The sequence below is a fragment of the Numenius arquata genome, chromosome 4 (genome assembly GCF_964106895.1).
Source record: "Numenius arquata chromosome 4, bNumArq3.hap1.1, whole genome shotgun sequence".
NCBI classification, from domain to species: domain Eukaryota; kingdom Metazoa; phylum Chordata; class Aves; order Charadriiformes; family Scolopacidae; genus Numenius; species Numenius arquata.
Window position 1 is genome coordinate 9071970 of NC_133579.1, and position 271778 is coordinate 9343747.

Consider the following 271778-nt stretch of genomic DNA (forward strand, 5'->3'; position numbering starts at 1 on the left):
TTTTTTTTTTTTTTTTTTTACCCCCCCCTCTCCTCTCTCTCTCTCTCTCTCTCTCTTTACAAACCACAAACGGATGTGAGGCAGGGAAGGTGTTTCTTTGACTACTGAAGTCAGGCACCTCTTTTTTTATTCTTCTCAGTCTTGTTGTGTGTGTGTGTGTCCCCCCCCCTCCCCTCACACACATACACACTCTCTACGCACAACCCTTTTTTTTTGCACCAACATTAACGACAAAAAAAAAAAAAAAAAAAAAAAAAAAGAGAGAAGGAGAGGAGTTTGCTTGATGTTTTAGTGCAATGGACGTAAGATTTTATTCACCACCTCCTCAGCCTGCGGCCGCTCCTGATACGCCTTGTTTGGGACCTTCCCCCTGCCTGGACCCCTACTATTGCAACAAGGTGACTCGTGTTTTGTGTCGTCCGAGGTGTTTTATCTGTGCTGTTGTCGGTCTGTGCTGTTGTCGCGGCGCGTTTTGCATGAGCCGGCGCTGCGCTTTGGCGAGCCGCGCACCAAGTTCACCGGCCAGGCGGGGGAAGAGGGCAGCGGCACTTGCCGGGCTTTGGGGGGGTTTTGGGGGGACCGCGGTGCCGCCCGCCCGCCCGCCGCGGAGAGCTGCCGCCGGGACACGGAGCGGCTTCCCCTGCAGGCACCCCAAATTAAAACCCCGGAGTAGTTTGGGGGCGGGCGGCTGGAGCGGGGTGGGGGACTTGGGGAGGGGGGGGGGTGGGGGGGGTGGGGAAGGCATTTTCCATAACATCTTCCCTTTCGGAGAATACAGCGTGGACAAGGATGTTGATTGCGGAGGACTTGGAATTTCCAGGGCTCCTGTTAAGGAGAAAGATCGCGCCCGCCACAAACCGGCAGAAACTCTTCTGCCCCGCCGCGTACCCTGCAGTTCATGTGTCAAAGCGGTACTTGGCGGTGCCGGGGGGGGCACGTTTGTGTGTGTGTACGTGTCTATGACATGTGTGTTTATATATACATACACACACCTCTCTACATATGCAGAGTAAGGGCGTGTAAGGGTGACAAGTCGGTTCCCAACATTGTCTTGACTTTGCCCCGGCTGTGCAACCGCCTTCCCAATTTCTCAGTAACTTTGATTAAACGGCTGCAAATCGGGTCAGTGCCTGAGGAGAGCTAAGTTTTGGGAAGGAGGAACTGCAGAGGAGGCTCGCTCTAGTCCAGTTCCTGCGTTTGGTTAGGAGAGTTTGGTGCTGCCATCCCGGAGCACTTTGCATTACTTTTGCTGCCGAGGAAGGGGGCTGGGGTTCCTGCATTGTTACTGCCTCTGCGGCCCGAGCCAGCTGGTGCTTTATGCATGAGCTGCACTTTCTCCGCTGTTACGGAATGGGCTTTGCACATGAATAAAACGCTGGCCCTAGGAAATAATCAAGGAAGTGCGAGCTACCCGCAGCACTTCCCCCGCACATCCCCCGCCGGGGGAGGAAAGCTGTGAGCCGGCGCTTTCCCGAAGCGATGCGCTTAAACCTGGGCTGCGCTCAGGGCGTCTGTTTAGAAAACCCGCCCTGGAAGCCTGTGGCGGGGTGTCGCGGGGCTGGCCGCTGGTGCGGAGGGTGGCGGCGGCTCGGCGCGGGGCGCGGTGGCCGGCGGTGCGCGGTGGCGGTGCGCTGCCGCGGAGGGGCAGCCGCGCCGGGCCAGCCGCCCCGGCCCGCCTGGGCCAGCCCGGGTTCCGCGCTCGGGCTATTGTCGCGACGGTCCGTCTCACGTGTGCGAGGGATGCTCAGAGCCCTCTCTTTCATTCCGGGCAGCTGCCTCGATGCAAGAGATAAACGGCGAAATAGCGTGTATCGGTGCTCAGGCGGGGAGGCTGCAGCGGCGGGGTGAAGCCCTCTCAGTTTTCAGGAAAGATTTCCCACATGGTCTCATCTACCAATCACAACAGAAAGGACCAAATTCATCCTGGCTGCATTTCACATATACTCAATGGAGTTCTAGAATTCAGGGATAAGTCTGGCCCTTTGTGGTGGATGCCTAAGGATATTTCAAGCGAGATCCCAGAGGTATGACTGTTAGCCGTGTTTTGAGTAACTGTGTTTTGCAGCATCTGGCAAAGCTGACCTATAGATCGGAAGTTTGTGCCAGGAGTGAACTTTGTGCAGCAGGAAGAGTCCAGCTGCGTAGGAGCCTGTACGTGTGCATTAATTTTTTGTAAGTGCTCTGAGTAATCAGGAGGCTACTGCTACCTTTGATCTGCGCCTTGACGTTATTTTCTCTATTGTCTGTTTTTGTAAATTTTGTAAATTGTAAGCATAAAATGTTGCCAAGTGAGAGGCTTGGGCTAATATTAATGACATAAGTACCAAAGTGTCTGAAGACCCATTTGGCAATGAAACCGGACAAACGTTATTAAACCTATCAGTAATTTAAAGCTTCAAAAAGAAGGTAATGACTTGAATACACATTTCACTCATCATTCTTGAGATAGTGGACCAGATTTAATTTAAAAGTTAAATGCTTTGGAAAATCAGGAATTACTTTAATATATTAAATCATTTTCCAATTAAGTTCCTTAAATCATTTTTGGTGGGTTGCACTGCAAATCGAATAAATTAATTTAGAAAGTCATTTTCAAAATTTCTTTACTAGCTGGTTAAAGCTTCTTTTAAGTCATACCATGTATGAGGGAGCAAACTGTTCTTTTTAAATGCAAATGAGACACTCATTCTGTAGACAAGTTGCAACTCTTCTATTTCACTTTGCCTGAACTGATAATGTGCTTAAAAGTGCACAGTCATAAGACATATGTTTTATGCTTAGAAAAGACTTACCAGGAATGTTTCACTACAAGATACCAAGTATAGGACCAATGTCTTTTGCAGATGTCTTCGCCACTGACCATTGATTATGTTAAATGGACGGAGTAGGTTTGCCAGGCCCCTTGGAGGCGTACATTTACTGAACATTTCATTTTTCACCCCCTTCACTCTCTCTCCCTTCACCCAGCATGATTAACATTGCTGTGAAAACTTATCTGACTTGTTCTAAACATGTCGTCATGTTACAGTATTGCTCTGTCACTCATTTTCGTGCTGTGTGTATTTAGGGAGTCTGAAGGGCAGGAGGCCTGCAGAATTTTGTCTTCAGTAAGTTTGGTTGAGTGTTTGCTCTTGATCTCACCCTAGAAAAGGAGATGGTGGCTGGAATGGGGTGGATCTGCGTTCTGGGTTGGAATGGTGGTCTTGATTTGGTCTTTACCTGCAAAACACATTCAGAACTGGATTTTGTTTCTTGTACAGTTAGTTAAAACTTGCTTTGGGCACTTACTAGTAGATTTGGACCTTGTCTTCCTGCCTGGGTTTTGGTTTTGGGGGGTTTATTGACAAATATGGAAGACTTTGCTGCTTTACATTTTGAGCTGCTGGTAATATAGAGTGTATTCCACAAATACTTAAGACTTTTTAAATTTTGTAATTGCTCTGTTAGCACTATTTTTTTGCCTGATTAGATGATTGTTCGTAGCCTATGAGTGAGTTGCAGGGCACATGCACCGGGGGTATTGACAGGGCATTTTTCTGTAGCCAAAGGAAAATGCAATAATGTAGATTCTAACAGTCTCCTCTTATCTTACAATTTTCAGTTGGCAGGCTTTGTTTCAGAAGACTGCTTAGATCTTTATTTTATAAACCTAAAATAGCATTCTAAGCATCTTAGCCTAATATTTCTCTATCTGCTGTGAAAGCTCATTATACTCTGCATATATTGTTAGGCAGGCTTTTCCTTGTTTCTTCTTGCATTACCCAGGGAGAGAGAAAAGTGAAAGAACAATGCAAACAATGTTGGTTATGACAACTGTGTGAGGTATCTCTTATACAAACAGACAGAATGGACGTTATGCTGCGGTATATAGGTCAGCCTTTGAAATAACATAGTGGAGCTCTTACGCTGGACAGACAGATTTAGAGTTGGGCTTGTACTGTCCGTCTCTTGAAACTTGAATCATAATTGCATTTCAGACATTTACAGGCTAATATGAGTAGTCTGTTCAGTTGAAGTTTATTTTAAGAAACATCGTGTTGCTTAACTGAGTTGAATGTTACAAAAAAAACCCCAAAACTTTGATAAACCCAGTGTCTTAATTTTGTAGAAGAATATGGTCAGGGATTTCAAACTGCTTGAATAAGTCGGATCATAAGTTTAAATGTTTATGTAGAGAGCAATAAATAACATCCTTGTGGCTTTCCGTATTGAAGTGTCACCTCCAAGGGCCACTTCGATCTGTACTGTAAGAAGGATTGGTATATTTTCATACTTGCAACTTTACAGTGTTTTCAGATATCTGCTCACACAAACTGCAGTTCTATAATTATAGTTTGACACAGCTAATGACAGGGATGCTGACCCCTGCCAACAGTAGGGAGAAAATAATGGTCTTTACTGCTCCCAATGGTTACCCTTGCAGAATTATGCACTGGATTCTTCTGTGATTTGCTACCTGGTTCAAAAATACAGGAGCCTACAACTCATCTTTCTTGTATTCACTGGTAGTTGTCAGTGCAGTGGAAAAATACAGCCAGGCAGCGGAGGTAGAATGATAGACTGTAGTTGTTTTTAAAAAGAAGAATACAGAGGAAAAAAGGAGAGAGAGGGAAGCAAAACCCTTCAAAATGAAAACAGCGGCATGACATTGGGTAGAAGTGGATAAGGAGATATAATACAGTGCTTTGTAAGCAGGTAACAATCCCGCTCGTAATCAGAATTCCACGGAGTAAGAGTGCATATTTTTATATACAGTGTTTAAAATAATTTATTGTGTAAGCTTAACCCCACCATAGAGACTACTCTAAGTATAATGTTCCATGGCTGTTTACAAAGTGTACATTATTTCCAGTGGCTTGTTTCTATCCACTCTCAATCTGAAACTCAGAAAAGAATTGTGGAAGGCCAGTGCTGTGAAGGACAGCTCTAAAGCTGAAATGCTGTGTTAGTGTTTTGGCAGAATTTTAGATTATGCTTATCTAATAGATCACCATTTGTTTATTCTGGGCATTTTTTTTCCTTAGACAACTACCTTGTCCTCTACTGCATTAGAATCATACTTGAAATTTGTTGGTGCCTCTTAAAGAAAAGATTAAATAGTTACATTAGTGTTGTTGCTTTTTAAGTGTTTTAGTTAGTTTCAAAAAATACCTCATGGGAAGAAGGGAAATTGACTTTTTTTTCCTGGGTTCCTAGACCTTGGAATGTAGTTTGAGAGTTACAGGCAAGCCTCAAGTGTGCCTCCTTAAATTCCAGCGTTTCAGAAAAGAAGTGGTCCCAATTTTAGTGGAATACAGAAAATTATTTATGTATGCACTTTTGAAAAATCTGTCTCAAAGATGTTCTATAAACCAAAGCATTCACAGTATTTTTTTTTTCTTTCTGCCAAACATCAGTACCCTGAGAGAAATTAGGTTTTATTCTCTTACCAGAGTGACATGTTTCATCTCTAGGGCATTACCCTCAACCAGCCTATCATGAGGTCTTCTGAAAAAAGTGAAAACTGTAAACCATTAAGGATGCTGAATTAGCTAAACACTACAGTGCATGCAGTACCTTTGGTGTTTACATTAAACCAAAGAGCAGCTGGAGCTGCACTGAAGGACTGATGCTGTGCTGATGCTGTGGAGGACTGGGCAGTCCCAGCTTCTGTTGAATTCGGTGCATGTTGGGGATGATTACACTTTACCAGGAAGAACTGAGCACCCTCCTGTCCTCAGATTCTCAGCAAGACTTTCTCTTCTTGCTAACACTGTACAGAAGCATTGGAAAATGGACTCTATTTAAAGCATGACTTCATATTAAGCACAGAAATGTCCTAATCACAGTAGGATTTAGATCAAAATTCTTGGCTACTTAAATCCTGTATTGATGGCAGATATAACAAAGCTTAGACAGTGGAAGTAAAAAGCTTCTTTTGACTGCTCTTTCAGCACGGCTGAAGAGTGACCTGAAAGCACCACTGCTCGTGGTGAGAGGGTAGTCCCTGGATCAATGCAAACCTTGGCTTCTGGAACTGACAGCAGTGGCAATTAGTGGCTGCTTTGTTTATCTTTTTGAAGTGGACACATGCTCTGTGGATGTCTAGCATGGGCTTCATACACTAAAATGCTTATTTTAAATATAGCCTAACCGAATTTAAATGTTTTATTGTTGCACTTGGACTGGATGATCATTGTAGGTCCCTTCCAACAGAAATAGTCTATTCTATTCTATTCTATTCTATTCTATTCTATTCTATTCTATTCTATTCTATTCTTTTAGATACACAAGTAGGTACCGATTTTCTGCCCAATGAGTAATTTCTCATTAAAAACGCCGAGTTATAAACCACTCCAAATCATAGTTTATAGCAGAAGCACCAAATGACTGTTAAATACAGCAGCGCTTCCAAAATACTTTTAGACTTGGAATTCACATCAACCTGAATGAGATTTTCTTGGTCATAATGTTTTTTCCCTACAGCATTCAGTTGGAAAATGGCACACATTGCATTATTCTATGGTTAGGCACAGATTACGTAGCGTTAGCATCATCAACAAGCATCGCCCTTCCACAGCAGCAAGCGCACAGAAGAAAATCTCATCTCCTCTTCCCTTGGAATATCTGCATTTTATGTTCATTGGTTGTGATCAGTTTTAGGTTAGTAAGCCAGAGCACAAATAAAATATTTTGCTCTTGACTTTGATCTTCAAATTTAAAATAGTTTTTCAGCAGAGATCTTGGTGCAACCGACATTTGTAATGTCTGTGGTTTTCTTTTGCTTCTCCTGTTTGCAGTAAGTAGTTTATTTTTAGCATTTGAATTTCATATGGCTCTACTAATATTTATATCATATCTTTCAATTGCACATATGCTAACACTGCTTCTGAACTGTTCATTTAATATTTCTCACTGGGCTGCTATTTGATTTGCTATAGACCCTCGTAGAATGGTTTCCTCCCAAGAAACACACTGCTTTCTAAGTTGCAAAACATAGTTGAATTATGTGAGCATCTGACAAATCCAGGTTAGTGGAAACATCAGAATGTTTTAGCATTTACATTCTTGACTGTTAAACCACTCTCTACCAATCAGAAGTGGCACGGGTGGCTTTTTTTCAAACGTACTGCTGGCTAAGCATGGAAATCGAGCTGGTGTGGTAGTACTTTTGTCTCCTGCTATTGTTGTTGATGATTATATGGTCTTAAAGGTTAAATGGAAGCTACTGTAGCTGGTATGTATTTTTGTTATATTAAGGAAATCTGCAGTGAACTCCAGTTACTTATTCTATATGCAAGAAGAAATCAGAACTCTGAAATCAGAGAGTGATAACCTGTACTTAGGGAAATGGGTCAGTAAGGGAAGTATGAAGTCTGCAATGTGAAGCAAAAGATTTATCCAGACAGTTCTTGCCAGAAGAGTGAGAAGATTATGTATATGTATAAATTCCTAATGTATCAGTGCTACTCTACGAATATGCACATGTATGTTTCTGCTTTATTATATATTGTTCACTTCGAAGAAAGTGAACTCTAAGAATCCATCATTTCTATCCTGTGTTATAAGTAGCTGGCTTCGAAGTCATATTCTAGTCACAGTTGCCAAAAGTGTGTAGGTTTGTGTTCATGCATAAGAGAAAACATTTGTTTCTTACGTGATCGTTGTGTTTGCATCAACCTGAAATAATAATAAATAGTAAAAGGAAAAATTGTGGTGAAAAGGGAAGATAACCTTTCAAAAAAGTATAATTTATCATTTGGCAGACACAGTTATGAACATTAGTCATAGAAACCTGCAGATAGTAGAGGCTTAATATCAAAGCTAATGATTTATTTTATGTTAATGACTTTCTGCTAGGGCATAAAAGACTGCTCATAATGGACTCTCAGTGCTGTGTTCAGTTGCGAAGGCTAATGGGATAATCTTACCCAAAATTAAGCTTTTTGAAGTAAATCATGGCATTATTTTTTCAAGTTAACTCTTGAAAATGCATTGGCAAGCAGACCTAAGAACCCCTTGCAATCTTTATAGGAAAATATAATGCAAGTTTTTTTTTTCTTTATTAGCAGTTTTCTTAATTGTGTTGGGAATGTCTGTTTATGTTTTTTTACAGTTGTGAAGAATAATAATCATGATGTGGAAGTCACTCATGTCAGGGGTTTTGTCACAGTGCAATAAGTTTTTGTGAGGCACAGTTGTTTTTTCAGGGTGAACAAAGGAAAAAAAGAATAATTTTTTTAGTGGCCTAGCTGGTAATTTGCTAAATGGTAGTAAAACTCTTAGTTTTGCATTGAGAAGTTTTTAAAATCATGTTTACAATTAGTTATAACCAACATTATATTTCAATAAGAGATAATTTGCCTACTAAAGTTCACATAATGTGCTAATCATGTCTAGTGGTTAATAAAGGCCTCCTATCTCACTCCCCTGATGGCTATAAAAGGCTATTATGTTCATGGCAGCAGTTCAGGTACAGCTGCTGTGTGTTAATAATGCATCATTGTCCCACTAATAAACACAGCAAAGGTCAGCAACCCTGAGCACCTAAAACACCTATTCTCTTTCCAAAATATTTATTAACACCTTAATGGCGTATCTATTCATTTTGGTTAGGATTATTAGTTAATGACCCTCATGGAATCCCGTGTGTTCACGTTTTGCAACCTACATGCTGTTGTGGGCTGTTGCACTCATCTTTCCTCCTAAACATTTCTTTTTCATCGCAACTATGTGTTGTTCCTTTAAGATTAGCATTCCATGGTAACTTTATGATTAACTTACTTGTTACTTAGTTTGGCAATTTTCATTTTTTTCCTCAGCTAATTTAAGATTGTATTTAGAGGCTGAAATTTCACTAGTTGAGACACTTTATAGAATTTGTGACTATGTGCTACAACCTATGTGATTGTGTAACACGCATTCACTCGTGCACACACAGAGAGCACAGAGAGAGATGTGTGTTTACATGTGTGTATACATGAGCAGTATTTCTCGAGGTTTCGTACGTAATTTTATACTAGTGACTTTTTTTTTTTCCTTTTTAGCATAGATTGCTGTATTCATAAAGGTTTTTTAAAATGCATTCTCTACAGACAAAGAACATATTCACATGGGATTTCCATTTTGCCAGGGAAACATGCAAATCAATAGGCCAGCACTTATCTGCATTAAAATTAGGTATACTGTAATTTATGGACGCAGTGATATTGTATTTGTCTTGCGTAGCCTCAGATATTCTTTAAGGTAGCCTGGCTGTGTGTCCTTAGAGAAGAGCAAAAGTGTTAATTGAACAAAATCTCATTTTCTTATCTTGTAGTATTGCCTTTTGTTTTCTGTTACTCATTTTGAAAACCTGATGTGTTTTGTTTCTGCAGTGTGATTTACAAACAAATGTTCAGAGGGCAGAAAAATACCACTACACTTCCATCAAGAGAAATGAAAAAGCTTAACTAGCTGACGGGTTTCTATTTGGTGTAGCACATAGCTTCAATGACACGTTTGTCATGCTTTAAATATATAATACATACAATAAAATATGTACAGGCACAGTTGTGATATATGTAGTGTCTGGCTCCATCGCTATTGTTTGTAGTCTCTACGGTTGTCATACGTTGTTCTTTGCACATCATACCCTTACAGCAGAATTTGACACAATTTCTAGCTTTCAGTCCTGCACCATTTTCATTGCACAATATACATGAGTTTGACAGGGTGTGTTGAGGACAACTCTGGCAAGCAATTGATATTTTGAAGTGGCAAGCGTTTCAGCAGCTGCCTGCTTGTGAAAAAGGAATGATAAGATATACTGTATTGTTAGTTTCAGGCAAAGCATTAAGGTTTAAGCTCTGTAAAAATGTACACATTATTCGTCAGTGGTGAAGCAAGCCTTTTATGTTTTTTAGAGCTTAGCTCTCTGGCTGATGTGAACTAGAATGACATTGGTTTAATGGTCAGTAAATGAATAGGAGTACTTTGAATTTGAACTGCTGCCAATTTTGCACCGACAAAGAGACTGACAAAAGAAAGATTTTATGTGAAAGCAAAGCACAAGCAACGTTTGGGGAGGTGGGGAGAGGGGTAGAGGAACCCAACAGAAATATTCTCCAACGCAGCCTTGTAAGGATACTAAAATTGTTAAACCACATCCGTTTTACATGGCTCATCGGCCACGAACCTAAGCTGTTTCATCTAATGTTCTTTAAAACCTGTTGTATACACATAGTCTTTTAGAATATATTCATATGGAATTTACAGTGTGTTTTTCTAAATACCACACTGTGCCCTGAAGGCCTGTTGGCAGAACATCAGAGTTGTCCACTGCTGGAGTTCCCAAGTCTCTCTCTATCTGGTAGTGGGAAATTGTAGTTTAATCAGTTATGGCACTTTCAGTGTGTAACATTCATTAGTAAGGCAATTTGTCATGACTGTTAATAGTCAGGATGCATCTGCTCTCTCTTCAGTTACGGAGCATGATAAGCAAGAGGGCAAATATTTCAATATCTAGTAATATTAGCATGTTTGAAAACTGTAGTTCAAGGTTAGTGCTCAAAACACAAACAGCAGATTAATAACGACCTATTTATTTTTACGGGTTTTACCTTTACAGATTTGATTTTAAAGTACCCTAATGCTCTTACGAGCTGTGCATTATCTAACTGGGTATTAAAGAGCAAATGTTAGCATCTTCCGCATTTATCAAAGACTTTTCATCTATTGTCATAAACTCAAAGTTACGATGTTTTGAAAGAGTTGCAACTACTTATAATTGAGCCACATCATTTTCCAGTGTGTCAGTAATAAATTGTTCACAGCATCACTTTTGGCAGCAGCAGGCCTTTTACAGTGTTAGTTTTGTGGCTGGGCAGTTTATAATATTATAAAAGATATTCGGTGCCTACCAAACAGACAACATGCAGTTAGAAAAATGTTCTCTTCTAGCTAAAAACTGACTTGTAATCGTTGTTCGTTGTTCTAAATATGGAAGGTTAAATTGTTTCCTACAGCCAAGAAAGGTTAGAGGGTTTTTTTCACATATATCTGATAACCCTCATGTATTACATAATATGATAGCTTCACACACAATAGCTTTGTGACACATTTTAATTTTTAATGAAAAGCCCCCCAAATTTTAACATAATGATTTCTTTAGAAACTGAGCTCAATCTTGGTAAAATCCGTTCTTGCTAGTAACAAAAGCTGTTACTGTTTAAGTTCCTGTTCAGCAGTTAGTTGGTACGCTTCACTGGATGTTGTCAAAAAGGCTTTTCTCTTGATTGACAACCCCGTAGGAATGTGAATGGAGATTTTAATTGCATATCATGTGTGCATATCAGAGTGAGTGGATTCACTGACTCTGCTTAGCTCCATATCTCTACAGGTCAGCCATGCCAAAACACTTTTTTTTTTTTTTTTTTTTTTTTTTTTAATAAGCAATGATATATTTTGCAAAGAGAGAGAAAAAGGGCATGCAAGTGAAGGATGGACTGTAAAGCAAAAGATTCCAGTGAATTTCCAAAGAAAAATGTGCGCAATAAGTTTTCAGAATGTTTTAACACAATTAAGAGGTATTTTGATGATGTAAATTCATTTCTAGCCTAAGGTGGCCAAAGACTGCTAGAATCTATTTTGCTTCTGGCATTTGCTAGCAGAAGTGTGTTTATCTTTTTACTTATTTTTTTTTCCAAGAGTACTTTGAACCAAATCAGTCAAAGAAAAAGTAAAGCCAGTGGAAAAATTTACTGAGGGAGGCTGCCCTTGCGTCTTGCACCTTTATAGAAGACATGGGGAAATGGTGGGGGTTTGTTGGTATGTGTGGGAGATGGTGGGCTTTCTCATTTATACTGGATTTGATCCCTACTTTTTGGGCAGCTCTTTAGGGGGAGATTTACCTAGGTAAGGACTGGCAGAGACCTCAGTTTTGAGTGTGATAAAAAAAAATGAGGTTTGATATGAACTGTAATGCAACTTAAATATTTTTTTTTCTTAATAACAGTAAATGATACATCATTGCAAAATGACACTGATAAATAGACCTCAACATTTTCTATAGCCAAGAACATTGCGGGTGAAAATGACAAAGCCAAAGATTCGTTATTATGAATAGTAATTAGATTTTGATGTCCCAAATTAGATTCCAGGTTTCATTTTACATCAGAAACCACAACATTGACTGTATTATTTTTAAAGCTCATAAAGCATCGGCAACTGAAAGCACAGCTACAACACAGGGGTGGGGAACTTTTAGCTGAGTTAGTGTTTTGTGCCTGTACAGGGACATTGAAGTCTAAAGGGGGATGACAGTTGTATTTTTCCAGGAGGACCCCTGGGAAGGAATTGTTACTTAGTCAAAAAGTTTCTTCCCTGATTTGTCAGTGCTCTGGGATGAAAAGCAAATTGACTGCCTTTCGCGCTCTTACCCTTTGTGCAGGGCCAGCTCGCGCTTTTGGGTTATATTTGTGTAAGGGGTGGGAGTGGAGGATGCCAACCACTTGTTGAATCTTAGGGTTGCAACACCAAAGCACATCACCTTGTGCGGTTTAACTCTGGTACGGAGCCTATTAACTCCTGTGTTGGACTAACATGTATCTCGCCCAGTTATGTCTTGAATGTCAGTTAACCCTTAGGAGTGCTTAAAAACTATGAATACCTTAAGAAGAAAACCAACTAGACTTTGCTTTATTTCTGATGAAGCAACCCCCTTCTGACTTAATATATGACAACAATGGATGGTTGGGTCTATTAGGAGCTGACACTTCCAGGAATTCCCAGGATTACTGAGTAGAAAACAGAGGGAAATGGGAAATGGCAAAGATAGTAATCTGAACATACAATGGCCTCTGTAAATGCGCATTCAAGTCCTATGGACAAATGCATCAATAAGGAGATGTAGCTTTCTGGATACCTAAAGGTGCTTGTGTTTAGCTTTGTCTGAGCTCACACCTGTGCAAGTTTCAGACCTTTAGCACTTTCACTTCTGATAAAGCTTTCTTTTAGGAGAGAATTTCTAAAATTATTCCTGGTTTTGGGAGCTTTCCATCATAGCTACGAGGTCCACGAGGCTCCCAGAGCTAGGAAAAGTTGTAGACTTTGGAAGTTTAAAGCTTTAAGAAATAAAGAATTTTAATTTTTTTTTTTCGTTATCAAGGAAAGAAAATATTTAGATTGTACAACTTTGTAAAGCTTGTAACTAAGGTTTTGATAAAAATGAGAGCAGACCCTGAAGCTGTAATTTTGAATTAACACCGGGGCCATTTTTGTAAATCACGGTAGTAGCTCTTGTAATAATGTTGAGAAGATTATAACATTGCTGTCATGAGGACTTAATTTGTTCAGTACTTTGTTAGGTTATGAAGTCAAACACTTTAAAGCTGGGAATGCCAGATTTAAGGATATCTTGATTTTGCCCTTTAGTATGTTATCATTGGCAGGAATTGATGGAATGAAACAGCGGCTGTGGAATAAGTGATTATGCCATTGCAATTTCATCATTAGTGCAGTTACAAATGGCACCAGAGTTAGGCTTTCAGGCAGCCTTAAATCTGGCGTTTTCCACATTTTGGCCTCTTGACTTTGTAACCCAAATAATACTCTTTCAAAAATATCGTTTTTGTGTGTATGTGCTACTGATACATTGGATTGTATCCATGACATTCATTGCTATCGTCTATCAAGAGTGTTTGAGTCTGTTCAACACTGCTGTATAGCTTTTTCTGCTACAGAGTTAACTCTTGTTAGCAGCAGGGAGAGCTTTGTCACGGTGAGTGAGGGGAGGACCGAGTCTTGCTGTGGTTAGGAAAATCTTGAGCTCTCTCTTACCAGTCCTTTCCTTGTGTGGATACTTTGACACAGGCTGTCATGAGACGTGCTTAAGTTCTAAAGAATTGAGATTCAACAAGAGAATACTTGTGTTATTATTTTGTAACAATGCCCACATTTTGGGCTGAGGAACTCAAGTGTAAGTTAAGACTTTAGTAATTTCAACAGTTTACCTCTCAACAAAAGGCATTTTTCTATGTCATTATCTTTTATTCTGCTGAATTTGAAAGATGTGGTACAAATAATGGAGCTGGTTGAGTTTCCTTGTTAAAAATACCGCTTGACCTCCAAATACAGGTATTGTGACCAAAATTACAGTAATATGTACTATAGTTAAACCTGCACTTTTGAAATAAGAGAAACCCTATTGTATGTATCTTTATTATCATATATAGATACGATGCTTATAGAAATAAAGTAGCATCTCTTAAATGTATGCTTATATTAAACTCTCTAAATTTTTATAAATTATTTTAGTTCTAGTAAAACCAGAGGATTAAGGACACAAATCCTTAGGGTTTGTTCTATAATACTTTTCTTTGGAGCTACAAGGGAGTCCCTGTATATAATAATGAAAGCTCAGAGAAAAAAATATTTTTGAAATGGAAAAATATATTATTCAGCTGAATACATTGCCCTTTTAAGAGTGCTCCAGTTCCAGAGGACTTTCTCAATCAGAACATTACAGTGGAAATACTAATGCAGCATTCTCTAACTTCACCTTTGGTTTTATTCACCATTTTCAGAAATGCAAAATATAAATGTTAATATTCACTGCACAACAAAATAGGTAAAGTTCTGAATGGAGAAGTTTTTGGTTGGAGGAGAAGACTGCAGACTTTCTAGGAACAAGTTAATTACAACGGAGACAGCCCTTAACCTGCTGCTTCCTGCATGGTTGCCTGGGTTTCTAGCAGTGTTGGAAGCTCTTTACTTAAATTAAAGGTGTAAGCATATTCTGAAGCAATGGGGCACAGTGATGTACCAGACCTGGAAGTTAATTTTCTGCCATTCACTTATCAGAATCTTCCCTTACTACTGAGCTTGCAATGGACCCGTACAAAGCTGAAAATAACAGTATGGGAATGCATATTTCCCTATTTATTGGGAGTTAAATATAGAATATGTCATAATCATCAACTCTTGTTATTTTGGGTAAGGATGAAACATGGGGTGAGGGAACATGGGCTTTCCATCCACTCTCGTAGCTGAGTGGTGTTCAGTCACGTGTGGGAGAGGAGAGCAGGGAAAGGAGGCACCGTGTGTTTAACAAACTCATCTAAGGAAAAGAGCTGGGACTTTGGTCTTTCCACGCTGGTTTGGGCATGTGCTTGCATTTTACCATAGCTGAACATTAGTCTCCTGTCGGCCAGGAGACTCCTTTCTCCCTTTATGTTTTAAGTATTCCCCCCATACAGATGCTGAGCTTTAAAAAGACAGATAAATTGCAACCTTACTCAGAGTACCTGTCGCCTGGTGATTAGGAATTTGTACTAGAACAGAAGAAAACATGAAGATATCCTGCAGAAAATAGATTTTTCTGACTGGTCTTGGCCAAAGCTGGGCACCATTTCCATCAGTGTGGACACCTAAGCGATCTCCAAGGAAAAGCTTACCAGCATGCTAGGTGAGAAGGGACACCACTGGAGGGTCCTGAAGTTCCTGTAATGTCAGTGGAGAAGGAAAGGGGGCATGGAGTGTGCCCAGGCAGGCTAACTTTCACCCCCAGGTCTTTGGGGTGATTCAGAAATCTCTGGTTCAAAGACCTAGTGTGACTACATGCCTTTTTTAAGGAAAACAGCCAAACTGAGATTTACGTGACAGCAGACCTATTAGGATTAGGACTGATAAACTGGAGTAGTGATGTTAAAAGTTCCCCGAATATGCATTTACAGAAGTCTTCATGGTGCATTATGTTGCTCTTTCTGTGGACTTGCATGACTCCAGGCAACATTTGCTGGCTCATGGAACAAATTCCCCGAGCTGCAGGAGCTTCTCTGAGAAGTGCGTTCTGTCTTCAGTCCATGTAATGTCATGTTAGCTATTCAATTGCTTCCTTCATCTGCAACTTTCCTCGCTCACGTTCCGTAGAAGTCCTGACATCCTGCAATGGACGTTGCCTCTTCAGCAGCTGATTTACTGTCTCCTGCCAGGGAGTGTCTTGTAAGAAGGTAGAGTCCAAAAATATGAGGAAATCCATTTGTGACCATTACATTGATGAGGTCACATAAGAGAAATGGGGGAAAGTAGTCTCTTCAAAAACAGAATCTGGTGAGAGAAAGAGCAGTCTCCAGCAACAGAGGGAGAGGTCCTTCAACGCAAACTTCATTGTGGAGGAGGTCGAGAGAAACACTACGAGATGCTATGCCACCTCATGTCCCATACCCCACCCCCTCTCCCTCCCTCTGTCTCTGATAAAATCACTCTTCTCCACATCCCAATTTGTTATCTCTTAACTTGGATGAGAACCTTGTTCTTCCTCAACAACAGGTCTTATTTCAGCCATTATCTGGTGATTCAACAGCTTATGCCTGTAGATCTTAAAAAGAAAAAAAAGACTCTACAAGTTTGGAGTACAAGGAGCGGACTGCTCAGTTTTGTGAGTTCTTTTTCCTTTAGGGCCACTCCACAGTACTCTGTAAAGAGAATTTATTTGGTTTTTGTTTTTTCTCCTTCTTTGCTGCCTTTACAAAATGGTGCTGTTGACAGCATAGCTGAGAAGCTGGCAAATGAATTCTGCTGCACAGAAATAGTTAAAAAATATTACCTTAAGATTATTAACCACACCAGTGCTGTGCTGAAGTAATGAAAGGACTTGCATATACCCATAAAAGTGGGGAAGAGAAAGGTCAGAATTAGAGCTGGAATTTCATACTTAGTTTGAAATTTCTAGTTATGGCAGCATATTTTGTACATAGGTTTATTACTCTTTGGCAAGCCCTACTGTGTCTAAACACTTTTGGGTGGGCTAAGGATGAAGTTTCAGTTTAACTCTGAGTTTTCTTGCTTTGTGGTTTTAAACTTCAGATTATAATAACATTTCATGAGCAGCATCAATTTTTATGGTACAGTTCATTTGTAGAAGATGCTATTTTTACATAGTCCTAGTGCTAATAGAAGTCTGTTGCGTTAGGTGAACTTCATTATGTTTTTCCTGACAAAGAAATGTATCATCTAGGATACAGAACTGTGACAAGCTGTTTGTGAAAGAATTCAACAGATCTTGTATTTTCTTACCATTTTTTCCCATTATCCTGAAAAGGAATGCAGCCATGAGCAAAGCTTTACACTCTCGGTGCTTTAGTATATGGGCCGAAATACACTCCTGAATATCTTATGACATTCTACATACACCGCTTGTACAGGACTGGCAATGTCTGTCACCAGTCCTTCCTTAACACAGTCTCCTGTTCTTAGTATCTTGTGTTTAGACTCAGTACAGCACAAGTAGAAAGTCTTTTCAGTTTTGAATTTTTAATATGTTTTGGCATTTGTAATGATTTCATTACAGTACTGAACAGAATTGGACTTTATATTTATGCAGATACCACAGTATTTGGAAAAGGAAACATTATTTCCTCCCTTGAAAAAGTGTGTACAGTACATTGCGTTCTCTGTTCTGTGTGTATCTATGCCTCCAAATTAGTTTGTATCACCTCGGTTATAGAACTCCTTTTCTTCCACCGCTACTCTGAAATTGCCTTTCATACTCAGTGTAACCTATGAATTGGTCCTGTGAGTGAGTCATTCCAAGGTTGTTGTTCTTCCCTTATAAGTACATTTAATATAAAATACTGTGCTCTATGTTATGTCCATCTTGTTCAGATGGAAAAGTGTCTGCTGAGGTGGAAAATCAGAATGCAATATCAGAATACATTTAAATGTAATAACGTCTCTAGAATTTTCTTTTTATGGTACAGAAATAACAGCTCACCTTATCACTGCTTTGGCTTTTAGAGCCTTGTGGTACCAGAGTGTTTCAATCACAGGCTTGGTCTTGCAGCTCTTACCCAAGGAAAAAATGCCACTGAGGTCCAGAGGAGTTTTGCTTTCTTCAAGGATTCTGATTTGGCCTCAAGTCAGCTGCATAACCCTATCTTATGTACCCCTTTTTCTTACATTAAGATTTACATAAGCTTTATTGTTCTAGACTTCCTGCACATTTCTTGTATTAACAAAATGATACACCTGGGGTTAATTTTCAGGACTATTGCGTTTTATACATACTGGCCCTAAAGAAACCTTGCCAAGAACATTAAATTCATTTTCTGTTGAGTGTTGTTTTTCCTATAAGTACATGTGCATTCCAAGGTCCATCAAACACAAAGATTTTAAAGTATTAAGCCAGTGTTAGCTATTGCAGTTACGATATCACATTTTATCTGTCCCTCCTGCAGTTGCAAAACTGTGGCTGAGGTTCATCTGAATTGTGCTCTCCTCAAGAAGTAATCGGTTAGTTTTATTTTTCCCTGAGTGGTGGATCAATCCAAAAGGTATTTCTTTGGCGAGAGAGAGGCACGCGCAAGCTGCGAATCTGGGTTAACAGACAAACGCAGAAACCCACCGATACCCTGCCTCTCTGCAATGCTACCTGCAAGATTCCCTGCAGGGCTTTTTCCCAGTTAGTGGAATAAGTAGTGCTGGGGAAGGGAATTTCAGTGGCTGAGCGAGACTGTCATGCCAGGAAACTTGTTTTTGTAAAAACTTCACATGGCTTTCTATCCACATGCTCTTACTCGGGGCTTTCAGAGACATGTGATGAATGCGGGGCTGTGATGGTCTCACGGTGTGATTCAGGCTGCCGCGTCCATGGGACATCTCTGTGGTCCGTGGAGAATCAACTGTTACTACTTTAAAAAATTGCCATGTTTCCTTTAAATGGATGTTTCAAATTCAAACCACTTGCATGAGTAGATACATGTAACCAAAGAATCAATGTAATTTCCTGATACAAGGAAGTTGTCTACTGTTGCCTTTGAGCTGTTTCTTGACCCGGTTCCACCTTACGGTTTTGTTGCTGTGGTCTCCAACAGGCTGCATGTATGGCTGAGTGCCGTTGGTCTGGGCGATGTGAATTTATGGCTGTTGTACAGTAGCATCCTGTGCAGATACTTCCATGCCCATACAGGATGCCTTTGTGTAAAGATACCCTGCTTTGAAAGCAGATGGACATTATTGCTTCCTAGTCCTTCAGAATAAGTTTTTGTCTTCATGGGTGACCTGGTCTGGTTTTCCATGTGAATGGTGGAGGTCTATCAAGCATAAGAAGGGGCAGGCTTCACCTTTAAGTTTCAAATATTAAATGGGTTTTAGCCAATTCTGAAACTGTGCCCTAAAATTACGTGAGGATTTTGCAAAACAGTGAATAAACTTCAAATTGATGTAGGTACTACTCTGACGGTGTACGCAAACCCCATGTATACATCTACCTTAGGCGTATTTGGGAAACAGCCTATAGGTGCACTGTTAGTGCAGCTAATTCAGGAATGAAACATGTCCCAGACCTCACCAGAGGATGCGATTCCAGTGGCAAACATTTCTACTTAAAAAGAGATTGAATATGATTTGGCGCTGGCAGCCTTGGCTAAGTGAAGTGTGTAACAACCATTCTAGTTTGCAGTAGCTTTAAGTCTGTCTTTAAAAGTGTTTCAGGCATCATTTTGAAGTAGAAATCTGAGAATATGAGATACACAGAAAGAAATGTTTCTGTCTGTCATGAAAAATCTGTATCTAGCTAGAGGCTGCAGTGATTGTGAAGAAGAATGATAGTATCTCAGCTGTGCGGTATGCATTTTGGACTGTCAAAATTTGCATGTATTTAATGCATTGAACTGTTTTAAAAACATTGTTCTTAGGATACTTGTCAAAATATTTTCTATAATGGATGAATTTAAATCTAATTAACATATTCATGTTTTAAACTTACGGGCATTTTTTTTGTCCAAAGAAGTGCATAACTTATATTCATATATAAATATCTGAGATAGACTATATTCAGATGTAGTATATAGCTCAGGTTTAAATTGAACTTGGATGATGTTCAGTCACAATACATCTTACTCATCAATACAATTTTACAGAGTTGTTCGTTAATATTCTCTTAAAGGAGTGGATCAGTGTTTTATACCTACAACCTATCTCTTACAGTTGTTTCTTTTTTTTAATGGTGGAATAACAAAATGGAGATAAAGCTACATCGGATACTTGTTTTGTGCAAAACTTGATCTGTGTGTGCAATGCTTATAAATAAAGGTGCAAGAGCAAATAGCCAAGACGTCAGGTAAGACGACGTCTATATAGGCTCTCTGCTGAGTTCTGAGTAATCTTTTGTTAGTTCCTCCAATAACTCAGTCTAATCAAATACAGGAACGTAAGCGATATCATGTAATAGCTTTTTGGAATCAATAAATATGCCATGGTTTTGAATTACTAGCAGTGTAGATGTGGCTGATAAGCTCAATTGTTGGAAAACTGATCCCATAAAAGTGAAAAGTGAGATCTTTAAAAAAAAATCAAATGAAAGCCAAATCTTTTATGAAACAGAAATAAAGTGTGTCCAAGTTCTACTTGGCACAAATTTGGACAAATAATTAATGATATGATCGAAAGAAATATGCAAGTTTAGCAGTGATGCCATCCAGGATCCAGGTTGTTAACTGTGGATAAACCAGAATTGTGGGTTAAAGAAATGGGATACCAGTTTTCTCAAATCTTCAGAACATCTTCAGAAAACTGCCTTGGTATCAGCATTTAAATTAGAAACTTAGATGTGATTGTGACAAAGGTCTATACCGGTTGCTTTCTAAAGCTGAAATGCTTTCTAAAGCTGAAATAAAGCTTTGGGATAGGAATCCTCTATAAAACAGGCACGGCCAGTTTAGCAATAGAGAGAGGTAACAGAGACGATTCCTCAAAGCACCCTTTTCTTTGTTCATCTGGCTTGCCACTGTGCCTTAGTTTGTGACTCCCAAGCATCTAAAATTAATGTAACATCTTATTAAAAAGATGGCGAAGCTTATGCATGGTATGCTAAGCTTGTGTGCAACCACTGGTACATAAAATCCATGTTGAAGGTATCCCTAGATAGGAAAGAGTTTTCTTATCTTGAACAGCAAGAATTGCTAGTGTGTGCTACTGGTCTTTCTTGACTGAGGCTCTTCCTGTAAGTGTTACCCACCCCATTTTTCAGCAGGTATGGGTTGAACTGTGGTTTCGTTGCCCCACTGTTCACTAATGAGTTTCAGACTTCTTGACGGACTTTGGTGGCGTGGGAAATCTTGCTCAATTTGCATGGCCAAAGTGCACCGAATTTCTATATACAGTATCCAGCATATTTCAAATTTTGTTTATTGAATAAGTTAGTCTTAGCTGAGATGTTTGTGGAATTGGGATCAATTCATCTGAGACCCACCTATGCAATGAGTGCTGCTATTTCTGTGTTTTAGTGACATTATGTGTCCCAGTGCATGGTCTGGAGGCTGACTGGGAGGGGAGCTGTTGGGACTGAGAGGCTGGTGTATTGTCAGTGCACTTGTTATGGAGAATGGATAACAGTTTGATGCTTCCTCCCCCACGGTATATATTTTAATGGAAGCATTTGTAGAGATGAGATATATTTAATGAAGATAATATATTTTGTAACTTGGGCTGTTTTGGTTCAGTACTCATCATTTATTTATATGCTGGTAGCATCCATATTTAGTGCTGTATAAATTAATAACACTATATTTAGTAAATATGAACTATAATCATTGTGCTATTTAATTTGGGTCTAATAAGTACTTGCCAGACTAATGTGTAGTCATGTAGTTGGGCAGATGTACAAAAATGTCATTAACTTGTTTTGATTTGCGGACAGTGATGTATGTGGCAATGTCTGTGAATACTCCTGCTTTTCTTACACCACGGCTACCTCATTTGCCAAATATGGCTATGATCCTTTGTCCATGTTAATTGAGAATGGCATCCTTATTCATCATGTGCAGGGTTTTTTTCAGCCATTAAAATGCTGTCCAAAGACTACTCAACTGAGGAAAACTACAGAATAATACGGAGTCCTTGTTTATCTGTTGTTGTAAGCCTTCTGTTTTATCCCATTGTAATGAATGGGAAAAGGAACTCTCACGTCTGAATGCTGTGCTGTTGCTAAAAGAGCACAAATTCCTTTTGGAACATCAGCATTATTAATTGGACCGGGACTTGCCTGAAATATTTTCATCAGCAATGTCTCTGTTCAATGTTTCTGCTTCTTTTCTTTGACCTTCTGAAAAATAAGTGAAAAATGCATTAAGATAATTTACATTAGTTGTCAAAAACTGTGTTTATTTCTTTGATAATAAAGGTTTCTATTCCTTTATTAAATTTATGTTTATATTTGACATTTTCCAGGGATGCATAAATTCATATGACAGTTAAAGTCTACATACTCCCAGTACTTAGTGCCAGGTTGGGTTGAATTTGGACACATCACATAAATAAAAGTGGTTTTATGTTTCACCTTCATCTGGTAGGTGAGCACTCCACCTTTTCTTGTGAAACATAATCGGTTTTGACATGGAAAAATTAGATCCTGGCTATTTATTATCTGTTGAAATCAAAAACCATAACTGGGAAAGCATGTGGTAAGTCCATTGGAGCAGCTTGCATGCAGAGAAGAAAAGGGGAGGCATTCCAATTTTATAAGCTCAAGGTGATTTTCTCTAACACCTAGATCGTTTTAATTAATTACCCTGAAAGATTGAGTAAATTATTATTTGAATACTTTATGGCATTACATGTTAACATTTCAAGGACAAAGTGCTGTACTTAGCTTTTCAACAATGCTTCATCTGTCAGAATATATCTTCTGAATTTATGTAGTATACTGCAGTGTAAAGGGTAGTCAGAACTTGAGTACTATGAATTATTGCAAGGAACCTGAGTCAAATATGATCTACTGAAATGGGAGCCCTGATATTTATGGACACCTGGTTGGGACCTACAAATTAAGAAAACCTCAGATCTTGCTTCTCAAGAATTAAGATTTTTTTAATCTTTTCCTTACATGACTTTTTTTTTCTCTCTCTCTTTTTTTTTTTTTTTTTTTTTTTTATGTGGTAGTATTAACTGAATGCCGTTAAAATGTTGGTTGTAAAGCGGGTATAGGCTTTGCTGCTAATGGCATGTCCGTGAAGTACAACACTGCATATTTGCAGGGTGAGATGCTGCTTCACTTGCTGCTTACACAATATGCAGAGCATCTCCGTTTTCTCTTCCTTTATGACTTTCAGTTTTGGCACTTTAGCTTTGGGAAGAAGACTTAGGATATGAAACAGGTACCTTCTTGGTGGACATTCCTGTATGTTTCACAGAACCTGTTTAAATTGGTGTATGTGACGTGATAGGTTGTTTAGACGGTGTTTGTCACCAAAACATCAGCTGTACTCCGGCTTCACTGGAGCTGTACTCCACAATGTAATCTTTCTTCCACTGGAAGAGCATGCAACCTTTTAGTAACTTCATCCTACCATCAGTAGATTAGATTAAATCCCCATTTACTGCATTATATTAATATTTTCAATGGCACACTAATCCAAGAAATAAATGTGTCAGTTTCTATGGCTACCCTGTAATGGGCACAGCCATAAGACAGTGCCTTAAGGCCACATAAAAGACTTAATGTACAGATTGAATAGAAGCACATTATTTATTACTAAGCTATCAAGCTGAGAAAATTTAGTGATCTCATTTTTTAGATTTGCTCATTTGACCTGGGCCAATTTGCTTGGCTGATAATATTGAGTATTTAATACCACAATGTTTTCTCAGTTTTAAGGATAAAGTGATTCACACTAATTTCTTTCAGAACAGTTTTGTGGAATGAATGATTTTTATACTCCTGTGATACTTAATGAAGGTTCTTTGCATTTTTTTTTTGTGGCTTGAAAATTAAGTAAGACTCTTTCAGCCTCTGAACACATTGGAATTCAAGTGCACAGCTATGCAAGATGAGAGAGAGACTCCTTTCTTCCTGCTCTCACATCTTCCCCCCAAGTCCCTGCGCTGTAAATCACTTACCATGAAGTAAGATGGGGTGGCCAACATGAGTCTCAGGGAATCCTTTGACTCTGGAGAGTCTTTGAGGCTGATGCCAGTTGTTCATTCAAAGATAGACCTCATCAGCTTTGTCCGTGGTGGGTTGCCCTTGGTGGAGCACTGGAACTGCAAGATGCCATTATAACTTCCTACCTGGGGACCCACACATGGAGCTTAGTTCTTGGAGGTCCATGATACGTATCTCTTCACCCTCTGCCCTGTGATGACTTTAATGTGTTGCTCATAGGGTAAGAAAACCAGCCACCTGTGATGTAGATTAATCCCCACTACAACTTGGCTTCCAGCAGCAGTGATGCTGTTTGTAAGCAAAGAACTGGTGCAGTCCAGGGAATTTCTGTGCTCATTCCTACAAGAATGATCAGCATCCTTAGAGATGAATTACAGAAGTGAAACACTCAGGAAACCTGTTTGGCTGCAGGCTCACATAAAATGACTGGAGGACCTGTTGGTTAGAGAAGGTCTGGGGTCAGACCCATCACATCCTTATCTAGCAGATGAGAGATGGTAGGAGCAATGAGGCAGCGTACTGAGAGAGCAGGTTTCTTCTCAGTGTTTCTCCTCCTTTTGAGAACCTAACAGTACTTTGAGAAGTGGTGGTTGTGTCATGACTTGAATGCAGACTAGTGAGTCACCAAATAACATAACTTTGCTAAAAATTTGTTTCTTGAATATGATTTGAGGAATCTGCAGGTTGTTTTCTTTCCTGTGCAGAACTTGTGGTTATCACATCATTTTCAAAAGGTTTGTTGAAAGACAAAATTGTTCCTACAAAATATTCTTTTACACTTCCTAAGAGAACTACTAATAACACTTTTAGACTGCAACACTTGCCAAGAGCTGACATTTTCAGAATTTCAAATGTCAATAAAACTGCTTATAACATTGTAAGGAGGCTGAGTGAAGACAAGAGAGACTTAGCAGAACATATTAGTGGTTTTAACACGGGTCTACTTAAGCCTTAAAATTTATGTTCTGGAAAAGCCTATTTCCAGTAAGTCAAAATAACCTTCACGACAAGTTTTATCAACATAAATGCTAAAGACAAGTGGCAGGTATGTATAGTATATAGCTCCTGTAGAATGCAAACATAAAGTTTTAACCCATGAGCTGATTACTAAAAAAAAAATAATGTGTCCATGAAGTAATATAGCCCTATGGTAACATCTTTGTCACCTCATAATGACTAGCGTTTACGTGGGTTTTTGTTACGTATGTGTCATTACCAACACTACATTTGCTCTTAAGTATGTTTGTCCATTCAGGCACATCTAGCATAACTAACAAATGGTTATTACACAGTCTCACTTGAGGTCAGAACAGCTGATAGGAAAATATCTAGAACTATTTACAGTGTAAATGTTAGAGGAAAGAGGAAGTTTGAGTCTTCTGGGCCTGTACATGTTGAGCAAAAAACCTGGTGCCATAGGTAGTTTGAGTTACAAACTGCCCCTGCACTGTGTGAGATGTAGTGTTTCCAAACACTAAATTTACTAGAGACGTATGTTTTGTCCCTTCTGTGCAGCACCTTTGTGCAATGTGTTCTGGTACATGAAAAGCACCTGATGTGCTGAGCACGTCATTCTGTTGGGGACAAAGGCTTATGCAGCAATGCGGTTAAACTGCTGGAGCTTCTCAAATTTTGTTTGCTGTCTCAAGAGAAAAAAAAAAAGTCAAGATTTCATCAGCTGCCTATAAAGAACTAGTCTTTACATTCAGTCCCAGTAAAGTGGTATTATCAGGCCAGCCTGTCTGAGAAAGTTCAGGCTACTGTACGAGTCATACGGTCACAGTCCTTCTGGCAGGGCTTTTCACAATTAGTTCAGATGCAGTCTTGTACTTTCTAGGTTAGCACTGTTGGTAGGGGAATGAATGGCAAAGAAAACGATCCCTGTTTAAGCCTTTTGTTTGAAAGAAATGTAACGTTGCTAGCAACAAAATTATTTTCCATGTGGACTAAGACATCTTGTTGTGTTTATTGTATTCTGCAAAATACTGAGCATAGCATTATTATAAGCAAATGAGACTTTCCAAGTAACAAGTGCCCTCTGTTTAAACAAATAATTTTCTATGCAAAGGTTAAACACTGAGAGATTTTTCTTGTTCGAGTCATGCTCATGACTTTGGAAAGTCACCAAGCAAGTACGCTTAAAAAAGAAAATATGAATGGAAAATTCTGAAGCATTTTGCCCTTTTGGTTCCTAAGAGTGAGCTATCGTTTCTCTCCACCGTGGTCATTAATAATGACAGATGTATGTGGTGCAGAGTTCACCTACATTATTGTCAGTAACAGGGATAGAGGGAGAATATTTATTACAGCAGGAGGAGGGAGGGGAAAGACATGATGTTGAACCAGAAGACAAGAGCAGAGTTCAGTGTTTTTCGTTTGGGTGGGGAGGAGGGTTAGCAGAGAGCATACATTAAGGTTTCTTAGAGACTGATGCAGCTCTCATTGAAATGGGTTGAAATACTGCTACAGCTGCTGTGAGAGGTGGATTGATTTGATCTTTAATATATTGTGCTTTACAGTACTTCAGTAATGCAGATTTATTTCACCACAGCAAAAGCTCTTATTGGTTTGTATTTGCAAACAAGCATGGTAACAATCTAATTTTATTTATTTATTTTTGTGAACCGGTCAAGCATTAAATCATGTTCATGAAATGATAAAAAGACACTCCCAGCTTGACACCTATTCATTTTGAAAATATGAGCAAGTATAGCTTTAGGTTGTGCACCTGTCTTATAGCACAACTTGCCAATTCTTCTGATTTTTATTATTACATAGTCCTTATTAAAAAAAAAACAACAACAAAACCACAAATAAAAAATAACCCTTTTCTCCCTAATTTTGCTGTGTGAAAAATAAACACAGCATCCCCCAGACTAGTAGGGAGACTGACGAACTGTCAGTATGTGGGCATCACTGAAGAATGTGTACCCATTGGCCCACGTTTCATCCCACCTGTCTTTAGTCTTTTAACTGTGTCATCAAGAATACTCTGGCGTCAGGGAAGAGACACAGCATCTCCAAAGGGGCCATTTAAGTATTAGGAGCCTGAGTCAGTGACTGAGGTTGAAAGAATTCAGGCCTTCAGGTCGTCATTCTGTTTAAAAATGCATTTTAGGAGATGGGCGATAAATCCAAAATTTCATTTGGGAGTGAATGATGTCTGGGTAGAAGGTCTGGGATTATGAAAACATGGTGTAATTTATTTATCACCTGAAAAATTATGTTCTACTTAAGAAATCATGCCCAGATGAACTTACATAGCATGAAAGACAATTAGCTGGAGCTGGGATGCCTGACTTCTTGCACAGGATTAGACCATTATACCTCTGTCCCCACCCTTTAACCAATACCAAATGATTTGTAAATTGTCCATTTTAAATATAGCCTTCAAATAGTCACTTCATCCGAGTTTTGTTATAGTAAGTAGCAACATTAAGTTACATTGGGACTGGTATTTTTTGATCTACTGACACAGATTTTTGGACCCATGAAGTATCCTGTTAATTCCTGTGAGATCTATGTGTGCTATGGGCTAGCACAGAAGTAGGAGAAAGTGGAACGTATTGCAATATTTGGGAACATTATTTACAAACTGTTGAGGTATCTGGATAAACCGGTTCTCATTTGTACACCTGGGCTCCTGTACTAAGCTACAGATATCCATTATTATTTGGGAGCATATCCTTGTGCTAAAAGTCATCACAACATGTTTTTAATCATTAAGGCTCATTGACTGTTCTGTAAGGAGAAGGTATTAAGCCAAGCCATCCCATTCCAGTTAGTGTTTACAGTCTCATTACCTAAAGGTTATGGAACAAAAAAGAGGCTTCATAAAATGCCTTGAGAAGTTAATAAATCCAGGTCTTGAAAGGGAAGAGAATTTAGTACATTACTAGGGGAAAAGTCCTTAGGAGCATGTTTACATGATGCTAGCTTTAGCTCAACATGTGATTGCTTCATCAGAATTGAAGCAGTGAGGCGTAGGGCAGAAGATTGTCACTTGGTGGCCAGATCAGTGAACAAGGGCCTGATTTTTACCATGATGTTAGCTGACACCTGAGGGGTCCGTGCCAGATGCCCTTTGCATAATAGCCTGCTCAGAAGCAAAAAAGTTCAATTCTCTGCTTGATTTTTGCCCAAAGGAACAGCCCCAGTGATACCAGTGGGCCCCTTTGAGGACCTGACAATAGAAACAAGAGCCACCTTGTAAAGGGAAATTCTTTTTGCTGGTGGAAAAAATTGCCAACATAATTTCAGTGCTTTTCTCACTGTTATCTGCTAGCGCTTGCAGAGCAGAGGCCCCTGGTGACATTAGCACAGATGTTTGTTCTTCAACTGTTAACAAAAGGTGGAACTGTTTTGTTGTGTTTTAGAAATGTAGAAGTTTCTCTAAAGGGAACGAGTACCACGGGGCTGGTCTTCACCTGCTCTAAGTTGGAGGCCCACTGGCGAGCTGGTGGTGAGCTGTTACATGCAAGTCTCAAAACTTCCACCATCCTTTCTTTGGGTCATGAAGTCTAACTTCTAAAAGTCCTATTTCAACAGGTTTCTATTAGCTCTGTTGGATTTTAGGAGGTGGTGTGTCTAGAATAGCTATAATAAAGAAAAGATACAAGTAACTAACCACCAGCAGGTTTATAAGTCATTATGTGACTTACTTTCTGTAATAAAATGACAGTACTCATCTTCTTAGACAGAAGGTGCTTCATTTTGTGTGCAAGGTAACCTATCCTGTTTCAACGTCTGTGTGTCCAGTTATTTTGGGGTTTTGGCTTGGCTTTTCTAACAGTACATTATTTAAATTATAACTTTTTAACCTTTTCAACAGGAGTCGGAGACCTACTTCAGGCTTTTTTCCCCTTTCTCTAGGAAAATAACTTAGATCCTAGTGATCCTTTCCCATCTGGGACTGTCAGTTGAGGTGAATTTTATGTAGCAGCTGTCATTAATGTAAGTACTTCAGTTTGAGTATTTTTGCAAACCGTAGTAATACATAATTTCTGCCAAAATGAATGAGTTTTGAATTTTCTAGTGACTATTTAACAGAGAATAACATAAGAAAAGAAAATGAAGTAATTACAGTGCTTCATCCTTTATTAATGACAGTGTAAACAATATTATAATTGAAAATAACATTCAGAATAAATATTAGAAAGGGGCTGCATGGGAAAAATAAGTAGGTTTATTATGTAAGATCTTTTTGAAAAAAACTTTTAAGTAATCATGAAATGTTGCTTGTACAGCATTTGAAAGAACTGCAAGTAGTTCTAGAAATGGAAGAAGAAGAGTGGAGAAATGAGCCGTGCCCTGAAAAAGTTGAATTGTACTCCAGTATGTAAGGAAGCAGTAAGAGGAGATCTTGCCTGTGGTACAGGTGGGGAGAGCTGGAGGTCTTGAGTCCCCAAGGTAGATAGATGGACAGATCCTAAAACCTGTCACTGGCAGTGCTGCAGACCTTCTCCTTGTGAACAGTCTCACTACGAAATGGCTGGTGAGCGCATGGGCTGGCGGATGGGTTTGTCCTTCTGTACCCAGCAGGGGCTCCTCCGGGTCTGAGCAGCGAATGTTAATCTGTTCCTCCCTGTGTCACTATCTGATAACGTGGCTCGAGAAAGGACTTCTGCATTCAGTTCTGTAGCTGGGTGCCGTATCAGCTCTATCTTCAGGTACCAGGGCAGCAATGAATCTCTGTTGTCTTTTGTGCCTTTTAGCCTGTGTTCGGTGTGTGGTTGAGCCCACTGCTGTTCGTTTATCTCAGTCATGTTTTACAGTTTGAAATGTTTGCTTTTCTCTGCTGCTGCTGCTTGCCAATGAAAAGGTTATTTTCTAAGATAAGTGAATAATAAAATACTGAGTTGAGAGTTATGGTGGTGATATGAGCGAAGTTAGCAGAAGATCTACAGTCATTACAGAATCAGTTTTGATATACTGAGTTTTGTCATTTGCATAGTCCTGATAATTCTGGAAACACATGAATCATAATTTCTTTTATTTTTGGAGAAAGATCTAACGTGCAGATAAGTTATCCTCTTTACATTAAAGAGGCACTACAGAGGCCGAGCAATTCTTCTTCTGCATGATGTGTGTACACGTGCTCCTATTTGTCTGAACTAAGGAGCGGACGTTTTCTTTAACTGTTGAGTAAAAACCTGCTTTGAGCTGCATTGCCAACTCCTACCAACTTTGCTGCTAGATCTAAAAGGCTATGACAGTGTTTTGCCAAGAGTAGGCATAGGGCAAGTCCAAAGTAGTGAGCAGATCTTGTCTTCAGGAACTTACAGGTGAGAATAGATACAGAAAAAGAGGAAAGAGTTATTTGACCTTTTTTTTTGTTTACTTCGTTAAATTTGTGTACTGGTATACATCTACATTGCATTCAATAGGAAGCATCTTCATAATAATTTAATATATAGAAACACATATAAACGGTAACCAAACATTGTGTTACATTATGTCTACAAGAGAAAGGTAGTGAGTTCCAATTCTGCAGGAGTCACCTTCTATTAGGGTTTCTTTCTATCCTTATTCTGTATGTCAGATGGATCGCTACATTTAATTAAGCAGTAACAATTGAGGTGCAGATTATTTCCTGGGGATTAATGACCAGCTGGACAGAGTTGATAGCCCAAGGTATTGGATAGATTATGCTGCATAGCCTCATGGATTAAGTATGAGCCCTATATTGTAGAGGTAGTCACTCTGAATAGTGTAAGAGAAAGCATCACGTTGAAGATAAAGTCTATATTTTTTATCTTTTGTTCTTTCAGCACCAAATAGATCAGTATATATCCAGTTCTCGATCATCCCTTTTTCCTGAAAAATGACTCCTTGTTCAGGAAGGCAGACTACTCCTTGTTTTACTTCCATGTTGTCCTGTTGTAGCTGGAACAGACTAAGGAAATGACACAGAGGTTTGTAGAGAGATATTACACCTTTTTTCAAAACATCACACAAGCTTTTAAGTGCAAAAGTTATTTCCCAGGTTTATTAAAGTTTGCAGGAGGTTTATGAATGATTTTGTCCTTGTTCTTCACTAGGCAATTAATTTAATTTAAGCTTTGTAGACTTTATTTCATTGCTTCTTCCAGTACATTTTGACATGGCTGTTTTTCACAACGATGTTACGTCTCAACTGGAACTATACACATCTAGATCCCTTCTACTGGACACCAATGTTCGAGGGTCAAATTTTATACTGAGTCTTTCCATTTTTGTTTATGTTTTTACTTTGCCTGGAGTTTGGGAGAGGGATCATTTTGAGCATGTAAGCTGGAGAACTAATGGCAAGATCACTACAAGCCATTTTGAGCCTGCACATGCTAAACGTGAGACCATATCTAAGGAGGGCCCAAAGACCCAGTTTATACTCTAGGGACCTTTTAGAAGATTCACTCCCCACGTCTCAGTAGATTTCCCTACAAGATTATCTCCATGGACTGGGGGTTGGTCACACTCAGCTGTCTTTCCATCTTGAAGTCAGGACATGTTCATGGGCCAGCACTAGGGTGCAAAATGAAACATACCTGGTTTTGTATTGTATTTGAAGGCCAAAATTAGCCTTCTCCTGTTTGCAGTTGGCTTTACCCCAGATAAAACTACTCAGCTCTGGGATTTTCTTCTGGACTATTTCTTCTCCATGATGGGCTCATTCATCATCACTTGTCCTGAACCATACTTTCTTATTTATGTACATAGTTCATTTTATTATATTTCTTATTCCTATAGAGAGCTAGCTGAGGTCTAATGTTCACACATATGATAGTGCATATAATTTTGTGTCTGCTTTCTTGGTACAATTAACAGAAATGGGGGATATAATAAAATGTCAGAATGTTAATAAATACAATTTTTCCATGAGTATTTCCCTCTCATTCATTTCATATTGGAGGTGTACCGTCTCCACGATATCAAGGCTAAAAATGCGATATGTAAAAGAAGCACATCAATCGCTGTCTGTAAATTAATGATTTTCTTCACCCATTCCTTGATAGAAAATGAAAAATTAATAATGTCCTAAATATGCCATAAAATATTCGCAGCATTTTTCTGGCTTGAAAGAAGGAATGTAGTATGTAGTAGACCTTGTGGGCTGGGGTCTGTCCTGGCCTTATGCATTTGTTACTGTGGTAGCAATGGTGTTAAAGGCCTTAGAATCATAGAATGGTTTGCGTTGGAAGGGACCTTAAAGATCATGGAGTTCCAACCCCCCTGCCATGGGCAGGGACACCTGCCACCAGACCAGGTTGCTCAAAGCCCCATCCAGCCTGGCCTTGAACACTCCAGGGATGGGGCATCCACAGCTTCTCTGGGCAACCTGTTGCAGTGCCTCACCACACTCACAGTAAAGAATTTCTTCCTCAAATCTAATCTAAATCTCCCCTCTTTCAATATAAAATCATTACCCCTTGTCCTGTCGCTCCACTCCTTGATAAAGAGTCCCTCCCCATCTTTCCCGTACTGGCCCCTTTTAGGTGCTGGAAGGGGCTATAAGGTCTCCTCGGAGCCTTCTCTTCTCCAGGCTGAACAACCCCAACTTTCTCAGCCTGTCCTTGTAGTGGAGGTGGTCCAACCTTACATGGTCCAAGCCAGGATGAGCTCTTTCTCTCACAGGATGCCTGGGACACCTCACATCCAGGGAGCTCTGGAGCCACTACCATGGCGAGGACCCTTGGGTCATACCTCCCTCCCCAACTCACTGCTGATCACATGTGCCCCATGAATCTTAGTCTCTGAGCGCCCAAGAGCAGTTGAGAATACCTATTCTCAGGGCACAAGGCAGTTTATCTTTTATTTTGCTTTCTGTAGAATACATACATGAGCCTATGTTACATTTGAGTAACTGGCTGCAAAGTGCAGGCTTCGAAATTGTGAAAACGTGAGAGCCTCCATCTTGCCAAGCAGTAGGGGTTGAATTGCAGGCTGCCAGAGCTGAAAACAAAATACAGCTTGAGTGAATCAGCCAGGATCCTATATCATGCATAGACTAATGTTCAGAAGAAAATTTCATTAAAGAAAAAATTTAGAAAAGGAAAGGAAAAGGCTTTATGTGGCTATAGCTTTAATGATTTTCCCCTGTGCTTTTTTTCTTTCCCATACAGTAGATTGTGAAACATTCTTTTTTCTTTAACACGTGGTAATTTCATTAACTGAAATCTTAATTTTAGTATGTCAAGTGCATACCTGCTGGAAAAAAAAAATTTTTTTTTCAAACCACTATTTCTGTTTTCTATACATGGAACTTTGCATCCCATGTAAACATGGGACTTTGCATTATTTACTTTAGTATAGTGATATAGTGATAATTCAAATAAATAAAAGAAGCAACTGAGCACGTTATTTCTCTGGATAGAAATGGGAGGCAACTTGCTGTACACAGAATCTGAAGTATGCTTATTCAGGCATTAAGAGACTTTATGCAATCATATTTCATTTTCTATGTGAATTTCTGTAATTTGGATTTTCTTTGTAATTTATACTACGCATTTGAACATCTGAAACACATTAGACAAATATCAGATGAATGCAGTGACTAATTAAAACATTTCTCTGTCTGAACATTTGAATATGCAGGAATGTTTTAGTTCAACAATGAATACATTAAAACACAGCATTGTGAAAAGCAAGGTCCAAAAGAATGAGAACTCCTGTTTGTAAAACTTGTGGAAAAAAAAAGAGCTGAGGAATGGAAGTGAGTGTCAGAGTGACTTGGCACTTCAGGTGAGGGTGTGAAGGTGTGATGAAAAAAAAGGGAGAGAGTGAGTTGAATGGGCATCTCCAGATCTGCACGTGTCTAATGGGCAAAAATATCTGAAAGGGACGAGATTTTCTGGCTACAAAGAGTGACCCACTAGCAAAGCAGAGGAACAAATCTAATAATTGGGAAGAAATAAAACTAAGATAGGGACTTGGTGCACTGGAAATAAAGAAGAGAAATGGACAGTCAGAAGATAGCTGCTCTGCAGCAATTTTTTGATATACTATCTCCACAAAGCAAGAGAGAGATAATAGAGGGGCCAGGAGCCAGAAACAGCTAGAAATTGCAGAAGATAGGAAACTGTGAGAAGATGCAGACTGCTGGATGATCTGCACCAGCATCTGACAAAGGCAAGACATGCAGGTGGACGTTTCGTGTTGAAAAGAGTCAATGAGCTTGGCACCAGAGCAGCTAAAAGCGATCCACAGACTAGGGTTCATTTTGGGACAGGTAATGCTGCCGTCTGCCATAGATCCTGTCAGGGTCTGGGAAAAAGCTCAGAGAAGACGAGGACATTTCAGTAGAACAGCAATATTGCCTGGGTGATCATAAACCGAGTCAATTTAAATTTAATTGAGAGATTAGCAAAAGAAGACAGTTTTGGGTTTTTTTGAAGGAAACTGAAAAATCCAGCAAACCACTGAAATTTTACTGCAGAATGAGCTTAAACTACAAAGGAACTGCATATATTTGGGTACACATAGTCATATATATGTACACCTCTTTACACTTACTTTCACATCTTATTCCTGAATTCATTTTTTCCAGTTTGGAGATGGGAAAGATCAATAAGAAAAGAAATCAAACCACGGTTAGAGAATAGTTACAGCCAGGACCAATAAGGAAAATCCAGAGAAGCAGAAAGGAAAGCAGTATGTTGAGCTGTTGTAAGCTGGTAAATTGAATTGCTTGGCTTTTTTTTCTAAAGTAAGAAGAATATTGTGTAGCTACAAAGAAGCATATATTTGAATAAGAGAAGCATCCATGGACAGGAATTCTCATTTCCCATTTTGATAGGAGGAGGAAAGTCTTTTGCAGTCTCTTTAAAAGAGATCTCAGAAGAAAGACCTGTGGATCGAAGAGTTAAATATAAGAGAAACTGGGAAATTTTAGCAGTCAAAGGTGCAAACATTGAACTTTATTTCTAAAGCACCAGCTAAAAGAGTTTTTAAGTCCTGAGGGACTCTGGGCCTGAGTGAAGAACCAACTCAAGAAGAGGATTGAGACTAAGTGGAGAAGCTATAAGGATTAAAGTTTTATCAGGGAGGTGAAAATGTCCAAAAAGTAAAGCATGTTAGATTTTGCAAATGATAGTAAGAGAAACAGTCAAGGGTTTTCAACTTTATAAATAAAAACAGAACAAGGAAAGAAGTATAGCAGCTGTGCAGTACAGATAGGTAGAGGCTGCAAATTTCCTGTAAGCATTTCAATACTGGAACTGAACATATTATATTCAGTCAAGAAAAAAGATGTTGAGTAAGTGGGGAGGAAGCATATGGGTATGGAAATAACAGACACCGATGTGCAACATAATCTTAAGAGAGATAAAGGTACAGCAATCAAGGTGATAGGATTCTGAAAGGACGGGTGAAAGGAATCATAGGACCTGTTGGATTGGTTTTGAGATCTTACTTAATTTTTTCGTATTGAGTGCTATGATTAGTCACACAAATAAGAGTGCATCATCCCCTGAAGAGGGGAACGACTGGAATAAGTATGAACTGCCAAGATGAGCTGTGACTGTAATGACAGCAAATGTCCACAAGATTTTCTGGGGAGAGATTTCTGGTAGAGATGGGTAAAGTGCTGTGTTAGATGCCGGTGAGATCGACGGTGTCTGATCACATTCTCTTATCACCTGTGTTCAAGGGAGACTAATTCAGAATGAAACAGGTGTAAGGAAGGGTTATTAGGATGATCACAGGAAGGGACAGCCTATTATAAAAGAAACGATCAATGGCTATTTCTATGCTGACTTAAGTCCAAAGACACCCTGGTTGTCCAGTCCTCAGAAGTAGGGGACATGCCATGGTGCTCCCGATCCAGGCAGCGTAGCCCACACAGAAGGTGGCTGAGGCGCTGCCGTGTCTAGACTGAGCCCGATTCCCGAGCTCGGGGGCACGGAGGAAACTCCTTGGTTTGTTTAGTCTGTTAAAAGAAGGATGAGAGAGGAGATTATTTCTCTTTATAACTATCTGAGGGGGAAAAACCCTAGGGAGGGGAAAGAGAGATTTCAGTCAGAGGACAATGTTGGTATAAGAGCAAATGGTTATCGACTGTGAATAAATTTCCAGCCGTCAGGACAAGGACTTTTCAGTACACCCAACCAGCAGGCATAATGGTGAGCAAATGGGACAGGCCTTGACAGCTGAAACGGAGGACATTCGCTTCTGTGCCTCTGTGTTTCCCTGAGTTTTGCCATCCTTCCTCTTCCTTTCTGCAAGCAGTGAACTAGTTAAATTGCTGAGTAACTCTAGAAACAGTGCAAACAAGCAGCAGCTGCACTATTGTTTCCAAATAAACGTATATTTAAATGACCTGGTGAAGGATAAGATTGAAGTGATAAAGTAGTTGGATGGTGAACGCGTACAATAGAAAGTGTTACTGTAGACTGTGTCATTTTTTCCATTCCCAAAGTGTTCTTAATAAGTATTAAAACTAATCAATGACACATGCCTAAAACTGATCTGATACATTTTATCCCCATGATGAGGACCTCAGGAATGTAGGCATGGATTTTAAACTAAGGTAGCTTGCCAGCACATGGATTGAATGATATGACCATTTCATGGAGGCATAATTAGCTTTTTGTTCTCTTTTGGTTTTAGCTGCTTTTATTATTTTATATGTATGTCCTCACCCTTGTGTTCACAGTGAAACCATTTCCTTGTCCCTGACCTCATGGCTACACAAAGTGCTCAGTGAAAAACTTCAGAGTCACTCTTTGATTTCTAGGATGTAGTGGTGAGTGGCAGGGGTCTTCTAAGAAAGTATCTTCCCCTTCTTTCTCTTCATCACTTTGAACAGCAGTGGGATAAATCTTCATTTCTAAGGGTATTCCATTACTTTTCATGAGAGGTGGACACAAAGAAAAAGCAACATGTGATGACAGCAAGTAGCTTCATTCAGAAGGAAAAAATGCATCAAATGCAACCATATTTTTAAATTGTGTACTGGTTACAACGATTTCCAAACAGATAGAAGTTAATTTCTTTGGGTTACTGTGGCTGCATTGCATAGGCTTGTCCAGCACAGAAAATAGACTATCGTTTTTTCCTGACTCATGTCCCAAGTTAGTCAGACAGATTTATTCTCACAATTATATGTTTTCTCCATATATTTTAGGTTGCTGTGATTTTCATTGGTCTTTAAAAGGAATTGGTTATTTTTTCTTAATTATGAAAATGTTATTTCAGTAAATGCAATTTAATTAAAATGAGAATTTCTGCCAAAGTGTTTTAAATAAATACAGTATTCTTTTACAAGTATGAAAGGAGTTACTATTTGCTGTTTCATTTCCTCACTAATATGCTGGCATGTTTGGTTTGAACCTGAGCTTGTGGAAGTTTATTCTTAACCAAAGCAGTTCCTTTTTCATGTAAGTAGGTTAAATGTGAGTTGTAGAGCCCTAGGGCTCTTTTTGTTCAGTTTTAAAGCCCCCTCAAGTGGGCCTCTTTTAGAAACCTGGAATCATATGTTTGTAAGGTTGATCCAAATTACCATTAGAATAGCTCTTTTCAACTTTTTATTTATACAAAGAATCGTAAAAAATGCACCAAACTGACAAGGTATTAAATCAAACTGAATAAAGACAGTTAATTTTCTTTTTGCTCAACAACTATTTTTTCTAATGGAAACTCTCAAATTGAAAAAATTGTCTGTAGAGTATGTTAAGGTGCCATGCAGTATAATAAAATGCTATTACTGTCAAAAAGGTACATGATAAAGTGCATTTGTACAAAAGGCACATATTAATGTCAATCATTTTTGGGTGATTTATATACTAACTGCAGTGTTTTAAGAAGATCAATATTCTTTGTTTTGACAACATTTCAGAGCCTTGTAGTTTCCTGACAGTATTAATTTTCTACCCCAGAATGGTAGAATAATTTTAGTAATTAGTGAGTGGTCAGTTTGGTGAAAAGATGTGCAGTAATAGTACATTTGAATATTACAAGGTAAAAAACATAATGCATCTTTGAGTAAGATAAACATGGTAATAATTCTAATTTTCAGTGGAATGTGGTGTTGTGTAATTAGTGCAAAGTTCCTAAAGTGGTGATGTTTTTACATCCTCTAAAATGCCTTTTCCATGTATGTATAATAATTACTCCTGTCACAATACCATGAAAGTGTCCCCTAAGATATAATAAAAGAATCACAATATTTTTGACACATAATTTTCTGATCTAGTTCTCAAAAGGCATCAGAAATACTTTAATGTTTTTCTTTTTTTTTTCTTTCTTTCTCTTCCTTCTTTTGAAATTCTGTATGTTTTTCACTTTTTATCCTTGTTTTACCCTCTTGTTTGTCATCCATTTGTTTTCCTTAAGGTTCTTATGTTATTTTTCTTAGTGGTGAAGTGGCTAAGCGAAAAAAAAATTATGTTCTTTCTTCTCTTCCCTTGTGAAGAATTATTAGCTTTTTCCTCTACTTGTAAAAAAACATCTCTCATTCTTACTTGTTTAAGAAGTTGCACAGCGACCGGAGAGCTCAGCTCTGAGAACGTTGCCTCCACAAAAGAAGAAATCCTGGAGGTATTTTTGGAGACCTTCTGGAGAAGTACTGAAGAGTTACGCTTTTACTCCAATTTGATTTTCCCATTGCTTACCTGTAGGTGCCTGGCTCAGCTCTTTTACATCCTGTACTTCTAGTCTCTGTGGGTTGCTCAGTATTTGTACCTCTAGGGTCATAACTTCAAAAGTCAGTACCAGAGCAGTAGTTTTCAAGGCTTTTGGTGACTTTTAGTCTTACACTATTGTATAAACAACCGGGACACTATTTGGAAAGCATCTCCAATACTACGATTATTTCCTTATCTAAATAGCTGAAGTGTAGTGTAGGAGGTCGCTGCTGTCCAGTGGTTCGGTGTTTATGATAATAGCTGTAACAGCTTTGCAAAGCAGAGGTCTGTATCACATAACTTAACTTTCACTTTCAGCATTCTAGATACCGTGTAAATTTTTACTCCAATAAAACTCATCATAAACTATAGTAAGAGCTATGGAGTTAATTACAGTGAACGATTATGCAGTTCTCCCTCATGCATCTCCTCCTTTTAAAAATACTTGTGCTGTAGATATTAAAAATACCAAAATGTACATACATGGGCTTTCATCAGAGCTCTGATGGCCGGGCTCAGATTGTCTACCTTAGGTGTCCTCATGCCTGAAGAAGAGGCCAGCTCTTGTATTTTGCAGCTGTATGGCTGTACTTAAACAGGGAAACAGCCGTATTTTAGGTCTGTTTAGCACTGTAAGCACTGAGGCTGGGTCAGAGCAGGTCTCACTGCCTTCTGCTGCAGCAGCTGAGCCACGATGCAGAAGAGAGGGAGAGGGACCAGAAAGAGGAAAGGGAGTCTGCGCGTTTTGGGAAGAAATGGGCTCTCGTGAGCAGAACCTAAGTTCATGCTCAATAGCAATTTGTGTATTTGGCTAGTGACTTGCAAATGCACCTTCTGCCTGTGATGGAAACTTCATAGGTGGAAAATTCAGAGAGGAGAGTAACCGCTCATTACATATTCAATGTGAGCAAAGTGTTGCTTTTGCAGCCCTGAGAACATAGCACAGCTTTCATGAAGCTGTGATGAATATTGTAGAGCCCTACCATGAGCTGTGGGCTCAGGATGGGCACAACACGGGCAGCAGAGTTTGTTTGTATTGTGATGCTGCTCAGAAATACTCATGGGTTGTGCAATTTATATCTAGATTGCTCATGGTTGTGTCTAATAGCCTGATCTAACTCTACCCTACCAGGCTATTTTCTAAGGTTTTATTTCTCTACCTGGAGGAAGAATAGTTGCAGGATAATCTGTTTGTTGTTCATAGTGAGTTTTATAGTGCTTCATATGATACAATGAACTTGTGGTGGTATTCAAACTTTGAAAATGATTGGGTGAAAAAAAGAAAATATGATTACTTTCCACTGGCAACTAATGCTCTATCTCAAATAATTGGCTTTTATGTTACAAAACTGGAAAAATACCATGAACCATTAAACAATGGCATGCCTTTATAATTTTTCTTAAAATTCTGCTCATCAACTTTCATATGCCTGTGAATAAATGAAAGTTGATGAGGGTATTGCATTGCTAAATGTACTGGATAATATTCTTTTTAAGCATCTGATCTGATAAGCAAAAATTCACTACATGGTAAAAGTCAATCACTGTAAATATGTCTGGTTAGAGTTAAAATCTCTATCTTACATTTAGTTTATTTACTTAGCTTAAGAAGATTAAAGGTTAAGTTTTAGACATTTTTATGACTGTATTCATGGAAGTTTTTTTTTCTTCTCTCTGTTTGCCAGAATGGCAAACAGAGCACTTCCCCAAGAGCACTTAAACAACCCTGCACCTGTTCATTTGTATGGTTGTTGGGAAAAAATGGTTAAATTAGCATTGAACTCTTTGGGAGAGGGTTTTATTTTTAATTTGAGATTGTCATCCTGTGTATAGCAGTCCTATTACTTAGATTTTCATATCCCTTATAGCTGGCAAATTATTTCTCAAGGTTATCTGCTATCTTCTAGTTCTGCTTATGTCAATCTATTCAGTAATTCCAGAAAAGGCTGTGATTTTATTGGATTCTGTAAAAACAGCTTCCTGGGTGCTAGAGAAGATCCCTGACTTTCTAGTTAGGCTTGTGTCTTCTGTCCTTCAGAAGTTCTCTTATTTCAGTCCTTTGCAGGAAATGGGCATTAAATTCTTTTCTTTTAGAGAGGTACAGACACAGTGCCTTAATTTTACCTAGGTTGCAAGTCTTGGCTCTTTTCCTCTAAGGTTGCTACTGATTTTATCTACATTAAAGCCAGTGCTGAGGGTGAACAAGTGATTCATTAGGTCAACTTCGCTGATACGATCAGCAGAATTGTAGACAAAAGTCCTTGTGTTCTAGGTTCAGTACAATCTGAAAGAACATTTTAAGTTTAGGCTCCTTATGTGGGAAGAAAAACAGTGCTGGAAATTACCTGTAGGAATCATTGCACTACCACCGAACTGTAGCCACATCTTGTACGATGTTGGTACTGTATAATAATCTCACATAAAGACAGGGTTACACTCACGTGCATTTAAAGCTAACACTTTGCAGTACCAAAGCTAAAATTTGTCTGTTCGCTAATACAGACTGCTCGCTTTACTGAAATTATTCACACGAAGGAGTCTGGCTTAGCCTGTGGATTACGAGCTTTGTTAAGTCATACTTTGACAGTATCAGTTTAGCAGTGCTTAAGTAATAAGTACATGAGGTGATGTTTCAGTGGTTTTCTTTGTTGAGCAGGAAATTAAATCACAATGTTCTGGTGAATTTAGAAAATTTTATTCCGCATTTCTAAAACGATCAATATGTCTTCAAGAGAAGATGAAATTCTTTTTCATATTCATGTAGATGAATTTCTTATTCATATGAAAATTCATAGGCATTCACATTATTCAAGCTTGACAAAACACATATGAGTCCAAGGATCTGCTGTAAGACTTGAAAAGTAGCTTGCCCAGATAATATCAAGCCCCTGTCTCCCTCATGTCTGCAGTTTCCTTAATTTGCAGAGACACTAGTTAGTATACGCTATTTGAAACCTACTTGCAGAAGAGGTTTTAAGATTGAGGCCCCAAACAAGTCACCTTCAGCTGTTAAATTAAATCACCAATTCAAGTGACAGAGCCTTCATAATCCACTACCCTGCCATCAGGGCAGCCATCAATGAAGGACAAAGTATTGAACAAAAAGGAAGAATGTCTCCATTTGAATCATTATTTCATGTAGCTCTGGCATTTTCCTGTGAATTTGTGCAAATTACAAAGGCCTGATTAGTTTGTATGATTTGAAAGTTAATGTTGTGAAAGGTAAATGTATTTAGATTGGTTTCATATTACTTGTTCATATTAGACTTTTTTGTTTTTAAGAGTAAACCTTATCAGAAATTAGCTGCCTGAAGAGATATGTAGACACAGAAAAAATTAGTCATCAAAGTCATGCAAAGCATTTGACACTGTCCCGCACGACATCCTGGTCTCAAAATTGGAAACTCATGGATTCGATGGATGGACCACTCGGTGGATAGGGAACTGGCTGGATGGCCGCATCCAAAGGGTTACAATCAATGGCTCAATGTCCAGGTGGCGGCCAGTAACGAGTGGTGTTCCGCAGGGGTCGGTACTGGGACCAGTACTGTTTAACATCTTTGTCGGTGACATGGACAGTGGGATAGAGTGCACCCTCAGCAAGTTTGCTGATGACACCAAGCTCGGTGGCGCAGTTGACACGCTGGAGGGAAGGGATGCCATCCAGAGGGACCTAGACAGGCTGGAGAGGTGGGCTCGTGCAAATTGCATGAAGTTCAACCAAGCCAAGTGCAGGGTCCTGCACCTGGGACGTGGCAACCCCAGGCACAAATACAAGTTGGGTGGAGAATGGCTGGAGAGCAGCCCCGAGGAGAAGGACTTGGGAGTGCTTATGGATGAGAAGCTCAACATGAGCAGGCAGTGTGCACTGGCAGCCCAGAGAGCCAACCGTGTCCTGGGCTGCATCAGGAGAAGTGTGGCCAGCAGGTCTCGCGAGGTGATTCTGCCCCTCTACTCTGCGCTCGTGAGACCCCTCCTGGAGTACTGTGTCCAGCTTTGGAGTCCTCAACACAGAAAGGACATGGACCTGTTGGAACGGGTCCAGCGGAGGGCCACGAGGATGATCAGAGGGATGGAGCACCTCTCCTATGAAGACAGACTGAGAGAGCTGGGGTTGTTCAGCCTGGAGAAGAGAAGGCTCCGGGGAGACCTTATAACAGCCTATCAATACCTGAAGGGAGCCTACAGAAGAGCTGAAGAGGGACTCTTTGTCAGGAAGAGTGGTAACAGGACAAGGGGCAATGGTTTTAAATTGGAAGAGAAGAGATTTAGATTAGATATCAGGAAGAAATTCTTTCCTGTGAGGGTGGTGAGGCACTGGAACAGGTTGCCCAGGGAAGTTGTGGATGCCCCATCCCTGGAAGTGTTCAAGGCCAGGCTGGATGGGGCTTTAAGCAACCTGCTCTAGTGAGAGGTGTCCCTGCCCATGGCAGGGGGGTTGGAACTAGATGATCTTTAAGGTCCTTTCCAACTCTAGCCATTCTATGATTCTATGATTCTATGATTCTATGAAAGACAAATGCTAGCCTGAAGCTGACCAGACCTGAGTCTCCATTATCAGGTTTAAAAGGGGCAGCAGACAACTAGAGAAAGTTCTTTGAAATGGAGCCCAGGCTCAGCCCGTCAGGGACCACATTTAGATTTCCTGCTTTTTCTTAAGCGTTCTAATTTGACATACTCTTAAAGATGACATGAGGGTGTGATTATATGTAATTCAGCTTCTGTTTTCTTCCTCTGCTTAAGTTTCTAAAAATTTCTCACACTAATTTAATTCTATGTGTCCTAAATACATCCCCACATATATAGGTAATTTGCAGTGAGTAGTTCTTCAGTTTAATTTAATTTGAGGCGTTTTGTTTACCTTTGTTGGTTTTTGCCTACTTTTTTGTTCACATGATACTTCACTTTGGGATATTCAATAGCATGAAGAGGGATGTTTTTCCTTGGGAGCAAATTGGGATTGCATGCAAGAAGAAAGAGATGCAGTGTATTCCCTCCCCTTTCACTGCACGACTAAAAGAAGCAGGTCACATATGGGTGTTTATCCATTGCATGAGGGTGTATTTGAAAGCCACTGAAGTATGTGAAAGCAGGCTTACAGGAGCCACTGTGCCCCTCCACGTGCAGAGAGAGGCCTTGATTTGAATTCAGTAGCCATAAATTGCAGCAAATGTCAAATTCATAAAAATTACTTAGTAAACTTGGAAAAAAGAATAGCAATGTCTCTGGTGTGTATTTACATTTTGTGATGGACAGGGGTGCTGATCGCTGTAGGTCTATGTGCTCCATTTGCTACTATAATTATGCATATTTTAAAAAGACCCAATGTTTTTTCATGAAGTACACGCTAATACGTTAAGGTGCTAGATGTCTTACACGTGGAATCACAAATTCTGGAAGACAGGAGAAGGCAATTCCATAGGTGAAGTATCACCAATGTTTTGAAGTCAGGGTGGAGACTCCAGCTGAAACTGGAGTCCACCTGGACTCAAATTTTAAAAGAGCACCTCTCCAGCCTCCTGTGCAGGCCAGCTCCTGCCAGTGGTAACCAGTGGATAGAGCTGGGTTAGTTGCTTTTTTAGATATCACAACCGGTAACAGTAAAATTCTCATGCTTATACTTAAAACTACGTCATGTTGCACGTAGTTCTTGTCTTAGAAAGCGATGCCATGGATGCTATTTTTTAAAAAAATTAAAGCCATTTACAGCATTCAGTACTAACAGAGTGAAAACCTGAACTCCATATGTTTTTTCGAATAAAACAGTGTGAGTGAGTAGTTTTCATTATGCCTTTCATTTGCTGTGCACAGGCCAACATTGCTCTTTTTCTTGTGCTATTATATTTTTGAAACTATTTTTTGGTTTTGTGGTCATGGTGCTTCTTCCATTTTTAACGTGCTTCTCTTACTACTTTTTTTTAAACTTTTTCTTTTCTTAGAAATGACTCTTCCTCCCCTCCCTCTCCTGAAAATATTACTGAGGTCTTTTACTGGAACAATAAGTCTTGCAGTGTCCTCCACTTAGCATAAAGAAGTTAATTAACTTTAGTTTTAGGCGATAAAACTTTGTAATAAATATGTTGATCTTATACTTGCCTGAGTTGCACTATGTAAACCAGAGAAACTTTGAAGTCAACAGAAATATTATCTGAGACAGTGGTAGCTGGGCTTTTTGAGATAACTCGACACTGAAAATAGCTCATAGTATATCAAAGCAGGAATTATATGAGCTATAACGATAAGATTGCTAGTCAGGAAGCAAGACTATGTGAAATGGAAGGAATATCCTGATATCATTGTATTAGCTTTCATGAATCCTGGATGATATTATGCATTTTGGTTTCAGCAGTTAAAAGTCTTGTTGGAGTGTATTTATAGACCAAAACTTGTAATGGTTTTTATATGCTAATGAATTTCAATCTTTTATGTATTCATAAGAAATGTTTATAATTGAGTGAATTACATCTTAAATCATTTATTGCTATTATAATACAGCTATTTGATTAATTATTAAAATAAGCTTTCTGAATACTCAGTTTAAAATAACAGTGACATATCTGTGGAAGCCTTTGTATTTTTATCTACTTTTTTTGACGGTCTTTTCAATACTTTGATCGGTAATCATAATGAATAGCCTGTTATACAATATTCTAATAACCCAAAGACTTCAGAAGTAGAGTTTTTATTTTGTATACTCCTGTTTCAAAGAAGCAGAAAGAAATAATGTCCAAAGTAAGAGACATGAGATGAAAAATGTTGGACCTGGTCTTTCAGGCTCCTCCCTATTTCTCTCAATAACTCACAAAATGGACAAAAGCAGAGGTTGTTGGCTTATAGCGTTTCTTATAGCTGAGCCCAAGATCGTTTGTTACTCCATCTCTGGGAACATTTAGAAGTTTGGACCTGCAGAAAAGCTTCTAATGCATGTGAGTAAAGACTGTATGCTTGGGACCTACATCATGCTCTTCAGGCTTGAGTTAGAGAGGTCTCAGATAAGGTGACGTTGTGTTGTTACAGATTTTATCCTTCACATAAGCCATTATGCTGGGGTTTTCTTTCAGTTGGTGGTTGTTGAGTTCCATATCTGAAAACTCCAAAGGTTAATCCACAAACACAAACAATCATGTTCCTTCTCTTATTACTACCTACCGATTGATCCATGTGCTTCATATCATACTGAGGAAGTGCTTGTTCGAACACAGTAATTCATTCTTTAAAGCTGTTTGAGATACACGACAGTTAAAGAAAAATGGTCTAAAAATGCCAGTACAAAGCAAACCATGTTATAAAGGCTGCATTGCCAGATATAAGAAAACTGAATTATTGGTCAGTATAAAAGGAATGAAAACAACAGCCAAAATTATGGTTTATATTTTTTCTAGTCAGGACAGGCCAATATATTTCCTAGACAAACCTGCTGAGATTCTGCAGGCAGTGCAGCAAGGCTGAGAGAATGGTTGTTTCAGAGTGTGTGCAAACCTGTATCATGTGCTGCATCAGTTTTTGTCCTGTTTGTTAGCCTAATGAAGGGAACTTTCAGACAAAAGATGCCTTGTTATCTTTATTAATCAAACATATTAAGAAATGAGGAGGAACAGGCAATTGCCCCAGTTTATGTGGAGAGTAGGTGATTGAATATTATTGAGTCTACATTTCAGTAGAATTAATGTTACTCAGTATCAGAGTATTATGTGCTTTAATTTAAACACTGTGGATAAATCCTCTTCAGTCTACAAAGCATTTTTCTTCAAGGCTTCTCTGTGGTGTTTTTTTTCTAACATCAATAGCTGTTATGTGTATGCAGCAAGAGCAAAACTTGTATCGTTAAAATCCTGTTTGCTCTTTGTTCGGAAGAATATTGGTCTTTATATGGAAATACTGTATCCGTGCATACACAAACAAATTCCTTACACATAGATCCTGTGCAGAAGTATCTTACATCATACTCATTGGAAGAAGCACTAGTAAAATACTCAGTACAGTTATTTGAACAGGAAAAGTGTTGGTTATTGCAGTGTTGTGTTTTATATATATTCATAGGATAGAAAATGTAGAATTCAGGTCATGTAGTAAAGGTAGGTAGGAAATATTTTAATTCCTAGAGTTTCCCTGAAACTTTTGCTAAAGCGGTCCTTTTCTGTCTATCTCAAGTTTTTCATGTAAGCATGTAAAAAAGAAAATTTATTTTCTGTGATGATGAAATAAAAAGCAAACCAAGATAGAATATCAGTTGTTATGTGCTATATAACATTTCATTTTAGATTTAAACAGCTGATATAGATTTTATTTTGAAAGGCTGACATCCTTCTTGGAACAGGTTACGGAATGTTCGGCTCATGCAAAAATATATATAACCTTCAGATTCGCTGAGGGCTCCCTTATACCTATGTAATATTTTTTTATTATGACTGTATCCACTGTAAGTTGGGAAAGTTACATTAAGTATCACTATAAATATGGGAAATTCTGAATGCCTCTGGTTTTTGTCAATATTTTGACAGAATTTATTAGTGAAGGGGGGAATTCTTGCAAAGAAAACCAGTTGTAAATTATTTAGAAATAAGAGCAAGGTTTAAAAATTGTAACATAAGTTTCTTGATTCAATGAGCTACATGTCATTTTATAGTCAATTTAGTGCACCTTTCTGGTTTTGTACATGGAAACATGTGTATGTGTCCATGCATGCATAAGTTTCCATGCATGTGTATGTAAAGTTGAGGCAGTACTACACATTAATGACTTGTTCATGACTAGGCAGAGCAGTTCCATGTGTGAAATGAGAGTTTTAATGGGAATCATATTAGAAATAATTTTTCCAAGTTTTTTAAAACTGCCGTGTAAAGTACAACAGAAATGCTTCAATGTGATCTCTGCAATAATGTGTAGATTAAAGACACTGATAACTGAGTAGGTTCTATTTCCCTGCTTTTTTCAGACAGAGCCAGGATTGCTTGGATACCAGTCTACTTTGGTCATTTTACTCAGATTTTATCTACAATGGGCTACAATGTCTAATAGAGGTTTTCGTTCTTAAATCCAAACACATTGTCAATGTCATGAAGTTCTCTACTCCACGTCAAAAAGGGAGAAGGATATATTTTTGAGCATTACACTGAAGAGAAAAGAGTTTTCAGTGAAGAAACTGACTTTCAGTGAAGAGTTCTCACTCCTCATGTTTAGTTTTAGCAACTAGACCGGTATTTTTGAGCTTTGTACACATTGAAAAGGTGCCTGCATTGATCAGCTACTTAATTACCATTGATTCTCAGTGTGAGTACATAATCTCATGGCACAGCCTGAGTAACAATTGTTAACATTTGACTAATCAATTAACTATTTCAGTATTCGTGAAGGCAACAGATAAGACTGATTCTTGTTTGAAAATTAGCACAGCAGAAGAAATACCAGTTTTCCTAATTTAATAGTAAACACTTAATTTTCTTCAACTGAAATATATGACACATTTTGACTTTCTATGTCCTGTCTGTAAACGTATCAAATACTCAAATCCACACAGGGAGATTGTGGCTCAGAGCAAATGTTAAACAGCAACATATGCTTACTGTGGCCTTTCCACGTGTGTATAATCTTTATTATTTCACCCTTGTGTTCAAATCTTGCGTCAGTTCACCATTTCTGATGGACTGGAATTTAGGACTTGTAAAAAATACCACATTGACAGAAATGGAAATTCAGTCTTCCTACTTATGTGCTAAATTCATGACCGTAGGCAGAGACAGATGAGAACATCAACACGTTTCTTCCAGTGGTGTGGTGGCTCTGGAGGAACTCCTCAAAGGTCTAGATCATAATTCAGCTCCTTGGCCAACTGCTGCTTGACACGCATTTAGGGTGGATGACAGATGCTGTTCAGGATGAGTGTTTCTGCAGCTTTGTTGTCCGTCTTTGCAAAGAGCTTTTCTGGACAGTCTGTATTTCACACGTCAGTTTCTGCACCATGGAACGAGAGAAGAGCCACGGCTGAGGTCTAGCTCGGGATGCTACAGTGATCCTGCTGGGGGGCCTGGTGCCACTTCAATGGTGTGAGCTGCGCGGTTGCACAACCCTGGCTTTGATATGAGAGCTCGTGCTGGCCGGCGCTAATGGGGGCAAAAGCCTCTTATTCCCCTGTCAATTCACAGGAAAACTTCCCTTTCATCTGTTAACCTTTTGGGGCTGGTGACCTAGAGATGGATACGCCTGCAGTTTGTTACCAAGTTCTTTGTTTATTTAGTTTTTCTTATTAATGAGTTCTGTAATCGTGCATTGTGAAAATACTACTACACTTCGATAACATTACCCTTCTTGAAAGAGCTTGGGGGAAATAGGATTTCAGTGAATTACTAAAAAATATTTTTCTGTTTAACATAACAATGCCTATACTTTGTAGTAAAGTGTAGATACTGGGAAATTTTCAGCACATACAATTTTATCAGTGCATACAGCTTGTTTTCTTGAGTATGCTTTAAGAAGCTTTGCATTTCTGAAGTTAAAACTTTAACCGTTGTTTAGATTGCCTTGTATCCCCCAGAGTTACCTTCTTTTTAACCAGTTCATGATTTAAGGGAGAGGAATTTTTCAAAAAACAAAAAAACCCCAGTGAACCAAGAAAACTTTCTGTAGAAGAACTGATGTCAGATTTTTTTTTAACCAGAATAAACTGTGTTTTGTTGCTTTCACTGGTTAATAGGTCTTCAGTTTTCTTGCTAAGTACTGCACATAATGAGTTCATCTTCAATTTAATATTTTAGTATGTTAAAGTTTACGATGACATAAACATTTTCTTGTCAAGTAGTTCCTATGTGACTGAGGTCACTACAAACAAGGGTCCTGATCTCCTTCATAGTTTTATAAACCAAGGGGATTCTGTTCAAGTCAGTGGAATTAAAGTTGCATGAGATCACAGTGAAGTCCAGGGATATTACTTGTGATCATTAACCTTAATATAGGCTGTAGAACTGGATCCATCTGTGTGCAGAAGAGCCATATACTGAGACTAATACTCAGCTCATAGAAGTGATGGATGGATTCTTCAAACTTTAACATGTAATGACTAGTACATACTTAGATGTCAGTGGATGTAGCAGAATATGAGTGGGAATGGCAGGCATAGCCAGCTGTTCCATATCCATGCTATATTTGGCCCAGTAGATTTATAATGCATTCTCCTTCACTGACATGTCTTCATTCAGTTTCATCAACTACAAAACACATTGTTCCTGCCTCTACTCACTGGCTTCCTCTTCCTCCAAAAAATGAAGAATTCCTGCAGGTGCAGAAATCCTTTCAAAGGTGATCTTACAGCAAAGAAATATGTTGTGAGAGTTGATATCCAAGAAAGTCCAAGCGTTTGCAGTAAGTTTTGACTATCACAGTTTCTAATCCTAAAATAATTGATTTAAATAGTAGTAGAAGTTTTGAAGTGTAAAATCCACAACACGTACACTATGTTCCTCCTTAAACAAGGTTCTTTTCTAAGTCATTAAATAATAACTTAGTACAAATTGAAGCTTTTTTGTAAGGTGAAAGATATGATGAAGTAACCAGCTATGGAAAAACATCGCTAACAAAAATATGGTTGCTTTCTTTTTTTTCCCCAAGAATAGTAAACCTGATCTCGAACCACATTATGTTCTAATTCAAAGCTCAGGTTCTCAGGGATGTTGGAAAAATGTTCATTACTTTTCTTTTTGTTCTCCCTGTAGTGGATTTATCAAGAAAGCTTTTTAAATAAAAAAATTCTAGGCCTCCATTTTACATTTTATTTTCTGAAACTTTATGGATGAAAGTATTTCTTACACGTGATCTTGTACATTTATTACTTTTTAACTGATTAGCAAAAATGACTGTAATACTTCTAGATGACAATATGTCTGAAAAAAAGCTCAGAAAAATTTCTACAGTAGGATTGCTAGTTATCATAACACACTAGAGAAAACATGATTTGGAATTTGCTTTAGACCTTAACCTGTTGGCTGTTCCTGAACTGGGCAAGAAAGAAGTGTCATCTGTCAGATATTTGTGTTCTTCATTCAAAGTATTGCTGCAAGCACTTACATTTATTTTCTCCATGCTGTCAAGCTGTGATTTCTTTCTGCAATGACACTTTTATCTGTTTATTTTGGAATGCTCAGACTTGAAGTGACTAGTTCTTCAAAATTCTCAGTTTTACATTTTAAAATAATTTCTATATCAGTGTAGCTGCAGATGCGAAGTGAGTGTTTTTCTTCTTCAGATTATAAATCTGAATATCCAGTAATGCTTTCTAAGCATTATTTCTGTTGTCCAGCTACATGATATGTGTAAATATGAAATAAAAAAAAAAAGGTGTTATTTGGAGTGATTCACCCACTCTAAATAGAAATGAGGGTATGGTGAAAAAGAACATAGAGTGGTATCTTTTACCTTTTGTAATGAGAGTGCCCTTTGATGAGGTGTGGGACATGGAGATGGATGCAAAAATGCTGCAAATAACTCCAACCAGCAGCTGTTCAGGTCTCATTCCCAGGGATCTGACAATGTCTTGCTGGCTTCTTCACTAGACCACGTCACCTCTGTGCATCAGTCTGGCAAATCCAGGACTGGGGAGCATGTCCCAGGGTCGCAACAGGGCAGCTTCTTCAACCCCCCCGGCTATGTTGCTCTCCCAGTGGAAGCCAGGCCTGTCTATGTTCTTCCTATCCCTCTGGGGGATGCAGTATACATTATTTTCAGTCTGCTCCTGGAGATAGAGTAATTTTTTTTTCTGATTGAACTTCTCTTTTCTGTAATTCAGAAATGAAACTGCAAGCTCAAAGAAATAGAATTCTGTAGCTGCTTCCACTTCACGTTGTTCTTTGAGCTTTTGCCATGTACTTCAGAGATGGCACACATTTCTGTCAGAGGTTTTCAAACCGGGGCAGTGTCTAACTGGAGAGTTGGCCACACTTTGCGTGGGTAGATTGATGAAATATTGGTTAGTCTCCATTTACAGGGAAGAAGCAGTTGGCTCATAAGTATTTAGTTAAGGAAATTGTCTACGTTCTTCCTTCCCAAAAGAGAATGTTCTTGTTTGTGGTCCGGATCCCCACCAATGTGGTGTAATTGAGGGAAAGAAAGGAAGTGGTATAAGGGGTCCTCTGAAACTTTTGACAGGAGTGTATGTTGTCCTGCTCATCTGGACACAGTGACTTGCCCTTGGTCCGTGGCATTAGCAGACTTCAAAGCTACCTTTTCTGGCCAAAGTGGAGCACTGATTGAGGATGTAGTAGCCAGGTAACACATGCAACTGCCAAATGTGTGGCTGCCACCTTTGCCAAATGTGTGTGATTGGCAGAAGCTGCTTATATTTTAAAATCTGTTAATTATTGACAGTTCTGGCAGAATTGATGGCTGCAGTCCATCTTTTTTGATGAGTGTTATGTAAAAATAATGGATTTTTGCTTTCTGTAGTTTAAGAATCTGCCATGCTATTTTTAATACGTTCAACTCACTTCTTTTATAATCCCTTCGAAATTTGCACTGAAATAATTAAATCTGTTTTATCTTCCCAAGATGCTACTTACATATTTCCTTATGGTATAAAGAATTGTTTGCTAATGCGATGTGGTGAGCAACTGAGTCATAGAAAATAGAAAAAAATGGAAAAATCTCCCCTCTTAGAAGAGGGAGCGTTTATTTACAAAATTTATGTGGACTCAGGAAACAGAGGAGGAAGAAGCACAATATAGTACCAAAACAAAGTAGTGTTGTGTAAACTCTAGGACTTTCTCACACAGGTGTCAGCACAGGAAAGAAGACATAGAAATATAGGAATACAGGCTGGAACCTAACTTACAATTTCACAGAAAGAGTGGTCGGGCATTGGAATAGGCTGCCCAGGGAGGTGGTTGAGTCACCATCCCTGGATGTGTTTAAGAGACATTTAGATGTGGTCTTGGGGGATATGATATAGGGGAGAACTTTGTAGTGTAGGGTAGACGGTTGGACTCGATGATCCCAAGGGTCTCTTCCAACCTGGATGATTCTATGATTCTACAATGGCATTGCTTTTGGAATAGTCACATGGTATCCAGTATGTGCATTTTGGTTACTGTGTGTTTTGGTAAATAGAGTGCTTTTAAAATTTAAAACTGCTCTGAAAATTAATTTTAAAAAAGATATATTTATTCCTGTTTTAAATTTTGTTCTAGTGTTGCAGTGGGTGTCTTGCTGTTGTCTGTTTACGGGATATTTATTATTCCATTTTAAATGTATTAGTACACATTTAAAGAGCAGTGCACACTTGAAAATAAAATCTGTTTAAGTCAAACATGCTCCATGTTTAACTGGCTCTTCAGCTTCAGTTGAGTTATAGACATTTTATTAGGAGTCTAAAATAAATGCAAACCTCTTTCTGCACATCCAGTTATATTATTGCTTGAGAGGTCTCAGCTAATAAGTGAAAGTGGAGTCAGGTCAGCTGTAGGAACTGGGTGGTATAAAGTCCATCCTATTACTGAGCAAGTTCCAGATGGAGCTCATGGAACAGCCGTTAAGTCTGGAACTGGAGATAATAACCACCATAATAAAAGATTTAAAAATTATCTGGATAATAAATCTGATAAATGGGCTTATATACTCAAAGGATACTAAGGTTTCTTCTTGAGTTATCTCAGTCAGTTATTCAGTCTTTCAGCTGAATGCATTCACCTTAGCTATATCATTCAAGGGTGCAACTCATTGATCTGCTTTTATGATTTCTTTACAAAGTGAGAATTTTCTCATTATTCCCTCTGAAAAATAGATCTACAAAGATGAAGTTTCATGGACCCAGCAAGATTCCTAAGTGTCCAGTGCCAGCAATAAATCTCACCCAAGCACAGACTCACCCCATGGACTATCTGATTAAACACTACAGTCTTCATTCTTCACAGCAGTGGCTGCCTGTCACCTCCTTTTTCTGAATACCTCTATAGATAGGGATGAGTTGTGCCAGATGAAGCATGAAGGCAGAAAACAGCCAACTGAATGACACAAGACACACTTGGATGTCAACTATCAGCAGCACAAGAAACTCTTTTATGAGTCTGTTACATCTTTGATGTAACCCAGAGATCTTTCACTCTTTACAAGAGTAGTCACAGAATAGTCGGTGACAATATATCTTAAACAGATTCAGAAAGGATAATGCCAAAACGGAGCATTGCAGTCATCTTAGCTGACACGCATTCATAGATGCAGAGCAATAAATGCTAATTATTAAATGAGACAATTTAGGAAACTAGATGTCTGTGTAGTCCAGAGAAACCCACATGTGAATAATAACTCTCAGTGAGCAAGAGCCATGTACTGACTGTGATGTTTTGTCCCTGACCGTAGACCCCAGCAAAGCATATTATGAAGGGCTTAACCCTAGTTCACTGTGTTTTGCTCAATTTCCCGAAGTTCTGGAGGCTTGAAGGAATGATCATGCTGGCCCTGTGAGGCTCAAATCCCTCATGTGTGTTCGTACCATTACTGCTTCAGTCCCCAACGTCTTTTCTAAGGATGGGGGAAATCTAGGAACACCCTCTGGGCAAGCAAAAATAGCACAAATAGGAATTTACTCAAAAGGATACTTTAGTATTGCAAAACTTAATCGTCCACCAATATCCAGTACTGTAGGCTGCATCCAGGATAATTTTTTATGGTAAAATGTGACATTTTAGAACTCATTTTAACATTGGACTAGTTCTGGTTAGGCAATGGGAAAAGCAATAACTATACAAAGTGGAGGCTTCTTCATGTTAGTGTTGATAGTCATCCTACTTACAGATCTTTCAGCTCAGAAATAACTGAGAGCAATATATTATTTATTGGCTATCATCTAGCACATATGGTTGGTGTAGGCGAGAAACTGACTCTACTACGTCCTTTCAGACAGATCTAAAATCATGAGTTCTTCACAACTAAAAGACTTATAATTCTACTGCATGAGTATTTTCTGATTCTTTACCTTTAACAGTGAAGGAAACAAATTGCAATGGTCCAGTATGTCCAATAATGTATAGATAATGTGACCTGCAAGAGTCTCTTACCCTTTTGGATCAGATATCCTTCTTAAGAGGGTATTATTTGTATTATTAAATGGACAACATCAGAATTTGCTGGATTTAAGTTACCTTAAAGAAATAGAAATTGATTTGAAAAGAAGCTTGCCAAAGTTCAGCCAGATAAAGGCAATGGCGGATGAAAAGATAATGTCAAAGAACTTGAATAATTCTTGATTACTGGGAAATGGATCACAAGCCGGAGGGCTTCCTTACCTTGTCTATAAAGATAAATGCCTTGAAGTATTGAGATCCACACGTCTAATTGGAGTAACTGGTGATATGGAGTACTCAAAACTTGCTAAAATTAACCCCAAGGTGCACAATGGAGAACGGAATTCAATGTCTCATGATTTGTGCAAATAATCTAAAATCCTTCCTATGTTTGGACAGTGTTTATTTAGGTTTACTGAACTTTAACATTCAGGTCAAGATTATATTCCACATACTTCCAGAGTCCTACCTTTACTTGTCCATGAGTTCATACAGAATCTTCACTTCTATCAAAGCAGACCTTAAGTAGTCTTTAAGACATTTTTTGGCCTCTTTAAAAAAGAGAAAGAAACAAATGTAGCCAAGAGACATCTGTGCTGTAGTATAGTTTCCACATAGTGAAAGTCTGAGTATAGGCATATGAAAGTTGCTTAAAATATCTTTGTTTCTGTGTATCCACATCAAAAAGTTATCTGGGTTAAGCCCAGTCCCCAGGGATGGCTATGGTTCAATTTACATACAACACAAGCTTGTTCTGGCTCAGATGGGCCTCCAAAGATGGCTCTACCAGACAGAGATTGCTAGAAAGCTGATAATTCTTCCTTTGGCTTGTGGTCATCTCCTCCCAGATGTTCCCTCTGGACTTCGGTGGGTAGAAAACCCACAGCAACAACAGAATGCCCATCTTTCTTTTTTTGGCAGTTTTCATCAATGCTGCTATAATTTCTGTAGGCTCAGTGAGCACTGCTGAGGATTTAATCCATTTCTGAAGTAAACATGGCTTTTAAGATCAGGTTGTCTCTTTGCCTGATTGAAAGTCTTTTCCAGTCAGACTTAGCCTGTTTCAAGTACAATGAAGTTTCAAAATCATTAAGTTACCACAAAGTTTCGTAAAAGTACACATTCCATTTGAGAAGTGATTTGTTAGTAGTCCCACAGCTACTAACAGATGTGCTGATGAGGGTGCAAACATGCTACTAATTTCATGAAAATCCTCACAGAGCTGAGCTGCACGAAACAGTGTTTCAGAAGTTCAGAACTGCTGTGACTTAATTTTGGGGTTTTGTACCGTGTTCTTTTTTAGTAAATTGTTGACATTTAACAGAGTGATGACATTTCCTTTTTTTGTAGTCACATATTCAGGAGAGTATATTTATACAAGAAAAAGCAAAATACCGAATCTTTAACAGGTCATGTGTACTAATATTTTTGACTTTAAAAACCCACAAGTTTTATGGCTCAGTCAATACTTAATCATGAACTTTTAAAATTTACAGGGGCTGAAACTGAAGCAAGTGGTCTGATCTTCTGTGTTTCACTGCTGTTTTTTCACACTAAGGACTTTTCTTTCATGATGAAGTCAGGATCTGATATCTCAGTCACATGGGTTTTGACTACAGGTTACCTAGGAACAGTAGAGCAATTCTAAACATAAGAAAGATGAACTTCGACCTTCTTTGTAGCAGATGGAACATTTTGTGAGCAACTGGTCATGTGTAAATGTTAACTTGTTTGCCTTTCTTAGTAACCAACAAATGAACAACATATGCCTTTATTTTTCATTTTGCAAAGAGTAGAGTTTGGGGTTTTTTTTTTGGGGGGGGTAGGGGGTGTTTTGAAGAGTGCGTTCTTCAAGTACTGTGCACAAAGTACTATGTTCATTAGAACAGAGTAAAATCTGCCTGTGTTGCCTCTGTATCAACTGCACAGCATGTTTGGAAAATTAACATTAACAAACATTACTTATATCTGAGGTTGTCAACATTTAATTAAGAGGGCCCTCTACATTTTAGGAAGACACTGTTTGCATATATGTAATAAAAGGTTCAAATTTAAATACTGTACAATTAGTTTCCGTGAAAAAAATGACTTTTGCAGACCCCTACAATAGACAGTTTAAAGAAATAACTATTCTGTGTTTAAATTGTGCTCCTTAGTATTTTAAACAGATGGCAATAGCTTTCCTCTTGATTATAACTTTGAGGCATGCTTTACTAAATGGAATCAGCGGGGTTCATTAAGGTCCCATTTGATGTATCAGTATTATAAAAATACCATGTTAATTATCCTCAAACGTTGCAAGTTACCTCCATTTTCCTGCAATCAGAAGATGAGAGAAACCCTGTGAAGCAAATTAGTCCTAATTGAAAGAGGACTGATTAATATTTAAATAAGGCATTGTGTGAGGGATTCTGCCATGAGAAAAATAGGCTGAACATCTGAATTAATTGCATAGCAGGTTAAATTAAATTTCATATAATGGGTTGGAAGATGAGTTGGCACAGTGCTTTAGCAGGGAGCACAATGGCTGAAATACCAGTCTTTTCTTTCACTCTTGGCTGGATTCCACTGAGGTCCTTGTAGCCCTTACCTCTTTGTTGTCTTTCTTTCAATACAAACAAAGGTACTAACAGAAAATTGCAACCACATTTTTAAAAATGTTAATCCTTTTTGGGAGACAGCACCTGTCTACATTTTCTCCATTTCTCTTCCACCTTGGCTGCAAAACTGGGAAACATTAGTATCTTTTTCTTTGCCAGGTTTAATGAGGATTGATGTCATAAAATGCTAATGGCTGGAATATAGTTAGAACTGTGCTATTAGTGGGTTATCACTGTCTGACATTTTCACTGCACAGGAGCATACATGTGGAGCCTGTTTAAAGTGATTGGGTTACTTAAGGGTCCCTGTTAGGGATATTTAATCCAACATAAATTACTTATGCACTTTGTTAGTGTTCAAAGGAAGAGTGTCACGTTGTACATGTTGGCAGTTTTCCAGTCAAGAGCTGTTAATTACTGTACAGCTAGTGAATACATTTTGTGGCAATGGAAGCCAAAGGGGGGAAAAAAACTGTATCTATATTCCGTCTAACTAAAAATGAATAGATGGGAGTGCAGGGGAAAAAGTAGACTGAAGTCATTTTCACCCTTAGGAGTTACAATGCCATTTGTTTTCATTTTGAAAATAAAAACAAATGACAGTATGATTCCCTGAGGGGGAAGTACTTTAGCTATAAAGAATCCCTGCCAAAACCAAGCTACTATCTATTTGTATGCTGATAAGAAAAAAGCATGTTCTCCGAAGCTCTAATTCATCTACATCTCTGCAGAGTTCAAGGTTCACTAAGATACTCTTTGCTTATCATATTAAATGCACGTGATAACCAGGAAAATGGCTGATAACTATAGTACTCATTTCTTTTTGACATGCAGTTTAGTATGGTCAAATTACTTTATATTGCCACCCTTATATTAACAAATACTGTTCTTGCCAAGGCTTGTGGGGTTTTAGTGGTGCAGAGGCCCAGTATATAACAAGTATTTTTTTTATATTATCATGTGGTTCAACTTTGGGAACTAGCCATAAGAAATAACTTTGAAGAGTTAAACACATTTTTTATATGGAAGCTCATAGATCGTGTAACTGAGCTAGGGGAAAAATGCATAGTTCTGTTAGCAAAGTTACTGTATGGTCTACAAATAAAGAGCCTGTTATACCCTTGATCTCTACAAAATGGAAATAAGGTTTGAATATGGCCTAAAGTGATATCTTTATTTCATTTTATTATCTAACTGCAGTGCTACTTATGAAGTTGTCCATATGAAGTTCATAACGAAGATAACTCCATTTTCTGTCTATATTATTGAAATTCCTAAAGGCACAATATATGCATGATTGTCGTTATGTAAACACTCCATTTCTCAAATGCATCATTTATGAAGCTACAGGGGAAAAGTGGAATATCTCGCCTTTGCATAATAATCCATCCTACCAAACTTTTTTTTTTGGAGTTAAACCCAAAAGTTTTCTTTTAAAGTGTTGCGCTAACACTGTCATTACAGTTATTATTCATTTGACTAAAATTCTCTTTCCTCCTTGGGCATCATCAGACTTTGAGTTTGTGATCCCTATATCTATACTGAAATACCCAATGTCCTTGGGTCTCACCTTTTCCTGGTGAGAGCTGATCCTCAGGATGGAGAAGTGGATTTGGAGACTGATGTGTGTTTTGTGTTTGAGAAAATGGTCAAAGATATGTATTATTTTTCGTATGAGGACTCTAAATGACTTGGGTTTGTGTTTGATACAGATTGTTATCATCATAAGTCCAAGATACATATAAATAAGAACACACGCATTATATATGCAGCTAGTTCAGGTAATCAATGATTCTGACTAGTGTCCTTTGCTCTGCCCCAACTCTTAATTTGCAACACCAGCTCCTTGTACTTGGTCTTCATATATACTGTAGATCTTCAGGTCAGGGACTTGCATCAGTGTTTGCACCACACCTGGTATAATTGAATTGATTTGGCTTACTGGTAGGAGTTACTAGAGCAAAACCACTCAATAATATGTTTTGTGCAATGCTTACGCCCATAGTCATGAAGAGATTTAAGTAACTGAATTTTCCGTTAAGAATCCTTGAATTGCCACCCAGCCAGTTTGCATCTTTAGCATCTAAAAATACCCACACAGGGAGATGCTCAGTTCTTGCACTGGTTGTAGCCATAAAAGCAGTTAATTCAGTGAAAAACTCAAATTCATCCTACTTAAGGCTGTTCAGGGTCTACAAACTAGGTATATTTTATCTGTTAATTCCTTTTTAGGCAGAGCAAACATACACTTCCTGAGCAGAGGCCAGAGCTCAAGACCCCTTCCTGGTTAAGGGTTGTAACCATTAGGAAAGGGAACCTAAACATTTGTGTTTATGATCAACATTTTGGGTGTCATATCCTATTTCCTTTTGTACGTCATGGCTTCTGCTTTGGAAAGCTGCACCGTAGGGTGTGATACAAAAAGCTGGCACAGCCACACCATTACCTTAAAAGGACTCGGAAGGAAAAGTTGGATGCCTGTCCAAGGCTGCGACTTTTCACGTGTAGAGATTTGAAGAGAGATTAATTTTTATTTAATCTCTCAAAATGCTGTTTTTTCTGAATCTCATTCTTGGGTTCCTGACTTTCATCGTTAATGGGACTGAATGGGCTAACTTAGGTTTTGGAGTTTCACTTCAAGACCTGTATACCTGTCTTTTTCAATACTCACACTTCCTAAGCATATACTTGAGAACATTAAAGCCTAGAATAGACGCATTTAAAAAGATAATGGGATTATTTATTTTTATTAAAAGCAGACTTTTTTGTTATATAGTTCTAATTTCCTTAGTAAAAAGTCAATCTTTGTAAACAATATAAAATAATCTAATGAAACAAATATGGCAATGTTCAATATTTCTACTAATTAAAGGAATCATATGAATATGAATCACTGTTCCAAATCATTGATATGGATTATTTGCCTGGCTGTGGAAATTGAATGATGTTTTATATTTCTACCATTAGTTAATTTGATTATCAAAATATTTCCCCAAACAAAGAATTGGAGCATTAGTATTGTTTCTTTAAATACAAAATTAATAGTCATTGTTATTATCTCAAAATCAAATACTTATTTTACAGTGTTTATTGATATTTTTCTCAAATCAATGGTTATATAGAAGCAAATGATCTACCTTGGTTTTACAGTTCTTTCAAATGGTCTTTTACTTCAGGTGAAGATTCCTGGCATAGTGAAACACATCAATTGAATGGCAGTTTTTCCTTAAAGCCAACAATTGTTTCAATTTTTAATCCTCTGCCTAATAATTTTCAGTTTAAGGAAATGTGTTAAGATGGGCTTCATGTTTCAGCTTTGGTTTTCCAGGGCCTCTCCTGTGTGTTTTTATGTGGCTCTCGGGGCTGTCTCTGGGAAGGAGGAAGCACAGGGCACGGCTGTAGCGAGGTCGCATTTGGACTTTGGACGTGAATGAGCTGTTTGAAACTTAGGCAAGACCCAGCTGAACCTGAAATGATGAAGGGTCTTGCAAGTTTCTCTCCCAGGTCTACTGTCCGTGCAACAGGTACATAAATTAGGCAGAACCTGCAACATCTAGGAAAACCTTTTCCTATTTAGGCTATTTCTGTTCTTTTGGAACACGATCGCAAAAACTAACTCCTTCTGGAGTTCAAATGACAAGACAGGATATTTTTAATCATTGGTTCTGTGTAACTGACTAGTATAGTAAGCTCTTATCTCCCGTCAAATGCAGATGGTCATTAATGACTGTGTGCTAATAGAGAAATAAGGAATGGCAGTTTAGTAGGTTTTTTTATTATTACAAAAATTGTGCTTGACTTAATCCAGGAAAAAAGTGAAATGGTGAAATGCTTTAAGCAGAGGGACTGTTGATTGTTGAATTCTTCTTGGAGCTACACGTGAATTATCAGATAAGCAATTCTCCTTTATGTAATTTAAGAAACTCTGGGTGTGTTCAGAGAGGAAGCACTAGACATCTGGGCAATAAGGTATTAACAGAAAATAAAGAGACACCGAAGTCTTTCATTGTTAGGCATGAACAGAGTAGGCATTTTAACATTTGGATCCCTGTTCTGAAATCTGTGCAAATACTTGTGCCCTGAGGTTCCAGCTCTCAGAGAAGTTTTTGTCAGATTTTTTTAAACAGCAGAGTGGAGACCTAGCATGGAAAGTCTTAGAGGAAAGCGCATATGGTATCAAAGATGAGGCTGAGGGTCTATGTGCGCGTTTCAGTATCTGGAAATTAATAAATCATCACATGTCACAAAAGGCTTCTTCAGAAAGAAGTGGAGCTTTTACCAGCAGGTGGATTGGATTTGTGTGGAATTGAGCAATGCTTTTTAAATTACCCCAAAATTTAGAGTGGTGTTTCAAGTTTAAATAAAGCTAAAACTCGAAGCAAAGGTGTTACACTGGACTTAAATGAACTGCATGATCCTTGACATATATTTCCTGCCAACAAGATAAACTCATGGGGTGTTGCCATGAGTTAAGTTTAAACCAGGGTTTTGTAGCACAGTCCTTAACCATGATCAAGCTATTTATCCTCACAATCTCATTTCTCACTACCTTTTTTGTGCCATATAGAATTGCAAGGAAAGTACAGTTGACAGTTAAATCACTAAAATGTTATCTAGAGTTGATATAAGGATAACATGTAATTTGGACAATGCAATGTAAATACCTCACATTTCAAGAATACATATGGGAAAAAATATTTCCTAAGCGCACTTGAATCTCCTGATGCCATTCTAGTTTTTTCATGGATGATAACACCTCAGATTATAAAAAAAAGTTTTGATAGCTGCATTTTTAATCCCAGAAAACATGAAATCAGCTGAATATGTAAGTTACACCAGTCTTCAAGAGTATTTACACTGTTGTGATTAGTGTATTTTAGAAGTGTTACTATGCAGTTTAAAATAAATTAACAATCTGCTCAAAATCTTTTGGTATGGAGATCAGATGCTCCAATCTGTCATTCATATTCTATATATTCACGTATATACACACATTTATTTACATATAGGCTTACATACCTTCAGCAACTTTTTTATTTCAGAATTTGAGCTATAATTTGTCAAACAATATTTTGAGGGCTTTTTTATTCCATAGTATCTTTTTATAGCATTTTAATACTAGCACTTTCTTTTCAAACTTCAGCTTTGAAGGCACTTCCACCAAATGTGTGAATCTCTCTGTCTGCAGGATGTCCATGTTTGTTTCTGAGAGGCTCCAAATTGGTAGCAATCAACTTGAAAGTGTGTAGTAGCTGTCAAATCTCAGAACAGGCTGCGGATGATCTTATGACTGATTTAGCACGTACTGGGAGCCAGAGTAATACAAAATAATTGGCTGTTTTCCCCTTCTGTGTTTGATGGCTGGGAACCTGATCCTCAAAGACGGTGTCTCAACTGGGGGAATCTGTAAACACTTTTAGACTCCCGGAATGGCACGTGGGCTGAGGCTGGTCCCAGCTCCGTCCCGGGGATCAAGTTTGGGGAGCTCAGCCTTTGACTCCTCCTGACACAGGAAGGAGTCAGTGCACGCTCTGGCCAAGTCTCTGGTCTGAAGAGTTTGGTCATCAAGACCACAGTCTAGGCTGGGGGGAATGTCTGGGTGTCAGTTGCCGATTCTTGACCTGACCTAGCATGCCCTAAAAACATTGTGGGCTGCATGAAGTTGCTGGGATAAAGATTCAGCCCTTGAGTCTGCCACGCAACCACCACTCTTTTCCCCATCCTGGATCAGCAAGTGAGGGAGAGAAGGGGTAGGCACAGGGAGCACTGGATGTCCCAGAGAAGACCCATGGGTGCCCAGATGGCACAAGAGGTGGCTGCAGGTGTGTTGCTACTTGCTGTCTGAAGGAAGAGGATCTGAGCTGGAACCTGTCATCTTACTGATCTCCAGCGGGGCTGTACGGCATATGGCAGCCCTCCAGCCTAATTCTGGAGTAGCTCTGCTAAAATCAGCAGAGTTACAGGTTGAGGTGGAGATTTAGGCTTCACCTACACTTTCCATGGTGAGTGGCTTGTGTGTTCATTGTACTTGCTCTTTCAAACACAAAGTTAAACAACAAAATGAAACTAGGCAGATCATGGACAAATCAGGAAAGACCTTAAGAGGATAATGGTCTCTGCATTAACTTTTGCCTGCTCTTTAGTCTTGGGTGATGACTTATGAGCTGTGATAGTTTTCTGAGAGGTGTTGCTACAAGAAGAGTTATGTGTGAGGGGACATTGTACAGTTCCTATGCAAAGATATTGCTAGTGAAGGTGTGTTAGAATACCTCAAGTTTTGACTTGATAAAAATTATCCATTGTAAGTCCCAGTCTCTGTTGGGACAAAGTCATCTTTTAGAGCAATCTGTTTTGGCTGGTGATGCTTCTGAGGTACTCCTATCTTAAAAGGCCTATGGTTTGGATGTGCAGGAGATGACCTAACTGAAACTTAGTAAACTGTATATGATTAATTGTGTGGCAGTGACTTCAGAGCACACCGTTTTAGGCCTATATCCTGCAAAGTGCAGGGCATCTGATGGAAAGTAGGAAAGGGTAGAAATGGCCAAGGACCAAGCAGACCATCCTTGCTGGTGCTTCTGCACGTGGATGGTGCAGCCTCCAGAGTGAGGAGCAGTGTCTGGAGAGGCTGTGTGGTACAGGAACCAGCTGTGGGTTCATTCCCTGCTTCTGTGGAGCACACACCGCCACTTTAAAATCCTGTTCCGTGGCAGATGGTCATCCCCCATCAGGTTTGAACGGAACCTCCCTGACTAGAGGAAGCTAAGCCTATAATAACATCTAAATATTCGCCTTGTTGATGGTGCGTATCTGGAGACTGGACTGTCTTCCATACAGAAAAAGATCCCTAATTTTTGATGAAGGAGAAGAGCAGAAATTCTGCTACCCATATGCAGCACAGAGAAATGTCTAAAACATTCAGCAAAGCATTTTCTTTGCTAAATCAAAGTGCACAATGTTGACCCTTTGTAAGAACACTGTTATGCATTTTTAATAGGAGTATTGTGAGCAGCTGAGAAGCTGCATAATGAATTTCAAGCATTTCACTATGTGTTTGTTCTGGTTTTTGCCCTCACAGTCAAAAGACGGATATATTATACCTTGAATATAATGTTGCTAAGTGGTAAGAAACTTCAGAATGCATGAAGTCACTACCTTTAAAGCAAATACATACTATATTCTAATTATAGCACGTAATATTAGCATTTAATTTTTGCTAAAGGGTTCTGACTGTACCATAGAATTTTATAGTGAAAACTCATTCCCATCACTAACATAAATTTAAAGACATCTGCACAGAATATTAAGATTTGCAATATCATCATAAATAAAGAAAAGTTAATTTTAAGATGTCATGTAGCCAATTTTAAGATGTCATTTCCCATTCAGCATTTTCGTATCATCTCCAAATATGTAACTTAAGCTAATTTTTCTTTGGCATTTCACAATAAATAGCAAAACCACTTCTTCCCCTCCCTTTCCCCTGCCAAGGTGTAGCATGACTCAGATACCTTGTTTCTTCCCTACAGGGAGGGGCAGTTTATGCCCTGCAAAAGCAAAATTGGATGTATATCTTCCTTGGCATGCTGCTGCGCAGCCAGAGCAGGGTAAAGGAGCCACAGAACAAATGACAACCTGGACAGCAGGTACATAAGGACGAGAGAAGTGGTTATGGCTCCGGTAGCTCACAGGAAGTACAGTAGTTCCTGGTACAGGAGGATACAAGCCTCTAAGAACACTAGTCCCGCTCATAATGATCTTTAAACCCCCTCATTTTTTAGTATCAGGTAATGGACAACAGTAATTGTTATTATTGAAACTTGCAATACGGAGAGGGAGTTGAAATTATCATGAAAAGTAAAGTACTTTCTATATTTTAAAGAAAACCAAAAGTCTAAATGGTTAAAAATATTAAAGCGAGCAGAGCTGGAATTTGAAACTGGCATTTGGCATAAATAGACACCTCCTTAAAGACTTTCAACTTTACTTACTGTGCAGAGAAACAATTAAAAACTATCTCTGGGATGTTTGTTATCTCAGCCTGATAGAATTAGGAGAGCATAATGAAGCCTTTTCCTTTGCAAACTCATGTCACAATGAAAATTTCTTTATTCCCACTATCACAAGAATGTGACTTACTTCCTTCCCCCCTGGGAAAAGTAAAGGGAATGGCAACTGTCCTGAAAATATTTCTTGGTCAGCATTTGTGTGTGAGATTGTCAGCATTTCCTCCCAACTTGGGGGAAAAGAAAGGAATGGATAGCACTTTGCACGAAACTTGGAAGTTGTAAATCGAAGATTGTGTTGTTTCTGAAGTGTTTTTACAATTGCATTATGCTGTGAAGCATTCTATATAATTTAGCCTTTCCCCCCCCCAACAGTAGTTACTCTCCCTATCTGTTGGGAGATATTTCTCTTACAATGCCATACAGGAATCTGAGCTCTGTAAACTGGGAGTAGCTTTCAATAGCTTTCAGTAGCTACCCACGGTGGGCAGTGAGGTTAGAAACAGAATTTACCTTTATTCCCTTCACTTTAGTAAAAGACATTTTACAGATTTCCTCGTGTGGGTGAAGGCGGCTCATTGTAGGTTATTGTCAAAGCATTGTTGAGGTTGTTTGATTAAAGGAAAATCACAAAGCTAGTTTTAGCACATACAGAGGTAGACAGGAAAGGGGAAAGAAGTAGTTCATTTTAGAGTTGCATAGTGTCTTGTTTTTCCTGGAAGAAAGGAAGGATGAGGAAGGTGGCTTCCTGTTCTTTAGACCAAAAGCTCAGTGAATGTTTTGCAGCATGCGGCAAGCAGCTTGTACAAAGCTCCTACGCCCCCTCTGTGTTCAGGTTAAAGGGAGAGGCAAGAAGAGGCTGAGATCTTGGCTCTGTCTTCCAGAGAGTCCCCAGAACAGTTAACATCTTAGTGGGGCTACAGGGATCACAGAAACACAGAATCACAGAATGGTTTGGTTTGGAAGGGACTTTTAAAGACAACCCCCTCCTGCCATGGGCACAGCCATCTTCCACTAGACAGGCTGCTCAAAGCCCCATCCAACCTGGCCCTGAACAGTACCAGGAATGGGGCATCCACAGCTTCTCTGGGCAACCTGTTCGAGTGTTACGATACGTCACCTGCATTTAAAAAGTTTCTTCCTTCTATCCAATCTAAATTTACCCTCTTTCAGTTTAAAACTGTGTTCCTTGTCCTGTCACTACAGGCCCTGCTAAAAGGGCTTTCTCCATCTCTCTTATAAGCCCCCTTCATATACTGAAAAGTCACAAAAAGGTCTCCCCGGGGCCTTCTCTACTCCAGGCTGAACAACCCCAACTCTCTCAGCCCGTCTTGGGGGCAGAGGGAAGAGGGTGGAGGAGCCACATTCTGTTTTCCAGTCTGCTCCGATGAAGCACGGCGGCACGGTGCTCCTTGCTTTGCCTTGTGACAAAGTCCCTCTGTGCCGTTAAGTTTTGCACTCGAGGCCAAATGAATTTTAAAGAAAACACAAAAGATAACGTTGCTGCAGGATTGCCAACTTGGACATATTGTTCTGCCTACTGTAGCTAGGCAGATCATCTGATCTGTTGCTTTCGTTGTGATATCTGTGTGTTTTCATCTGATTAAATTTTGCAAACTATATTCATGTGTATTTTGAATCTGTACTGGTTATAATAGAGGCAAAATACAGAATAGTTAAATGGTGAGATTCTTCTGATTTGAAGTGAGTACTCTTCAAGTAGATTTACATCGTCTTTGCAATGTTACACAGATTTACTAAAACGTGCCAATTACACATGCAGATAAATGGAAAAACATTTGCTTATCAAGAATGTGAGTTTTGACTTTAATTTTGTCCCACACATTCTTAAGATTTAGTACAACAAAAGAAATTTTGACTGGTTTTTGGTCAGTAATCATTTTTGTGTTGTCTCATACTTTTGACAGTGGTTTGTATGCACTAAGTAAAAGGTAGGATGAATGGCCTATTTCTGTCCGTTTTCATTACTGTGCTCTTTCTCCGTGTTCCATCTTACTCTCTGTATATGCCTACTGGGACATTAAAGATTCTGTAATTATTTCAATAAGATCAGGGTTATAGATTTTTTGTTCCACTTAGTTGTTTGCTAATAAACCTGCCTCTGTGCTGAAGGCTAGCAAATTTCTTATTTAATACTGTACTTTTTTTTTACATGATATATTAGAGAACATTTTAAAAGGTCAAGATTGTGCAACTTACTGTTTTCTCTTGCTGTTGAAACAGTCTCAAGGTAGCTCCTTAACTGAAAACTCCAAAGTCATCATCATCCTTTTGAAAACATAAATATTAAAGGTGTTTTGTTTCTTATATCAGAATTTGAAGGAAATTGAACAGTTTGAGATATTGCAGTGCTTAAAGTCCAGAATGGTTTTAGCTCTAGTAGGAAGTATGTTTGTGGTCTCACAAATAATATTCTTATTTGTGCTAAAGGAGCAGCATGCTAAAGGAGCAACATAAATTGGATAAACTGGAGCAGTGCAGTAGTATGTTCTTCACACGTGTGCACAGGGTTTTCCCTAATATCAAGTTCTTTGACGTCTGTGGTGTAAACCAACATTTTTAAAGCATTCTCACCACCCTGTTTCAGCCCAGGGTAGGATGGAGGACTATGTAGGACGGATGCATTACGTCCTGCCCCCAAACACTTCAGACTCGTGCCCAAGGCTGGGACACAGCTCAACAGCGCTGCCATTTTCACAGCATTTTTCAATGTACTTTCCAACTTAGTTCCTTGGTGGCTAAAATTATTCTTATTCTTACATCCAGAAGTGCTGAGTAAATCATTGTCTTTCTCAGGCCTAACTACTGTGAAATTGTTCTTGGAAGAGATCGCCTTTTCCTGATGTCTCTTGTATGTTGAAGAGGGATGCCAGGTATCGAATCCATCTCTGCATTGTGCAGAAGCATTGATTTTCATGTTTTTTTTCTGCAGTTGCACAGCATTTGTCTTCGGAGGCAATTGACAGTTACTCAGTCCATGCAAGACTCTGATTTATTATTTATTTATTGCCTGCACGAAGCAAAACAATTAACATTAGACCCCTCAGTTGTGCAGGGCTAAACCCTTTGTTTCTCACGCTCACTAACCGGACATTTTCTCTGACTCTCTGACTTTTGCCAGCTCACAGTGACAGTGTGGCAATTACCTTCTTAAAAGACTGGTTTATCTTATGTATCTATGTAGAAAGCTGTTCCCAGTATTGGCCTTATAATTATCCCGTGTGTATTTTTGCTTAAAGTTTTAATGAACAGAGGACCTTGTGAGCTGGCGTTGTCAAACCTTTTGGAGATTTATGTTGAGTTTAACATGCATGATACGCTTAATAGTGTAAGCTGCTATTAGCTCTACTTAACAGCTGAAGCAATTTAGCCAACAGATAAATCACATCTTTGGACTCTGGTCTTTCCTGAGACCAGACGGAGTTGTGGGACTTGACCTCAAAAGGAATTTTTTTACTACTAAAATTTCTTGAGGCTAAACTTCATATACCTTCCACCTTCAAATTATTAGGTGTCCAGTGCTAGCAAACTTCAGGAAATGTTAAGTTTCTTTTGAGGATTCAAACCTCCACGTGTTTCTATAACTCTTAAGTTGTTTCCCATCAAAACCTATGCAACTCTAGTTAGCACTCATCCATACAGAGCCGGAGTACTTCTGGGAAGGATGAAGATAAACTGGACATAATCCAGAAAAAAAGGCAACAAGAATGAATATTAACTCATGAAGATGAGCAATAATAACAACTCTAAGCTTGTAAAAGGCATAGAGATGAAATGTTGGAACAGGATACATAGAAATAGTCTGGCAAGTCCCTCATTGGAGGGCTTGTTCTTTAAGAATAAGTTTGGTGTTAATCAGTTGGGAACTGTCTATAGGCTCTGCTTCAGTGAAAGAGGTTGGAGATCATTTGAGACCTGTATTGCTGTTACTTATGAGCAAACAGCTAAAGGACTGAGATATTATGAGCGGTCATATATTTATCTCCTCTATCATAACATAGGTGTTTAAATCAGGCACTTACTAGTCTCACTGATTTCCCCCCTACACACACTCGCAGGGGAAAGGCAGATGTTACAGCTTTTGAGGATGACCCGCTGCTAGACAGTAGCAGGGCTTTTATGAGCAGCCTCCAAGGATGCAAATTGCAACTTTGAACACTTGGCTTTCTAACCCTGGCTGAGGTTTTGTCTACCTGACAAAACTCCCATTGTCTTGTATTTGTTACACTCAGCAATACAGATGAGCTGCTACATATCATCCTGGATAATCAGCTTTTGTTGGTAACTTTAATAAAAATCTGTGGCTCAAACATAGATTTTCAGAATCATAAAGCGCTGTTCTCATACATAGACTGAACTCACATGCACAAAGAGGCCAAGAAACCATTCATGCTGAGAAACTTTTGCATCAGAACTTCTGTTTTGTTCATATAGTCTTAATTTAAAGATCGTATTTATGGAAAATACTTCACATTCCTATGTAAATTGCTTCCGTGGGATATTATTCTCAATCAAATATGTGTGCATTCTGTTTGGCATGAATTACCTGTTCCAAATTTTAGTTTTGCTCTTTCTGTGTTTATTTATTGATAAAGAACTCCTCAGTAGCACAGATTTCTTTCCTTGAATTGATATTTGCAGTTTGTGTTGAAAGCATCTCATAACCTTATTTTCAGTAAATCAGTGAACATGGGATCTCTGTAGTCTGACACTGAATCGTTTCTTTGGCCCTTGATTGTTTCTTAATGCGTCAGGATATTACTTGAAGTGTAGACATGTCAGAATTGGGCATGATATTCCAATACTGGTCTTACTGGTGGCTTGTTGCAGAGCTGCTAGCATTCCTTACTCCCTCACTTACAGCAGAGCATTCCCTTGCTCCTGCCTACGTGGTTCTTACCTACATTACGTTCACATGCAGGTGACTTTACATCATGATTATTTTCCAGCTGCCATCGTTCGTTGATAAAAGAGACACATACAAAACTGTGTCCAAATGCAGTTCAAATGAGTACACTTGCCAGGTGCTTTTCTATAGCTCATCTTCCACATTTGCTATTTATTCATCAGCTCTTACATTTCCTCCAGATTCTACTGGGTGGGTGACAGAGGCACTGCATAGCATCGGGTTGAGAACGTCATGCCTCGAAGCGTTTCTCTGAATGATATTTCCCCATTTGCAATTTTTTTAGTAATCTGTCAGTTATTAGGGTTTGGCTGTGTCCTGTGGGTTATATTGAGTTTGCACACTGTTTAAAAAAATGCGGACTGAAATCTAAAGGATAAGAGAAATATAAATTATGTCAGTTCAGTCTTTGCTAGTTAGGCTTGTGATGTCATGAAAAAAAACTGAGATTTTTGGGGAAGACCTTTTTTCTGTAAAATCAAATTCAATGGTATTAGTTCACCTGCCCTTTTAGTATTTATTGTTGCATTGGAACTCGATGATCTTTAAGGTCCCTTCCAACCTAAACCATTCTATGATTCTATGATTTAACAGGCTTTGATGATTTCAGATTCAGGCTAAGGTGAGTCTTGTCCGATCTTATCCTAGTTAGGCTTCTGAAAAATTGACATATATTTTTTTTTGTCCCCAGTCCACTGGAACTCCTCCAGCGTTTAAAAACTTAGAAAATAAATCAGGGAAGGGCTCCAAGATCTCCTGAGCCAATCCTTTCTGAAGCCTTGGGTATAAGCTCTCTGATCCACTGAATTTAACGTGTTTTACTTGACTTTACTTTAGCTGTTTAGTAACCTGCATAGTTACAAAGGAAATCACAAGTGTTTGGTTGTCACAGAAAATGATGAATATATCACTTTAGGAAACATGTATTGGATTCAGTTATCTTCTGTATCACAACTGATAATCTCATTGTCGACTTTTGGGACCAGAGCTGTGCCATTGCGCATATTTCACTGGTTCATGACACTATTTAACTGTACCAGAAATTACTTTTTTTCAGCAGATTGCTGGCTTCCGTAATCAATGGTCTGCATTTCTAAACTGCTGATTTGCATTTACTTCTGTAAGCTTCCACATTTTCGCTTTTGCCATATATGAGAGAAAAAATTGCTCCAACTACTTTTCCTCTCTGCTGTGATGTTTTTTCACAAAAAAAATCTTTCTTTCATGACTGAAGTATTGTGTGGTTTTTATATTCTGATTTTCAGTATTCTTTTGCATTAAAATATCTACTTTGCTCAGTTTTGTTTGTAAGTGTCTTTAAGATTATTTGGGAACACTGACTTTTTACAGGGAAAAAAATATACGTCATACTCACACATTGTAACTGAAGTTCTTTGTGAATGCTCTAACGTAGGCAATCGTCAGTTTTAGGCAACGATAAGTTATTTTTATCTGTCACACAGATCTAGTACAGAATGATTTTAAGTTGTGTGGTTTACTTTTTATGTTGGGAATAGATCTGTCATTTTTAGACATTTCAAAAATAATTTATGAGTAGCATCAGAAGTCTACCAGCTTATGTCTTTAGAAACCTGTGTGATTTTCTATATACTTACACGTATTTCTAAGTAATTTTTAGCAGCCTGCTCCCTTTATTTTCTCATCTGTGTTGGCAGCTATAAAAGACCTGATATTGTTGTCAATCAGTTACAACTATTCTGAATTAGCCTCTAAGTCTTAAGTATGTAAATGATACCTTTATTGTGGAGTCCCACATTCTTGTTTCTCCTGGCTGTCTTTCCTATTTAGGTTTTACTGATAAGTTTCAGTCATGTGAATTGTCATGCCAGGTTTCAGTCCTACCAAATCATGTCATATCTTCTTTCACTAACACATAACTGTAATTTTTAATTTCTCTTTGTTGCTCACAGAACATCTCCTTAGTTTTCTTTGTCTGTTTGTTTGTTTGTTTACAATGATTTTACTTTAGTTCTGCACTATGTAGCCCTTTAGCATTGCTTTCAGAAGCTAAGGTAAAGCTCTTCAGTCTCTTGTTCTGAGGTGCAAGCAGAATTACTTAAAAAAATCAGAACTGTAGCAGTTCAATCATGAGAACAAAACAGTATTTTACAGGTTTGGGGTTTTTTTTTTTTTTTGGTTTAACTTGTGGTTGTTATGTAATGAAGAATATATACAGACTCTCTCTCTTCTCTTTGCTTAAAACAGATCAAGGTAAACAGTTGAAGCAGAAGGAAACCAACTGTTTTTCCATTCACCTTATTATTGAGCTGTGGTTAAAAGAACTTCCTTTTTGGTACTATCAAAAGATCTCAACTATAACTTCAGTTGAACACGGAGAAGAAATAGACTCTTTCAGGGATGGGAAAATACAGAGACACTTGCCTTTGCCTAATGAAGGCTTAAAAGTATGACGTTAATTGTGATTTGATAATTTTCTAAATTACACTTTGTAGTATGCATGGCAGAAAATAGAAATTTTTATTTTTGTTCCTTAGCTTGTGATTTAATATTGAAATTTTGATCTTACAAATTCCTTTACATCATTGGTTATCACTGTTTGCAATTTTAGCAATAGTAGTATAAAATAGAAATACAAAAGGAACTGAAAACAGGGAGTATTTTAGAAACATGAAGCGTGAAGCCCTGCCCTGTTTTAGTTGAGAGCAAAACTTCTGCTGACTTCACAGAGGCCAAAATTTCACACAACAATTGTAACCAAATAAGAAAGCACAGCCAGCAGAGTATTTCTGGGTGATTGTTGCATGCCTCAGGAGGTATTACAAGGCATGAAACTAAAGGATGCATGAATTTAACCACCCGAGAAGTGTAACTATCACCCGGGGGTGGAAAGAGGGGGGGCTGAGTTAAGTTAAAAACTTGATACTTTTTTTTCCCCTAAAACAAATATCTATTTGCTGACAAACGTGGAGAAGGAAAGGGCATCACATAAACCACAGATTTTCACTGGTGCTTGGAACTCCTGAGTTATTCTAGAATGCAGGAAGCACTGGATAAAGTAAATAAAGAGGTGGGAGAGTAGGACCTGGGCCCCAAGTCCTCTGCTTCTTGGTGCAAAGTTGCCCTTTTTCTAGACAGTCCATTTTTGGCCTAATTAATTTTGGGGATTTTTTTTATTTTATTTTTTTCTCTACACAGTTTAAGCAGGGAGGGAGGAAAGTCGCTTGTCCTTTGTTCCCTCTTCCTCCCTCCATCCCCAGGAGGTGAGTAACAATTTCAGAGGCCAGTTGGAAATAACTTCTTGCTATCAGTCTTCCCTAATTTCACACACTTACTCAGACAGTGAGATTAGGATCTGAGGTGTCCTGATTCCCTTTTTCTTGGTGAAGAAAGATGTAGAAGAGCTGGGGTGGAGCCAGTGGTGCAAGGGAGGCCAGGTACCTAACGTTCATTGTGACAAAAATAGGCTTAAAACACCCACTTTCAATCTGACTGCTGAAGTTCATTTGTATAGAGAGCTGCCAGCATCTACAGGCACTGGGGTGTGTGGAGAGCATGCGGTTAATCTGAGTTGGTGCATCCAAATGTAGTCATGGTTGCGTAATTTTCTTGTCAGGTTCAAGTGTTACATTTGTAGAACATCTTCTGCAACCACTCCATCATAAGGTTTTAAGAGCCATGTTCTGCATTATACTTTAAAATGTGCATAATCCTTTCATTATCGAGAAAAAATGCCACATCGGTTCAGAAATAGAGGAAAGCAGATACTTAATTTTGAGATGTGCTTGATTTATCATTATTCAGGAAAGCCTTACATAATATACATAATATGCAGTATTTAATATCCATAAGTGCTTTCTTGAACAGAGGTGTTTTAAGCACTTGCCTAACAATAAGCACCTGCTTACACACTTAGAAGTGTTTCATACATATATACATATATACTTAATTTTTATTCTATGAGCAGCCCTGGGGAGGGGCATAAAACTGTTTACAGATTTAAAGTCAAGCACATGCATAAGGGATTTTAGGTTTAGGGTTTAATTTGAAAAATATAAATGCAAGACTAAATTAAATTAAAGTACTGCAGTCACATCATCCTAAGTGATTTATATGTCTTCACTACTAAGAATGTTTCTGAAGCTGTAATTATAGTATCTTATACAAGCATTTATCAACAATGATGCTAGTGTGTTCATTTGCCACTTGGTGGCCTTTGGTCAAAAATATGTTGCAAAGAAAATGTGATTAAAATAATGCCCAATACATAACTTTTAACATATTCTCTACAGAAGAGGCTTGTTGATATTTTGAGTTTCTTTTTGCTTTTTTTTTAATTTGTTTTAGATTTTAGCATAGAAAGAAAACAGCTTTCCTGTTTAGCAAAGAGCAGCCCAAGACCAGCACATTTGATTGTTATGGTTATACTACATCGACTAAGACTATGTATAGAACTGCCTCTGTATTTTTATACAGATTTCCTCTGATTTCTGCTTTCCCTCTCCTAGTCATTTTTAGAATTTACCACTAACAAATCTCAAAATGTGTTTGCCTGGAGTATTTGAGCGCAATGGTTGAGCACAAGTTGAGTTTTTGAGCACAAGTCCCAAGATGAAATGACACAAATTTGTCAACAACTTCCACAAAACCCAGCACAGTTACTTTATGCGTATGGAAATAATTAATTAGTAGGTCATCAGGATGAAATGGTTCAGAAAAGACTATGGTAATTTTTGAAAAAAGCCTATCATCAAGCTGAGAAACAGCAATGCTCAGCTGTAATCAACATTTTCGGTATTGTCCTTAGTAGTCACATTGAGAGTGCGGGGGCTGGTTTGAAGTCAAATGACTAAACCCCTTAACCTCAGCCTAGTTTTGGTCATGTTTCTGTGTTCTGGTAATTCTCTTGTCTAAAGCCACATATTTGCTGCTCAGGTTAGATTTTTAAATGACTTCATTCCAGACGTCTCCCCAGTTTTCGCATTTCTACACATTTTCTATAATGCATTTTTATAACGTCTGTTTTTATTTAAGAGTTAGTTGGCCATTTGCTTCATTAGTACAGGGCAAGTGAAAGCAGTAGGTAAAGAGCTGCCTTTTTATGTCTATGCCTTTCATTGTCATTTTTTTCCTTTAAAGTAATACATTTACATTTTATAATCATAAACATGAAATTGAAGATGAAATCGGTTCTGGAAAGATTAATTCAGCCCTGCTCGCAGCTGCGAAGACTGTGGAAATAAATATCATTTTGCAGTAACGTATTCCTGACAAAGGGCATAACAAAAGACTGATTTCTATTCCGAGATAGTGGGTATATTTATTTTGCATGTTGGGGGGAGGGGCTGTGGTCGGCTCCTTGCGACCCTGACCTAGTTTTGTAGCTGCTTATTATTCAGCTATATGTTTGAGAAATCTCTGTAATTTAATTTGGCAACCTCTTCTGCATGTCTGCACCTAGCAGTAGGTGCTCTTAATATTAGTCGTGTCCCATGCTGAATCATATTTATTTAGAAAAAGGAAAATCCTAATGCACTCATAACTCAGAAAGAAACTGTTAATTGTTAGCAGAGAACCGCCTGATTACAGACTGGATGTCTCATCCAGGGCCCTGCCATAATTAGTAACCACTGTTGACATTTAGATTTAAATTGAATTTTCTTCTAATTAAACCCAGAGGGGGTTGATCCTCTCAGATGTACAGGTTAATAAAATTAGTCAGAAACTGTTAAACAGTAAACTGAATTCTCCAAGAGAGCTTTCCCAGTGTATTGTTAGGAATTCTGTAATTAATATTCAAAGGATTCATTAGATTTGGAGTTGTCCTTTTTTGTTTTGGGTTGCATCTGGGTTTGTTGCAGTTATTTCTTTAATTAGGTCTGTTTGCTTTTGATATCTACAGTAATACTAATTTCCATCATGTTTGTGCATGTGTAATTATAAGTGCTGTGGCACCATTCATCCATACCGTGCAACTGTTATGTGTAATAACAAGCTGCTTTTTTTTTTTTTTTTTTTCCTGGGCACATTCAATGAATAGTAATCCTAAAAACTAAAAGCAAGTGTGAAATGAATTGTAGGAATATAGCCTAGACTAACTGGTGTCTATTTGTCATTGTCATACAAATGTTAAAGCTGCCACAGGGTCACTTACTTCTTTATTCACCATTGTTTTTGCTGATCCTTCCCAAGCTTTTTGTTTAAATAGGATTATTTTTCTGATGAAATCTAGATGTTTGTATTTTTCCTATTGCTTTTTCAAGTACCATCAATTGGATTGAGATCTTAGCCCACATGAAATTAATCTGTGTTTTTGCTTTCTTGTCCTGCTCAAAGATTAAGAAGTTAAAGAGTATGAAAACTATTAAGTATGTGTGCCAGGAAACAGCAAGAGTATCGGTGATGTGAGAAAAAGCAGAGTCAGAAGTGTTATAATGAGATATTTAAACATTAAACTTTGAGAATATCAGAATTCTTGCAAACCTGCTCTGTGGGAGGAAAGTTTCTCTAACAAAGATCTCATAGCTGAACTCACTTGTGGTTTTACATAGCTCATCTACAGAGGAAATCCAGTAAAATATTTTGGGCACTGAGAACAATTTAGTACCAGAACTAAAAACTTAATATCAGTCTTACAAACAAAAGTGAAGAATGTATTTTACCATTTAATGAGCTTCACAAAAGTTATGGGTTTGATTTAAATCAATTTTTGGATGACTGTAACTTAAAAATAGAGGTTTTAGAGGAACACAAAATGATAAATGAAAATGCATAAGGAGTGCTTTCCTGAAAGATATCTTGAAATTCATAAAAGTTGTTCAATACTATTGAATTGAATTTACTCCCATAAGGAATATCATTTCTGCCCCTTTCTCCTTAATCATGTAAGCCAAACAAACAAAAAAAAATCTAAATGACTTCATTTTTCTTGCTTAGTCTGACTAAATAAATTGGATTAGGTAAAGAATGTTTCTCACTCGCAATTGGCTTCAGATGGTAGAAAAACACTAAAAATGTATGGAACAATTCACTGCACTGGGGTACGGCACCAGGTAAATTCCCCTCTCATGCATGTTTGTTGTGTGGAAATCACAAGGCAGATCAAACCAGAAGTGGCTGAAATTTTCAGGGCCAGAACTGCAGATTTTAATCCATTTAGAAGTGTTGTTGGCCTAAATGAGGCTTTAATAGGAACAGTTTGTGTGGATAACAGCTTCTGGGGTGAGGTGCGGCTCTCAAGGAAACATCCAGCTGAAAAAATCTGAGTCAGAACAATAAAACGGAAAACAAACCTCTTTAGCCCACAGTCCAATCAGTCTTTACACCGAAAAGAGACTTAATATTGCTATTGATTTTTCACGAAAGGTGTCTACTATGGTGATGGGCAGCAGTTCAGCTGAGATCAATAGGTAATTAAGCCCCCTATGAGAACGCAGTCTTAAACTGAATTAAACTAAACTTTTGCAGTGGCCAAATCACATCATCATGAAAATATATCCCGAAGTCTCAAAAATTATCTGTAATCACCTCCAGGCAACCATAGACTCGGTCCTAAGTTTGACAATGTAGTAGCCTTATTACACGGAAACTGAGCTTATGTGCATGGATGAGAATATGCCGACCACGGTCCTTTTAAGAGACTGGGAGTGTCATTGATAGTCCCTAGTAAGTCACCTTAGATTTTCCCTCAGAATCAAGTCCAAGCTTAACCACTGGTGGCAATACACATGCGAAACTAAAATTTGTTTCTTGTATAATTTTTAGACAATGAATTCAGAATAGCAGGTTTTCAGAATCTTGACAGCTAGGCAGAGCTGTTAATGCAAGCGAAAGCAGATGTGTGATCACTGTGCTTTTATTAAACTATGTGTGTCTTGTTGGTGCCAATAGGACATCAATAGAGAAAGGAAAGAAAACAGCAGTTGCCAAAGAAGCCAATGGCGTGCCCATCAAGTTTGGCATCAAATACTTCAGGTCACCCAACGGTAGTCAGGAAATGTAAAAGTGTCCATGTTTCCTAGTTTACCAACCGTTTCAGGAAAATGCAGAATTAGTAAAGAGCAGCAGGCTTCCAGTGTATTAAAGGCTTCTGCCAGTTGTGTAAAGAAGGTCATTGCCAATGGAGACCGGGTGGCCCGGAACAGGCCTCCAATTTTTCCCCTGCCTGTGGCAGGGGCGTTGGAACTCAGTGATCTTTAAGGTCCCTTCCAACCCAAATCACTCTACGATTCTATTCATTCTAAGTTGGGGCGCTATGAACTGGCCCAGCACAGGGCCCGGTGGCCCATCTGGTCACGACACAGCTACAGGGAAGCCTAGGGTGGGTTAATTGGGCTGGGCTATGAAGGGCCTGGGTCTTCACTCAAACAGTCGCAGCAAACTGCAGATTTCCAGGAGAGAAATATTCTGTTTGCATGGCCATATGTGATTGCATGAGGAAACGTGGTGAGACGATACCAAGGCTTTTTGGAGAAAAATGGGCTAGAAATTGCTAAAGACAAATAGCTGAGGTTCTTTCATGAGGCTTTCACTGGAAACTCTTCTTTCTTATTGCTGCCTGTATGCGTAGCTTTTTGAACCTGTTGCAGTGTTACGAAGAACAAAGAATCAGTTCTGTTACCGTTACTCTTTTTTACTGTCTAACAGTATAACTTTTTGCTTCTTTCATTTTTCCACATGGTTTTGACAGATGGAAAATTAAATAAGTATTCAGTGCATAAACTTGTTAGATACAGGACTGTTTTCAAAGTAAGCTTTTGTTTGTTTGTTTGTTTGTTTGAGATATCATTTGAGATGATACTTAAGTTCTGAAGGAAGTTGTTTTTTTCTGGAAGTTGTTTTTTGTGCAATGCACAACTACTGCCACATAAACATAAACTCCAAACTTCCTTCAGTTTATCTGTTTCAGTCAAAGCCCCACATTCTAAATCATCTGCCCAAGGATTTTTATTGTTAAAAAATAATCAGTACCAGCAGTATTTTTTTTATCATCCAAATAAGGGGGTGAAAAAATGTGGAAGAAGCGTTGAAGTCACTGAAACTATTTTTCAAGTTACAATTAATCTATTAATAATGCTTGGTGGTGTAAATAGTGCCGATGTTAATGCTCATATTGTGAACTGGCAAAGAATAGGCAGTATGTTGCACACCAGCTCTTGTATTTCAGATGTGAGTTGTCTGTTCCCCAGGTGCTCCCAGTCAGCTAATATTTTCTATGTTAGGTAAAAAAATCAACTGCAGATTTTTGCATGAAAACTGAGGAACGTATTCTATATTTACTCTTTGTGTAAAGCTTTCATTTATGTCAGTAGGAGTTCAGTGTATAGCATGAGGACTGTATATTTCTCTAAGTACTTGTAAGAAACACCTCCTTTTAGACACTAATAGATTTGTCACATAGTAATTTGTTTTTCCAGTTATATGATAGTTCTACCAATGCAGCAACAAAATGGAAATAATAAAGATAACCTGTAATGCTAGATAAATTACATTTGATATACCTTTTGCTTTTTATCCTCAATTTCCCATCACCTGCACATGGTGGCTCACTGTTCAGCCTTTATTTTGTCATTGAACAAATTACTTGTGCAAGTGAGCGCAGCGGCCACAATACTCACATCGTGTAGTTTTCACGGGTAGGAGAGGGCTGCCCAGTGTCACTGTTGGCCTTTTGTCACAACGTGCCGAGTTCTCCTAATGAAGGTGGTGGGGAGATTTTCCTGAATAATTGGGCTCCAGAGTTCATGCAGGAGAGAAAGTAGCGAATCTGTTCATTCAGTTTTTTCTCTGACACAGCTGTGAACCCTCCTCCTAATAATTTTTTGCTCAAAACTAGCTGCAAATGGAACAACGTATGGAAGAATGGCTCTTCCACTTTATGGGCAGGAGGCTTTGCCACGGAACTAAGTTTGCAAGCAATGAGGGACTCAATGATGTAAAGTACCTTTCCCTTACTCTATGAATGCAGCGATAATTTTTAGCACTGCATATTAGGAAGGAACTATGGAAGCCCAGTGACATGACAGGATTTATTTTTGTAGCCCAAGTAGGTGAATTCTTTGATGCTTTTGTGTTTTCACAGATCGAGTGTTAGGTGGGGATTTCCAGAATCACTGGGGTGTCTCAAGGATCGGTGTTTCTAAGTTTATACAGCCCCCAGCCTGTTAGACTTTGAAGCATCTACATGTGGGGAAATTCTGGATATTTATGGAAAATTGTTGGAGCAGACCTATAAAATCTTTTGAAACTCATCCATCTAGGAAAACTTTCTGGAACTGCAAAGTGGAAAAAACATAGGTATTTTACTGTAAGAATGCCATTGGGAGAGTGCCTCATGAAAGAGGGTGATTAATATGCATTTGTGCATCCAGTCAAATATAGAAACAAGCATCCAGACATGATAATTTTTTCCAATGAAAGTAAAAAAAGTTTTACAATACTACTGCTGATAAAGTTGAAGAACTTGAATGCTTTTAAGTATCCAATTACAATATATAAGTTATGTCTTTATTCTTGGCAGAGAGGCAAGGTGTATATGGAGGGGTAATATATGTTATTGGAATGAATTCTATAATTAAGTTAGCTTTGAAAAAAGCAGGCTATTCATCAGGTTAATAAATATTTTCAGGTACAGACCTATCCTGTTATACGATCACAAATTAAATGGTGCTTTCTCTTCTGTGTAGTTGTATGTGTGTCTGTGCATCAGATACGTTGAGCCTGTTGAGTGTCCCCCCAGTTTTTACTGAGTTTCAGTGAGAACTGAGAACACTTTGCGTGTCCTCAAGAGGCATTCAGCAGAGGAGCAGTTGGAAAGAAAAGAGACACTTCAGTGGAGGGAGATAAGATCTGCCTATCTGCTCTGATGTGCATGCCTGCACACACACGCACCTTCATTTCCTTTCTGGTTATGCATGTCTGTGTGCGCATGCACACGACGAATCAAGATTTTACGTGGAAATGTGTGAAAAAATGTTGCCTTTCTAATCTTGCTATGAGCTAGACCATATGACTGTGTTAGAGAGTTGGAAAGAACCTCTGGTGCAAATGGCTGAAATCTGATTTAGCTTTCTAGGCTCCTTGGCTGACAGCACACTGTATTTTGGGAATGTACAAGCAAGTATTTAGTAAGAAACATACTAAATGGGAGAAGTTCTGGACACTGCTGCAGCTAAATCCCTGAAATATATACATCCGAGAGCTGGGGTTTATAAAACCAAAGTTCAATCATAGAATCATAGAATCATTCAGGTTAGAAAAGACCCTTGGGATCATCGAGTCCAACCATCTACCCTACTCTACAAAGTTCTCCCCTATACCATATCCCCCAGCACCACATCTAAGCGACTCTTAAACTCATCCAAGGATGGTGACTCAGCCACCTCCCTGGGCAGCCTGTTCCAGTGTCTGATCACTCTTTCTGTGAAGAATTTCTTCCTAATGTCCGTGCACAGGCTGTAGAAGTTACATGGGTAGGGAGGCAAAATTGTGGGGCAGTGAACACGATGGCACACGCAGGCAATATTGTGCTATCATGCATAAGAGTTTGCTGTCAGATATCATAGAATCATAGAATCATAGAATCATTCAGGTTGGAAAAGACCCTTGGAATCATCTAGTCCAACCATCAACCCTACTCTACAAAGTTCTCCCCTACACCATATCCCCCAACACCACATCTAAATGACTCTTAAACACATTCAAGGATGGTGACTCAACCACCTCCCTGGTCGATCAATAATGCAGCAGAATATGCCCCATGGCCACCAGTATACGGTTTGAAGGGTGGCTAGCACATTTGGCCAAAAACACAGTGACTGTCCCGAGGGACAATTACAGGTAGAGCGAAGAAAATGGGGTGTTTCTGACAGCAGATCAGGGTAAATCACACTGTACTGGCTTTTGGGCGCGTTTCCAGGAGTACTCCTGAAGTGAACTGTTGAGGGCTGTGTTTCTGCAAGTTCACAGATGTATGTACCTGACATGTAACTATTCGATTTGCAGCCTGGGGATGACTTCCTCACGCCATTAGAATGTCTGTACACCTGTCTGGTGATTAAGTGAGAGGTGATGTTAACATTTGGAAGATGGCTTAAGGAAGTAAAAGTTCAAGAAACAGTTAATTACAGGGGAAGGGAGGATGATGAAACCTACCTCGTAACATTCATACTAAGCTCACAGCGGGACCAATGCATTTAGGCTGTTAAGAACTGGTTGTTGTTGTAAAACTGTTAACTAATTCACTAGTAAAACTTTTTTTTTTTTTTTTTTTTTTTTGGCATTAGTAGCGTTGTCTGAGTGAAATTCTGTGTGAGAAGACTTCTTTGATACTTTTGGTGAGTGCACGCTTGTGGAATCGATTCCAGGCTGTCTTGATAGTCTCATGGTGAGATCTTGGACACTGGTCTTCCAAGTGCAAGGCTCATGTCCTTCCCAGCAAAAGGAGCAAGCTCAGAACTTCATAAAAGTCTCACAGTAAAGTAAAACAAAATTGAAGGGAATGTGATTTTGTCTTCATGTACATTAGGAAGATTATGCAACGTGGAAATGGGCAAACCTGTTTCCTGCTCAGGCTGGGCTTTGGCTCTTTGATGTATTGCTCTGATGTTGCTTTCTGCTTTCTAGCAGTTACCCGTGTGTGGTAGATTGCATCACTTGTCATGGTGACGTGTCTATTCGCTACATTTTCATTAATCATATAAATGTTTTATTTCCACTGCAAAAGCTAATACTAAATACTAGTGGTTAAGATAATTTACCTCCTTGGGCTTTATCATGTACAAAAGATATTTAAATCCTAATGCATGTTGTGATCTCTTAGGTGCTAATAATAACAAAATATGCCACTTGTGATAGTCATGTTCTCACTTCATAATTAAATGAAGTAAATCACTGAAGATTTGAAAAACTGTTTTAGTACTTTATGCAAATTGAATATTGGTTTGAATACTAATTAAGTTTACAAAGAAGCTATAGGAGGCAATTTTGCATTTCTTTCAAGGAAGGATCAAGACACTTGATACTGTTTTCTTTGGTGAGGAATGATAAATGGGAAAAATACCTAGTACAGTGATCCCTGATATCAGTGTTGAGAAATGCATATATACATTCTTCATTAGTGTGAATGCAGATATGGTGATACTCAAAAAGGAGTTTACAAGCATTTGGAAACCATTAAATATAAGTTATGACTTTTTCTTACATTTTCACAATTTAAAATGACAAATTTAAGTCCTCAGAGTGTCCACAAAACACTGCATGGGAAAGGGTGGGTTTGGGAGAGCTCTTAAAGTCAGTGCAGTGAAGGGGAAAAAAGATAAAGCTTGAGAAAATTGCTGTTGACTGGAATCAAACTACACTAGTTGCTTACAATTGATTGTGTGTTGTTCAACCACAAAGATAAATTAGAACATAGAATACTGCAATAGAAAAGTGGTTTAGATGTCATAGAGACAGTATGACTATTTTTATCTCTCAGTTGTAAACCATAGCTTACACTGGCTGAAATGACATTGAACTGTTTTTCTCTTTGATGATTTACAGCTTGTGTAGTGCGTTTGTAGGAGCAGATGTCACGTTTTATGTATTTGAAAGTGTCAACACTGATGACTTATGTCTGAAGATTCTGTGCATGAATCAATAGAATGTAGTGATTTCCATTTCTTAAAAGAGTTTTTTCTGACATAATAAAAAACACATAGTGAATTTTGGTCATTATAATGCTACTCTTGAACTCTCTTTTTTTTTTTTGGCCTGTATTTTACTCTGCCAGGAGATCATTATTTTGCAAAATCCACTTCCCTTCTCACCCCATAAGCACAAATAGCTATGGGTAAACTGTCTTCTCTTTTACTTAACCTGTTTAATTTGGAAGGTGTACAACACACTGCATTTTCTTTTCGGAAATGAATGTTCGAAAAACTTGAATGAATTGATAAAAGAAAATGCATCAAGGTTATCTTACTAAGAATTATACCAAGCAAATCTAGACAGATTTTATCCCCGCAGCCTTCTCCCATGTTTCAGAACAATACTGTCTGGAAAATTTGGGGAAAAATAGTTGTCATCCCATTAAAACAAAAAGTCAAATTTGCATTTAAATGGAAAAATGTATAAATCATTTAGCATCTGCAAACCTGGAAGTTTTATTTTATTCTTAAAAAAAAAAAAAAGCCACATAAGACTTTAGTTTGCATATGTGCAATATTCCCTGTGTGTGGAGGGGTTTCTCTATGTTGTCATATACTCACTTTTCTGAATATATGCACTTTTTTGCATATAAGAAAGCACTAGTTTAATTTAACATTTTTAATTCTATGTGTGGAAAGTCTACCAGTATAAGTAGGAATTCACGTGTAAAGAAAGGATAGCAAATTGCTTTTAAAAATTTCATTAATACTTCTGTATTAAAAATGATGAGCCAGATTTGATCCATGCAGGTGTTGGGACACACATCAAAGTTTGATTGGAAAATGTCCTTAAAAAAAGAGGATTTTTTTGCATCTTCCTATTCTACATATTGCACCTAGAAGAACCTAAGTTGGAGGGTAACAGAGCTTGAGGTTCAAAAAGATCTTTGAGTTTCTGCAGCAGAATTCCTGCTCCTTATTTTGCACCTCGAGTACTTCCATCAGAGCGGTGTCTGCACAGTGAGTGTAAGTAGGGACCTTTTCTTGCTTCACACATGTGAGAAGGGCTATTATGGGCCCTGACCTTTGGGTTTGACTCCGTCTGCTCAAGCCAGTCCCCTCCGGAGCCGCGTGTGGGTTTGCAGGCTGCGGAGGAAGCTAAGGGATGCTTCTGGAACGGCAGGATGCTTCTCCGCTTTGTATACACAGAGCGAAAGTCTGAGTATAAAGGAGATATTTCATGTCTAGATCTCAGCTGGTGACTCCTACCTATATTAGTTCATCAAAGAGTTGTCTTCCACAAGGGAGAAATGGAGTGCGGAATTGTGATTTCAGTTTGAACTGAAGGTGGTTTAAATTGCACAAGGGAAGATCTGGTGCTTTTAATTCTGGGAGCAAATGTGTTTGCTTTTCAGACATTGTCATAATACGCACGGGAGCGAAGAGTCTTCCTGATGGGTGATTACCGTATGATGTCACATGTTAATTGCATGAACACATTTTCTCATTCTCGGCAGTGCTGTGGCCGTGGATTATTGGTGTCAAAAGTGCTGCCGAGCACCACAGGAGATCAGGGAAAATGATAGAGCGTTTCCTCGCATTCCCCCAAACCTCTCTATTGCAATTCAGTATAACATTATTATACTGACAGCCTTACAGAAATACGAGTTACAGTAGGGATACTGAAACAGCTATGCCACAGTGCATTTAATAGCACTGGTAATTATTACCATGGAGCTCCTGTGTTGTGCTAAGTGTTTAACAGGTTCCTGCCCTGAGGAACTTGCAGCCTTCATGGTGCTCATGACAGACGGGCAGAAATGTGAGGCAGCTTTACACAGAAAGTGTCAAACCCCTACAAGCAGAACATATAAATTGTTTCCTCCACTATGTTAGGCATTCCCTGGTCTGCCTAAGGTGTCTGTCATTAGCTGGGGCTTGATCCTGGCCAAGCTGAGCTTGCATAGTAGCAAGCCCTGAACTAAGACCCAGCTGAAGAATTGCCCTTCTGATTCTAGACCCGTGTTGCCCAACTTCAGTGCCATAACACAGATGCTCTTTCCTGGTTTTTTTATATTAAACTTGATAGACATAACTAACTGTGGATTCGCACGATTTTCTTCAACAAAAGCTTGTCCTTTTTAATCAGAAATGTCTGCAAAAAGTTGAATGCCTGGAAACCCACATGTGGTGCTCTAGGGATATTTGGAAGTTAAAATTAATGTACTTTGCATCCTTGTTTTCATTTGTGCATTAATCTCAGAAATCTGAAGTCCAAAGTTATCATCATACACGTTCTGTTGTCACCAACCTTGGCTCATATTGGGAGATGTCTTTCAGCTAAGAAAATCAGTTGCTGTTATGGAGTTGTGAAACCACATCTCTGGTAATCACTGTAGTGATTTTTCCAGTTAGGAATACATTATTTTCTTTTACTAGTGGCTGAAGTTTTCTAAAGGGAGAGATTATGAAAAAATAGGTAGTTTGGACAATGCTTTAATTTTCCTTAAGTATTTCTATGAAAAGATTTCCTCTAGCTTCACAGAATCCCCAGTAAAACCATTCAGATTTTTTCATTAAAATACCTGAAAATAATTGTTTAGTGTAGTTCAGTAAAGGATATTTGAGATTGGAGGGGGACAGAACTTACTCTGATTCTGAATATTCCTTTTTCACTGAGCGTGCTCCATCCTCGGGAAGCTATTTCACATGCCAATTAAGTTGAAAGGGTACCCTTGAGTCACCTACTAGCCTATGCCGGAGCTGAAGGTTCTCATTCAAAGTTGGCTTCTCTTCCTTCTTCTCCAAGGAGAGAGGAGACCTCCCAGCGACTCTTGCTAATAAAGCTGAGCATTTCATGATGTAGGAATTTCCTTATTACTGTAGGAAACAGAAAAGTGTAATCTCACCAGATTAATGTATGCGATAACTCAGTATTTGTGCGATCTGATTTTTGGCAGCGCTGGGACTACAACTCAGCTGTCGGCCACTTCGGCACAGAGCGCTTGCAAAGCTATTGTTAATATGATCACACTAAATTTGTTTCAGACTCACCACCCCCCGCAAATTCTTGTCCTCATCGTTTGGCAGATGGTCATATTAAGTATAAAAAGATATATTTCGTCTCCCTCTATAGGTCGACCTGCACACAAAATAAGCCACTACTTTTTTGCAAGTTAAAAATCCACTCAGTGAAGTTTCTACTATGGTGAATAAAACTGGTTCTAGACTCAGAGAAGGCTTCTTTACTGCTAGGGCTTGAAGGTGCTTATAAATCCTTGCCTCTTCTTTGCCCTGGTTTTATTCATTAATTTATCATAGCTAAGTAACTGAGTAGTATTTTTTTGCCAGGCTTCTGTGTTGCACAGTGATGTTCAATGAACACAACAAAAATATTTGAGAATGGGTGTTTGTGAAAGCTGGATCCTGTCTCTGGGTCTGCCAGAATGCACGCCCCGTGCGTCCTGAGCAAGACTACAGAATTCATAAAAGGGGATCATCATGGCTAGCCAACACCATTTCTTTACTTCTCAGGGCTTGTCAATGACATTATTCTCATATAATTTAAACAAATTTTGTGATACCAGCTTTTAAAACAGCTATCAGTGATTCTCTTTCTGCAGCACGCTGAATAACGGCACCAACAAATACATATTTTGTCTCCTTGATGGCTTTGGATGGTCTGCCTTGCGGTGAGACAAACCCGATAAATTCATTCCCAGCAGTTGCAGAGGCTGATTAGAAATGAGGATCAAACCCTTACCTGGGTCTGGTTCAAAGTCGCTGTAGCAGAAAGCGTGTGCGTTGAGCTGGGGAAGCGCAGAGCTCATTCTGCCCAATTCTGACTAGAAGGCAAATGTGAGACACTGGCAAAAGTACGAAGGTATTGCTGTAAATGAGTTGATGATTGAATGAGCATGATGAATTTAGCCAAATTGTAGTTTAGTCCTCACCGTCCCTTTTGGTTTGGGTCCAGTTTCCACTTTCAGTGGAAAGTTTTTTCGTGGAAGAAAATACTGTCTTTCCAACACTGTACTTGTATATTCTTGTCATTCCACAGACTAATTATTCAAAAAACATATTTTGCACTCTATCAGAAAAATAAAGCTGCAAACTCAAAACCAAAGTATTTTACAGTACATAATCAGTTAATTTCAGTTTAAATTAAAAATGTATTAAAAGTGATAAATGAATTGCATACTTTTCAAATTGCTTAAATACAACTTCTTTTGTACAAAAAAAGGAACTGAAAATACTATAATAGTTAATGCAAATTTAGTAAACCATAAAATTTGTCAAGAGTATGTTCATAAGAAGTTTTTGTTACGGAGGCAAATGCTTCCCATATTTTCATTGGCATAATTATGTGAAAAGTTTAAAACTTTGAATGTACAGTGTCAAATCCAAGAGTTCTTTTGCATTATTGAGTCCCAACATATCAACTTCATGAGATCTTGGGGATGTGAAATGAGCTGATATACAGGGTTCTGTATCTTTGTAAATTTATGCGTACTGTTCTGTCTTTCAGCATGTTTTATTTACACAGGAGAGACCCACTGTCATATTGCTATTTTTAAAACTTAACATGAAAGCCTGTATTTTCATGTTTCAAACAGAAAAAGTATTTAATTATTTTTAAAATAATGAAATATTTTCATCCCTAGCAGTATTGTGTTTCTGAACAATGAAAACATCCATTTTTATTGCCCAAACAGCAATTTAGAAGAGAATGTTAAGTGGAAAGCAGATTTAGGTTTTAGACATCAGAAAACCTACTTCAAAAACTTGATGTTAAAACATTTGTATAATTACATCACGATGCATATTTCCTGGGCATAATCTTAAGCGGTGAGATGGTATAAGGGAAAATCCTTTTTTTGGATTGGAATCGGAATGTAATATTTCTGTAATAGACTACAGCACTGCAGAGCCACCCAGGGTGGGTGGCAAGAGGATGCCTTAACTTTACTGCTCCTAGTCTGGAGCCAGACTAAGCTCCTAGAGCTACACCAACAAAAACAGCAGCACTCTGGGTGAAGAGGTCTGTGGAATGAAACAGATGGTGTCGAGGAGCAGGCATGGGCTTGCTGCATTTTGTTGGTGCGTTTGTCTTTTGGAGGTGCGTGCCTTTGTATCAGCTCAAATTTGGCTGGTCCCAGGGACCTAACACTCATTAACGGTTGTGCAGTACATCTGGCACTTTTGTTTCATCCGAAAGTAGTCTGTTTGTGTGCCTCAGAATACCTTTATGCTGAGAAATTGTGATGAAAATATACTTCTCATCAGAGTTAAACACCAAAGTAAACAAATCCAGTGCCAGCCTGTGAAGAAGAGCAATGAGGATGAAGTAGGAGCTAAGGGAAATGGCGTAATTAATGTACAACTGCTTTCTTTGTGCTCAAAAGGTTTGGGAGGAATTCCTGATGGTTTTGCTGGAATTGCTGCAGACTGCCTTACTTTGTAACCTGTCTTAGAACCATAGAATCATAGAATGGTTAGAGTTGGAAGGGACCTTAAAGATCATCGAGTTCCAACCCCCCTGCATGTTCTCTCATGTGCAATGACTACATGGAGACGTACTAATCAACTGTAGGACTTGTAGTGTTGCAGTCGCAAGAAAGATTTGTTGGAGAATGAGTCTTCCCATTGAAGAACAATTCTTCCAGCCCATCATTTATTTCACTTGTCGTGATTTTTTTATGTTTAAGGGTTTGGGAGAAAAAAAGAGAAAAACAGAGAGCAATAAAAATTTTGACTCAGCAGTTTTATGATAAGCCTTTTGGAATTGTCTACGCTCTAGTCATCGACTTTCCAAATACATATTTTATTGATTATTAATGCTTCCGATAATATCTCTAGCATTTGGTGGATGCCTTGGGTAGCTTACACTGAACAATCTCAAGAGAGGTGTGGTGTGAGGTGTTGAGAAACCTAAGCTTACCTAGAGTTTAAAGGCAAGGAATGACAGCAGGAGCTTCTGTCATTGTAAGAGCAATAAAAAAAATAAAAAAAGGAAAACATGAGATTGCTGCTGAATTGTGATTTAGTGGAAGTGGATGCAGATAAGCCTGAGATCAATTCTACCTTTGCCTCAGTCTTCACTGACAAAATCTCCTGGGCCTTTGAGCCTAGAGACAGGATTCAAGGAAGAGAGGATTTACCAGCAGAGGAAGAGGATCCAGTCAGGGATATCTTGAGGAATTTTGACACACACAAGTCCATGGGATTGGATTGGGAACATCCAGGACACAAATAGCTGGCTGACATCATTGTGAGACCACTCTCCGTTGTCATTCAAGGGTTGTGGAGATTGTGAGATTCCCAACAACTGGAGACAGGCGATGTTGCACCTGTCTTCCAGAAGTGCGAGGACTGTCCAAGGGACTACAGGCTGGTTAAAGTTGTTTTATTTCCTGTGAGAATCATGGAGTGTGTCCTTCTGGAAGCTGTTTCTGCACACAACAAAGAGAGCAAGGTGCCTGGGAATAGCAGCATGCATCTCCCAAGGTTAATCATGCCTGATGATCCGTTTGCCATCTGTGGTGATGTGACTGAATCTGTGCATGAGGGGAGAACAGTGGATCTTTGACCTTGACTCCAGGAAAGCTTTGACATGATCTCCCTCAGCATCCTAATATTTAAGTTGGGATATTACAGCCTATATGGGTGGACTGCTCGATGTGTGAGAAACTGGCTAACTCGTCAGGCTCCGAGTGTAGCAGTTAATGGTTCTTATGCTGCCTTGAGGCTGATTGCAAGCAGAGTTCTTCAGAGGTCTGTCCTGGGACCTAGCCCATTTAGCACCTTTATCAAAGACCTGGAGGAGATGACAGAGTACGCTCTTGTCAAGTTTGCAGATGACGGCAAATTGGGAAGGCCAGTTCATATGCTTGGGGGCAGCATCACCATCCAGAGGCACCTAGACGGGTTGGAGGAGTCATCCAACAAGACCCCCATGACTTCAACAAATGCAGAAAAAATGCAAAGTCCTGCACCTGGGCTGGACTAACCTGTGATTGACTGGAATGCTGCTGAAAACAACCTGGGGATCCTGATGGGAAGTGGGCTGAATGTGAGCCAGCAGTGAGCCCCGGCACTGGGGGAGGCTAATGGCATCCTGGGCTGTATCAGCAGGCCTGTAGTCAGTAGATCGAAGGATGTTATTATTCCATTTTTCTTCACACTCATTAGAGCACACAATAATTCAGAATATTAATTAATAATATTAAGAGGGTAGATTTAGATTGGATATCAGGAAGAAAAGTTTCACTGTGAGGCTGGTGAGACACTGGAACAGGTCACCCAGAGAAGTTGTGGATGCCTCATCCCTGGAAGTGTTTAATGCCAGGCTGGATGGGGCTTTGAGCAACCTGGTCTAGTGGGAGGTGTCCCGGCCCATGGCAGGGGCGTTGGAAGTAGTTGATCTTTAAGGTCCCTTCCAACCTAAACCATTCTATGATTCTACGAATAACTTGTCCAGTTTTGGGCTCCCCATTACAGAAGTGGTTTGTAAACTGCAACAATTTCAATGAAAGGCAACCAAGGTGGTCAGGGAGAGATCTAGGGACCAAGATTCATCCAGCCTAAATAAGAGGTAGCTTGGGGGTACCTAACTAACAACAGCGCGCCCAGAATCTACAAGGGAGCTTCTGAGAAGGCAGAGCCATGTTTTTATTGAGGTGTGCAATGAGTAGACAGAAATAAATTATGAATTGAAACATGGGCTGTTCTTACTAGATAGACAGAATATTCTCTGTGGGGATAATTAATCCGATGCAAACAGTTACCCAGAGATACTGTGGAATCTTCATCCCTGGAGGTTTTCAGGACTGAACTAATCAAAGTCCTGAGCAACTTGATCTGACTACAGTGTTGACCCTAGGTTGGGCAGGAGGTTGGATAGGTGCCCTGCTGGTGCTTTTGCTATAGCATTATGTGAAATGGACATGTTGCAGTTATGCAGTTTACCTCAAAAATGTTAATCAAAAGGGAATCTTACCCTCCATGTCTGTCTTAGAGATGGAAAATGGCCTGTTCAGGCTGCAAGCAAGGTCTGAACTAGTAAATAGTCCTTTGTGTGCCTGCTGAGGTTGCCACTGTTGTGTGTGCATTGTAAAAGGAGGTGATGGGATGGGAAGCAAAGCTCCTCTTACTCCAGCTGGAGTTGAACAGGAGCTGCAATGAGGTTAAGTTGAATACTGTAGGTCTATTTGCATTGCTGCAAAATAGTATTTAATGTTACCCCATTGTTCTGGTAGACATAAGAAAGCTTGGAAATGGCGCAGATTTTCAACTCTATGCTTTCTTGCTCTTTTTAGTTTTCATTCTATTTTGAACATTGTTATTTCTCTTCTGAAAAAGAAACGTGGAATGATTGTCATTGGTGGTGATGCAGGAAGACAAAAGACAGCTTTCTTTTCATTGACACTGTTAACCCTACAGGCTCGAAATAGTAGAAAAGTTTTGATTGGGAAATTGAGTAAATTTAACAGAAATGTGTGTACAACCAGCTTTTTTAGTGGATCTGTACACATGTACACACTAGAGAGCTGTATTAGTTCTTTGTGGACTGTGTTCTTAAAAGCTAAGGGTTTTTTTGATTTATGTCCAGTTGCCTGCTTAACAACATGTGTAAGCTTTTGACAGAGTTAATTGTACAAATCTGTGACTGAAGTAGATGGTGGTAAAATGCATGGTCCTGCCTGAACTTGACAATGTTGAAATCTGTAATTTGAAGCCGAATGTTAGAAGCAGAGCCCTCTGGAAGAGTAAATTTATCTTGATTTCTTACTTCTGATGAGTTACCAGTTACATCACAAATATTTTCCCTTTGTATACTTGTCAGTGTAATTTCCCAGTGAATTTAACTTATTTCCCCTGCTCTTCACTGCTTAACTATAAATTCTCACCCAATCATTTGAGTTTAGTTTCTTATACCGTGCTTTTCATCCGAATGAATTCTTTGTACACCGTCATTTCTCCATGAGTATTAATTTAATTTTCTTCCCCTGCAAATCTGGTTAATCTCTTTTCCATTCGAGGCCTTATCTGAAGTCCATAGAAATAAATGTGGGAGTCTTTCCAATCATTTAGCATATGCACAAGATGCAGAGATATTTTCTTCTCACTGCTGTAGCATTGAACAGATTCATGATCTAAGAGTACCCTGGTAGCATTTGGCAGCAGACTTGAACACTTCTTGCTAAAAAAAAAGTTAAAATATTTTTGTAGATTGGGTGATGCAGATCTAAGGGGCCTGGTCTGCAGTCATGCCAAAAAAGTTATGCTTGACAAAGTTGGAGTTGACTTTTCTTCCATTTCAGCCAATGTTACATCTTCAAACACAAGAGGTAAAGGAGCACTTCTAGCTATGATCTGTAGAATAAATTATTGGTAAGTGAAGTCAAGCAGAAAGGCTCAGGGACCATTTTGGAATCGGCTGTCAAACGGCATGATACCAGCTGCTTTGCAGGAGCCATTATTATTCCTTTGTTCAGGAGACAACCCTTGATGTTGTCAAGTCTCTCCAATCTTTGCTCTGACTTTAATGTTCTTTTTCTGGAGACTATACTTTAGCTGACCATGTTGAATTTAGACAATACTAGTCTTGCAAACCCAAAGTGAAGCTGGCCTCAATCTAAGTTGTGTGAGGACATATGTGAGTTGATGGAGGCCTCTTCTTTTTGTGTCCTAAAATGCTCATGGTATATTGTGTGGAACAGACAGCTACCTTCACAGTCTCTGGCTGTGCTACACTCATGGCCTGTCCTTGCTTGAGTGACTCCGTTGCTTGTTTGCCCACTCTGTACCATAGAGGGAAGACACCCACAAGAGAAAAGGCCCAAATTTCACCTTTTGAGTGACTTGCTCTTTATGTGGGTGATACCACTTTTCGTTTTATGTCCATTGTAGTTTTACTGCTCTGTCTTTTGTATGACATGTTCCAGTCTCTCGCTGAATGTTGTTGTTTTGGTTCAGCACTTAAATGTGAGTTTTAATTAATCAATCTGAATTCTCAAAGATTAGCTGTAATGCACTCACCTGTAATACTTTACAGATGTTCCTAAATATTAACAGAATAGATAAATATACTTGTGTTAGACACTGCTAACACCAGTAGTAATAGTAGCAATGGGGGGGGGGGGTTGCATTTATTTGGCTTCTTTTTTTGACAGCTTGGCACCAGAGATCAAAGAGCTTTCAAAAGACATTTAAAAATAAGTCTTCCACAAAACACTCAAAATAGGGATTGATGTTGTATCTTTATATTATTTTGCTGACATTGGCATAAAGAAGTATTTAACCTAAGTACATACTGGGAAATCAAAAACAGGACCAAGAATGGAATTTCCTATTTTTCACTGGTTGTCTAGTGGCAATATTTATCTCTTTAGGAAGAAGGAGCTGAAGTGCTTTTTAAAGCAAACAGAACCAGGTGCGCAGCAGTGTAACTCAACAGATCACCGGTGACTGCTGAAATATTTAAAATTCTGATATCTACAAACAGTTTTCTGTAAAATATTTAACAGCTTGCAATTTATGCTTACATTTAAATTGCACTTACATTTATTGCAGAATATCTAAATTGCATTAGAGGTGATCCCTGGCAGGGGTCCAAACAAAAATTGACCAGATCAAGCTATGGCTTTCATATAATCTCTCAGTGAACAACGACAACAACAGAATATTTCCTCATTATTTTATTCTGAAAGAGGCTTTTTATAGTTCTTGTTTCATATTAGAACTTTGGCTCCTTTGATGTATTTTTCAAATTCACACACCTAGCGGATCAGAAAACACTCACTCGCTCACTCCTGCTTTATTGTGAGCAATAAGAGATCTTATTAAGTTGTAATAAGTACATATTATATGCATTGTGCAAACCCACATTTTACTGTCCATTTTATAATCTATTGTAGATATGACAGATAGATCATGTGCGTCTTTTATACTCGGTTACTTTTTGGCTGTTTTTCTTTAGAAAGAGTTTTAAAGGAAATTCAAAGCTAATGATCTGTTGTTGTGGGGAACTCTACGACTACACTGGAAATCTGCTCTTACAAATTCAAACATATGGTAACATTGCACCATATGTTGATTTTTATATTTAGTAAATGCATAAATATGATATAACCTTTGTAAATTTCATTTTATTTTACTTTGACTGGTAGGGCTTCATTTTCAAATGGAACTAAATGCACTCCTTCCAAAATGTGTCATATTGTTGTATTTCCTGAAAAATCAATGGAAGTTATTAGTGCAATGTGAAAAAAATTTCCTGTAATTTGTGTGTGTGTGTGCACACACGAACTAAACTTATGCAGTGATGCATAGAAGGAGAAATGCAGCAGACAGATACTACAGCCACTGAAACGTGGTATCCATCTTTTTCTAAGTGTAGAATCTTAATGATTGTATGGCAGAGATTTACATGAGAAGTATGGTATGTGAAAGCTCAATTTGAATGTCTCGTCTCTTTTTTTCTGTATTTTTCTTTTTGAACTTCTGAACCCATTAAATCGTACTAACATTTGCACCTCTGCCACACTTATTAACCTTCCCCCTACCCGTGAGCTTTGTTTGGGTTTTTTTTCTCCTCCCTTTATAAAATTTATGGAAACATTTTTGCCATGTTGTACTAGTCCATTTTCAGTGCTATATTAAGACTTGAAGAGCCAAATATGACTTAATATATTTAAGTTTTAACTCCTCTGCATGCATTCTTGTGGAAATTAGTTTTCCAGGGAAATGCAGTTACATGCCCTCCATTGAGGAATGAAGCATCAAGACCAGTCAAGGACAAATTGATTAAAAATAATGACTTAGATACATCAAGCAAAATAGTTCTCCATCCCCACCATAAAACCACACAATGCTTTCTTACTCATTTATTTTACTTGTGTAATGATTTGCACAAGGATAAATGCTGCAGCAGATACCACAATTCCTATTGTGCAGATTCCAAACATAAGCATTCCCCATGGCTTTCTTCAGAAAATGTTAACCAGATTAACCAGATTAGAAGAGGGAGAAATTTCATCTGCTCTCTAACAGGCCCTTATCACACCCTTCAGAATATTTTGCTTAAAATGATAAGACATTTTTTATCTTTTTTTAATAACTATCTTTGCAACAATTTCTAAGCCATCTCCTGCTTTGAACTGTCTTCTGCCTAAAGTTTACTCACTGCTTGACTTCTGTTTTTATCTGAATCTTGGAACAAGTATGGAATGTAAGAACATATTGCTGGAGAACAATAGGATGTTCTCCATCCTGATGGAAAGGTGAGTGACCAAAAAGGCACATGCAACCTTCATGCCAGGTTTTAGATTTGGTTAAAGAGGTAACAGATAAACTGCAGAACAGTTAAATATGAATACAGTGCTTCCTTATAGTTAGGCTGAAAGTTTTGTAATCACTTACATTATTATAATTCACTGACTGTAAAGTCATAAATAGTTGTTTGTTATCTGTCCAATATGAAATAATGTAATTTCCAAGTGAATCTTCCTTATAAAGAACATCTTTCAACATCTTCTTACAAGTTTTCACAACAATATTATTTTCTTACATAAGTAATTCTGCATGTTCTGGAGCAACAGGGAAAAATCAGTTCTTTGGCCTCACATGAATTTCCAAGGATGTACCTTATCTGTTTGCATGGTTTTCCTCATGCTTTAAGGACTCAGGATTTGAGCTGGCACAGACAGGTAGAAGTATGAATGAGGCACTAACTTTGGGTAACCAGGTAGGGCTGTGAATGTGTATGTGCTTTACATGTACAATTTGTGCAAGCAGTGTTTTGTGCTCAGAGAAGGTGATCCTGAAAACAAAACTGTGGGGATGGGTTTCTTTTTTTTTCCCTAGTAGAGGTGGAACATGGATGAGCTCAGTGAAAAACTCTTGATTTTTTAAACATATATTTTCAAATCAAGCAGCTCTGTCAATCATTAGATACACTGAGCTTACTGTAGTAATCCTCCTGTAGGTACAGAGTGATGATAGGCAGGAGCTAGTCAATCAGCTGTGATTGTCATTTAATTATAAAGATCTGAGAGACTGAAAATTTTTTGTCTTGGACTTGGGTAACATAATTCTAATGTAACCTGTGCTTGTCACATTCTGCTTTACTTTCATTTTACTTCTGCAAACAACTATTTCTACATCCCTTCAGTGAGCCACATCCACTAGCTTGAGCAGCAGAGATGGATAGCCTGAGGTTCTCCTGCGAGTTTTCATTTTATCAGTGTACCGGCACAGCACGGCATGCCAGGTACAACCAGCGTAAGGAGGATTCCAGCATCTCCATCATACAGTAAGCTCCTGTCAGAGAGAAGATCTTACGCAGTGATACACTAGTTAAATTTGACAAAGAACACAGATTGTGTAAATCATGCTGTTTTCATTGATTATAGTCTGAGAGTGCATTAACCCTCCTTAAGGCTCCAGAAATCACTTTCATAAATGTGAGTAGTACAAGAAAATGTTTAGTGAAGCTTTTCATGGATTAAATTTTTGTTAGAGGATATAGTATTTTCACACATACAGATATTAAAGCAATAGTTATACTTGGAGATTTTTAGTTTTTTGCCTCCACTGAGAATCTGTTTACTATAACCTCTTGAAGGTTAATTTTCACTTACGTTTTACAGGGACATACTGACAAGAAGCTTTGAAACACGCCTTGTGTTATGCCAACTGTATTAATTAAAGCAGTACTCCGGCTGGGGTGAATTTTCTGCATAGAAAAGAGAGGTCCAAGTTTAGAATTAGAAAGTGATTCCCACAGTTACTTTAGGCTTATCATTGCAAGGGCTCTGAGGAAAGCTGTTTACAATCTAGGGGGTTTTGAAACTGGTTTTGTTCACTTTTAATCTGTATCTTCTGATTAGGCAGTTGGACTTCTGTGTTTTAACATTATTGTGAGAAGTTTTCCTCCTCTGAAAAATGAGACTCCCTTTCTGCTTGAGGAAATATGTGATTTACTCTGTTTTTGAGCTTCAGGGCCAGTGCCTAATTTTCTTTTTATCGCTTTCTTAGTTCCAGAGTAAACAATTTCCTTTGGCTTCACTGAACAGAAATTCTTTGGATATCGTAATTATAAACTATACATTATGACTTCCTACAGTTATTTTTAAAGACAGAGATTATGGCATGTAGTTTTAGACTGCTTTTTTTTTATTGTCTGTGAGTTTATTAATGTTTGTATATGTAGAGACTTCAGCTGATAGACTATCAACTAAAAAAGGGCCAGACATTAAATATACCGGAATTCAAAAGCACAGCATAAAGTTGCCAAAATAAAATTGCCAGCACACCTTAATCACATTTTTATCACCTCATACTTCACTCTAAGAAACGTATTTTCAACCAAATTTTATATGAAACAGATCAAGGCATCTCATGGCTCTGAAAAAGCTCATAAATTGGGTGCAAATTATCCTCTAGCAAGTCAGAAGTCTATTTTGCTGCTTAAACATTGTGCTGAATTGTTTCTTCTTTCACTAACAGTCTGCACTAATAAATAATAGGTTGGATTTGTGGGCAGGGGTACAATAATTTCATGCTGCAGTGCCATCATCCTGCCCATACACTGACTGCAACCGTGGAGATTCTTCACTGGGAAGACCTTTCACGACTGCTTTTGCCGGTTTGGTCCTGCAGGTAGCGCTGTATAAAATTCCTGCATCCGTAGTGCACAATCCAACCTACTCTTTATTAGGAAAAGTGTCACATGCACCAAACTGTTTTCCTCAGGCAAGGGAATCCTTTACAGCCTTACAGCAGGCAAAACCATCCTGGGCTTCTGCATAACCCCTACCACTGATCTTCAGGAGAAGCAGAGAATGGGGCTTCTGCTGGAGCTTCCTGATGGCATCAGTGGTGCCATTTCAGCTCCTCAGGGATAGGGGAGCAGAGAGGACACCTGGTCCTGGAGAGAGGTAATGCACACTTTACAGGGTCCCATTCACTCTGGGGTGTGCAACAGTTAGGATTCGTCTCACAACTTTTACACATCTTGAGTTTGATACATCTGTCCTAGAGTCCCTTTAGAGTCAGCAGGAAAAAATCTGCACACCACATAGACAGTTCAGCCAGCCTGGCATGGAAACCTGCTTCCACAGTCGGAGCTTTAGCTTTGACACCCATCTTCCCTCTGTTTACAACCTTTTGTTTTGCTCCCCCACCAAGACAGAGTCTTTCCCACCCAGGTCTGCATCCTCCTTCAATTCAGATTGCACCTTCATCTTTCTGCAGGTGCTGTGCTTGCGTTAGCTGTCGTCTGCCTACTTTGGGGAGACCCAGCATGAACACGCAGGTAGGGGGTTCAGGAAGCCATCGGGGTGAGTGTTTGGGTCTGAGAAGTAGTTTCTCCTGGAAGTAGCAGGGCGACACTACTCTTCAGGCGCTGCCTGTCTTTGGACAAGGCGTAAAAATGCGTTTTGAGACTAGAGTAAAGCAACAGTGAGTAGTCTTAAAATGGCCCGTCTTGTTTAACTGCGGTATGATGACCGTGCAGTGAAGTCGCTGCAAGCCTCTTCAGTTCATCCACCTTACTTGTCCATCTGGCAAGGATATTTCTCAATTCCTCAATTTTGTGCTGCACTGGAAGGTATTTCTGAGCAATGTCCCGATTTCGTTACAGAAGTGGCTGAGTTTCACTGGCAATTTACATTTACATTTCCATTAGCAAAGAGTGTTAAGGCCTAAGTCTTCTTTTGCCTATAGCCCTCAAAATGGCTACTGGAGTCAAGGGGCCCTGCACACCGATTAAGGGCAGAATTTAGTCAATATTTGCAAAGCACTTTGGAGTACTTGGGCATGAAAGACATCATATTAGGTAAATATTATTTTCATTCTGAGTTAAATCCTGAAATCTGTACTTCAAATGTTCGGAATTTCTGAGCTGAGGTAGATAGGTGCATATGAAAAGATTTTATTTAGAGTAGGTTTGTTTGCTTACTTGTTGATCCTAAATGAAATGAGATGTTTTTTGTTTTGCTTGGCTGAGGGAAAAATAGCAACAGCCCTTCCTACCTCTAATTTCCTTGTTTTCTGTCTGAAAAGTACAGGCCAGCAGAGAAAAGAAAATCAAATTTGAGTTTGTTTATAGTTAGTAAAGAAGGACCAAGTGTCTCATATTTTGACATTTACTAACACAGATTTGCCTTTTTCAGACGTGTTGTTGTTGTTGTTGTTGTTGTTGTTGTGTAAGCCTGACTGCTTTCATCCACCCTTTCCTAGGAACTGGTGCACCTCAGTAGTCAGGTCGTATTATGGCAATGCCCAGTGGTGGTATTACACACTGAGGATGACTGTTTATTTATGTAAAACTTGCATATTAATGAGTTGAAGTTGATGCTGGTAGCAGCTGTCTGCTGGAAAAGTGGAATATCTTCTTCTTCAGACCACTGATTAAAGAGCAAAGGTATAAATTTGTGTTCGGCTCACAGAAAAAAAGCCAAGTGATTCCTAGTAGAGAAGTCCTGCTGAATCCTACCTCACCACCTTCTTCTAGATATCATAGCTCTCAGCTCCGGCTGGAGAGTTGGAAAGAATTGCCAAGTTCACAAACACAGTAAAAAGCACAGTACTTCCTCTCTCTCTTTTCAGGTCTTTTTCTCCCTATCTTTACATATCTCTCCTTTTTACACTGTCTGCAGCGAGTATATCATTTATCGGTTAATAAGTTGTCTGACAAGATAGCCACTTTGTACCTAATTGTTCAGTTTATTTATGTATTATTGATGAGCCCAGACTTGAACTCTGCTTTCCTTAGAGGCTGCTTGATAAATCTGTTGGCTAATCCTATCTAAGACACTGAATTACCTGCTGTAGCATAATGCATGACATTGCTTTTGCTTTGTGTTCTTAAAAGGAGCTGGTTATACATTTCCACTGAACTGTGTTTAAACGTAAGAAATAAAATCAGATATATGATTCATATTGCTCCCTGTGTTCACAAAAGATCTTCAGTGGTGCACTGTAATGCATAAAATACTTCCTCACCTTTTAAATCAATGCTCCAACTATTTTAGCTTATAAGGGCTCATGTAGCGAAAAGAACTTCTGAACTGCAAAATCTTGATGATGAGTAAAACTATTAGACATGTCAAAACACTTATGTTGCGTATTACTAATACGATCTGAAAATATTGGAAAATTAATCACCTTATATTTTCCAAGGCAGTAGTTACTATTTCAAATGAATGAATAAAACACCAAATTAATTTTCTTTCAAAACATGAATCTAATGACAGCACATTTTTGTACTCTGTTATTATTTCTGAACTTTTGACTTGTAGGCGCTGACATAAGGGAAAGTTGGGAGTATTACAAGAACTGTAGAGTGCAGGAAGAAACAGTGATACTGTATGAGCAGCTATTTATGAATTCAGCTATTAAGACTCTGGAGCCTCCACAAAACCCTGGAGCCTCTTAATACTCCTCTTAGAAGAATATCACAAAACAGATTGTTGCTGACACCAAAAGAGACTATGTGTTGAATGCATGAGCCCATTTAATGGTTTCTCTAAAATGGAGAAAAAAAGCAAACTGCACCTCAAGTAGAGCTTAATTTCCTGGGCCCGATCAATGCATGTCCTCTCAATGTTGGTCTTGAAATCAATTGACTTGTACCAGCATAGGCCCAGAGCAGTACCCTGGGTACAGGCTGCATCTGTGAAAAGGTGTTGCATTCTGAATTGCATTCAAATCAAGGACATTTTACTCCATCAGCAAATACATGATTATCTCAACTGGTATTTTGTGTGCTTTTTAATGTGGGAGGGAAGGAGCCAAATATGGTTCTGGTAATGTTTGTGCTATTCTAGATTGTGTTATTCTAGATTGGGAAAGTTTAGTTTGGAAATGAGTTTGACCGTATGAAGAAAGTTTATTCTGAGTATCTACAGTAGAGACATAATTTTAGGTATCACCATTGAAGCTGTAGTTTTTGGTGGGTTGTTCCATAACTTTCAAACTGTCCATACGCATTTCAGTCTTCCAAACACAAAGAACATTTTAAAACAAAAATTATTCAAGCCATTTATTTCAAGTTTAATGTGCACCCATTTAATGGTCTTTAGGCATAGAAGATTGTGATCATTTTCATCACAGATTTTATCAAATCCAGAGGACAGTGTATTAATAATTCAGTAGCTTATACAGAGAGGTGAGAGAATATAATATGGGGCACTAAAAAGATAAGGCATATTTTCCATGAAATTACTGTTATAGAGTACTTTCATTGATTAATAAAATGGCTAAAGAGTCTGGCTAGGCTATGAGATTGCTGAAGTTAAACAATTATTGTACAATTGGGTAAAACAGAAGTAGATATTGTGATTCTGTGAGGAAAATGAAACATCAAAAGCTAATAAGACTCCGAAAGCATAAGAACAGCTCCATCAAGCCTTAATTATATTGTTATATTATACATTTATTTAAAAATTATGTTAGCTTATTAACAGTGGTTATAACATAGATTGTTATAATTATAGCAAGATTAGCAAATACTAAGATTTGCTTCTATTTCAGTGCACTGAATGCAAAGGCTGCGCTGTGTGAGTCGCAGGATTATCTGTTTAAAAAGCAGCACTTCTGTATTTCAAGGGCTTTGGTGTTACATGGTGTCACCGTCCTGTTCAAAAATGCTGACTCCCACTTTGCAGGACCTGTAGTTTAATGCCAGACGGGGTGAGGGGACCCTGTGACCACCTTGTCCGTAACTCCTCTCCTAGCCATGGGGTGTAGAGTACCTGCTTCCCTCTGAGTAGCTGCCCATGGGGAACGATGGGCAGTGAATCAATGGCCAGTGAATCGCAGCCCTGCTGTTGCCTGACCTGCCAGCAAGGAGCCCACATCCGAGCTCTTTTCATGGGAAGCAGTGAAAATGAAGCACTTCCCATGTCTCTGCATGGCCCTTTCCTCCATAACAGAGCTCAGCTTGTTTCGCTGCATTCAAGGACTTCACAAGTACATCAGGCTGGAAATTCTGAAGTGACATAGTCTTGCCAATATTCATTTGACAAAACTATAATCACCAGGGTTTTTTTGGGTTCTTTCTTAAGAAGAATTTCTCAGGATGTGATTTCTGTTCAGAATTGGGAAGACCAATACTAGAAAACAACGTCCTGTAGATGTGAAAGAGATGAATTAGTCTACAACATCAAGTATTTTTAGAAAGTGAACAGCCACAGGAAGTGATATGGGAAGACTGTCCCCCAGTCTGTGGCTCTGGTGCGCAACTGGCATAAGAGGGAATGACAGAGTAGGACTGAACCAGGGTTTCCCAGTGCTGCTGCGTGCTTGAACTGCCACATTCTTCTGGTGAAAGTGTCTTTTCTCATCATGTAAAATGTTTAAAAGTCAGTTTCATCATAAGATTCATCTTGGAAATGCTTTATTTGAAAAAACATACAGCTCTGACTTGGGCCAAAACCCGTGGAGCTTAGATCTTCACCCTTTGTCATAGATCATGTAATCTACCCTAATTATCTGGCAACTTTCCATGCTACTGTATAGGTCAGGAGAAGCTTTCAGAGGTTTCATTTATTAGGGGCTGGGAAAAAACAAAGCGTTTTTGAAATAAAGTGTGCAGGGAGGAAGAGGCTGATGCATACCCACAGTCTGGATGAACCCTGGGAATAGAGAACCTGTTCCGATTTGTTCATGGCAAGCTAGAGCACTACATTAATTTTGGACAGCACATGAGATGGTGAAAAGCACATCAGTAATGGGAAGCACTCAAGTGGATACAAATGAAGAAATGTTTGGGAAAAAGCATGGTGTCAGAGAAGGCTAAAGGAATTTAAAATAGGCTTCCTGAAGAAGATAACAGACTATCTGTCTTTAAGTGTTTTCATGAGTGTTATGAAAAGGTAGGAGTCATTAGTCTCAGCAGACTGGAAGGATGGAGAAAGGTCTTAAGATAAAACAGTAAAATTGCTGAAGAGTTTGAACCGAAAGGGCAAAACGCATGGAAACACCATTGTTGGAGTTGTATCCAAGGCAGGACCTGACAATAAGTTTTCATGGATGCTGTGTGAAACCTATTCTGCTGTTATTCAGGGAATGGATTTGCCTGCCAGGGGAGCTTCTTCCCGGCGCTAATGTGACTGCCTCATGCTGATATGTTTGGCCTCTTGGAAAGACAAGAGCCATGGTGCTGATAATGCCAGGTTTGAGTAACTTTTGCTATCTGATTTTCTGTGAGGAATGTAGAGCAGTAATAGATTCAGAGTGTATTTATGGGGAAAGCAGGAGCCAGCATTGAGGGTAGCACTCTTTCCTCAAGCGGGAGGAAGGAGTCTTTAAAGAGTTTTGGTAAGAGAGTTACAGGTACAACTGTAACTGTATATTTTAGCTCTTTGCCTTCAAAACTAAGAAAAATTTGAAATATATTTGCCCAGACTTGTCTTTTTTTCTGTTAAAAGAAGACAAATCAAGTGTGTAAAGGAAACACCATTGCAGACTCTTCAACAAAAAAAAGCTGTTATGAGTGCTACTTGACAAAACAGAAACAAAAGATGAAAACAGTCATGGAATAATTTAGTCACAAAATGAACTGTAATCTTGAAGGTCAAATTTTATCTTAAAAGGTGTAGAGAGAACACTTAGAATTTTTGAGAACTGATAAGTGATTTCATTACATGGAGGACACATCTTCACTGAAGTTGATAAAAAAAAATAAAAAACCTATTCCTCTTCTCCTTTTGAGTAATATTTTGAACATTTCTAACTACGTCTACTCTTGAATGACCTATTTTGGGATAGAATGCTGCAAACTTCTCTACATTGCTCTGTCAGTGTATCTCAACTTGATCTCTAGACCATCCTAGCAAAGGAATAAGTCAAGCTACAAGCCTTGTCAAGCTTTTCAATCTTTGTTGCAACCGTAGACATAAAAACTCGTGTTGCTTCAAATTCCTCTTTTGAACATGCATGGGGGTCCAGCTACTTGTTTGATGCAGGCAGGGAAATCAACAAGCCTGACATTCTTCCTGAAAATAATCCCGTTGAAATTAATGGAGCTCCTCATATACCAGAGTAACTGTGGATGGAAGTAGGATTGACCACATGGCTTCCACGGAAGCTGTTTTGGTAAACTACAATGATGTATCCGCCCTGCAACAACCTTGCCATTTAACAGATCTCCATGTTTTGCTAAATTCTTGCAGTTAGTCATTTTTGTTGTCACCCTCTCCAGGTCTGAATTAGTTGTGCCTAATGAGATCCCATCAGACTGTGCTAAATAATTTGGTTTACCAGAAATTTAAGCTGATTTGTCCCATTTGAGTTTGGTACATACTTCAGTATTTTATGGCTGTTCCTGTAAATTTCTGAGCTCTTGGGTCCTGTCTCATCACATATTTGAATGGGTGCTTCACACTCTCATCCCCTTCAACAGGATAATTTTAATGCATGTTATGCATGTACTCAAATGACTTGCTGCATTGGTCCAGAGTGCTTAAGTTCTTAGATCAAGCCTTTCAATAACTTTTTAAAATTGGATTTCTAAGTATGCCATGGATTATTTTTTTTCTTCACTCTTTTAAACATAAGGCATAACAGTAGGCAGGCAGGATTTTCTAGTTACCTGGCAATTGTTACCTTCAGTTTTTGCTTGTTTTTTAGATTTTGCGTGTGCTTTTGTTGCTAATGTTATTCTGGCCCATTTTATTTCTAAGATTCTGCTGTGTAGAAGCAGATGTACTTTCCCACAGGAACTACATATACCCCATTCACTCTATAAATAACACAGTGGGTCAAATTCTGTCCATGGGTCCCTGCACACAGCTCCCACTGTAGTCATGCAAGGGAACGGTTTTGTCCTAGTTGTGCAAAACTCATTCACTAAGGTCTAAGGAGCCTCTCTTCTGCCATACTACAACACGGGGGGCTCTGCACGTGGATAGACAAAAAATGCTTTCTTTCAGTCATCTGTCTGGTCTCTGTAGATCCTTTTTGTTAAGCTTTCCTGTCTTTCATTACATAATCTGCCATTTGAAATGATGAGGCAGAGATGAATATTTACAAAAATGATTCTGAAACTTGAAGAAGGGCCCTGTTACCTTACCATTCTACCTGATCCAGTGCCTGTCCAAAGGGCAATGGCACAATTCCCTTCACCTTCCATGATGCAGGATCAGACCTTGTCATGAAACTGGCCAGGTGTGTTGGGTTTGGAAAATATTACAAGCTTACCAGGTTAAACAAATTTCCTCAGCTACTGTGGGTAGAAAAAGAAAGGCCTAATCTTGCTCAAACCTTTCCACCTTATCACCCAATTTTCCCAGTGGGTGGCTACATCTATAATTTAGTGTGGATTGAGTAAAATAATAACAAAAGCACTTGCCACTTTGATCTCGGAATGTTTATTTAATGAGTGTTCAATATGCAAGAGATAGTTTAGCATAGGAGTCCAGATGACAGTGCGTTGACTTGGGTTTTATTTTATTTTATTTTATTTTATTTTATTTAACACCCAAGGTTAAAAGGAGCAGGAGCCCAGCTGAGGGAGTTCAGAGTTCATCTCTGCACGCTCACTGTCTTCCATTTAAATGTACACAAAGGACTAATACAGTACCCGCTCTCCCCTGGGCTGCCTTTGATACACTCTGCTGTGCCTGGACTCTGCCACTCCTCCTATCAGTCTGATCCTACTTCTATGAGCCCGCTGTGCTCAGCACTGTAACCTCATTCAGCTAGTGCTCTGCACGCAGGCAAGCAACTTCAAGGCTCTGTCAGGCATTGACACATGCAGGCTCCAAGCGGGAAGCTGAACACCCCCCTTCACCTCCTCTCCGGTTCCACATTAACCTCTATTAAGTGCGGGAAAAACACAAAATGCTGTAGTGCCATCATTCAGGTTTTAACTACCAGTGTATGTTTAGATATTCAGCCAGCTTGCCACCTCTGAAAGCGTACTCGGCAAACCCGCTGGTTCTTCCCCTTACTCACAACGAGAACAATAAATAGTGAGGTAGCTTGGGGAACCCAATGGTAGAAGGCCTGGGTTGGATATTTATGACACAGGGATAAAAATCTGAAAGAAGATTTTGACAGCACTGCCTGTACTTTTTGAAGCAATAGCATTTGTTAGAAATGGAAAATAAGACAAAAATGGCCTCATTCTAGGAGAATCAAGGATATTAGGAAAAATTTTTACTGAAAGGGTTATTAAGCATTGGAATGGGCTGCCCAGGGAAGTGGTGGAATCACCATCCCTGGCAGTATTTAAAAGATGGGTAGATGTGGTGCTTAGAGATATGGTTTGATGATGGGTTTTGTCAGTGTTAGGTTGATGGTTGGACTTGATGATCTGAAAGGTCCCGTCCAATCTAGACAATTCTATGATTCTATGATTCTATTTTCAAAAATTTGAAAGCCAGGCTGTAGAGAAGACATAGTGCAGTGCCAGCCTGCAAGCCCTATTGCGCTTTGATCCAAGCACTGACTGTATCAAGGTCCATTGGGTACTGTGGGCAGAGAGAGAGTTTCATCACTGTTTCTTCTCCTCTTTCGAAGGATAGGAGATGTCTGACAGCATTTCCTCGTGAAGCAGCACCCGCGTTTCCCGCTCTGGGGCTCGCTGCCAGCGCCCACCTACCTCATGGCTTGCCCCCACTCTCCGGGGAGCCGTCAAGACCAGGGCGGATTTCTGCCCAACTCCAATATGCCTAGTCCACACGTCACCATACTTGGCTTAATTAAACGCATCATACCCCATATTCCTGGTTTAAGCTCTTTGGACAACATGTAGGAAAATGAAAGGACAGGAGACATAAAGGATTTTCCAAATACTTTACTTGTGAAAAAACAGTTACAGAATTAAAATGAGTAACAATAATGATCTTGAGACATGCCATCTTCTCTCTGATGCTTGGCACATCAAACTTTCTGTGACCTGGAGGGCTTTTAGTGTTCCAGGTGGTACACCAGGAGTTCTCCATGTCCTGCCAGTCTGCGGTAATCACCTTCCTTTGGCCATACAGGGACATCCAGCTCTGCAAAGAAATTTGACTTCTTTTTGCCATGGTGCCCCATTCAGGCATTTTCACCCAATCTCATAGTCTTCCAGAACTCTAATCTTTTAAAACACAATCCTGGAAGGAGGGAGGGAAGACGGCAGAACAGAGACAATCGAAGTCAATAGTACTAGATTGCTTTTTGACAATTTTCCTGTAATAGTCCTTCAGCGAGGTGTCAAGCTCCTTTCCCAGGAAGGATGCCTGTCTGGAATGCATTACTGTAACCTGTCTTGGGCAAATTTAAACATGTGTTCAGTACAGCATACAAAATGGAGTTCAGGAGACAAAATGGAGTTTCAGTTTAATACAGACATACCGCTCTGCCAAACTGTGTCAAGAAAGGGATTTTCCATCATGTAATAATGTTTACAGAGCATCTCTGTTTTTATCTTTAATGGCTGCCGTAACAAGATCAACTGTTTCTTTAGCATAGCCATTTGATGATTTATGTTGTATCCCATCATTATTTTAGCTTCATTTCAACAGCTCTGAGTAAAATAAAATATCACTGTTTGTCATAAAGCAACCTGAGACAATGTCCACTCTTGGCATTTGGTTTAAAATAAACAAAATTACCTAGTTTTAAAGCTTTTTCAGGATTAGTGGCTTTTAGATAATGTAAGTTACAAATGATATCTATAAGCTGTAAGCACTAAAATCACTAAATCACTCTTTTTAGACCATGTTATTGTTATGTTTTCTTAAGATGAAACATGACAAATGGTATTGGGGTGCCGGCAGAGCGAGGTAAACTATGATTAAGAAGTATAGCTAAAGTTTAAATTTAGATCTAGCTTCCAGTTCCAATCTAGGATGAGAGAAATTTGTATTTAGATTATATGATTAATAACACAGGCTTTGAAGATCTGTAACATCCTTTGAAGAAACTGGGATGTCGAGTCCAAGTGGCTTTATCCAGAAGCTGAATTTATTAAATACAGCAGCTTTCACCAATTTGATCATCTCTCCCCTTGCTTCTTCTTCTTTAATCTCTACATTTCACGATATCGCTGTTGAGATACATTTGTGCACAAAACAGTGCCCAAAGCTGCTCCTGCTCCACACCCCAGCCCCAAGCTTGTTTTGGCATCAAAAGCCGTGTGGGCTAGTGGTCATCGTGCTTCCCTGCCCACACTGCGGTTGGACGAGATGTAGTACTATCACACTGTGCTGCACTTCAGTATGAACTAGAAGAAGCTCAAAGGTCCATGTGCTTATTTGTTTTTTTTCCTTTTGGCTTATATAACTATGCCTGCAGAACCTTGGGCACATGCATATATATACATACAAAGGGACAGCAAATATGCAATTCCCTCAGAAGTTGAAAACTGGATGAAAAAGAAGCAAAATAAACACTCAATTCTCTCAACAGCAGCAAAGAAGTGTGAGGTAGCAAGGAGGCAGATATAAAGAGAGGGGTGAAAATTTATTCTCCCTGCAGTCCAGGTAGCACAGGTGACCCTGGCAATGAAGACAGAGTGACTTGGCACAGCAGAAGGTAGCCCATGGGGAGGGAGGACACATAGTTAGGCTGGAAGCCTCTGTTGAACCTGTGCATCCCTGTGGCCGTTGTCATCTGAACTAGCTACATGAAGCTAATGCAGGCATGTCTGCTCTTATAATCACTGTATACGCACATACAGTTAGCAGCATATAAATACCTTTTGTTTCCAATTATCCTCTTTGGCTTTCAGCCCCTTCTATTTTTTTCTGCCCTACTGCACCTTCGTTTTTGTCTTCCAAATTATTCTGCATATGTAGGCCGTAATGAAGATTCTTTAAGTTGGTGTTACCATGAGGAATGTTGTTCTCTCTTCGGTTTTGTGCAACTTGATAATAATGTCTTTGTGACATAGACCACCTAGGGTGTTTTTCATTTAAAGAAGGACATAAAGAATGAATTAAAAAATACCAATTTTGCAAAGCTTTGCTACTTCATAATCATTATTATAAATACTGGCAGAGTTGGCTGCAACCTAAGCAGGGAGATGAAAACAGGCTTCCTGGCCATGACTACGTCCTGTGACTCTGATGTGATGCCATGCTAATGGGAAACAAAAGCCAGCTTTGGATCCCTTGATAAATCCATGCCTGATTAAGCATCCTCACCACTCTGGACATTTGCTGAACTCTGTCATGGCTCTTGCATCAGTAACAGCCAGCCAGTGTTTATGTAATTATGTTCCTAACTTATATGAGTAAATTGCATTTAATAACAGCACTTGGATATTTTGTGCGTGTTTGTTGCCGAACATTATAACTTGTCTCAAAAAGGGTTATTCTAAGGGAGATTCTAACTGGCCATGCCACTGTGTTGCCTGTATGTTTTATTTATAATAATCATTTAAGTAAAGAATATGATGCAATTCTGAATATATATTAAAAACAGGTCCCAGTTATATATCTTTTCATATTACAATGCAGTCATATTCTTAGTTTGCTCTCACCCAAACTTCTCATGCAGTTACACTTTAATATGAAAAGAAATGTTGTCAAGAGTAGTTATTATCACACATCAGAATATCGTATTAGCATTCACTTTTAATAGATTAAAATCAAAGATTTTGAAATCTGCCCTTAATGATACTGAAGGATCTTGGAGACACATTGAGAAAGCTTTAGATGAAATGTCATAGGATATATATACATCATGCATAGGTTCATAAAAGACAGTTCATTTAACTGCCTGCCTTTGTGTTTCATCTGTTCTGTTTGGATGAATCATCCACAGGTTAAGTGATGCTTGTGCAGTTTCTTTGCTTGAAATCAAGCACAGTGAGTGGCAGGGAAGTTTAGGGAGTACACGGGTCTTGTAGAGCTGGGGTGATGAGTAAAATAAGACAATTTTGGAGGCATGGAGTGTAACCTGGAAGAAAAATCTGGTGGTTGGAGGTGTCTTTGGGTCGTATCTGGTGATCTTTTGACTCAGTGTCTGATCTGGAAAGGTTGCTTGAACTGTTGTTGCATAAATCACCTCACTTTTAAAGCTGAATTCAAGGTGGATGTAGTATGGGTTAAGCTGTCCTGCAGGAGAGTTGTGGGGAGATGCCCCACTGCAGAGCCTGCATGGTACAAAGCAGGGTAGAAAAGGTGAAATGATTCAGTGTTCATTTGTGGAGTTTAAGGGCTTGTTTTAGAAGCTTCTCATACACATTGGGGAGAAAAGAACAATAGGACCTTCCTGTTGATCACATCATTGGCATTTTTTTCTCAGTTTATTGTTTCAATGTGGGATAGTCACATTTGGGCAAGGTGGGCACAGGTACAATGTGCTGCATCAGTGTTTCTGAACTTCTTGTTATTGAAGGCTTGTGCATCGTTTTTTTTGGCTGGGATGGGATGTATAGGTCATCTGTATTCCACACTTCTTTGGTAGTTGTTACAAGCCATCCTGGCCTGTATCAGGAACAGCATGGCCAGCAGGAATAGGGAAGCGATCGTGCCTCCATACTTGGCACTGGTGAGGCCTCACCTCGAGTGCTGTGTTCAGTTCTGGGCCCCTCACTACAGGAAGGCCACTGAAGTGCTGGAGCGTGTCCAGAGCAGAGCCACCAAGCTGGTGAGGGGTCTAGAGAACAAGTCATATGAGGAGAGGCTGAGGGAACTGGGCATGTTTAGTTTGGAGAAGAGGAGGCTGAAGGGAGACCTCATTGCCCTCTACAACTACCTGAAAGGAGGGTGTAGAGAGGTGGGTGTTGGCCTCTTCTCCCAAGGGAATAATGACAGGACCAGAGGAAATGGTCTGAAGTTGCGGCAGGGGAGGTTTAGATTAGGTATTAGGAAGAATTACTTTACTGAGAGAGTGGTCAGGCACTGGAACAGCCTGCCCAGGGAGGTGGTGGAATCACCATCCCTGGAGGTATTTAAGAAACGTGTAGACATGGCACTTCAGGGCATTCTCTAGTGCCCGAGATTGTAGAGGGTTTTTTTTGTGTGTGTGTGGTTGGACTCGGTGATCTCAGAGGTCCCTTCCAACCATGACGATTCTATGATTCTGTGAAGGGGGATGATGAATAAACAATTCAGTGTGTAAGTAAACTTTTTTTTTTAATTTTTCTATACGAAAATCATAATTTCATTTTTATAAACATTTTAGTAAACATTGAGAACTTAAAGGAGGCATCTCCTGACAATACCTGCAGTAGGAAGTGCATGTGTATATGCTTCATCATTCAAGTTTAGGGGTGTTTTTCAGGCTCACATCTGAAGTCTTAGGAACTGCCAAGAAGCCATGCACCACATGGCACTAGGCTGAGGGCAGATAATAATAATTAATAATAATAGTTGTAAATGTAGTACGAATACTAACATGGCAACAATGTTAGTGTCAGCTAATGCATTATAGGTTGCATCCTGTGAATATAAACACTACCAAAAATACACCTTGCCTCAAATTTTATTGAACCATACAACTTATTACACAACATCTTAGACATACTTCTAACAAGCAGATGCTAAATATTGCAGTGACTAAACTCCATGTTTGAATATTGAAGAAATTAAGTAATAAATCAAACAGCTGCTGGGTATTTTTAGGTGTTAACAGGTCACTCAGATTTTACAGACATTATGCATCAATATATTTTTCTGAGCATTTACCCTATCAAATTCATCCAAAACATTGCAGAAGGTCATTTCTTATTTAAAGCCAAGCCCAATGGCCAGGAAGTTTACCTTCAGGTATATTTTTGGTTTTCAATTTCATTGATACATGCTCACATTAAGCCCACAGACCACGGTAGAACAAAAGCATCTCAGAGCTAAATAGAGGGCCACAAGCAACAAACAGGAAAGGCTGAGATGCAAGATGCTATCAGTGCTGGAGGCACCACTAGTACCAAGGCACTGATCAGGTAGGCTGATGATCCAAGAACAACACACAGAATGATGAAGATTTCCAAGATTCATGGAAAAATTACCTTAGGAAATTTTTTCCGTGAATGCAGCTTGGGAGCCAAGGGCAAATGACCAAACATCCAAAAGAGGGAATTATGTGAAAGACTAGTATACTTCATAAAGATTCTTAAATCACAGGCTCAGGCATTGTGGACGGCAAAATAAACTGAAATAGCCCTGGACTGTATCTACCCTGTATGCAGAAAAGGAAAGAAATTTCTTGATGTTCTTTGCAACTAAATGTATGCAACATAATATTTGAATTAGAACAATGTTTTCAAGGTAGTGCAGCAAATATATGAGGGTAACAAGGGAAATTCAAAATAGGAGACTTAAGAAATCATGCGTTCCAGGGCAGATAGGACTACCGTAACCAGACAGCGTAACTATCATATCCATAGGATTTCTCATAAATACAATATGGAATGCATGTTTTCTGAAAAAGATATCTAAGTTCATTGTGAAGTGTCCAAGAAATGATGAGTTTGTTGTTGACATAATGCTTAATTACCATCTAAAGTAGGAACTTGTGTCTTATTTCAGAACTGCATTTCTCTAACTCCCATTTCTCAACACTCCATCTCATTATACCACTGTCAGGAAGGCTGACATCTTGCTATCAGACATCTTTCCAGGGTGTAAGTACCAATCGCAGTGATCAAGGCACCCTTCAGCCTTTGGTCTGACAAGCTGAATAAGTTGAGCTCCTGTAGGCTTTGCACTGGGACGCGTGGCTTCCAACCGCACGCTGTGAAATCTCTCTTCAGAATTTCACCTGTCCATCTGAGTAGAAGAAACTATGCATTTTTTCCAGTGTGCAAACAATCCAGGTGCTAAAATTTTTTCTCCAAAGCTCTACTTTGAATGCTAATAAATAAGAACATTCTTGAATGAGAAAGCTGAAAGAAATGGCAGATGTAACAAGAAACAATAAAGGAACAACCATCAATCCCTGTTTTTAAGATCTAATCCAACTATCTCTATTCCATCAAACTTTGGAAATACTCGGTTCCCTATGGCAGATCTGTACCCATGGCATAATCCTTTCCCTCCCATGAAACTAGGCCTTCTGACAGATAGGCTGTGACGATCTATTAAATAGCTCTGGCCAGGAAGGGCAGACCATCAACTGCTGTGCCAGGAGCTGGCACTTGTTCGCTTCTACTGCTGCTGTTACAAGCCTTGTAGCCTCTGGCAGAGAAGGAGGATGAACAGCTGGAAGCCGAAACCTTTTCAGCTGCCTCAGCAAAAACTGGTGGAGCTATCAGCCAAAGCCACAGTTTGACTTTGCCACCTTGGTCTGGTTGAATATACTGTACCTTGCAGGTAAAATATCCCGAGAACCTCAGCACAGATGGAGAAATATCCATGGGATATTTCACTGCCACCTTCTGTAGGAGTGGAGCAAGCTCAGTAGTGGGGACTTTTTAAAAATGCCGCCATGTCCTCAAAAATAATGGCTCGTTTCCAAAATATGTCACTCTAAGCATTCACAGGAGGGGTCAGGTGAAAGTTATTTCAAACAGACCTCGTAACAGCTGGAAATTTGCGGTTGATGACTGAGGATGGGGATTCCTGCTGTTGTTCATTTCTACTTGAAAGGTTTGAAAAGATTTTCCCTACCTCCTGAGCGAGCACTGGGACAATAGTTGCCCTGTTGGCACTGCCACTTGAGCAGGCATGACAAGAGTTCTGTGGGGACATTTTCCAGATTTTGTAAGAAATCAGTATTTTTATACTTCTTTGTGCTGGTACAGGATGAGGCTTCAGTTCTGACAGTTTTTCTCCATGTAGACCTTCAGATTTTAATCAACTCCTTTCTATCACATTTCTGTTACTTCTTAACTGCAGCTGAAGGCAGAAAAAGAGTAACAAAAATAAAAAAGCTTTGTAGACATTTCCAGGAATGGTATTTATCATTTAGGGAAGGTTATTTTTGCAGTTCCGATTATGAATGTTTACTTTATTCACACATCGAGCAGACTATCCTCTTAAACCATACGGTCAGGAGGTATACTGTTTCATACATTCAGATGTCTGAAAGCTGTCTGGAAATGTATTTCCTACTTTCTGATACAGGAACATTTTGATAGGAGGGGGTTTAATTTGTTTTGAAATTTCAACTCTTGTTCTGCTCAGAAGCTAAAGTTGGAATCCATTAAGATGCGTTTTAGTGCAGTTTCTATTCTCATCTTCCTTTTCTCAGGAACTGTGCAATTCACTTATTACTTCATTACGACCAACAGCAATATGTATACATGGTGCACAACATGAGCCATTTTGTTTTAAAACAGATTGCAGATGAAAGGAAACCATTCATTTCTTGCTTGCTAGCTGTAATTACTAGAGCGCTAATTACTCCAAATCACTGACATCCAGGGTCAATAAGGATGACAACAGGAACATCAAAGACAAGATGCACACATGCAATTTCAAGTCTCTAAAACCAGGCTGTAATATTATTTTATGGCTACTGTTTTTTTTTCAGTCAATGCTGAAAAATATTCAAGTTTGCTGAATGTTTACTATTATTTCCTTTGCAGTTTGACGGTGAGAACATGTATATGAGTATGACAGAGCCGAGCCAGGACTATGTGCCAGCCAGCCAGGTGGGTTAATTAATCTTCTCTGCCTTGTTTCAAATTGTAATTAAACAAATTCAAAGAGTTGCATTGCAAATGAGTGGCACTATCAGTAACTGCTGCAATCAGGAATAATCATAATTTATAAACAAAGCATTTAAGCCTTGTTTCCAGTTAATGAGATAGAGCTGATAAAACACCAGAGTTGGCGTTTGTTGAAAGATACTACCTTGTTTCCTCTCCAGAACGCAAGCAGCTGTTTTGCCAGCATGATCTTTCCTAAACAGTTGTTTTACCTTCAGGAAATAAAGACTTTACAGGTGCAGGTTATTTGTTTATCTGACTGCAGACAAGTTAATCATTATAAGCTACACATGTCACAAATAGCTTTAATTATCACTCATAGGCCAGTTGTAGTTGAAGAATTGCATTTTTAACACTAATCCTATGGCTGAGGAATGTTGCCAGTGCTATATGATTAGCAGGATGGCTAAGGCAATGACTTGGTTTTCTGTAGCTTGCAGCCTGAAAGGTTTAATGCGATATGGATTCTTTACAGGTATTTTTGAGTCCTTTCCTTTTTGGGGGACCCCTAAATTCTGTTCTTAAGTGTGTATTTAAAAATCTTTCACCTTTCCGCTTGAACCCTAAGATAATATAGATGTCTAAGAACGAACAATTTTAATTACTTCTTAAAAAGCAAAAATAGTTTTGAAATTTTTGGTTTGTCTGCCTTTAGCTACATCTATATCTAAGGGAGAAATTTTCATTTACTTCAAATTTTTTGGTCAGTTTAATTCCATGTTAGTAAGTGATGGTGATAGTGGTACAGACCAGTTAGATTGTGTCAGAAATTGCCCTGAATAATCAGACTTGTCATCTAGGTCATACAATATCTCAGGCCCAGCAGTGGCTAGTCTGATATACCTCTTTCTGACAGGACCAGAAGGATTATGTGAAAAGCTCTCATTAGGTGGAAAATAAGTTTGCATGCGAAGGAAATGTGTGTAGATGAGCAGGGTGTAATTTAGGAATCAACAGCTTTGGAAAGGGACAGTACGTTCAAAGCTAAATGTCTTCATGAAGTCGGGTTCTTCAGGTGCACAGGTTCATTTGGGGGCAGGGAAGCAGGACGTTGTATGAGGTGAGCTACGTTGTTCAATCAAAAAGACTGTCTTTAAAATGTTCCACCATGTTGCTTCCCAGTCTTCTGTTGAAGTTATTCTGAAGTACCATTAGAGAGCAACTGTACTTTACGTTTAGGATTTGTGCATGATTGAACTTATTCAGCTAAGAACCCTCCAAGATCCAGAGGTAGTTTAGACTAGAACTGTTTGATTAAAAAATGAAAAATTATATTATTAATTTTTCTCTAACCATTAATCCAAAAACTGTACTGACAAGTTTTAGTATTACTATTAGATTAAAGCAGCCTAGTATCATCTCATTTCTGCCTTAAGGGTTTTGAAGTGCAAGGGCTAATTGAATTTGTTTGAAACAGTAGAAATACAAACTCTGTGAATGATTGCTGTTATAAGGCAGCTGCTACCTTTCGGAGAATCATTATGTCTGTCTTAAATAGTTTTGAATAAAGAATTGCAAATCCACATTATACATCAGAATTATTTTTCTTCTGTTGATATTTTTGTACTGTGTATGCATGTAGTTTAAATAATTTAAATGGCATATTGAAAAATTAAGAGTATAAGTTTTAATCTTTTATGTGGTTTCTACATGTGCTAACAAGGCCCAGATCCTCAGAGATATTTATGCATCTAACACTCACTGGTTTCAGTGGAAGTAAGGTGCTTAAAGTACCTTTAAAGATCCAGGCCTAGCTATTTTAAATGCAAATGATTTTGTCTTCAAGGAAAAAATCTATCAAATGTGACATTTCCAAATTCGAAGATGACAGAAAACCCTGAATGCTTACTAAGGGCTGGAACCAAGAAAGAACTTACAGACTTAAAATCTCGCTATTGCAAAGCCGACTTCTTGGGTGTCTGGCTCCCAGGTGGAGTTTGAAACCCAGAGGCGGGTGTCGAAATGCTGCCCTTTGCTGGGGCATCCATGTGGCAAGAGGTAGCTCAACTGCCAGGCACAGTATTTTAAGTTATTACCGAATGCACACCAGTCAAACAGCCTCCTGTGCCTGTTTTGAGAAAAGCCAACAGCCTTGGGCTGTCGTGTCCTCCTTTCCCTTACTGTGATTCTCTCCTGGTGCTTACACCATTGCAGTGGAGTTTCTAGGTGAATATATGTGAAAGCCTGTAACAATAACTACATTTAAAAATGGGAGACAAGAAATCACGCTAGGAGCGGGAAGCTGGGGATGTGTTGGAAATCCTGCCCCTCTCTTGTTTAGGGAAGAACTGGGACTGCGAGAGAAGCCTTCCTGAACCTGTTCCTGATGTAGATCGCTGCTAGCCGTTTCTCAGAGGAGATAAGCAGCTCTCGATTGACAGTATTAGTGAGGTCTTCATGACTGGAATGGGGCACCAATCCTATCTCAGGCGTAAACATTTGGTGATCACACAAAGTTGGTGAGCTGACTGCCACTTCCACATCCAATCTGCTTGTTAAAACTGGACAGAATATGATATTCACTGCTCTGAAAACAACACGTGACAGATTGTGTAGCTTACCGGGGAGGGAGAGGAAGAGAAAAAGATGTGGCTGTATTTTCTGGTCCCTGCCTTCAGGACTGTTTGTTCATTTTCCCCGTGCTCCTACTGGATATAAAACAAATAATCCTGTAAGAAGAGGTGAGAAAATGTTCTCTCCCGGATGAAAGCCTAGTCACTTAATCCATAGAATTTTGTCCTGTGTCCATTTTGCATTTGTCCTCACAAAACTTGCAGTTGCGTGACTTCAGCAGGAGGAGTGCAGGCTCCCTCCCATCCCCAGTAACTTGGCTGTTCCCTTGCAAGATCACGGATGAGGATTTGAATCCTGTCAGAAAGAGGAGTGGATTCATTTCTCTGCTTTCCTTGATGGATGCACATCTGTTAACTAAAATATGAATCCCACATGTTAGAAGATGTGCAATCCTATCAGAAACTCCTATTTGAGCTCTGATCATGGTGACTGAGTTAGACATGAGCATCATTTTCTAATTCCAGAGTCTGAGATGGCTTACTGGGGAAGTAGATTGGCAGACTGCGTCATGGTCTAAAACACCAAAGACCAGGGGGGTTCCGGTAGGCTATCTTCTGGATTATGTGACTATAGAGGCAGGATTTTGGGGGTCCTGATGCACCCTGACATGCTCACGTCCTTGCTTTAGATCTAACCCTGAGAAGTTAGTTTTGCTTGTTTTGCCTTTTCCCTCTAACTGTTCCTAGAATCCACCATTTCAAGAAATTTTAGGGCTATAAAATAAACTGTGTTGCAGAAGAAAATAAAATTTAGACATCAGAAATGTTTCAGTTGCCCTGAAAAAGCTGAAATTGCACTTCAGTTCTCTCTGTTTACTGCAAAGTGTTCATATCCAGAAAAACATCACCTTGTATTATTTTAAGGGTTTTAATCAACTTATCCCCTTTAGGCTAACATAAATAAAAGCTCAGCCATTGGACAGAAAAAATATAGTTTTGTTCCTTTTGCTATATAACATCAAACATCTGCATAGTTTGGTAATCTAAGACAAGTTGCCTCACAGCATCCCTCAACAATTATCATTTCTGTTCAATTTTCAAATCAGTACATGCTTTGGGACTTATAGACTAAGTTGCTAAGTAGCAACATATGGCTCACTACTGTTCCTGTGATGTTGCTGCAAGCAAATAGCATAATTCTGTACTTGAAATGATTTTTACAGAAAGCCAGTGCTGGAACTGAGCCAGAAGTGTAAGTATACAGTAAAAATTAATGATATTCTTTTAGACTGTCCCAAAAGGCTGTTTGGCAATGTTGTCTCTGTGTACATTTTATATATACGTGTAAGTACTGTATTTTTGGTTATGATATATGTAGTACAGGACTCTGCACTGCAGGCATCTCTTAAATGAGTTATGCCAGCCATATTAACAAACATACATAGTAAAACTACATGACATTTTCACTACTAATTGCACTTCAATCTGAAAATATTTATCATTTTAAAATAAAACTATGCCAACTGCTCTGCATTTCAAATTTTCACAAATATATTGTTTTCTCCCCACACCTATAATTGGAATCTCGGAGATTAATTGTTGTTCATGTAATTCCTCCTCCTGTAATTTGTGGACCACGCACAGCACAGTATAAAATTATATTGTTTATTTTACATTTCTTCCTAGTCACAATACAGAATGTAATTCAGGACTCTGTTTCATAGAGTATTGCAAACTTTTGTGACCTTCCTGAGGCCTGATAAATGTTAAGGGTAATGAATCCAGCTGCCAAATCCCCTGCACGATTCGAAGGGAAGGGAGGAGAAAGGGGCCAGAGCTGATATTTTGGGGCAGTAACCCCCTTGCCCCAGTGTGAAGAAAAAAGAGGCAGAGGAAGGAATGCTGAGTGCACAGAGATGGTGTTTTCCTTCCTCCCAGAGCTTTGCCAGGGGAATCTGTATAAGATACGTATGCATGCTCTTTGTTACAGTGGGCACCGTGGGTGTCAAAACTGTTTTGTCCTGTACAGCTCCAGGGTAAAACAGGATAGAATGGCACCCAACAGAGAGAATTTTTCATGTTAATAGAAAAGTAAAGGGTTCCCCTGCCTTTTGTTGCTGTATACACATATGGTCATAGATATATCCCTAACTTCTTATTTCATGTTTATACCCTAATTACTTACAGTATTAATGGGATAGCTATTACTCATGTGAAGTAGGGGTGGATAAATGCTACGTAATAGCTGCCCTCTCTTGCTCCTATTGATCCTTTCCTGAAGGTAGACTAGAATTTCAGGGTACTGTATGCCATTCATGGCTCTTCTCTCTTGTTGCTCTTCTAGAGCCAGAGTCAGCAGAGTGAGGCAGAAGTTGCCTACTTGGAAAGGATTCAGGAAAAGCAGCATTCTTAGATGGAGAATCACTAAGCGTTCCAGTGTAGTCCCATGGGTACCTACTACCCTGAAGTCCAGGGCAATCCTGCCCCAAAACTGGAAAGCCTTTGCTCATTAGTTGCAAGGCTGCTCCTCGGTGAGAGGGCAATGCCGCCTGGTGAGTCTGCTGGCTGGCTGCAGTTGAGGGCTGTTTTTGACCATTATCCACCTCCCTCTCCCTGGTCTGCTCTCTTTTCATTTCAAAAATAGAGTATCAACAGAAGGGAGTCCACATCTCGCTTCCCTGTTTCTCTGAAGTAGGCTGTAGATGCCACTTTCCAAACAAACAAACAAAAAAAAAAAAAAAAAAAAAGGATGTAGGTTTAATTGGCCTCAGGGAAAGAAAAAACACCAGGCAGGTCTTTCAGGTCCTGAATGAGTGGCTAAAGGTAATTTTACCCTACCTTTACCTTTTATGTAGAACATAATCTTTTAATGTGATTTAGCATCAGGCGCAGATACTTATAAAAATACATGAACAGTTATATTAACAAGGCTGTGTATATCTTTATAGATGTACATATATAGAATCATAGAATGGTTTGAGTTGGAAGGCATCTTTGAAGATCATCTAGTCCAATCCCCTGCCATGGGCAGGGACATGTTTCATTAAACCAGGTTGCTCAAAGTGCCATCCAACCTGACCTTGAACACTTCCAATGATGGGGCATCTGCAAGTTCTTTGGGCAACCTGTTCCAGTGTCTCACCGCCCTCACAGTAAAGAATTTCTTCCTGTGTCCAATCTAAATTTACCCTCTTTCAGTTTAAAACTGCTGTTATCCCTTGTCCTGTCATGACAGGCCTTGGGAAAAAGCCTTTTTCCATCTTTCTTATAAGGCCGCTTTATATACTGGAAGGTTGCAGTAAGGTTTTCCCGGAGCCTTCTGTTCTCCAGGCTGAATAACCCCAAGTCTCTCAGCCTGTCTTCACAGGAGAGGTGCTCCAGCCCTCTGGCCATTTTTGTGGCCCTCCTCTGGACCCACTCCAACAGGTCCATGTCTTTTTTTGTGCTGGAGGCCCCAGAGCTGGATGCAGTACTGCAGGTGGAGTCTCGCCAGAGCAGAGCAGAGGGGCAGAATCACCTCCCTCACCCTGCTGGCCACGCTGCTTTTGATGCAGCCCAGGGTACGATCGGCTTTCTGGGCTGCAAGTACCCATTGCTGGCTCATGTCCAATTTGTCATCCACCAGCATCCCCAAGTCCTTCTCAGCAGGGTGTGTTATATAAGTATGTATGAAGGTCTTTAGCTTTTGTGCAAAATGGATGCACATGCACTGTGTATATATTCAAGGATATTTTAATTTTTTTTTTAATCAAATGCCTCAACTTTTATTTAAAAAGTAAAAATTATGGCCTGTTGACCTGTATTTAAGAGCTTTTTCAAATTTCACAGAAAAGACATAACTCAGATGAAATAACTGTACCCTCCTTTACTCAAATTCATTTTAGTCATGTTACATTCAATACGTATTGAACTTGTACTCCAACCAGAAAAAGAAATGTATATGACCTACTTATCTGTGAAAAATGAGTTACTTAAACATGCCTTTACTTAATGCTTCTTTCATTTAATGCCTATTCTATAACACATGCTGTAAAAACACTAAAGAGGGCAAAATCTTTTCCCTAAGGATCCTAAGCAAATATACCCATAATTACAGTTGTATAAACAAGTGTCCCTCTCCAGCCTTCAAAAATCATTAGCGTGGATCTATAAAATTGAGATTATATCAGAAACCTCAGCAAGTATAACAAATTTGTCATCCTTCTATTTGTCTTCTGGCTGTAGAAACCTTGCACTTATATTTTCTTTACAGCCATGTTGGCTAAAAACTTTTTAATGAAAGCAAGTTTGGAGGGTAATTGCCTTTCTCCAGAAGTTTGGGGCTTTAGAAGTAAATGTCAAATACTGCTACAGTAATGCTAAAATTGCGAACTTGGCCCTGTTGTATACACAGTGATCCTGTGCATCAATTAAAAGTATTTTTCTCAAGAGTAGCCAATAGGCGGGAAATAATGTAAACACTGTATCTTGTCTTAGCTGTGGCATCAGGATGATAGCAACTTCAGTGATAGGCCCACTATAAATCAATAAAGTAAAAATAACAAAAGCTATTATTTTACCATGAAAAAGGTAAACAGAAAATCAATCATCAAATGATGAATTCTCTGTCCAAAAGCCAGAGGTATTTTTTCCTATATCACAAGAGAAAAGGCACTGCTTTTTGCTGTGCATGGCATGAGAGAACTTTCTGTTTAATGAGCAACCGGTGTAAAATATCCTTCAAAATGTTTCCCTCTACTCCTTCATGTACAACTTTTTTAGCATGTGAAAACAGATTATAGACATCATATATTTTAGTTATGTAGTTTCCTTTCCAGGAAATTCTACAGGTCAGCAGTGTGGATGAATTATGGGACATAACCATGGGAAATGTTAAAGGCAGTATTTTTCAACTGAGCTTCACATAAAATGAACTTTTTCGGTCCATAAAACGTCTGGAAGAATTACGTGAATTTGAACTACAAATTAGACCAATTACTATTATACTGTCCCTTTTGGCAAAGGCCGCCGCAGTAAAGTCAGTTTGACCTGTTGACCTCTGACCGAATAAACCGATAAGATGCCAGGCTTTGATTAATCTAGTTAGTTTTACAAAGTCTGGCATCTCAACAAGCCCAAACTAGTTACTCAAACCAGTCTTCAATGTAACATTCAAATGATCGCTCCGTGGAGTCCCAGAGGTATTCATTACAGACAAAATTGCTCTTGTTGCCTTGCATACAAGCTGAGTTTTCAATGGGAAATGAAAGGCTGCCTGGAAAAATAGGCCACCTAATTAAGTTAAACTACTCTAGCATTTGGCTTGACATCTTCATTACTCAAAATTAAAAAGATGCTTCACTTGAGCACACAAGTTACTATTGTTTATGTTGTTTTCCTCTTAAATTGGCTTCTTACATAGAAGTCTGTTTTTCAGAATTATATCTTGTAATAGCTCACATATTTCTTGCAGTTTATAAAAATGTCTTAATAGGTACTACACTACAGATAGTTCGTACGACAGTGCGATTGAGCTTATTACTGAGGTCTCAGTAGTCTTACTGCTTACATGACACTTTATTAATAGAGGGCCAGATCCTGCCAGTTTTACTTGCTTGAATAATTTTTATTCATTCATATACCGAGCCTTCCTTGGCTTTGTTACTGTAAAGTCCTTGGTCCAAAATCTGGGTGTTAAAGTCAGTGGGGCCACCGATAAGAATTGGGAGCTTTCGTATCCCTCAGGTTTCAGCTTTTCCTGCAGTTGGCACGGGGCTAAACAAAAGTAAAATCAGCAGAATTGCAAAGAGTAGCCATCCCTCTGTTTTGATCTTCCGTTTCTCAAGTGATGATATTTTACATTAAATCAGACATTTTTCTGGAAATTTAAACAGCTGTTTAGGAGAGGTGTAACACGGGTAGGACCCACTGTCCTTCTGAATACTGGGAAGCAGTCCATTGTTACTGGGCTATTCTAAGTAAAGAAAAGAAAAGAAAAGGAAAGAAAAAAAAAAAGAAAAGGAAAGGAAAAAAGAAAAGGATTCTTTGTCCTTTATCGTTGTGTCCCCTGTGTGCAACATTATTTCATCTTTAGGTGTCTTTGTCAGAAAGGATAGTGAAATTTAGATGGAATATTTGTCCCCTAAACAGAAATACTTAAATGTAAATCTATACTACTTCTATTTTAAGAGCCTTTAAAAATGTAAACATGTGAAGAGCACACTGTCTTGATTGCTGGTTTAGAGTCTATGATGCTAATGAGGCTTCTGACAGGTTAAATGTGGTGTATCATCTATATTTTCAAGCAGCAGGATTTGTGAAGATGTGACTCCTATTTTTTTAAGTTAAATTCCGCTTATTGAATATGCATATTGCTGGTTTTATTACCCAGTGCTTTGTAGTGAGCATAATTTAGGTATGTTTTGCAGAGAGGGTCTTTAAAAAGTGTTTTATTTTTAATATGCTTTTTATCTCTAGTTGAAAAAGAATATTTAGCAAATGTAGTGACTAATTTATAGAAGTATATCTTGTAGCATTGAGTTCAAGTTTATATCATAGGTAGTACTGCCTGTGGTGTAGCATGGACCAAAACCTGTCAAATAGGATCCCAAGTTGCCTTAAGAATCTTAACTTTAATTGAAATAATAATAATAGTAATAATAATAGTAGTAGTGATAATAATAATAACAATAAGTCTGTAAACAGCCTGAAGCCGTAGCTATGAGGGGAGGGAGCTGCTCTACTTGTCTTTAGGAGGTAGCATGGTAGAAACCTACTGGGGTGAAAGTCTGCCCCTCCTTTTAGCATCCCTAAAACACTGGACAAGCTGGAGCTGTGTTTATGCAAGAGTCCTGCTAAAGCACCCCCAGTGCTGCTCTGCGGAGGTTGCACTATTAGGGACCGTCACACGCTGGGGGGGACCAAATGCTTTTCTTTTCAGGAGAGAACAGTGAAAAGTGTGTCAAACAACAACCACGCTTGGATCCCCACCGGGGGTGCACTAAGGAGGGTGGCACAGGTGAGCAGGATGAGCTGGAGATCTAAGGATGCCCCATGTGTGCCTAGGGCTCTTGAGTTTTCCTAAGAAGTTGAACAGTAATTCCAAAAAAAAGACTTGCACTTCTCTTCTAAATTTACTCAAACTTTCTAAATAGGAAAAGTGCACAGCTGGGTCTTTGTCTGAAGGGAAGTTTAAGTGTGTTGATTATAGTATTGGTGTTTCCAAAGCCCAGATCTTGTAATCTTTTATAATATTTGTGCTTCTGCTTATTGTCATATTTAAAATGTATTTAAATTTAAAATCTTCATTCAAAACACGTTTCCCAGCAAACTGCTATAATATATGTATAAAATTAATGTACTTAACGAAAAGACTCTCGAGTGGAATAAAAAAAGAAGTTTACTCTTTTATATAATTCTGTTAACTTTGAAATTGTGATTGTTTTAAATCAATAATATCATTGTCAGCACATTCTCCTTCTTGAAAATAGAATTCATCTGGTACTGGAAAATTAATGTTTTGCTTGAGGCTTTGCCCTTTACCTAATGTAAATTAGAGAAATTGATTAACACAATAGAAAAAAGTTATACCTTCCCCTGTAATATATTTTTGATAGCTGTTGCATGATAAATTCGTATATTGTGTGTGTTTTAAATGAATATGATTTATTGCTGTTGTCTACCATATGAAGAAACACAAAAAAAATGTTTGCAGGATCATTGACTTGAACATATCAATGGCACTGTTGGACAATTCTTGCTGAGTGTTAAGATGATTTATGTAACAGACCGAAGGTTTCCACAGTAATGCATTATAGTCTCGAGCTATCAAGCCTTGTTCATGCAGAGACAAAAGAAGCTGAAAAACACTTGCTTCTGAAGGTCCTCCATTTAGAAATTAGAGATAAGGTTGATCCTATTAAAACTTTTAGAAATATCTGCTGTCAAATATATTATCCTAACTTTCAAATGTGCATAAGGTACGTTGCTCTTTTTCCTCTTCTAATGAGCTCATTGTTTTTACATTACTCTCGATTCATAAGTATTTCAGTTATGTAACAATGTGTTCAATAATAGAAGAGGAGACAGCCTGAAGCATCTATCTTTTAAAAACTGGCATCTTTCCACAGTTCAGATGCAGAAGCCTTGGTGCAAATGAAAAATTAAGACACGCTCTACATAGTTGGCAGTGCCATTCATTTCATTTAAATTAAATATCTATAGGCAAATTCCCAAGTTTAAAGAACTGTTGCTAATACCAGATTCTGTTGAGTATATGTACAGTGACTGACACAACCACTGAGCTCATGAATTAAACTTACTTCATGTATGTTGTCTTCTGTGCTCTACTATAACAATGGTTCTGCTCTTTCCAGAGGGATTTACAATGGATGTTTGCTTACTGCCTCTTGTGATCAGTCTGTTTGAGGTGTCTCTTCAACTATCAAAACTTCACATTTTTACCCCATGTGAAAAGGGTAAAAAACTGGGTGGATGGTCAGGACCAAGGAGTTGTGGTGAATAGAGCTGATGGCCAGTTACAAACGGCGTTCCCCAGGGCTCAGTATTGGGGCCAGTTCAGTTTAACATCTTTATCAATGATCTGGATGAGGGGATCGAGTGCATCCTCAGTAAGTTTGCAGAGGACACCAAGTTAGGTGGGAGTGTAGATCTGCTTGTGGGTAGGAAGGCTCTACAGAGGGTTCTCGGTGGGATGGATCTATGGGCCAAGTCCAGTGGGATGAGTTTCAACAAGGCCAAGTGCTGGGTCCTGCACTTGGGTCACAACAACCCCCTGCAGTGCTACAGGCTTGGGGAAGAGTGGCTGGAGCTGCCTGGCAGAAAAGGACCTGGGGGTGTTGGTCAACTGTCGGCTGAACATGAGCCAACAGTGTGCCCAGGTGGCCAAGAAGGCCAACAGCATCCTGGCCTGTATCAGGAACAGTGTGGTGAGTAGGACTTGGGAGGTGATCGTCCCCCTGTACTCGGCACTGGTGAGGCCCCACCTCGAGTACTGTGTCCAGTTTTGGGCCCCTTACCACAAAAAAGACATTGAGGTTTTAGAGTGTGTCCAGAGAAGGGCAATAAAGCTGGTGAGGGGCCAGGAGAACAAGTCTTATGAGGAGCAGCTGAGGGAGCTGGGGTTGTTCAGCCTGGAAACAAGGAGGCTGAGGGGAGACCTTATCGCTCTCTACAACTACCTGAAAGGCGGGTGTAGAGAGGTGGGGGTTGGTCCCTTCTCCCAAGTGAGAAGTGATAGGACAAGTGGAAATGGCTTCAGGTTATGCCAGGGGAGGTTTAGATTTCATATTAGGAAAAATTTTTACACTGAAAGGGTTGTCAAGCCTTGGAACAGGCTGCCCAGAGATGTGGTGGAGTCACCATTCCTGGAGGTATTTTAAAGACTTGTAGATGTAGTGCTTAGAGATATGGCTTAGTGATGGTTTTTGTTAGTGTTAGGTTGATGGTTGGACTAGATGATCTGAAAGATCTTTTCCAATCTGGACAATTCTATGATTTCATATAGCAGGTTGTGCAAGCATTTCCCTTATTTTTCTGTTAACGATGAGTATCTGGGTTCTCAAAAATAAATACTAGAAATTTTTTGTTTGTGTTATTAACACAGCAGGATGCTAAGCCCTACTTTGAGTTACGTGTTGCTAAAGTAAAGAACTGACCTTTGACATGCACCTCCCACACAGTTTTTCCCCCCTTCCATAGCTTGTGGCTGGATTTGGCAAAGCTCAGTGGCATAAGAGATAAATTGAAGGGGACCAGTGAGGTCATTGTTCAGGAACAAAAGCTTGGACTTGAGTTGGACAGTGAATCGGGTTTAAGTGTCCCTATCATTTTATTCTAGCAAGCTTTTCTATAAAATTATAGGGTAAATTGGCATAGATGATGAGGTCTTTTGATCTCAGAATGGGCATCTCAAAGATCATCTGCTTTATGAAGTTTCCATCATTTAGGCAGAAATCTCACAAATATTTAACCAGAAACCTAGAATATTGCCCTTTAGATATGGGAAGACATCCTTGCTTTTTCATAATTTTATGGCTATAAATAGCCCAAATTTAAGGATGCTCACTTCCGAGGTTCCCACTGTGTAGCTCCCATCTGAAATACACTGAAATCTGCTTATAATAAATACAGGTGTAATGAAAATCCTCTTTATAGTAAAGTGAATTTAAAGCCAGTGTCTGTTCAGTGCTATGCAGTGGCTTTAATGGTGTTACTTTGCAGAGGGCTTTCTCTCTGGAATGTAATAAAGGTCCAGTAAGTTCGCCTAAACTGAAGAGCTGATAAACACCTCATCCACTCCCACAGTCATGAGATGAAAGCGAAACCACTGGCAAAGTTCCTAGCAGCTCTGTGGTAAAGTAAATAAAGCATTTACTGCTACTCTTTTTTGATTCAAAAGTGAAAAGACAGGCTTGCTAGTATTTCTGTCACCAGTGGAATGAAAAGGAGCTATTCCATGTCTCTCTGAATAGAGAAAGTCCTGCTGATAGTAAAGTGAACTACAAAGGAAAAAACCCTTTGGGGGGCGGGGGAGACCCTAACTTTTCTGTCCACTCCCAAGAAAAACAGAGCTGAAGGTACAGGCTACCATTTATTATTAATACATGTGAGCTGTACTTATGAGTTGTAACTGGATACAGGAAGTGTAGCCTTCCCTAATGGGGAACCTATCTACCTATTGATGGTAGATAACTGCTTTCATTAGAAATTCCAGATAAATGGCTTGGGTTGGATGAAGAGATGCTCTAAGAAAGCCCAGGGGTGAGGACAGAATGATGACTGGCCTGGGAGTAGGAGCCCTTGCTGCAGGGAAAACCTCGGGCCTGGCCTTATGCTGGAGTTCCCTTAAATGTCTTTTTGGGGGAGAAGGTAATAACATGATGTTCCAGGAGAGCCCATTGGATCACTTGCACCAAGGGGACTCCAGATGGTTCCTTGGGAAGGCTTTCCCAATGGCAAGAGATGGCAGGAAAGTAGGAGTGGGTGTTTGAAGCCTGTAGCTGCTATCGGCAGAACAAGCACGTGTCCTGTTCCTCGCTCCTTCCCTCCAGTGCAGCTGCAGCAGCCTTCTTTCTGGGATATGTTGGGCTTGCTGTAAATGTATATATGTATATATGTCATATGTATAGATGACTTTTGATTTATGATGTGCCAGTGTGCCAAGTCATTACAAGCATCTAAGCCATGCTCCTGGACAAGACAAGCTGGAGCACTGTCATGGTACTATTGAAGTAACTTCCCTGAGGAAGTTGTGTCCGTAAGTGTTACATACACACTTACTAAGTATGGAAATAGCAAATTGGCTGAAACTGTCAGGTGAATAGCCTGATCTGCAGATGGTTTCAAATATCTATCCATACCATTAGCGTATGGCTTGGATTCTGCCTAGCTTTATTGAAGTAGTAAAATAGTTTATGTCATAAAATAAAAGAAGAAAGAGAAGAAAAAACATTATAGGAAGTACCAGTGCTTGAATTATATGTTGTTTCGGGGTGTTATTATTGCCTTTGCTACAGTACTCCCACTACTTTAAGAAGCTCCTTTAAGTGTAGTGGATGGTGATGTGGGATCAAATATACTCTAACTGGTTTGCAAGCACTTTGTTTTGTTGGTTTTTTTTTAATAATCAGAGAGCGACCATCTATTTAAAATGCTTAGTCCATATAATATATATAACATTATTATATAGTTACATATGACACAACTTGGGTTGTGGAGTTTTATGCCTCTAGTGTTTTAATTTCTTTTTAGTAAGTGAAGCTAATGTCCTAACGGCAATTCAATTGCTCCCACTGTTTTTGAACGGTTAGTAATTAAAAACATTCGAAACACAGCAAATCAAAGTCTAACTAAGGTAAAAGCCCAACTATGCACATATGGTATGCAAGAAGGGTGTACAAATAAGACAGCAGATTTGCTGAATGCCCCCGATATTAGGCACACCCAGCCTGTCAATATTTGGTTTAGGAATATTTGCTTTCAGTAGCAAATGTGAAAGTCCCTTCTTCTTGTGAAGGGGTGAGAGAATATTGTAGACTCTTGTCCTACGCCTGCTTAAGGAAAGTAGGAGGGCAGATCTCTCTTCCTCCTCTAGAAGGTGTTGGTTCAGCAAAGATGCAGCACAAGGTATTTTCACTGTAGGATAGTGATAGAGAGAGAGAAAACACATGTTGAGCTAACATTTCTTTGTACCTGCAAAATTATGGGAGAGAAAACTCTTTTGAGGCCATCAGTCTTGTGTGGCAGTAGAAAAGACAGTGTTGAACACAAAATGTTCTCTTTTCATGAATCCCTCCTGGTGGCTGTAGGTTCTAAGCTCACCAAGATTAGAGTAACCAAATCTAAGTGTACTTTTGTGGGATAGTGCTGGTCCAGAGGAGCATTGTGGTTGTTGTCCCTTCCTTCATTTCTGCTCCTGCTTTGTTATTGTCATGTTAGACCTTAAGCTCACTTTATTCTTTTCATCATCGATTTAATATAATAGTAATTAGCAAATAGTTAGTGTATACAGTGTCCATAATACTTTTATTTGGTTTTGCAGTTTATACATTGTGGTTGAGTAAATACGATATGTATAATAATTAGAGAGGGTCTGGTTTTTCTGTATGTATTTCCTCCCTTGGAGATGTCTCAGCTGATGGCTGCATCATGGCTTCTAAAAGCAGGGGTAAATACGACTTACAAATGGCAGTGCTCACACCAACTTCCCACCAAGGACGGGCTAGAAACCATGGGCAGAACCGAAGTCCTCACACCGAAGGATGGCGAAGGCACTGCCAGACCTTTTCCTCTCTCTGTCCTGTTGTTTTCATTCTTTGGGACTTTATTTTGTCCTTTACAGTCTACTTTTCCTGTCCTATTTCATGCTAAGACATTTGGTAACAGAGGTGTAAACCTCGGTGGGAAACAAGCAAAGCAATTAAAACCATGGCAATGTGCACCTGAGTAAGTTCTTCTGTGTTCAGCAGCTCATTGAAAACATGTAACACTCTTTGTTGGTGGTCTGATTTAGGTTTTTATATCCACCCTTGTACAGAGGAGAGTAACCCCAGGCATCCAGGAGGACACTATTACTATGATGACTAATGAAAAACCCCTTTGCTTATAATTGGGCATTGATTCTCCTCTTGTCCTTCTGCATGAATTCATACACCATACCCTCCTCCATTTGCAAATTCGTATTGGGGGAAAACATTGTCTTCTAATAGCTGCTCTTTGAAATTGTGCCCTCATTTTCATCTTTCCCAAAGATACTTTGCAGGAGCAGAATGTATTTAAATCCTTGCATTTCCAGAATTAACAAAAGCAGCACTCAGAGCAGAGCTGCGTTGCTGCAGAGGGGCAGGAAGGGTGGAAGCAGCCTCTGTGCTATAAACCTCATGACTGTGGGTGTGGGACGTGCAAAGACTCATCGCTTGCGAAGATGAGAACTGTGGCTGTTCTCAGAAAAGCAGAGCAGGCTTTCAGGCTGAACCACTGCAGCTGATCCCTTTAACTCTTGATTTGGATCATGTATCTAACCCTGCTCACCTTTCTCCTTTAAGAAATATAAGCATACCCACCCCTACCCCCCAAATGAGCCTACCTGCTGTATGAAGAATGTAGATAAATAATAGCAATTATCCACCTTGGTGCATTACTCTGACTTTGCCTGTGGCTTTTCCTTGGATCAGATTGAGTTGGATGACTTAATGGCAGCGGACAACAAAAGAATAAAGAGTTGCTTTGTGGAGTAACTCATTTAGATGACTGACAAAATGTATGTATCGTTGAGTTTATAGATTAAGAAAGGAAAAATCAGTGTTTTTGAGACAGCATAGATGTATTTTTATAAACACAAAGTATATTCATACAAAGTATATACTATTCTGTATATATTTGTTTTTCTTTGTAGCAGAACAAATGCATGGCTCTCCTGTAAACCTAAAAATGGTATCTTTCTTCTTCACTATATAATTCTCGATCTGAGTAGCAGGGAGTCTTATGAACCATTTTGAGCCAATGTTAATTTTATAAATTGCATTCCCTTTTCCACAATTCCCATGAAAAAGGTATTCAGCTAGATGAACACTCTTGGAAAATTTTAATAGGACCCTTGAAATCTGTTTGAATTCAACTTCTTTAAAAAAATCTCTTTCTAATGGAAGCTGTGAAAGTATCAGAGATTCTTATGCCTCAGAGGCAATTTTTCTTCCATACATAATGGTGAAACTCCACTGTTATAATATATGGGTGTTCAAAATATTCTTTTTGTTAAATTGAAGCTCCTTCTTAGAAGTATGTGAGTTGGGTTATTTTTGTTTGTTTTGTGTGACTATTACTACTATTCTTGATCAGTATTCATATGATTTTCATAACACTTTCTGTTGTTGTTTTTTTCCAGTCTTTTCCTGGCCCAAGTCTTGAAAGTGAAGATTTTAACATACCTCCTATAACTCCTCCATCATTGCCTGACCACTCCCTGGTGCACTTGAATGAGATAGAGTCTGGGTACCACTCCCTGTGTCACCCCATGAACCACAATGGCCTCCTTCCATTTCACCCACAAAACATGGATCTACCTGAAATTACAGTTTCCAACATGCTTGGCCAAGACGGGACACTGCTTTCTAATTCCCTCTCCGTGGTAAGCATTTTTCAGTCTTTCCCTTCCATTCTGCTTTAAGTCGTGAAATCATGGAAATACAGACCTGTTTGAAATCCTCCAAGGGGGCCAGCTCCGGCACCTCTCAAGTCATGGAGCGAGGTTTTTTTACATCATGCTCTCTATGTGGAATTTTCCCCCAGCCCCAGGCAGTGGGGGTTTTACAGCTGAGTTCCTCAAAGCCAGGGCGTTACCTGCTGCCTTGAGTAGAATTACTCCCCCTTTACATGGATGTAAATAATGACAAAAGGAGGCTCAAGGCTTTGACTTCCACTGGAGCAGGGTTTGGATCCAGATGGCTGTTGTTCCGTGTTTGTCTGATGAGGCTCTTTCCATTCTCATTTGCATGTGCTGAGAGATGTACAAAAATTTAATATCTCCTTTCTTGTTTACTGCACGTTTGGAAAACAGCAAATGTTATTTCTGATTCTAGGCCAAATCTTACAGCCTTTTTACAGTTCCCAGTCCTTAGCCAGCCAGAATCCAATTGAAATGACTGGGCGATTTGCTTATAAAGTCTGTCAGTCATTATGGTCGTAATCTTGGGAAGCCTGATATTATAAATCACTTCTTTGAACGTTAAATTGCTTGCAACAACTGCAGAGCTACTTTACATGTTATATTTTCAAGTGGGCTCTACAAAGAATTAGTATACTTTTTGCATAGCAGCTCCAGACAAGATCATTGTACCAAAGAGGACATTATTTCCCGTCAATGTACAATTCTAGTCCAAAGAGTTAAAAATCCCATGGAAGAGGATGGGGGCTGGCACTGTGTGGGGCTCAGTGGACTTCAGGCACTCTGCTAGATGAGCTGCCCAGGAACTGCAGATCCGGACAGGTGAAGTTGAGGATCTGGTCTTCCTAGACATCCAAGGGTTTGGGCTTCTCACTGAGGGATCAGAGGCTTAGGGCACTGTGTGCCAGCTGGGAGGCTCTGTGCTTAGGGACTGAGGCTGTTTAGGCTTCCAGCTTGCTAGCTCCTCATCACATTACCTAAAAAAAAATAAAAATAAATCATTTCTGGGAGCCTAAGAGCTGAGGCAGCATATGGAGGTTTTTGGGGCTGAGGGATCTAGGCTCAGCTCCCCATTCAACCCCTGAGACTAACAGCCACAACCCCAGAGCCAGGGGCTGGGGGGCCATGGAGGCAGAAAACAGTTAGTTTACAACAACAACAACAACAACAACAACAACAAAAAGCCTTGTCACAAGGCTTCATTGCAACTTAATTAAAATAAAGCTGCCTTGATTTCGAGGAGCTCTGCATTCCCTCTGAGGATGTCCAACAAGCGGTACCGTGGACTGGGGGGGGAGTCTTGGCTACTTACATGCTGCTTAGTTGTTATTGATTTAGTACGATGTTGCATGCTTTGTGTTTGAGGTCAGAATCTGACCCCAGGGTTATGTTCAATAATGGGAGGCGGGGGGAGGGGGGGGAGAGGAGAGGCAGATTTTCATAGAGAGATATAAATATACTTTGTGGAAATGTTTTGAATTTTGCTTGCATTTCTACAAAGCTGATGGCATGCATTAAAGAGCATGAGCTAAATCTTGTGTGGGGTTCTAAAAATCAGAACTATGAAAGGACTTGAAAAAGAAAAAGGAAGGCTCGGCACTCCAGTCAAGACAAGCAGTATTTCACTGAATTGACCTCTTTTGAGCCATGGCTATGGCTCGAAACTATGCATTCTTTTAAGCTCTGATGTTCCACATTAACCTCTTGCAACAATCTCTGAACAAAGGGCTTTGAGAGTTTGTAGATCATCACAGTGAATTATTGCATCCAGGGCAAATACAAAAAGAGCTGAATAATATAACTAAGCAATTTTGCTATTGTGACTTAGTGAAGATCAGAAAAAATGAAAATCAGACATCAAGAAAATATGCACTAAATTTTAACAGTAATTTCTGAGGATTCATTCAATAAAGCAAGCATGATCCTTGAAGCATCATGGGCTAAGTCAACTGTTATCCCTAACTTGCATGCTCTTTGCACACAAGAGGGCCTCTTAACTAGCAATAGTTTTAACTCAAGTTGGCTTGTCTATCAAGGAGATTAAGCTACATCTCACATTAGTACAACTGATAGGATGCTAATACCACGATTTTGTATGGTTCAAACACTGTTTGGCAGTTTAGTTCCTCTGATTTGAGTTTGATAACTTGAGAGGAATTAACTTGAGGGAGATAATTTAAGTTAATTCTTCAGTGAATTCAGTGACTTCTTCAGTGAATAGAATGGCCCCATTGTCCTTTTGGCTTTCCATTGATGAAAAAAGACAGAGGATTTTGTAGAGTTAGCATTCTTTACTTAGCTTTGAAGCTCTTCTCTCTAATCCAGAACCTTTTACATTTTTTTCTTCAATATGACTCTTTTCTCTTGCTGTTACTCGTCTCTAAGTTTCCTTTTTACTATCTCATCAAGCTCTGATCCATTTAACAAGTACTTGCCTAAATCACTTTTTTATTGCCTCACACAGAAAATAATGTATAAGTTTGTTCAATCTATCCAAACTGTTGGTGCCATATGATTTCTGGTATATCAACTACCACTTAGTGTATTTGGAAACCATGCATCTCACTTCATTTTTCAGGGCACTAATGAGTATTTTTAGAAAAATTATTCTTAGAAACGAATCTGTTGGCTGTTCTCTATCCCTAATTAATTTCACATCTTCAGCAAATTTTACTTATATTGGGACAAATTCAGCTGCAGTGCAATGTGCCTCTGATTGAATTTGGCCTATTTTTTTTTTTTATCTTTCAATATCCTTCCTTTTAGCCAGTTTTTAACCCATGTTGGTATTTCAGCCATAATACCTTCCTTTTTGTCTGTGTTAGAACTAGTGAGTGGTTTTCAGTTGGTGTTTTTATAGACAAAGCATTAATTAATGCTATCCAAATGAGAGCAAGGAAACACAGTGAGCTCAGAAACAAAGTAAGAAAATAGGTTGTACGCTGATTGTAGCATTTTTCTTTCACCTCAACTACTAGGTGTTTTCAGATGAAGATTTCTGTGATTGTAGACAGATTGAAAATTGAGGCTATACCCCTCCTAAAAACCCATCAAAACTCTCCCCATTAGAAGTCCTGGTTTCATACTGTGCAGCACTCCCTCAAAGCTGTGGATGAAATCCCTTTGAGTAAGGATTGCAGGATTTGCCCCAAGCTCTGTAAGAATTCTCCTATGTGGAAGTGCTTAAACACACACAATAAGAGCCCACTAGCAGTTCAGTGAATTCTTATTAGGGATCAGGTTCTTACAGACTTTTTACACTGGGAATTCTTTCTGAAAAATTTTACAATGCTGGGAGGTGAAAATTTCCCAATTTCCCATTGCCATTAATTGTGTCTGATACTTAAATTTGGAATTAGCTGTCTTTGAAGTTTTTTTTTTTTTTTTTATCTATTGGACTTCCCATTGCACCCCCACTACTTAAAAAAAAAAAAAAATCACTGAAATTTTCTCTTTCTCATTTTTCTGCTGTCAGTTCATATATTGGCTTCTATGTTTGTGTATTTCTGTTTCCTGCTTAGGTGACATACAGGCATATGCACACACACACTAATTTATACTGTGTTGTCACATACAGATTTCTTTAGATGCTCATTATATCTGGATACTGGGGCTTCATAAGTCTGCAGAATTTGTGCAGGATGTGACACACGGTGTTGTGGGCACACAGTCCAACCCCAGCGTGGTGGGCAACATGTTGTGAGCTCTCTGAAGTCTTCCTTCAGAATGGACATGGCTTCTATTCCTGATTAAGTGTATTCGATTAGGTATAGATAGAGCTGTTTAATGAAGACGTACTGATTGTCCTCTAGGGATGTTTGTTTCTATATGATGAAAAAGGGATCCCTTCCTGATTTACTATAGCCGAGGTGGCCCTGTGTAGGTTTGGTTCAGTTCCATTTGGGTCTTGACCTGTCAGCACTTCTCTGTTTGCGTGACTTTTTCTGAAATATTCCAAAGACCACAAGAAACACCCCTCTAACGTTTGCAAATAAATGCATGTATATGCCATCCTATGAGAATGTGGGTTTATCTGTAAAAATCCTTTTGGATGTCTTCTATAAAATGAGTTTTACTGTGTGTTCATTTTATCAACAAAATTATAGACATTTCAGCTTCTTTAGTATATCCTATAGATGATTGCTTTTTTCCCCAAGAAACCAAGGTTAAAAATCACAGTGCTGTTTTTATGTAGAAGAAAAAAAACTATTTTTGGAATGCTTTCATTTATAATCTTGTGCTGATCTTTTTGAAAATGTGGTTCATGATGATATACTATAGAAAATTTACAAGAAAGAAATAAAAGAGATTTCGGTTTCTTGGAATGCTTCAAATTTCTGGGTTTGAAGTTTAAAGTGGGAAAGATGTTAAAAGGCAATAAAATCATGGGATTTATTTCCCAAATGCTCTACTTGTGCTGGCAACAAAAGCCAGCATAATGTATATACTTAGGTTTATTGTCATTTTTAGTATACAGTCAAGGCACACTTTGAATTCAAAGGCTACTGTACAACTGTTTTGACAACCACCACATCAGTAGGTAATGTGCAGGACATATGAAACTGAAGCAAAAATGTTTCTTTAGGTCTATAGGGAGTGCAGTACATCAATGAATTCAGATATATTAGAGCAGCATGAATTTCTAATATGTTGCTCTTATGGAAAAGACCACTGGCATATTGAATAATGCTGCTTTCAAAGCAGAGCAGAAGATGTGATTACAGACAATTTCATTGCTGTTTTTAAAATAAATATTTTCAAAATCTTGAGGTATTTTATTTCATGTAATGCATAAAATATGTAACAGTGGACTAGAGCTAAAGATCTTCTAGGACACTGAATAGTAGATGACATCAGCTATAATTATTCAGATGTGGAATAATAGAAGCATTAGTTTAAAATAAAATGCATGTCACAAAGGCCCATGTCCTTATATAAAACAAAGCAATAAAAAGCTTTTTTTTTTTGCCCACTTTGACAGAAGAATAAAGGCAATGAATAATTATTTAACATTGTGCCCCAATTCATCAAAGCCTGAACAATTACATTTTACTTTTTCATGAATTATATTTTTTATATATGCAGCCCATGAGAGAGTAATATCTTAAACAAAACGTGGCACTGTATAACAGTAAAGAAAGCGGACAGCTGCTTTTTTTTTTTTTTTCTTTTTCATTTTTATCTCAGGTAGAATGAAGCTAGTATATCTTATTCACAGTACACAGTTGCTAATAAATCCAATGCAGGAGATTGTTGTTGTTGTAGCTGGGATGTATTTAAGAGATTTTGTTTAACCGCTTTCATACATATTAGTTAAAACTCAGTATTCATATCTCATCTTGAGGCTGACCTATACAGTTGATTTTTTTTTTGGCACCTTTAAGCGTTAATGCAAACTACTGAGTCAAAGAGAAATTTTTTATTTCTGATGAACGAGATGAATAACTTTCATAACAATACAAAAGTTTTTCCCCTTCTAACCTAACTGGTGAGATTTGAATCATGCTTGGATACTTTTTTCTAGCTTGTATTGCACGTCAGTGGTAGAAGATACTTTTAGTCTCTGGTGAATACTTCACATTTGTGCCTCATTACCAGGCTCTGGTCTTCAGTTTACATCAAAATTTACTGTTATGCTACACAGACCTGCTGCTACCCCAAATTTTATTGCAGTGAGTTATTGCCGTCAGAACCACCAAATCATAAAGCTAAGGTCATGTAACACGTTGTGTTAAAGTATTTGTGTTTTTTTTCTCTTATTAAGCAACTTCGTATTCTTGCAGGATAACTTTCTTGTCCTTTTTTTTTTTTTTTAAAAAAAAACTCACCGTATTTTACAAGCTGGATTTTCTCACTGAAATAAGGCTTGTGTGGCAAAAGGTTATCATAGTTAGTGTATGTTTTGTCAAACAGCCTAACTATTGAGATGCACAGCCAAATCTTCAGCTGATGTCAGTCGGCATAACTTTATTGTCTTCGGTAGAATTATGATGATGTATTCCATCCAGGGCTCTGGGACATCATGTTTCTCTTTCCTTACTTCTGATGTCTGCTCCACTCTTTTGTCATCGGAAAGACAACAGAAAGGATATGTAGAGGATCTGATTAAGATGTGACTTGATCAAGGTTTTATAAATTCCTGCATATTGCATATCTCCTAGTAGAAGGCTCTTCACTGTACTACAAAAAAGCATTAAAACATCCAACGTTGAGAAATTACAGCTGTATAAAATCAGACTGGAAACAAAGCATGCATTTTTAACAGTGATAGAGATTTGCCATTTAAATAATGTACTATGGGAGGTGGTTGGTTTTCTGTACCTGAGGACTGAAATCAAGATTGGGCATGTCTCAAAAAGATGTACTTTTTCTGGGACTGGTTTAATGAACCCCCTACTGCAGCAGGAAGCCCAGAACATTCCTGTGGGTCACGTTGTCCCTCAGGGGCTCTCGGCAGTAAACATTAGTCCATGCATACATGGTAGGCGAACATCGCTGGTAGCACTTCAATTGGTAGCACCTCTACAGTTTTTTCCCTCACAAGAGAAAATCAGCAGAGTAGAAGAAAGCACCCTGTGGGGTCAGGCTATCCATGGGCTCCACCCTCTTGAGGTCAGCTAGGACTAGAATTGCAGTGAGAATATTTGAGATTAGTGTTTTTAATGAACTTAGATTTATTTTTTTTCTGGTTTTTAAGTATTGGTAAAGCTGTATTTTCTGTCTTTAAGTACTAAGAACTTACCTGAAAGACAGAGCAAGCAAATATTTGCTCATTACTGTAGAAAAATATTTGTACAAAAATGACCAGAACTCTTTTTAAAATAATTCCAGGTCTTGTTTTTAAAATTGCCAGTGAAGCTGTTGATTTACTGCCAATTGGGAAATACAGCATTCTGCTTATTTGAGTGTTGAGACTCCATGTGGCTTACATATTTCATAAATTCAGTAGCAAAACAACTTTGGTATAATTTCAAGGAGGAATAACAAGGTGGCATATTTCATTTTTGAAAACAGCCTTCTGTAGAAAACGCTTTGGTGAACTTTTTTTCACAACGGTTACCCATTGTCTGATAGGAATTTATTTGCTACATAAAAAAGTAAGAAAAAAAAAGTGTATAGCAGTATTAATTATTGTTTCTCAGACTTAACCAGATAGTCACTGGTTATGACATGATGAATGTGGTACGGAGAGAAAGCCTTCAGTTGCGGGTGGTAGATTATACAACACCTCACATGTGAAGTACTCACAGGAGTGATTAATGCATAAGCAGCATCATAGCTGCAAGTGTCAAACAAAACAGATAATAGAGTATGCAAATAGAGAAAACATAACTCTCAGAAAATGTCAGAAATTCAGGGGTTTCAGCAGCGGAGATTGTTGACTTTAATCTGCTGCTTTTAACATCACATGTAGTTGTCGAGAACAGCGAGATAATGAAACGTTTCTGAAGACAGTCTTTGGCAAAAAAGAAATCTTAGTTATCTTAAGGCCTATAGATGGAATAGAAGTGAAATGTCTTTCTCAAAAACTGTGAGGATGCTTTTGTGAAGACAAAAAGGAAGAAGCAGCCCACAGTGCAGATGAAAGGGAGAGTTTTGTGCATCAGGTGGAATAGCCTCTCCTTTCACCTGTTCCATTATTTAAATGCGTGCATTTGCATTCCTTGAAACTCAAAAGAAGTTGAGAAGACTGCACACCCTTCATGGATTTGTACTGCATTTATCATCTCAGCTCATCTCGTACAGGGAGTACAATCAGTTAGAATCATAGAATTGCCTGGGTTGGAAGGGGCCTTTCAGATCATCAAGTCCAACCATCAACCTAACACTGACAAAACCCGTCACTAAACCATATCACTAAGCACCACGTCTACTCGTCTTTTAAATACCTCCAGGGATGACAGTTCCACTGCTTCCCTGGGCAGCCTGTTCCAATGCTTGATAACCCTTTCAGTGTAAAAATTTTTCCTGATATAAAATCTAAACCTGCCCTCAGCCTCCTTGTTTCCAGGCTGAACAACCCCAGCTCCCTCAGCTGCTCCTCATAAGACTTGTTCTCCTGGCCCCTCACCAGCTTTGTTGCCCTTCTCTGGACACACTCTAAAACCTCAATGTCTTTTTTGTGGTAAGGGGCCCAAAACTGGACACAGTACTCGAGGTGGGGCCTCACCAGTGCCAAGTACAGGGGGACGATCACCTCCCAAGTCCTACTCACCACACTGTTCCTGATACAGGCCAGGATGCTGTTGGCCTTCTTGGCCACCTGGGCACGCTGCTGGCTCATGTTCAGCCGACAGTCGACAGTCGACCAACACCCCCAGGTCACAGCTCACAGCTCAGTGGCACAACCACCCAGCTCCCCAGCCACTCTTCCGCAAGCCTGTAGCACTGCATGGTGGTGTTGTGACCCAAGTGCAGGACCCAGCACATGGCCTTGTTGAACCTCATCCCATTGGCCTCAGCCCATCTATCCAGCCTGTCCAAAGATAGAAAGATATCTTACGTGAACGAAACCAGTCCCACTATGGCATGCATTGTCTTAACTCAAGCTGCCATTTACATCCTGGAAGTTCAGATGTGCTGCATGACCCTGCTGAGGGCTGGGACAGCAGCAACCCAGAGGTTCATGACAGTGTCGCCTGCTAGAACGGAGTGTGAATTCTCCTCATCTAGTCTTGCTTCTGTAGAGTTATAGATATTGAGTAAAATTTTTAATTCGCTTTGGGAGAAAAACCACATTCTTGGCTTTTTTGATTTTTCTGAGTTGAATGAATTTTAAAAGTCCGATTAATAGTCTCTCAGGTTTTTCATCTGTTTTAATAGTTTTACAGAACCTTAAGTATCATTGATTCCCTGGGGGCAGCGTGTAAACCCTTAACTTCCACTGCCAGTGTAATGCTGGGCTGCAGCCACATGCACGCAGCTTCGGAACTCATCTCTGTAGCCTCACTCACACATGCCTTTGAACTGCATTTATGGCACGTTGTACATGCTGCTGCCTCTATATTTGAACAATAAAGATAACGAAATGTAAGTTCTTAATTCATTTCCCGTGCATATCATGGATAAATACAGTTACAAAAAGGGACTTAAAGTATGTGGTGGCAGCAAGAAGCCTTATGGAGTGAGGAACACCTCTAAGGCCTGCTTGTGCGTAACCTTCAGTTACAAAACCCACAAAAATGAACCCTTTCCATCTGAAGTCGGGTGGACAAAGGTATTACAGTTTATCTTCCATATTCTCAGTGTGTACCCAACATTCCTATTTCAATCAACCTGTGGGGTAGGAAAAGAGACAAAGGAGACGTTACAGGTAGTAACGTGGCAATCCGTGTGCCTGCCAGGACCTGGAGGTAATGTGGACTGCAGTGCTCAGGATACATGCATACACATACGTATATACATGGATACACACATGTGTGTATATATATATGTGAACATATATATGTATGTAAGTAAGTATCACACTGTTAATCACTGCAGCCCTCTGCTGGAGAGGAAATGTAAGAGACAGGATGTAGCATTTGCAATATTCCCCGTCTCCCCAAATCGTAGATTCACATTTTACGTTAAACAGGGACTGAAACTAGAGCCAAAGTTTTGATTGTAGATGCAACAGATTTAATCAACATACTGTACATAGTTGCATGATATAAAATTTTAACCAAATCCTTGGGTTATGAGTGAGGTTGCAGTGCCTGACGGTTAGTAACTTTATATGATCTTTCAGAGTTAATTTGCTATCTGAGTTAATAAAGGAAGTAGCATTGTAGTTGCTAAGCTGAGACATGGCATACCTAATGGATGACAAGATGAGGCTACTCTATACCCCATCTTTGAAATTCCACTTCCTGACAGTGGTGATACCAGGCTACAGGTGCCTTTCCTTCATCCTTACAAAAGTTATATTAACTGAAAAAGTGGTTGAAATTAGATGTTCTGGTCCTTTAGCAAAAAAGCCCCGTGCATGGAAGATTTACAGGATCAGGCCCTTGATGAGAATGCAACACTTTTTATAATTCAGAAATGGGACTTCCTTCTAATACACTTTAAGATTACCTTCATTCACACATAAAGAATTTGAGAGATTAACTCGGTAACTAAGCTTCAGTTTCCTACACATGCCCTAATACTCAAGTGTGGGATCTCAGTTCAATGAATTTTATTACACTCCCCTTTCTTATGAAGCAGCATAAAAAGTGTTTAGTGCAATAGGCTTAGTTCTGATCTGGATATTAAGTGCAGCTTAAGTTGCCTGACAGAAAGTGTACAGTGTAAAATAACCACTGGCAAAACTTTTAAAAGTTCTTTTTTTCTAGAAAAAATAAACCGCAGCATTTGAAAAATAATACTGGTAGCACCCTGTTCTTCTGCAGCGCCTTTCTTGTGTCTTGAAATGCTTTGTAGTCACTAATTAGCTAAGAAGGTAATGTACTAATAATGGTACAAATAGGTATTTGCAATATCAGCCCCTCATATCTGTCAAGTACTATATTGTAGAATAGAAAGACATTTACTTTATTAAAAACCCAATAAAATGCAACTCACAATATACAAATGTAGATGAGTCCCAAGTTGCAAAAGGCTGAAAGAGACAGATCTTGAGGTAGAGGAAGAAGATGACTCTACGACGTGGGACCCATAATAACGAAAGTATTACCAGAAGCCGATTTCATGTCTGATCATCAGTAACACAAAGGTGGGCAGCAGTGCGGTGAGAGACAACTTTCAATATTAGAACTTGCAGAAGTCCTCAAATGTAAGAAAGGCAGAAATTAGCTGCCACGTGTTACACATCTAATATACAGCAATTATAGTGACTGCATATAATGATAGCTGAGATCTTTAAGCTATCATGCAACCTGGAAGTGATACAGCAGCCTTATTTAAGAGCCGTGGAAAAGATAGGCAGGTTGTTTCACCTGCCCTTGAAATGCAGTTAGCTTGAGGGAGTTGTGAAGTATCTGCTTAACCACAGAGTTTGATGCTCCACCACCCGAGGGTCCCAGTCCGAAGCCTTATAGGCTGGTTGCGTAGCACATGTGTTTCTTCTCTCTTGTCATCAGCTTTCATGGATGCAGGGAGGGGAAAACACACAAAAGGAAAGTTCTCTGCGCAGGGCCTGGCCTGTGTAATTTTAATTGTGGCAGGTGCTGTTGCACTAACTTTGTCGTTTGTGGCCTCTGCCTCTGAACTGCATTTTAGAATCTCTATTGCAGGCTGAAAATCTCAGTGGGATTTTCAGAAGCATTCTGGCCTATTGTTGATCCTGTCCAGCTCTACTAGGGGCTCTTCCAGAGTCTCAACAGAAACAGAGATTGTTCTATAGCAGATGCTTTCATTTGTTCATAAATAGTGAAAATTTACGTTTTAGATTGTATCAGATTATGGGTGTGTCTACAAAAGTATTTGTCAATAATGATCCACACTCTGCTGTCGTAATTCTGAAATGGTTTTCTTTGTAACATTTGGAAAACTAGTGCAAGCTGTAACAAGACTGAAGACAGTAATTATCACCTAATGTGCTGTTTTGAAACAATTTTTATTATTTTGATTATCTTATAATTAAAGACAGTATAGCAAAGCTGTGCTACAGGAAAAACTTACATAAGTAACCTGACCCTTTGGATCCTGGCTCAGTGCAGCCTTAATGTTCTGTTATTATCAAATTACAGAAATTGGTCCAGAAGGAACCCTGAAGTCCCTCTCTTAGTCTAGTCCAAGGAAGGACTTCAAAAGGTCATCTTCCCAAAAGCAGGATACTCTATATGTTTGTCATTTCTGACAGATGTTTGTCTAACTTATTTTTTAAACAATTCTTCTAATGGCAACTGCACAGACTCCTCAGGGAAACTCTGGGTACAGGTCCTCAACTTTAAAAATTCACCTACTTCGTTGTATGCATAAAACCCAGCAGCCAGTGGAGGTTAATGCAGATCATTTAATCTTTTCAGCTGTTTTCTATTTATTTTTATTTTTAAAGTATGCTTATATATGTATATATTTATATTTATAAAATGTATATGTGTCTAAAGATGAATGATAGGTAATAGATGTTGATGGAACAGCTAGGAAATAAATAATCAAGAGGATGTATATTAACTCAGACTGTTTTGCTTCACAGCTGACTTGACCATTTAAGAAACAGTAGAAAAATAATCAGCTTTTCCCAAATCTTATTAGCATGTAATCATGATCCAGATTGTATTAGCCCATAACCTACACTGAGCAAAATAACTCTTCTTGAAGGCTCAGCTCTAGTGTGTTATTTTATGAAATTGTTTATGTGCATATTTTCAATACTATATTTATTTGTCATCATCCATTACTTAGAAAGTTAGGCTGAAGGAATAGATGTTTATGATACTTAAGGATTGTCACTGCAAGTAATGGTATAAAAATAAGCAACGGGTGAAGGTTGGGAAAAAAAACCTCTGTAATGTCATCCAAATAGTCTGCCAGGTAGTGTTAAAGCACTGGAACATATACGTATGGGAAAATCTTGCACTGGCTGGGAGATGGGCTGGATGATTTAATAGACCTTTCTTTGAGATGTAATTTCTATAACTGGTTGATACATACACTGGTGTTCAGACATTTGGACTCATTTCTTGTTTGTCTGGCAAATTGTTTCTTGTGAAAGGTTATAAATTACAATAAATAGACTTTGTAGAAGATGAGCTACATGATATACTTGGAAAGAGTTTCTCAGCTGATATTCAAGACATTAATGCCAAAGCAGAAAAACCACCAATAGAGTCCTAATCCCATGGCTTTGCTTGAGTGCAGTGCTAGGAAGGTGCACTGCCATAAATAATATTTACATTGAATAGAGTCATCTCTGTTCTAACAATAACTTTGGATAGAAAAGATAAAATAGAGAAACAAATGTTACTTACTTAGAAGTTTTTCCTCACGAGTTTGCAACAAAGAATTCACTGATGAAGGAGCGGGGAGGAGAGAGAGGGAAGGGGAAAGAAGGGAAAGCAAGCATTTATAAAAATGTTGATGTAGTTATAATTAGATCCATTTTAGAACCAAAAGTTTTATGCAGAAACTGACAGAAGGGTACACAATAATTATAGTTTGCTGACAAGCTGAATAGAGTTTCCTTTTTTTATCTTATGGTTTTAGGAAACCAAACTGTAAATAAATATGCAGTTTGACAGATTGTAATTGCGATCAGCAAGGCGTCTTTTCATTTAATCAGATGGTGTTATTAAAATGGGGTTACAATTAAACATTTTATAATGTGACGTAGAACTCTATTAAAATTCTCCAGCAAACAGTAATTTGCATTTGATGCTTCTGCAGCTCATTTCTATTTGCAGAAACATTATTGGCTGTGACCTTCCAGTGGTTAGGTCACACTTTGCTGTTCTCTTCCTACTTTGATAAATGATATTAAGTGTCCTCTTTCTTTACTTCACAGAGAAGCTTAAAATATTAATTTTGCATTCTTTTATTATATTATTTTTGACCCTTGTCAAAACTGCAAGACATTGGCCAAAGCAGGTTTGCGCCAGAGGAAATGTGGCATTATCTCAGCATAAATATTCTTAACGATAGAAACGGTAGATTTGATCAACATCAAGCATGTATCTGATTCACAAAATGTTTCAAGAAAAAGTAATACTGCTTTTGAGAGATAGAAGTAGCATTCATCGTATTGCTGCACCCAAGACATTATTCCAATTTAAGATGATACAAAGCCTTGGATTTGCCCCGTCTTTCTTTAGAGGTGATCAAGTGATTCCAAGAAATGTAGCAAAATGTTTTTCAGGAAGACTTTGAAGCATGACTGCTATGATTCCACATATTTTATTCCCATGTGGAAGTCCACTATTTGTTCCCATAGTTTTGGTAACCTAATTTGGAGAATATGAACAGTCAGAAGTGGTACAGTATTCCACCTTCTGAGACTCTTCCAGGCTGTAGCTGCCTACTGGGATCACCATCCTCTAAGCAGCAAAAAAGAACAAGGAGAATCATTAGGAGACAATTTTTGAGCCATTCTTCAGGTGCACACAGGGTCCACTAATGAGACTGCATAGCAAATGTTTGGAGCGAAGGGAATGAGTGATTTGCATCAGCAAATTACATCTACAAGGGTAAAACAGTCTTTGAAAATCAGACATCTAAGCTACTGCTCCTTTATCTCACCCTTTTTGCTTTGGTGGATGTTTTTGGAGGAAACTTCAGTGGTTTGAGGAAAGCCAACATTTTCCTTACTGGAAAATAATCAGACAGCGGTTATAAAACACACATTCTTGGTTTTTGTCACTAGTAGTAGGCAAAAGAAAGATTAAGGAGGTAAGAAGAATAAAAGAAGGGGAAATAAAGGTCAAGTATGCTTTCTTTTGATGGAAAGTAGGGTTGTATGAATACTTGAGAAGAATAAAAAATGGAAAGAAATACTTTGGTTTGACATATTTGTGTATTTATTTTAACTTTGCATTATCTCTGATTTGGAACCACTTTACTCTTTCCTACTTTTCTGTACTACCATGTGTTGGTTTTCCCTTGTGCTGCTCAACAAGTGCAATCACTTCAGAGTAGATTGATGTGAAGTCTCTACCTCCCTCCTGCAACTCCATCAGTTTCTTCTCTTCATCTGTGTACATATATGCAACAACTTCCCTTTCTTTTTCCTCCAGCTCACTTTCCTGAGGAACAGATTTCAAAAAGTTTCTCAGAGAAAGAGGTCTTCCACCTTCATACAGTGCGATGAAAGAAGTGTATTGCTAAAATACTCAGAAATGCAGCAGTCATAAAAAAAAAATTAGCAGACTAGCAAAGGTAATTTTAAAACACTCCTCAACAACAGTTGGAGAGAATAAGCAAAAGGTTTGACTTTGTCCTTCCTTTCCAATATCAAAACAGATAGGGCTGTAAGAGCTCTCCGACTAGTCCTCCCCGCACAGCGCAGGATTACTGCCCATGCAGCGTCAAGATGAGTTTGGGGTCACCAGCCTCTGGTAGGGGAGTGCTGCAAATGGTTGAGGAAGCAAACTGAAAATATGGCTTGTCCCTTAACATTTCCAATGACAAGCCCAGACATGTAAAGAGGAAAGTGAAGTTGAAAGTATGTAGAAAAAAATGCAACATTTCTCTTCAACGCTAATTGTATTCTTTCTAAAATAAATAAAATACAAACCTGAATCTAATGTTCAAAACAAGGAAAAACTAATTTATGTTTTATCTGAGAATAGCTGCTTTTTTAAGAGCTCATCACCGGGTATACACAGGTGTGAGAGAGAAGATAATCAGGATCAGAAATGCAGGTTGAACCCATAAAACAGATCCATCTTAGGGTTTTGTAGTGCTATCAGTCATTGAAAGTACCTGAGCACTCTGTCTTACCTTATAATGTCTTTACTATTTATTTGCAAAATACAAACCTAATTGTGAAACCGTATTCGTGCTGGTGCCCCCTTGGCTGGTATAAGGAAGTATTTCTCAAGAGGAGAAAAGGCCCTAAACAACGAGGAGGGAAATGCACAAAATTCGTCATTTGCATTCAGCTGAAACCTGAGGTTTGTTTTAATAATACCGAGAGAGATGCCTGATCTAGCATACGTGTATCTGTCTTTGAATGTCATGCATTTTAGAAAGATGCAACTTGCACAGGATATATGGTTTCTTTATTGTGTTCTTTGCATTTTCAATTGTGTACCATATATTCACATAGCACTGTGCCTTACAATCAAGCCTGTTTGATTACTTTCAATTTATGCCATAGGATTTTGTCACTCTTGCTGAAAGTTTTGAGACATTTTACTCCAGACTCATTCTTTTTTTTCCCCCCTCAGATTTATTTACTACCTTTAGAAGTAGAAAAGTCCAATTTCAATCATGTTAGGAATAGCTCATTTTAGACAAGTACGTGCTGCTCTGCTTACAAAACATATATGAGTGGAATATGCAATTACCACAACTCAGTTTCCTGCCACAGAAACATTTCAGCATTATAGCATTACAGAAATAGAATGACATGCATAATGAAAGATTTCAAGATTCACCCAAGGCATTTATTCTCTTCACCTTAATGTTCTCAGCAGTAGCAGAGTATCCATTAAAAGGTACGATGAATTATGGTTGCTTAGCAACGGCGAGGAGCTTGTAACAGCACCAAAGAATGAAATGGCTGGTTGATAAAATGAATTTTCTCTGAGCATTAGCCTGTTGAAACTGCCTTTTCTTGTGGAACATAAAGTGCATTTATTTGTCTCATGCATTTTTTATTAGAAAATTATTTGAGTTCCAGGGACTTGAATCGTTTTGCTACAGGAGATATTTGATTTTAATGTGTTGTACTAAAATAAGTAATAAAAGACATTTTCTTCAAAGTAAAGACACCAAACAAACCTAGGTAGCTTCTTTTGAAGTCAGGAATAAAATCTTATATAAGGTATGTCATTACTCGTTTCTAATTAAGAGTGACATTAGCTAGGACTTAAACTTAAATTGTACCTTTGAAGGAAAGTTTGAGACAGTTAGCCAATATGTGGTGAATAAAAGGAGAGATTTGGAATTGATCTCGTGGATTTATCATAAGTGAAATAAGCTTGCCTTCTCTCTTCCCGCATGGTATGGTCTCTGTGTCTTGGAGAAGGTCAGAAGTGGTTGCACATCCATACCTGGCATTCACTGCCTGCTTGTTTCTGTGCTAAAAATGTGTTCATTGTGGGCTTCCATCCAACAGCGAGGAGATGTTTCATTTTTCACTGACACTCTCCAGGCATTCACCAGCAGCCAGAGCTGGATGAGCATTTTTGGCAGAGAAGGCTTTTATTCGAAAATGCCGGAACAGTGAAACCAAAGTAGAGGCAAAGGGAATACATCAGTTGTGATTAATCTTTTATTGGCAATATTTTCTGAGAATTGGGACTGTCTGGTCAGGAGACATGAGACAAAGGGAGATCAAAAGAGACAGAGTGAGAGACCTGCCCATTCCAGAATACCCAGAACATCCATCTGGATGTATGAGACCAAAGCTTAGGCTTCTACCCAGCATTAGTTAGAGCAAGAGCTTAACTTTTTGTTTTTGTAGCCCATAAGAATGCACAAATGATTAGTTTTTATTAGTCTACAGTCTTTTAGTCTTTCTTGTGAGACTTAAGACAGTGACATAATTGTTCTTATACAACTTAATAGAGATCTCTCAAAAGGCTTCAGTCCTTACTTAACTGAAGAAAATAGTTCCACTGACTCCCCTGTGAGCACCTGGGTGAGTAGCGACCGTATCATTGCTACTGCACGGTGCGTCAGCAGATCGTGATCTACCACAGAATCACAGAATCACAGAATGATATGGGGTTGGAAGGGACCTCTGGAGATCATCTAGTCCAACCCCCATCTGTCACGACTGATGCCCTGGGGTCTGTCCCAGTTCGGAGTCCTTGGTGCAACCTGGAGCCGCTGTTGCGTTTTCTGGCAAAGCAAATGAGGTCATAAGCGTGCAGTTTGGACCGTGGGTCCAAGTGGTAGCTGAGAGGAATGTCCGAGGAGATGGAGAAGTCCTTCTTGGCTTAGAAGTGTTTCTCAAGTTCTGGACTGGAACTAGAGTAAGGAAGCAAATCTAAAAATCAGGATGAGATAAGACGGCTCATTTATGTGCTGCCAACCTGGCAGGAAGGAATCAGAGTGAGACAGACTCTCACTCTCTAGCATTAAAGAAAAACCTTGAAGGGTCTTGCAGTGAGCTGCCGTGTTATGGAACTTTTAGACCTGTATTTCTGTGTCCAGACCAGTTCTGGTGATGCTGCTGAGAGCGCTGTTGTCTGCTATTGGTAAAGGATGGGGCTGTTGCGCTTAACATGATCGCAAACAGGGCAGCCTCACAGAAAACAGATTTTAGTTAAGTTGACAACATGGTAACATTTTTTACAGTGTTTTTTACTGCAAATTAAATGCCCTGGGAGATACGTAACTAAAGGCAATAGTAACCTTTTTGGACTAAAATATAATTCTGCTCAAGTGAAAATGAAAGAAAACTCATATTAAGTGGTAAGATCTTGCCTCTTTAAAGTACGTGCTGATAATCAAACATTAAAAGTGAAACACTGTTCATCTTCTACAAAGGTGCAAATTAAAATTCCAGAGAGAGAGCTTGACTGATTTGTTTAACAAAGAGTTTAATACAGCAGAATCCCACTTGAACATAAAACTATTACACTCACAATAATCCTGTCTAGCTGTTGGGAGATCCAAATTAAAACTCTCACTGATATTTGCTTAAATCTCATAAATTGCACAGAATTAGAGCGTATTGAAGTTGTGTATTTACTGTGATCTTACTGTCTAATAGGTTTTTAACAATTTAAAATGATGACTGAAAATATGTATTTTCCCCTCAGATGATTCAAGTAGTGTATATTTTATTCCCGTATTCTAATTTAATATCCACTTGTTTATTAACTTACTAGTGTCAACACTACAAGGCTGTATTGAATGCAGACTAAATGTTCCATTTAAACAGATAATTTATTTTTTTATTAGTATTAAGGTGTTATGAGAAGATTATTCAGTTGAAGCTGCTGGATTAATAATACTACTTCTCAAGGAGATATTTTCATGCTCATTTACTATGTTTCATTGTTTCCATTCATACCTATAGAAGAACAGATGTTTGTTTCTTTTCCACTTGTTATTTCGATGGTTTAGTAGCAATATTACTTACTGTGTTCTGTTCCGCTATTCAGTATCCTCTGGAGGATTTAATTTATGGATTTTTTTTTTTTTTTTTGTATGAAAATCTTAAAATTGTACAGGCACCTGAAATTCATAACAGTTTAGAGAGGGAATTGCAGTCCTACAGAACATCTCAAATGACTGGCAAGTATTTCAAAATTAGGGTTTCTGACCTCTTTTCTCTAGAACAGCTACAGTGGCATATTCGAGTCTTTTAGGTTGAGTGGGCAAGTAGAGGTTTTAAATTTGATCCATCAGTAAGATTCCCCACATTTTAGTTAGAACATATTACAGATGTTGAATTAAAAAAAATAATAAATCTAGGTTGATAAGGTTAGGTTAAATATGGGATAAGCTATTAACCTGAGATAGCCAGTATTTTTGCCAGGTTTTGATAGTATGTTAAAAAGAATCATAGCATCTATGGTGCAGTCTTTCTTTTGTGAGCCTGATCTAATAAAACAAGAATGTGCAGCCACCCACCTAAGAAGTAATCATTATTCATGCTTTGTAGAAGAAAGTAGAGTTCCACATCTGCAGTTCTTGCTCACAGCTACATTATATAAGGAATTAGCTTAATTTAATTTATGAAAATGTACAGTTGTGCCAGCTGGAGAACATAGAGTCAATCCTGTCTGTTGTTGCACATCCCCAAGAATTATTGAACGAGGAACTAACCACTCTTGCAAAGTCCCAGTTGCTCTAAAGCAGTGAGCAAAATTAAAGCAGCAGAGAAGGCTTATTTTATGCAACGCCCAGACATACATAGCACCAAAAAAGGACTCAAAGTATACATTTGTGTGAGAACCTAGCAGTAACCACAAAATCGTTGCAGTGCTTCGGGTGTGGCCCTCTTCCAAAAGAACTTGTTATATCAGAGAAACATGGCTAATGCATTTTTGCATGGGTATAATAAAAACAGGGTGTGATTTGACCAAATGCACTGCCATAACCACTGCATACTTTTATGTGAATCTGTCAAATGTGGAGCATGTTGCATAAGAGCACTCTACTTCCTACAGCTGCCTGAATAAATAATGTACATAAGCCTCCTCAGAAACAAAGTCAATAACGAGCTGTCTGGTTACATGTACTTTTGTATGACTTCTGGTTAACTCAAAAGCCCCAAATATGATATACAGAGCTCTGGAATATGGTATTGGTTTGAGATACTCTCTGGGGAACCTTTATCTGCATATAGGGTCTTTTTTAATATGTGACAGTTTTATATCAAGGATAATGATCTTTATATAATAAGTAATCTAAATACAGTCAAACTCATCATGAATGAACATGGTTTATTTTGCTGAGCTGTTTCATAGATCAAATTTTAGAAATCTTTTTAGAAGCTACATTAAAAAAGATATTTTTGCTGTTTTCTGGCAGGTAATGTATCTGTCGATTAAAGTGGAAGGCACATCACTGTTTTTTCTGTTGACACATGCTACAGTCTGTTGGGAATGTCATAGTCAAGAAAACCACCTTGTGATATTCTTTTCACCTTTGCACAGATATGCCAAGAAATGCTGCATTACCAGAAAATATTGGGAAATTCTGGGTACTGATCAGAGAGGCAGTGAGTGCTGTTTGATAGCTAATACATTTTTACTATTCTCACTGGTAAATGAAGAATCCTTGAACGATTGTACTCAGTGCAATTCTTGGAAACATACATGCTGATTAAGGGTCTTAATACCTCCAGTTCTAGTCAGAGACAACTTTTTCTCCTATCATCTTTGCAGATGCTATTTAGCCTTATACGAAGTCCTTTAAAATATTGACTAAAAAGACTAGTTGTCATACAGCCATCAGAAGGAGAGATATGGTAGATTAAAAAGTGTTACCAAAATCCCAAGCCGGGTTGAGGGTATGGGTTAAAAACGGACATAATGGCCAGAAGCAGAGGCACAGAAAAACTGCCTACAGCAAGTTTTGAAAAGCAGCGATTCCAAAACACAGAGAGTAGTTAGGCATGGCATAAGCTTAATGACCGTTCACTTCTGAAATACTAAATTTTCTTCTAAAATAGGATTGGATTCTCATGTTTCCACTTAGTATTAGTCTGTATGTGTTGTGTGTCTATTTTGTGCATGCAATAACAATTACTTGTGTAAGTCTCTAAGTTTTCCAAATAGTTAGAGGTGGCATTTCTGGTAGCTAGATGGACATCTAGCTACTAGGAAATGTAAATCATAATATTCATCTGTACTTGCTCATGTACACGCAGAGTAGGAGCATAACAGAGTCAAACATGAATTTACAAGTTTAATGATAGAGCTGAATTCTGCCTTCATATTAATATTACAGTCAACAATAATATATATACATATCTGAGAGGAGATATGATTCCTTGGGTGCTAATAGAGAACACCAAATGAAAAGCTGTCCTTTCCATTTAAAGATGGAAAAAAATAATGAAGAGCATTTAGTGATAATATGAAGGGGGAATAGGTCTTTCATGCTTGGTTTCCCACTCCTGAGACTTCAGGTTTTCAAGTGTATGCAATCTGCAAAGCTACTTTTACTTGAAAAATTGTGTTAAGATGTTTTCAGAACAGATGTGTATCTCCATCTTTAACCTTACTGCCTACTCCACTAGGTACAGGATGGGGACATGATGTCTCTGGTGAACTGCCAAGGGATCCTTCAGAGAAGTCCTCATGCTTCTGTAGCATTTCCATGAAATCCACATAGTTCCTCTGAAAGGGTCACAGTCCAAAACACAGACAGGTTAATGTGATTGATGAAAGAAGCGATCAGATTAAGGACTTAATGACTGACAGAGAAAGCTACTTCTTGGTCTTCTAGGTCATGAATCAAACCCCATTAAAATATTTCGAAGGCTTGCAATGCTTTTGATGGACTGTGGGTAGGACCTTCATTGTGCATGGAAGTGCTCTTATTTTACATTTGCTGGAGAAATTTCTATCTGTGCCTCAGTTCATCTGTCTGAAATGGGGGAAAAGGTGTTTATCTGCACGACTAGCGCTTAGTAAGTGTTTGGAAGGTGCAGTAAAGTGCGCTAGAACTAAAAGTACAGTTTGTAAAAAGTCTTTTGTACTTAAAAATCCTGTATTATGGATCCCTTGTACAAAAAAAATTATCTGGTTTACCTTTTTCATTGTAAAGTTAATGCATTTTCTTAACCTTATACCTGTTTTGTTTTGTTTGAGAAAGGAGAAGCTATTCTGTTTCTGTATTCTTCCTCACTGCAGATTTTGAGTTGAAAGATTATTTTTATTGTATCTACTTGAGTAGAAAAAACACACACACCACCAAACAATACCAGTATTACAAAAAAAGCTCATAAATTTTTGTCAGTCTCTGCTTCCAAGGTCTTAATCGAGGATTTCTCATCTTCATTCATTGTCAGTTTTTCCAGAGCAGATTGAGATAAATGTCTTTTATCACCCAACCATTGCAGGTGCATATTCCACTTGGAGGAAGTGGTGTTAAGCATCTGTGTTAAATAGATAGAGGATAAAGAGCCAGAATTTTCCTCTCTGTAGAGAATGGGCTATAAAAACATGCAAGTCTTTGTTGCTCTGTCTTTGTGGATCTGTGCTATGCCATGTCCTGGTGTATAGCTACGCACTTCTGCTCGTGGGCCATCCCACCTTTCCCTAGGCTGTATGTGGCATCAAGGGAAGCCCCACCAAGAGGAGTGTTGGGTTTCGGACAGGGTAACCAAACTCCTCCTGGTTGCTGGCATGGTTTGAGAAGGAGGGCTACAGGTTTATAGCAGCAGCAGAAAGGAACACATGGCAGTGAAAAATGGCTGGGGAGAGGCAGAAGAATCATGAAGAAGACCCTTCAAACTGCTTCATGAAGGACAGTAGCATAGTGGTGGCCTGTGGTTGGAAGCACCGTGAGCAGCTGGAGGGCTGTCCAAAATCTGTCCTGTAATGCTGGTGTGAGACTCATTCCTGAGTCCAGAAGATGTTGTGTTGGAGTATCTTTTCACATAACTCTTCATACATATGTCTGCTGGAGGAAGTAAACAGTACTCTTAGGCCTAGGGAAATAAGTTGCATTTCATTAGTCCTGGAGTTCTTAATTTTAGATTTTCTTCTTTGGGTAATATTTCCCAAAGAAAGGTGCAATAAGGAGAATGCATAGGGTGTTGCACTTTGATTTAGCTTTATTAAAAGTTTCATAATACAAGCTTTCCAGGGGATGAGGATGGGGAGGCATTTCATCTCTTTGCTTCCTTTTTAGTTTAACTGGTGAGTTTTCAACCTCAGCCATACCAGAACTTTGACTTTGGCATCAGAACAAGTTGTTATTTATTGTCTTGGCTGATGGGAGGTATTCATACAGTGAGCAAGATTGTTGCCTATTTTGCCACTGGCTTTTTTTCCCGCTGTATATAAGGGGATTTTTGTGAAGATTTTACAACTCACCCTTTTTTCAGTCTTTGCATGTATTTACAAGCCCACTAAGCTGTCCGCACCTGGACGCTGGAGGAGCAATCCAGTGGCAGGAACTGAGAACAGTCACAGACTCGTTTGCAAAGACTGGACCTAAGCAGGGTGCCAGGAGGAAGGTTTGTTTTGCTAGAATTGTATCTAGATGCAACAGCAGCAAAGAGTTAGGCAGAATTTGGCTAGCGTTCCTGCCAGCTACAGACCGCTGTGATTTACACTACTAAAGGTGACTCTTTCCCTGGCCTGCAAGTTGTGTGCCGTGTCTTGAAATGATGAAAATTCCTTTTATGTGTTGTTGTGCTTGTGTTGGCAACCAGTGCTTTGTTCTATTCCGTGCTAATTTACGCTTATCGAGTACTAAAAGTACTACCTTATGAGAGGTAATTTCGGCGCAGTGTAAAAGACCTGAGGTTTGTTCCAAAACACACACATCAACTGTATCCAACTAGAATCAGATAAACATTTTCTAGTGGCATTTCTAATAGAGATTCTGTCACTTTTAGCAGATTTTAAACATATTTTCATGGTATTTTGAAGACTTCTATGTTGGTTACTTAGTTGGTGATTTCTTTGTTAACATGCGCAAGTGTTCATTTATTCTTTTGGCATCCTTATTTTACCATTTGCCTCTGTGGAGGAAAAGCTTTTTAAAATGCAGAAGTGAAATGTTAACTAAGAGTAAGATGATCATATTTTAAGGTTATATTTTCTGGTTCTCACTGAATGCTTACTTGGGACGAAATTGTCAGTGGGATGTTTTAATTCTACCCATCCATGTTGGCTGGTCTGAGAGCTCCATTTTGTGCAAAATGGCATTTTTAATTTGCAATTAAAAAATCCCCCAACCTTCTGTAAGTTTGACTACATGCCCACCCCTCTCTTTCTGCATTCAGAGGAACTTGTCATCCTTCTGTGGGGGATTTCTTACAAATTAAAGAAAGGAAAGTTGGCCTGTGGAGATTTCACAGCAAATACAGAAAGAGAAATTAGCTTATAACATTAATGATGTTAACTATATTGTTCAAAGGTATTCAGAGAACCTTTTTCTTTTGTTTGCAGGCATTCTTATCTCCAAAGTACTTCTACCTCTAACGAAACCTTATGACAGCCAGATTAGTTAGATAGAGGCACAACTCCTCCCATTTCAGACTGCAAACACAAAATGGAGCTTGCAAACATACAGACTTGGCCATTTGAATATCTGGCCCTAAATGTTTCATGGCCCTTATACAATGCACACTTATAATTGAATTACACTGAGAGGATAACATGTTATTGTGTTGTCTTCTGTAGGGTTCATAGTAATTCTTATCATGTATTTCCAGAAGACGTTATTTTATTTTATTCCTGGCATTACAGACAAGCCTTTAATGTACTTAATCTTGAAGGGCTCCTTGTGTGAGAGCTACTTGCTCAAGAAAGGACTGTTTAAATGGGTAAAGACAAATCACTTTGGGGCTTATTTCTGACATTTAGGCACAACAGTGTGCAAGAAGAAGAAGGAGGAAGGGGAAATGGCTGTGCAGTAGCACCAGTCCCAGCAGCTCACAGAGCACTTCCCAGGGTCCTCTTTATGCAAATACAGAGCCACGGTGGTGCTGGACCCTGCAGCATTCGTGGCTGTCCATGTGTTAGCTTTACTACCAGCTGTAGCACCAGCCTTTACTAGCCAGCACATAGGTCGAAGCAGCAGCATGGCTGCCTGTGCCTCTTACAACCCATCTTTCTCATCCCCACCAGGCGACGGGACCACGATCCTGCCTTGCCCTGCGTGGGGTAGGTCTTTACATCCACCTCCTGTGCTGTGTGGCCATGCAATGGTCATGAGATACCAGGCTTGCACAGCCCCTTGTGATCATGCATTAGCCAGGGAGGGGACAGGTTAAGATCCCCTGTTTAACACAGTGAGCCTTTAGCAGTAATGTTGCAGAGGAACATGTGAGACTGAGCGTTGGACTTAATGTGGTTTGCTGAACATCACGATTAAACTGTTCTGTCTGCAGTGGGTATTAATTAAAAGCATATGTGAAAGTAAAAACATTGTGGAGTTGCACATCGATAGGTCTGAGCTGTAAAGCTACTTAAGTAGTAACTGGCAGCGGTGTATATAATATAGTAACAGATTTGCATGACATAAACATTCTGAGTATCAAGTTGTGGCCCACATACTTCTTGTAATATTATCATTACTAATCTTATGGCTTAGCGCTGCATGCTTGACAGGCTACTTATACATTATAATAAACTGTTATTACACAGGCACCCTTGCAGAGTAACCATAGTTACACACACAGTGCACTTCTTTTGGTTAAAGTAAACACAAATATAATGGTTGGGGTCAGCACTGGAGCTTTGTAGGTTAAGAGTTTGCTGCCAGCAGTGAGTAAAAGGAATGTATCTAGCAGTTCAAAGTAAAATTCGCTCACCCTTTTATGAAGATTGAAACATGCTATTAAAGTAAATTATTACAGTGATTTGTTTTATTTTTGTCTTTGTGATATGATTACTTTGAGTCATCACCATTTTGGTTAGAGAACCTGAAAAAAAAATCCTCTTTAGTACCAGCCTCATCATCTCAGTAGAGTAGCTTGACAGTCCATTCTAATGCATTTTAACCAACTTATAAATCATTTTCTGGAGGCTAATGATTTATTACTGCTGTAATGAACTTCAGAGGCATCAATACATTAGTATCCACTTTGAAAAAAAGCCGTTGTCAAATCCTATTGGGATGATGATCAGTTTACTATTGTTATTAATGACCCCAATCAACTCTTTGAATCTATGAATAACCCTGCTAGATGACAGAGGTCTTCCATTTGGGCAAAAATCAATGCATATGTAAAATAAAATTATGTGGCTTTCTGGACATTTTATCAGTGCCTATGTTCCTGTGGTCTGCAAAGATTCAGAACTTCTTGTAAATTCACCAAAGCTGGGGTGATTTAGGAATAGGAATCCCTGGAAATATTTTAAATTCAAAATTAGGCGATGTCTCTGTTTTAGGACAGACTGCTTTGTTGCTTTGTTGCCTAAACACTTTCCAGGTGTGCGTATATGCTGGCTACTTAATAGACATGTGAGGTCTCAAATGGAATTCTTATTGCTGTATCCTTTATTTTTCCTCTGTGGTGGAAGGAGTCTGTAATAGAGGGAAGTATTCGTTGCAAACTGTACTGAGTGCTGGGTCTTAAGTTCCTGAGTTATGGGGGGTTTTCCATTTCTTTTTGAAATAAAAAATAGACCTCAGTGGCATGACCAAATAGTAATTACCATGTTAGGGTTTTTTTCAGTGTTCAGAGATGTCAGAAATTTGACCTTTGAGGCTTTTAAATCTGACCTTGTTGCTTCTTTCCATTCATTAAGCTGCAACCTTTGCTCTCTTGTCATAAAAGATAAATGAAGATTCACACAATCTTTATTTAAGAGAAGATTTATTGTTTACATTAATGTAGATTAAGTAGAAGAAAACCAATTATTTATTGTGCCAATCATGTCTTCTTGAACTTTAAGTTAGTTATCACAGTTCTATAATTACCATTTCCAAATGTTCATTGCAAACTCAAAGCATGAATAGATTTTTTGAAAATGTCTTTGAAGATGTTATTATGTTATATGAGTAAGTGGAAGAATACTTCCAGACTTCCATGCCATGATGTAGAAAAAGAAATTAAATTTAAAAATTAAATAGCCAAAATATGGCCTTCTTACACATTCCATTGTATTTAAATGATTCTTCTACACAGTATTTTCCACTCTGGAAGGAAATTATAGAATTTTCTGTTGCCACAGAAGCACATTCGTTGACACACAAATTAAAAACGAAGGACATTTTATCAAACTAACCTAGCTGTTCAAATTCATCACTTTGCTCATATACCCTCTGATGATGAAATGGATGGGCAAGACCATACTGGGCATTGCAAGAATTTGTACTCTGAGGTAAAAGCTTGGGTTTTGCTACTGGTCTTGCTTTTGTTTTCAGTTTTGTTAATATATCCGTGTGAAAGAAAATTGCCTGAAATTGCTTGTTTAATGCTAGGTTATAACTAACACTGTATGGATTCACAAAGTGACAGGAGCAAAAGAGGCAAGAATACCCTCCAGCACGTGTGCGCTACCATGTCCCGTGAGGTCTGGCTGAAACCAACATCAATGTTCTCCCAGATGTCTCAAGGAGAGGGTATATTGCAGCCCCGGGAGCGATCACCTCCCTCCCTGCTTTAGGCACGATGGTGCCTGAGGGGGACATGGTACCTTTGGAGACACATGAAGTCTCTTGCTCTTCCACCATCCATTTGGACCATCACCTGTAGTTGGTGAAGCTTGACTGTGAAGCTCAGTGGGAGCCAGAACGTGGCTTCGCTTTTGGCATCTAAAGTGTGCTGCTAATGTGCTAGTGTGAAATATGTGTGAAACAAATCTTCTAAAGAGACAGGAAAAGTAGCTTTGGGTTAAAAGACAGTGACAATAGTCCTGCTTCTAAATAGAAGTCTGGAGATGGGCGCCAGTGGCAGCAGCTTGGAGCCAAAAACATGAGGCCTCATTTTGCAGCGTATTTTAGACTAATATTAAAGCTAAGCAAAACCATATACAGCAGTGGAAATCAATGTGTATGTTTAAATGTGAGCTATGTTTGGGGATCATCTTGGTATGACATAGCACAGCAGTCCATACATTTCTGATCCTGACTTTTTGAGGCCTTGGGAGCCAAAGTATAGCTTAGCTCCCCGATTCGTATGCAGTTCAGCGAGGCTTTGCTTCTTAACCATGTCAGGTGAGATCAAGCTTTGCCAACGCTCACAAGTCAATTAGACAGACCTGCCCTCTCAGAACTACACTGGAAAACAACCCAAAGGCACGTGCCACGTACCCGCACCTCTGAGAAGGACACGTGGTTAGATGGCCGGGGTCAGCCCACGCGCTGCAGCTTGGGAGGAACAAATTAGATAGCAGTGGGATAGCAATTAGGTACAGCTTGTTCATTCAGCAGTTTTCAGAAAGCTAAGTAGTGTCACACTTATTTCAGTGAACATCTGCTACATAAACTAAGTAGTTCTCAGGAGTTATCAGAGAAATTGAAATCTGTGTTCTAATTCCACTTACTGTATTTTACTGTTATTCCTAGTGTAAGCGGCATCAAAACTGCACTCCAGCAGAACAAAAATCTCTCTTTAAAATGCACAGTTACATCATACCTGCTGAATTCTTCATTAAAGTCAGGATTTAATTTATTTATTGAACATCTATTTTTTCCTTCCATTTAGGACGGGATATAGTTGCATCAATTCTCATCTATCCAGCAGTATATATTACTCTATACATAACTGTTTTTTGAATATTCTCCTGTATTGATGATCTTCCTAATTTAATTATATTAAGTACATATTTACATTTAATTACATTAAAAACATATTTATCTCTGCCATAGGAAAAGATTGTAACTTTGTTGTTACAAGAATTGAAATAATAGAATGTAGATTTAAAGTACTTTTTTTGTTCTGGTTCCTTAAGAAATGCACCTCTTACTCGTAGGTGAGGTAAGTGCTTTACATTTCACCAAAATGGATATTCACACATAATCCAAGTAAATAATTAAGAACAGTATTTCAAAATATATAGGGAAAATATAGCCCTGGTTTGGATCCTGTCAACCTCAAAAGAAAGAAAATAATGCCATTTTTTCTGTCCCTGAATCAGAATCTATGTGCTAAAAACCAATCACAGACTACTCTAAAGGACCATTCTCAGATACAGGGCTACATGAATTCCTCTTTTTGCAGATCCTGATAGTTTCTGCTGGGTGGGAAGGATTTCCTGTTGTACTTTCTATGATATTAATTACAGTATTTGGATTTGCTAGGGAGCAGTAATGGAAAGATGTCTTTTGTTAAATGTCAGTAAAACCAGAACATTTTCTTTAACATCAGTAAAGATTTTCACAGTAGTTACCAGCCACAGTGGTCCAGTCACTCTTTAAAGATTATCAGAACTGACAGCCACTGAGGAAGTGGAGAAATTCCATATAATTCTGCAACAAAGTGATGCTCTGGTGATTCAGAATTTTAATGTATGTATTTCAAAATTTCAGTCCTAGAGTACTTTCATAATATTCATGTTATTAAGTAGGATGGAATGAAGTGTTGTTAAAAGCAAAATAATTAGAAAATGAGATAAAGCTGAAAAGCATGCACTGGTAGTTATATGTTGCTACAACTACTCACCTATATTTCAACTAGGGAAACGAAAAAGTGTCTGTACCCAGTGAATTTTAACACCTTGTAGTGTTCATGTTTTCCTTTTGAGCGTGTTTATTTTTGCAAGTCCTGAAATTACAGAATGAGTTAAAAGCTGAAAAACTTGAGCATCGTGTTGATAACATGCTTATCATTCTAAAGTACTTCTAGTATGTTCACTTTAGTAACTGTATATGCGAATATATCAAGATTAATTGGTTACAAGTCTTCTGTTATCTTTTTCTAAATTAAGGAAAGCATTTTGGATGCAATGAGAGTTTGCCAAGCTCCAGACTGAGACAGATAGAGGATGTCAGGCCTCAGTGTAGAAGAAGGAAGAAGGCACTGCTTCTTTGGTTCTTTTAATAATGTTGTTTTTAATTTTTGTTGTACTTCCTAACTAATAGTGGTAGTTACTTACATGCAAAATATTTTTCATTAAAACATAAGATTTCACATCTATTATTTTAAACAGTGTGAAGTACAGTTATTTTTCAGAACATTATACCGTACATTATATGTACGATATAGTGTGATCTTTATCACGTGTCAGTAATTTTCAAACTAAACTACCTCAGCAGTACTTTTAAGACATAGCAAGTGTTAATTGTTTAAGAGCAGGGTTTTGCTGGTTTGTTTGTTTCTTATGTGTCAGCCCTTTTCTCTCTGTTGTGCTCGAATGGATTGTTTTAGGTGGCAGAGGTTGGCAATTCAACTAGAATTCAGTTAAGAATTGAATTTACTATTTCTTAGCAAGAATAGAGCCCACTTACTATCCTCAAATTTTTTTGACTCTACAATGCTGGCAAGAGCACAATTTAATAATGTGAGTGGATTAATTGGAGTTATCATAGGGAGCGAGTATTCTACATATGACTATATCTGAACAATCTATCTTAAAATAACCCACACTTCTTATGGCAGATGCTGTATTTCAGGTACCAGAAGAGTCAACCAGGGCACTGTGCAAAAGCACCTCGGAAGCTTAAAAATAAATCTCTAAATTCTCTACATTTAAATATTTCATTTTTAAAAGTTTTAGATAATATTTTTTCCTAAATACTACAGATATAGGGATTAAAATTCTTTAAAATTAACTTTATAAATCCATATAAGTAATGAAATTCATGGGCTTGATTTTAAGGTTTCAGTAATGGGCTGTAGTTTTCACAGAGTATAATAGAAGGCACTTCAGGATTCTTCCTTTTCTCTAACACATTCATATTTTCTATGTGTTTTGGTCCAGTTTTACTTAGAAACCTAGAATGTAAATGCAATGCCAATGTCTTTTTTGTACTAGATGATTAAGGATAACAGAAGTATCTAGGTATGGTTTTCTTTTTCATTTGAAAATGCTTTATTCTCTTGTCTTCTAAAAACACAAAACAATCAAGTCAAGATTTTTTTTATTAATATGGTCTTAAGTATAGCAGCAGAAGTATAATTTGTTGAAATGCCTCTGTCATTTGAATGCAGCGATTCCTTTATTCTTCAGAGAAAGAGGACACTTGTAAACTCATTCAATTGCTTATCTGTAAACACCACTGGGGCCCTGTTTTGGCTTAACATTCACAAGGAACTCCTCTGCTTTTCTCAGATGAAGAGTTAGACACTTAAAATGACAATTTCACTTACTGTAAATTACACTACACGTGTGTAGCTTGTCTGTCTGAAGACCATTGTGCTTGACTACTAGAAAGGGGTGCGTTGCATATTGAAAACAGGAGAAGGAAGTATAATTGAAGGAACTCGACCTATCTAGTGCATTACTCATATCTTCCTCTTCCAAAATGTAACGTAAACAAAGGCTAATGCATAAGCTGAAGTTGACTTTGTTCAGTTTATTTTCTTTCCATATGCTTCTAATTTCCTTATTCCACTGGTCGCTCATACATCCTTCATCAGTCCTTCATTAGTTATTCAGTCAGATTTTATGTAAACTGAGTCTTGAGATCTATGTACTAAACCTGGGAAGGTAATTATGAAAATTGCCCATGCAGATTGAGTAAAGGCACACATAAATTACCAGTTACAGGCTTAGCTAGTAGTTTACTTGCATATTTACCTGAATTGCAATCATAATTGCAGTAATTATGTGAAGAGTCATGGATGCACTTTTGCACACATGGCAACTACATTTTAAAATTTCTTCCTGAAGTGCGTAAATTGATTCCTTTGCTGAGAGAAGAGAGGATAAGGTGAGTTTCTGTAGTTACAGCATTCACAATTACTAGTATAGGATGACCCTGTTCGAGAGTATTAATGAAACTTAAAGAGCTGTGGTAATGCAGTGTAAAGTTGCGCACTGGTGGAATGGTACACTGGTATGAAGAGCTCACCTGAAGGCTGCCTGTGGCACGTGAACCAGACAGAACGGTGTGGATAGGTCTTTCTGTTATTTTCAGTGGTGCCGAGTGACAGGACAAGAGGTAACGGGCACAAACTTGAACATAAGAAGTTCCATCTAAACATGAGGAGGAACTTCTTTTCTTTGAGGGTGGCAGAGCCCTGGAACAGGCTGCCCAGAGAGGTGGTGGAGTCTCTGTCTCTGGAGACATTCAAAACCCGCCTGGACAAGTTCCTGTGCAACCTGCTCTAGGAGGACCTGCTTTGGCAGGGGGGTTGGACTAGATGATCTCCAGAGGTCCCTTCCAACTCCATATCATTCTGTGATTCTGTGATATTCCTCTGTCATGTCATTTTGAGATTATGTGCGTTCTAATCTTTCTAATGGTTAAATATTCTGTTCCATAGCATCTGAGTACTTGCCTGGTCAGGGTAGCTCCCATAGTTACCTTCTGGCAGTGAAAAAGCTCAGCACATAGATCCCATCTTAAATTTGGGTACATTTTATTCAATTATATTAATCTGGATTTGACCCATTAATACTTTGAAAATTAGAACCAAGGCCTCTGTCTGTCAACAGAGCTGATGTATGGGCAGCAGCAGAGTTTGGGGTTTTCAGAACAAGCCCCTGGTGTGCTCACAGCAGCCTGAAACCTGGGAAACATAAGCAGTTGTGTTTTGTACTGTATGAACATTTTTACTTATCATCACGATCAGCTCCAGAGAGCAGTAGGTTAGATAGTCACAAGTAGAAGCTGGAAATAGATTAATATGTCTTGACCCTCATCCAATAAGAAAGGGAAGAGGAAAACTTCCTAGAAAACTTCAGATTTTCTTTAAAGTGATACTACTATTCATCTAGAGTAAAGCATTTCAACACTTTGATGACCTTGTGAGGCTATGCTGAGCAAATACCAGTGCCATTTCTTCAAGAGGTTATCTTCTCTCCAGACACCATCACTCTGAATACACATTGGTTACTGACATCTCTAGGTTGAAAAAAATCTCCTTAAAGCCTAACTTTGTGGTCTTTCATTAATCTGCTGTGTATCCTTCTCTTTCTTCACCATGAAGACATCATTTCTATAGCCTGAAAGTTCTGTATTTCAGGCTTATTTTTCTTAATGTCCGGAGCACATGTTCTGTCCTTTCTCTTTTTTTTTCACTTTAAAACTTTACTGTATTGTAGTATTCCCTACAAAAAGGATGAAGTACCTTGAGCTGTTTTGCTACTATCTTTATCAGGATATGCAAAACAAGTATTTTATCACAGCACATTTTTACCACACATTCCTGTAGGTTTCGCTGGCATACAGGAATAGAATGAAATCACAGTATAAAAGGTCATAAAACCTCACTTCCCCAGCTGTTGGTTGCTGCTCAGCAACATTGAAAGTAGAAGTTTGTAAGATAAAGGAAAAAGGAAGTTTTCTTGGCCTAACCAAGGTTGCTGCTTTATTCTAAAGATGAATGGGATAATAAGAGGCTTCATGATCAAAAGAGAATAGACTGTATAATGAGTTTAAAAAGAAAATTTAAGTTGTGGTCGCCCAAAGTTTTCCTTTTCTAGAAGTTATAGCTTTCACTTTTTTCTCTTAAGTTATTTTGGTAAGTTGATCAGGCTTTATTAAGGAAAGTATCCAACATTTAGAAATATCAAACCAGGAAAATAAAGATATATTCTTAAATCAAATAGAGGTTCCCAGGAAGATTTTCTGTCACATACTAATATAATGGACAAAAAGTAAAATAGATTTACTAATTTTAATCTTTTGAGACTGCTGGATATCTGTTCATCTTCTACATTGTTGAAAATAAAATAATTGAGATTTTTCTTGTTTCAGAATTATAATATTAGACTTGGCAAGCTGCAGATGGATAATTACACTGGAGATGTTAAATAGATTTTAGAGACAAATTGTAAATAATACAATACAGAAGAATGATGGACTTATTAGCATATCATTAAATCTCTTTTTCCCTGAGAGCCAAGCATATTTTTCATAACTTACAAAAAGTGTCTTGCCTAGCAGTAACACATGTGCTTAACATTTACAAAACCCACAATAGTTGACTATGGCATTAGGTTTATATTGCAGGGAAAATTATGACAATATAGTTACAAATATCAGTAAGTTTATCACTTGATAACAAGATCACATACGAAAAAACAATCTCTTCTGAGTTAAATATTTTGCAGACCTTTTGTTTCAACTTCCATTAGTGCTATCACTCACACTAAGAATTTACAGGGCTGCAACATAGCAACAGGAAGTTTTGGTAAAAGATCCTTTCACCAATGTAATTTAAACCATCCAACTCATTGTTATTAGCCTAAATTATAGGGGGTTTTATGATTTTGTACTTAATAAAAAGTAGAGTTATATGTGATATAGGTTTTTTTTCAGGACTACTGGTATCAGCCACGAAACGTATGATCTTTATCAAGGAAAGTGAACTTAGTCCAGAAATTCAGAAAATGCACACCCAAAACCTACATGACTTTTATTTTCAGCAAACACATGTCAAAGGTGATCAGTGGAAAGTGTGCAGTCATAATTCTGTGCAGTTTAGTTCTGGGGTAGCTGGAAGTTACAGGAAGGTTCATTTGGTTTCATGGAGCTGTTGTGTCTGGGAATGCAAGAGGTAGCACAGTGCCACTGTTTCCATCTAAGACTGAAATGTCAAGCAAAAGAATTTGCTTAAACAGGGGTGGTACTTATCAACGAGGCTTTAGGACTCTGAGCCAGGTGATTGTCCCTAATCCAGCCATTCCTTAACTTACTCATGTTCAGACTTTACTTATGATCAATTCTGTAGGAAATTTTGTTGTAGTCACAACCCCATTTAAAAACCACAACCACATAGAACTCTATGGCTCCAGGAAATAATTTCAAGGATGTTCCATATCACAGTGCCCAAGAGGAAGAATATAGACAATTGCAGACTAAACCTGCCTGGGTTCAAAGATCCAGCTTCATATCACATTGGAATGGAAACAAGGTCTGTTAAATGTTTGTGCGAAACAGCAGGAAATCTCATAAGCCTAATAATGAAGGTAATGAGATGGTTAGAGCATGCAGCAGACAGGTTTTAGTCCTTTCTCTGCCTTTTGGGAGACAGAGATTATCATTTGAGTTCCTTCTGCCCTTTATTTCTGTCCAGTGCCTAAACAAGCGGACAACACTGGAAAGACACCCTTTCCTCCCTAGGAAAAGTCTTTTGTAGGGAAGCAGCATACTTAGATTAAATCTCATTGACAATATTTCAAAAGTCTCTCTTCTAACTGATGTGCTGCAGTCCTGCTTTGTGAGGGAGTTGGCATTTCTTGGGACTGAGGTAAGATGCAGTTCAGATCCTACAGACTTTTCCTGTAGAGTTAGGAGACACAAGACACCCCAGTATTGCACTAATTTGTCACAACTGGTTTAGTGTGACTTCCTAACCAGAAGGAATTTTCTGTCTCTTCCCACCTGGACATCCCCTGCACTTAGGCAGACCTCCTTTCATTGAACCTGAACCTAACATATTAAACTCAATGAGCAGCAGAACCTTCACTGGGGTAGGCAAATGGAACAGTTATTGAGATAAAGAGGAACCACAGAAGGCACAGAAGGACACAAATTAGCCAGACGTGCATTTCAGATGAGTCACTTTTGAAAACTTTTTTGCTTTATGTAGAATATTGACTATTTCACAGGGTTTTTTGACCAAACTTGACAAATAGAAAGAATTGGCCATCCATTGCCCTTTAACTTCACATGGTGCACAGGGTGAGAAGGGCAGATGCCGATTCACCATCAAGCTCCAGAATTTGTTGCTGTGCATGGAAATAATGCAGCACTAAGAAATCTAGTGTTGAGCTTTTTCAAGAGATGAGAACTTAGGAAGAGCATGAACTAACATGATATACAGTCACCAAGAATGATCTGCAGTTATAGCTCTTACATTTTCTGTTTCACCTTTCAGTATTTTTTCCTGTTGTACCTGTCGTTAATTAGTGTAAGTCTAGTAGCTTCTGCTTGGGCAGCCATCCCTTACTGAAACTGAGCTCATTAAAACTGTGTAAGAGCCTGAATGGACTAGAATTCAAAGGGTTACTCAGTCATTCAGGTCTCAACATCTTCCTCCAAGATCACACCTTTCACATCTATCAAGTTAATAAATGACTACATCTGTGTTGTCCTAAGCATATGAGCATTGGCATATCCAAATCATTCACCTGGAGTCAATCTCAGCATAATAAATACTGTAGTCAAGTCACAGGTTATTCTTTACTAAGTGTAAACATCCTTAAATACCTTTATTTAAACATCCCAGTCTAATTCTAATATTTCCACTTCATTTCAGATTAAACACTTCCTAAATGGTATGCAAGCTGCACTTTCTCTTGAAATATGTAATTGGATGAATATGAACATCTCATTGGAAATTTGTTTATTTAAACGCTAAGTCCCTCGATCTTCTAAATATTAGCATTATCATATTAAAATATTTAAAATATGTATGACAAAATTCAGTGGCAGATGCACTGACATCACTGAGAGATACACAACTATGCACTAACTCCTTCCATGGCCCTGCACTGTACTTAGCACTCTCAGCTCTCAGCTGGCCTTGTCCTCTCTTGGCAAATATATTGGAAAATTTGTGGTTCATCTACTTGAGAGTGACACTGATTCAGGAAAGACCCTCCAGGCTGTTTTATTAATATAAATGTAGCTAATACAACTTCCTTTACTTTGTGGTAGGGAGAGATGGATGGTGTGGTCAGGGTACCTTTGTCTGTTAGTGAACAACATGTGACAGATAATATTCACGTTGCCCAAATCACTGCAGGAAGATAGTTTGGTACTGTTGTGGTGAACATCACAGAAGAGAACAGAATAAAACCGAATAGCATAGAATGGACTCGAGCAGAGCAGAGGCCAAGGATGCAATCTCATGCTGGTTACTGCGTTGGTGATGGTCAGGAGCAAAGCACTGCAAAGATGACAGCAGTTGCCTGCATCCCCTTTTCTCTCCTGCCCTACAGCAAGCATAGCTTCACACTGTGCACAGTGTTTCCAAGGATCTAGTTTGTATTCCTAGATGGAATCATTTCATGTCCCTTGGATGCTTCTATTTTTATTGTCTAAAAGAAGGGGAAACAATATTGTCTCTCTCAAGCGTCATTCTGAATTCATTTCTTTTGATGCAAGGCTATTGGTTCAGGTATGTTTGAGCAAACCTGTGAATATGCTGCTGACTCAGGAGTTCTCCAACATCACTGAAATAAATGTGAAATAGTGATTGTTTTCCTTATGTAAATAACTGGTGAAATAGAAAATGGTTTTGTTGTTATTTGCAAAAAAGCAGTGAAGGGATAATATCGTTATCAGGAGATGTGTGCTAGAATATTTGACTTGTACCTCTGAGACTCCACTTGCCTGCTGTCAACCTATACCTGCTGTTAAGCATTAGACACTTAAAAAAAGAGAAAAAGATAACACAAATTATTCACCATTAATTCTTTAAAATGAGTCACTATTAAAAGCTTAATTGTTTGCTGAGAGGGTCCAAATTAGTGGACTTTGCAAGATCAAACAAAATTGAAGATATTTGTCCAAATTAAAATGGAAACATGCATCCAGAATATACCAAATGAACATGTATGCTCCTGTAATAATAATTTTATTATCTTCAGCTTGCAGGCCAGACTTTTAATTATGACCCTTTATATCAGTGGAAACCATGTATTCAGGATTAAAAACCTATTTCTTTAACTAGTCTAGTTAAAGACTGTGGTTTGATATATTCTATGCTACAACTTTTATAAAAACCAGAGAACACTTCTAATAACACTTTTCTAATTTCATGGTTCAGTGCACAGTCAGTAAAGATTTAAATAATTCAGAAAGAAAGCCTATTCTGTTTCTTTATTAGAAGTTTGAGTCAGGCAAATTCTTTGACATTTAATAGGTTTTTAACCCTTTTAATAACTTCTTATAATGAAATTTATTGGAGGTTGTTTTAAATAAAGGGTTATTATATTAGAGTGAATAGCAGTCAGTAGTTTTTTATGATTAGTTTTGAGACCTTGGCCCTGTGTGACTCAAAGGATATTAAAACATAAAGTAGAAAAGAATGTTAATAGTCACCAAATTAACTGTGTACCAAGAAATATAGAAACTGTATATTAATGCATTCTTGTCATTATGTGATTGTGCTATAAAATTTTGCAGTTGAATTTTGAGTATATAATTGTTTTAAAGGAGCTTAAGATCACTTACAAAAACAGGACTATATAAAACAACCTAAAGTGGTTTAATTTTCAACAGAATGATTTTGGAAAGATTAGAGTTGTAAGTTTAATAGTTGGGGGTTTATGTAGCTTAGGGTTCTTTTAACATGTGAGGTTTCTGCTGTTTAATTTTAAGACTGTTTTCCTAATCAACAGGAATTTTGAATGATCCTTTAATTTTATCCTGAAAATGCACTGGGCATGGTATATAAAATGCACTTGTGTACAGCACTAAAATACTCCCCAAATACCCACTTACTTTAAAACTTAGTCTTTCATTATGCAGTTAGTTGATACAGAAGAGAATTATAAAGATGAGATGATGAAAACACACATCCCCTCCTCTGTTAGATGGTGCTTTGAGTTATTCCTTTTCATGTGTTTTGAATGGTTCTCTGTGGTCATTTTACAGTAACATTAGCCCTCATAACAAGTCTTTCTTTAGCACTCATTCTTATATACGGGCAAAAAGAAGACTTGATTGCAGATATGATTTCTGCTTGAACTGAATGGAAACAAAGATCTGGTAGTATGTGGATCTTTGGGTTTCATCAGCCTTTGTTGATGACAGGATATACATACCAGTTACTGGTTTTATCCACTCTAACCAGTGAATCCTAACTTGTCAGATTTAGGACTTCTAAATATTGGGGTCACTTCTTATTATTCTCTTGTATACAAATACAGATGCTCAAGTTATCTAAATTTTTAAGTTATCTTACTGAATAGCATCACCAGGGTGGAAAACAACACGCGAAACTGGATGGTTTGCTTTTACTTCAGTTGCTATTAACCTAGAATCCTAACCACCAACATACATTGAATAACCGTGAGATGCTGCTGCTTGATATCAGTATGAAGTGAGTGAAAGGTGTCTAGAATGGACATTTCTGTATTTTTAGACACTCTTTTTCAATTGAAACTTAGCTCTGATTGTATGATGAATATTGCTTGCATTTTGGATCGTTAAAAAAGTATGATCTTTTTTTGTTTTGCAATTGTTTGTTTTGACCATAAATGGTGGGTATGGTCTCCCAAACACAATTCCTTCTCTGTGAGCCAGCTTTCACAAACCTGTCTGGCAATTTAATGTCTTCTCTTCTCTTTTGAAACCTTGGCTTGGAGAGTCAAGTGATTATGTAGGAATTCAGTTGGTTTTCTCTCTTTTTCATTAAGCATCTCTGTGTCACTGGAAAACATCTTCCAGATGTGCATTGCCTTACAGTAGAAGACAATTAAAACACCTAAAATAAAACCAGTACAATTTCTAAGCAAATCTCATGGCTTTTCAGGAGGTTGGCGCTATTTGGGCTAGTAATTAATTAGTAGTTAATTAATTAGTAATTAATGTAGCATTACTTGGGAACAGACAAACGTTGAGATTTAATATGGTGGAGGTACTGGCACAAGTTGTCCCATGAATATAAATGAGAATATGACTAATAAGAGAAATTCCTTCAACCTACCAAAAAATGTCTGTGATGCCTACATGGTGACTAAGATGGATGACAACAGTAAAGAAGGAAGCACACTGTGGTTATCTTAATAGATAACACTTAAGATCCCTTGGGATTTTCTCCCAAAATCTTTGTTTGAATTAATTGATTGACACGTAGCTTCATACAGCATGAAAAATTGTTGCTCTCTGACTTGCCTTGATCACTTAGACAGGAAGCAAAGAACTGTCAACCACTTCCACAGTGTCCATCTGAAAAGTTCATACGACCTCTCATCTAGTAGAAAACTAAGCAAAAATCACTGTAAGACCTGATGGTGGTAATAATAGAAATAATGCCTGCTGTGCCACTATGAATTTGCCTGAGGTAGTGAAGTACGTGCTCTCCGCTTGCTTCAGTGAGTAAGCACTGTATATTTCTCCTTATGTTTTAATGTTTTCATCTCCAGAGTATAATCCCTAATCTTGCATCTACCTAGACCTGTTGTATTTACTTCAGTTGTTAAGGCAACTTCTCTTTTTTTCTTTCATTTAAGGATGACATTTATTATAAATGAATTTAAGTAGAGAGGGACAATTTGGACTTTTATGGCCTTTGAAAGAGATGTTGCATCACAGTTCTTAATTATAACAAGAAAAATAATGTGGGAATTATTTTCCTAACAGCACATTCCTTTTGAAACTGCCTGCCTAATGCTTCTGAGAAAAAAATTATTTGCTTCCTAAAGCCACCCTCTGGGATATTAGGTAAGAGTCCTGCAATTTGACTCCTTCTGCATCTTGCATGGGTTAACCAGCTTGTATCAAGAAGACAGATAATTAGGCATTTTTTTAACGCTATGTGGTATATCCCGTGAGAGATGAAGGATTCTATCTGAATGTTGTGTCAGATGAGAATATCTGTATTTTGTGGATTTTGGGGCACAATATTTCAAGAAAGATGAAGGTTGTTGGACATAGTCCAGAGGACAGCAGGAAGAATGATCAGAGGTGTGGAAAACACAGTGTATGAAAAAAGTCTGTCAATCTTCAGGTTTAGTTGTTTAGTCTAACGAAGAAAAAACTGAAAGGAAATTCATAATAGCCTCCTGGTGTGTAGAACTTTTCTGTAAAGAAGGAGAAAAACATTCCTCATGTCCATTGGGAGCAGAGCAAAAAGTAGTAGGTTTAAATTACAACAAAGGAGATTTAGGTGAGACATTACGGAAAAAAGCCCTTTCCACTGTAAGGATAGTTAAGCACAAGAATTGCCTAGGGAGGTTATGAAGAGGTTAGACAAACATCTGTCAGAAATGATTTAGGTATAGCTAATCCTGCTGTGAGATAAAGTGTTGGACTAAATAACCTTTTGAGGTCCCTTCTAGCACTATTTTCTGTGATTCTGTGATTAGGATACTGTACTCACACTGTCCTGCAGTAAGATGTTTCTGTGCAGGGATGATATCACTGTATTCTGCTTTACATGCTCGGCTTTGGTTTTGCTTTAAGCTGATGGGGAGAATTATGATCCAATGTTTAAAGCATATTAGCTGTATTCTTACTACCTTAGGAGCTTTGAGCAGGGCATTAGGAGCTTGTTTTCAGACAGACAACCCTGTTCTGTTTTTGCGCTAAACATGTGCCTGTTAGAAGGGTTATTGGTACACACGTCAGAATTAGCAGCTTTTATTATGTCTTTTAACTTGCAGTCAAACACTTATATGGGTAGATGCTCAGTTTCTGTTTATAAGTGAAATGAAAACAGAAAAAGGAAAAAAAAAATGAAAAGAAATGTATCATAGCTTCCCTGTTAGTAAAATCAAAATAAAACCAGGCATGTTCTAAAGCTGAATATAACACAAGTTGTGAAACATCCTGGAACTGACAGATGGAGAATGATATTAAAGTGCCAGATATTGTCATTATTACCTCATCAGAGAGACCATTGAAGGCATCAGTTTAAGACTGTCCTTATCCTCTGTAACACTCGAACTCTTTAACTTTGTTCTTCCATTTGGCATTCTGCCACCCAGCGGGATTTGTATTCAGCTTTGCATTCGGCAAGACTGTGTTGGCAATATTGCTTCTGCATACGGAATATGGCTCCAGCACAGCTACACATTGGTGGGCTTTGTGAAACCCCATCTGGAGGAACAAGGAATAGGAAGCTTCTGATTTTGAAGTAGTTTATAAGAAATCGGTCATACTCTGCATGTAACGTTGGCAGAGAGTGTGGCTGATCAGTGCCACTGGTCTTGCAGAGCCAAGGTCACCACAGCATTTGAAACAGGGGTGTCGTGTCACACCACAGAGGTGTGACCCACATGTGTGGTTTTCGTGGGCGGGACTGCTCTTGAACCCAACAGGGAAGATGGGACAGTTCACAGAATCACAGAATCACCGAATGATATGGGGTTGGAAGGGACCTCTGGAGATCATCTAGTCCAACCTCCCCTGCCAAAGCAGGTCCACCTAGAGCAGGTTGCACAGGAACGTGTCCAGGTGGGTTTTGAACATCTCCAGAGACAGAGACTCCACCACCTCTCTGGGCAGCCTGTTCCAGGGCTCTGCCACCCTCAAAGCGAAGAAGTTCCTCCTCATATTTAGACGGAACTTCTTATGTTCAAGTTTGTGCCCGTTACCTCTTGTCCTGTCACTGGGCACCACTGAAAAAAGGCCAGCCCCATCCTCTTGACACCCACCCTTTAAGTATTTATAGTTCTTGGTTATTGATCCTTTAGGAACCTGAAGATTCATCATCAGATGTTTTCCACAGTGTAATCTCATAACTTTTCGGTTACATAGTTAAGCTGCCCGTTTTTACTCAAGGAATGAGCAGTTTCCATTTTCTTAGACAAGCCCACTTTTTTCACTAGAAAGGGGCAGGATTGGGGAAGGCAGGCTCTGCAGCGTGTGGCAGAAGAGGCAAACCAGAAATCTCATCCGCAGATGCAGAGCCACGGGGATCCTCCTCACTGAGGGCCACAGCTCTCTGCGATGGACTTCACTGGCATGTTCTCTGCAGGCAGGGCCCTTAGGTCAGGATTTCTGGCTTAGCATCTAGAAGGGAACATGTACCATTCCACAAGCTGTCTCCATACTGCTTACTCCTGCTTTTGTAAAAGTAGCCTGGTATTCGTCCAATTTAAAAATTCAGAAGACAAGCTGAATCCCTATGAAAAGCAAAATAACATTCTTTTCTACTGCAGCACCTCATCTGCAGTCCTCAGAATCTCACTAGTGAAGGGTCCTCTTGCAAATATATATATATATATACATATATATATTTTGTATTTGGATACACCCAGTACCATCCAGTAGGTGTCATGTTATCTGAAAACACAGTGTATGTTCAGCGCCAGAGCTCAAAGTGAATACAGACTGGTAAAAAAATTAAGTTGTTTAAGATGACAAACACAGAATGTTCTGCAGTATCTATCTGATAATATTTGAAGCTCATATAAAGAGATTTTAATAAAGGAGAGATTGCTTGAATAATAACAAGTGAATTATATTTTAGTTGGGAAAAAGTAATTAAAATTACAACCTTTGCCCTGCTTTCACTAAGATAGATACTTAGAAAATTTATTCAAAATAAGAGTTGTTAGGAGTTTCAAATAGTGCTTGTTTCCACTCCAGAGTTCATAAAATCATTAAGATGCGTATTCTTATTAAAAAGCGGTCTTGCCTTTCCGGTCTTTTGGGAGGGGGTTTAATCCCAGCCCTGGTGTGGTGCCACAAGGTGCTGCCCCACAGAAACCCAAGGTGTTTGCAAGCAGGACAGTGTAGGCTCAGCCCTTGCAGGGTGGTGGGCATCCCCGGGGAGGGCACACACCTACACAGATGGGATGAAGGGAGGGCTTTTGGGAGGCTTTTGCCTCCCTCACCCCAAGACACAGGAGGAACCGGGTGGGTTTCCATCCCTACCCACTTGCCCGGCTCTGAGTGAGAGGGCCTGGGGCAGCCCATGCTCCTGCTCCCCCTTCCGTGCTCAGCCCAGCAGCTGGATCCAGAGCGAAACACAGAGCAGCACTCCCAGCTTCATGGGCACAACTGGTTTGATACTAGAGGGTTGTCTGCTAGAGGCAGAGATAACGATAGCTTTCAGGGCTAATATGTTTGGTGAGGAAGGGAGGTGGTACTGGAGGGAAGGGAGGAAGAAGTCAGCAGCAATCTTTAAAAATACAAATGTCTGCCAGAATTCAAATTTCAGCCTTCAACTGATTTCATGCATTGCGCTCTCTCTGCTCCTCTCCTCCCATGCTTTAGGAGTCATTAAATGAACTTGAACGTGTTTGTATCGATAACCCTTTTTTAATAAAAGCTATTAATTTCTCAAGCAATATAAATACAGGTATAATTGTGATGTCACATTGTCAGAAGCCATTTCAAATACTTTATACTTTTCAGAGACACATGTGCATGTAAAGTGGAAAGTATGCCATAACTAATGGTATATTATTAGTTTGATTTACTGCCAACCAGTCAGCTTTACAAAAATCAATCCCCAAGCTCATAAAGTATCTCTCTAAAATTTGTAATTTTTACACTATCAATAACAAGAGAAAAGGTAAAGTTGCAGGTTTATCTTTCTTTTTCCATGCGTTACTGTTTGAAAGGTATTTTACAGATTGCTCTGATATACAGGGGTGCGTGAGAGAGAGATAGGTGATAGAAAAGCTATAATAAGTTGGGGTTTTTTTTAAAAAATCTGACTAGAGAATTCAGATGATATGTCTAACAAAGACTGTCAGTAGAATAAATGCGGATATGTTAATATATTGAACCATTAACACATGTCCTTATCGTAATAGGACTTAACACAATGGTAGTTCTTGTCAGATTCCACTTGATATGTACGGCATGTTTGTCTGATGCACAGAAAGACAACTATATCTATTTCATTCCAGCTCTGAATTGACACTTCAATTTTAAATCACCCACAGAACACCTTAGCTTAAATCTGAGCTTCTCCCTGACACTCTTTGTCTTTTGTCATGTTTCCGTATGAGTATACTGAAAAGAAGTTACAGGCAATCTGCTGTAGTGTATGTGTGTGTATGGTACATTTGACCTCTGGACAAGAAAGGAGTTTCATCCTCCAATGCTTTTAATTCTTATCCTTGCAGAGACTGAATTTGTTGCTTGCATTAAAATAGTATGTCTCGTTAATGCTAAGAAGCGGTGACCCACATAGCACAATGGATTCATTTGTCAATCCCGCCACTTCCGAGCTTTCCGCTCATATATGTCTTAGCAGCAAATCAACTCAGAAATCATTTAATCAGTCTATCAATGCATTCTCCTTGTCAGTTGTCTGAATCCTGAAAATTCCACTATCTCATTGGGCAGCACCAGGAAAAATAGATTTGGACCTAATACTAGATATTCAAACTCTGAAAGCTGCAGCTTCCAAATCCACAGCTCAAACACACAAAAATCCTAAGGAGAAAAGTAGGATCTGGAAATTGTCTTGAATTTTGACGATATTCATGTTCTGATCTGGTTCTGAACTTCAGAGTGCAAACCTGTCGCGGTTTGTTAGCATTTCTGAAATACTCTACACGCAGTTACAGAAAGCAGTGCCCTTTTGTTCCCCCTGTAAAGAAATAAGCTTTCAGTGTTTTTGCTATTCCCATGGGCGGAGGCTAGAGCCTAAATAGTTTATAACACTCAGTGTTATGCAAATGTCAATCATATCCTTATTCTGTTTATTGCCAGTATTTACATGTTTATTTAAGTACTTGCCATTTCTTTTAAGCCTTATGTAGCCAATCAGGCCAACAGAGGTCTAAAGAAACAGAGCACTTATTTAGTGATATGCTTAATACAGTTTTTTTCCTCTTGTAGATGCAAGATTTACGGAATACAGAAGGAGCCCAGTATAGTTCCCATCCTCAGATGGCAACCATGAGGCCAAGGGTTCAACCTGCAGATATTAGGCAGCCAGGAATGATGCAGCATGGGCAGCTGACTACTATTAACCAGTCCCAGCTCAGTGCACAGCTTGGGTTGAATATGGGCGGAAACAATGTTCCTCACAACTCGCCCTCTCCACCTGGAAGCAAATCTGCAACTCCTTCACCATCCAGTTCAGTCCATGAAGATGAAGGAGAAGATAGCTCTAAGGTAGGCTTAGATGCTAGGATTGCTATATAAATGGTGGATATTTTTAGGACCTGCTGAATGAATCGTATGGCCACAGTTATTAAGATGATACTTTTTACGTTGTTGGTGGTTGACTGAAGTGAATAAAGAGTTGTGAATACAGAACTTAGAGTTTCCAGTCAATTCTTCAGGCAGCTCAAGTAAATGACATCGTTCTTCTTCATGAGAGCAAACTGGAATCCTGTAAAACACTCAAAGGATAGCCATTCCTTTAGGACTTTAATATAAAGGTTGAGTTTTCTCACTTGCATGGAAGGGATGTTTGTTCCAGTTAAAGATCAAGTTGCTGCTATAAAAAGTATGAACAGTCTGTACAATATGCTAGTCTTTGCTACTTGGTCACAGGATGAGTAAACAGAACATCATAGCAACCAGAACAGAAAGATCCTCTACAAACTTGAAAAATCTTACCTCGAAAATCTTGAAGGCCCATTATGCCTTTATACTTTGGGAGGTGCCAACACTCCATCATGACCTATTTAAGCTTCATTTTAGTGTTAGTACAGGAATGAAATAATAGTAGTCATTTAAATAATACATTTCTTTAAAGGTTAAATGTCAACTTATATAGCAAGTTTTGCATGCAAAATACTCCCAAAATCCTGAAAACCTCCCAAAAAATACACGAGTATATGATCTTAATTTTGCAGACACAAAAGCAAAAAGATTGGGACTTAACACAAAGTCATTCCATAAACCAGAAATAGAGCATATTGAAATTGAGAACCTCTTTAGCTCTGTTTTATGGCCTCTACCAAATAGCAGTCCTGTTACAGCAGTCCTGTAGTGGAATGAAGATGTTGTAACATGGCCATATTTTGTGGTGAAAAGATGCAGACTTGCAAGGAGTGTGAAGAAAACACATTGTGAGTCACTGAGGAGGTGTAATCCAGTCAAGAAATGTAAGTCTGATTTGTTTTCAAATTATATTGTTTTACATGCCTCAAGCTATAAAATAATCATGTAATTGGAGACATATGTTTTGCTACATTCTGAATAAATTCTGATTCAAAACTTTTATTTCAGGACTTTCTCCTGATTTCACAAAGTTTAGGTTTTAAAAATTACTGAATAATTCATACATTTTAAATGAGCATTTCCTTACTGACAAAGACTTTAGAATAAATCTATGTAAAAATAATTCCAGGCAACCTTTACTTTTCAGAATAATTTATTTGCTACTCCTGTTCCTTTGCTAATATTTTTACATATACTGGTGGGAGTGTTCAAGGTGGTCTGAACTTCTGCAGAAAGCATCCACTCAAATAATTAAGATATCCTTTCTGCGTCTATAAAATATTTCAGTTATTTAACCCATATTTTTAATGCACTTTTCCACTGCAAGACTTCACGCTAGGAAAAGTGCAGGGTTGTGTTTTCATGTAGACAGTACTCATCTGAAGCTAGTGCTGTCTATAAAGAAATGCTAAGCAGTGCAGACCTAGTAAAACTTGGTCCTTTCTTTGTGGAAGCCAGTTTATATAGTTGTCAACTTTTAACAAGCCGTGTTATTTTGGAAAACGCTCATTAAAATTCTCGCATGCTCAGTCTAAGCAGAAAAAGATGAGAAAAGGCACAATATACAACACAGAATTAAGAAAAATTATTCAGCATGCTCAAGTTGATATGTTGCCTTAAAATTAAAAAGTTATAATTTCTCTGCTAAGAGAAATGTTTTAAAGGATATTAAATTTGGCTAATGCCAGTTTAAAATTTTCTCCAACTAGCAGGGATTAAACTGCAAGCTTGATGGGGGGCAGAGTTTGCCATCGCTGTCTTCTGTGGCATTTCTTAGGTCTTAGTGAAAATGCCTGAAGCTGGCCACCATTGGAGAGGGGCAGATCAGGGCTGGCACACCTGATCCGATGCAATGGTTCTGCTGTCAGTCCCTTCATAAAAGACAAGATGGTTTGAATAATCAGTGTCAGAAGCTAGTGTGTTATTGTAGTTTATTATTTAAATCCCTCCACTGCGTATCTCTCTGTTACGCTGCTCTTCACCTGGAAGGTGCCAATGAATGGATACAGACATTTAGAATAAACCAGCTTTCCGTGGAGATCCTTTTCCCCACCCACAACAGTATTAAATTCCTCAGAGCTGCTTTCGAGGCTTCTTCTCACTCCAGAAATCCTCCTCCCCGTGAAGGAAGGCAGTGGATAGGGAGAGGAAGAGGTATACCAGTCATTCTGTCTCTTGTGAGAACCTCTATCTTTTACCCGAATGTAGCACTGCTAGATTAGGAGTTTGCTCTTTGCTTTGTAAACTGTCGCGTAGATGTGTGATACTACTTAATAGATCAGGGCCAGAGCTCATTAGTCAGTCCTTCAGCAGAAGTGCATGTGTTGCGGTCATGTAGTAGCTGCTGGAGCTCGCCACATTTGAGCAGCTTCGTGAAGTCAGTAAGATGTTCCTGCCATAAGGACTGTGTAAAAAACAACTCCCTCTGAATTCACTGCGTCATTAATAGCAACAGTAGCGTTCTCCCTATTTATTCCATTTTCAAACGGAAATTCACCTCAGCCTCAGATGACCTCCCTTAGTTTATACCAGCTGGATGCCCAGCCTTAGGTCTGAAAGAGGCCACTGGTCCTTTGATAGCAGGTTTGGTGGAGAAATCCCTAACAACTATACCTATTTCTGTCTAGAGGAAAAAAAATCTCAGTGTCTTGTTCATGTTTGCATGAATTTATTGAAGGAAGATGACAGAAGGTATGAACAAATATGTACATTATATACATTTGGACTAGAAATATAATTGTATCCCTAGTGAACCATTGATTTCCATGCATGGAGGAAATTACCATTTCAGCTTAATGTACATATTCCAAATGCCAGTAATAAGGAAACTTTACAAACTGATGTAATTGTCCGTGTACTGAGCTTCCTGGATGTTCATTCTATGGTAAATATTCAAATTGTTGCAAGCCCTATCCAACATACACAGAACTAATGGCAGCAGCTGCTAAATATTTCTTGGCAGTGCTCCTTCCCATAAAGGCTCTTTCATATAGACCTTTTGGACTTTAGATGTCATATATTCCCTTGCGCAAAAAAAAAAAAAAAGGGAAAGGAGCTGCGTTATAGAGGGAGGGCTTAGTTGCCCTACACGCTGTTGCTGTAAAAACAAGACAGCTGAGGTTGCTTGACACCATAAGATCAGTGACAACAGCAGCATGATTATAAGGCTGTGTATATACAGTCAGAAAGCTGCTAGGTCCGTGGAAATAGGGAATGTAGTCTCAGACCAAGGATACTGTTTTTGCAAGTGGTGTACATCCCAAAGTCTTCTTAATTCTTCTAAATCTAGTATGTGGGACTATGGTTAGAAGGAAAAAGGGAGAACTTAAAAATCAACAGTTCCAAGTAACTATAAAAAGATTCTAAACAAAGAGGCCACTTACCACATGCTTTATTCTGACCACCTCAACATTGGAATATTACATTTATGTAATTCTTGCCATAATTCATACTGTTGGATCGTTAAACATGTATTCAGTTATTGCCAAGCATAATTGTGAGCTGCTGGAAGCATTACTGGTTTGCAAATATGTATTTCTTCATAGATGGATAACAGGGTTTTCTTCCATGCTCGTTTGAATATCACTTATGAGAGAATTTCAAATAATGTATTTTAGAGGGAAGGTTGTGAGAGGACTGCAAGGAGCAAGAATTAACTAACAGAAACACGATTACTAAAGAACTGCTGCAGCATATTCTCTTTATGTGGTAGAGGTTTTACAATATTTACTTTATATGATAAGAGTTATAAGTAGAATTCTATGTTGTCTGTTCAGCCTATTATGCAGATGGTGCTTGATTAAAATCTATTTTAAACTACAGCGATTACTGCAAGCTAGTGTGCATAAAACAGCTCTCCTAGCTCCATTAAAGGCTTTGGTACTATTGCAGTTTATTTTAAATATGCTTATAGACATTTTCCAGCTTCTCAAGGGACATTTAGATATCAACGATGTGCCTTACTTGATAGTTTTAAATCCTACACTAGATATTCTTGTGATCTATTATGTGTGCAACATGGTTAATGTACACTTTTTTAAAGTGAAAGATTATTGCTTTCTTGTGATAAATAAGTTAAATACATCACCATAATTAAGCAATAAGCCATGACAGGAGGTGGATTACCATGAGCTAACTACACCTCCAGGGATTTTGAGGCACAAGTCTATGCCTAGCAGAATATATATGGTTTTTATTTTATTTCCCATCTGTCTCTGCTTTGGTGGTTAGAAGTGGAGTCTATGAAGCTGATAGACTGATGGGAGCATAAGGTAGGCCATCATCTCAGCCATTTGCAAGGTTATTAGTACTGGAATTCTGGTATTCTTTTTATTTCGTTATTTTCATACAAGACAAACAGAACTTCCCCTGTGAGTACTCTCTTTTTAACAGTGGGTTTTTGAAGTCTCTTGATCATTCAGGTTGGAGAATAAGATTTTAGAGCTGTTCTCAGAACAGCCTACCAAAAGAGTTCTCACTCAAGTTCCTGCAGCATATCACCTAGTTTAAGGGTAGTTTAAATAATGTGATAACCTAATATACAGAGAACTTTTAAATCTCATTGGTCCAAAAATCAACTCCTCCAAAAAGAGGAAAACTTTGGCAAATAATAGAAAATTTTAACTATGGCCCCAACTATTCTCAACCTCCTTGTTCATGGAGTTTGCACAGAACTGTCTGAAGAGTTTAGACCAATATTGCCAAATTAAGTAGGGAGCCCTCATTAATTACCATTTAGCTGGTAGTTTTGTGTAGCCTGTAGAATGAAATAATAGCAAGAGACTAAAAGTTGTAACTTTTAGTCTTAAAAAAAGTTTAACTTTAGATAACTTAACAACAAGTAGCACACTGCTGCTTTTTGTCCATATTTTCCAAAATGCTGCCAATAGGCTCCATGGCCATTAAGCTTGTAGTAAGATGCATCTATTGTAACATAATGCCCAGGAAACAAGGAACTTCATTTTCAAATTGTGGTCGTCACATTGTTGTCGCGTTTAGTAAGCCACAGAGATCCAGGTTGTTCCCTGTAGTCACCTGTGCCCTGTACAACACCACACAGTGATGTATATAAGAAAAATTAAAGAGGTTTTTGCTCAAAATGAGAATTCCCAGCCATTTTCCTCATGCCATTCTGCTGATTTGGACACCTGTGTTCTCCTGTGTCCTCCTGTGTCACTTGATATGCATTATTAAAAAATAATAGTATGAGGATGTGATAAAAGTCATACCTCATAGATCTTTAGCCTAGAGCATACCTTTTATGCTCTTGGTCTTCTCATACTTCAAAATGCTCGTGATGCACAGTACTCTGGCCATGCCAACAAGAGAAAAAAGCCTTTGAACCCTCTGGTGAGATCACATATCATTGCTACAGGTATAGTGAATTAAGTGACCATGTCAAGAGAAGCTGCTTTGTCACGGAGCTCCAACCTGTTGAAGAATCAAGAGAGTGTCCCTTTTTGTGCTTGTAAGTCATCTAGGAAAGTAGGGTGCTTTGGTGATCAGGGTCTCTGAGCTATTAAGTGGCAAAGTGTAGTTGCATTTCACAAATTTGCACAAATGCTTATGTGCAGGTTTTTTTCAGGTGGTACACAAATAATGCACATGCTTTCTTCATACACCATTCCTCTTTCACTCCATTCCTCAAACGAGCAGAGGAAAAACTATGCAGCTAAGTCCAGATAGATCAGAAATGATCCTCCAAAGGGATCTAAACTGTCTGTACTGGTAAAGCTTTGTTTCTTCAGATTTTAATTAGAAGGTGTGCAAGGGAATGCCTGTAACTTGAATTGTTTTATTCACAATCAGATTCTCTTCCAATTCCCTGGAAGGTGTCCCACGAGTGGCAGTAGAAATTGATTTGAACACTAGTCTGGGGTGATTTTGGGAAAGGGTGAGGATAAGGGAAAGGTAGAAATGACAGTGTTCCTGCTGTCTGCAGATGGTTCATGTGGTTGAACTGGTGGTCAGGCTGTAATGAAACTAATTTCATTTGAATTTGCTCATTATATGCAAGTTATAGCCATTAGCAATAAAATTTAGAAAAGATGAAAAGATGACCAGATGAACTATAAATGAGATTATAGCAATTATATGAAAGCAAATTATAAAGCACTTGGAGGGAAACAATTACATAATCTGAAATACTTAGGAATTTTGTACGTGACTAAAGCAGGCGGTGTCAACATTTGGATTATCAAAGATGGCAACTAAAATTCCATGCAAAATACAAAATCTTTGTATCACAGAAGCTCTAATGGTGGACAGATGGAATTAAATTGGCCTTTTTAATAGTAATTTTCTAATTTTATGTTACAGGTCAATGGTGGAGAGAAGAGACCTGCTTCAGATATGGGAAAGAAACCCAAAACTCCCAAAAAGAAGAAGAAGAAGGACCCAAATGAGCCACAGAAGCCTGTGTCTGCCTATGCATTATTCTTTCGAGACACTCAAGCAGCCATCAAGGGCCAAAACCCCAATGCTACTTTTGGTGAAGTCTCTAAAATTGTAGCTTCAATGTGGGACGGCTTAGGAGAAGAACAAAAACAGGTACAAAATGTGCTGTAGCTCAGAGGCTTTGTTTCAGGAAAGTGTTATCAGGGTCATCTAAGCGCTGTAGGCAGCTTCTTTTGTTTGCCAGGATGAAACTTGAATATGTGCCATCTCAGGAATATAATTTAAAGTGACTGAGATAAGAAGAGTACCGTTTCATTTCTTCTGTATGAAACCAATAATTATTTTTTTTTTCAGTTTTGGGGTGTGACACAAGCTTTAGGATTACATTTAAGATTGTTTTATGCGGAAATTGGGGGCCCTGAGATTTTATGACAGCATTGCCCTGTCTATGACAGGGTGGTGTAAGAGGACCTTGCAGCTGAAAATCATATCTGTGCAGTGCGACCTGACGTATATCTGAGCTCTCGGTTGCAGATTTTCCCTGCCCCATGATGCTGGAAGGGGAGCTGGGCTCACATCTTCTCCTGAACCCACCTGGCTTTTATGAAAGAAATTACTGATGTTTTGACTCGACAGAGACCTAGGGTGGACCCTGGTATCCTCCAACATAGATGTGGGCTGGGGAAATCACATCACATAGTTACTTCCATCTTCCATGGAAAGGCTTTGGTTCTGCAATGAGGTCAGGAGAGCTTGATCTGAACCTTTGCAGAAATCCTTCCAAGTCAGTTGGATGCTATGTAAAAGTGGGCAACTCTGGAAGCTCATGACGTTCATGTGGTGATGGTTGGCAGATGCCATTCACCCTCGCTGTAGCATACCATTCTTTTTCTGCTGTTATTGGTTGCATTTTTACTAACTGTTTTTACTTGCAGAATGAATTGGATGGATAAAGAAAGGGAAACTTTAAGAAAGAAACAGATATAGAGGGAAAGGATATCTTGAGTGAGAGTTATATTGGCTGCAGGGGACCTGATTTGGGGGTTGATGTCAGCACAGAGAATGGAAAAGTACTGGGACAAAACTGCATCTCATTCATTCCCACTGAGCATATTATTATTACAGAATTATAGTTAATAAGGCTAAGAATTAAAAGGAAAATTCTGTTATGATTTTTTGGTAGGCAAAATCAGTTTGCCTTGAAAAAAAAGCTTTACTTTGCTAGTAACTGGTATGTCTAGATCCCTGTTAAAGATAACAGTGTGATAGGAATCAAGATTTGGCACACTCATTGACTAACTAAAAAAATGCTTATTCTATCTAGTAGCCACTGCTCCACAAACTGTCCGAATGTGCAAGAAGCAGCCTGCTCTCTGTCCCTGCTGTGCTTGGCCAGGACCTCCGGCCAAAGCTGAGAAACTACAGTCTGTGGTGTCTGCCTTAAAGTGGTTTCTATTCCAAAGAAAGGTCATTGCCCAGAGCACTCTCTGTGTTGAAATCTAGACATCCAAACACATACCTCAGGAGTGCTCCAAGGAGTTAGATCTGTATCTTGGACCCATCTTGCTTGCCTGGGGGATTGTGGATCCAAATTTTCCTGAAATGGTGAAAGGCAGAGACCTGGACTTCTCAAGACCCTGTCTCTCTAGTTAATCTTACATCTTTCTAGTGATGACACCAAGCAAAAATTATTTATTTGGTGAGATCTTGTGCTTGGTTTTCTCCACCATTTTTCATAATGACCCTTAATTTGTGGCTGTTGCAGTGGTGCAGTATTTCCTTCCGTAATATTCACTCTGCTTACAAAGCAGAAAACTTGACTTCATGAATAATAATCCCAGACCATATAATGGAGATAAACCTAAAAGACTATAAAATGCACATTTCCTTTGAGGTTGTCACATCAGTAGTATGAGCAGAAAATTGAAGTCTTTCCATAGAATTCTGTTTAAGAAAAGTGCATAAAACCCTAAATTTCCAGCTTTACCTTGGATTTCCTATTCGTGGTTGAAAGCAATAATTGAATGTCCTACACTGGAACAGCAGAACAAAATTTATTTTCCTTATCTCTGTTGTCCTTAATTCAAGTTGGAACACAGCAGAATGATGTGTTATGGAAACCACATGACACATCCATGAAAAAATGGCTGCAACTAGATTTTTAAGCCAATTATTCCAAGAGTTTGGGTTAGCATATCTTTGTTGCTCTTTGACTCATTTTGCCTTTTCATTATCATCTATTAAGCACATTGTTAAAACTCCAGGCCCAGGCTCTTTCTAATCTAGCACTGTACAAAAAGAATAAAAGATAGTCCCTATTTAAAAAAATTGGCAATCCTATTTTCTAGAATAAATTTAAACTCATTCTTTATTCCATTAGGGATCTAATAGTACAAAGTAATGATTACAAGACATCTTAACTGACTAGATAGTCTGTATTTTAAAGGCCTAATTTTTCAGATCCAGAGCATTAGTAACTGTTATGAAACCTATGTGTCTGGTATGAAAATTGGACTCTAAAAATACAAATGATTAACGTAGCATTTGGAATTTGGCATTGAAGAAGCTTCAGAAATTCAAAAATAGTTAAATAAAGAAACAATAACATCATTAGAGGAATGCTTTATTGATAAATTATACTTGCTGAAAAGGATTCAATTATCATAAAGCTTCTGGCTTTTATGTTTTGGAAGCTAATGCTTATTCTGGAATTTAAATAGAATTATGTTTCCAAATTATGTTTCCTGAATTGGAACTCCTTTTACTATTTAAATAGTAAATATAAATGAATCAGAAAGTAGAACATAATGCAGCTATTGAGAAAGAAGAATAACCTCATGTTTTCATGCCAAAATGAAATCTTCTTTGTTCCTACGACCTGAGCCAGCTTTTTCTGAAATGCATTGAATTCTTCTTGTTTGTTCCTGAAGATTGACCACAGAATAAATAAAGGTATTGAAACTCAGTGCAGTAACGACCTTAGGGCAGTATATGTGTGTCCAAGCCTTTGCAACAAAATTTTGATAACCTGACTTATTAGACTGTAGCTTGAAAGGGTTTGTGCAAGACCCGCATATATTTTTCAAACTGTGAAGAAACTAAGAAAATGTTGTTTGAGAAAATACGATTTGAATGACAAGAAAGGAAATGTTATTATGAACTAGATGATAGTAGGTGCCTTGCTGAAGTTAGAGGGGAGTTAAACTTAGAATGGGCCACACTCTGATACTCTTACTGTGAAAGTATCGCAATTTATTAGATTAAAACAGATACCACTGTACTTCCACCCTCATTTTACAATATGAAGAGATTTGTATTTTTAAGTCATATGCTATAACTGTTCCCATTGATTTCTGAGCGTACAAGGGCCTTTTGCAAACAGTGCTGGTGTCAGCCTGTGTTTTCTTTGTCCAAACCTATCTATGCAGAGGAGTCTAGAAATTACAGGGACTTTAGCAGTCATGGTGGACTTTGTCACAGTTTCTTTTCAAATTCTGAATTGGGTACAATAATTACACAAGATCAGAAGCAGGGACAGTGCATTTTCTTTCATTTCTCACTGTAAAAGTTTATTAAAACTGTTCAGATCAATAAAGCCATGAATGGAAAGCAGCTGTGGCAGTAGTATGTTAAGGTACATTCTCCTCAGTGCCGTAGCCATAGCACGGGGATATTTTCAGTGGCTTTTCTAGTTCCTCTCTTACAATCACAAACACTGTTGTCTCCTCAGTCAGTACTGTACTTCTGTGCATCCCGTTTTCATAGCTTCTTTATGTACATCTTTGCCCTTTGCACACATTTTTACTGGAAAGGGGAGAAAAACAGCCCCCAGGAAAGAGGGTTCAGCATGCTAAATGGTCAAGTCTCTGGCTTTCAGAGAGAATGCTGGTTCAAACTGGGTAAAAAAGGCTACTTAGGTCATTTTCTGTCCTTAGATGAAAAAGGAAAGTCGTTTTAAATCAGTACCAGATGTGTGTGTACTAAATGAACCTTAAGTTTCTAATTGGAGTCCTAGTAAAGCTGTAATAGATGTGGCAAATTACAAACAAAATGTTCTTGTTTACATTACTGTAACTTTAAAACTTCAGCCAAAGACCTTAATAAATGTGCTATTATTCTAAAAATGGAATTGAATGTCTATTCAACATTCAACAAAATTAATCTCTGGTGTAACTTCAGTGACTTAACTAGAATCCTAGCAGGAGTGAATTTGGCCTCCTATGAACAGCTTAGTGTGCATACGTATGTGTGTATGTGCGCGTGTGTGTGTTTTTTCTGAGTGTTTACTTAAGCGTTGCACTGGCCTTGCAGCGGGAAAAGGGATGGATTCACCGGGGGGACCCAAAACTTAATGATCAGAAGGAGCAGGCGAAGCGACTCTTTGAGTGCTGTAACATATGCCTTCTTTCAGGCTGCATAATTCATACACAGTAATATTAGCTGCAACAGTTCAGCTCAATAGCAACACCTCATTATTTTATCCCTCAGTATTTATTCCTATGTTTGACGCCTCATGAAATTACTGTTAATGTGTTTATATAAGGGCAGATCTGACACAAGTGGGAAGAATTTAATTTCCCACTCATTCTTTCCTGCTGATGTGTCCTCTTCCCCTGGTAGAAGTGGCAAGTGTAAATAGTTAATTTGCTTCAATTATGAGCCTGTCCTGCTAAATTAGAAGCAGCAGGAATATGAAGAGCCAGAATTATACTTATGAGGCAGCTGACAAATCCTCGGAGCTCACAAAATCAAATCATTTACTCCTCATTGGTGCTCAAAGACCCACTACATAAAAGCTACAGTTTATTCTTTAACATCTGATGGAACTTGGATTGTATGTTACCAATACTTAAGTAAATTGAAGTCCTCGTGCATTAGTGTCAACGTTTGTGATGCTGTTACCATTTTCACCATAACCCACAAGCTTTCAAGGGTTTCTATTTTGGTCACTAAGAATAACCCAGACTGATTTGGGCATGAAAAATAACAGAGCGTGTTTTATAAGTCTCTCTTTCAGTCACAGGGAAGTTTTTGACATAGCAGCACGTTATCCAGTGCTGGGATGAATCAGGTAGATCAGGAGGGGCTTTACAAGAAATGCTGGCCAATACTTCATGTCCCCAAAGCTTCTCTCATGATGTGAGACACCACAACTCAGATTTACATGGACCTGAGATCGGTGTTTTAAGAGGCCTTGGCTCTGCCTGGCCTCTGGGGACACCTAACCTAGCTCCTCCTTCCTCCTGGGGCCTGATGCCATGTTGCTTTCCTGTTGCTTGCCATGACAAATGATCCTTGGGTGGAAGAGCCATGGCGTTCCCATTGCGTGGCTGTACATGTGGGTTGCCTACTGTCAGGACGTCAGACAGTTCAGAGACTGCAGTGAGGCTGCTGAAGTAGTTCCAGAGAATATGCAGACCATCAGGTCAAGGTAGTCAGTACCATTTTGAAAACATAAATTTACAGATTGTTCACTCACGCAGATGTTTATCTACCTCTTGTTCCCCCTTTAAACAGGATCTCTTTTTTACATTCTCTGTGCTAATGAAGCAATCTCCAAGGAATAACTTTAACACACTTGTAAGAGGATGAGAATGTACTTCCAGTTTAGTAGATAAACAACCATGCAAGGTTTAAATTTAGCTTTGTTTTATTTTTCTAAATGAGAATAGGAAGCGAAGGCACATCTGTGTGTGCACACTGCCAAAGTGAATTACAAGCAAAATGGATTCAGGAATAGTCACAACAGAGAGAAACCTCGCACATTGCCTCCCAGCTACCGGCACGGGCAAATGCCCTTTCACCAGTGTTGCACTGTAGGCCTGTTTGGGACATCCGCTGTTTCTTATGACAAACTTCTATACTGAAATTGTTTCTCCCCTTTGAAGCCCTAGATGAATGTGTAAAGAGGTTAAAACAACTGCTCCTCACCTTGCTGTCTGCTCCTTCTCCCTTCCTCTGCAAGCATCTGGGCTTAATGAACCGGAACACAAATGGGCCAAGAATAGAATCATAGGATCATAGAATAGTTAGAGTTGGAAGGGACTTTAAAGATCATCGGGTTCCAACCACCCTGCCATGGGCAGGGACACCTCCCACAAGAGTAGGTTGCTCAAAGCCCCATCCAGCCTGGCCTTGACCACCTCCAGGGATGGGGCATGTATACAAGTAGATACAAACTCATCTCTATGTGTGTATATATATATATATATATGCATATATATGAATATATAACTTCAGATTGTTCTATTGCCCTGGCTTCCAAGCCCTTAACTTCCACTGAATTTGGAAGGGGCCATGTCACGCCCCCAGTCTGCAGTGCATTTTTGCTGCAGGACTAATGGCAGCTAGCGCCTCCCTCTCCCACCCAGCGCTTGGCTGAGTAGGACCATGCTGTGCACTCGGGACAGGAAAACTTCCCCTCTGCTGCAAAAGAAATATAAAATTGATGTAGGTCACCACAGTAGCTGTCACATCTTACTGCTGCCCAGCCCACCTGGCAGCTTGGTCTTCCTGCAGCCTCCCAGGAGCACTGAAGTGGTGACGAAGACCAGGCACTCCCCTGCCTAGGGTGAATTCCTAATATCCGTTTGCTACATACAACTGACACAGCTTCCAGATAAATACCACATGTGGCTGCCGAGTTATGAACTTTGACTGTAACTGCACTTCGCCATCTTCTTGTACTTGGATGGAGCTGGGCCAAGGTGACCCAGGGGAGTCCTCTTGGGAGATTTAGGGGAGATGTAGATTAGATATTAGGAAGAAATTCTTTACTGTGAGGGTGGTGAAGCACTGGAACAGGTTGCCCAGAGAAGCTGTGGATGCCCCATCCCTGGAGGTGTTCAAAGCCAGGCTGGATGGGGCTTTGAGCAACCTCGTCTAGTGGGAGGTGTCCCTGCCCATGGCAGGGGGGTTGGAACTTGATGATCTTTAAGGTCCCCTCCAACTCTAACCATTCTATGATTCTATGACCCTGGATTCCAAGTGCTGCTGCAGCAACATGCTCAAGTAATAGCCCTAATTTTCTACTCATTCTTCTCCCCCACCCTTTATCCATACATTCGAGCTCAATAGGAATATGGCTTTAAATCATATGAGTACAAAACTGGATTTAGGCCCAATTACTACACTCCAGGCTCACATCCTTTTTTTTTTTTTTAAAAAAAATACCAGCAAGTGCAAATAATCACCACATAAATCATATATTTAATGTCATTTGTTTTGTACCCAACTTTCATCCAACATGCTTCTGATAAAATGTACAGTCCTGCTCCTGTAAGCTGCAAGCATCAAGCCAATAAGGTCAAATTTAGTCCTGGCGCAAATGGCTGCAATTTCCAGTGATCTCTGTCAAGTCTCACTGTGTGTGCTAGAGCTGAATTTGGCCTGTGATCTTTCCCCTGCATGCCAGAAAGACTGAATTCTTTCCCCTAAGCCACTAATATGTCATCAGTGTCTTTTTCATGCTCTACAGTCAAAGAGACTGCAGAGCCATATAGCTAGCCCTGGGCCCCTTTCTGTTACTGTATGTACCTAGATTAAAAATCAAATGGTAACATATTTCAGTATCCATTAAGCATTTCTGAGGATTTTTTTTCTGACTGCTGTGGGAATATCTCTCTCCATATTTTAGATGAGCGTGTGCAGCTCTAGGTGCCTTTGCTGCAAAATCAGAAGATTAAAACTAGAGATATGTCTTCCACTTGGAAAAAAATGCAAGTTTTCTCTATGAGCCTATGTATGTAGGGCCAGGAACGACAATCTGAATGTGGAATTTAATTCTGGATTGCAGCCTACCGTGTTTTATCAGATGCCATTCCTGTAAGTGTAGCCTGTGAAAATGACACTCCCATGGGTAATAACACTGCAGAGACCAACAAGTCAGAATCGGTCATGTTGCTTTTTGATTTGCTATTTGTGCACATACTGTTTTGGGGGTATATGGAATGCTTCCATCAAAACAAATGTGGGCACCTTTACATCATTTTTAAAAGACAAATATAACTTGCTTGCAAGTGTCTAAGAAGACATCTACAAGATCAACTGAAAACTTCCCCTTCTTTGTCATCCTTGTACAGTTATTTAGGCAAAGCCAGGGAAGTAGCATGGTTCTTTGTAATGTGCTTTGTCAGCTAGGAGACACAAGGCTTTTTCGGACTACCATGTGGCACAAATTCTGAAAGTCTCTTTTTCTCCTAAGAGCATCAGTCAGGTTAACTCACTGTCTCCAAGCCTCTAGTATCAAAGGGGACTGTATTCAATGGTGCCTTCTTCCTTTAGCACCTGATATTCGGAACCGAGGACATGTTTGCAGATGTTTGTGTGCCTGTTTTGGCTCTTGTCATGATGCCTGGGGAAAGGGAGATCCCTTCCCCTGAGGGAAGAAGGGTGCAAGCCACATGGGACAGGGTGGGAGTCCTGCTGCGCAGTGTGTTGTGATGTGTTGGTAATCCTCCAGAAGCAAGTTGAGAGGAAGTTCATTGGGAAAAGATGACTAACCAGAACAAAAACTTAGCTCAAGGCATTACAGGTATATTTCAGTTACATATATCAGTGATGAACTTCATATTATCCAACATGTAAAAGAGCACAGGAGACAGAAAACCTGCCCCAAGGAATTTATGATCCAGGAAGACAAGAACCTAAGCAGCAGTTAAAATATATAAAGCAAAATATGACCAGAAGTTGGCATCATAAAACAGAAGTGCAGTGGGAGGTGTTCCTGCCCATGGCAGGGGGGTTGGAACTAGATGATTTTTAAGGTCCCTTCCAACCTAAACCATTCCATGATTCTATGATATTCTACTGTGGTTTTAATTTGGTAAATCTAGTATTTGTGAGTGCTTGACATAACCCACAACCCCTGATCTCCAAATGAAGGTTTGGGGCAGTCAGTTTAAGGATGTGCATCGCTATTGATAAATAGTGTTCAGCCCTCGATGTAGGCTGCTACAGCACTGGTAGCACACATGTACGGTCAGCCCAGGGAACCTGAGCTAAAGGGTGACCCTGCAATGGCCTGGGGGCTGGTACCAGATTCTTCTGTTCACAGTGGGGGAGCCCAGGGCATTTGAATTTCCCTGGTGGGCTAATTCAAATGCTTGTCTTACATACTTATACGTACAAGGTAGAATTTCGTACTGACTCCTTTTGGAAAGTATCATCTGTGTTGCTGCATGCTTTGGTAAACAGTGTAAGGGAACTTGAAGCTACCTTACTGAGTGCACTTTGGAAATGTAATTAAATAGTAAACTAGGAACCTGTGTATTGTGCTGTGTAAATTTGCATTCATGAAGCACAGTAGGAAAATAATGCCAGTAGCTTCCATTTGTAGACAAATGAATGTAATCTTGGTGTTTTGGGGTTTCTATAACAAGCTGAAGAGAATAAGAATAAATTAAGCTGACCCACCCTGCATATACAGAAATGATGTTTTTTTTCTTCCAACATTCAATTTCCACAACTGAGACAATATAGAAAATAAAATATTGTGTAAGGAAACAAATCTGCCGCTGAATCAGAATGGGCCTTTACTGCCTGAATGACAATCAGTTGACATTCAATTATCATGTTAATTGAATTAAAGCAAGCTAGAAATGACTTAATTCCATAAGTATATGCTCCTGTCAAGTTACTTATTTAATAATTGTTGCTTGCTTGACGGAGGAGGGGAAAATGACCTTATAAGAGATTTCTGAGATGTTAAAAATAAAATTAAATAATGCCACTATTCACTATAGAGAAGCAACAGAACAGAAGCCTGCTTCTTGTTACAGGAAAAATATTAAATGTATTATTGGAAATTATGTGTTTCCAAATTTGGCACTGTCTTAAGCATGAAGCTCAAAAGAGCTTCAGCCATTTTCTCGAGCACACTTGAATGATGACACGAGCCTTTTTCCTCCCCAAAAGCGCTGCAAGGATGCAACTGTTATACTTGCTACAACACAAAACTATTTAAGCCTGAGGGCTAAAAATTCTCACAGCTGCAAAAAAAAACAACAAAAAAAAGAGAGGTTGGGAGGGGCAGCTGACTTGCTCCTACCTGTTTGAGGTGCTGTTACAAATGCCAAGGACGGTCCCCACTTGCCCTGCTTCCTAAGCCCCCAGCACAGGTCGAGTCTAGCACAGAGTCAGTGAACCAGTACCCACTGTCAGGTCCACGTTCATTTGCCCTCAGAGAAAAATGTTGACAGCCAGACCTTCTTGTTACTCATGAAAATGAGCAACTCCCCAAACAGGCAGAACATACCCGAATTTTTAGGATAAACCAGGACCAATCAAAATTTCCAAAACTAGCATGAGAATCATCAACCCACTTGTGTGCTGACCAAAACAGTGGGCATCTTCAAAAGGACAACAGCATATAGACAGTGAGAGCTCAAGCTGTTGTCCTCAGAGGACATTAGAAGCGGGGTGAGCTGACCACCCTCCAGACAAACCAACCTGCAGGGACCATTCTGGCCAATGCAAAACATCAAAGCAGGCTGGGGTCATCAAAAACCTTTCCCCATCCAGGAAGGACTATTTTACTATAATCATAGAATTATAGAATTGTTCAGGTTGGAAGGGACCATAAAGATCATCGAGTTCCAACCCCCCTGCCATGGGCAGGGACACCTCCCACTAGACGAGGTTGCTCAAAGCCCCATCCAGCCTGGCCTTGAACACCTCCAGGGATGGGGCATCCACAGCTTCTCTGGGCAACCTGTTGCAGTGCCTCACCACCCTCACAGGAAAGAATTTCTTCCTGATATCTAACCTAAATCTCCCCTCTTCCAGTTTTAAACCGTTACCCCTTGTCCTATCACTCTACTCCTTGATAGAGTCCCTCCCCATCTCTCCTGTAGGCCACCTTTAGGTGGTGGAAGGTTGCTATAAGGTCTCCCCAGAGATGACCTATTACATGGCTAGTGTTTATATTACCGTGGAAGACATAGTGTTCACTTGGCTATTAATTGGCTCACCAGAAAACCCAAGAAAAGAGGCCAAGACCTTGTGTGCACTGAAGATGGTAGATGTATAGGTAGGAAATAATTAAATAACAGCCATAGGATGATCTTCCTATGAAATAGTGATGTTTTAGATCGAGATTTACAGAGTTGTTGTTAGCTTGATGTTATTGAGTTAACCTTGTGCAATATGACTATTTGAGGGAAAAGTCAGGTCCCAGAGGACTCCTCCAATATGCTGTGATGGTAAGAACACAGCAGGAGTGTATATTTTTTTATATTTGTGTAATGCAAAATAAACCCCAATGTGGAAGCAGTAGCTACATGATCTTTTAAAGATCCTTATTCTGTGTAAAATTCTTTGTTCAGTTCTGGTTTTTAAACTGGCTATCAGAATGATGCAGAGGCATTGCAATATAAAAAACAGTATAACTTAGTCTTTGTTCTGTAGGTCAAGCTAAATTCATTTTAGCAGCTAGGAACAGATTGTTGACTAATTTTTTATTCATTTTCAAAACAAACAGTACATTTCCCTAATAATCACAAGTGATTACAACTTAAAAAGCAAACTGCTACCATTTTTTTTTTTTTTTTTGCAAAACAATAGGAGATCAGCCAACACTATAGATTTGTCTTAATCTGGAGAAATTACAAGGGTGCACAGATAGAGTTGCACAGCTAAAACCAATCTTTTTCCCTCTCTGTCTTTATATTTACAATTTTAGAAGCCTAAGACTTCTCTGTTTCCATTATGATCTTTTGCTTCCCTGGGAAGCAAAATCTTTAATCCTTTTAGGCAGCCTCTGAGTTTTGCCAGCCCATATCTGAGGATTGTTCTGTCTCTGAAAGCAAAGCCTCAGTGAAACAAAAATTGTTTCACGAGCACATTCTTTATAAAAATGATGTTGTGCTGGATTCTTGCAGCCTGACACTACCACGCTCTCTTTGTAGTCTGCAACTGCCGTTGTCCTCCGTGTGTGTACTCTCTGCTGCCAGGTCCTCTCCATTACGGGACTGCTCTGGTTTTACTAGAGCACTGGAAGATCAAAAGAGATCACTTCAAAGTTTCATAAAGTTTGTCCTTCTGGGGCGGAGATGTACGTGTGTGTTTTTCAGCTGTGGAATTCAGGAGAACACCTCAAAATTGTCATTGTCGTAGTTTGTCCATCTTTTGCCCAAACGCTCGATTAGCTAGGCAGCGTGGAGTGGGAAGGTGGATAGTCTTTACTCTTCACAGAGGCTTTCCGCAGGTGCCCAGATGGTGCATTCGGCTGCAGAAGTGGACAGCAGACACTCAAAGCTGCAATTCCATTTTGTAATAATACCGCAAATCCCAAATGCCATGAAGACATGAATTAATCTCTGCCCTGGGCATATGACTTAAAAATTGTGAAATAAAACAGCAATAAAAAAAAAGAAAATTTTCTTTCCCTTTATTTGCCTCTCTTACTTTTAAACCCTCCATTTGGCTGTATTTTAAGCATTTCCCTGCAATGTGGAAGGCTAGGAGTCAATCCTGCTTAGTTACATGAAGCCAAGATGATTGCATGGCTCCTAAGTTTTTAGAAAAAAACCTCCATGAAGTGATGAGAAACTCATTATAATATTTGCAAAGAGAAATGATGACTTGTTCCTGGATCTGTCACTGACATGGCTGACAGCAAGTCATTAGCAAGGCTCCACAGGTCAGAAGCTGGTTCTCCTGAAAACTTTCAACCCTAAATATCTACGTACACTTTTCTAACATCCTGTTACTGTAGTGCTATGAGGTGCAGCCTAACCCTGCAGATAATCTTTGATCTTGAAATCTGGGCAAAATTGAAGTGATTCTCCAAGCTCTTTAATCTATTATGAGATTGTGCACATGCCGCATTTAAAATAATTTGGTGAGTTGAGAGAAATGTACAGAAATAGATCCATGCTCCTGAGAAGTTAATTAGACCGATATGGGATCAAGACTGGAATAATGACTAACATTTATTATACTTAGCAGGTCCTTGAAGCTTCTTTGACTGCCCCCAACAGTTTATCTGGGGAAGAGAGAAAGCCTCTTGGCTGATTGTGGCGCCGTCATTTAGCTCAAATGTCTTTCTGCACATTCTCATCTTCCCCACAGGGTTTTAACTCGTCTCACAAGTGGAGGCCAGTGGAGAGGCCCACCCCTGCCTCCCCCCATCCCTAAAGGTCCTATTTGCAAGTACGCCCAGAGCTTCAGTTTCAACAATTTAACCTGAGATGCTATGAGGGATATTGTTTTTTCAGTACTGCTGGGTAGATAAAGGGTGTTTCACAGTTGGAACAATATTTTCTTTAAAGTATTTGATGTTTATTATTTCACTCTTTAAGCAATATGAGGAGGAAAGGCTGTTTACTTAGAAAGACTTTATGAAGATGCATGAGACACACCGGTGATATATAAAAGCAAAACCAGATTAATTTACCAATGTGACACTCTTTGTTTTTAGGTATACAAAAAGAAAACTGAAGCTGCCAAGAAGGAATATCTGAAGCAGTTAGCTGCCTACAGAGCAAGCCTTGTATCCAAGGTAACACATAATGTATATACATATACACATATATATAGTGACATATTGCAAACCATTTTCAGCGTTTATATGGTGCTAAGCACCATCGTATTTAGTGCAAATAGCCTTGTTTGTTATCACCTTAAACTTAGGTTTAAGATGCAAATGTTCAATAAACACAGTCATCTCTCCATGAAAAGATACCCTTTCACTTCTGATCATAGAGACAACATTTCTCCAGTCAGGGAGTATAATCCCAGTTCAACGGGGGAAGGAGACACCGGTAAAAAGACCTCAATATAACAAGCATGCCATGGCAGATAGCCACTGTTCTACCTACAAGGGAAAAAAACCTATCATACACAAAATACTTGGGTTTGGTTTGGGTTTTTTTTTTTAAGTAGTTTTTCACCTTGCAATCACAGTACAGAAAAAGTCAAGCTCAGCTCACATACCAAATTTTCATAAGAAAAATGTGCATTTCCATTTTACATCCAGCAAGCAATTTCTGTGAGCGCAGCATAGGTCACTGGAAGGCTCTTACACTGGAACACACCAGTGTATCCCCAGTACACAACTAGTAGCAACTTTCTAAATTGATTTATACAAATATTCTTAGTGCCCATAATTTTGTAATAGACTTTAAAATTTGTAACAGACTTCAAAATATGCAGAAGAATGTGAAAGTATTGCCAGTCAATGTGAAAACCAATAGAGCAATTTCAGATTCATACCAGTTAGAATCACTTGGTTTGGGTCTGTCAAAACAAATTTAGATATATATTGTTCTTACAGAAATAAAATTAATTTTAGAAGTAAAGAAGGCAGCACAAAGGACTGGTATATATGACACAAGTAGAACTTTATGTTAGTTTTAAACGTTTTTGGGGTGGTTGGTCCTGCCTGCACTATACTTCTTTGTATCTTATATTAACCTGTACACATTTTCCGTGGAAGACTATAGGATTAACCGCACAAGGACCTTTTATGCATCTTTCTACATTATCTTAGTATTTGGTCAGTGTTTGTTCTGAATTTAAAAGTCTGAAATATGGGTGTTACCTCATTCATTTTGGGGGGTTCTGTCTTATACATTTTAATTTTATAGCTACCATCATAAATACTAATGTATTTAGTTTAAGTAATTTATAGGGTACCTTTAATTTCTGTCTTAGAGAAATTTCTGTCTCTGTTTGGTTCTAGAAGTACTCATTGCCTTCAAAAAGGGTGCCACATGCACATAAACAAATTTTTTTTAAATGGCTGGTTTATTGCCAAAGATAGGTCTAAAAAGCTCAAAGTATTCCAATAGGTTTTGAAGAAATGCATGAAGCCAACTTTTCACTTGTAAAAATCACTTGGATGTCATTATTCAGAACATCATGGACTGTTTACATAATGCTTTATATAGCTTGATTTTGAAATGGCACATATAAATATCTGAAATTTTTATTTTGGTTTTGCTTTTTTGGAAAGAGAAAAAATTATGTTATGGCATTTTCTGAGGTTTTCTGAGGTTTGTTTTTAGAAAAAAATGAAGATTGCTGTTCAGTTCAGTGCATGAAGCCATTTGTGCATGTATTTAAATTTGTTGTTAGTCAGAAAAGCACTGGAGCATTTTCTTAACTTTTAAGCAATTATTTAAATTCTGCCCATAATGTAATGTTTTCCTCTAGTGTGGAAAGTATCAAAATATAAACTTAATGAAGCCGAGTACTAATTGCTTACTGTCATGAACATGCTCAATGAATCCAACAGAGCTGGCATGTAACTAAAGGAAGGCCATTTTGGAATAGGGATGTAAAATACCCAGATGCAATATTATATCAGTATATTCTAAATTATAATTATTAAATATTTATATGGCACCAGAAGAGTTGTAGTTCTTTAGGCAAGCATGTAAGCATGAAGAAATATATATAATATATTATTAAGATTGTTTGGAGTCCATCTGGTCTTTTACATCCATGTGTTATATTATTATACATAAAAGCTACTTTTAGAGAATATTATTAAGATTCCAAGACCTCATTCTCGAAAGTTTAGCCATGCCAAAAGTAACATACCTTTTCCAAAAAATGCTTTGATACAAGATTAATGATTTGCTCACAGGGTGTGTTTTAAACTTTATGCCGCCCTCTGTGTGAGTCTCATTTCATACGCTTATAATCAGGTGTTCACCCTGGGAGCTCCCGTGTTGTATTTACTGCATGTTACCTTGCTGCTTTAGAGGATTTTCCCAGCAGTGCTTTAGTGTAAAGAAATTCTCAGTAATACTCTGGAGCAGGCAGTTCGTATTGTCCATATTTTCAAACACAACTAAATCATTGTGAAATCAGGTTTTCAGTAATTTTGGGTGTCCTGCTTGGGACATCTAGAACTTCATTTTTCAGAGTACTTGGCCAGTATTACACCCTTCATGTTCATAGCAGAGCTCCAAAGACTTCAGAGTCAGCTGGCTGGCAGCTAGAAGGTGTTCAGTTGTGCTTCACATCACCTCAGGACATCCTCTTGCTATCCAAATGATAGGAGTTACTCAATTACCAAACTTGTTCCCTTCTCCCCTCCCAGAGGACTCTGCCTGTGGGAAGAGGCAGGCACAAGCAGCTAAAGGTGCTGCTCAGGTCCCCTGTCACCAGCTATGCAGGTCCCTCACACCTCCCAAAGCAGCTGGTCTACCGGTTTCCTAACTTTTGAATGCTGTTTCTGCCACTTTTTTCAAGAAGTACTGCCAGTTTTTAAACAACTAGTGAGGGTAGGGCTTGTATGTGAGTGTTTGTGTATGTTTTTCTGCATTTATTTGCAAGTCTTAATTTTTCTAAAAAGCAAAGAAATGGACATATGCCATGTTATACCTGAGTGGACCAGACTTGGAGTTAAGTTCACTGCACCCATTCTGGCCATTTGAGATGCTGGAATAGTCGGAGTCGAAGATTGCAGAGAAATGGGGTAATTCTCCTTTTGTCAGGAGATTTCTTAGCCTCTGCTTGACATCAGAATAATGAAATTCAGGAACATTGGTTTCTAACCCAAGCTCTAGGGTGCGAGTGGAGTATCTGGGGTGGGCTTCTTCATGATGCTTAGCCCTTTGCCCCATTTGCTCCTCTTCTCTTCTCTTCTCTTCTCTTCTCTTCTCTTCTCTTCTCTTCTCTTCTCTTCTCTTCTCTTCTCTTCTCTTCTCTTCTCTTCTCCCCTTCCCTTCCCTTCCCTTCCCTTCCCTTCCCTTCCCTTCCCTTCCCTTCCCTTCCCTTCCCTTCCCTTCCCTTCCCTTCCCTTCCCTTCCCTTCCCTTCCCTTCCCTTCCCTTCCCTTCCCTTCCCTTCCCTTCCCTTCCCTTCCCTTTGTTAAAGTCCTTCTTCCATTGCATCTTAAGAAAGGGCACCCAAACGTTTGGATGGGGCTTTCCTCTGGGTGCGGTCTTGAAAAAGCTGAGCAGTTCTGGTTGGAGTTTGTCACACACACACACACACAAGAGTGGAAGTGTCACCAGCAACTTTGGTAATAGGATTGTCAGCCCATCTCTAGTACACTTGTAAATGCTTTAGTGATATCTTTATAAAGTAGGGCTACCACCCAGTAAATAAAGTGAACATATGATTGTGTAAATATGTCAGTTATGCATTAATCCCCGTGTAATTTATCAATTTATTTCCTGTGTTTTCTCCTTTTCTGTAATGATTGAAATTAATGAGGCTGTTGTTGAGTTTGTTCATGTGTGTAGGAATTGATATGTGAAGTAAAAATCACATTACAAAGCATTATATCTTCTGCTATGCAGATTGGCCATATTGCTTATAGTACTGACTAAGCCTTTGTATTGTAAACAAGTGTCTTTATATTTGCCCTTAGTTGCAACTTTTAGTACTATTCAGGTCCAGAAATGCAGTCTCTGGTATCTGGTAATTTGTACAGCATTACATAAAATGCTGTGAATTGCAATTTTACTTTTTCATAAAACAAGCACTTTTTCTAGCTTAACCAGCCTTTTTTCTGGCTGACATTAGAGTTTTAGCTGCATCTTTCACATGCATATATATTTAATACAGATTTATATGGGTAAATGTTAAATACTTTCATATATATGTGCATCTCTATATATTTATATAACAATATATGCATATTATGTATTTAACATGCATAAAATATATGTACATATGTCATACGTGTATATGTTAACTGTAGCAGTACAAGTATAACTGTTTGAATAGTACAAAGGAAATTTCTCGTCCCTGTTTTGTTCTCTCTGGCTAAATGAATCTTTAATTCTTTCTGTGTAGTGATACATGCAGACATATTTTAGCAGCTATGGCTGAAGCTAAAAGCTCTCAGCAAGGAGAATATTATTCAAATTCAAAATACTCAAGCATATTATAAAACTCTGCTGTTGTAAGTAAGTGGAATTGGTGTCCTCACTTGACATTGCAGCAAATGCGTTGGACATTTTTCAGTTTTGTGGACAGTACAAATCCTTTGGACATGTAAAATTGCTTCTTGAAGTATATGGCAGATGTAGCTTTCCTAGCCCACCACCTTGCAATTAAGTTTCAAAAAAAAAAACCCTAAAGGTCATATCTATTAAGATTGTCATTGCCTTAAAGCCATTAGCACAGCGATTTGTAATCAGAGAGTTTCCATGCACCCAAAATACCTGTGTTGTATGTGCAGCGTTGCTTATATTGTAATATAATTGAACAGACTAAAGAATTACAGTCTTTTGAGACTGCAATGAATATACATGAAAAAGTTTGGGTTATTAGTAAAAAGCAAAATGGAGACCATGTTAAAAAACAAACAAACGAACAAACAAACAACCTAAACCCTTAACTCTAACAGTAAACTTGGTGTTAATTTCCCATTTTGTAAGTGTATGTGGTGAGAGCACTTACCTAATATATATAAAGGCAAAAAATATGCCAGCTCTCCCAGATCATGCATCTCCCCACTCCTAAGTAAATGTAGATGAGCGGGTGTGCTCTCGCCACCATTTGTTTTCAGTGGCCCAAAGAATCCCAAGTTCTTTTCTGCGATGGTGGCCAAGCTTCAGATGTAGGGGAGCACTGAAATAAGCAACTGCTGGGGTTTGGGACATGTCTATTGGAAATAAAATTCTGAATATCTTCTTACAGAGTAGACCACTGAACTGTTGTGTCTCCTGGTCAGTTGGAGTTTAGTCAGTTGGCTACTGTGTACAAGGAGAGCAGCGTCCCCTCTGCTGCTGGCAGAAAGGCACCTGCTTTCCCCTTTTTGAGACAACAGATTTCTATATTATATCTAGCCCCAGACCATGCAGATGCTTTGGAATTTCATTAAACAGTTCAGGCTGTTCTCAGTAAAAGCATCATAGAAACAATAAATAAAAAATATGGTTACGTTTGATGCTTTTTTTTTTTGTAGCTATTAAAGTGCTACAAGACTTTGGCAATATTTTCCTTAAAACAATACCAAAAAAAAAAAAACCAAACAAAAAAAAAACCAAAAACAACCCCACCCCAGAATGATGACATGCATGTACAGCTTTTACTTTTTTCCATTAAACATTAGAATCCCTATCTGGGAAAGCTATAATGTAAAGCTTTTACAGCAGGTACTTCATGCTTCTGTGATACCTCTGTCTTTCATCCTTTCTGATATAGCCAGAAATTTTCAAGGATTCACAAATAAAATTACATATGTGCAAATATGTGATGTATCAGAGTATCTGGTAAGTCAACATGTATATTTATAAAACAATTGTCTAATCTGATAATAACACAAATCCAACCATCATCTTGTCTAGCAAGGAAACCAACTATCTACTGCAGCTGAAAATGTAGAGCAAACTATATTTAAGTTAATGTCATGAATTTGATTTGAGGCTAAATCGTGTGAAGCTTTACATTCAGCAGTGCAAAAACCGAGAGATGCTCTCACATAATTTCTGCCAAAAATGGCAGAAATGTCTTGAGCTTGAGAGAAGCCAGATTTTGATTTGGAGGGGAACTGTGTTTGTTATTGAAGTGAGTTAATAAAACTAGATTTCACTATTAGCCTAGTGCTTCCATTTGGGGAATTAAAACACTTGTATCAAATTAAAGTTGCATATCCTTTATCACATGCACCCAGGTTACATTCATAAAACATCCATTTTTACTTACATACCCTGAATGAATCCATGACAATCCCCTGTAGATGATGACAAAATGTATATTTAGATTTGAAGATGTTCTTCTGAGCCACCTCGGCTAATTATAGATGACAACCCATGGCTTACTCCTTTGTTCTGAAACATCAAGAATGTGTCAAAAAGCTTTCTGAACTCTCTAGAGTCCCAGATGTTGTTATTGCAATAGGTGACTGGAATTAACAAAATACAGAACGTCATTTGCTAAGAGCCTCTTGTGACTTAGGTAGGAAGGCAGCTGTACTGCAAATATGCATATGAATTCTCCACCGGAGTGAACAGAGTTAAGTCAAAGGAGTTAAAGAGCTAAGTAGGAAAGAGAAAGCACTGCTGGAGAGAAATCAGTCTCTCACAAACAGCTTCACAGGGGTATTATTAAAACAGCTGAACCCATCTAGGCCAGAAGAAGGGATTGTTCTCAAGGACGGGCTTGGAGTTGGAAGTGACCTAAAATGTCAAAAACGTTGAAAATGGACAGGTTCTCTCAGAAAAGCTGAGAGAAGGTATAAACAATTCAAGATGTTCCTTCCACCAAAGAGACAGCAAAGACAGCAGATGCAAACTTAAGCTTAGGTAAGCTTTGTAGGAGCTGCATAAATATTCAGCCAATTTCCTTCTATCTACCTCTTTAGTGTCACGGTACTGAAGATAACTCATTTAAAGCTGAGTCAGACCTGCCTCAGTTTGATCAGAGCCTGCACAGCCTGGACCTTCCTGGTACCAGCTGACACAATCACTGCTGTTACCTGAATGTAACCTTCATTCTGGTCACAGAGTCCAAAAATGCTTGAATTCCTCAGTACAGCTCAAGGATGGACACCGGTTCCTAGATATGCACATACCGTCCAGAAAAGGGACAATGTGGCAACTCCGTAGGTTGCTGACACATATTCATTTAAAACCTGAATCAAGTTAAACTCTTTTTCTAGGCTTTGAAATACTCACATAGTCCATGTTCCTTCTCTATGCAGAGGGCATGCCAGACCTCTTTTTCTCATTTAAAGAAAAGCACCTGTTTCTCATTTAAAATAAACCGATGTTATATCAGTTTGGCTACGAAAAAAATTCTTCTGAGTTTGGAATAGGTTATTTTTGCCCACAAGTAAAGCTGTTTGCATTGGTAGAAAGTTTATGCTGGCTGTATTAGCCACAAGGTTCATGTCTTTGCCCTTAAGGAGGTCTCTCAGCATGTGTTTAAAGGACACATAGCCATCCAATAGCACCAAGAACATTTACTGAATGTTCTGAATGTATTTACTGAATATTTTACTATGAAGAAGAGCTTAATTACTGATGTTAATAAAGAAGTACTTTGATAATGTCTGGTCTGTAAATGAGTGAAATTATATTGCTCCAGCTCAAAGGCTTTGGTTATTAACTATTTTTGTGAAACCAATAGAATAAGAAAAAAATCCAGACTTTTTCTCTGGAGGTAAAACAACTGTGGTTTCTTTGAGACAACACTGACTTTTTGATTTTATATTGCAAACAGCAATATTAGTTGAACACTGCTTACTAGAATGAAATTATTGCAAAAGTATTTATTTAATTCCCATATATTATGGTATCATATGCTATCGTAGATAAGAATGATGAATATAAAACATATATACAGTATGTAAATTGAATATGTTCATATACATATGTGTGTATATATATGTGGTCCTACTTGCTGGCAATTTTTCTAACAATACAGCATTAACATGTTAAAAAAAGCAAACTTGTTGGTTTTAGGTATGCTTCTGAAGAAGCACAGGTTAGAAGTAGTGCTCATCAATTGGGAGTGATTATCAGCCGCTGTTAGCCGGGTCCTACCTAGTTTTCATGAGAAATGAAACAGGCATCCAGACAGTAATACTGAAGTAACAGTGTTGGGCTCTGATCCAAATTCCAATTTAAGTTAATAGGAGACTTTCCATTAAATTCAGTAGTCTAAGGATCTGCCTTAGAGTTCTGCCTTGTTAAAACATGTTCTTGCTTCTCTTTCAATCACATGAATGTTGGGTTTGTTCCAACAGAAGTGGGGTTAGAAGAGCCAACGGTAACCAGAGGGCAGCCAAAAGTTAGAAAAGGAATCAAACCCCATGTGTAGGTTTCAACAGCTGTTTGATAACCCAGATCTACAGGTGAGGGTTCAAAATACAACTATGAACTTTTCAAGGTTTAAATAAAATGATATCCCAAAGGAAGCCATGGAGATGCCAGAATGGCATCACTAGGCTGTTGGTGTTTTCTCTGGCACCACTAAATGGAGCAGGATGTCTGTACCAAAAATAATTTCTCAGCTGTAGGAGTGGGGTAGATGTTTTGGGGTGAGGGAAATCACAGTGTCACTTTCCTCTAAGGCAGTGACATCCTGCCCTGTGCCTGAATTCAGTCTGTAATAAGGACCATTAGTCCCAGGCCAGTTCTTAGGGAAGAAGAGCACAACTGGATGAGCAATGCTTAACCCCTTAACATTAATTCTTTAATTTCACAAATAAGCACAAGGAGTTTTGGCACATAATAAGGGAGTAGAATGTAGATGGGAAAGTTTGCTTTGCTTTAGAATGGGAAGGAAAGACATGAGTTTGATGTAAAGTAGGGGGAAGAACTTGATTCAGCCCTTCCCAAACTTTGTGCAAAATTATCAACTCTTACCACTTTCTCTGAAGAACATCACTCATCTGTATCATCACACATTTCCTTGAAAGTATGATACAAGTAGAATCATTCTGTGGACTGAGGGTCATGCATCAAGGCTTTCCATTAACAGTACTTGTCAGTACTGTTAATTAATATAATTATATTAATTATCATAACAGTTAAAGTAGTGTTTATTTGGTTTCCTTCCTTTCCCTATTTCTCTTCTACTTTCATTCTCTTTCTGTTCAGCTTTCAAAATATTCTTCCCTCTTTTTCTTTGTGTTTCAGTAAAAAAATAGATTGTTGTGGAAAAAAATATGTTTTTTGTTATGCCTAAAGGGCAGTCACAAGTTTTTTTGTAGCATTCCATTGCCTTGGCCTACCTACCTTGTCTTCACCTTCTGTTTTTGTCTTTGTTTTTAAATTTAGGCAACAGTATTAGATCATGTGAGATGCAGAGGCAGGTCCATAAGAAACCCTACTTCTAGCCTGTTAAGAACTTGAAAGATTTAGAGTAAGACTTTAAGCTGAATTCAAAAACAAGTAGAAGCCACTCAAAGACCATAAAGGACTATCAAGAAAAGCTAGTTTGTGGCCCTGGAGTACTTTCACTGACGGATGTGTACAGTACTAAGTCCTACCATTAACTAAATACAATATTCTGTCACCCTCTAGTGGTGGGTTTACAATACCATAATTCTGATACTAATGATAAAGGATTTTTTCATTGCATGTCTAGTGGAACACCTTATCACATTTAGGAAAAAATAGGCTTCAATTTTTGATGGTCTATATCTGCAGATTTGTAATTTTGGTCTCCAATGCATATATCTGTAAATGACTTGTGTCCTATAACGTCATGCCAAAAAATAGAGATGTAAATTGTCTTTGTTGTCTTTGGGCAGATTAATTAACTAAAGAGGTGGGGTTTTAAAATTATTTCTGTATTTTCTCTTCTCCTTGGATAAGGCAAGAGCAAACTGACTGAATTCCAGCCTGCAACGTTAGGGAACGTGACTGTGCACTTGAAACCCATATTGGCTGATCAAATCCCTTCTTTCTTAATTCCTAGTATTACCTGTAATAAAAGTCCTTGTCTAAGACTGTCTGATGCTGTACTGGACAAGTGCAATGCCCACTCAAATCTGAGAAAACAGTAATTATGCCCAAAATAATAACATGACCTATGCATCCTATACACTTCTTGGTATATTTGACAGTAAAGTGATATAACAAAGCCAAAATATTTGACATCACCTATTCCATTAGATTCAGCAATACTTACAAAATCTGGGTTTCAGACCCAGCCTTAGAAAAAGCTGAAAGTGCATTATGCTGGAGAATAGCATTTAATGGGTTCATTTATCAAGATTCCCAGTAACTGATAATATTTATGTGTTTTACACTGATATTGGACAATTTGGCTTCAGATCACATATGATTTAAAGTGTCCTAAGTAACAGCAAAATACTTGGTTTGAAACTGAAGTGTTGTGCTTTTCATTGGATCGGGGAGGTAGTGAAACACAGAAAGCTTATTGATAGCACGAGCCAGCTGGAATGGTCCCTTTTGATCACTTTGCAGACACTCTTCTCAGAGGTAAAGCTAGTGTTATTCATCTCTGTCCCAAGACTGTACAATTCCCCTTCACATAATTTGGTATTTCAAGTATTAAATGATACCAAGCATCTGATATCTCTGTAATTTTATCAGTATGGGCCATGCATTCAGTGCCTATGTGTGAACTCAGAATTACCCAATAATTAAATTGGTTCACTGTATCTTTGTTAAAGAGGTGTGTGGTGGCATCTTTGTAGTCACAAATGAAGTATAAGTATGTATCAGTACACCACAAAGGCTTTTTGATACCTGCTCAGCAGGAGGAATTGTTTAACCAATCTGACCCTCAGACACTTCAGGAGCAAATTATCCCTCCTTGGACCAGAGAGAGCCTTCCAGCTGCATCATGGAAAGGCAAGGTGTTTTCCTGAGGGGACGATGCACTCAGGAAAATTTCAAGTTTCTCAAGGAAGAGCACAGTATACACCTCCTGTAACGTGTAAAGGGCCTGGGACACTCAAGAGGAGGGTCCTGACCACGCTGTTAATCAGCAAACCTTCTTCTGAATCTCTGAAATTTCAGCAAACCTGCCAGTCTTTGCTCCCACGCTCACAAAAGAGTCCTACAAATACAACTGGGAAGAGAGGAGGAACGTATTTCTCATGTCGACATGAATATTATCTCAGTGTTTTAAAAATAATACCCAAAAAATGGCAGATTCTGCACCTAACTTTCAGGTTTTATCGTTTATTATCTGTGGGTTTTTATGTCTGTATCTGAATCTTGCAAACATGCATATAATACATACTGTACACGTGTACGTCCACATGTGAGCAGAGCCAGGCAGATCCACAGAGGCAGAGATTTGCATTCATTTTAACATATTCATTTAATTTCCCTTAGTTTACTTGAGAAAACAAGGGGGTTTTTTTGCTAATGGTACTGCCGTTACACTTAGGGAAAATGAAGTTATCTTTCTCATTTTTATCATCTCATATAATGAAGCAATTTCAGTAACGCGCGTGTTGGCGGATTGTTGGTGATGGTACGTCCTTCAGAAGGAATACAAATAGACTTCACTGACCCTGGAGTGCTGAGAGTAACATGAAACTTACTCTGACTTGTAAACTGAGCAAACATGACATGGAGGTCACAGAGTAAGGGCATATATGCGTCTTTCAGCCCTTGTTTTGACAAAGTGACTTCTTTCTCCAGAGGGAAATTTCTGCCATTTTTTTCCAGCATGTTCACCATTCACTGGCTATTAATCCCAGTATGATTTAACTGCAAATTATGATTCCCACCTATAAGCTCACAGGAGCTAATTCTTAAGGGTTTGTCATCATTTATTTGAGCACACAGAGTTAGCTCTAAGAAGCTCTAAGAAAATAAGAACTTAATAAATGGAGTTTAAATCAAATGTAACAAGTTATAAATATTAGAACAAAGAGTATTATGAAAATTCACATTCATTAATGGAATATTTTTATCACTAGCAGCTTTAAGAAATCAGGGTAGACCATAATTGAAAAATCTGTGCATTTTCTAATATTCTACGTAGTATTCTTCCAGCTTTGGTAAAATAGCTTCCCTGTGTCTGATGAAATCTAACATTTATAGAGACATCAGTTTTAAACAGAATTTTCAGAACTTTATGAACTGGATTAACAAAGGAAGCTTTGCTAAAAGTGAAATGAATATTCAGAATATTCAGAAAAGAGTATGCAGAATATTCTTATTTTTCTGAATGCATGGCTCATGAAACATATTTGATATAGGTGTGGATAGCATCCCAGCGAGAATACTTCAAAATAAATGTATCGGCAGAGCAACTAGCGTATTTATTCAATGCAGTAGCACAAGTGTGGATCAGGTTTAGCTGCTTCATCACGTTAGCTAACTGATAAAGCACTACTAGCAGTTATCAACATGTGTGTAAAAGGACACTGAAATTCTTATCCCTGGTTTGCAGATGGGAAAATGAGACATATCAAAGATCACTGCAGACTTTTGCTGGAACCCACCTTCCTGAATCTTTTTGTCGACTAGGCCATCAAATTTGATGACAATAGTAGTGGCTGCTTATGTGAATAAATGTGACAGGCTTGGCTGCCTTTGTTGTGTAGGTTATTAGGTCAGTAATGCCAGCTCTGAATTTGACAAAAGCAAAATTTCAGGCTAGACCAGGAAGCAGAGAGGCTAAATTCCTTTTTTACGATGCTGAAGAGAAATGTGTAAGTTAAAAGTTTGATTCCCCGATGGGGAGGCCATAAGCATACCTTTCCTGCTTCAGCAGGGGAGTTGGACTAGATGATCTTTATGGTCCCTTCCAACTCTAAAAATTCAGTGAAATTCAGTGAAATTCAGTGAAAAGGGTTTAAATGTTTTCCTAGTGTAATAACCAAACTACATGGCAAGGACAATTTGATGGTCCAGATATATGTTTTCCCATGGTGAGACTTACAGAGACTTCAGGGGAAAGAACAGCAGCTTTTTGTAGCTTCTAAATATTGTCTGATTTTTGTTTTTCTCAACAGAGCTACAGTGAACCTGTTGACGTTAAAGCCTCCCCGCAACCTCAGATGATGAATTCCAAGCAGTCGGTGTTTCACGGGCCTGCCCAGGCTCACTCTGCACTGTACCTCAGCTCCCACTACCACCAACAACCGGGAATGAATCCCCACATCACTGCCATGCATGCCAATATCCCCAGGAACATAGCGCCCAAGCCCAACAACCAAATGCCAGTGACTGTTTCCATAGCAAACATGGCTGTGTCCCCGCCGCCGCCTCTTCAGATCAGCCCCCCTCTGCACCAGCATCTCAACATCCAGCAACACCAGCCCATTTCAATGCAGCAGCCCATTGGGAACCAGCTACCGATGCAGGTCCAGTCCGCTTTACACTCACCTACAATGCAGCAAGTAAGTTTGAGCTTTTCAGTTGTTTGGGAAAATGTGGGGTTTTGAAAAAAAAAGAAAAAAAAAAAAAAAGGCATCCAGAAGTTGACATAGTGAGGGAGATTTAGAGCCAGGGATGAGCTTTAATTTTGCAGAGTTCCAAAACCACAGAAATATAGTCTGAGGGCTTAGTCTTTCAAAGGCAAGAACAAATGAATGAGTTTACCTGGATGATGGGGAACTTTGGTGGAACTGTTTGTGCTTGCAACGATGTCCATCATGTTCTTCTGAACACTAGCCCTCTCTCCCCCACCAAATTCAAGAAGCATCTGTGAGAAACTTTAAATATAAGTGTGTCCGTAGATCCATCTGCAAATCTGCTAGTACCTTGAAACATAAGTGACGTGTTAAGTCTCTGGGAGACATGTTTTATGAACAAAAGGCAGTCATGTCTAGAAAAAGATATGATTGTAGCTTGTGCTGTTATCCTTGTGCTGACTGTGATGTGGAACAGTCAGAGGGAGCATGAAGCAACACAGATTGTGTTAAACATCCTAGATTAAATGAACATGAGTATGTTAGTTTATGCTGCATTTGTAACTTCATTTTAGTAGCTACAAATACCTTGTTTTACTGGAAATAAGTGGGCTGTCCCCAGAATCCCAATATGGTGGCTTTTTTTTTTTTTTTAAATAATGTCAGTGTTTTACATCATTAATTCTCAATGCACTTCCTAGGAGTTCTGCATGAATGCAGGCCACCCATAGTATTGTGATTTTTGGGCCCAGACCTATGGAAGATTAGAGCAGATTAGCTCTGTTGATTTCAGGGGAGAAAATTTCTTTTTGTATTGGATGAGATCTGACTATCAATAATAAGATCCTGCTTTACAAAGAGGCATTCGAATGAAAATTTTTTGGGTGGAGTTGCCAGAATCTACAAAATTTGTATACACAAAACTTTTCAGTTCTGGTTGATAATACAGTCATGAACTTGCTGCATGTTTTGAATATTTCTGTAAATTCACCTTTGCTAACAAGGCATTTGCATTTGCTTTCCAAGCCAGAAACATTTCATCTCAAGATTGGTCTCTAGATATGGAAATATCTGAACACAAAACAGAGCTTCTAGCTGGGAAAACAATTTAACAGGGAAAGAAGTTTTCCAAAAAATGACCAAAAAAAAAGAGTTGAAAGCAATTTGGCCTAATAAATTTAGTTTTTCAGAAGGTAAACCAAGGTGTGCTCAGGATCATCTGGATTTTTTCAGAGTCTTCCATCTTAGTCTCAAGAGTGATTTGGAATAATCAGACAGGAAGAAAAATTTGTTAAGTGTTTCCAACTTTTTCCTAGTCCAGTTTATTTTTCACAATCAGAGTAAACAGACTCAACAGACTTAGGACCACACAAATGTGGAGTCTTTTACTGACGTGTATTCCTGAAGGTTTTCCTATTAGTTGGAAACACAGTGTCCTGGTGTGAGTGTCCTGGGAGAGCCCATGTTCAAGTCTCAGAGAAACTCAGGAATTTACCCCAAACCTGGGCAGCTAGAATTAGCTTAGGGGAAGTCCTAGACAGGTGAGCCAGGAGAGTCTGTCTGGAGATCTTAAGCCTGATGCAATCCTGAAGGCTCAGCGCAATGAGAGACGAAGCAATGGACAGAGACTCAATGAAGTAGCCTGATACCAAACACGAAAACCAACAGCTGTGACAGCAGCCTGTTGAGATTGTACAGTTATATTTCAGCCAGTTTTTATTTCAAAGTGCTTCAGTCTTCCAAGTTCAGATTGTTTGCCAAGTTCAGTGTCATTTGTACATTACTTGTCCAATGCAGAGTGACAGAAGATCAAACCCCTTATGCCTTTTCCAGAATCATTGATAGGTATAATTTACTGAGCAGATTTGAAAAATCTGGCTTTATTTATTGAATTAGTAGTACAGTAGGGGCTGGGAAAAGATGCAATGCAGATGTTAGATACTTACATATGTATGCATACAACATCGTCATTACTGTATGAATCCAAACACTTGTGTTATTCCAAACCATTAAATACTAAAAAAAAAAAAAAAAAAGATAAGACAATATGAATCTTCTGATGTTTTATTTTACCAAGTTGCATGCTTGTAGCATATGGTGTGCGTATCAATGGCTTGAGAGTACTTTCACTCATCTGTGAGATGTGTGGCATGAAGCTCAGTCATTTCTAGCTTGAGAGAAAACACAGGGCAGTAGGTTGTAGAAAGCAGGTATCTAGAAGTCAGTATGTAGACCTGTACCATGATGAGTCCTTTGCTTTACTAAGTATAAGTACAGTAAAATGAAAAATGCTGCACGTCTGTGTTCCTGCTCTCCATTGTTAAACCCATGAAAGGTTGGCTTAAATTCATTCTAGCAACTCGTAATCCAGAATCAGAAAGAATGATGCTTGTGATGAAGATACCATTTCTGAGCTTCACTCAAGGTTATAGGTGCTTATTACCTGTTGAAATGCTACACTGCCAATCTTAATTACATTTCTCTTTAAGCACTGTGGAACATCTACAAGCCAGTTTATATTTCTTACACTTCTACTTTTGTTTCAAAGTAATGAAACCTTCTGAGCTCTGGGAAATTTATGTAATTTCACTTCAGAATAGTTTTAATTTATATTTTTTGCTGGGTTTTTTTTAGCATACAACAGTTTACACAGTTTTTGCATTGAGTTTAAATCTAGAATCCATTTCCTTTAAAGAGTGATGTTGGCAAAGACAAAGCAAAAAGTACGTAAAATTTTAGGGTAGCAGGTGTACTAACAACACCATGATTTGACATGCCAGAGCAGAACAGTGGTTACCCAACTATTGTCTTAGGTACAACTCTTTCTAGTCATACTCAAGGAATGTTAGAAAACACTATCCCCAGGATGTCATACTGCAATAGAGCATGGAGGACAGGTTGGCTACCAGGAGACATACAGTAAGAAGTCAAGAAACTATAACCTGAAAGTAAGGGCCACCTCCTGACTCAGTGGTCAAAGGACTCTGCTTTTCCCTCTGCTCAAAAACGAGCAAATGCTCTGCTGACCAGATCATGTTAAGGAGGAAAAGACATAGTGGGAAAAAAAGCAAGCCCTCCAGATGATGACAGCAGCACAGAGTCAACAGCAATGAGGACAAAGAAGAGGCCTAGCACCACCCTGTATGTCCCATCCCTGGTGAGGAGGGAAGGAGGACTCTGGATGTGAGGTTCAGTCCCCAGCAGCGTGGCACAGACCACCCTGCCACGTAAAAGGGCAGCCAAGAAGAATGGGACAATATGTAGCCTAATAAGGCAGAAGAAATACTTGCATTTAATTCAACTTTTTTTTCAGTTCTTCTTCCCTCATTTGTTCTAATTCCTCCGTGCTAAAGGTGTGGCCACCCTAGGCCTTTCCCAAAGACTCCAGCACACATCCAATTTATGTAAGCAGCAAGAGCAGAAACTACTTAACATCCCGCTCCCTACAACTTGACTTCCCACAAAAGAAATTTTCCTTTTTGGAAACCTCACCACTGCTCATACACTCAATGGCAGCAGGCTCTGGGAATCCCTACTGTCTACAGATCCTCTGCTTTAACACTGTGGCTCTGGGAGATCCGGTCAATCATTTTCCCCAGGAGAGGGAGGATGTTTTCTTATCAAAGACTGGCGTGTAGTATATCTGAAGAACTGCCAGCTCCAAAAACACTCACATCAAGACCCAGACCTCAGTCCTGGCAGGCAGGGCCGTAGTTCTCCAAAACCACTCAGCGTGAAATCCACAAACTCTTCTTCTGCGCGTAACTTTGAGGAGGGAGGGATAAGAAGTGCTGACCTGGGGAGAGAGTTCTGCCCCTACTGCTGCCAGGACAATGAGCTGATCTTCATCAGCTCCACAGGGAACAGAACGTCCTCCTCCACTTCCAGCAGCCCAGCCCTTGCCTGCACGTGTGTGGCTGCCAAACCAAGGGAGGCTGCCAGCTGGAGAAGGGCAGTCTCCTCCAGGAGTCTGCAGAAACTACAGAACATCGAGAAGATCAGAAATGTTGGTAGCCAAAAATCCTCAGTGACTGCACAATTTCTGTTATTTTTAAAATCAATGTGGAGTATGCTGCTGATGCAAGGCATCCAAATTGTTCTGAATGTGCACAAGGCGAAGTAAAATTTAGGTATTAGCATTTTGGTCATATGCCTAGCATTAGTAAATACTTTTATATTTCTTTTAGGCAATCTTCTCTACTTTGAGTTATCCACCTATTTTTTTTACTTCTGCAAAGTAGACTATTTTGTCTCTATTCCTTTCTGTTCCAAGGCAGTTAATGAATAAATTAAATAATGGGCACTACTGTAGATCTTTGAATCATAGAATCATAGAAAGGTTTAGGTTGGAAGGGACCTTAAATATCTAGTTCCAACCCCCCTGCCATGGGCAGGGACACCTACCACCAGACCAGGTTGCTCAAAGCCCCATCCAGCCTGGCCTTGAACACCTCCAGGGTTGAGGTGCTTGTTTACAGTGTTAATCCTTTACACTGTAAAAAACGATCATTTAGTTCTATTCTCATACCTAGATTTAAATTAGATCCTGATTTTGATGATATTTAGCTTCTAATTCTTAAATATACTATATTTGTCTTAAATATTAACAGTAGCCATGTTAAAGTTTTACTTTGTTAAAGTCTAAATCCCCTGTGCAGCAGTTTCTCTTTCATCCACTTTTGACACACTGGAAGAATCACAGTAGGTCAGAAGTGTGTGATTTTTCTTTCATTAAATGCTTATGTGAGCATCTTGTCACTGCATTATTTTTTAACTGACAGAGAGTTACTTCTCTCCAGTCTGTTTCTTAGGTTTGACACGATGTTTAATTTTTACTTAGTTGGGATCAGGTGATCTGAATCTTAGCCCCTGTCATTCAAACCAGCACGATTTCTCCAAAGTTCAGGCTAAAAAAGCGCCTGCAACCTGTTTTCTCTTGCAAAGTCGTTCTTTCCTTTCTCTGCTCAGACACCCGTGCTTCTTTCTGAGCATACCCCCCTCTCCAGCCTCTTGTACTGCGCTGTTTTGCTTGGAGGGGGATGAGACCAAGGATTCACTCCCTCCCAAATGCACCCAGTCCTTGTTATGGAACCCTTTAAAGTAGCCCTACTGGAAGCATCTCCTTCCCAGCTTAAAATCCTTCACTCAAGCATTGGGTGGGAGGGTGAGTCCCATTACAATCTCTGTCCCACTTCAGTTCACAGGTAGAGCAAGCAAAACTAGATTCTCAATGTCTAGTAACCATGGCTGCAAGTGTATGCATAACAAAGAAGCAGAAGATTAATGTATGTAACTTTTTTTTTTTTTTTTAAAAAGAATAACTCATTTCAGTCTACTTTTAGGAATTTCTTTTCCTTTGGAAAATAAATGTATACAGCAAGATGATTGCATAGCCTGCCAAAAATAATAGCCTCATTTTTTCTAGTATATATTATATAGAGTAAACTCATGGACCTGCTGTATTTGTCCAGCTTTCTTCCTCTTTTTTGTTAAGCTTTGTCTTCGAATGAGGTCAAGAGAAAAAAAAATCATTAATATCTGTCAACTTCCTTTATAACCTTAAGGAAAAATCTTTGTATGATATCACACAGACAGATTTTCAATTTCCTTGTGTAATAAACAGATGCTTTAGGATTTGGATGTAATTTAAAGGTTTAAAATATCACATTGAGATTGATGAATAAATCAGTTGTGAAGACAAAAACATTGATGCCTGTTGAAAATACCTCTCCAGACAGGCAGGAAATGAAATTAGTTCCCAGTAAAGTGTGGAGATGAGGATCACTGTTTAGTTCTGCTGCAGGCTTTTTAGGACTTGCTACAGTGGCACAACGAAACTGCTAGGGCTACAGAAATCTAATTAAAGAGCAAATGTCCCTCCTGACATCGAATTAATCTTTATCAAGTTCCCTATTTTTATTTCAATCTGGAACAGGAAAATGAAATTTAAAATTCTAGGCATGTTGCAAAACAGTTGGTGATTTTCTCTTGAGCATTACAATGCAAAAACATTCGGCATTGTTTAATTAGACCTCGAAGCACTCATTTTCTGAGCACTTTTTATTTCATCATTGTTTGTTAAGGGCTTACATAAATAATACACAAATATTTACTACAAGCCTGGTACAAGGCTGTCTCCCTCTGTTGTACAGATCTCTATTTCCAGAGCTTTTTCTGTTGATGAAAAGGCTGAAGTAATTATTCTTTACATTTTAAACAACATCATACTTTATCAGTCCTTCATATTGAGTTCAGGTTTCTTAAATGACTTTGCCTTAAGAAGAATGCTTTCCAACACCCGAATTGCTGGTATTCCAGTAGCCCTCAGCCCCAGCGGGACCACCGAGCTGCAGCCGCTCAGCTGCTTCTGGAGGTGGAGCCTGGCTCAGATACCTCTGCACCGCGTTACAATCCATCACGTCCTAAGAAACAAGCCCCAGTCCCAGGCAGTCGTAAACTAAACAGACTTGCCAGGTGCAAGATGAAAGTGTTGCTATCTCTTATTTTGCAGATAGGGGAATTAAGTTCGGATCTGTGGTCCCAACCTTAACGTGAGAGGTATCGATTCAGTCCAAGCACAAATCCACGTATGCTTTACTGGAAGAGAGCCAAAGCAATTTGACTGTGGCCACAGAGAAAACCTGAGAAAACATGAGAATAAGTCCCCACCCAGTTCCAAGCTTGCATTTAAACTACAGGACCATCTTCCCACATCTAAGCTATTTATTTGTCCTAAGTCCAGAAGAGATGGAATGGATATTGCACTGATGGTCTCTTCCTCCGTTTTGGGGAACTACCTCTTCTTGCTGCATGAGTACTTGACCTCTGTGCCTGCTCACTTGCATGCTTCGCTGCAGCGCTGCTGGAGCTACTGGCCCCATGGAGTGTTTTTCTTGTATATATGATTGTTTCATGAAGACCGATAAGAGATCGCTCAGGGGCTTTGCTACCCAAGGTAAACCCGAGTGCCTGAGGGTAGGATGTGTTTCTGTGGTTAGTTTCCTCTTACAGCTAAATTAGAGAGGCCTTATGGGTGATGTTTTGTATAAAAATGATGACGGTGATATACAAAACCAATTTTTCTGCCCTCTAATTACACGAAACTCCAATTAAAGTCATTGGGAAGTCTGCTCAATTACAGTTTCCATTGGATTGGTTGCAGGCGTGGGGCTTGTTTAAGCAGCCTGATGTGCAAGTTTAGAGGCCGAGTACAGGGCATGGGGGTTACAGGCACCACGGGTGGGGGTTTATTTTACCTTATTAGCAGGACGGGATATGTTACATGACAACTAGATGCTGAATTCAGCTCATGACTTTGCTCGCTATTAATGGTCAGCAGGGACAAGGTGAGGCTTCAGAAAGCGTTTAAGGTGCTGAGGGGTGACTTGGGGTGGTCTCCATATGGAAGAGATTATGGAAGAAAGTTGCACTCATTTATAGCCTGGGTGAAAATCCAGGGTCGGGCTGAGTGGAGGGAAGTGACCGTGTACAGGAGGGGCATGGCAGGGCAGAGCATCCGCGGCACCTCCGGGGAAGGGCCGGCGTATAACGCACCGAGAAAGAGGGATGTGAAGAAGGAAGTGGCATCTTATATTTGAAGGAAGCTCATTTCCAGGGATGGAGGGGGCCAGGCAGAAACTGAGAATACTCATTTATCTTGATTAAAGGTGGCGTGGCTGAGCTCTTAAGCCTGAATTAAAAAAAAAACAAAACAGCTCTTCTCAAAATTCCTGTCTTAATGAAGGCTGTGTATATGAAGCGATCACACGTAATCCACTAGAATTTAAAACTAAAAGCTATGAGCTTGTATCCTTTCTGTTCTATGTGTGGACTTTGGCCAGAGGGAGTGGATTTTCAAACCTGGTATCTCGGTTCAAGTTCAGTTTTTGATTTAGCAGCTACACGTGCAGTTAACTTGAGTGGAAATTGTATGTCCGTGCCCCAAGAAGGAGTTTGGTCTGGTTTTTTTTCAGCAGACACCAATTGGTTTTGTACAGCATTCCCATACTTTTACCCAATGTAGTTCTTCTAACTTTACATGAACATGATGCACATTTATACAGGGTGAATCAGATACACTAGCCTTGGAATTTCAACTGTTCTCCTGGTTTTAAAACACAGCATTTAGACATCCTTGTATATCAAAAGAGCTAAAAATTGTTACGACTTTTCATATGACAGATATTTCAGGGAGCAGGTTAGATGTATCTTTGTAACTTCCACTTTTTTTTTCTCGTCTTCTTGGTTTCAAAAAGCAAGTTATTCTGTGCTACTTTCACTACATTAGTCCAACAACTGTTAAAAAGCTTTGGTTGAATTTCTGTTTAGTTGAGAGAGAAGTGCAAATAAAAGACACAGCAGATGGTCCCTTTGTGACTGAATGAAGAAAAAGGGTTTTGACAACAATATGTGAATAGGTGTAGCCTAATAAAACAGTCAGCCACCTGCTGCCTACATCCTTCAAAAAGATTCTGTTGCATATTCTGGGAATTAACGACTTGTGTGTGTCCTTACGTTTAATCTAAATGGAAGCTCTAAGGAGCAAACAGACCTTTTTTGCCCCAGTGTTGATTGAGTTGTTCTCTTGGTTTTGAATTGTTTCTGCTCTGTCCCTTTCAGTTCCATTCTGTGACTGTGTAATAGCTAGCAACGTTTTGGCAGTGTTTCATTTCTCAAACCAAAGAAAGATTTTAAAACTTAGAAAGCACCTAGGCAGGTTTTTTTTCCTATTTCAAGTTTGATAACCTAAATTACAGCTGGAAAAGAAGTATTCTACCATTTCACAGTACGCACCGTTTGGTTTTGCTAAATGCACCCAACCTGTTGCTTGGTTTCTGTATGTAGTAATGTGCGTCCTCTCTCCTCTAGGGATTTACTCTTCAGCCTGATTATCAGAATATCATCAATCCAACATCAACAGCTGCACAAGTTGTTACCCAAGCAATGGAGTATGTTCGTTCAGGGTGCAGAAATCCTCCAGCACAGACTGTGGACTGGAATAATGACTACTGCAGTAATGGGTAAGCAGCCAGTGAATGCCACCTTGTGTTGAGCAACATTCATGACACAAGTATCTGATAGAGAGTTATGAAACAGCTTTGTTGCCCGTTTCCCTACAGTATTTCGGAAGTGCATCTGTGATGGCACTGTGTTTATTCAGCAGTTAGGCTGTTTTGGGAGAGCAAGTTTTCAGTATAAAGAGTTATTAGACATTGTTGTCACCTTACCACAGCACATACACTTTGGTCTTAGGGAACTTCCATTCCTTAGAAAAATCAGAACTCAAATCTTCGGGAGAAGGTATAGGAAAGAAGTGTTAAGATCACTGTCTCCTACTTGAGAGGCAAATACTGTGAACTGTTTTCTCCAAATACTCCATTGCTGAGGAGATCTTGCTGCCAGGGGAAACAACTAATTTGGGTCATGAAAACCCACACAAGTGAGATGCATGGGTGGTGCCTGGGATACAAGATATGTGGAAGAGAATGGCATGAAGATTACACGACTGTAAACAGAAAGAAAACACCATACCTGTAGGAGTTCTGTGCCCTTACCACAAGGTTAGTAGGCCCTTCAAACCCTCAACTCCTCTGCAGCATAGTTTTTGTGGAGCCATATTACTGTCCCAGAAACTGCCTGGAAACATTTAGAATCATAGAATTGTAGAATGGTTCATGTTGGAAGGGACCATAAAGATCATCGAGTTCCAACCCCCCTGCCATGGGCAGGGACACCTCCCACTAGAGCAGGTTGCTCAAAGCCCCATCCAGCCTGGCCTTGAACACCTCCAGGGATGGGGCATCCACAGCTTCTCTGGGCAACCTGTTCCAGTGTCTCACCACCCTCACAGGAAAGAATTTCTTCCTGATATCTAATCTAAATCTCCCCTCTTTCAGTTTAAAACCATTAGTCCTCATCCTGTCGAGACTAATTAAAGACTGTGAACAGAAGGTATCTTTTGAGTTTTAAATTATAGCTATTTTGCCTTGTGGACGTGCCCACCAGCCTGACCTCCCTTTCACCTTGGCATGAATCCCCACGGCAAAGTCACATAAGAGTTCTTGGTTGCTACCAACGTGTCAAATCCAGACTAAACAAATGAACACAAAGCAGAACTAAAGACCAGTTTCACCCATTACATTTACTCAAAGAGATAATTTCACTTTCATTATTGTTTTAAAGTATTTCTGGAACTCAAGCTAGAACCAAACAAAAATCTTTTTCTGGTTACTAGTTCAGAATAACACCTTGACTAAAACCTGCTGACACTGAGGCAGACTTTAACTAGTCTGCACAGCAGCATCGCTTTCCCTCATACCTATCTCTGTTGCCCCATAACTTGCCCTCTTGTTCAGCAGAACAGTCTTGCTTCTCTGCTGTACCACCATAATCACGGAATCACAGAATTGTCAGAGTTGGAAGGGACCTCTACAGATCATCTAGTCCAACTCCCCTGCTGAAGCAGGATTGCCTAGAGCACATTACTCAGGACTGCATGTCCTCGTGTCTCACTCTGTTCTGCAGGACCTTGTCGGAGCCTACTCAGCCAACAGACTTATATCCACTCAAACTGACCTCTCAATAGACTGTCCTCTGGCAAACAGGCCATAGCCACCTGTGGCTTTGGCTCCTGGTATCTTCTGGAAAAAGCAGTGCGTGACCATTGCCAGCAATGCCCTCTAGGTGCCCACTGGGCATCTGCTCCCAAACTCCAAACCAAGTAAACTGTAAAGTTGTGGAAGAACAGAACTGGTGCCTGGGTTTTAACAAGCAAGCAGGAGATTAAGAGTAAGGCCTCTCTCCCAGGAAATCTCTGCAGTGTGAACCAAGCCCCATCAGTGATGCTTCTTCTGCTTTAAATGATATATTTTTTCTGACTTCTACAGACTGTTCCGAATTAGAAACTGATAAATGAGTCTTTTTTGCTCTGAACTGGTGTGCTTCAGTTGAAGCTGAACTCCATCAATAACTGAATGTACAAGTGTGGGTAGAAGGTCTCCTGCAGAGCCTGGTCTCCAGTAGAGTTGTTCTGGCCGGCTCTGCCATAAGTGTCTGGTGTTCCCTCATGTGTGCTTACCTGAATCTGCCAACCCAGCACATTTTGTCTATGTCTGTACTAGGAAATAAAATAGGCCAGAGAAATCAGTGGTTGGCACCCATGTTCATGTAACTAAGCTCTCCTGTCCTCTAAGGAAAGTGGCCACATCCCTCTAAGGAAAGTGGCCACTTTCACCTTGTCTAGAGGAAAGCATCCCTGCTCGGGGCAGGAGGGCTGGACCTAGATGATCTTCAAGGTCCCTTCCAACTCTAACTATTCTATGATTTTATGATCATATCAGGTGCTTATGGAGTATCGTTCCGAGACCTGTGCTAAACCCTCAGCTGTAATTACGTGGTTTGTGAGAGAGCGATAGTCAGTGCTTCTAACCTGGTGGTGCAGGTGATCCTAAACCAGTGCTTCAGCCCATGGCCCAGTCCTCTTTAGTCCAGGGCCAGATGTAGTCTCCGGGTTGCTACGTACCACTATGGCACTAGAATTTTTCTTATTATTACCATGGTAATGCAGTCATACTTCAGTGATATGCTTGGAATTAATGACATGCAGTAGGGTTATGGGGTTGGTTGGGTTTTTTTGGAAGAATAGGACCAAATATTTGACAATTTTTTAAAAAAAAAATCACATTTGTTCTTTTTCTCTTTGAACAGGGGCATGCAGAGGGACAAAGCACTCTACCTTACCTGAAAATCTGAAACACCTCTCCTTTCCACTGAGGAATGCAGGGAAGTCTTTTCATCATGGATTGCTTTATGCAGTCAAGGCAGTTCTGCATTTTATTAGGAAATACAAGTTGCTAAGCACTTAGGACTATTTGAGCTTGTGGGTCACCCACTCTGGAAAAAATAGTCTTGCTTCTTTCTTTTTCTTTTTTTTTTTCCCCCCCATTTTTTTCTCTTTCTTTCTCCTTTCCACTCCCACCCTGAGATCCTTTAACGGACATTGCTTTTCTTCTTCCCTGAAGGAAACTTGGACCATTCAGATTTTATGTTGGTTTTTGCTGTGAAGTGCTGCGATAGTAACTGCCTTAGCAACTGTAGATGTCTCGGATAAAAGTCCTGGATTTTCCATTGGTTTTTCATAATGGGTGTTTATATGAAACTACTAAAGACTTTTTAAATGGCTTGATGTAGCAGTCATAGCAAGTTTGTAAATAGCATCTATGTTACACTCTCCTAGAGTATAAAATGTGAATGTTTTTGTAGCTAATTGTAATTGAAACTGGCTCATTCCAGTTTATTGATTTCACAATAAGGGTTAAATTGGCAAACATTCATATTTTTACTTCATTTTTAAGCAACTGACTAATAGTTCTATATTTTCAAAGTATTTGGAGAAAAAAAAGAAAAATATTCCCAAATGATATTAATTAAAAACATTGGCTTTGTCTCATTAAATAAAAAAAAAAAAACCTAGGGAAAAAAAAACTAATGTTGATAAAGAGCAAACACATTTATTTTGTACTGCCTAAAAAATGCTTCTTTTTTTTAAAGAAAATCACTTTATGTGTACTGATTAGTAAATGTCATTTAAGTCCTTTTATGTATAAAACTGCCAAATGCTTACCTGATATTTTATTAGATGCAGAAACAGATTGGAGACAGCTAAATTATAACCTTTACATATGGCTATGTATTATTGTTTCTTCATACTGTGTCTGTATTTAATCTTTTTTATGGAACCTGTTGCGCCTATTTATGAAATAATAAATATAGGTGTTTGTAAGTAAATTTGTTAGCATTTTAAAGAGGTTTCTTTGACGCTTTAACTTTTGCTGGCACAAATTGTTCACAACTGATGTGAATACTTTATTTAGTTTTTACAGTGACATATATAACACCAAACCTGCTTTACTGGCAGAAAATGAAGGTAACCAATACTTATTTCTCTATTTCTTTTGTTGTTAAGAGTTTAAAAAAAAAAAAAAAAGGTAATTTTAAGTAATTCCCTTTTTAAAGCATTGTAGCAGGAAGTTGCCCAAAACTAAGACTTGAACCCACAAAACTAACCGAGTAAAACTGCATAATGCTGCTTCTTGAAATTTCATCAGTTTTGGTTAATTAGTCAAGTGGAATAAAAGTATTACCAACAGAAATATTACCAAATATGCTTCAGCCATTGTGTTATACATGCGAAAGGTCCTACAGAGTTTTAGGGTGTGTATCAAAAATATACCCTAAAATGAAAGGTAAGTTCAGCAGCCACAGGGAAAGCGACAGAAAAAAAAAAATCCAGAAGAAGGTATTTTGTCAATGTTTTGGATCAGAGATAGCTCTGAGAATATATTTCTGGAGGATCTGATCCCGGATGCCTGTCCAATTAATGGAGAGTACAACTGATTTGTATTTTCTACATGAAATAAAGACAGCAAATCGGATAAAATACACATTGATTTTCTCTAAAAACAAAACAGAAACAAAGGTATGCTTGCTTTGGAATGATTTCAGGCAATGTACAATCGGAATCACTTGGCATGTAATAACTAATAAATAATGCAGATCAGATGTGATTACTCAAATGACTGTAGCTGAGAGCTCTAATTTTCCTGTCTTGAAACTGTATGAGAACTTGTGATTAAATTCACAGTTTATTGTTTGTCTGTTTAGTACTTTAGAAATATACCAGCACTACTAATTACCCAATGTCTTCTATTTATTATATTATAGTAAACTACATTTTCCACTCATATTAATTCTAAAGCAAGAAGATAATTACCGGGGATGAGAAAAATCAGCTTTGATTTTGACAGGCAGTTTTCCTTTTTCTTTTAGGGAAAAGAACTGTGTTATCTCCATTTCTTTTAGAGCAGGTGCGCAGTCACATAAAGTTGTTAATTTCGGTATCCAAGCAGAGTTCAAAATACAAGAAAACTTTAATGTAAATAAAAAAAAAAATACATCATGAATAAAATACTTATTCTGTATGAACCTCTGGCTAGTTTGTGTCTCTTGGTCTGTGAGAAGGGAAACCCGGGGTGTGTTTAACGGGCAGCACCTTACCCGTCCGGGGATCTGAGTGTGGTTTTGGGCCTGGGCTCTGTTCGGACAGGACAGCTGTGCTGGAAAAGAAGAAGTTTTGGCTAGAGTTATATTGAAGACACTTCCTTCCAAAGGGAAGAGCCAACAGTTCTTCATGTCTGACCTCAGGAAAAAGCAATGGTTGCCGGCCAAGGGCAATCTGCTATTTGTTTTCATAGAACCATAGAATGGTTCGGGTTGGAAGAGACCTTAAAGATCATCGAGTTCCAACCCCCCCTGCCATGGGCAGGGACACCTCCCACTAGACCAGGTTCCTCAAAGCCCCATCCAGCCTGGCCTTGAACACCTCCAGGGATGGGGCAGCCACAGCCTCCCTTGGCAACCTGTTCCAGTGCCTCACCACCCTCACAGGAAAGAATTTCTTCCTGATATCTAGTCTAAATCTCCCCTCTTTCAGTTTAAAGCCATTACCCCTTGTCCTATGGCCCCACTCCCTGATAAAGAGTCCCTCCCCATCTCTCCTATGGGCGCCCTTTAGGTACTGGAAGGGGCTATAAGGTCTCCCCGGAGCCTTCTCTTTTCCAGGCTGAACAACCCCAACTCTCTCAGCCTGTTCAGCTGCGTATTGACAGACACATATTGTCAAAAGATGGAGCCTAGAAGGTTGAGATGCTTTTTTAAGCACGTTAAACTCCACTGGAGTTCATGAAGACATGCCCCATCCTTCATTGGAGCACTGTGGCATAGGCACCACGCTAACACGTACACCCAAGTCACTGGTTGTGAGTCACCATATGTCATTATGATGGTAATGAGAAAGCCCACAGCAGTGAAACAACCTACACGTTGAAGCAACACAGTAACAGCAAGCAAGTATGATAAAGGCGTCTGTCAAAGTGATAGAAACCAAAGGAAATAATGTCCTCCATTAACTGAAATTACTGTTTTTTAAACATCATTTTTAAAAGTGGTAGGGAAATGCAAGGTTAGCAGCATATGCACTCTGCAAGATGTAAATCCCACTTACTTGCACCAAGGTAAGAAGAGGTTTTGAACTTGAAAGGCTCTTCAAATTTATTGCTGCTCTGTGGGCCCCATTCTGGTGACATGAGTCCTGGTATCTCTATCACCAAACTCACAGAGGTTCGAGCAGAAATCTCATCCAACCTCTGACCCACAGAAACTCTTCCAAGGGACCTGCTATAGGATTTTTTTCCCCCACATTCATCCACAGGCAGTAAGTAATATATTCATGGAGGGCCCCAGCCATTCACAATGAAACTTAATGTATTTGTGCCTACTTCTCTCTCTCTCTCACCAAATACCAGTTCCTGATTCCAGTGGCATCTGCCAAATATTCCCTGTGAGGCTCCTCTGTAAACAGGAAATCCAATAATAAAAGAGCTCATTACTGGAAGGTAAAACACGCTCTTACCACCTTCCTCAACCTTCTGAGACTTCATCTCAACCTGAACTACCATCTCCAAGACTGTATCTGCCTATTTTTTACCCAATCCTGTAAACATGGCAGATCCACGGAGATCTCCTTCTGTGCTCTGGGGAAAGAGAGTAGGTAAAAAAAAAAAAAAAAACCAAAATCCTTATTTTGCACGCACTGTGAGAAGGAGCTAAAGAGCTATATGCAACCTGTACAGGAGTTACTCCCCAGAACTTCCATTGATAGGTGGGTACAGATGTAGATACAGATGTAGGTATAGATAGGTGATAGATAGACAGACAGACAGACAGACAATGCCCTGTTAATTCTTTATCTGGTGTCTTCAAGTCCTTCTGCATTTAAATACAATATTATTCAGTGAGTATAGCAGTGTGCTGGCAGTGCTGAGCTCCTCGGAGAACACGAGGCGCTTTGTGTCAGGTCTCACAGACAGCATTTCCTTTCCTTTGCAAAGTCATGTATTTTATTATTACCCAGCAGCACATTAAATCACAACTCAAATGTAGTTCTTATTCCACCGACAAGAGGACAAGTGAGAACAATGACTTGTAACATTTCAGAGTCTGTCACAGTTACTGCCTAATTAGAGAAACCCACAAGCAAATATGCATCTGCACGGATCCTGCGACTGTCATCATTTCACATTCTATTAAGGGCTTGCTGCGATAGACACTTTACAAAGAAATTTCGTTCAGGCTAATACCAAGCTGGCAAACATGTAATTGGCTAGAAAATAAAACAGGAAAGAAAAAAAAAAAAAAGGAAAGAGAGGAAGGGGAAAAGAAAAGGAAGCCTTCCTATTTGGAAAACAAGCTGTGTGCGAAAATCCACAGTATACTGCAGAGAAGATCCTTACCCTCTGACAATTGTGTGTTTACAACGAGTCTGAGCATAATTGCTCTGATGGGCTGTCAAGGAAAAGATTAATTTGGCAAAGATTAGTATTGACTTGCTGTTTATTAAGGCTTTTAAACAGCTGTATCTGGCAACATTCCTGTAAGTGCCTGTCATGTCTGAAAATCAGGCTCACACCCGGGTGCTTGCCAGCTGTTGCTAAACAATCTTACCACTTTGAGTATCTTTCTCCAGGCCAAACAGCAAGAGCAAAGTTTTGCCAAATGAGTCTCTCTCGTCCTGTCGCTTTTCGGGGGTTCCCAGAGCTCAGATGTCAGTTGGCGGCTGGCTGGCTGAGCTGATAGCAGCCGCCGGCGGGGCGCTTTAGAGAGGTGCTACTCCAACCTGTCCCCGTGGCGAGGGGAGGGTGATGCTGTTAGCCACCTCACCAGCACACAAACCCACAGCTTACAACTGCTGGAATGAGAAGGGTTTTTTAAACCCCTGACCGCCCACAATCAAAGTTTGGTAAGAGGCAGAACTCCAGAGCGAGTGGTTTATCCCCCCCCCACCCCGGGGCTCTGATGGATAAAGCCAACAGGCTCAGAGGGTATGTGAAAGTACAGTAGACACTATTAATCTTTATTAATAGTGGAGCATCTCTCCTCTAAGAGGCTGAGAGAGCGGGGGTTGTTCAGCCTGGAGAAGAGAAGGCTCCGAGGAGACCTTATAGCCCCTTCCAGTACCTAAAGGGTGCCCACAGGAGAGATGGGGAGGGACTCTTTATCAGGGAGTGGAGTGACAGGACAAGGGGTAATGGCTTTAAACTGAAAGAGATTTAGATTAGATATCAGGAAGAAATTCTTTCCTGTGAGGGTGGTGAGGCACTGGAACAGGTTACCCAGGGAAGCTGTGGCTGCCCCATCCCTGGAGGTGTTCAAGACCAGGCTGGATGGGGCTTTGAGGAACCTGGTCTAGTGGGAGGTGTCCCTGCCCATGGCAGGGGGGTTGGAACTCGATGATCTTTAAGGTCCCTTCCAACCCGAACCATTCATTCTATGATTCTATGATTCTATGATTCTGTGATTATAAAATAAGCCAATGTTTTCTTCTACAAAATTTTTTCCCCGGACTGCAGATAAACAGAAGTCATAAAAGCCATGCACACAAAAAGCCCTGGGTCAATGGAAACCTGTAAAAGGAAAGATGTCAGCTGTTATTTTTGTTACATTACTTAAAACATTTCAGCTTGCACTGTAGGCTTTAGTAGCGAGCTCCGAAACAAATAATACCAATAGAAAGAAGGATAAACGGCTGCAGCTAAACGCCAATACAAATAGCCATGTGTTACAATTAAAGTTGATTTGGCCTTTCCAATAGAAGTCTGATTTTCTAGGATTAATCTCGACCTTTTCAAGTCGCATCAGGCTGAAATAAGTTGTCAGAACAGATGTGAATTTTGTTTGCAGAGAACAATTGTAATCCAGTAACCCTTAGAACGTCAGCGTTTTCCAGACCGCCAGCCAACTGAGCAGTGGGGATGGGGATGGCAGACACTGGGCGCACGCAGCAGGCAGAACCGGAGGACTCACAGCAATGTCCAGAGGCTGGAAGTTTAGGTCAGAAATTTTCAAACTGGAAACGAAGTACTTTAACTCTGAATTGCACTGGTGAGGCCACAACTGGAATACTGCATCCAGTTCTGGGCTCCCCAATTCAAGAGGGATAGGGAACTACTGGAAAGAGTCCAGCGAAGGGCAACGAAGATGATTCAAGGATTGGAGCATCTCCCTTATGAAGAAAGGCTGAGAGAGCTGGGGCTCTTTAGCCTGGAGAAGAGAAGGCTGAGGGGAGACCTTATCAATGCTTATAAGTATCTAAAGGGTGGGTTGAAGAAGGAGGGAGCCAGACTCTTTTCAGTGGTTGCCAGTGACAGGACGAGGGACAACGGGCACCAGTTGGAACACAGGAGGTTCCACTCAAATATGAGAAAAAACTTCTTTATGGTGAGGGTGACAGAGCCCTGGAACAGGCTGCCCAGGGAGGTCGTGGAGTCCCCTCCTCTGGAGACATTCAAAACCCGCCTGGATGCAGTCCTGAGTAACACGCTCTGACATGCTCTGGGCAATCCTGCTTCGGCAGGGGAGTTAGACTAGATGATCTCTATGGTCCCTTCCAACTCTAAAAAAAAATTCAGTGAAATTCAGTGAAATTCAGTGAATCTACCAACCAGCACAGTGGCTGCACAACCACTTGAAAAAAGGTGTTAGAGCAAAGATGAATACCTTTTTAAAACACATGTTCTTTAGCTAAGTCAAATATACAAACGGTTGATGTTTCACATGCCACTGTCTCACAGCAGGCTGGGCACACATTTTGTAATACAGAAGTCTCTGCAGGCTCCAAGAATCACACATTTCAGATGCTGCTCTAAACTAGCTTTCTAAGAAGCTTTGTCTTACAATCTGCATGGCTCCAATATTAAAGAAAAAGGAAAAAGGAAAAGGAAAAGGAAAAGAAAAAGAAAAAGAAAAAGAAAAAGAAAAAGAAAAAGAAAAAGAAAAAGAAAAAGAAAAAGAAAAAGAAAAAGAAAAAAGAAAAAGGAAAAAAGAAAAAGAAAAAAAAAGAAAAAGAAAAAGAAAAAAAGAAAACTTTCATGAATATTCAGGTTTCTCACCCTTTAACACCTAGGGTTACAAACTTCCCAGCTCTATGTACAGCATATATGCTGACCTTTGTGCTCCCAAATTGCAAAGTTTCAGCAGAAGTGAAAAAATCCAAAGCCTTTCCAATATGTGTTGGGGATGGAGGGGGGTAAGGGGGGCTATTCACCTCACCATGCCGGCCCAGCAACTATGCCCATGTAAGCCCTCTTCAGACACAAAGCCTGCAGGTAGCATTGCAATACCAGCTTCCTCCCCAGTGAAACGCTTGGCTCCATGTTTATGCCATCAGTGCTGTCGTATTGTTAAATACTGAAGATGCAAGAGATTTTTTCCTGCTGTCTATGTAACACGGCTTAGATAGCAACATGAAGTACCAAAGTTCATTCAAAAGCGTGTCATCACTTGAATAAATAAGGCTATCTGATGCCCTAATTAGTAGCACAAGCCTTCATGTTTTGATATCTACTTCTGCTCAGAGTTCTGAAATAATGAGCTGAGCCTCTCCACTCCTCTGGCATACAAACGTGTGTTACACGGTTTTGTGAAAGGGATGAATATGAAAGAAGGTAAGTGATGTGCCCAGGGACACAGAGTAATTTAGAGAAAGAGTAGCTGAGATCTGAGGGTTTTGAAAAAACAGTCTTCTGCTTTAGTCATAACTAAAGTTCAACAACTGTGAAGCAGTGCTCAGATCCACGAGGACAGCTTCAACTCAGGTGAGATTTTACAAATAATAAACAGGGGGAGGTTTCCAGGTTTTATTTGTCTTTAGCAGTTTTCCACTTTTAAGTCATATGTGTACAGCTGAGTGCTATTTTCAAGCTTAACTGTAAACTAACTTTAAAAAGATTAAAATAACAAGAGGTAGATGTCTCAGTAATCTCTGGTTTCATGTTGCTGGAACTTTTGATTAAAATTTCAAAGCTCATGAGACTGGAACTTTGATTTTACTGTTCATATCCCTCAAACATCTTTATTTCTCTCTCTCTCTCTTTTTGCAGAATTTCTCCCTAGAACTCAGCAAAGTCCTTTACCCGTCTGACGTTCTGCATCAGATTTAACAAAGCACCACACATATACATATATCTTCACACCGAAGAGACTCAGGACCCACAAGGGCTGAATGGGACTGTCCTGCATCTGAGCCCCCAGCAGAAGTTGCCCTCTGCAAACAGGCTAGAAGCAGTCACACAATGAGGTCCTGGTAGGAAGGTCATTCTCCTGCAGTACATGGGTGATAGATTCTCAAGGCTGGGTATTTCTAAACGCTCAAGAGCTCATGTTTTGAGAACAATTTGATCAAAAGCCAGAAACAGGCTATCCTGTCTTCTTGTACTGTTGCCACCTTTGGACTGGGAAGGAACCTGAGCCCTGAGGTGGCAGTCTTTCCAAAAGTGACCCCAGTACAAGGAAAACGTTGACATTCTGGAGTGAATCCAGTGGAGACCGCCATGATGATCAGGGGGCTGAAGCAGCTGAGGGTGCTGGGTCTGATTAGACTCAAGGAAAGGAATCCCAGGGGAGCTGTTCCTGGAGTCTATAGCTGCCTAGTGGGTCTTTACAGAGAAGACAGAGCACAGATCTTTCTGGAGGCAGACATCAAGGACAAGAGAAAACAGACACAAGTTGCAACAAGATAAGTTCCGATTACATATTAGGAAAACAAAAATCACCAGGGTGGAGGTAGAAAACCCTGAAACAGGAGCCCAGAGAGGCTGTGGGATCTCCATCCTTGGAAATACTCAAAACTCGACTGAACAGGCCTGAGCAGCCCTGTCTAAGTTGCATCGGCTTTGGCTGTGGGGGTAGAGTAGGGTAGACCAGGAAACCTTCAGACACCCCTTCCAATCTGGGATACTCTGTGATTCTGTTTCACACAAAATCCCCTACACACGGGATAGAAAGCAAGCCCAGCAAATCATGGGGTTTTGGCCTCAAATTGGGAAAGGGAGCGCGAAAGCCTGTGTTGGTTACTTCCTGTTACACACCTCATGTGCTACAGTAAATTGTGCTATTTTAAACTGAGGTTTCACAGTCTGGTTTTACACGTACAGAAAAAGCAAAAGTCAACGTCATTTGTATCTGAGTTTCCTGCAGAGGTTTATTTAAGGGGAAAAAAAAAAACAAACCTCCCAAGCAAATCATAAACCCGAACCCACTGATCGCTTTCCTGAAATGAATTTAGTTTGCATTATTGGGAGCACGGCTTTTATGCAAAGACAAGCAGGAGTGTATTGGTTGCCAAAGCAAAGCTGACTGGTTAAAGCTTGGACTCTGGAGAGCAAGGCCTCAGGTAAATGAAGGAAAAGATACAGAGTTTTCCTTTTTTTTTTTTTTTCTTTAACATATAGCACTCAAAAGAAGTCTCTGGGGGCTTCAATACGTGACTTTACATTTTAATGCTTTTCCTCCACCAGATGGTTTAGATAAAAACCCATTAGTTTCATTCGTGCAAATGGTTTCATACAAAAAATGTCTATTTTTAACATTTTTGCCTCATGGCTTGGATTTAACTTTTTTTTTTTTTCAGAAGTGGAGGTTTTCACTAGTGTCTAATACTTTAATCATCATAATTCTTATGATCAAATAAGATTCACACCAGAATGTGGTTGATGAGTCCTCTAAAAGAATTTATGTCCAAAAAGTGCATTAAAATTACTTCATAAATTTGATTTATGCATCTTTTCATACAATCTTTACGTGTTTGCAATTTTCCATGAGTTTTGTTGTGATTACTTCAATCTCTACAGAAGTAGTGTATATGTTCTGCCAAACACAATGATGCAGACCCTTTATCTTCCTTTTTTTGTCCTGATGTGATTCGTTTAGAGAATACATTCAGTGTGTGAAAACTGGAGAGGGTTCATTACTGGAAACCCTAATTGCCATCACAGGCAAATTCACCCCCATTTCTGGAGGTAGGGAATCCCCCTAGCAATTAAATTAATGCGTCTGTGTTATGCACGTGCTGAGGGGATGTTACGAGGGCACACATGACTAATTTTAATTCTGTGAGGTCTTTCTTTATCATCCAAAGAGCTCGTTTGGAACCAAGCGGAGCAGGACACAGGAAACGTCAGAATCTCTTCATTAACACAGTCATCCCAGTTGATCCAGAACAGACGCTATCCCGCTATTTTCTCACAATTCTGCAGAGCTCTCCAGGTCCTCAGGGGTGTCCGGCACCCAGCCCATCAGTCATGCAGAGCACTAGGACCTAACTCTAGCACCCAATGGAGTCACACTGCCAGGAACCTGATCACATTGGCCTCCCTCTATAGTCACAGGAGCAGGATCAGCACCTCCATGGTGCACTTTATGTAGGACAAAACTCCTCTCTCCTTTGCCTACTTCTCTACAGGACTTGGAGAGCCTAAAAACCAATGTCTGCACTACACTAGGAAGTAATTCTGCCCATTAGGAGTTGATCAGCTGATTACAGAAGTGCATGGACTGAAGCTCCTATAGCTGCACTGCGCAAAATTCGGAGTTTTCACTTAGGACTCCATTTGCTGTCTTCCCCTGCACTGCACTTCATCACCAGTAGCTCAGCAATTCACGCACCAGAGGTCAGGCAGCTGCTCTCAGATTCAGACCCTGACAAGTATTTAGCAAGTTAAATGCATTAACTGTTAATGCAGATATTTAAACCAAAAAAATAAACCTTATATGTATTTTCCTGGACTGGGTAGTTCAGCTAGTGTGCCACAAAAGAAAAACACTGGCAAGTAGCTATGGCAAGAAAGAAGGTAAAGGAGTCAAAAGCAAGAAAAGGAAGGGAAAAAGAAAGGAAATAACATCGCCACGTGTCTTCAAGATGCAGGTTTGTGCAGTATTGCATTCTGTTGGACATGCAGAGAACCAGAGCATATGTAAATAGAAACCACTCCAAAGAACAAAACTCTCCATGCAATAAGGAGATTTCCAGTCATGACTATATTGCTTGCAGGATTTACACCACAGGGGCAATATATTGACAGACCGTGACTTCATCTATACATCATTGTATTATTATAACTGTTAGGATGTTCAGGAGGTTGTAATTAGTGAGCATCAGGGTGTGTAAGCCCCCTGCATGGTGCTGCCAAGGCTAATCCATGTCAGTGCCTACAGGCAATGGTGGAAAATAAAACATTTCAAAGAACAGCACCAGGAAAATCTAAGCCAGGCCAACACAGCTACAAGGCCTTGTGATATGAAACAAAAGCAAACATAATCCATGGGTCAGAAATAACTGTTGATCCAAGGCTTATTTTCGTAGTGCAGCTCTTCCATCCAGAGAAAAATTTGGACAGGAAAATGGCAAATGGGAGTGTTGTGTTACTTGGGTCTTTTTTCCTTCCAAAATAATCCAAACAGGTATCAGCACATCACTCAGCCATCGGCTGTAGCAGTGGCACAAGTGTTCACATCTGTGGGCACCGAGGGCTGGAAGAGGGACCTCCACCACAGTGTGGTTGTTACACCAGAAGTGGGTAACTGTCCTGTTTGATGCTCCTCACTGGACTGTAAGATGTGGATCCATTTGCCCAGTTCAGAAGTTATTGAACTGCTTTTGTAATTGATGAGACCCTCACCTTTCCATCTGACAGCAGCTAAAAGTGGGACTTTATTTCCTTTTAGGTCAGAGCCCATCCCTTCCTCAGTGCCTCTGCTCCATCAAAACCTTGTCCCTGCTCTCTGCCCTTCCAGAGACCAGTCCCAAGAGCACAGCAAACAGCATTATGGGAGACACCTCTCACAGGCTGGCAAGAAGTCTAATAATTGCCTTTTGGGGGATTTCCACAGCCAGCAATGCTGCATCAACACACCACCATAGCAGCAGGTGGGCAGGCAAAGGTACCGAGATACCTCTTAATTTATCCATCTCCCCAAGCATTTTTCCGCTCTATCTCCACTCCCCTCTCTGTGCTTTGAGGTCAACGGATGCTGGGTCATCAGCCATTGCCAACTATTTCAATCACACCTTAAAAACCGACGGTTGTATGACACGCAAAAAGTCTCAGTTGGAGTGAGAACCATCTCCATGGCTGGGATTGTATAGAATTGTATTCCAGTTGCGTGGAAGTTTTTCAGCACATTGCTTTGGGTGAGCATAACTTCCCCCCCATGCTCTAAGAAAAGGAACTATCATCATAGCAGCAAATGACTATGATTTTGTCATAATGAATATTTGTCCTAGATTCTAAAAGAATAATGTGCATCCAGTCAGGGAAAATGGACCCAAAGTATGACCTGTGTGCCCTCAAAAGAGCTATGACTTGAATTACAATGAATCATTCATGAATAAGCTGGGTATCAAGAAACAGCTAGTTCATCTTTCTAAACACTAGACTCACGGTGCATATTGCAAACAGAAAAAAAAAAAAAAAGAATTCTTCGTATGAATAATTTGTTGTAATTTATTTGCATTGGTTACTTTCCAAATGGTTCTTTGCATCTTGTTTGGGAGAAGAAAATTATTTCAGTATTTTCATGGCTTTCCCAAAATGAATCAGAAAATTTCCTTTTGAGTGACACATGCAAGTCAAAAAGCCAAAGAAGGTGTTTCTCCAGTAAGACTTGACCTTCTGTCATTAAGATTATAGGGACTTTTGCCATTGTTTTGAATACAACTGAATTAAAAAGTAGAAAAAAAATTTAGACTGCAGAAATATGTAAGAGAAGCCAAGCACAAATGGTGTTGTATGAATGCCTTAATTCCATGCCATGTTTTTGTTTTTTATTTTTTCAGAAGAGAAAACAGACAAAATAGGTAAAGGCACAGAAGCAAACACTTAAAATGAATTAAGCTGTGTTTCAAGAGAGGGTTGAAATTCCCCTTTGTCCTCAAAACAGAGTCTTCTTTCCTTGTCCTCAGACAAGCCAGAGATTTAATTTGCCTCACACAAAGGAAGTGTTCCCAAAGGAATTAAGCATCCAATTTGCAATATGACATGTGAATGCTCCAACTGCTTTGGGTCATGCAGAGAACCTGCCTTTCTCCCAAGGGCACTGCTGCAGCAAGGTCTCCATGGGGATTTAAAAAATTATAGCCTCAGATGACTTCTGGATATGGGAAAATTTGGCCTCATCAGTGGTAAAAAAACCCCACAAGTAAATAAACTGTATACCCCTTCAGCACATCTTTGGGATTTAAAGAGTATATCAGCACTGCCAAACAACTTGGTTCTCCAATTCACTCTTGGACCCTGCTATCTGTGTTGCTTAAGTGGTAGCTCACTCCTGGGCTTCACTTCTTGAAGTTCCTCTTCATTTCGGGTCTGTGTGTGGTTTTAAGACCATTTCCCTATGGAAACCCTTAAGTTTCATCCTTGAGGATGGACAATATGGCACCAGCCCTCGGTGGTTCTCCAGCACTGGTGGTTCTCTGCATGCCCATCACCACAAAAGGGCCCACTCAAACACCCCCCCACACTGCCATATACTCCAGGGGGCTACAAAACCTTCGTCATGGGTTTTGAGGAAAAAAACCCAACCGTTCACCCAAACTGATCTGTGTGTTGCAGCTCCAGGGTACCGTGGGAATGCTGGGGTTCCTGGGCTGAGGGCTGTGCCATAGGGATGCAGCCAATCTGCCCAAGAAAGGGGTGGCCCTGGGTGGGGGGGCTGGACCACACTGAACTGCTTGATCATGGGGGCCCACGGTGGCTCCCTGCAGTGTGTGCCTTCAGCCGTAGCACAGCTAAAGAGTCACATCCCTTCCTTGCACCTTTTTTTGTGCTTCACATAGGGAATCATCAGGACCAAATGGCCCTGCAGACACATTGGCCAGCACCGTGAGCAAGGCATCAGCCATACAGCAGTGCTGGCCTTTGCACACCATGCAGGAGAGACTACTGAAGTTTTTCCTGCTCATTCAGTTATGCTCAGGTCTCAGGACTATTCTGGAGTTGTAGGTACTTATGAGGGGAAAGGAGTTTTAATGTCAATTTTGAGTTTGCAAGCTATCTCTCTGAGACAGTAAAAATCATTTTGCAAATGCAATAGCACTTTTTTAATGTAGCTTGTGTCAAACATATTGTACAAGCTAAAGCAAACCCTAGATGGAATAAAATAAAACAGCTAATGGGAGAATATAATAGATAAACAGCGAGGATAAGCATTTGACAGTTTCCCACTGCTGAGTATGATTATCAGTAGCGCTATATTCAGCCATGTGAATTATCATCTCACGAGCTTCATCTTATAATATGAAAAAGGCCATGTTTGAAAACTCTGATCAACACAAATTATGCAGCTCATAAGTAATTTCTAATTTATGTTTTTATTTCATTTTGTCACTCACAGCTGTAGTGATATCTCGATCCCAAAGCACTGGAGTCTGCTGAAGGCCATCCAGGAGCACAGCCATTCTGCAGGCAGCAAAGGAGTGAGGTGGGCAGGGAGGGCACTCCGGTGCCCTGCTGCACTGGCTCTCCTCACAGGAGCCAGGGCTGGAGCTGATGGGGAGGTGAAGAGGTTTGCCATGAAGTCATAATCCTGTCATTACCCATCAATGTCTGAACAAAAGCAGGAGAGTTCATAGTCTTTGGGGACGGAGCATGTTGTCTGGACACCAGACAGGCATGGATGGAGTGATCAGAGGAGATGATCGCTTGGGAGTGGTGACCATCACTCACTTTTGGGGGTGAAACCAGTGGCTTAATTGTTCCTCACACCTGAGTATCACAGCATACAACCCTGAGTGATACTCTCCTGGCAGTGGGTTTCTTTTCAGCCTCCATACCTAGGACAGGTGGCACAACCACAGGCCTTTTCTACATTCAAGCCATGGAGACCAAGCCCAAAGTCAAAGAGTAGTCTTTTCCAATACAGAATGAGCCAGAGAAGCAGCTGCACAGACTGACCTACTGTCACGGAGCAAGACATTACCATAATAGTAGCCAGATGGTCAGGCTTTGCCTTTATTATCAGAATTATTATTCATATCACAGGAGCGCTGAGATCCCCCAGCCAAGATTGGCACTAGACAGACACATGATAAAACGCCTCCTTTGCCCTACAGAGGTTCTCCTCTAAAACATCAGGACAGGTGAAAAGGAAGGAAGAACCAGCTACACAGGGAAGTTAATGGTAGACCGGTGGCTCTATGGCAGAGAGCTTGAGAGCAGGGTGGTGCAGGCACTAGGCCACCCCCGGTGCCACTGTGCTTTCCTGGCCACAATGTCCACCCCACGGCTGCAAGGGCTCACAGCTGTCCCAACTGCTAGAGACCTGCACAGGTCCCAGCGTAAAAGCTCCCCATCTCTGCCCAGGCACTCCTGCCGTGCAATAGCAAATACTAATGTGGTAAAAACAGAGGGCAAAGTGAGGTTTCAACGTGTTAAAGACAGATTGTTGTTGGAAACCATCCTACCCTGGCTGTCTCCACATCCAATACGACAACAAACTCATTTCACCAGCATCTCCTTGCTATGTTACTGGTACAAGCTGGTTGGTTTTATCTTTGCTCGCTCCCATCAGAGGAAAAATATCTCAGTAGTTAGTAAGAGTGTAGAGAAAGATGCACCATCAGATAGCATGTGTGCTCTGCCTTTGTTTATTGTAAACCCACAAGGAGTCACATGCCATTTTATTTTTAATTTTGCTGAGATCGGAAAAATCAGTTTAACAGAAAAAACCAAGAACTTACCCACAAAGGTAAAAGCCCCAGGGCAAGAGATAACCATATGGGATATTATCAAGGTAGGTCACATTTTTCTCTAAAGTTGAGTAAACTCCTAGAATTGATAAAATCTTGCAGCCAGACTTCATTTGATATGAGAAAGCATTTGTGGGAGGGAAGCATCTGTTCATTATCACTCATGGGCTTAATTGTATGTTTCTTATCACCCAGTGGTGTTTTCATACTTACCACATGCACTACCGTATGTCCAACTTCAAAAAGAGTTTTGCAGCACTGACTGACTTGCTTCAAACAGGAAGATAGTTTCAAACAACCTGGTTTTCTTCTGAGAAAAGGGAAAGGGGCAAAATCTGGGGAGTGGTGTCTCCTATATGAGTTAGGCTGATACCTTGGAGAATAGCAGACTGTTTTGAAAGACATTACGGCTCCAGTGGGCTAGTTATCACTCTGCCTAGTGCTCACAGGAGCTAGTGTGATTCATTTTTCCCTGGAGAGGAAGACTTGCCCTTTTGCCTCACTTAAAAATAAAATAAATAAGCAAAACAAAACAATTTGCTATTTCTCTTGAAAAAGCATATTGCAGCTCAGAAACAAGAGTGAATTAAGACTGAGAGGCAAAAAGCAGTAGGAATACAGAAAAGGAATAAGAAAGGAGAACAAATTTATATGAGGAGTGATGATATTTGAGAGATTTTGTCCATTCTTTCTTGCAGTGCTGCCCTCCCCTCCGTGCCTGTCCCCTCTCACCTCACGCTCTGCTCCCAGACTCAGGACTGTGGTTTGAGGTCTGGTTTTCACTCAAAGCCCTCAACATCAGAAAATGAAAAAAAGGCTCGCCAAATTCTTTTCAAATCGCTTTTCCTACTTTCCCATGAAAAAAAGGAAATAATCATTGCAGGGCTGAAGTAGTCCTCTCGGTGTGAGTTTAATTAATTGAAGCAAGAGAGTCCCCGGGAACCCTGTCATAATTCCCATCAAAAACACGGTAGTAAGTAACCCCATAGCTATAGATGAGGGATTTTTTTCATTACTGTTTCAATCTCAACCCTTCAGAAATCCTTTTTGTATTTCAGCCATGACTCAGCTGATTTAGGTACTTTAATTCCTCCTTTCTTCCTTCGTGCTTTCCGTATTGTTCTGTATTTCCTAACAATACGGACATGAAACTCATGCTGTGAAAGATGAGAGGTAATCTCTGCTAGCTACTTGAAAGCTCAAGTTAAAAATAATCCTGTGGCACAAAGGGTCCTTTTTTCTTGTTCTGTAGATTTATACTCAATACTGGTCACATGCCAAGGAGTTTACTAAGATGTTTGTTTCCCCACATATGGCCATCTCAGTGTGCTGGTCTATTGAACTACACGCACTCAAGAGTCGCCATCCGCTGCACTTCCATGGCATATTGCGTTAAAAAAAATAAGCGGACACATTACAGTGACATCTGAGGATTTCTTCTCCCTAATGCTCTAAGAAGCTTAAGTTCCAAAAACTGTTTGTTTATCCAAAACCTCATTAACATGGACACTGAGAATTAGGTGGTTCAATCTCTCTCATTTTTTCTTTTTTTTTTCTTTTTTTTTTTTTGTGACTGGCTGTGGCCAAGGCAGTAAGACGAAGAGTTTTGTACGTTCAGCTCCTTTTGGCTTGCCCCCCTCTGGCACCTTTCCTGTGCTCACAGTCCTGCTGTTCCTCTCTGGTGACAGAAGCAGGTTTTTTTGCTGCCCTGCAGGAAGGCACCGTCTCTGGGTCCTCACCTCCCTCTCAGCCCCTGCCACAGGCAGTGAACTGGGCAGAGTACACACCGGCTGGTCTTGGCAACTTTTTTCTCCACTTTCCAGGATTAGTCCACCCTCAAGCTCCCCTTGTTGATCAACTTTTAAGCTGTCCTGACTAAGCTACTGCAGATCCATTAGATTTTGCACGCTAGGAAGAAATTCTCTAAAATCTACTGGAGTATCCACTGTACTCAAAACCTTCTTGTTGAGGTATTATCTTCATTTTCCTCTTTTCTCTGTCCTCTGAGTACAAGAGGACAGATTGTCCTGCATATACTGTGGGGGTGTAACACAGACCCCCATGACCCCAGCTGTGCCCCCTCATCTCCCACACCCTGCTCCTACCAACCATAACTTCTTGGTGCTGGAGCTCTCAGAGATGACCGTCCTTTAGGGTAGAGCAAACCTTTAATTTGCCTGGTGGCCCTGGCTTCAGTGGTCCTTCTAGGCTCACAATTAAGCTAAGCTCCCCAAACTAGGATTTTATGATCCCGTTCTCCCCCACTTCTTCACATTTCCTTTCTCTGTAAACTAGACCAGCATCACTCACAGAGCTTTGCCACAACTCATTTGATTCTGTGTCATTTCAGATCTTTATTAAATCCAAGCAGCTGTAGTAATATTATGCTATGTTTCCACAGTTCAAGTTTTTTAAAACATAAATCAGGAAATACAAAAACGAAGCTTTCAATAGTAGCTTTTAGTTGGCTGCAATAGAGTTGAAGTATGTTTTCCCATAGCTGTTGACCATGCAAAAACAATACAGTGTATCAAGATACTCATGTAACCAGAAAAAGAGAACACAGAAGAGTTTCTAAATGTCCCCTGCAGCTAAGGCACTGTTTCTGTAGGAAATTTAATTTTAGCTTCCTTTGAATTTTTAATTTTTTCCTATGCAGATTTTGCGGTTTTTCATTTCATTTCCTGTTTTGAGTTGGTTTTTTTTTTTTTAAACTAAAAATAAATTTTAAAATGTGTGGAGTGATTTGTGAAAGTTTTTGATTCTTTGGACATGAACTCCTAAGTTAAGAGACATTTCTATGATGCCCATTTTCTAGAGAACCCTTTCCTTACCTCATATAAACACTGCCCTTAGCTATTATCAGCAAAATAGAAAATATTTTCTTCCAAGATTTTTTTTTTTATATGTAGTCTTCCACTTTCTTTCATAACCTCAGAATTTAAACTTCGAAAACAATTTTCAGAATGCTTTTTCTACCTTCTACAGTTCCTCAAAGAGTGAGTATTTATGTGGTCCCTTGCTTACATCTCTCAGTTCCCAAGGAAAGATGGCAAAAGTTTTACTCAGGAAGCTCTTCCTCTGCTTGTCATCACAGGGCAAAATCCAATGGTCATCAACTGATGGTCATCCAAATGATGGATCTCATTTACTTCAGGAACCACACAGTTCAGCGGGCAGTGCCTCCACTCCATCTGAAAACTCCTCTCCTGGAAGAACAAAGAAACCTTTCACTCCCCATCGCTAGTGCTTCAACAGGGAATAAATCCCCACATCTACCACACAAATCTATTTCTTTACACTTTCCTAAAACATAACGCAAGTGAGAAAGCAGTCCCCCGACAGCTACTTATAAGCCCTAACTGGAAGCACAGAGAAGCGGTTCTCCTACTGATATTTAAAGCCACTTCCAGCATTGGGAAAGCACGGTGGTGGGGGGGTAGCAGTTGACACCATTATTATACAGTCAAGGTACCAATGCCCCCACCAAGGCTATTAGTAATTATATTCTTCTGTATTAAAATAATAGTAAACACTATCAAATCAAATGATGAAGGTAAACACAGAGCTAATCAGGAAGGAGATTTAGGAGTTACAGTATAATTCCCCCAAAGCCCCTAGCCTAATTAGTGAAGAAGATAAACTGGTTGACAGATTGCACAGCTAGAAAAACATAAAGGAAAGAAGGCTATAATATTTATTATTACTGTATAAGACAGTGATTAGACCCCCAACCTATGTACAGATCTAATCACCATCCCCTGGAAAGGATAATAGCCAGCCCTGTAAGTCTGGTTTGACAAATTAATCCAAGCCTGATCCAAATAAAGAGATTTGTAGTTTTCAATGAAAAATTAACTCCCTGGCTGTGCGGTGGGGACATCGCCGCATGCACTAATGGCATTGTTACCCAGAGACAGTGCGGTACCGTGTCTGTGCTCAAGGGTCTGTCAAACAATACACACGGCCCAGGCTTGCAGCAAGGGCAAAGAATTAATCTAGAAATTTGTGTATTTGCAAAGCATTAGTCATAGGACATAAACTGAATTCAGGAAGGTAGACAGTAGTCTACAAAGGGTGGGCTGATGAAGGTGGTAATTTTCTAATGCCTGCCATTCTTGAAGGACATCCATACACCTCAGACATGTTAGGGTGAGGAAGTTGCTCACATTGAGTATCCCACAGTGTACAGAAAACCACACAAAAGAGATTTTGTCACATATTTGTACTATGGTGTGGCAATCTGATAGCAATGTGAGAAAGAAGCAACATGATTAGTAGATGACACATCTTATGGACACTCATGTTTTATGCATAAAAAGGAAGAGTGTATGGAGCTTGGGGAACTCAGGAAGCCTCTGAAAACTGCTGGAACAAAAAGCAAAATTGGAGCAAAGGATGTACCCAGCAAAACAACAGTGGGGGAAGAGCAGGCCTGAATTTTTTTTCCATGTAATGAATTAGCTTTTCTGGATTGTGTTCTATTAGAGCTCTAAGGATTTCCTCCATTCATTTCAGGGCCATGGCCAGCAAGGCATTCCCTCACAGAATATTAACAAATGTTGTCCATTTATAGGCTTTACTTAATTCACCTGAACAGCACAAAAACTACACTCTGATATAGCAAACAAGCATGACTTCTGCTTTTAACTTCACACTTTTAATGAGAGGGAGATATACAGGGAGGTATATACAGAGGGAGGTATACAGAACTCAGCAGCTTGTCAAAGCAGGTTCCTACTTTTTATGTGTCTAGACTCCTGAAATGAAAACCTTCATGTGGAGTGAGGCAGGTAAGCACTCATTGCAATCGCAGGGTGAGTTAGGTGTCTCAGAACAGCTTTCACAGCAGTTGTCAACCTGAGGGAGCTCAGGTAGTTACTAGGAGAAGGTAGTTACTGAGGACAGAGGTAGGTTTGAAGTCCTGCCCATGGTTCTGTGCTGCCAGGAGACACCTCCCAACATCCCTGAGTTTTCTCCAAACTGCTTTCTGAAATAACTTAGGAGACATCTATCCCATTTCTCAGGTGGCAGCAGCAGCAGCAGTCTTCTGGCCGGAAAGTGGAAAACCTTAGTTCATTTTCCACCATTTCCAAAGAGGATGCCAACCCATTGTCCCACCCCAGGGTACAATGTCCCAATCACAGGACTAAAAGATTTCCCTCGGTAGCAGCAGTGGAGACAGTGCCCCCAAAGTGAAGTTCTAGCTCTGAAGAACCATTTTGGTAAAATGTGCAGGTGCCCTTGGGATTAGACATCACTATCACAATATTTGACTGCAGTGTTTAAATTGGAAATTAGGCTGGACTGGGAATCTAACCCAATTTTCTACCTACATGTAATCTTCCTTTCACAAATTGCGCAGAATTCAGTGTAATCTTCCTTTTCAATTTTCAGCCTGGACCCTTTTTCCAGTTTTGGCCAAAGAGCAGAACTTTTCAAGAGGACCTTTCCCACCCTTCTGAGATTAAAGCATTTACTAAGGCAATGTGGTGTGTTTGCCAGCCTTTGTGCCCATATCTGAGTGATTTAGAGAAGCAATACTATGTTATTGTCCATCTCTCTTTTGAACAGCTGGGCTTTACAACAGTACAGACAAATAGCTGAGGAGAATACAGGCTTTTATAATATTATGAACACAATATTCTGAAAGCAGAAATTATGAAAGAATCTTCTTTTATTCCAACAGCTAAGTGTTTAGCTGAAATTCCTATTTGATGGGACTAGATAACTAGCAGCAAGTCCTTAATGTAACTGCCCAAAATGCTATTATGCTTGTGCTATACAAAGATTATATGTGGTGATAACCAGATACAGACACTGAGAGAGGAAAATAAATTCTCATAAAACACTTTCTGGAACTGGTAAATAGAGAAAAATACAACAGAAGTATAAAGATAAAAGTGAAGGAGATTTAAAGGTAGGTTTTTTTCCCAGAAAGGGTCTGTCCACTGAATCTAAACCATCTCCCAAGCAATGATAAAGGAAAAGTTATCAGGAAAAATGTTGTTGGGGCACTAAGTCTGGTAAGGGTATCTAAGGCCCATTGGTGCACTCAGAGCGCACTCTGATGAATATGAAGTTTTTTGTTGTGCGTAAGGTTGTTCTGCTCTCAGTCTGTCTAAAGAAGGCTGCCTCTGGTGCTACTACCTAAATAGACCTTAGCGTGCCATCCACAGTCCTGCTAAAGAATGACGGTAAATAAAGTCACGCAGTCTTGTTTAACTAGACTCAAAGAATATGCAGAGAGAAGATAACATTGTGATCACTTAACCTGCCTTCCTTCCTGCATTGTCCAAGCCTATCTGATTTACACTCCAACGCAGGTGCAGGCGCAGTCCCAAGTGCTGAGCCATGAGCAGATGGCACAGGAGAGATGGCTCCAGTACTAACTGCTTATCCCACGCAAATATAACAGTTCCTGGCTCTCAGAGGCTCTCTGTGTGCAGGAGAAGTTACCGAAATGGTGGGTTTTCATCTCCTGCCAGACAGTGAAATAAATATGCTGGGCTGGAAGGAAGCACATTGTGGGTAGGATTTGACTCAGAGATCAGCATTTAGATATTGGCCATAGGACTTCACTGTGTTGATTCCTCTCTGTAATGAAAAACACTCTAAAGAACATGTGATCTTAACTGAGATATTTCCAGATGACTTCACCACAGATTTTGGTAAACAATTAAAGTGTTTAACTACCATGGAGGGTATGTGTCCTCAACTTCTTGATGTTGGATCTTGTTATGCATTTGCACCCAAACTGAAGAACCTTCTCTTCTGACCTATTTTCCCCCTGCAGCCAGCTGTAGACTGTGACCAAAGGCATCCTCCTCTCTGCTCCTTCTTGAGCTAAACAGACAGAGCTCTTGCATCCCCTCTCTCTCTCTCCAAGGTATGTTTACTTGTCCTTTTGTATCTGTCATGACTGTTCCCTGAATCCTCTCCAAATTGTAAACATTTTCCTCAGGCTGTGGAGAAAACAGTAACACAGGATTGCAGTAACAGTCAGATTCATGCCAAATGAAGAGGGAATATAACTTTTCAGCTCTTAAGATCACTGTGTTTACAGTCCAAGGATCACATCAGCACTGCAGCCACAAAATAAGCACTTTTACTGAGCCGAGCTATTTCTTCACAACGTGGTGACTCCCTTTGCCAAAAGAAGGCTACCTTGAGTGACATTATACGTGACTGTCTGGAAAAGAAGACTTGCTTACATTGAGCAGTTCATCCCTTCCTCTTCATCACTCACCTTTCCCACAGGCTCCCTGTCATCTGCAAACCCAATCAGCAATGATAGAGGTATGAAATGGTTCCGGATCCTCTGTCAGTGGGAAGAAATAACTCTGCCCAGTACTCTCCCCACATTTGCGAGGAGTCGTTAGTGAGTTTTCTGTCAATTATACATGCCACGCTACTTTTTAACATCCCAGCTTTTACCCTGAAGGTTGTGCCGAACCCTGTCAAAAACTTCTAAAAGTCAAGCATCATTGTGTTTATCAGCCAATTTCACTGAAAAAACCTATCAGGTTGGTCAGGCAGGATCTGTTTTCCATCTGTGCATGTGAATTGCCATTGACTAGATTAGTACTACATTAGCACTTAAAAGGAACTGTAGCACAGAGCTATGTTAGCACTTAGGTTTCCTTATTCTATGTCAGCTGTTTATTATTTGAACAGAATAGGCCTGTAATTGTCTAGACTATTCCTCTTACCTATTAAAATACAATGGTAACTTTTAAAAATGTCTAATGGAATTTCTTTAGTGCTCAAAGACTGACTAAATTTCAGCATTAATGTTCATTGAGTTCCTTTGCCAGCTCTTTTAAAACTCATGGGTATGGGATGACCAGATTGCCAATTTGAAAAATATCTTCTTCCACAGCTGTTCTCTAACATATCCTTCAGCTACAACCAGAGAGTACATATTTGACATTGACATATTCTACACTATAAGCTGTATATACATACAAATAGAAATGTTTCGCTTTTTTTATAGTACTATTGGGCCGATATAACTTACCATTTTCACATTAATAAACTTCAGAAAGATTTGTATTATTCTTTAATGTGTGGTTGTTTCAAAAATTCTCAGTTATGATTAATATTTATTACTAGCAATTTCTCCATTCTCCCAATAAATAGAGGGATAATTTTAATCCTTTCTTTACGCAAGTTTGTTTGAGTGACTTAGGTTTTCCTCTTTCGCTTGAGAAATGTGGGCTTTGGGCTATTTCATACAAGTTCATAAACACTTGCAATTAATAATTCACATCAATTATTTACTATAACTCTTTTTACAAATTTTTGGAAATTACTTAGTTCTGTATTTCTGGCTTCCTCAAACTGTACATTTACATAGTCGTGCAAATAACTCCCAGCCCAGTCCTGAGACTGCCTCTGGGAAGAAGTCATCTAGTCATTGCATCATCACACTATTAGTGTAGAAGATCTGCTCACTGTAAAGAGGGAATTTTGCTTATCTCTTCACTGTTTGTGGTGATCAACCCATGGCATATACAAATTTTAAAGGGGTTACAATTTCTTTGTGCTGCAGCCTTGTTGAGTTGCTAAGACCTGCTCCTAGATGTTCCTAGATGCCATATGTTGGCCAAGGAAAGAGTATATGAAAGAATACTCAGAAATTCTGTATTTTTACGAGTACTCAAAATGGCAATTTTTGATCACAAAGTTTGTTAATATTTACAGTTACGCTATCAATTTCAGTTACACTTTGCCATTGTTCCCTGCTTCACACTATTAGCTTCATCCACGCTTTACTAGTAACCACATCAAGAAGGGTAGAAGCAGTAAGGGAATTAAGAACCAGCATTTTATATGCAACCAAAGTAGGTCCATTGATTTCAATGGAATGTACACTCCTCACTGAGCTAGGGATCTGACCCATCATCCCTGCAAATGGAAGAACTCGTGAGCATGACAATAATGACATTGCTCATCAATGATACGTTTTATAGTTCTTTCTGGTGTTGTTTATTTGACCTTGCTTAGTCCAGTTTTAATCATTTAACTTGCAGTTTTCATAGTGGAATGATGTCTATAAGGAAATAATTTCTTTTCAGCTTACATAACTCCTCTGCAATCTGCTTAACATCAGAAGAAAGGCTATTTTTTTCTTTGTGCTACTCAAAGCACAAAATGAAATTATTTCTATTGCTTGTTACTGTTTTCAGTGTTTGTGTGGCTCAACATTTGCAGCTGGGCAGATGTTTGTGGTTTTTACTGTGCTTTTCTGTACAGGGGATTGACTTCTTTTCTTTGTGATGAAAGGGAGAAAGCAGTAGAGTCGGCTTTGCCAATACTTCTCACATGTACACAAAGGAAGCACCTTTTATGTGTGTATATATGTATATATATGTGCATACGCATCAATATGCACACATATTTATGTATATGCATGTCTATATACCCACATACACACACGTAATCCTTATTCATGTGTTACAACTTCACATGACAACGAACAAAATTACAAGCAGATTCTTCTTCAAACAGGTGCTTTGGGATCTACATCTGGCACCACGGATTCCACAACCATGTGCAAACACGGCATCATATTAAAAACAGTGATAAACAATCATAAATGAAATCTGTGATAAAATATTTTGCCCGTTGGATATAAGTTAAGATTTTTTCATCCAGATGGTTCATGGCCTATGCACTTAAAAACATGATCTCTTTTAGAGAGATAGGAGAGCAGAGCAGAATGAAGATATTTAAAACCCAGCTGGGCACAGGCTTGGGCAACCTGTTCTAGCTGACCCTGCTTGAGCAGGGGGTTTGGACTAGACAGTCTCCAGAGGTGCCTTCCAAACTCATCTAATCTTGTGATTCTGTGAAGAGTCATCTTTTCTTTCCTGAGTAGAAAAAGTCACATCTCTTAGCTAAGTTTTAGGGGATTTCTATCAGTCTCAGGCCCCAGGAAGCCACCAGAAGGGATGAGGCAGAACAGCACCCTGAGTGGGTGAAGGCCCAGGAAAGAGTCAGAGAACAAGACAGATTGTCATGTATTACATTTCTTTAAAATATAACTGTGACTCCAATTATTAAACATGAGAAGATGGACAGCAAGGGAGAAAATACAGGATTAAAAACTTGGGATCCTCTTGAAATGTAACATAAATTCCTAACTAGTTGCAGGAGCATTGAACCTTATAAATCTTGGTTTATCCTCTGAGATATGCTCTTCTAAACAGCTAAAGATCCTTGACCTCATTTTGCCAAGAACTAGTCTTGATGATAAAATCATTGCTTGTATTGCCTTTGTTCAGGCAATACAGAAAGCGGCAAAGCCGCAGAACACTAGCATAAAATCAAAATAGGCAACACAGTAGAGCCCATTTTCTCCATGCCTAAAATCTGCAGAGAACTAACCACACTTTGCTTTATACCCAAAGCACTGCTGAGAGTTTGCATCACGCCGCAGATCACTGATGTGTCTGAGCCACATGCTTACAGCAGTCTGTCTCCCAATCCTCTGCTGGACCAGTGCATCCTTGCTTTCAAATGGGATAGCCAAACTACTGTTATTTAATTTCACTTGTCAGTATTGTCACTAATCCGGCTGTAGGACCTATAGGCTACAGTTTTATTAGTTGTCACATGTCGTTTTTACCAACACTTAGGTCCAGCCTTATGGTGTACAGCCTGAGTTTATATTAATGGATGCTCCCATTAAATTGAGCCGTGCAGTGTTAGATGCTAATGCGGGACAAGAAAAGGAAGAGCACAGGGCACTGTGAAACTTTAAATACAGGTCTAGGCCTCTGCCTGATCAGCAAAGCCTCACAGCACATGTGTCATTTGACGAGTGGTGGAATAAGAGCACAAACACTCCAAAAGATGCTGAAGGTCACGTTTTGGCAAGGAGATGTGGTTCACACTGTGAAAGAGAGAAGAAGGGAGCACGCTGAAGAATGAGGAGATCAGGAACCTGTTTGCTGAGACATAGGAGTGCAGGAAAGAGGAGATGACAGCTGAGGTAGTTATTATCAGTGGAGATCAGGGACAGCCCTTGTTGGAAAAACAACGATCAGAGGAGAGAAAGTAGTATCACCTGCTCCGCCTGATGTGGGTGCATCACTCCCCATATCGTTAATTAAAGAAAAGAGACCCCATAGTGGGCTTCATGGTAAGAGTCAGATTTCTGAAATTAAAAACTTAATGATTTTAATGACCTGTGGGGATGGACTGGAATTAAGTGTTGACAGCAGCGGTGAGCGGTGCCGGGGGAGGAAGGGCTGATGTAAGTCCTGCACTCACCAGCATCAATGGCAACACCTTGCAATGGTGCAAGAGGAGGGCTGCCCAGAACTGAGAGATTAGAATGAAGGGGTGAGTAAAAAAGCGCTAATTATCCATCTGTGATTATGAAGTGGTCTGGTGTCTCGGAATCTGTGGGACCTGTCTGACAGTTTCAGACTACGCAGGACTTCTCTGTGGTGCCTTTTGCAGAATGGGCTTATCATACAGTCCTAAAGTCTCTTCATCTCCTCGGTATTCACCTACATACTTTGACTTTGGATTGATTGCAGACCTGACATATTTTTGAATAGAACTGCTCGCATGATGATTTAAGGTAGTGGTTGTAATAGTGCTCATAAAGCTTGTTATTTTCTATGATTTTCATGAACTCATTCATTAGGTTTTTATGTATTCTTTCATGGTTTTAACTTATAAAATGAGGACTGAAATGTAGTGACATTAATATAAAACTATGACAAGCACCTAGTCTTCCTCTATTCCAAAATAGGAGAAGTGGTTATATGGTGTAATTAATGGCAGTTAAATGAAGAACAAATTCAAGGAAATATTATATCATGCAAAATACGAGATTTACTGCCCCAGGAGACCTTTTGAGTGAAATAGTGAGTTGAGTGATTGGATTTGTAAAAGATCTAGATAATTATGTGACCATTAGCATTTATAATTACGCTAAGATAATTAAGTATAATGAAACCTCATGCTTCTTGGTATAAACAGATTACTTAAAGAAGTCAGGAAGGAATATGTTTTAGGAAATCAGCATTTCACAACTGGCCAGGTGTATTTTGGTTTTCACTGAGTTCACTGAGTTTTTAGAGTTGGAAGGGGCCATAAAGATCATCTAGTCCAACTCCCCTGCTGAAGCAGGATTGCCCAGAGCATGTCAGAGCATGTTACTCAGGACTGCATCCAGGCGGGTCTTGAAAATCTCCAGTGGAGGGGACTCCACAACCTCCCTGGGCAGCCTGTTCCAGGGCTCTGTCACCCTCACCATAAAGAAGTTTCTTCTCATATTTGAGTGGAACCTCCTGTGTTCCAGCTTGTGCCCGTTGCCCCTCGTCCTCTCACTGGCAACCACTGAAAAGAGTCTGGCTCCCTCCTCCTTCAACCCACCCTTTGGATACTTATAAGCATTGATAAGGTCTCCCCTCAGACTTCTCTTCTCCAGGCTAAAGAGTCCCAGCTCTCTCAGCCTTTCTTCATAAGGGAGATATGTTCTGCAGACTTTTTTTTAAAACTTTTCCAATCAGACAATGAACACATCTGTAGGCAGAATGATAGATTGAATGGGGTAGCCGTCTATTTTACTCTAGAATACCCTATCTCCTTACCAGTTGAAGATAATAAAGTTTCACTGTCTATTTGTGAAACTCTTTATAAGTGTTCAAAATTGACTATTCAAAATTGCCACAGAGGAAATCCTATTTGGAGATATGTCAGTAACTTTATCTGCTATATCACCTTCTTGTCGCTCTTTCACAACCAGGAATTTCATTGATGGACACTGTAGTCTCAGAAGCCAGATGCATTTTTCAAAGGAAATGTCATTGCTCTAATAGAGGGCAGGCTTTTGGCAGAAGACAAAAAGTTCCTGTATGAATATTTTTAACCTAGACAAGATTTACAAAGGGTTTGGTTTTTTTTTTTAATAAAAATAAGTGTGAATCAGAGATATGTCACTGTTGTTTACAAAGTTGAAAACCTGTCTTAATGTATTGCACAGACTGGTTCTTATTTATTCAGTCATTTTAAATAAGACAGTTACAACATTTTGCTGGTGAATATCTTTGCTTACAAGCTGCATGCCTGATTTATATAACCATTGCACATTGCACAGATAGTGTGCACAAAGTGAATGTGATTTGGTCAAAATGTGGCTGTATTTGGCATTTGCTTTCACATCATGTGGCCACAAAGAACACGCCAGATGTAGCCTAGGTATTTCTTGCCCATTTTTTCCATTAGGTAATAAGCAACACTATTTTGCACAGGTTGAGATATTAAGTCTATAGCCATCTATTGCTGTGAAAGAGACTGTATTTAAACTACTGAAGAGAAGTTTAAAAATTAGCTGGGAGTCAATAGACACGGCAGATATTCCTGGTTCAAACAAAGACTTTCTTTGTTGGCAGGTTACGCAATACTTCAGTATGTTGCTTTCCCGAGCTGTAAAACAATTGGTAGCAGCATTTATTTCAACCACTTTGGAAGCGCAAAGATTTATAAAGCTCCCTGAGACCTGGCTGTCAACTGTTTAAAGGATACTGCATAGACTTGCAGAACTGTGGACACTTGTAGAAATGATTTTAAACAAAAAACAACTCCAGCAGCACACCCAGTGCACTCCAGTCACTAACAGGAATTCAGCCCTTATGACCAGAATAGAATTAGCCCAAAGTAACACCTCCTGAAGTGTATATAGTATGAATAGCTGCAGATCCACTCCTATTCATCCACACATTTGCTAGTGTAGGCATAGCCAACGAGCTTTTCAGGTCAAAGGACAGTCTAGGTTATTTCAAAAAATAAGTAAATGCAAGAACTTTTTTGCACAAACAAGGTGCACAAAGTAAACACATAATTATAATATTTGCTAGCTGAACTTTCTGCTTAGGATTTTTTCCAAGCAGAGGCTGACACATTGCTCTATATTGCATATACAAACTGTTCTAAGAGCTGAAAGTTATATTCTCATGACAAAACACCCTGCTATGGACCACAAAAGTAGTCTAATCCTCTAACTGGTGCTAAGGAACCAGTAGCTGGACAGATTGTCTACCTCACTTGCAGTGACTATAGAAAACCATGGCTCAGATTTCACTTCACTTATGCCCTTCAGGAATTGTTTATCTGCCTGCTTATCCATACATCACTCTTATATAATTCATATCACTGTAGTACCTGTAACTTTGCAATACATTCAGCTTTTAATTTCTATGGGGTCTTAAAGAAAAGGGAATCTGCAGCCATTTTAATAGGTTCGATGATCAATGGTGTTAGAGCAGCTGATGGGCCAGAATCAATTAGGACGGACTTCCCTTGTTCCTAAGGAAAAAATATGCTATTCTGCAGCCATGAAATAGTGCTTTCTAGTTCTCATAACCTCCCCTGGAAGTTTCAGAAAAGTAACATACTACTGAAGTATCAACACACAGGATCTTTAAAGACTCATTTCTCGTTAAGCTGTCTCAGCTTCAGCCTGCCAACCGAGTCAGCCCAGCTTGGGTTATATTTCACTCACTTTTCCAAAATCCACTACTGCTGAGTCCTGGATTATCCCTGTCTAAAAATTCAGTCCCCCTGTGTCTGAAGGTGAAACTTGGTTTAGCAGCGGGAAGGTGTTAACACAACCACATTGTGGAGATTAACGTTACAGCAAATCATCAAAAGAACCAGAAATATCCAACACACTCAAGATATCTATTTTTGATGAAAGCTTCAAGAATAATAGAATAAGGTTTTATAGTAGGTCAGTTATTAATTTTTCTTGGAACACCAACAAGAGCTTGGCAAGAAGCAACACGTCTGCAATATAAATTTTTTTTATTTTTTATTTAATAAGAAGTTCCATATACCATTTAACTTTCTCTTGCTCAAACTAAGTATTTATTGTTTCACTTGCTTTGAACTCGGGACTGCGATCTCATTAATAAAAGGTTAGAAATAGTGTCTAGTTTCACTGTAGTTCCCATAAGTACCCCTGTGTTAGTGCTGAGCAAGGAGCGTGTGATACCCAGCAGCAGCGTTCATGACGATTCCCAACTCACACCCCTCCCACGTCAAGAGCCTTGTAACTCCCCATACACACACAAGAGTGAGAAAGAGGGAGGGGGCTCTCCCTTTTCTCTGCTCAGGTCCCAAGAGGGGACACAACTGCTATCCCGGCATCTTTGAGTCGTTAAGATGCTCCTGGTTGTACTTGCTAACCTGCAAAGAGAGAAGAGCGCTGCAGAAGGAGGTAGCACCACCCTCTTCCTAGCAAGCCTCTCCAAGAGAATGGCTTCTGTGCCAAAGAATTGTTGTGCCCACCACACACGTCCAAAACACACTGGCTCTTGTGGTGTTGGTAACAAAACAGTATGATTATAGGACCAGCCTTACCCTCATTAGCTTAAATGTAATAAAAACTAAGGTAAAAAGAGCAGTGATAACTTATAAGGGTTTGCTACATGGGTAACTCAGCAGAACAGGAGATCATTTCAGGCAAGAGTCTACACTGTATCTCATGAAGTGTGGCCCTCCTCGTTCTGCTGTGTCCTGTGCTGCTTTACCGCTACAGCTCTGTCTACTTAGCCTTCTGACAGTATCCCTCTACCCCGCTCCGGTGAGACCTCACCTGGAGTACTGAATCCAGCTCTGGAGTCCTCAGCACAGGAAGGACATGGACCTGTTGGAAGGGGTCCAGCGGAGGGCCACAAAAATGGTCAGAGGGATGGAGCACCTCTGCTACAAGGTTGAGGTGTGTATGTCTGCTATGACAGGCTGAGAGACTTGGGGTTGTTCAGCCTGGAGAAGAGAAGGCTCCAGGGAGACCTTGTAGCAGCCTTCCCGTACCTACAGGGGGCTACAGTAGAGCCACTCTTTATCAGGGAGTGGAGTGACAGGACAAGGGGTAATGGTTTTAAACTGAAAGAGGGAAGATTTAGATTAGATATTAGAAAGAAATTCTTTACTCTGAGGGTGGTGAGGCATGGGAACAGGTTGCACAGAGAAGTTGTGGATGCCCCATCCCTGGAGGTGTTCAAGGCCAGGCTGGATGGGGCTTTGAGCAACCTGGTCTGGGGGCGTTGGAACTCGATGATCTTTAAGGTCCCTTCCAACCCGAACCATTCTATGATTATGACTCTATGTTCTCATAAAGCATGCTTATTCCTTCACAGTGCTAACAATAACATTAGTGGTATTAGTATTAGGCCTCCAGTAAATTGGTGTGTGTGAAGTCCCACTTCACTAATGGCGATTCTGGAAGCATTTTGGGAGGGAATCTGAAAATCATTTAAAGAACCAGTGGCTCCATCATCCTTCCAGTCATTTGCTATACCACTTAAAATTTGGTCATTTAAAACTACCAGAAGTATATACTAGATTTAAATGGATATAATGCTGGGAAAAGTAGTGAGTAACTGATAGAAAAGATATGATTTAATAGGGGATTGCCAGCTATGATGTTAGATTTTTGATCCATCTGGTTAAAACAGAACAAAACATTCATATCTGTCGACTGCAGACTACTTAGCTCACATCGTCCACACTTAGAGAAGTTCATGCTGTAAAATTACTACCTTCCCTATTTAATCTCTCAGATCTCCATGAGGGAGATTGGAGAGGAAAAGATCGTGCATCAATTCCTAGAGAGCAGCCCAAACAAATGGCTGTGCAAAGTGAAGTGGACTTGCTCGTCCCAGGTTTCAGACACACGTTTCATTGGTATCTAAACTTCATCAGTCTACAAAAACATAGTCACTCGGTTTGAAAATTTTCCCATCTGAGCTCATAGGTTTCACGCCAACACTTCTGTTACTGTACGAAATCAAAGCAGCAAAGAAAAAAAAAAAAAACAACCTTTTCCCTAAAGCCTCTCGCTGGGGGCTATCATTGCTGCTTCAGACACAGCAACAAAACAAACTAAGATGTGTTTGGAACCACTGACTTAAAATCTGCAGTATGTGCACTCGAGTACGGGTGCTAGGCATGCATGTGCATAATCATGTTAAAACTGCGAACCCATGAGCCTAAGCTCAGGCTCAAATCACAGTTCTCTGAAATGACTCGGACAACACAGGGAAGAGTTTTTCCTGAGTAGCTTCTAGCTTTTCTACATCATATCCTCATATACTGTGTTGGGGGATGAAGAAGAGAAATGTGATTAAGGTATTTCAAGCCTGACATGAATATTTTTCCAGTGGAGAGGGTTTCGATAATGTAGGCTTGTGGACTGAATTTGGAATTTGCTTTGCTTCTGTAATTGGGCTTCTAATGCCAGTAAGAAGAATCAAGGCCCGAGAAGCAAAGGAAAAATATATTTCAAGGGAATGCACACATCTGTGGCACGGTAAAACTATTAGGCTACTGAATGCCTGTTTTGAATTACATCAAATCACCTGAAGACCATATGGCAAATGGAAATTTTTTCAGTTAACATTTGCTGCCTTGTACAGTATCAAGAAAGAATTTTTTTGTTATTTTACCTAGACCTATATACGTAAACTCAAATGTTTTCAACTTTTTTGTAATCAATAACTGAAGACCAAATGCAACCTGCTACAAGTGCATAAATCTGCAGCACACTGAGCCGTGCCCCAGTGGAGAAGCGTGTCTGCATTTTTAAAAATGAGGTGATTAAAAGCCCAGTCACCTGAGCCGTAGGCAGAATCACCGATTCTTCTCAAATTCACTGGGAGGGAACCAGGACTAAGAATCTTAAAATTAGATGCTGAACTGGGGAATTCAGGTACCTAACTTTAGGAGCCAATATTTGAAAGCGTTGACCTCTTTGTCCCTAGAAGGAGAAAGCCTTCTAGCAAGTTTACTTTCCCTGTGCACTTTCCCGCATACATCCCCCGCTGTACGTGGGCTGCAGATGGAGAGAGCAGACAGCAGCCCTAAGAACAGTTTTCCTGCAATGTGGCAGAAGATTTTTGATAAAATGTCAAACAAAATTTTGTCATTTTCTAAGCACATTTCCACATACACATGCAGCAATTACCCAAATTATTGCCCAAACCAGTTGTCTAAAACAGCTAGTGAGCCTTTGCCTTTGTCCTTACATTGGCAGGATGTGACTTTGGCTCCGTATTAATGTCAACACCATTTCATCGGACTTGCCCCGTGGGGAGCAGTCCCATGGTCTCAGGTTGTTTCCCAATTCCTAAGAAAATCTGAACCTTTTAGATTAGAATGTCCATCACAACAGAAACTAATTTAAAGTTTGTATCATATCTTAAGGCCATTTTGAATATATACTTCTCATTGCTGGGATGTTTTGTGTCTCTCCTGGCCCAGGATTTGTAATGTTTGTTCAGCTATGCTTGAAGTAGGTTTTCTGTAGTGAGTCTTGAGCTTTCTGTCTTAAGAATATTTACTCTCAATAACTGAACATGAATATGTAAGTGCTGTAGCGCACAGATCAGCAGTAAATACACATTTAAGGCAATAGGAATTGCGTAGGCGTTGCTGAGTAGTGGCTACCTGGACTTAAATGTCGTTGTATGTAATGTTTTCAAAACCAGCCATCGCTCACTTGCAAGATGCTTTTCCCACTTTCTGTGTTTCTAACTTCCACAAGAGAGACAGAGCACCAGCATCTTAGAGCTACCACTTAGATTGTTGTTATTCATATTTTTACTTCATCCCAGTGAGAAAAGAGGAACCTCTCTAGATGGAAAAGGTTGCAATATCCATTATCTCCAATAAAAGACAGGGCTTTATGATTGTTGTGTTCTGGTTTGCTAGATGTAAAAAGCATATCAATGAGTTGCACTTGTCTAAAAATTGAGGACATATTTTAAAAGGGACACTATTTAAAAAAATTACTGTAATGAAAAACATGTCAGGTTGATTTATACTTTGATTTTATATGTTTACATTAACGTACTTACCTAAAGGATGTATTGGATAAAGGCTTTTCCTGTGCTTGAACCTGCTACATTCTGTGAGGCGGCATGTCAGTTCCCAGAAATAAGTTATTCTGCAGCACTAACATTCATTATTTTAACCTAATACTGCAGTCGCTGTATGGCCGTACTGCTAAATAACACTTGTTTGGGGACAATTCTCTGGCCCTGAAGCAAAGTGGCCTGGCCTGGTCCTGTCTACCTGTCCTTCAGGTCTCCTTCAGGCCTGGTGTGGTACCTCTGAGGCTCTAACATACAATTATCATTGTGTGTCTGTGTCTGTGCTCAAAGTGTTCACAGTAATACAAAAGCACATTGCAGCTTACCGAAACAGTGCTTTTGCTGCATGAAAATAAAATTGCAGTTGCACGCCTTGGGTTTGATATGCTGACATGTTTGAGGGTACAGAATCTGCTGGTAAAGTTTTGGAGAGCTCAGAGCGGGGGAGGAAGCCGAGCCTTGTCATTCTTGTTCATACTGCTCTTTTGGGAATGGTCCTTCATGCCTGCAGACCCCAAATCTGCATCTGACCATCGTGGCAGAGCGTGCTGGTTGGCAGAGGACAAAATCACACCAGCGGGCTACTGAGTAGTCAAGAAGCACAGATGAATAGAGTATGAGTTTCCTCCAGACTTATTCCCAGTTATTTAGCTGGGTAGATGTATGTTAAACACTTCCATGGCTTCCAGTGGTTGAAGAGTGCAGGATTCAGGTGTGTAGGTTTATCTGGGTACATACATCCTCTGGTTTTTCACTTGACACCATTAACTTTGATTTAACTCTTCCTCATCTCCAGTGCTGACTGAAGAGTCAAAACTCCCATTTTGCCATGCTTAACCCAGATAACGGGAAAACCACCCCTTTCTTTTTCATCTCTGAGCTACGAGGCTGCACGTGGCATCATAGACGTCACCAATCTGTGATCCACGGCTTGGCAGGTCAGTTCATCTTACCTGGGTAACACTTCCAGGGATATATTGTTTAAAGAGCCTTCATGGCAGTTTGCCCACTGCTGTGGTCTCTGCTGGGACCCCACATCCTCCAACGTGGGGCTGCAGAGGAGGATGGGGGTCCCTCAAGCGGGCAGAGAAGCTGCCAAGGCAGAGAGGATGGGTACCACTGAGGTAGCACACAGTCAAGACACCCAACTCTAATTGCTCTTCTTTGGTAAAAAGAAAGCCTTTTTGAAATTTCACACACTATTCAGGACTGGAATTAACAGATTTAAACAGTTAGCAAAGAGGGGGGAAAGTCTTCGCTGCTGTTACCACACTTAATTTCTGCGGGAAGACAGCTAAATTCAGGCTGACTTCTTGAGCAGATCTTCGTGCACACAGCTGTTAATTTAGGATGAAGAAATGCACTTTGTGTGAACTCCATAGCCTTCTTTATTTTAATTTAAAAAAAAAAAAAAATTTTCTATTAATTTTTCTTTTGAATTCACAACATGTTCCTGTTTCTTTCAGGGAGCAATATGAGCACTTTCCGGTGGCCAAAAATAATATGTCTAAATACCAGTGGATTTTAACCAAAGACTGCAGAGACCCATGGATAAAGTGTCTGCCTTCTATTTCAAAGTAGAGAGTTCAAATTTTGTAGGTACTTGTAGTTTTATTTTTAAATTTTGACTGGCCAGATTCTCAGGTTGGGCAAATCAGCAGAGCTCCACTGATGTTTGGGGAATTATGCCAAGCTGCATTAGCTTAGTATCTGGCTTCACAACTTTTTTTTCTCTTTGTATTGAATTCAGTTTTCAGTACTCGGGCACTAATAATTTGTTTGAAGTCTGTAACTAAAGGGTTTTTTTTCCTTTTATTATAAGTAAAAATACAGTCTGTGAATTTGTGAAAATGAGTAGGCTCTGTGAAGGGAAGTTTGTGGGCATAAAAAGATATTAAATCTGGACTTCTCCGATTCAGACTTTCACTGAAGTTGGTGGAAATGTTGACAGAGTAGAGAATGAGCAAAATCATACGGACAGAGTCTCTTCGGTCTCTGCAAGGCAGAAGAGGATTCAACAATTTCCTTGCCTCTTGTACACTCAGACACAAGGCTCTTCAGAATAAGAAGGTGACAGCAACGTGATTGTTGCCATCAATCTCAACATCTGCATCTTTCAAGATAGGCCTGAGGCCACAACAGACTCCAAGATCTGCCCATTCCCTAACTGTTGACACCCATGGATTGCTTTCCATGTTGATTCCTCTGCCATCCACTTCCTTGAATTTAGCGATTAATTAAATACTTGTATTTAATTGTATTTAATGTTTGCATCTAACAAGCAACCAAGTATTATGCAAGGTTCTGTGTACTCTGCGGGAGCCACTGCTGGGGCCAGCTTTGCTGGATGGATCAGCTGCAAACTTGGCCCTTGCGAGGGCTGTCCCCCAAGATTCAGTAATTCCACTGAGACCAAGATTTTATCTTTTAGGTTTATTATGAACCTTTGACGAGCACGTTGTCCAACTAGGAAGGCCTATAACTAAAATCGTTTGCAATGAAAAGCTAGTTAAACTAAAGATCTGTCAGACACATAAATCCTAGTATATCTGAGTGTACTTAATTATAAGAGAGAAGCTAGAACTGAATGCAGAAGAGCTGTGGGTCTGCCCTGTTAAGTAGCTAATGGCTGATCAGGCCTAAAAGGGATAAGTAGTGGAGTGAGTGGACACGAGAGGTCTCCCTAGGAGTCTCCAGGAGTGTTTCTGGTTGAGTCACAGTCATCTCTGCATTTTATCCCATTTTATTCAGGTAGAAATGTAATGCAAATCCATTTGAATAAGGATCTTGAGGTTCCTTGAGACACAGAGGGGCACGGCAGCAGTGCCCATGCCATTTGGCTACCAAACTCACCCCTCAGCCAGGCAAACCACTGGGTCTTCCTGTGTCCATCTTCCTGAAAGTCCCTCTGATAGCCCTTTCAGCGAATGCTAGATTTTTGATTCAAAACTTTACAGACGGATTACTTTCGCAGTGTTTTTAAAACCCTTTAGAAATCTATAACAGAAGAAATAACTCAATTTATGTTGTATGACCAAAAGACAATTTGGAAAATGATCGCAGTCCAGCAACATAAAAAGAGGGCAGTTTCTAAGCTACATACATGCAACCATAATCAAAACTTCACATGTAATTTAAATGATGATGGTTTTTTTACCAGTCCTATAAAAAATTAGGCTTTGTCTTCTGGGGTTCCAGCACATGTATGGGAAGCATAAGACACGTAATAGTGGAAAAATTACATGACAGTGTGTGACAATGAAAGGAGGATTTCTTGAGCTTTTCCTCATTTCTCTTCTTTGTTTCTCTGGCAGTGAGTTTGTGAGTTCAAATTTAGGCTTGAGATCCTATGCTTTTATTTATCATGTAAAAACTAGACCTGCATCTAAAAACTAGACCTGCATCTATTAATTTTTAGAAGATTTTCATACGTATTTCCATGTATTTTTCAAATACCATTTTGACTGGTACTGCACAGAACAGTGTGATTTTTCACCTGGTTTATATTAGCTTAGCTCACATGTATCCAGCTTCATGAACAGATTAAGTTTGTTGTAGTTGGATTAAATTTAGTGAGTACATAATCAGATAGCCATGAAAACAAGGTATTTTTAAGCCAAGAAAGCCAAATTTGTCCTCATTTACCTCCTGTGGAAAGCCACTAACTTTCATGAGTAGAAGGGAGAGCAGAAATTGGCTTTGCATATTGTGGAAATCACTGCAATGCTTTGGCCAACCCTTTTCCTCAAACTTAATGTAGTTAAGGACATATCAGATCACAACCATTGCCACTGGCTGGCAATTTGCAAATGTACCACTTAACCGTAGCCATGGTAAAGTCCACAAAACCCCCAGAAAGCATTATACTTCTCGATAGTTGCAGAATCCTTGAAGATAGGAAAGTATGAGGATATGAGAAAGTGAAGTCCATCACGACCTGGTCTAGTGGGAGGTGTCCCTGCCCATGGCAGGAGTGCTGGAACTCAATGATCTTTAAGGTCCCTTCCAACCCAAACCATTCTATGATTCTGACCTTCTCTCTGCAGCAGTTAGGCAATGACAACATAAAAAAAACCCTGTAGATAAATGCTCCAGTGCTCCAGAAGTGGTGGTGAAGTCATAGAGATTTGCTCCCTTCAGGATGAGTACCAATCCAAGCGTCCCATACTACAAGTGGACAAAAATGTAATAGGTAATAAAAGAAGAAAGGAAACACATAAAAATGTACTCTAACTGTAGAAATTATCAAAAGAAAAATCATTGCCTTCAGATACAATGAGCCTATTTCCTTCCCCTTTAGCAAGGATCGACGCATGTGACGTCATGGGATTTCCCATACCCAGCTCTATGAAAGTCCCTCCGTGCGAGTGCTGCTCTGTTGGCCGCAACCGCTCTTTCAGGAGCGCTGCAAGAAAGGGGGAGAGCGGCTACAACCTACAGCATCATTTCTAGAGCCACCTGGGAATTTTGTGCCCCAACTTGTTGTGTTTACTGAATCATCAAAACCTATTTATGGGAAAGTCCTCGTTTGAAAAAGAAACAAAAAAAACCCTTCTCTGTCTTCTCAACTTGCTGAAATATCCTGCTTGAAGTTTCCAAAATAAGAGGTTGTCTTTGGAGCTTGTAAAAAAAATCATTCAAAACTTTTGGAGGTTTTGAAATCTAAGTAACTTCCTGTTGAAAAAGAAGTTAACAACATCCAGAGAAGAGGCATTATTGGAATAAAATACATTCTTTGATCCAACAAAAGCATTTTTGATTGCTGATCTGTGAAAATTTTCAAAAATTTTATTTTTCCTTCCTTTGTAGGAGGGGAAAATATTTTGAAAGCTCAAAACTTCTGACAATCAAATAAAAATGTTCCCTTACTACTTTAATCGCATCCCAAAAAGTCCTGAAAAAAGCTCCATGTAGTTGAGGATTTCTCAGTTCTCAGATTTCTAAGTACAAATAAAGGGAATACAGATGTTCTGCTGGACAGACCATGAGAAAGTATCTTTACTGGGAGACATGGGGGGCTGCAATCCCTTCTTCAGCCACCTATTGCACCAGGACCTTCCTATTACACAACTGAGACCATCCAGGTAAAGCTCTCCTTTGTTTCACCTCTGCATTCACACAGAGAACCCAACATTTAGCCCTGAAATATTGGCAATTTCCCTGTAGAGACTGAGACATGAAAAAGGCCAGGACGACCACGTGCTCTGCCTCATGCAGGTGACCGCCTAATGGCCACACATTTTGGTGGAAATGCCACTGTCAAAAGCTTGCAGATATTTCTCTCAGCTTTTACGCTGGAAGGCTTGGGTTGGTCTTCAGTGTGTTATGTTGGAAAACTGGGGGTTTTTTTTGTCTTGCTCAGAAATGCTATGTATTCCATTACGTCGTGGTATTTGTAGTATGTCATGAACTTTAACAAGACAGACGGAACACAGTCAGCCGGATTTCACAACTGTTTCTTGGTTTTATGTTTGTTTATTTTTTAATCTCTTTTATGTCTGAAATCTGCCCTCAACAAAACAAAGCACTTTTATCAAGCCAAGCCTTTTAAAAAAAAAACCACTGGCACAGAAATATTCTTATGCTGTTGGTGATTAATATGTATTCAGTGTTAGTTTAGTGCCATCAAGTGACCAAAAATGTGAAACAGCACTTGTATTTTGGTTTTTTTTTTTCAGTTTTTTATTTTAATCTAAGGAAAGCTGACCTGTTACCTTTTGATATAAATACAGGGAAGTAGCCTCACAGGCTTTGATGTCTATTTCTAGGGTATTCCTAATAAGAATCCCAATTAGCTTCAAAATTTCTTGCATACATTGATAAATCAAGGCCTCCTCAGTTTTCACAGTTTATAAGGTTTGAAGAACTTCACTGAGCTCTCTGGCCGAAATCTTCGCTACGTAGAATTCAATAGGAGGTCTCACCTAGGTGAAAACTCACAACAATTTTTATCGCATGGTGTTATCCCAAGACTCTAATAGAGGTTTTTTAATGAAGGACATCATAAACTGGGTGTATAAATTCTTATTCTGTTTTGTAAAATGCAGAAGCAAGCTCTGTTAGAAACAACCATACTAAGTGGATTGAAATGGATACATCAAGGAAAACATTTGGAGTTTAGTATGTCCACTTATTATATGATCAAATATTGCATAAACAAGCATAGGCAATGTAAACTTCTAAGAAAACATTTCTAAAAATTATTTTTCTGGATTTTATCTATCTAAAATATATGTAAATTAACTTCAACAGACTCGTTAATGTAGTAGCTAAATACAAATTAAGTTTCTGATTTGTTAGAGTGGAATAAATCTTAGAAGTGTCATTCTCTGATGTGGAGTCAGTGCGTTTTCTCCCGAATCTGTCGTACTGATTTTCCATCAGCAGAGCTACGTATCAGCTGCCAGGTAAACGTAAGCCCTAGAGCTGGCAGAAAAGCAATGCAAACACTAAAAAACACACTTGAGAGTGAAGGGAGAAACTGGCAGAGCTGAGCATCCATGTACAGAACACCAAATACAAGCATTTTTAAGATCCCAGGTCATGCCTTGGTGAGCAATAAGCAAGCTTCAGGGCTTGCTGTGATCGAGAGCAGAGAGGAGTATCACTACAAATCACATTTGTTACCTGGTAGTCCCAAAAGCAGAAATAATATCATAGTTGACAAGACAAGGGGCAACAGGCACAAGCCGGAACATCGGAAGTTCCATTCAAATATGAGGAAGAACTTCTTTAGGGTGAGGGTGACAGAGCCCTGGAACAGGCTGCCCAGGGAGGTTGTGGAGTCCCCTTCTCTGGAGATTTTCAAGACCCACCTGGATGCAGTCCTGAGTAATGTGCTCTGGGCAATCCTGCTTTGGCAGGGGAGTTGGACTAGATGATCTCGAGAGGTGCCTTCCAATTCTGACAATGCCATGATTCCATGAAAAGTCTTTTCTTGATAGTTCACCACATCTTTCACTTTGCAAGTTAATTCCTATATTGTGCGTAGGCAGTTAGCGCTTGTGGTTATAGCTTCTGATGAAATATAGGGAAGAACAAACCTTTGTGGTGTTGCTATTTCACAAGAGCCTGTGGTTTACAGTTGGATCTATGTTATGAAAAGCTGCCAAGAATTGAAAGCTCTGCACATACGCCCCAGCTTTGAAAGTGGTTTCATGTGTTGGCTGGGAGTGTCCTAAGTGCACTGGGAGCTGTGTAATCAGTATTCATATATTTAGACACTATCCATATTTTAAATGCATATTTAAATGTGGTAACTTCCTGTCTTTTCATTTTACTTCCTCCTGCTTTGTATCTCACTTTCCTACAAGGTTATAAAAGTTTATAATTTAAAAACTATTTGCTTCCTAATAAAGTTTCTAAATCTCTCTAGAAAAAGGTTGTGAAGAAAAGAGCTGTTACATATTTTGAGATGTGACAGTAACAAGTGCACAGCTAGCAGCAGAGATCAGCGAGAGAAACCTCTGTAGCAGTTGCAAAGAGATACTCATTTGCTGGCAAAAATTGAAAAATATTTTTTTAAGAGAAAATTCACTTAAACATCACCCTTAAATCACAAGGTTTCAAATTCTGGAAGGGTGTGGATACTGCTCTAGTGATTGACTGAGAAGCAGTGCTCAGAGTAGAGGAAAACTTGGATGTCAACCAAATGCTGTCAGTAATTTACAGGTAGAACTTTACACAGAATCACAGAATGATATGGGGTTGGAAGGGACCTCTGGAGATCATCTAATCCAACCCCCCTGCCAAAGCAGGTCCACCTAGAGCCTTTTCCATCATAACATTTCTTTTTGCTAATGGCATCTGCTTATGGTCTCAGAACTTAATTTAGACTTTTTGGATCTTGCTGGTTTCCTTGACTTTTTTATCGTCCAGTTGCCATCACCATCATCATCAACAACTAATGTAGCTCTATTGTTGCAACTGATTTAGTGTCATGGACCACAACATCCTGCCACATATTATACAAGCACAACCAAAAGATGCTCTCTTTCCCAAAGAATTTACTGTTTACTCACATAAAGAGGTTACAAATCCTTACAGGCAGAGGAAGGAAAAAAACCAGAGTCAAACCCATCCAGCTCACAGGTACAACTGTCTAGAAGAATGCATCCCACTTGTTGGACACAGATGTGGTGATCCATGTAGTGATGATAAACCATACTCCTGGCTTTTTCTTCTTGCATTCCCTTCTTCCCAAATGACCATGGCTCATTGCATATGTTGTCAACCAAAGTGCTGCATCCTTTAATGCCTGACCATTAGAGATGCTGAGCACACAGGCTCCTCTGAAGCAATGGATTTCAGGTACGAAACCACAGAAGAAGAGGAGGTGCCTTTTGCTCTGGACTTTAAAAAATTCTTAGTTACTTAAAGTATGCCATGGCAGCATATGAGCTCCTTAACTTTACTACCCAAGAATGACAAACCAGATACTGCTTCAGTGTTTAAACCATCTTTCCAATACCCTTTTGAAAGAAGTGATCGGGTACCTTGAAGTCGAACAGCTTCTTCCATTAATGGTCTTTCCCTTTAGGAATTTTTAAAAAATGTTTAAATATCGGAAGGCATATCATGAGGAACTGTTCAATTTATTTTCTGCATATTGCTGAGTGATGTAGTCCTAAGTAGTTTCTCACACCCTATTCTGTTCCAATTCTTTGAACAGAAGGCTATTGAAGTCAGGCTATTATAATGAGGCAGCAATATCAAATATTGAATTTTTCTCTTTCATATCATACCAAGTGGGAACTCTATATGTGATACTGTAAAAATTACCATATGCTTATGAGTACTGAGCAGAAGCTCTAGCATGGGTTTGGAATTTTTTCGGAGCACACGAGAACCTAGAATTTCACCTCTGATCCTGAATTAAAAGCAGTCCCCTTGAAATGCAAGAAAAAATTGCTTTTCCTCTCTCCTTCTAACCATTCAGCTGACAGTGGGTATGTTTCCACCACAATTAAAAGAATGACTTACAAAGCAGCTATAAGAGCAGTGTGCTTTATGTCCAGTGAACCTTCCCTCCACACTGCTGCCTGGTGGACAGCCCGACCAGGCGTGTCTGATCATTATAACTCACGAGATCAGCACGGCCACAGAGATTTTGACATGCTTAAAGCGTGCTGGACGTTACTTCTGCATGTGTGTGATATAGCAATAGGTGAGTTTAATCTTTGGGGCAATTTTGGGGTTGCTGTTAATAAATAATGTATCATAATCCATGACTTTTCTTTGAAAAGCACCTCCTGGCACATGGCTCATTTTAGCCAGCTGTAGTTACCTTAAAATTGAATTTCTAATTTAAGATGGTCACCTGGACTCTCTTCATCATGAACAGAGATCCTACAGGAAGCAATTCATGCTCCTTAGATGTGATGTCTGAGGTAAGAATGGTGAATCACCCACCTTTCTCTGTGATGTACAGTAGAAACATGGAAGACTACCTCAGACTAGAGGCTTAGCTTACATATTTGGCTAAATTTACGTGAGAAGAATCCATCCTTACTGCCTCAAGTACAATTATTTCCTGAAGAAATTCTGTTCTAAACAATCGCTCTGAATAGAAGAGTTGTTTTTATTCATTTGTCACTTTTCCAGCTGCTCTGAAATAACATGTAATTCTGTTGACTGGTGACAGAGCAGACAGCATCTTCCAGTTAAGAAAAAATCTGGTCTTGCATTCAGAAATATATTCATAGGACACCTGTATTACACATCATATAAAATATGTCAAGTTTCCTAGATGGCAATGAAGAAGGAAGAGCCTTTATACATTTGTTGTGTGTTCTTCAACAGAGAGTAAGCAGTCTAATTGGTTTATTCAGGCTTTGGCTGAGCTGATCTTTTATCTCCCCAGTTCATCACACAATATTAGTTTTTATACATAATTTATGTTATCATAGTTTTGCTCTTTATCTTTGCTGAACTGGGTTCTGATTTATGGAAAGCAGGATACAGTAAAACAATAATTTAGAATATATATCAAAGAAATATTACATGCTTGCACGTATTTCTGAAAATTAATCTAAATTATGGATTTGCTTTACTGAACTAAAATGGAAGTGTGAATATTATTCTACCACAGTTGTTCTTTGCAGCAAGAATGTTGTTCGATACAGAGTAGATGTATTTAATAAATAAATGGCCTGGGACTGTTACATATAGAAAAAAATATAGGCATTTAAAATACCTTAGCTGAAACTTTTTAAAAGTTTCAAAGGCAACCTACCTAAGCAAATTAAACAGTTTAGTCCTGGATCTCAGTTCTTCTTTTGCTTTCTCTTCCCTCCCCCACATCTAAGCAAACCACCCCCTGCCAGGGAAGGTACTTTCTAACAGAAGGCTGAACCTGTTGACCAAAAAAGGGAGACTTGTAATTTCAGCATTTACAGAGCTGGATTTAAACTTCCCTTTGTCATAGAGTTTTTTATATATATATTCTTAAACATATAGTCACATGCACTTGTTCACAAGGAAAGGAATAAAACACTATATGAATCTGGAAGCTAATGTTCTGCCAACAAATCAACTGTGCCCATACAAAATTAGGGAAAACCCAACGACATTACAAGTTACTTTCAAAAATTTCCATTTAAGTGACATATTATGGTTGTGGATAAAACCGAAATAAAAGTTTAATCTGTCAGGCTGCATTTGTATACTACTTTTGCATAATGTATTTTGCGTTTTCTCTCACCATCACTATTTATTTTCACTACTGTCATATGAAATACAGACTGTATGTAACAAGTCTACTAAAAGGCTTTTCCTTAAAACACTGGATGTACAGAGAAATGATTCAACTGCTCGTCCACTTTTCCAATTAACATCTGTGGTACCATATTTATGCATCTAATGACATGAAGTATGTATGGGTGTTGGAGGGGAGCCAAGTCATCAGCTTCATAGAGTAGCTGGGATACCAAAGGTGTGAGGAGGGATCTTACTCGATGAACATAATCAGCCGTTTTTTCCACTATAGTTAGCATGAGTTCTGCACCTGTTTTAATAAAGTAAATATACTCTTTTCTGTATCTGATCGTTAAATCTTACATGCCTTTAAAGAGACTAAGTTCATAGAATCATAGAATCATAGAATGGCTAGAGTTGGAAAGGACCTTAAAGATCATCTAGTTCCAACCCCCCTGCCATGGGCAGGGACACCTCTCACTAGAGCAGGTTGCTTAAAGCCCCATCCAGCCTGGCCTTGAACACTTCCAGGGATGGGGCATCCACAACTTCCCTGGGCAACCTGTTCCAGTGCCTCACCACCCTCACTGTAAAGAATTTCTTCCTTATATCTAATCTAAATCTCTTCTCTTCCAATTTAAAACCATTGCCCCTTGTCCTGTCACCACTCTTCCTGACAAAGAGTCCCTCTTCAGCTCTTCTGTAGGCTCCCTTCAGGTATTGATAGGCTGTTATAAGGTCTCCCCGGAGCCTTCTCTTCTCCAGGCTGAAGTTAGTATTGCAAAGTTAGTATTGTTAGTTAGTATTGCAAAGTAGTGCAAATATTTAAAAGTGTACCAGATTGTTTCCAGATTACCATATACCCTGACTATTTTATGAGGCCTCTTCAGGACACTTCCATAATGAAGTGCAGGGATCTGTCTGAGCAGCGTATACTAAACCAGAGGCTGAGAAGCCAGCCCTCAAACTCTACATGGATTAGCCTATGAAAAAGAGCTGTTAGTAATGTTAACGAAGGAATATAGACCTAAAGGAGATGTATTAACTACCTAATCCCTCCATGAGTACTAAATCAAAACAATTTACAGTCAAGTACTCCATTTAATCATGGGTGTAGTTCAGAAGGATTTCACTAGAAACATTACTTTTACATAAAATCGTCCATTTAAATTGCCCAGTAAATATTTGTACAGAATTCTCTCTTCCTTGCCTTGCCTTCACAGTTTTACTTATAGAAGAGCTTTAAATGCTGGCACTGCAAATCTGCCTACAGGATTGTTTTGCCCCAGGTAAAATGATAAATTATGCATTTGTTTATTGATGAAAATTGGTTTAATTAAAATTGATTTTAAATCAGTTAAACACTTACAAACTTCTTTGTGTACATGTATAAATTGATTTGCAACTAGCTCAAAAAAACTTAGCAGAATTTAGTACGAATAAGCTGATTACAAACTAGTTTAAATGTGTTCACACCAGAGCTTGCAGTGGTATGATCAGGGTAAACTTTATGTGATTATTTTTAAATTAGTGGAATTTCTGCATGTAACTCCAAGTCATCAATCAGATCAGGGCCATAGGTAAGCCACAGCACATCTAATTATTGTTGCTGCTGATGTTGTTGATTCTATTATTGTTACTGTGGTAGAAGCAAGATGTACCAGTTAAGGATCTATTATTTCAGGCTGTGAGTACACATACAATGAAAAAATAGCGTGTGCCACAAAGAACTTAGAGCTAGCATCCTAAACTTTTGCTGAAAGCAAAGTGATTCATTCGTATCTTTTCAAAAATGCGAACTTTAAAAAACTGCAAACTTACTTTAAATAGGTCAAATGTCATTGAAAAATAGTGAGAGGTGACTATGATGTTTTCCATGAAAAAAAAATGTGCTTCTGTTTTCTGACTGGCTTTAATAACAATAAGCTAAAGTATTCTTTACTAGCTTTGCTTTTAGTTAATGTGTCATGGGTTGGCCATTGACATACCTTGCAGAATAAATATATTATTGGATGAATCCTTGAAATACACTCAGGAGTCTTCTATTCTCCCAACAATTCCATGAGAACTTCACCACTGACTTCAACAGTTGAGGTTAAGCATATTCTGAACATATCTAAAAATTCTCAATATGATAGAAAGGATTGACATGGAACATTTGAGCATTGTATTTCATGAAGCTCTTTAGTTACCTGAAAGACAAAGTTTTACCAGATAAATACTCTGAAGAATATCTGCCAGAAACCCACTATTGTAAAAACCTTCCCCAATAAAGCTGTTGGCGCAGTAAGTGTAGTACTACCCCTGAGACATGAATCCTGTACTCACAATAACATTAATGTATATATTGGGTGATATACGCTCATATGTACTCCCCCATTCCTGAAAGAAAAATCTATGTAGATCTTTAAGCTCGTGCTGATATGTGGACATTGCCTGGATTGAACCCTTTCTTTATTTATTTAGGGTGGCACTAGTGGTGTGAAAATATAATAGAATAGAATCATAGAATCATTTAGGTTGAAAAAGACCTTTAAGATCATCGAGTCCAACGGTTAACCGATGGTCCTAGGTCTTGTCATGCTGATCCTTTCAATTATTTGCTCTCCACCAGTTTCTTCAGGAAAAGGAAAATAAGCAGGGGTTCTTATCTGGAAAATACAAGCAAAGACAAGGTCATAATTAGCAAGATGCTGGCACAAATCTAAAATAGAAGAAACTAGCCAGATTGGCAGGATTATACCAGCACTTCGACAGAAGAAAGACTATTCTCTATATGGGGAGGACTGAGTCGTGGCCACTTCGTGGCAAATACTGGGGTTAATGGCACAGTTTGTGGATGGTTTGGCAAAGGGTCTGAACTACTTGACCATGGCGTATTGCTCCACAGCACTGTTGTGAAGAAATGATGTCCATTCAACAAGGACAGGAAAGAGCATTTGAGGGCAGGGACTCACAGACATGGGGAGGTGACTTTTTAACAACGTTAGACTAGATTAAAAGGGACTTTGAAAGATGCCAGTTACAAAGAGCTCAAAATAAGGAATCTTAGAGAGGAAGAGAGAACAAAGAAGTAGGCATTAAGAGAGAAAAGAAAGTATTGAAAAACATCTTGGGATATTTGAAGTCAAATGCTAAGGATCTAGTGAACCTATGGAAAAAATATGGGTTTATATTATATTTATATATATAAATATCCAAGACACATGGTGACACACTTCAGTGATAGTTGCATATAAGAATGTCAAGGAAAATGCGCACAGGAAATCGGGGGAGGATGATTCATTTTGTGTCGAATCCAGGAAGAGACAAAAGTCACTGCTCCGGGTAAAAA

At 39.3% G+C, this 271778-nt stretch overlaps 1 protein-coding gene across 1 annotated transcript; it reads left to right on the plus strand.

The window, feature by feature from the left end:
* Positions 1–296: 296 nt before the first annotated feature.
* On the plus strand, positions 297–222959 carry TOX (thymocyte selection associated high mobility group box). The gene is made up of 9 exons (XM_074146713.1): positions 297–398; positions 115157–115222; positions 132176–132418; positions 177725–178003; positions 184379–184609; positions 197877–197957; positions 210818–211204; positions 220085–220236; positions 222923–222959. The coding sequence occupies exons 1-9, from the start codon at positions 297–299 to the stop codon at positions 222957–222959; spliced, it is 1578 nt and encodes a 525-aa protein (XP_074002814.1).
* Positions 222960–271778: the final 48819 nt, after the last annotated feature.

What these genes read in the sequence shown, in the direction of transcription:
- TOX (XM_074146713.1), top strand. Translation starts at nt 297, where the DNA reads ATGGACGTAAGATTTTATTCACCACCTCCTCAGCCTGCGGCCGCTCCT. An exon ending in ACCCCTACTATTGCAACAAG is followed by an intron (nt 399 to 115,156) that starts GTGACTCGTGTT and finishes TTTCCTTTGCAG; the next exon opens with TTTGACGGTGAGAACATGTA. An exon ending in GAGCAAGCCTTGTATCCAAG is followed by an intron (nt 197,958 to 210,817) that starts GTAACACATAAT and finishes TTTTCTCAACAG; the next exon opens with AGCTACAGTGAACCTGTTGA.